This window comes from Synchiropus splendidus, chromosome 6 (assembly GCF_027744825.2).
Source record: "Synchiropus splendidus isolate RoL2022-P1 chromosome 6, RoL_Sspl_1.0, whole genome shotgun sequence".
NCBI lineage: Eukaryota > Metazoa > Chordata > Actinopteri > Syngnathiformes > Callionymidae > Synchiropus > Synchiropus splendidus.
The window spans coordinates 704,935-970,183 of NC_071339.1; the positions used below are offsets into that span (position 1 = coordinate 704,935).

The 265,249-nt window shown below is 50.2% G+C and overlaps 16 protein-coding genes across 32 annotated transcripts in view; 8 read left to right on the forward strand and 8 right to left on the reverse strand.

The window, feature by feature from the left end:
• nucks1a (nuclear casein kinase and cyclin-dependent kinase substrate 1a) overlaps positions 1-904 on the forward strand; it is an 11,563-nt gene extending 10,659 nt beyond the window's left edge. For both annotated transcript variants that reach the window (XM_053869016.1, XM_053869017.1), the window contains one exon: positions 1-904. This exon is cut by the window's left edge and continues 204 nt beyond it. In XM_053869016.1, the coding sequence (XP_053724991.1) occupies positions 1-47 (47 nt within the window). In that variant the 3' untranslated portion in view covers positions 48-904.
• A 1,522-nt stretch (positions 905-2,426) lies between these two features.
• On the forward strand, positions 2,427-8,512 carry si:ch211-117k10.3 (Krueppel-like factor 15). The gene is made up of 3 exons (XM_053867287.1): positions 2,427-2,591; positions 4,222-5,329; positions 6,452-8,512. Exons 2-3 carry the CDS (start codon positions 4,266-4,268, stop codon positions 6,618-6,620), a joined length of 1,233 nt encoding a protein of 410 aa, XP_053723262.1. The 5' UTR covers positions 2,427-2,591; positions 4,222-4,265; the 3' UTR covers positions 6,621-8,512.
• A 732-nt stretch (positions 8,513-9,244) lies between these two features.
• Positions 9,245-43,881, forward strand: elk4 (ETS transcription factor ELK4). 3 transcript variants are annotated; one of them, XR_008414794.1, is made up of 11 exons: positions 9,246-9,715; positions 11,791-12,003; positions 12,533-13,258; positions 14,004-14,225; positions 14,671-14,790; positions 16,139-18,889; positions 19,332-19,454; positions 27,528-30,952; positions 31,018-31,187; positions 35,553-35,620; positions 42,367-43,881. XR_008414794.1 is itself a non-coding variant. In XM_053867285.1 (6 exons), the coding sequence occupies exons 2-6, from the start codon at positions 11,797-11,799 to the stop codon at positions 16,235-16,237; spliced, it is 1,374 nt and encodes a 457-aa protein (XP_053723260.1). In that variant the 5' UTR covers positions 9,246-9,715; positions 11,791-11,796; the 3' UTR covers positions 16,238-19,141. The 3 variants fall into 3 exon arrangements, 1 of the variants encoding a protein (XP_053723260.1); XR_008414795.1 differs by lacking the exons at positions 19,332-19,454; positions 27,528-30,952; positions 31,018-31,187; positions 35,553-35,620; positions 42,367-43,881 and having other exon boundaries at positions 9,245-9,715; positions 16,139-16,303; positions 18,212-19,141; XM_053867285.1 differs by lacking the exons at positions 19,332-19,454; positions 27,528-30,952; positions 31,018-31,187; positions 35,553-35,620; positions 42,367-43,881 and having other exon boundaries at positions 16,139-19,141.
• A 3,412-nt stretch (positions 43,882-47,293) lies between these two features.
• On the forward strand, positions 47,294-121,759 carry epha8 (eph receptor A8). Of its 3 annotated transcripts, XM_053867296.1 has the most exons (21): positions 47,294-47,636; positions 65,882-65,946; positions 75,829-75,882; positions 77,124-77,267; positions 78,587-78,736; positions 80,381-80,461; positions 80,558-80,696; positions 95,879-96,034; positions 97,139-97,564; positions 99,763-99,887; positions 105,922-106,084; positions 107,380-107,512; positions 111,489-111,556; positions 111,677-111,802; positions 112,156-112,341; positions 112,695-112,756; positions 112,875-113,084; positions 114,698-114,847; positions 114,917-115,107; positions 115,603-115,758; positions 117,678-121,759. In XM_053867296.1, the coding sequence occupies exons 1-21, from the start codon at positions 47,513-47,515 to the stop codon at positions 117,790-117,792; spliced, it is 3,024 nt and encodes a 1,007-aa protein (XP_053723271.1). In that variant the 5' UTR covers positions 47,294-47,512; the 3' UTR covers positions 117,793-121,759. The 3 variants fall into 3 exon arrangements, with proteins under 3 accessions (XP_053723271.1, XP_053723269.1, XP_053723270.1); XM_053867294.1 differs by having other exon boundaries at positions 80,381-80,696; XM_053867295.1 differs by having other exon boundaries at positions 80,381-80,696; positions 107,380-107,476.
• Positions 121,760-158,408: 36,649 nt separating this feature from the next.
• On the reverse strand, positions 158,409-173,216 carry cldn19 (claudin 19). 2 transcript variants are annotated; one of them, XM_053867078.1, is made up of 5 exons: positions 172,574-173,216; positions 164,023-164,187; positions 163,867-163,951; positions 163,272-163,418; positions 158,409-160,982 (listed from the first exon to the last, which is right to left on the reverse strand). In XM_053867078.1, exons 1-5 carry the CDS (start codon positions 172,794-172,796, stop codon positions 160,946-160,948), a joined length of 657 nt encoding a protein of 218 aa, XP_053723053.1. In that variant the 5' UTR covers positions 172,797-173,216; the 3' UTR covers positions 158,409-160,945. The 2 variants fall into 2 exon arrangements, with proteins under 2 accessions (XP_053723053.1, XP_053723052.1); XM_053867077.1 differs by having other exon boundaries at positions 158,409-160,659; positions 172,574-173,213.
• A 12,570-nt stretch (positions 173,217-185,786) lies between these two features.
• On the reverse strand, positions 185,787-195,493 carry p3h1 (prolyl 3-hydroxylase 1). Its single transcript, XM_053867047.1, has 15 exons — positions 194,640-195,493; positions 193,996-194,148; positions 192,801-192,990; positions 192,600-192,731; positions 190,735-190,874; positions 189,746-189,835; positions 189,613-189,665; positions 189,423-189,550; positions 189,232-189,359; positions 189,033-189,128; positions 188,795-188,945; positions 187,607-187,724; positions 187,466-187,541; positions 187,247-187,387; positions 185,787-186,919 (listed from the first exon to the last, which is right to left on the reverse strand). Exons 1-15 carry the CDS (start codon positions 195,090-195,092, stop codon positions 186,494-186,496), a joined length of 2,475 nt encoding a protein of 824 aa, XP_053723022.1. The 5' UTR covers positions 195,093-195,493; the 3' UTR covers positions 185,787-186,493.
• A 774-nt stretch (positions 195,494-196,267) lies between these two features.
• c6h1orf50 (chromosome 6 C1orf50 homolog) lies at positions 196,268-199,559 on the forward strand. Its single transcript, XM_053867079.1, has 5 exons — positions 196,268-196,422; positions 197,239-197,354; positions 197,428-197,514; positions 197,600-197,731; positions 198,757-199,559. The coding sequence occupies exons 1-5, from the start codon at positions 196,374-196,376 to the stop codon at positions 198,940-198,942; spliced, it is 570 nt and encodes a 189-aa protein (XP_053723054.1). The 5' UTR covers positions 196,268-196,373; the 3' UTR covers positions 198,943-199,559.
• Positions 199,560-201,054: 1,495 nt separating this feature from the next.
• Positions 201,055-207,906, reverse strand: nab2 (NGFI-A binding protein 2 (EGR1 binding protein 2)). Of its 5 annotated transcripts, none has more exons than XM_053867064.1 (8): positions 207,864-207,906; positions 206,377-206,894; positions 205,348-206,275; positions 205,137-205,270; positions 204,509-204,557; positions 204,326-204,437; positions 204,066-204,254; positions 201,055-201,474 (listed from the first exon to the last, which is right to left on the reverse strand). In XM_053867064.1, the coding sequence occupies exons 3-8, from the start codon at positions 206,221-206,223 to the stop codon at positions 201,377-201,379; spliced, it is 1,458 nt and encodes a 485-aa protein (XP_053723039.1). In that variant the 5' UTR covers positions 206,224-206,275; positions 206,377-206,894; positions 207,864-207,906; the 3' UTR covers positions 201,055-201,376. The 5 variants fall into 5 exon arrangements, with proteins under 5 accessions (XP_053723039.1, XP_053723040.1, XP_053723042.1 ...); XM_053867065.1 differs by lacking the exon at positions 207,864-207,906 and adding an exon at positions 207,053-207,202 and having other exon boundaries at positions 205,348-206,227; XM_053867067.1 differs by lacking the exon at positions 207,864-207,906 and adding an exon at positions 207,053-207,202 and having other exon boundaries at positions 204,509-204,554; positions 205,363-206,275.
• On the forward strand, positions 207,578-214,306 carry dnajc14 (DnaJ (Hsp40) homolog, subfamily C, member 14). The gene is made up of 7 exons (XM_053867053.1): positions 207,578-207,721; positions 210,218-211,551; positions 211,619-211,725; positions 211,790-211,909; positions 212,269-212,429; positions 212,516-212,618; positions 212,875-214,306. The coding sequence occupies exons 2-7, from the start codon at positions 210,394-210,396 to the stop codon at positions 213,167-213,169; spliced, it is 1,944 nt and encodes a 647-aa protein (XP_053723028.1). The 5' UTR covers positions 207,578-207,721; positions 210,218-210,393; the 3' UTR covers positions 213,170-214,306.
• A 1,648-nt stretch (positions 214,307-215,954) lies between these two features.
• Positions 215,955-220,293, reverse strand: inpp1 (inositol polyphosphate-1-phosphatase). Of its 5 annotated transcripts, none has more exons than XM_053867072.1 (6): positions 220,133-220,293; positions 219,284-219,489; positions 219,139-219,199; positions 217,941-218,144; positions 217,696-217,870; positions 215,955-216,798 (listed from the first exon to the last, which is right to left on the reverse strand). In XM_053867072.1, exons 2-6 carry the CDS (start codon positions 219,485-219,487, stop codon positions 216,309-216,311), a joined length of 1,134 nt encoding a protein of 377 aa, XP_053723047.1. In that variant the 5' UTR covers positions 219,488-219,489; positions 220,133-220,293; the 3' UTR covers positions 215,955-216,308. The 5 variants fall into 5 exon arrangements, with proteins under 5 accessions (XP_053723047.1, XP_053723044.1, XP_053723045.1 ...); XM_053867069.1 differs by having other exon boundaries at positions 219,284-219,514; XM_053867070.1 differs by having other exon boundaries at positions 219,284-219,514; positions 220,120-220,293.
• A 1,668-nt stretch (positions 220,294-221,961) lies between these two features.
• On the forward strand, positions 221,962-222,486 carry LOC128760387 (protein S100-B-like). Its single transcript, XM_053867783.1, has 3 exons — positions 221,962-221,975; positions 222,110-222,253; positions 222,334-222,486. Exons 1-3 carry the CDS (start codon positions 221,970-221,972, stop codon positions 222,484-222,486), a joined length of 303 nt encoding a protein of 100 aa, XP_053723758.1. The 5' UTR covers positions 221,962-221,969.
• Positions 222,487-223,644: 1,158 nt separating this feature from the next.
• On the reverse strand, positions 223,645-228,545 carry LOC128760081 (peroxisomal succinyl-coenzyme A thioesterase-like). The gene is made up of 11 exons (XM_053867068.1): positions 228,450-228,545; positions 227,006-227,215; positions 226,841-226,940; positions 226,589-226,779; positions 226,342-226,517; positions 225,604-225,720; positions 225,457-225,533; positions 224,200-224,293; positions 224,059-224,139; positions 223,859-223,994; positions 223,645-223,794 (listed from the first exon to the last, which is right to left on the reverse strand). Exons 1-11 carry the CDS (start codon positions 228,493-228,495, stop codon positions 223,694-223,696), a joined length of 1,329 nt encoding a protein of 442 aa, XP_053723043.1. The 5' UTR covers positions 228,496-228,545; the 3' UTR covers positions 223,645-223,693.
• Positions 228,546-230,002: 1,457 nt separating this feature from the next.
• Positions 230,003-233,064, forward strand: sys1 (SYS1 golgi trafficking protein). Its single transcript, XM_053867080.1, has 4 exons — positions 230,003-230,136; positions 230,813-231,029; positions 232,059-232,126; positions 232,191-233,064. The coding sequence occupies exons 2-4, from the start codon at positions 230,868-230,870 to the stop codon at positions 232,429-232,431; spliced, it is 471 nt and encodes a 156-aa protein (XP_053723055.1). The 5' UTR covers positions 230,003-230,136; positions 230,813-230,867; the 3' UTR covers positions 232,432-233,064.
• A 925-nt stretch (positions 233,065-233,989) lies between these two features.
• On the reverse strand, positions 233,990-237,693 carry LOC128760089 (neuritin-like). Its single transcript, XM_053867081.1, has 3 exons — positions 237,531-237,693; positions 237,107-237,260; positions 233,990-236,005 (listed from the first exon to the last, which is right to left on the reverse strand). The coding sequence occupies exons 1-3, from the start codon at positions 237,568-237,570 to the stop codon at positions 235,768-235,770; spliced, it is 432 nt and encodes a 143-aa protein (XP_053723056.1). The 5' UTR covers positions 237,571-237,693; the 3' UTR covers positions 233,990-235,767.
• Positions 237,694-238,052: 359 nt separating this feature from the next.
• Positions 238,053-241,818, reverse strand: ssr1 (signal sequence receptor, alpha). The gene is made up of 9 exons (XM_053867076.1): positions 241,650-241,818; positions 240,328-240,446; positions 240,171-240,261; positions 239,982-240,109; positions 239,771-239,905; positions 239,173-239,249; positions 238,822-238,900; positions 238,645-238,738; positions 238,053-238,554 (listed from the first exon to the last, which is right to left on the reverse strand). Exons 1-9 carry the CDS (start codon positions 241,717-241,719, stop codon positions 238,478-238,480), a joined length of 870 nt encoding a protein of 289 aa, XP_053723051.1. The 5' UTR covers positions 241,720-241,818; the 3' UTR covers positions 238,053-238,477.
• Positions 241,819-243,627: 1,809 nt separating this feature from the next.
• LOC128760074 (la-related protein 4-like) lies at positions 243,628-254,449 on the reverse strand. 3 transcript variants are annotated; one of them, XM_053867049.1, is made up of 15 exons: positions 254,106-254,449; positions 252,352-252,484; positions 251,983-252,232; positions 251,626-251,762; positions 249,938-250,041; positions 249,736-249,846; positions 249,301-249,354; positions 248,158-248,370; positions 247,985-248,088; positions 247,189-247,398; positions 247,070-247,115; positions 246,831-246,992; positions 246,656-246,765; positions 245,502-245,670; positions 243,628-245,157 (listed from the first exon to the last, which is right to left on the reverse strand). In XM_053867049.1, the coding sequence occupies exons 1-15, from the start codon at positions 254,106-254,108 to the stop codon at positions 244,798-244,800; spliced, it is 2,166 nt and encodes a 721-aa protein (XP_053723024.1). In that variant the 5' UTR covers positions 254,109-254,449; the 3' UTR covers positions 243,628-244,797. The 3 variants fall into 3 exon arrangements, with proteins under 3 accessions (XP_053723024.1, XP_053723023.1, XP_053723025.1); XM_053867048.1 differs by having other exon boundaries at positions 246,831-246,995; XM_053867050.1 differs by lacking the exon at positions 254,106-254,449 and adding an exon at positions 252,987-253,198 and having other exon boundaries at positions 246,831-246,995.
• Positions 254,450-265,249: the final 10,800 nt, after the last annotated feature.

Sequence of the window (265,249 nt, forward strand, 5' to 3'; positions counted from 1 at the left end):
AAGAGGAAGAAGGCTCGGAGGAGGAGGCGCCCTCTGGAGAAGACTAGACCATGGTACCCCACCCTCCACGTTTCCTCCCAGGTTTTGTTTTGGGTTGTTTTGTTCTTTTGTTTCGCCCATCCTTTATTTTAAGGTTCTCTTGGTCTGTGGTGGCCTGGTCTGGCCTGGTGGACTTTTCTCATTTAGCTCCCCCACATCTTCAGTCCGGACCCGGTCGGTCCCTCACTGTAGGTCGTGTGATCGTGCGCATGCTCAGTTCTGCTCTCCACCGCTGTAGACTTCCGTCCTGGTTTGGCCCCCGGCGCGCGCGTCTCTGTTACAGGATCTCTTGGTGTCGCGCCGTGTTTGGAGGCCAGTGTGGACGGGGGCCTTTTAAAAAGACAAATATCCTTTTAACAGTGGCAAAGTTAGGTCCCTGCAAAGTTGAAGCTCCATTTTAGATGTTTTATTTTCCCCGCGCAGTCCTGAGCTCGTGTTGTGTCGCTGTCCCGCTGCAGACGGAAACCAAGGCAGGTTCATTTGACACGTCAGACTGGCAACTCAAACTGTGACAAGACAGACAGCTTCTGTGTTTTTGTGTTGACTGTGTTTGGGGTATCTCCTGTATGAAGACCTCGGCTTGGTTTCGCTTGTTTCTTCTCTCTTCAGCTGCCTTGCTCTTTTCAAGTCATTCACATCAGGATGTTGCATCTTCATCACCACCTGGTACCAGGCGCCACCTAAATCAGGCTTCTTCTTTTTTTTGTCAAATGCAAGAATAGAATTTTGTTTTTTTCTTTCAAGTCCAAAACAAGAATGTTCGTTCTCCCGTTTGATTCATTGTTCTAATTCTCTTTCAGATCTTTTGTAATGTTTGTTTTTTAAGAAAAGAAATAAAATGTATCTTGATTTTAAAGAAAATGTCGACCTGATCAAAAGTGATTTTTTTATTTATTTTTTTTTTTCGGACCCGAGCAGTCCTTCTCTCTGTGTCGCCTACTTCAGGCCTTTTCTCACCCAGTAGCCACTGAGACCTGGAGACCTCACTGGACCTCTGCAGGAGGTTGCTGCTGCCCTCTGAGGGGCCTCTGCGGGGCGGGGGGTCACTAGCAGTTGTGAAGGGGCTGGTGGTGCCCAGCTGTCCAGTCCTGCTTCAACTCTGATCTTGAATAAAATACTCCATTCTTCCACTGTCGTTCACTTATTAACCCCCGAGGAGCCTTTCCAAGCTACTTGGGGTAACGCACATTCTCGTAGGACTTTTCTCATGGCCATCGCCCTTTCCCCAGCCTCTCCCCCTGAACCTAACCATCCAAAACACATCCACAGGCTCCCCTGAACCAGACCAGTTACTCTGAGGTTTGAACCCTCAAATGTACGAGGCTTAACCTTGTTAGCACCTAAAAAAGTCTGCCTGGATGGCAGACTGCTGTCCAGATGACCCTCTTCCCACTGCTGAGGTCTCGGCCTTCACAGAAAACCAAACGTTCTTTGAGTGGCTGCAGGTGAAGGTGAGTCCTGCTGACAATATTCCTGATATATATGCTGATAAACTCTGTCTCAACTCTTGTCTCCCGGAAATCCTCCTCCTCCTTCTGTGGTCCCGTTCTGCGCCTCTACCTCGGAGGGTCACGACCAGAGGAGTGACGTCTCTGTGGTGGGCGGAGCCTCTTGGAATAGCAGTAAACACACCTGGTAAGGCCAAACAGATGTATCTCATTTATGTCCTGCACTGACGTGAGTGGGTCGACACAGAGATTTGCAATGTTCATGACAAGCCTGAGAGAAATGAAGGACGTCTGGAATTGAAAACACGTCGTCTCAGCGTACTTTGAAGTGAGAGCTTGTAAAACCAGAGCTTTAGCCTTGGAAACGATTTGTTTCTCCCTTTCAAACATGATCTCACGTGTTGCTGGTTATGATCCAGTTCCTCCTCTGAGGTGGTCGGTGTCGGTCCTCTGGACCTGGGGTCAGGGACCGCGACAGAAACCGAAGCACTTGTGCAACAGCTGCAGGTGCCTCCTGAATCCCTCCCCAAAACAAAGCTTGCTCTGTTTGGAGGCCCAGTTTGCTCATCACTGATGTGGATGATGCGGATTCAAACTGTCACAGCGTGATCCGCTGGGATTGACTCAATAGATGAGCTGATCAGAGTCATCGTTTTAGGTCCGGTCCCATGACCCACAACCCCACATATAGGTGGCTGTCCTTCACAGCAGCCGGTGTGAGGTCAGTGCGTGTTTCGGGGAAACCCCGCGGAGACTCGGGACAACAACAAGCCTTGATCCGGTCGGGCGGCTGGTTCCCCTCGCGCGCACCCGCCGCCGCCCCTCCGTCGACACATGGTCAACAGAGTCCGTCACGTGACGGCCAATCGGCGCGCGCCCTTTAAGACGAGCCTCCGCCACTCTCGGCCAATCAGCGGGCAGGAAAGGGGCCCGTTCCTCCGGACGGTGCAGCGGCGCGGTCACGTGACGCAGGGAGAAGGAACGCCAACATGGACCCGCGGCCGTGAGTGGAGGCGCACAGAGCTGGAGCACCACACGACGCCGCGACACCGATCCCGTCGACGGAGCGGGTTCACGCGAGCGAGCGGCCGGACACGAGTCTCGGTAGGTGGCGCTAACCCGCGCGGCTCCCGAGCAGGAGGCGTGTGGAGACGCGCTCGAGCTGCGCGTGTGGGACGCTGCTAGCCGTGTTTTCCACCGCCGGAGCGACCTGTACGGGCCTCGTTGCCGCCGGATTCGCTGCCCTCGCCGCGTTTTCAGGCGCCATATGGGCGCGACGGCGCGGCCCGTGTTTACCAGCCTGGCTCGCGCCGCTCCCGTGTGAGCGCGAGGCCCCGCTGCAACATGTGCCACCACCACCACAACAACAACAACAGCAGCAGCAGCCTGCGGCCCTCCGCGGCTCTGCGACGCTCACTCCGCTCGACACTCATCCGCCAAACACACGCGCGGCCTGCTGACCCCGTGACCCCGTCACATGCCGCAACACCCACCAGAGCGCGTGACTGCGACCTCAGGGTGCTGCGGACCTCCGAACTGAACCACCTGGTTCTGCGGCCGGTTGAAGCAACTGCGAAGAAGGTTGCGACCATCCGAGGTTCCGGAGCAACGTGACGGGACATAAGGAGCCTCTGTACATGCGCGAGAGAAAACCTCGTGTCCGTTTTGAGCCATGGTTTGAAGGGATGGAAACAAGTCCTGTGTGTTTCTAGTGCAGAGAACCAGACGCGTGCAGAATAGATGAACACACACGGGTGCTGGATGAAAACTGGTGTTGACATAAGTCCATGTTCCCTGAGGGGTTTCCACCTGAAGGCTTGTTTGGTTCTGAGGGGGGCGGAGCCTGACGGAGGTCTGGATGGGGGCGGAGTCTGAGAGGTACAGGTGTGTGTGAGCGGCTCATTCCAACAGTAGCTGCTGCTCTGTTGATGTAGAGGCTCAGAAACAGCCTGGAGAGAGATGGAGCTGGAGGTCGGCCATGTTGGTTTATAGTGTTGGGCAGACGCTGCACCACTCACTTCCCTCTATTCTACAGTTCCATCATGGGGATTTGGACGTTTAGGGTTCAGGATCCTTGACGTCCGAGTCGCCACCCTTGGTGCCAAGATTTGTGGGACCATGTGAGGGTTTGGCATCGCACGTGACTTCAACGAGGAGGGAGGGAATATGGTGCCGCGTCTTCATGATCTTCATCTGACAGTCCGGTCAAACATTGAAGTGAGAGTGAGACGGAACCAAGTCGGTCTGGTCCACCGAAGCAGGAGCTCCAGGTATTTTCATGTCTGAACAACCAAGCAGGGTGGTGCACGTCAGCTTGATGGAGTGTGTGAAGTTTATGTGGCGTTATGTAGTACGAGAACCACGCTCCTGTGTAGCAGCAGCTGCCGGCGGAGGCGGGCTGAAGGGTTGCTCCTGACCAATGGCAGCAGAGTGGGCGTGGCTGTGAGAAGGAAGCGAAGCGTCTTCGATGGGCGGGGCTTATGAATGTAACTATTTCCACTCGTGGAGAGCTTGGTTCAAAGTAGTGAGTCGATGTCACACTCGCTTCAGTCCATGTGTTGCTCTGTGTGACGGTGATGTCCCAGGTTGCTGCCATGAAGGAAGTCGCTCACCTGAATCTGAGAAGATGTCTCTGTGCTGCCGTTGAAAACAGGACACTGTTCTGCTCCCACCCAGCTTTGAGAGGGGCGTCTGGTGACCTGGACTGAAGAGCGTCTCTCTGTGATGTTTGCAGGTTCCTTGGTTTCTGACCTGCGTTTGCCTGCGCCGCCCAGATCAATGGTGTCCCTCAGCAGCAGAGCCCTGAAGTTGGAGGTGGACCTGTTTAAGGACAGTGGCTTCCTGTGTCTGGGGGAAGGATTCCACAGTGAGGGAGGAAGCTCTGCCTCCTGCGACAGCCTGGAAGCTGGAGAGATGGAGGTCATGCATGGCTGCAGTCCGGGACCAGCTGAAGAAGAAGAAGATGAGGAGGAAGAGGATGACGACGACGACGGTGCGGCGCTGCACATTTATGCGCGTGAGGAAGGTGAGGAGGAGGAGGAGGAGGAGGAGGAGGAGGAGCCTGGGAGCCGTGAGCCGAAGCTGCCAGAGTTTTCCTTCAACCCCTCGTCTCCATTCTCTCCCACTCTGGAGGACATCGAGGAGTTCTTGAAGGAGAAGATGGAGCTTGTTAAGGAGGAGCTGTTTGCTCCCAAAGCAGAGGTCTCGCCGTCGCATGGCCTCTCCAGTGACTCTGTATGCCCCGCCTCCAGCGCCACCTCTTCCTCAGAGACTCGCCACACTACAGACTCGGTGGCCTCCAAGTGCAGCACAACTTCCCATCTGCGCAAGAGGAGCCGCTCCAGCCCCCTCGTCACCCCGCCCCCCTCCCAAGCCGCCCAGAGCCCACCCGTGCTCGTCAGCGCCCCCCTGCTGCTCCAGCTTCAGCCTGTGCCCCAGGCCCCCGCGGGTGGCGTCTGGCTCACGCACCTGGTGATGGGACTGCAGGGCACCGCGGGGCCCAACATCACGCTGCTGGCTCCTCAGGCGCCCTCCACACCCGCCACCCTGCTGTCCAAGGCCTCGGACCAGAAGTACGTGAAAATCGCCCCCCTGCCCATCGCCGTGAGCGCGCTGGAGCTGGGCGAGGTGGCGGGACTCGGCGGCCCGGTCGGCGGGCTGCTGAAGGCGGCGGCGGTGGCGGCGCCACGGCTGGCCAAGGTCCCGCCCACGGAGCGGGTCCACAAGTGCTCCCACCCCGGCTGCGGCAAGATGTACACCAAGAGCAGCCACCTGAAGGCGCACTTCCGCCGACACACCGGAGAGAAGCCCTACACATGCAGCTGGCCTGAGTGTGGCTGGAGGTAGGTGCTGCGCGGAAGGTCTCCGGACCTCGCACGCGCACACACACACACGCATGCACATGCACATGTTTGTTTTGCTTTCCCCTTGGGGACATTGTGAGTCTTCATCCGCAAATTGAGGTTTGGACCTGTGGGGACCGGCAAAAGGTCCTCACAAGGACAGTGTGTTAATAATAATCAAGCGCTCATACACACACATCTTGCTCTCTTAGTGAGGACCGTCATTGACATACATTGACGTCACCCTTTCCCCGGCCGCTCCCCCTGAACCTAACCATCTGAAACACACGGACAAACTTCACCTTGACTCTCAACCAAACTGAAACCCAACGATAATGACCCAGCTGTTTTGCTGTTTTAACCCTCAAACTGAGGCTTGACACAGTGAGGACCGAACACAATGTCCTCACTCTGTTGGTTCCAAACTCAGAAGTACAAGAATTCAGTCGGTGGCTACAAACCTCTTTCTCTTTTGAAGAAGGTCACCATGGTGGAGTGGTGGGAGAGAGTGTGACGCCACAGGGCTAACAGCTAGCTAGCATGTGGGTTAGCACGCCGCTCACTTGCTGTAGATGCAGTCAAGTGTCCTGTGTCTCTCTCCTCCTGAGAACAACCAGAACTGAACTAGTCACTAGCGACACTCAACACATGGTTCCAGATTAGGACTCAAATAAGACCTTTGGATGTGGATCAGATGTTTTATATGGGAGACACGTGTGTAGAGTGAGGATTTGAAATCCTTCTCAGGGACCAATAAAGAGCTCCGTTCTAAAGCGCCGCAGCTCTCTGTGCACTGTTTGATGCTTCATGCTTCACAGGGTTGATACATGCTCCTGGATCATGTGTCAGGGTTTTAATATTGATCATGTCTGGTGTGGGAGCATCACAGCGAGAGGATTGAAGCAACTTTAGGTTGAACAGAAATTCAAAACAGCTCCAGACAAAGGTCATGGCCACTCGTCGACTACTGGAAAATGATGGCTAAGTCGCAGCACTAGTGAAAAGATTGTCGCCATATTGGACCTGTTTTTGTGGTGTGGCTCGTGTCACCCGACAGTCGTCAGACGGCTCGGTGTGTGAGCCGGCGCCCCCTGTCTAACCAGGTCCGTCTGTCTCCTCCAGGTTCTCTCGGTCCGACGAGCTGTCTCGCCACCGCCGGTCCCACTCCGGCATCAAGCCCTATGAATGCACCTTGTGCGAGAAGAAATTTGCCCGGAGCGACCACTTGTCCAAACACACCAAGGTGCACCGCAGCTCGCGGCCCGGCCGGATGCTCCGGGCCACGCTGTGAGAGCGCTGGCCATCAGGTGTCCCTCAGGACCTGAAGGTTCCGGGAAGCAGATGCCTTTTCCTTCCTCCCCACACTTGGTTCCTCCCGGCCCCCTCGCCATGACAGCACTTCCTTCCTTCCTTCCACTCGGCCTGTTTGACCGCCTCCTCTGGAACGAACTGGAACGAGAGTGGACTTCCTGAGTGCAAACACTAAGCAGCACGTGTGTGTGCTGCCACAGAACCAAGGCTGCTAAACAGCGATGGAAGCTCTTCGGTGACGTGTGTGTTGTCAAGACCTTACCCATGTGACCATCTCCCCACATGTGTTTTGAAAAACCATGGTGCTGTTTCAAACTGAAGAGAAGCTGTGGACAGGCAGATGCCCGTCCTCCTTCCTGCTTCTCTCTCGGCGCTGGTCTTCTCGGAACAGCCGTTTGCTTCTGAGGCTGCAGAACCAGAGGAGCTTCCTCACAGCTCATAAGCTCTGAAGGCCCCGCCCCCCCACACCAAGGGCCTTCCTCCTCGCCTTTGATTTCATGGTGCAAAAGTGAATCAACACATGGCTCCTTCAACCGTACAGTAGCGCTTACTGTAGGAGCCCAGGGCTTCTGCAGCAGGGATGGGCAGCTACAGGTGGTAGTTGGCGTTGGACTCTATCAGTGCATTAAGCTATTACGCCTCCTTCTGGATCAGATCCCCCTTTTGTAGCCCCAAATACGTGTGGTGACGTCATAACTGCCCTCCGACGATTGTAGCTCCATCATGTCACGGAATGTCAGGCCGACTGTTGCTGGGATTCTTGATCGGCTGGTTTCTCAATCTTTCCAATGAGTCTGCTGGTTTCAAGTGCACTTTGTTTCGCCTTAAAAAGGTCGTTCCTCACGGTTTATTTCCGTTCCTTCCCATGAACATTTTGCTCTCGAGCGCTGTGACCCAAATGCTGCCATGTTTGACCACCTCAGAAGGATTCTGGTGCTTCTTCTGCCGCACATCTTCCCGGTGCTCGGACTGGGTGGCTGTCAGGTCTCCGTGGAAGGGCTGCGCCGCCTGCGTTTTGAAATCCGCCACGCAGCAGGGCTTCACCGTCCTCGGTTACATCTAAAGACATGTAGTGGATCCATGTGTGGCGCTGCTGCGGAGAGGCGCCGGCTCCTCCTGGAGGGCTTGGTTTTCCTGGACCCACTGGCTTTATCCTCGCAGTGTGACATCAGCAGAGGAACATCCCTCAAGACCACCAGTAAAACTACAGCTCTCAAATGGGATGATTCCAGCATGAGCAACTTTTGCTCAGAAAATCAAGACTGTATATGTTTTTATAGCTTTTATGAGTTTTTATTCTGCTTCCAGTGATGGAGACGTCGCTGTCTGCCGGTTCTCGCTCTTACTTGCTCAGCACTCTTCGATGGTCACTGAAGGAAAAGCTCCCCAGGAAGCTCTTATCCCCCCCCCACCCTCCACCCCTTCCTCCGCGCTGCGCCGCTGACCTACATCCAAACCTGTTTCCTTCATCATGGTCCGCGCCCCTCCTGTGTATCTGGTTGAACGTCAGACATGTTACTGTTTCATTTTACTTTGTATTCAATACCAGAAATGCTATTTTCCTATTTGCAAAAAATAAAAATGATAAACCATGGCAGTGTTCTGTCGTTTCTGAATGGAGGCTGTGGAGTGTGGAAAGGTCAAAACTCACCCGTGTCATGACAGCAGCTGCCGCCTTGCTTTCTTCTGGTTCATGGTTTTATTGCAGCACCTTCTCATGCTGCTGGTCACCTTCGCCTCCTTGCGTGTGACCTGACCGTGGGCCACCCACTTCTCATCTGTTCTCCTTGGCTTCTTCTGTTTCTTCTTGAAAGAGGAGTGTGAATGTGCCCACCCCTGCTGCAGAGGCGGGGTGGAAGGTGGCTGCCCTCTCCAGGTAGACGTTCCACTGTCTCCAGGAACCGCTGCTTCAAGCAAGCCCAAGTCGTTTGACAAACTTTTCCATCGTCTCTCTCCTCCTGAGAACAACCAGAACTGAACTAGTCACTAGCGACACTCAACACATGGTTCCAGATTAGGACTCAAATAAGACCTTTGGATGTGGATCAGATGTTTTATATGGGAGACACGTGTGTAGAGTGAGGATTTGAACTCCTTCTCAGGGACCAATAAAGAGCTCCGTTCTAAAGCGCCGCAGCTCTCTGTGCACTGTTTGATGCTTCATGCTTCACAGGGTTGATACATGTTCCTGGATCATGTGTCAGGGTTTTAATATCCGTGTTTGATAATGTATCACAGTGAGATGCTTCAAACAAGACCTTTCCATCCCGTCTAGGGAAGGTTGCCATTGACTGTAGACTAAAACAGCATTGATCCACTGAAACTCGTGTTGGATAAAGAATTGTTCAACTTTAAATGATTTACACTGTTTTGGGTTAGAAGTGTAGTGACTGGGGACATAAACAACAAAGCCTCGATGATTGAATTTTTAACTTTGTTTATTTTCGAAATCTATATGTTTACAATACGTGTATGATTCCGAAAATAAACATTATTGATGGATGCGTGTTGCATGACGTCAGACAGGAAGTACCGACACTAACGGAAATGAAGAACAGAATAAAAGCCTCAATTGTTCCTGCTGCATACGCAACTTCCTGTTTAGCTCCTACACTCTGGCGGGACAAAAACAACCATTTCGGCCACATTTCCCGAATATTCGGATGGAGAAAACAAACGAGTAATGTCGGGGTTTCGCCACATTTCAGTCTGTCACAGGGAATAAGTGGAACGTCGCCAGACTCGCGTCATAACTTACAGTGGTCTGGTAACAATTCCCGGTTCAGTGACACACCAACGCAGCTGCAGAAAAGTGCGCGTCAAAGTGCGAGCACAGAGCCCACGGACGGTCGTGTCTCCGGCAGAGTTGGGGAGGAGAGTGAAGGCCGCGTGATTTCCTGTCCCGGTGACAGCGACTGGGAGCGCGCGCGCCTGCTCCCCTCAGCCCGTGTGTGTGTGTGTGAGGACCGTGCGCCCGTTCACCACCACCCCCGCGCCAGGAAACAGCCATGTTGTGGGCAGCGTCGCTCGGCGGCTGCACTCGTCGCGGACTGAGCGGGAGTTTCTGAGGAGAAGGTGAGGTCGAGCGGCAGGTTAGCTCCGGGCTAGCTGGGCTAGCTTGCTGCCACTCAGCGCGGTGACGCTGGAGCCGAGAGGTTTCCAGTGTCTTCGCCTCACACAACTTCAACAAGTCTCTGGCGTCATGGCGGTCTCACACACGAGCGGCTCTACGGTCCGGTGGACCACAGTTCGTGCGCTTGGCTCCACGCAAGCGTCGCTGACAGCGTGTTGTGAGGTGCTGCTAACAACCGACGCTCTGCGTTTGTCACCGATACTGTGTCCATGTCATGGGTCACACGGGTGTCCGGGACACTACTACGAGTGGTGTGGACAGTACTACCGTGGCCCCCCGAGTTCCAGCTGAGCGTGTCGTCACCGCCTGTATCTCGCTGGTGTAGCGGCAGACACAAATGTTTGGTTTGTTGTCTTCTTCTCTTCACTGCCTCCCTGCAGTGGTCAGTAGTGTGGTGGCAGGAGAGAGCCATTAGAAGAGTGCCCCCTGCTGGCAGGCATGCCTCCACTCCAGCAAAAACAGCGTCAGTGACCCAGTGTTGTGTTCCGGGCCTTCAGCGGCTGCTACATCTGCCTGGGAGCGTGTTCAGGACAGCCTTGTATGAGGATGAAAGATGGCGTCTCAGTTCTCCACCTCTGTTTAACCAGGGTTTTCCCACTTTGACAAAAACCAAAATTCTACTCCTCTTTCAAACCACCTCCTCGAGATGTAAATGGCCTGCTGAGCCTTGTCCAGGGGAGTTAGCTCTCCTGTGTTGGGCCATTCCTCTGTGGAGAGGTGGTTTAGTTCCTCCAATGCAAAGGTCCGCACACTCTTGGCTGCACTGGACTGCATCAACCACATGGCTCCTTTTGGTGTTTTGTCCTTGGGATGGACAAGTTTCTGTCTTAGAGTGTTGCATGGTTTGAACTGAACCCGGACTTCATGTTTGCTAAAGATCCTTCGGAGTTTCTCTGAGACCATGGTTACGGCATGGTTACGGCGCTGGACGATGTTTTCTTTGTCCTTTGTGTTCCCTTTAGATGTTTTGGTAAAGGCCCAGTTGGGGCCACGTTTTTGAAGGGCATTCCTGATGCAAGTCTGCTTCTTCGTTTTGGGCTCAATCTCTCAAAGTTCTGACCGCTCCAAGTTTTTCTTCTGGTGGGGGATGTGAGTCAAACTGGAGGTATTGCTCTGCCTGTCTTGGTTTCCTGTACACTTCAATGTTGAGACTCCTGTCTGCTTCAATGTTTACAGCACAGTCCAGAAAAGGTAGTCTGTTGTTTTCCACATCTTCTCGGGTGAGTTTGATGTGTCCCTCTACCAGGTTGATGTGCTGTGTGAAGGGCTCCACTTCACCCTTCTAGACCCAGGTGTCATCAACATCAACTGAACCCACAGCAGGGTGGTGTGCCCTTGTATGAGGCCAAAGCAGTGTTCTCAACTTCTTCCATGCACAGGTTCGCAACTATGGGTGACACTGGGGAGCCCATTGCACAACCGTGTTTTGGTCTGTAATATAAGCCTGAACTCCCACCCAGCTCATTAGAACTGACCAAGTCTCCTGGATAGGAGGCGAAACCTTTGCTTTGACTATTACTAGTCCGGTTGACCTGATTCAAACCTTTGCTGTCAGTGAGCCAGGCTTTTCCAAAATCTTGTAAAGAAGTGAGGGAGGCAGCAGGGGGACCTCAAAACATCGAGAAGGACCGTCGCCATGTCGGGGTCCGTCTGTGCTCTGACTCTCTGTCACGCCACAGTAGGGCCTCGCTGGCCTCCTGCCTCATTAAAAGAAACACAAGACACAATTTCATCTCTGTTTTGTCCTCTCTCTAGTGCGAGGTGTGTTCAGTGTGTGTGTTCAACCTTTTTGACAGCTCACATCCTTCGTCTTTCAGTGCAGAGATCAACAGCACGAGTTTGAATAAATGACAGTAGTTTGTTATTGGTCGGAATCCCAGGACGTGCACGTCATCTCAGCCAGTTCAGTGTCATGTCAGGGTCATGAAGGAGAACTGAAGTTGGCATCTCCGTGGTCCAGGCTGTATTTGTTGGTTTGTGGCGTTTGATTTACCGTGCCGTGTACTTTCCCCCGCAGCACGATATGGACAACTCTGTCACTCTGTGGCAGTTTCTCCTCCAGTTACTGTTGGATTCCAATAACGAGCCGCTGATCCGCTGGACCAATGAGGAAGGGGAGTTCAAACTGCTGCAGGCTGAGGAGGTGGCACGGCTGTGGGGGGCCCGAAAGAACAAGCCCAATATGAACTATGACAAGCTGAGTCGGGCTCTCAGATACTACTACGACAAGGTGAGCGCTCTGCTGCCGCCATGATGGAGTTTCCCTGATACTCTTCCTTTTTGCAACCGACATGAGCATGAATTCAGCATGAAATCACACTTCACCAAGTTTAAAAAAAAAAAACAGCCTTTCATTTGAGGTATTCTGTTGTGCCCTTTGTTTCATGTATTGATCTTCAAAAGCATAATTCATGGTCGGCATTTGTTGCAGAAAATCCAGGGGCTGCTCTGAGTGTGAATGTTAGCAGCCAGAAAGAATGATCCATTTTCTTATTTAAAATTCATCATAGTGAAGTAAATGGATCTTTCTTTATTGTTTTGCCTTCACGCAGCGTTAAAGCAGTAAAATGTACATGGACTGGATAGAGATGATGTGTTGTCGTGCAAGAGCAGACACAGAGTTCTGAACGTATTTGTAACTCCACAAAAACGAAAGCATGTAAGCGATTGATCTTCCTTCAGCGTGTGCCATCGTGCACACCTTGCTGTCACGTGTGACGTGGCTCCTACAGTCCTTGAACTGCTCCTCTGTTTTCCAGAACATCATCAAGAAGGTGAATGGTCAGAAGTTCGTCTACCGCTTTGTTTCCTACCCGGACATTTTGAAAGGAGTTGCTGCTGTGAGTGGTGAAGGTGAGGATGAGGGCGCTGCGGCTGCCCACGCCAGGATGACCGACGCCTCTCTTCAGGAGAGTGAGAGTGCTGAGCGCAGCAAAGGCGGGACGCACACCTCTCTGGGCTCCAGCACCAAGCAGTCCAGCCGCAACGACTACATCCACTCTGGCCTCTACACCTCCTTTACCTTGAACTCTCTGCAGAACGAACGGCAACTTTTCAAGTCCAGCAAAGTGGACGCCTCAGTTGAGAGAGCGGTGGACAAGAGAATCCCCGCTGCTGATGGACAGGTTCTGCAAACTCAACCAGCACATCCGGCTCCGCTGCCGTCCGTCATCAAATTTGGAAACAGTTCTCCGAGGCCGGTGTCTCACGCCACGCTGGAGCAGAGCCTGCTGTCCGGCCGCTCACACACTCAGCAGGCCTTGCCACTCAGGGTAGATGTGGCCCTGGGGCCTCAGCAGATGTTCTCCTCAGAGCAGTCCTCATCCAAGCCACAGTTCAGCCTGTCGGACATCACCTCGGCAAGCTCCCCCGCAAGTCATGTGCCTGACCCGTCCAAGGAGCTGGTGCTTGACATGGAGCCTGGATCCTTTCAGCCTGAAGACACCCAGACGCCTGAGAACAATGAGGCCCAGTTGCAAGACAAGGTGAGTTGAGAAACAGCGGGTACGTTGCCTCGGAGCGCGACCATTTCTTTATTTTTCTCTTGACTCCAGCGACAATGAGTTTGACAGCTCAGTGTTGGACAATAAAGGGACCCGGGATTGACTGTTTATTGATTGACTTTTTTGTATTGTTTATTTACCAAGATTTTACAGAACAAGTACAGAAGACACTAGACATTGAAAATATATCTATAAAGATACAGAAAAGATAAAGTATATAATAAAATCCAGACACACACAAAAAAACATCTGTTCCCTAGGCTGGGATTTCTCTCTGTAAATATTCATGTTTTTTGTGTAAGCCAGCGTCTTAGACCTGGTGCATCACCCTTTTGTCAGTTCTTCTTAATGACTGAATCATTTTCAGTAGCAACACTGAACACAAATTTTCAATTTTGAGGGGGTGAGTCGCAGCAAAAATGTTTGTGGGTCAGTTAAAAATGGTGTCCGCAGATCTCTCTCTCTCTCATGAGTGTTTATCACGTTGTCCCAGAGTTTCTGCTCTTAAATACTGCTCCAAAATACATGAGAATGAGTTGCTATGGTGGGACCGCTTTCGTCCATCCGTGGTGTGGTTCGCCCCTCAAATGGTCAACTGGTGGAGTAGAATAGGTTTTGAATGTTCGATATACAGTACATACAATTGTCCTTGTGTATTGTCCATATGTCACTACATACTTCACCCTTTCTTCACTTTCCATGAAAGACTTGATCTCTTCCCGTCCAGGTGGACAGTGTTGGTGGCACGTCTTCTGGGTACGAGATTGTTCTGGTGGATGAAAGGAAGAAGGCTGCAGTTGGCGAACAAAGCTCAGGCAAATCCAGAAAGCCACCTAAAGTTCTCCAAATCAGCCCGCCCACTCTCCTGGTGACCACGTCGGACTTCTCCCCCATGAACCTCTGCAGTCCCTCGCTACCTACCGCCTCGCTCACGCCCGCCATGCTACAGGTGATTTCAAAAACGGAGAACTATTCTGTTCTGAGCAGATGTGTCTTGACAAAGACTCAATCAGAATCTTCACTTTGTTCTTTATAGTTTCTTGTTTTAGACAAGCTTTTAAAATGTAGCATTTCCCCGCTTGTGGGACGAATAAGGGCAGTCTAATCTAATCTAATCTCAGATCCCTTCTGGAGCATCTGGAAAGCAGGACAATTCTTATAGAACTGATGAAATATGTTTGTGCACTCGAGTGAGATTTCCAATCCAAACATCACTTAAATGTCTGCTTGCTCAAGACTCCACACAGAAATAATGCCTCAGATGTGCTGTGATTCTTTAGACAAAGGTTTTGTTGCTGCACTGCTGAGACAGGTGCATCACAATTATGGCACTTTAAGGCCTGACATGTTTGGTTTGAGGTGTTCACACTGATGAGTCAAGGCTTCTTTCCCAGACTCCCACTCTGCTGCTGACCCCCAGTCCTCTGCTGTCCAACATCCACTTCTGGAGCACGCTCAGTCCTGTGGCTCCACTCAGCCCGGCGACAAGACGTCAGGGAGCCCACCTGTTCCAAGTCAGTATTGCCCTGAGGCTCTTTGTCTGAGTCACAGAAGACACTGAAACCATACTGATGCTATGTTTGAAAGCACAACATGCTGGTGTGAAACCTCAGCAAGAACCCGTTCCCACTTGGAGCCCTCTTGTGAGTGCCGCGTGCCTTTCGGTACCTAGTGGTAATTGGGGGCGTCTGACCTGTTTTTCTGAGTTAGCCCTGCTGTAAGTGACTCGACATACTGGTGATCAAACTTGGAGATGACTTGTAAAATCACAGTGGAAGAGATGGCTCACTTAAATGTCAGCGAATGTGAGTGTAATTATCAATCCGTAATTACACTCGAGTGGCAATAACTCACATCTGCACATTAGGCCTGCATGGTAAATCGTTAAAAATCACGATTTCGATTCACCCTTTCGTCTGATTTAATTTTCTGCATTTCATTTAAACCGACTGGACTTGCATCAGAAATGCTTCTTTCCTTTGTGAGTTTTACGCTCAGAAGCAGCGCTGTGAGCCACGACCTTCAGCCAATGACCAAGCGCCTTGTAGTCACGTGGTCCACGGGTGACGTGAGCGCGGTGGTGATGGGATCACTCAGCGACAGGATAGAAACTGAAGGAATATGGATGTGGCTATATTTTGGATCCAAACCAGATGACGAGCATCAGTCTCTAGTGATTTACAAGACATGTTTTTCTCTCGACTCCTCTCTCTTGACGGAGCACAGAGAGTTTTCTGGGCTCATGAAAGTGAGAGCGCTGGTTCCTCAGCAGCTGTTAGCGCAGCTGACACTTAGCAACCCCCGCCACTCCCATCATGACATTCGGAGTGATGAGAAATAATCACTTCATTTCACCTTAATTTTTGTCTTCTTGAAGAGGGATATTAAAACGTGTCTGAATTAAAATGATTGAATGGTTTTCACATCATGTACACAGTATTCATTGTCAATCCATGTGATCGGTATCAGTGATCGACCGCAAAATCCCTGATCGGAGCCTACCTTCCGCAAATCTTCATCAGCACCTCAAACATCATATGTCTGGTGCTGCAACATTGTTTTGTCATGGTTCATGTGTGCAATAAACTACATATTTCTTTATGAGGAAAAAACATTGTGACCGAGAATCGTGATATCAATTCTTAGCTAAATATTTGTCATTCATATTTCCCCCTGAATCCTGCAGGCCTACTCCACATTACATAATAATTGTTATTTTCATGATAATAATAATAAAGGATCATGACGAAAGATGTGCCCCGCCAGAGACGGCTACGGCGTCACAGGCTGACACGTGCAGGACATCCGCAGCTCTGTGATGAAAGATGTGACTCTGTGCTGTGGTTTTTCTCTCTGTTCCAGTTCCCTTCCGTCCTCCCTCCTCAGTTCCAGATCCCCGTCCACAGCATGGATGGGACCAACACGCCGGGCCCCATCTCTCCAGACCTGCAGAAGACATAAGACCTCCTTCCTCTCTCTCCTGTCACACAGCGCCACGAGATCCCAACGCTGGGACCTGAATCAGTGGTGTGTCAAGTTTGGATGCAGACCTCGACATGACTCATCATTTGCTCACAAATGACTTGCAATTTTTGAACGTGCTCGTGCTCCACAGTTCATTCTTTCATCAGCAGGTTGTTCTCATCCATTTCCCTTACATGGAACGATTCTTTTGTTTACCCCCCGCCCTTGTCTGCCCTGGAATCTTTGCTGCTTATGTAAAAAGTGACCAAAGTCTGAGGCGAGCTGAGACGCCTTCCTCGTTGCTCCTCGAGACCTTTTTCTATTGCTGCCTGCCTTCAGGTGTCAAGCCATAAATAAGCACTCACTCTGCAAGCAACTCTCTCAGCATCAAATGGCCATCCGCGTCTGAGAGTCTGTATTAGGGAAGCACCAAAATGAGACGTCTTAGCCAAAAGTGACGATGAGAAAACCCAAACACCTGAAGAGCCATGGCGGCAGTTACTGGTGCCACGGTGTCTGTGGCTGCTTCACTCGCTGAAATCACATTCAAAGTTTAGATAAGTCAATAACAAAATGATGAAAATATTTCTGCAGCACTGACACTGCAACAATGTGCAATATGAAATTCAATGAGGTTGTTGTCAGACAATGGACAGGCTTCGAAATGACCGAAGGCCAGAGATTGTGAAGCGAAGCGCGTTCTCGCAGAACAACATGCGGGGCATTTAAGTCACGCACATTTTAGTGTTAACTCATAGGGTTAGTGCAACAAAGGACAAGAGCAACTGCTGAAACACTGTTTTCTCTGACAGTGCTTCATTTCTCCATCCAGTGAATCTGACATGGATCCAGTGCAGTCGCGATGGCGTTCGGAAGACCTGAATCCACCTCAGTGGCGCCAGTGGTTAAAGTCTTTGGGTTGGAAATGCACGTTTGGCTGAGCGTTTTCGGTGCATCCCTAGTGTTTCTTCACTGAATTGTTTAACAGTGACTCCCATGCTGGCTCCAGGAAGGAGATGTTTACTTCAACATGATCTTATGCAAAACCTACTAGGTACTGAAAGTACTTACTGCGCACCGTGGAACGACTTTGCCGCTACAGACGACAGAGCGAGCTCATCAAGGCTGTTTCAGCTGAACACAGCTGGCCAAAGATGAAGTTCTGAATCTGAACGCTGGCTCTGACGCCTTCTTTGTGCTGCCTCTTCAGCTCAGCTGTATTTATTGAAACACAAGTTTCAGGCCACGTGGATCATAGAAAGACAATCTTAGCCTCTCTATTGAGAGGAGCGTATCGCAGCATGTTTCAGAAGCTCCGTCCAGCCCTTGCTTTCTCTGTTGCTGGCAGCCCAGGTGCAGTGATTTAAAGTCGACTCTGACCTGTAAATGACAGCCCTGTAAATGACCTTGGAAGCCATATCAGACGCCCTCCGTGCACTCCCTCTCCTCTAAGCTATTTCTTGTTTGCGTCGTATGTTGCACTTGTTTACACGATGCTGGCGCAGGAGCCAGCAGATGGCGGCTCCTGTGTCCGGCTCTATGCGAGGTATAACCAGCAAAAGTCCTCAGTGAGACATCGATGGTGCCTTACACTAGAACTCCTGTAGAACCCCCACGTCATTCCTGTCCAGCGTTTCTCTGCCACGTCTCTGACCAAACCTTGCGAGGAATGTTTGCAGTTCTACTGTTCAATGTGCTGCAGAAATGCGTTTACTGTACATAGGTGGCGATACACCGAGTCGAAGTGACAGTTTTTTAACCTTTTTTTTTTTCCCCCATACTTTTGTATCATTGTAGTCCTCACCGGTTGTTCTGTATGCTGGGGAACCCTTGTCATTTGGATGTCCTGCTATGGTCTAGTTGGGTGTGAGCTTGTTGGCGCAGATGAAAAACAACAGAGCCTGGTGTGATGATGTGTTCTGACATGATGCTTTTGCTTCTGTAACCTCTGATGTTTATATCTATGTCCAGAGCTCAGTGCAGCCCCCTCCTCAGGGGGGGACTCCATCAGTCGTCCAGACATCACTGACGCTGACCATGGTTCATGCTGCAGCGGTGCTTCAGTTGGATTGATGCATCTGGCTCAGCCTCCGCCCCAGGTTAGATCCAGTTCCCAGGTCAGACCTGTGGACCAGTTCTCTCACTCACCCTCCACCAAAGTGGCTCTATGGTGCCGCCACCTGCATTTTTAATTCATTTTCAACTCCTGTTTAGAAGTGAGTGACTCACCTGCTTGTCTTTGAGACAACACATTAGGTGCCACTCACCTCACTGGGATTTGAGCCCATCACCAGCAGACTACACTTCCTGATGTCTGAAACGTGGCTGGCACCATATCCCATATGGCTGAGACCAGCCAGTCTGGTGTTCATCGCTGCCCTCACTTTGTTCTCGTGACCCCACGGGTGAACACAGCGCCTTGGACACGAAAAGCTCGGCGCTGTAAGTGCCGTGGACACACGTCCTGTTTGCTGACTAAGAAATGGGTATTTTCCAAAAAGGGTTCAATTGATGCACTTTGTATTTTGTACGGCAGAATTTAAGCAGTTTTTCTGATGTTTGTACCAAGTACCCCGGGATGGTGTATAGACCTGTTCTGGGTGATCCTCATCAGGGGAGTGAGTGGAAGAAAAATGAACAAATGTACTTGTAAGTATCAAATACTTCTCCAACCTGTAGCTGATTTTGTTGTGTTTAGTAAGGCTTACCTCCTCTAGTGGACATCTAGCTGCCATGACAGTAGTATCCACCGCTCCCAAATGTTCCTTTGATCTTGTTAATCCTGGGTTTAATCGTTCAAATGTTTACTACAGCGTGTCTTTAACCATGACGACGACAGTGTGGCGAATCTGGACGTCTTTGATGACGTCATTAATAAACACACATGCGGTCTCTACTTGATGACTGTGCTGCGTCCTGTTTTTTTGGTCTCTTTCATCTTTTGTTTTTAACAGGCTCTACATGACAGGATTCCTTTCTCCTCGGTTGTATCCACTGCAGAGCTGTTGCACACAGTTGACATGGCACCTTGTGTAAATCTCTACTTCTCAGTGCAGAAATGAAGGACTAACCAGGTGGTCTGTCACTGCAGTGTTGGCACCAGCTGCAGCCAGGCCTGCGGCGCTGGAGGTGCACTCACAACAGGGGCTCAGCGCTGGAGGGCAAAAACGAGACCTGGGAAGAAGCTCAGCGCCTCCTGATGGATTAAAGGCAGGTAGTGAGCGACTGCTTTCGCTGTGATGTTGAGATGTGCATTCAGGAATATGCGTGCATTACACTAAAGCAGTTGTCCGCACCATAGTACTCGGTAAAAAAGTGCGTTAGAGTGCCCACCTGAGCTGCTCAGGTCCACAGGCATCGTGAGCATGTGCTTGATTCCTGGCTGCGGAAGGTGTTCTGGATGTTCTCAGACACAGATTTGGTCTCACTGGTGATCGATCACAAGTGATGGGTAGAGGAGGCAGCACGAAACACTATTGCCTTGTTGAAACGCTCTCATTTCCAGGGACCACTAGATGGCGCCCTTGGTGTAGAAATGATGTGAGGTTTCATGGCATTCGTTAAGTCCAAACATGATATGGCAGTTAGCGCTACCTGGTGGCCTCTGAGAATCAGGACAGTCTTCATTTAGCCTGCAATACTGAGGGATGGGTGAGGATGGATGGTTGGACGGATGTAGGGAAGGATATTTGGCATACTTCACCTCCTCCAAACATAAAGTGTTTGAGGTCCCACAACAGTGGAGACCGGCCACGTCACTCAGTTTGTCTTGATCTCTGTTTTGCTTGGCCTCGCTCAGTGCTTCACCAGGTATCAAAGCATTTTGCCTCAGCAGTGAAGGAAAATGCCCCTCAATATGTCAGAAATACAATTTCAATATCAAACAAGTTTTTTTTTTTTTTTACAGCAAGGATTGCAACACACTGACGACCTAAATACCCAAAAAGCCTCTTACGGAGCCCAAAAAGCTATTTTTCTTGTGGTCACTTCGACTCCTGCTGTCGCTCTTCTTCCAGCTGGTGTCCTGCTCTTTCTGCAGTTGCATCTTCAGATGTTTGGCCTTCTCGCGCTCTTCTTCAAGCTTCAGCAACAGTTCCTTTTTGGCCTTATTACATCGGGTCAGAGTGTTGGCCATTTCCTTGATGAGGGACTTGTTCTCCCGGTTGAAGTAGTCCCTTTCATTCTGCAGCAGAACTGACGTGTGCTGCTCCCACTGGGTCTGGTTTTTCTCTATCTCGGCGATCTTCCGACGCAGTTGCCAGTTCTCCTTCTCCACCTCGCAGAGCTTCTTGATCAGAGACCCGATCTCTTGGATCATCGTCTCCTTCTCCGTCTTCAAGCTGTCCCTCAGGACCTCCAGTTCCTCTGCGGTACCTGAGCTGCCTGGAGTGGCGTCTTCGATCTCCAAAGTCTGGCTCTTCATCTCGTTGGCTATAGCTCTGTGCACTTCCCCGAGCAGCGACGAGTGAAGTGGGTCTTGACTGGATCTGCGGTGTGGAAGTGCCTCAACAAAGGCTGCGGCCCGTCGCTTTGGTGGAGCCGCCTCATGTCACGATCACTGGAGAACATTAAGGAATGCGGTAATTATCGGCTCCACTGTGTGGCTATTGACTCTTATTAACTCTTAGGTGTGAGATGAAAGCAGACGCACCACACCCCGGGCCCAGACATTAAAGCGCCGGTCTTTCTTCTCAGGCAGCAGGCAAACATTAAAGGTTTGCTCCCCTCCCACCGTGGTGTCCCTCTATAAGGTCCCCTGGAGTCTCAAACGTTCTCCACCAAACCCCAGAGGCAGGACTGACACCTCTGCGTCAGCTTCTGCCCTCGGGGAGCGGCCCCGCTCCAGGCTGCAACTGCTTCCTCAGACTCTTGACCTTCTCCCGCTCGTCCTCCAGCTTCTGCGAGAGCTCCGTCTTCACCAGGTTGCACTTGGTCAGTGTATTGGCCATTTCCTGGATCAGAGTCTTGCTCTCCCTGTTGTAGTAGTCCCTCTCCTTCTGCAGCAGGATCAGCGTGTGCTGCTCCCGTTGCTTCTGGCTCTTCTCCAGCTCCTCGATCTTTCGATGCAGTTTCCAGTTTTCTTTCTCGACCTCACACAGCTTTTTGATCAGGGATCCCTTCTCCTTCATCAGCGCCTCCTTCTCCATCCTCAAGCTGTCTCTCAGAAGAGCAAGCTCCTCCACCACTACCGGGCCGCCGGTGAAGCTCTCCTCCGGGTTCTCCATCTTCTCTGGACTGATCTGCAGCCGAAAGGCGTGTCCCCTGCTGTGTGTGCGTGTAGCGCCACCTGCTGTCCTGTCTGCTTTGAAACGCTGGTCTCGGCTGAATCACTAGGCCATGCTGTGATGCCTGAGCTCCTTGTGTGTTTACCCACTGCTCTTATTAACTTTAGATGTCAGATGAAAGTGAGCGCTGCCTGTCTGACTTCAAGGCGTCAGACTTTGTTGCACATTCCAAAGCAAGGAGGAGCCATGGCGGCTCTTTTATACGCAGAGGCAGAGAGTGGGACGGACCGCGGCTTGGTGACGTTCTGCTCTCACGGCTGGGCAGGTCCCGACCGCAGCTGCCGCTCCAGATGCTTGACCTTCTCGCGCTCGTCCTCCAGCTCCAGAGTGAGCTCGGTTATGATGTGATTGCACCTGCACACCGTGTCGGCCATGTCTTGAACGAGGGCTGTGTTGTCCCTGTGGAACATCTCCCTCTCTCGCTCCATCAGCAGAGAGACGCGCTGCTCGTGTCGCCGCTGCTTCCCCTCCATGACTTCCATCACTTGATTCAGGGCTTTGTTTTCCTTCTCCACTCGAGCGAGCTGCTTTATCAAGGCGGCGATCTTCTGCACCAGCGTCTCCTTCTCCAGCCTCAGGTTCCTCAGCTCCACCACCAGCACGTTGATGTCTGTCATGGCCGACAGGCCTCCTACCAGTCAGCAGCCTTGGTTCTCACCAGAGACCGTTTCCCCATGATGTGGTGGGAGACGCACCTGCACGCGTGTTGGACTACTCCACCTCTCTGGAACAATGCTTTTCCTCATATTTCAGTTTTCCTCTGACATTCATCCCTCCTGTCCTGTGATGCACAACCAAGTGCAGCTCTTGGACTTCAAAGGACGCAGCGTCTCATTGCCCTGGATGAGAAATCTCTCAGTGTGACTTCATCCTGCGGCGGCAGCTGGTGGACGCTCCACCTTTGATCCGTGTGATCACAACAAACCTGCTCCACTGGACGCAGGACGCTTCGAGGACAGTCCAAGGTCTTAGATGGAGAGACTGGAGGCACTGGACTAAATCCTGAAAACATCATGTTGTAGGATTCACTGAGGTTCGATTATGCTCCAACCAGTGCAGTGTTTTAGGAGCCTGCTTTGGTTTATTTTTGACAAATTGTGTATATATAGCATTTAAAAATGAATAGAACAGACAGAAAAGGGTTTGTGTTTTCAAAAGAAACATTTATCCTCATTAATGTTGGTCCTGCTACTCTTCACTGGACAGAGGAGCTCACCACTTCTTAGGTTGGCCACACCACTCAGTGGACAGTGGAGGGTCAGACCGGTGCTGCTTGTTCAGCTGACACCTCATTGCTTTCACCAATGTGACAATGTCAGAATGTATACTGTCTCGGTACCTTGGTTTCATCTTGGTCTTGATCTCCAAATATCTTGGTCTTGATCTCCAAATATCTTGCTCTCATCTTGGTCTTGATCTCCAAATATATTGGTCTTGATCTCCAAATATCTTGGTCTCATCTTGGTCTTGGTCTTGATCTCCAAATATCTTGGTCTCATCTTGGTCTTGGTCTTGATCTCTGAATATCTTGGTCTTGATCTCTGAATATCTTGGTTTTGATCTCCAAATATCTTGGTCTCATCTTGGTCTTGGTCTTGATCTCTGAATATCTTGGTCTTGATCTCTGAATATCTTGGTTTTGATCTCCAAATATCTTGGTCTCATCTTGGTCTTGGTCTTGATCTCTGAATATCTTGGTTTTGATCTCCAAATATCTTGGTCTCATCTTGGTCTTGGTCTTGATCTCTGAATATCTTGGTCTTGATCTCCAAATATCTTGGTCTCATCTTGGTCTTGGTCTTGATCTCTGAATATCTTGGTCTTGATCTCGAAATATCTTGGTCTCATCTTGGTCTTGATCTCTGAATATATTGGTCTTGATCTCCAAATATCTTGGTCTCATCTTGGTCTTGGTCTTGATCTCCAAATATCTTGGTCTCATCTTGGTCTTGGTCTTGATCTCCAAATATCGTGGTCTCATCTTAGTCTTCATCTTCAAATATCTCATCTTGGTCACCACAGACCCAGAATCACTTGTTCCGACCCAGAAACTTGCAAGATGACAGTGATATGAGGTGGAGACATTGCAACAGGCGAAAACACAACTCACAACATGAAAGTGCATCAGATGATAGAGATTAGATTTTTTTTTTTTTTCATCGGAAGAATCCCGAACGAAGCATTATGACAGCATCAGGTTTGCTCCTTGCGAAACTGAAGTGCGGCGCATGCTTCCAGATGTACCTCTAATGACGAAAACTAAGAACGAAAACTTGTTTGTTGCTCGTAATGTTTACGATTGTCGGCCCCGGATGTTTTCAGAGCCGATGATCGAGACGAGCAACATGGGGACAGAGACGGCCGCCGAGTTGGAGGGGAAAATCTAAGGCTGATTTTTATAATGTCAACCTTTCAACAATGCACTAGGGCCCTTGAAAAATTCAGACCACACTCGAAATAATCAAATGCGCCGGTGAGAATTCTGAGGGACCAGAGGGCACCAGGGGGTGTGTCCTGCAGAGAGGCGGGGCACAGACTTTCTGTGGAGGCAGTTCACAGTACGTCCTGTTGCTGTGGGTGGACAAGTTTTCCGAAACTCTGGGACTGTTTCAGAAGCTACCATAGCAGCTAGCGCACCCTCCAATGCTGCTCTGTGCTGGTGCTTCTGTTCAGCCGCTGCAGCAGAGCTCGGCTTTGGTTGGAGTGATGTGCATTATAGCCCTTAACCCACTTCATATTTGAACCAACCCAGAGGCAGGAAGAGTGGAGCGTTTGCTCCTGGACTAGCCCTTGAGAAGAGCCCGTAACGCGGCCAGGACGCTGCTCCTGCTCTGCTTGGCTCCGGCCTGCTGCTCCCTCCTCCAGCTGCTGTTCTGCTCCTTCCACAGCAGCCTCTCTAGCTGCTCCACCTGCTCCCGCTCATGCTCCAGTTGGGCCGCCAGGTCCCTCTTGGCCTGGTTCCACCGGGTCAGCGTGTTTCCCAGCTGCTGGATGAGGAACTTGTTCTCTCTGTTGAAGTGGTCTCGCTCCCTCTGCAGCAGGACCAGCGTGTGCTGCTCCCATTGCTTCTGATTCATTTCCATCTTGTCGATTTTGCGATGGAGTTCCCAGTTCTCTTTTTCAACCTCCAGCAGCTTCCTGAGCAGCGAGCCCTTCTCCTTGTCCAGCACCTCCCTCTCCATGGCCAGGCTGTCCCTCAGCAGGTGCATCTCTTCTCCAGCAGCTTTGACCTCCTCTGACCTCTGCATGTTCCGTCACACCGAACAGTACAATCCGATTTTTCAGCTCATTGACTTGTACTTTGCTGTGTAAAGTGCAACCCTCGTCCATGTATTCATGAAGAGCTCCTCAGCTGCTTCAGCCGCCCGTGGCTCTTATGAACTTTTCAGCGTGAGATGAAAGCTCTCGCTTGTATTGATCAGCAGTGAAACATTAAAGCTCCGAACGCTTGTTACACATCATGAGACCAAAGGACGTGATGTGATGGACTAGACCCCTCGCTGCTGTAATGAGGAGGTTCAGGACCCAGGAGCGGCCTGCAACCACAAGGGGCAGCACGAGAGGAGGACGAGACCACAGCAGAGCTGGACCTTGACTGGGCCGTGTTCACTTCCTGGTCCTTCAGTTTTATAGTCAAATATATCTGTGAGTCTGTTCGGTTCTGTTTTCTCAGTCGTGTGTGTGTGTGTGTGTCTCCACCACTCTTCGAGTTCGCTCCTGGTTCGGTGAGGCCCTCGTTTCGTCCTTCTGTCTGTTCATATCGCACGTTGGTCCCTGGAGCCTGATGAAGTCCTGCCTCGCTGATGTTTACTGGGATGAATGTGCTTCACAGTGCGGTTCAGCTGCTGCTTTGACTGAACCTGAAGCTGCCACCACATTTGTCCGTTTATATTTAACGCGTGACGTCAATTTGTCGGCTGTTTTGCACGTTCCCTTGATCGAGACGTTCATTGGAGCTTTACGCACAGCAGCAGGACTTGGAGCGTCAACGCGTCACTCTCTATTGCGCACTGCGTTGTGCGGCCAGCAGAGGGCAGTGCAAGCCCGCCGGTGGTGAAGCGAGCGGTGCGGCGGGGAGAGACGCTCCCGGAAAGTGGGACAGGTGACAACAGGAGGCTCCGGGGGGAGGGAGGGGAAGGGAAGCCGAGGCGTTCTTCCATCCGCGTGTGTGGAGAGGCGAACCTTATGCTCAGTGATGTGAGGAGGTGTGAGTCCGGCATCACGTGTTGACGCTATGAGGCGCCGCTTGTTTTCCGCCGGTGTCGTGAGCGCGCCGTCTCCGCTGACGCCTCCAGTTTTGGCGCTCGGCGCAGACACGTGGAGGGAAGCGTCGCCCAATGATTAACGAAGCTGAATTTGTGTTGTTGCCCCCTTTGATTGCAGCAAATTGTCGACGGTGTCAGAGGCAGAAAAGCGCGAGCGACGTGAGAACGGCGTGTTCAGTCAGTTCCCTGCTCCGAGGAGAAGTGCTGACACTTGCGCAGCTTCACATGTAAATAGCTTCGACATTAGTATTCAAGCTCCATCCAATCCTGTTTTTTTTTTGTCCTTCTGCCTGTGAATGTCTGCGCGCGCGCGTGCGCTGGGGGCAACAATGGGGAATCGAGGCGTTTCATCAGACTCCCCTCGGTGGAGTGTGAATCTCAGTAGCAGGGGTTCATCCGCAGGACACTCACCAGGGCTCCTGCAGATCCCCCTGTTTCTGTTGCTCTGTTTGCGTCAGGAATTAGAGGAAGGTTCCTTGATCAGCCTCCATCGTGTTCGACAAGACACTTTCATACAGTTTGGATGCTCAGCTTTCATCGTCGGGTCCCTCTTCATCACCCCAGCATTTGTGGATATTAGCGTGCAACATGGGGCGCCATTTGTTTTGGTGCAGTCCTGAGGAGAAACTGAAATGAAATAGTACTGGTTTAATCACCGCGTGGTTACTAGTGTCTTAGGACTCACAGTTTGCCTCATGCAACCACACTCCAACTGAACTCTGACCTTGTGCCACTGAAGACAATTCGTAAGAAAAGAACTGCTCGTTTATTGGCCTTGGCACCGTAGCTGAAGTGATGATGGAGGACCAAACGTTCAGCTGCTTCTCCTCCATGACGGTGAAGTGAGGGTGAAGCTCTCTACTGGTCAGAACTGATGTGTTTTGGTGACGTCAGCCTTCAACTCAAACTCAGAGTGTCTGCTGACTGAGAACCCACTGCTCATAGAGATGCCATTTTAAAATCTGTATAGAAGACAAGGAAATCAACTGTTTGATCAACTGTTTCAGCTGTTTTCAGACTGATTTATTTTTTCCCTTTCAAGTGATGGTCAGGTGGCTGAGAAGTGCACAGCACATTTACAAACTCCTGGAACACATTTACAAGTAGCAAAAAACATTCACATTTGAGTCAAAACTTCTTTAGAAAGCTGATTTTTTTTCCTCAGTTTGTAAGTGTATTTCCAAGTTTATAAATGTGTTTTCATAGTTTGTAGATGTGTTTTCAGAGCTTTTTAATTCGTTTTTCAGATGTTTGAGCTTTAATGTGTCCCTCTTGTTGGCTGCAGCCATGATGGCGAGCGACCTTTGTCAGCCTGGGCCGTGTCTCCATCAGTGTCAGGCCCAGGCCCAAGTCCTACCTCCGGTCCTGAGGTGATGATGCGCCCTGCCATAGGGGCCTCAGTCATCCCTCCTGAGGGCCCTGATCTGCTGCAGAAGTTGAGGGTGCTCTGGGTCGCTGGCCTCGGCTCAGTAGATCCCAGCTCCCCTGCTGGTGAAACCTGTGGCTCGTGGGCCAGGGCAGGCCTCAGCTTGCTTCTCTTCTGTGACCTCACACCACGGCGGCTTCTGGAGGAGCAGGGTGGACGGCAGCAGGAGAGTCACCTGTCTTCAGACTCCTCCCGGAGGGGGCGAGACTCTCTCTGGTGCGGCGTCCCTGTCGCCCCACAATGGCTCCTTTCTCTCCTCAGATTCTCCACACTTCTCAGCCCCTTGCTTCTCTCTGCTTTCATCTGTGCAGCGCGGCTGCTGGGGCGGATCAAAGATGCAGAGTGAGATGAGAGCGTTGGTGGAGGCCTGGATACAGAGGGAAGAGGAGCTCGGTGAAACAGGCGCCGGGGTGAACGGCAGGTCACAGCAACAAACATGGCGCCCGCAGCTCGTGCTGGGGACCCAGAAGGGCGGGAACCCTTCAGGCCGACGGCGTCACCTCCACTGACTGCAGGTCAGTTTCTTCACCACCAGATGGCGGCATTGACAAGTTCTGTTCTCGAGTGACTTGCTGTTGACGCGCCAACAGCGCTCAGCGACCTGGGAGGGTGGAATGGCCGCATCCAGCTTGAATTTCCACCCCGTGTTTTTAAACAGTGAAGGAAAACTGTTGAAGGAGTGACCTGACCTCGGTTCTCCCTGTGCGTCAGCTCTCATTATTCCCGAAGAGAGAGTGCACCCTGACTGTTGAGGAGAAGTCGACACAGCGTATTAGCACACAGTTACACATGTGTGTTTGTGCTTCACCCTACAGCAGCAGCCGCATCTCTCCAGGTGGGAGAAAGTCCTGGATGACCAGACTGATCCTTCAATGCAGAGGTTACTACCCTTTACCTCTCTCTCTTTCAGAGTTTTATTGAGTTAAAATGCAACACACAGCGAGTGGTCAATGTGTGAGATATATCTTTATATTAGGTCAAATGAGTTTTATACAGCACATTTCCACAGTCATTTGAGGCGACAATGAAGTTCACAAATGCAGAAGAAACAGGACTGAAACAGGGATTTTAGATTTCATCATACGTCTGTCTGGCCCCTCCCCCTCCCTGGGGGTCAACAGCAGCATCTTCAGCATATCACTAGTGAGCACAGCAGCTACCTGGCGCCGACCGTCCAGCTGGCTCCGGCGCTGGCTCACGCCTCTGGTGCTCTGCTCTCAGGCACGTGCTGCCATGTGAAGCATCGAGACGCTCACGAGCTCAGACTCCAAGGAAAGACTCGCTGCCACAATCCTAGGGGAGTCCTGCAGCAGCAGACCGAATCAGCCCTAGTCCTGATGCCTCTGCTGTGGCCTCTGAGAATCGGGACACTGTGTCATGAAGCCTCATTGACCCTTCAGTACTGTGTCATGAAGCCTCACAGTAGGAGTCCTCTGCTCCGGGGCAGTCCTCTGCTACCCCAGAAGATCTCGCTCCAGTGCAGAAGACATTTAGAGAGGAACAAACCAAACACATGACAACCTGATGGCCTGAATCCCTGGGGCAGAAGGGTCGGAGGGGGTTAAAGACGGAGGTTCATGGGAGGATGGACTTTTTTGCTTTGGTCGGATCTTGGATGACATGTCCCTCTCGCCCTCCCACCGTGTCTCTCTCTCAAGCTCAGGTCCTCCACCCGAGGCCTGGGAGCTTGAAGGGTCTGCACTGTGTCCTAGCTCTTCCCAGGACTGGGCTCTTCTGGACTGAGGCTTCAGATGTCCTTCCCGTGATCTGATCACGGTTCGGGGGGCTCACTGCTCTGAGTGCTCCTGTTACCACCGGGCCTACAGGTCATTCAGTCCTGGACACAAGCAAGTGGATCCATGTTCAGCAGGTCTGGCAACACAATGGTGGAGTTTGGTTCATGGTGTTCTGTGGGATCAAATGGGCCCCGTGGTTTAAGAGGAATCTAGAGCAGTGGTTCTTAACCACAGGCCCGGGGCCCATGGTAGGGCCGCCAGCTGTCTTACCTGGGGCAGAGGCAGCTACTTTACAGACGAGCGCAGGAACACGGTGAGTGAGACTCAGCGCCTTCTAGCTTATCATGTGCAGGTGGAAGTGGATGGTCTTGCAGCAGGTCACTGGACCTCTGGGACCTTAAGGGTGTTTCAGTGAGGAGGAATGGAACTTGTGAGTACTACAGTGCTGCTGCTTTATCCATCGGCGACTGATGAGTAAATGGCTGAGGTGAATCCAGGCACCAGCAGAGGAGCCAGCGTGTGCAGACGCAGCCTCCCTCCTGCAGCGTGGACCAACACATCTCAGCTTCATGGGATCCGCTCACACGGCTCAGTGAGTGGGGCCTCTGCTCCTGTCCTGCAGCATCTCAGCTCCACGCTGCTGCGACGCAGACTCATCTTATTTTAATGTGTTGGAAGGGCAGGCACTCTGGAGCACAGCGGGGGGCCTCCTGGCCCAGTCACGGAAGCACTGAAACATGGACCACGCTCACGCTAGCACCAATGACGCCAGAGATGCTCCGGCACACAGGAGCAACTCAGCTCTGAGTCTGGATCAACACTTTCACTCTGCTCACCACCACCTGCTGTAGCATGGAGCATGGTGGTTTCCAACCGGTGAGTGAGACGCCGTCAGGTGTTGCTGCGGGAAACGATCACCTCATTTGTCTGGAGGCAGGTGCACGATATGACGCCTTCAAATCATGAACAACTAGAAGGTGTTGAGGATCTACCAACAGGAGCAGATCCCATGGATTCACTCACCTTCTCTCTATACACTCTAGATCTATGCTGACGCGCTGACTCGTCCATCACTGGCTGCAGGAGAAGAAGTTGGTCAAATGAGTCACTACCCCTGGTTTTTAAACCTGACACACCTCTGACGTGACACACACCTTCACCACAGAACCATGGAGCGATCCTGGTCAGACCCATGAGGCCAAAGACTGACAGAGCTAACAGCTGACAGAGCTAACGGCTAACGTGATGTAGAAGTTCACAACTTTACACTGTAGACCATTGACACTTGTAGACCATCAGAGTCTTAAAAGTTGGCTGAAGACTAAATGCAGAACCAAATAAATGTGCTGGAAAATGTGACACAAAGAATCATTGTTGTTATGAAGCAAGTTGAGGCGAAGAATCTTAAACATTTGTCTGGAAATGACCCAAACTAGAATAATAAAGTAATGAAATCATAATCAAACTAGAATAATAATGTGTCAGATTTTGTTTCCTTTAAGACAAACACTGGACCAGAAACGTGCAAGTTAGTCTCAAGAACACAGGTGAGATTGTGATGAAATAGGAACAGTTGTTCAAAATAACTAAATCCTGATCCATGTTCCTCATAGTTCCCACCGCTTTCTGGAGACATTTTTAAGCAGATACGTTCTCTGCATTTTGTTTCTGCAAATGTGGTTTCAGTAGCTAAAATGTTGACAACATGAAAGGGATTTTCAGCCAAGCTCTCGTGTTTTTGCCTGAGCTTCCTTCAGGCTTGAGGCTTGGGGGTTTTTTCAATGAAGAAGTGAGTTGAATGGGCTGGAAAACCCTGATGTTGCGTATGTCCAACACTGGTGTGCAGAAGTGTCTTGCAGTGCAGCTCATGTACTTTGGAGGAAAATGAAGCTGTGGGTCCAGGAAGAGCCAGAGGCTGTTCTGAACTGACCGTCGGTGGAGCCAGCGCACGGCGGGGATGAAGCCCCGCGTGGACCTCAGTCTGCTGTGGGCAGAGCTCGGTGAGCATCAGCTCCACCGACGTGTCAATCACTTCCTCACTCATCTCACTGCAGAGCTTCTACAGGCTTCACGTCCTCATCCTGCAGTGACCAGGGGCAGGAGTGGGCGCCGGCGTGATAGGGAGCCGCTCAGCTTATCTCCACTGCCAAGCTACGCCCTCAGATGTTGACGCTGGCAGAGCTCTGCTGCTGGAGGAGGAGGAGGAGGACTCACCTGCAGCCCGCTCTTCTTCATGTGAGTGTTTCTGCCTCCCCTCTCTCCTGCCAGCTTCCCTCCCATTCACTTGCACAGCACATCATCACAGGTGTTCCATCAAGCCTCAACCATTCAAGGCAGGAATCACAAAAAAAAACACAGAAGAAGTTTTCCCCGTGTTTTAAAGTGTTCTGAATGAAGTCTGTTGGGTTTCTTGCATGAACATAATGTGACTAGTCAACTCAGAGTGACCTGAAATGAATTGGAACAAGACGAGTCCAACATCGGAGACAAACTGGGTCAAACACGTAGATTGAAATAAAGACATTATTCTCCGACAGCAGAGCCAAATGGTCCCAGACAACTGGAGCTGCTCCACAGTAGAGTCAGTGATAAAGACATTGACAAGGAGCCGTGAGATCAGATGCTTTCAGCAGCTGCTTCCTGTTGACAGATGCGCTTCCTTAGAAACACAGTTTGACACGTTTTTGCCGAGTTGACATGGTCTGTACATCAGTCTTGTGACTGTCTTAAAGCGGCGCGCGCACTGGCGTGTCGCTGATGCGGGACCCAGCGCGAGTATTTTGTGTTCACGGACGCGTGACATTGCTGTGTGATTGTTCCGTTTCCGGATTTCTCCCTCAGATCTGCTCGTGTTTTCCTCCCTCTTCCTTCTGTCCGGTGGTATTTCCTGAGGGAGTCTCTTTGCTGCTGGTGAGGTCAAGGTGTCAGAATGATTCCACAAGCAGTAAATCATGAATCCACTTTGAACGGAACATTTGGCCCACGTCAGGACGGCTGAGTGAGAGGTGCAACTCTGGCTTGTTGTTCTTTTTCTGTCCGCGTTTCTTGTTTGAGAAAGTGAGCGAGTGCTTGGGTCCCAGCTGAGGCCTCGTCATGTGTGGCCCTCAGCCGGAGCCCACTCAGCCAGCCTCCTCCCTCACCTTTGATCTGTGGCTTGGAGGCGGCGAGAAGATGCGTATGGAGCAGCGCTTCATGAGGGAGCGATTCATTATTAGTATAATGAGTCCGTCTGGGACAATAGCAGAGGCTTCACTTCCCCTGTGGTCGGCTTCATCACTGGAGGCGAGGCCTTGTTAGCGACGCTGCCTCGGTTCATCACGGAGGTCTGTCTCCTTCCACCAGCTCAGCTCTTTCTCCCTGAGGGCCTGCTGAAGCCACTGTGCTGCTGAGGGCAGTCGCTCACAGGTGACGTGCCTTTCCTGGAACCTGGTGCCTTCTTCTTAAAGACGTCATGGAGTCGTCTTTTTCCACTGTTTGTGCTTGACAGTATCCTCAGCCAGGATTGGCTTCCTCACGATACCAGCGGAGCCTTTCAGACCCCTGTTTCACCCCTCACTTCACTTGGCTCCACTGTCTGGCTGAAAACAGAGGTGTGTAGCTTCTGTCCCTGTTAGAGATGAAGCCATCGCTGGACGGTGACACAAACAAAAAAATGCTGGACAAGTGGACCGTGAAGTCACTGTCATCCCACCATTCTTTCTCTCTCCATCTTCTCCAGAAGACTTGGGCTCCCTGTCTGGACCAAGTCACAGGGTGAGAGGCGCGACGCCCATGGCTGAGCCTTGATCCCAACCTGTGTCATTCAGCTGGGCGTCAGGATAAACAGCAGAGAGAGAAACGTGATGCAACTCAGTCAGCAGCAAGGCTACACCACCACTGTGGTGCACGGAAGTCACTTGCAAGTAGGTGAGGCAGCGGAAGTGAGAATGTGTTGGCAAGGAAGGGCGGACGAGGCTTCATGACACAGTATTGAAAGGTTGGTGAGGCTTCATGACACAGTATTGAAGGGTTGAAGAGGGTACATGACTCAGTATTGAGGGGTTGTGGAGGCTTCATGCCGCAGTACTGAAGGGCAGATGAGGCTTCATGACACAGTATTGAAAGGTTGGTGAGGCTTCATGACACAGTATTGAAGGGTTGAAGAGGGTACATGACTCAGTATTGAGGGGTTGTGGAGGCTTCATGGCGCAGTACTGAAGGGCAGATGAGGCTTCATGACACAGTATTGAAAGGTTGGTGAGGCTTCATGACACAGTATTGAAGGGTTGAAGAGGGTACATGACTCAGTATTGAGGGGTTGTGGAGGCTTCATGGCGCAGTACTGAAGGGCAGATGAGGCTTCATGAAACTGTCCTGATTCTCAGAGGCCACCAGATGGCGCTGTCTGCTATATAATGTTTGGACTTGAACAACTCATTCACGGAAACCTCACATCACTTCCAAACCAAGAGCTCCATCTAGTGGGCTCTGAAAACCAGGACACTGTTTCATCAGCACTGCAACACTGTGCCATGACGCCTCATCTGCCCATCACTGCTGTGGCTCACTGGTAGCTGCTTCTTGGAGCTGGGCTCATGTCTTTTGCTTGGATTGGGTGAATTCAATTTGTGTCGAGAAAACTTTTTCTTCTTTTCTTACACTGAGTTTCTCAGGACTGTCAACTGGGTGGTGGAGCTAACGTCGCAGGAGTGTTTTCCTTCTTCTGTCAAAAGTGCAGCCTGAGAGTCGGGCAGAGCCACTGCAGCTAGCTTTATTCACATTAAGCCCCAGTCATGATGCAGTCAGCGACAGAGGCTTGGGCTCTGGAGCCGTGTGGACAGAGACACAATAATTTTCCCCGATGCAAATACAGTACAAGTACAGTGGTTAAACAAGGAGCACATCTCTTGAGGGGCAGATGATGCTAGCGTCCCAGTGTGAAGTGGAATGAGCAGGGAACAGAGTCTGGCCTGGGAAAACCTGGAGCTCCAGGAAGGAAAGGTGCCGTGTCTCCACAGTTAAAACCCCAAACCTCCAGCGAGCTGGTAAAAGCCTGTGTGCAGGGCCCAGAATAGCGGTGCATTTGCTCTCTGTCAGCCCGGCGTCCACTGAATTGTTAACGGCGCTGGCAATCCTGGTTCCTACCACGGAGAGAAGTGGAGAGTGAAGGCTCCAGTCACCTGACTGGAAGGAAGTTGCCTCTCATGCAGAGAGCTCACGTTTTGGGAGGGTGACACCACCGTCACATGCAGCTGACGCATTGGGCCCCCGATTTCATGCCACTTGAACGTTGGCGTTTTTCACTCGCCGGTCCAGTCGAGGTGCCTCACTGAAGAAGGCCCTCTTGTCTGGCGTCCCTCCACATGTCCCGCCTCACTAGCTGTTGTGTAGCGTGTGTGCTGTCAGGGCGCCGCAGGTTTTACCCGATCAAGATGAGGCATGTCTCACCCGACAATACGAGCCAGTCGTATCACTCAGTGGCGAACTCTGTCTGACCTCGCCTCCCATGATGCTGCGGTTCCCCTGACCTCCCACGGATCAGACAAGTGAAAGCATCTTTTCCAGAGACGACACAAAGGGCTTTGCATACGCACCTGTGTGCTGGGTTTGAGCTGCTCTCTGCTCTCTGCCAGGGCACTTTGCTTCCTTTGACCGAGTCACAAAGAGACTTCAGCTTCCTTGGTCATGGCTCCGTTTGAGCCCTCTGCTTTGCATAAAGGCGGGAAGGAAGGCTCCGGAGGCGCCGCAGCGCTTCACCTTTCTGACGGTGAAGGTCCCTGGTGGGAGTGAGCACCGTAGCCTCTGCACTGTCGCTCACAGGGGAGTCAACGAGGGAAATACAGACGCGCTAAAACCACCTGACCAGAATCAAGACAGCTCCAAGTAAGAGAGGTTTCCATCAGCTGCTCAGAAACGGCGGAGGCAACCACATGGACAGTGCCATAAACACAGAGATGTGTGGTGGTATCACGTCAGTAAAGCTACAATCCCTGGTTCCACGTAACCACTGAACCAGCCGACATGCAGGAACCTGAAGCTGATCTCCCACGACTTGGCCAATCCCTCCACTGTGAAGCTCCCTCCACTGTGAAGCGTCCTCCACTGTGAAGCGTCCTCCACTGTGAAGCGTCCTCCACTGTGAAGCTCCCTCCACTGTGAAGCTCCCTCCACTGTGAAGCTCCCTCCACTGTGAAGCTCCCTCCACTGTGAAGCGTCCTCCACTGTGAAGCTCCCTCCACTGTGAAGCTCCCTCCACTGTGAAGCGTCCTCCACTGTGAAGCTCCCTCCACTGTGAAGCTCCCTCCACTATGAAGCGTCCTCCACTGTGAAGCGTCCTCAAATATACGTGTATCAAATATGACACGTTTGGTGTGACACTTGGGGATGGTACTGTCAGAATGGCGACATGGTGGTGAGTGTGAAGCACTGGGTGAAGATGAAAAACAATAGTTGAGTTGATCTGGAGGTGAAAAGCGTTATATGCGCTATATGCACGTGCGTCAGAAGACGGCGAGCTCCAGCCACAGTGACACCACCATCTGTCCATCCTCCCATCACACACAAACACGAGCAGATCATCTTCCATCACCATCTTCAGCCTCTGACTGAGCTCTTCTGCAGGTGAGACGTGGCGGGAGCTGCTGAGGAGTCGACGGAGACAGAAAAGTTGGGGACAGGTTCTGTGCCAGGTGAGCTCATTACACCGTCTGCAGCTCCATATAGATCTATATACATATATATGTGTGTGCAGTGCATTTGCATGTGTGTGGGAACGTCTGACATACAGCGTGAAATTTCCATCCTTCTGAGGACGGAAGCGGAGTCACTGCTCATCATGACATTTACAGTCAGTTTGGGGGAAATAATGAGGCGGTTTGAGCAGGAGAAACTTTGCCAGAGTCGTGAGTCACCACTGCTTCCCTCGTCCTGGAGGCTGAGGACGGTGTGTTGACGTCATGACACCGTGTCTGGACCAGAGTGGTGGTTGTTAGGGGTCTGGTCACGTGATTGGAAATCCAGGCCAAGTCGTCATTAACGATGAGAACCGGGTGGGAAAGGTCAGACTGAAGCGTACGATTCACCACCCTGGAAACAAACCCAGCCGAAGAGAAGATGCCTGCGCACGGTCAACAGGCCTGCTAGCTCACCGCCAAGATGGCCGCCACGGGACATGAACGCCAATGCCTCACTGAGATGATTCTCAAGGTCAAATGACGACCACAGTGTAGAACTGTCTGAGGATGGTCACCTGGCCGCTCACAGCAAGCTCCACCCATCCACCTCAGACTCTGAGGTTTGTCTTTTGGTTCAATACTCAGCTGACTGGACTCCACTCCAGTGGACTCCACTCTGACGGAGTTCAGTCTGACAGAGTTCGGTCTGACGGAGTTCAGTCTGACGGAGTTCAGTCTGACAGAGTTCGGTCTGACAGAGTTCAGTCTGACGGAGTTCGGTTTGACGGAGTTCAGCGTGACGGAGTTCGGCTTGACGGAGTTCGGTCTGACAGAGTTCGGTGTGACGGAGTTCGGTTTGACGGAGTTCGGCGTGACGGAGTTCGGTCTGACGGAGTTCGGCGTGACGGAGTTCGGTCTGACGGAGTTCAGTGTGACGGAGTTCGGTGTGACGAATGACAGAAGCTTATGTGAAACTCTGCGACCGGATGAGGACCTGACATGTTTGCCGTCCTTTGGCCCCTCAGCACTCGGCTGTTTGTCTCTGTAACGTTTGCCTCGGTGAATCCAGTGATACTTTAGAACAGGTGTGGCCAACCAGTCAGAGGCTAAGAGCCACATTGTTTTACTTTGTTGCTGAAAAGAGCCACATCCTACAAATATGTAAGGTTGTAACGCTCAACCTGAACAGCTGGTCACGTGACTGAGCGTCAGTCTAGCGGTTAAAGCTCCTCCCTGTGTGTCACAAGGTTGATGGTTCACGTCCAGCGTATGTCTCTTGTGCATGTGTTTTTAAAATTCATACTTTTGACCGTGATCCTCCTTGAAATATCAAGTGGCGTAGATAGAGATGTGTGCACAGTTTATTTTACTTATATATATATATCTTTTTGGACGTGGCTCCTGCCACCAATAATGTGGCCCCAGTCTGTGTGTGTGAGCCACGCTGCAGACTGGAGCGTCTCCTCTTCACTTCACTGAATTACACAACAATGAATAACAGGTGAAACACATGCCATACGTTTAGTTTAGGGCATGACAAAGTCGCATGAGACTGGGAAAAGAGCCGCGGGTTGGCCAGGCCCGCTTTAGAAGATCACAACCCAACGCAGAAACGTAAACACAGGTTTGGAATATAGATCTCCCCGGTCCTGCCTGAATCGCAGGTGACAGCCTGCATCCTCCTGAGCAGCCCTTTCTGCTGGGACAAATCCCTTTGGTCATGTGCCTTCACTTGCTGCGGAGGCTTTTCTTCTGCTGCTGAACCTGGTGTCTCCGTCTCCTCCAATGAAGACGCTGTTATTGTGCAGCACATCATGGAGGCAGACAGACAGTGCAGCCTGGTGGTAACGCGTCGCAGCCTTTCACGGCGACACAAAACCCCGCCGTCACCTCGATTATGATGCGTGTCCCTCTGCATTTCTCGGCGATTGTGCTTGCATCTCGCCGGCTTGGCCCTCCACCGCGGCGCTGCACGTAGGCTGGAGCCTCCCACTGCTGCTGTTAGGGAGCCATTATGGAGCCACACAGAAGCCATTGTGCCTCCAGCTTTTAAGGGCGGCGGGGTGGAGGCCAAGCTTTGGCAGGCTCGCCGCCGCCAGAACACCCATGGCTACTATGTCTTCCTGCCTCGATGGGACCAGCTGCGTGCTGCTCCCGCTCGGCCGTGCTGCTCAGCTGCCCACGGATCCACGGGCAAATATAGTTTTCTTTTTGTTCAGTGGAGTGTGAGAGGTGAAGCCACCTGAGGCTGGGCCGCTGTGTTTAGGCGCTTACAGGGTGAAGGGTCACGCTGGGAGTCGGGCATGACAACACGGAGGCCGTCACCCACGCTGTACTGTGCTTCCCTCACTGAGTCACGTGAAGCAGGTTCACGGTCCTGCAGCGCTGAGGTGCTTCCTCCACCGAGAGCTTCTGTATTCAGGGCTGGCCTTGGGTTTAAAGTCTCCAGTTTGGTCATCATGGACAGGACTGTTGCAGGGACTGAGGTTGAAAACACGCCGTTACCATGACTCCCAGACTCGTGCTGAAAACAGAAAGAGTTTCTGCGTGACGTTGGTGGCTTTTCAAGAGACAGTTTGTTCTCATCAAGTCCCCACCTCCATCTTTGAATCTTTCCCTCTAGCTCAAAACGATTCCTCTAACATCATGTTATGGCACTCAGTAAGATGAGGCTCTGTGACTGCTGGAGAGCTTCTGCTTCTTCGTCTTCTCCGAACAAGGCCAACTGTCTTCACCTTGGCACCAACAAAGTCTTCCAGAGCTGCTGGGTTTCTGGTCACCAGTGACCAGACTGTCTCCTCCGCAAGTCCAGCCCAGATGGAACCTCCGTCCATGTGATGGCTGTGTGACAGCAGTGCTGCAGCAGTGAGAAGGACGTGGTCCAGATGACCCTTGTCAGAGTATTGCTGAACAACCAAGCACACAGGTGCTTCTGAAGGAGCGACGCATGTTGTCTTTATTTCCCCCCAGTATCTGGACGCTGTCGGTCCAAAGTGTTCCTGGCTAAAATCTCTCTGCTTTAACAGTAAGACTGCTGCGTTTAGCAGTTCGCTCAAGAATGATGATGGTTCTGTTGAAACAAAGTGGAAGCTTCTGAAACAAGCCTGTGATAATAGGAAATGATGTTGCTCTTTATTTGGACACTGTTATCGAGCGTGCTAGCTCGTCTGCTCGACAGCGTAGGTATGAGGCAATTTAGAGTGAGACTGGGCTTCGCTGCGACGGTAACCAGCGTTGGAGAAGCTTTGATCTCCTTAGATGGAGTTGAGCCTGGGAACAAGCTGGAACATTGAAGGGAGCCTTGTCTGCTCTCAGCTGACAGAAACGACATGAAACCATGGGATCAGCACAGAGATATTTGTCAGGGAAAAGTCCAAAGGGAAAAAAGGGAAACACAGACTTGGCTCTTTACATAAAAACCATAAAAAAAGTTTAAAATCGGAAACCTTTTGAATTCGTAAATACAATTTGAAACCGACATAACCTTAACTTATTACTAACTATTCATTTTCACGCTGTACTGAAAACTTACTAAAATACATTTTTTCACATTCAAACCTTAACAACAGGGCGTTAAAACATCATTTTTCAGAATGATTTTTTTTTTTTGTATTCAAATCTCAACGGCAGAGACATCCCTCCACTGAGTCACTGAAAACGTCTTCTCTGTCATGGCGGTCTGTGGGATCAGACCCAGCTGCTGGATGGTTGCAGGCTGACAGGAGACTGGGCAGGTGGAGGGGAGATTTAACCAGGTTTATTAACAATTATGCCAGAAGAAGCAAGGACGCCGACACCAGAACACAGAACAGGAGGGCGGGGGAAAAACCTGCAACAGAAAAGAGGCGAATTGTAATCAAGCCTAACCTAACACAAACACACTCGGAAGTTGACTCACGAGGCCCAAATAACAGAAAGTGCTCAGTGGTGGTTCAACACACATGAGGAAATAACAATGGAAGGAGGAGACGGCAGACAGAAAATCAAGCACGCACGGAATTTAGAAATATACAACCGCAGCACGAGAGAACGGAGGGTCGAGAGAGACTTTACCGTGAGGACGCGAAGCGACCATCTGGCAGCGCAGACTGGAACTCAGTTGTAGAAATCAGTGGAGTCTGATCAGCGGAATGGGATCCAGCTGCGCTGCTGTGAAGCTGAAGAAGAGAAGGAAACGACACAGGAACACAGGAAATGACAAAATAAAAGCACATGAGAAACGAAACATGACGTTCTCATCATTCTCTTCTATCGCTGCAGCTGTGTCGCCGTGTTACAGCCACATTCTCCCAGGTTTCCACCCTGAGAATTGCTCTCAGCTCTGGGAATCAGATTCGGCAGTGAAAACACCTTTGTGTCGCCTCCAACAACAGTCTGAAATATGGGAAGGGAAACCTGTGATTCTTCCCGGACAGGAGCCACACACCTTCGTGGACAGGAAGCCGCACCACCAGGGCGGACTCCTCCAGCGTCTGAAGCCCGTCGGTGGCTGAGGCCGGATCTGTGTGCAGAATCCCTGCAGCAGCAGCGTGGTTCACCCCGGCCTCATGTTCTGCCTCATGAGTCTCCCACCCAGCGAGTGTGTGTGTGTGTGTGTGCGTGTGCGTGTGTGTGCGTGTGCGTGTGTGTGCGTGTCTGTTTGTGTGTGTGTATGTGAGTGTGTGAGTGAGTGTGTGTGTGTGTCTGTGAGTGTGTGAGTGAGTGTGTGTGTGTCTGTGAGTGTGTGAGTGAGTGTGTGTGTGTGTCTGTGAGTGTGTGAGTGAGTGTGTGTGTGTCTGTGAGTGTGTGAGTGAGTGTGTGTGTGTGTATGTGTGTGTGTGTGTGTGTGCGTGCGCGCAGCAGCCATCAGTGCTAATAGTTGTCAAAGCCCCCCCGCCTCCCTCCACCTGGGACCCCATCTCAGTGGTCCTACTGCGATGTGCTGATGCGGGTCAGGGCCGAGTGTTTGAACACAACATGGAGGGAGGCAGCGGAGGAGGGGCGGCCTTTCAGAGGGGCAGGAGGCTGCCCACCCAATCACAAGTTAGAAGTCCCCCCCACTCCACTTGGGACTTTTCTGTTTCCTCAATTGTCTGGAAAGATGTTTTTGTTCACATGTGACTGGGCAGACACAGAGGGCTGCGGGGCGCGTGCACGGCTGCGTGTGCTGCGGGGCATCAGATCGCTGCGGCGAGGCGCCGCACTCGCACACCGGCAGGAAAAGTTCCTTGGAAATGACTCGACCCAGTTACTGTATCGGTGTTAGAGTGGAAAGTACCGACACACACACACACGGCTCAGTTTTCACTGTCAAGATAAGAACTGGCTTTATACAGCACGCGTTCATGACTTGTCTTGAACATGTCTTTGTGTCATGAACGTTGTTGGATTTATGATTGTTATTTTATTTTTTACATGTATGTTTCTGTGAAACCCACAGGTAGTAATTCCTAAAAATGTAAAAACTAGTGCTGGAACGTTAACAAGTGAATTAGGATTAATTCATTACAACCGATCCCACTGATGCAGCTCGGATGAGAACAACAACAACAAACATGGAGGAATCCTCCCTGAACCAAAGCAAACTAAAGCATCTGTTGGCTTTGCTTCAGGGAGGTTTTTCACTCCACAATGTCCAGGGTTTCCACCACTCTGGATGGACTTGAGATTCTGATACAAATATTCTCCAGACACTAAAAGAGCTTCAGTTGAACTCAGGTGATATAAAGACTTGAATAGAGCCACCATGGTGATTTATTGTGCTGTTGTCAAACTGATGCAGAATCAACAATATTCTGCTGTTTCACTGTCTGTGTGGCTCCATCATTGGATTCAGTCATACACCACATTCATTCACACTGAAAAATGTGGCAAATATTCTGATACCATTCAACTGCCATTAATTGAGAGGAATTCATATCAAATGTATTTTAGAGGAATTGTTTTGCTCCAATCCCACCCTTAGTAAAAACCATTCATGAAACACCAAAGACTCCAGAGGAACATTTTCATTCCATCGACAAATTCAGGCTTGATTTTAGTTTTTCATCTTCCATTCAATCCTCGAACGCTGTTTCGCCTCTAACTGAATCATAATAATAACAATAATAATAACAATAATATAATAACAGAATAATAACAACATAATAATAACATAATAACAACAATAATAACAACATTAATAATAACCATAATAATAACCATAATAATAACAATGATAACGGTTCTAGGTGAATGAAGATGCAAACAGAACTGGCAGCGTCCTGTTGGCTGTTTGACAACTGGAGCGAAACGCTACACATTTTTAATACCAAAGCTGTTTTCATTTCAAAACATTTGAGCTGATTTTGATCTTTCGGATTGTGATTGTAAATGACCAACTCACATGAACTGGACACATTTTGAGGAGTTTAAATCCAAACGAATGACTTTATCCAGAGCGCCTTCCTGTGCTCAGCGAGCAGCACCATGGAGCTCGCGTCAGGCCCAGGCTGGGAGTCGCTCACTGAGGAGCCCGTCTGACACGGAAAAAAATAGCAAGATAAAATCCCCACGTCGGGAAGGAAATAACTCTGTCTTGCTTTGACTGAACTGTCCAAGATAATCTTCAATTTGGCATCAAAATAAATGATGGAAAACAGGTCCTTGTGATTATGAATACAATGGTTTCTTTGGGGAAAAAAAAGGGTTATTTAAAAGTTGAGTTTAAAATGTGTCAAAGGAAAAAAAAATTTTTTTCAATTTTTAAAATATATTTTTTTTGTTGAATCTTTCATTTGCAGTTGGAATACCGGGAGAAAAAACCACCAGTGGCGTGCCGAGGCGCTTGTTTCAACTTGCTCCAACTGAGTGTCCCGGTCAGTCAAAGGTTAATTTCCTCTAAGTCTCTGCACTGTCCCCTCTTTCACTGCTTCACAGAACAAACACTTTAAATAGGATTAGCAGTTGATGTGTCGCCATGGCAACATCTCTGACTGGAGCGCAAACAGGGCTGCAACAGCAGGGTCGGACTGTCGCGGAAAAAACAGTGTTGACTTTCATTCAAGTGGCTTTTCGGACCAGTTCAACGTGTCACAAGGCTTTACTTTCACCGGTGCCGTGAAGCTGGGCTCGGCTCTGGCCACTGTTTGGAGGCACGGATTTTTCTTATGTTCAAGAGGGAAATTCAAATCATGAAAAACACGAGAGGAAACGTTATTTTCTGAGCGGCTCCCCCTCTTCCTTCGGCATGGAAGGACAGGCGCGGCGCGGCGCGGCGCGGGATGGATCCAGAGGTCACAGTGCAGCCTGAGGACCCTGGCAAACAAGTTCCTGGCAACACTCTCCAGTCTCTCTCATGAAGCGCAGCCTCTCAGCAGCGATCTCAACGTTACCAGGAAAAATATATATATCTAGTAACAATACGAAAAAGTTAGTCAAAAACACTCTCCATTCTCTCTCATGAAGCGCACAGCAGCGATCTGAACGTTTCCAGGAAAAAAAAAAATATAGTAACAATATAAAAGTTAGTCAAAAACATGTCGCGCTGAAGAAAAGGAAAAGCTAAGTGAATGAAAACAAATGAAGACCATGAAAATCTAGTAATTACATGTAATAATTAAACTACGTGTAATTACTCTGACTTTGTTTTGCAAATACATTTTCATTGAGATTTTTGGTTCATAATTCTTATTTAAAAAATAATTCAAGGATTCAAAAAAATAATAATGTTCTAACGCTTGTATTTGTTTCCAACGTTCATGATTTTAAACTCGTGGTGGTCGATTTCAAGTTTAGAAAGAAAAGAGTTCAATTCACTGGTGCATGAAATGGAGTGACCACCACTTTGGAGGGTTCTGCTGACGCTTGTGCTGCCGACGTTCTTCGCCCTTTTGTCATGTGTTTGTTGAAGAATGTTTAGAGATCAATAGAGATCAGTCATTGTGAAGTGATGGAAGAGAAAAAAGTCAACCTGTGTTGCCCCTTTTTCATTTGCCCAATAATCCACATTTACAAAAATGAATGCCAGGATCCTAATGATGGCAATGATGAAAGCCTGCGTCCCATGTGTCCACGTCGTGACTCAGCGTCGTCCACGATGGTGCCACCACACACCGCTCGCTCCTGGCAACTGAGAAGGGTTTGACTGGAGACGTTTGGAAACTTGCAATGATGGAACCAAGTTGGAAATAAAGCGCCGAGCTTCAGAAGCCACTCGTTCCCCAGTCGACTCCAGCGCACACGCAGGACCTGAAGAGGACATGAAAATAAGACTGTTCATCCACTTATTGTCCAAGGTAAGTGGAGGACCTGAGGAACGGCGCTCTGGAATCATCACTCACAGACACACACTCACAGACACACACACACTCACACACTCACAGACACTCACACACACTCACACACACACTCACTCACACACTCACACACACACTCACTCACTCACTCACACACTCACTCACACACTCACACACACACTCACTCACTCACTCACACACACACTCACACACACTCACAGACACTCACAGACACACACACTCACACACACTCACTCACACACACACACACACACACACACTCAGACACTCACACACTCACACACACACACACACACACACTCACACACACACACACACGGACACACACACACAGACACACTCACACACACACACACACAGACACACACACACACACACACACTCAGACACTCACACACTCACACACACACACACACACACACTCACACACACACACACACGGACACACACACACAGACACACTCACACACACACACACACAGACACACACACACAGACACACTCACACACACTCACACACTCACACACACACACACACGGACACACACACACACACGGACACACACACACTCACACACACACACACACACAGACACACTCACACACACACAGACACACACACTCACAGACACACACACTCACACACTCACACACCGACACACACTCACAGACACACACACACACACTCACACACCGACACACACTCGCAGACACACACACTCACAGACACACACTGACACACACTCACAGACACACACACTCACAGACACACACACTCACAGACACACTCACAGACACACACACACAGACACACACACACACACTCACACTCACACTCACACTCACACTCACACTCACACACACACTCACAGACACTCACAGACACACACACACACACACACAGACCTGAACATGCCTCAGCATCCTGAGAGAGGCTCACGCAGGTGCGCAGCAGCAAGATCAGCCAGGTGAATAGAGAAGTCAGACAGGAAGTCAGCGGGTCTCTTGCCTGGACTGTCTCAGCACTGACCCGAACACGCGTCTGCGCCCACAGCAGAGCTGAGATCAACCCTTTTTATTGACAGGTAGTGATGGGTAGATGAGGCATCCTGTATCGTTTCGACACAGTGACACACTGTATTGACACTGTGTTGACACTGTGTTGCTGAATACTGACACCTGGTGGACTTGCAGGAAACATTTGACAGGGTCATCTGATACTGATCTGTCAAACCAATTTTATCCAATTCCTTTGATTAGGCATTTGCATTCACATTATTTTTACATATACGTAATTTCATAAAAAAAAAATCTTTGATATTCGAGACGCAGTTGATAAATTAAGTGAACATCTGTCTGAATGCCTAAGTAAAAGTGTTGTGAATGACAATGGACTCATTGTAATTAAAGATTTTTATTAAAAAAAATTAGTTTCTCCAGCGTTTTGTTATTCAGTCTATTTCTTTTTTTTTTGAGGCAATTTCCCCCGCCTTTGAGAAGATCCTCTCACAAGGCACTGAAGAGGCCGGTGTGCACAACACCTGTGTGGCCAATATAAATAGGTGAGGGAACGTTGCCTCCATGGACTTCCAGTATAAGAGCGGGTCTTCCGTACGTGCAACGTGTCCTGTTGACAGATGCGCTTCCTTATAAACACAGTTTGGCGCGGGACCGCTGTGTCGACACGGTTCCCGTAGTGGTCACGTGACTTTCTTAAAGCGGTACACGCACCGACACGGGGTTTGCCCTGGAAGCTCGGCGCACGCATCGACGCCTCAGTGTCGCTGGACCCATCACTATTGACAGGTGAGAAGGTCCCACGAGCGTTCGTCCCGGCCCGAGGAGTGACGCTGCTCTGGTGAGGGCTGCAGCCTCCCGCGTCACACACTGACGACACATGCAGACTTTCACCCCAAAATAAACAGGAATTCATGTGCACAACCTGTACACTCACCCCCGCCTTAATTATCATTACAATAATAAGCACCTCGATCAGTTACAGGGGAAACGCTTGATACGATGAGAAACTGTGCAACAACGAAGAACATCAACACCAACAACATAAGAAACATCTGAATGAAACACTTATGTAAATAACTGTATTCATCTCCTCGTCCCTGTGGTCTTCTGGGCACTTATCTGGACTTGGGAATATATGAAATATAACGTATAATATAGAATTAACAAATAGAATATGTGCAATATTTTTTAATATCACTACTTTTTATTTTTTTAATGAGACACTTCTACATTTAAAATCGCAAATATCTCAAGTCAAAGAAATAAAAGTAGCACAGTTAGAACAGTGTATATATATATATATACACACACACACATATGTGTGTATAAACACATATATATTTTAATGATATACAAGTATATATGTATATATATACAAGTATATATATACATATATACTTGTATATATGTATATATATAAATATATATAAACACATATATTTTAATGATATACAAGTATCTCTCTCTCTCTGTCTATATATATATACTTATTATATAAATATATATATAACACATATATCATTAAAATATATGTGTTTATATATATTTATATATATGAAAATATATACACACATATGTATATACATACAAGTATATATATACATATATACTTGTATATCATTAAAATATATATGTGTTTATACTCACATATATATATATATATATATATAATATATAATAAAAATATATCAATATAAATATATATATATATATATATATATATATATATATATATATATATATATATATATATATATATAGATAGATATATTGATATATTGATATATTTTTATTTAATGATTATACAAGTCTATGTAAATAATAATTATACCCCAAACTCGCAAATCTACTGCGACACAAATGTTGTTGTTGTTCAGAGTTTTGAATGAAAGATTCATGTCGACCCACTGGTTGTTTCTTGATCGATGACGTACATGTATCAAACGTCCATGTCTTTGCCGTTGACTCGATGTCCAGTCACAAACACATCCACAGACTCGCGGGCGGCCCAGTCTCGCTTCTGGAGTGTGTATTGAGAGCAGAGGAGCACAGCTCCGTGGCGGCGGGATTCACCTGTCGGTGCGCTGCTCATTCATCCGAACACAGGTGCGAAGTTCTGAAGACACAGTCTGTGCATGAAAACGTGCTTCACGAGTACCGCATTTGTGTCTGTGTGTGTGTTCAGAGGGCAGAGCTGCTGCTCCTGCACGATCCTCGCTGGCGAGCGCGGGGCGGCGGCGGGCCGGGCAGGTGGGCTGCGAGGGTGTGGCGCACGAGGCAGCGTGTGGAGGAGCCGCGGCGCGCTGCCATTGGCTGCCGAGGCTCGGACACACATGCTCATCCCGCTCGCGCCCTCCCCTCCTCGCCGACGCCGCCTGCAAATGTATGTATGTATGCGCGTGTGTGCGCGCGGGAGCCGGCAGAGTCGAGCGAGACGCCGAGGCGGGCGAACTGCACGCCAATGAGCGCGCGAGCCTCCGCCTTCCACTTCAGCCCAGTGGCCCACCAGCGCGAGGAGCGGGAGGCAGCCAGCGGCCGCGCGGGCGACTGACGGGGCCAGCGAGTCAGAGCAGAGAGGGAGAGAGAGAGGGAGAGACCGCGGCGGGACGCCATGGCTCCACACGCGGCTCCGGCTGCGCCGCCGCCGCCGCGGCTGCAGCCGCTGCTGCTGCTGCTGCTGCTGTGGAGTGTAGCGCCACAAACACTGGGCTCCACCGGAACCACCAGCAACCAAGGTAGGAGACAGCGAGTGTGTGTGTGTGTGTGGGGCGACGAGGCGCGCGCGCCCCGGACGCCGCTCCGAGGCTCAGACAGCGCGCTCGCGCGCGCCACATCAAAGTTTGCCCAGCACGCGCGCCTGTCTCGCGTGAGACACACTGCTTCCTTTTGAATTCTGCAAGTTTCACCGTCGACAAGTTCGGTCCCGGACCGTCTGGAGTCTGACGGCGCGTGTGTGCGAGCCGCGCACTTCTTCAACAGTTAGCGCCGCTGTGGCGGTATGATGGCGCGAAGGAGGCTCGCGCGCGCTGCTTCTTCGTCAGTTGGTCGACCTCGTGCTTCCGGTGGGAGAGTGCAACTGGCGTGCGTGCGTGTGCGTGCGTGCGACCTCGGAGGACTGGCCTGAGCTCTCAGTGCACCTGAGCAGGAACAGGCCCCAACACTGGATCAGGTTTGGACCCGCGACATTCTCTAATGTCTTCACTAACCGACAAAAAACGGCTGCTGCCTAAACTTGGACAATTAATGGATGAAATAAACCCAGCAAGTTCTTCAGTCAGCGACCATCGGCTCCTGCTACTGTCTCTCTCTCTCTCTCACACTCACACACTCTCTCACACTCTCACACACACTCTCACACACACTCTCTCACACACACTCACTCACACACACACACACACTCTCACACACTCACTCACACACTCTCACACACTCTCACACACTCTCTCACACACGCACTCACACACGCACTCACACACTCTCTCACACACTCTCTCACACACTCTCACACACACACACACACACACACACTCTCACACACACTCACACACTCTCTCACACACACTCACACACTCTCTCACACACACACTCACACACTCTCTCACACACTCTCACACACTCTCACACACTCACACACTCTCTCACACACACTCACACACTCTCTCACACACACACTCACACACTCTCTCACACACTCTCACACACTCTCACACACTCACACACTCTCTCACACACACACACACCACTCTCTTGGTATCTGTCGGTGTTTAGCACTGAAACTACTGAGGATGCTGACAATATAAACACACTCATGCTTGGCTCTGACTGCGTCGTCCTCCTTTTTGCAAACGGACTGATTTTTGACATAGTTTTTGCGTGGCGAATGTTAAACATGACTAGAAAGACAGTTGAGAGTGGTTTAAGGCCTGGGGCAGCTGGTGGTTACGATGGTGGTGGGTTCGGTGGCGTGACTCCACCAGAGTGTGTGAGTGTGTGCGCGCTCTGCTGCTGCCGGCGCGAGCCGCCTGTGTGACAGTGGCTGGCGCTTCATGAGGAGATGCTGCTGAGAGCACAAGCCTACACTGTCCTTCTCCAGCACGCAGGACAGCATCAGCATTCAGGTGTGGAAGTGGCAGCTCCTGATGAAACGCTTCATTGTCCGGGATTGTTTCAGACGCGCCCCGAAACTGGAACCAGAGCACCCCAAAAAAACCCTACTCTTTCCTCTGTGCTTTTCCTGCCGTTTCTGGAGTCAAAACCAGCGTCATTTGTGAAACGACGGTTTCAGAATTCACATCGAAAACTAGTTTTGAATCAGACTCATGTTCTCTTTCAGACCAGTGTGATTCTTACTGCTGTTTTTTCCTTGATGGTTCAGAAAAGAGTGAGAGACTTGTGCGCCGCTGTTGTCGCGCTGCTGAGGCAGACAGGCGTCTGGTTGCCCTGCTTTTCACATCATGTCATGCCCACTTTTCCTCTCTTTATGGTGGAAAATACGATCAGACGCTTTTATAAATGAGCATAAATATGCATTCAATATTATTCATCACGACTCGGGGGATAGAAAATGACTATGATGAGACTGATATTATTTTTTAAACCTCTGTTTTACATGGTCAGTTGTTGTTGTTGTCAAGTGTTGGTGGACTGCTGAGGTGTGTGTGTGTGTGTGTGCGCGCGAGCGAGCGTCTGCTTCTCCTCGCACACTTGTGTGTGTGTGTGTGTGTGTGTGTGTGTGTGTGTGTGTGTGTGTGTGTGTGTGTGTGTGGTGCAGAGACTGCAGTGTCTACAGGCCATTTTTATCTTTTACCGACTTGTGTTTGTGTGCAACAAAAGTCTGCTGTGCCAGTGTGTTTCTGAGCATCTGGCGCTGGAACCATGTGCGGTTCCATCCGTGTGTAAGGTGAAAGTGAGGAGGTCACCTGAAGTAACATGGAGTTTACGTGAATGTTGATGTCTCATACGATGGGTGACACCTTCACCTGCCACTCTGCTCACACTCTTGATTCCGTACAAGAACATTTTCAGAGATGAAGCACAAGAGGGTTCATCAAAAGAAACTGCTCTCAGAACTCTCATGTGGGTCATTTAAAAAAAAAAAAAATGGAATGAAAAAGTGCGGCTCTGTAAGCGAATTCTTTCTATTCAACCCGTGAAACAGCGACGGCGTGTTGCTGTCTGCGTCCTGCTCACTGTCAGGAGCGGCTGGAATTATGTGCTGGCTTTTCCGACGACGTTTCTCGGAGCGTACGATGGACGCCGCGCTGTAGCAAGACTCCATCTTCCAGGACCTCACCAGACTGCAGGAGCTTGACTCATTCACCTGTTCTGTATTTCAGTGCTGCGCTTCTCAAATGATTCCTCAGTCACGCTGTTGTTATTATGATGATGATGGAATGTAATATAGCCTTCACATTCCTCCTGAAAGGAACAGTCAAACGTTGCCGTGGGAGCCACATGAGCCCAAAGGAAGCGGCTCACGGCGGGCCGCGATGACCTGACCTACTTATTGGCTCAGGAGGAACCTGGCCCCGCGTCTGATCCAGGGGAGAATTCACGGGGTGAAAACATGACACGCGGACATCTGCGCGCTCTTGTCCAGCGCATGTGAGACCACGTTTGCAGCGCCGCCTCCGTGCTGCGGAGAGCTCAGCGTCTGGCGCTGGCTCCTCGGGGGCGTCCGCCCTCCTGTTACCCACTGCTTAACCCCCCGGATCGGAGCCAAAGCAAATGGCAGATTCCCTCGCTCCCGCTCCACGCCAGTCCCCTGGATGCAGCACACTCCGGTGAATCCAAAACATAGTGTTTGAGAAGGAAATCTTCCAGCCCAGCCTGGAGTCACCTTGAGCGGAGGCTGTGATTGGCTGTTTGAATGAGCGGTTGGTTCTCTGCTTCCTCAGACCTCAGCTGAACACCAGTCCACGCCGTTGCTCTCCCTCTTTGTTTTGGTCCGTTTGATTTCCAGACGAAATGCAGGCAGTCATGAACGGCCCTCAACAGGAAAACAGATAAATGGTTTCACTGTCAGTGAATGTTTCTTCATTCATATGAGATAGGAAGCTGTGTCCGAAATGTGACTCAAGGGAAAAGACTCTTCTGATCTCATCTAATGTTCCACGTGAACTATTTAAAATCCACTCATAATTTGAATGATTTGGATCAGGTGTTGTTGGGAGCCATGTGACACACCCACACACACACACACACACGCGTGTTCATGTTCGGGCCACGACATGACTGCAACAGAGGCAGTATAGTATATAATAATGTAACAAGGCGAGTGCTCTCGCCTTGTGGCCAGATCCTTCAGTATGTTCCTATGGATTTGTCCTGTTCTGTGTCCCGACGCTTTTCAAATGCTTGAACCATAACATGCCTTGAGAAGTGTTTTTGCTCATTAATATGTCCATCCACGGCTCATCTGTACCTGAAACAATGACTTTGATTTGTCTTCTAATGGGAACCAGTTGGAGGTGAGGAGGAGGAGCCGCGAGGCTCCCGCAGAAGATGCTCGGCGTCATGCAGCAAGCGGCTCTGGCGGCTAGTTGACAGGGCGAACAAGACAAATATTTACCCCCCCAGCCCGCCGCCGACTCCTCGCTGAGCACAGTCCTCTGAGGTCCGTCTGCCGTCGTACTCGTGAGTCTACAGCGACTCGAGCTTCTTCTGACAGTGGAGGTGTTTGGCTTGTTGGGGGGGCGCCGTGTGGCTTTTGCATTTTACACCAGTAAAAGGTCATCAATTGTGACATGGGAGCTCATGTCCTGGTCAATAATCGGGTCCGAGCCATCAGAGCAGGCGGGGCCCTGGCGCTGCCCAACTGTCAGTGAGGGACTCCAGCAGAATCAATGATGTCACACCTCAATATCTGACCTCAAAACTGAATATCTCACTTTAAACTGGTGTATTAATGTTTTCCAGTTGCTGCGACTCAGTCAGAGGCCGCGTCTGCCTTTTACTCCAGTTTTCTTTTTGTTATTTATTATTATTATTATTATTTGCCTTTGCAATAAAGGTCTCATGATCAAAGTCCACATTATTGCAGCAAAAACGCGGTAATTTAACAAAGCTGCACAGAGTGTGAGGGGAAAGTGGTGGAAAACACTGAGAATATCTTGTGTCTGGATGAATGTGGATTGTTTTCAGGAGGTGGTGACTCTTGGCTTGTTGTTTTTCCGCCGCGGCGTGTCGGAGCTGAGCCGCCGAGTTTCAGATGGTTGTGACCTTGTTGTCTCTTATTCATCACGATATTAAACGTGAAGTGCACTGGATATATGGAGAGTCTCACCGACTCAGGCTGGTGTCACAAGCAACGTTCATGTCTTTCATTTCTTTCTCTTGCATTTGGGAGCTGATGATGTACGAGTGGCTGTTTGTGGAGCTGCACCAGTGAATAAAAGAAGTTCACGCGTGACAACTCAGAACGCAACGTTCATGTACATAGTCCAAAATACATAGCATGAATAGTTTCTCTGTAAATGAATGTGTGTTCATTCATATGATGTGAAAGACTGATTTAATCTATTGTTCAACATAAACATATTAAAGACAATCGCAGTTTTAGTTGTATTTGTTCCGTACAGGAACATTTTATGTTGTGTTCAGCTAACCTTCCTCTGTCACTGAGAACCTTATAAAACCCGAGTGAAACTGAAGAACGCAACATGATTCTCTGTGTGTGTGTGTGTGTGTGTGTGTGTGTGTGTGTGTGTGTGTGTGTGTGTGTGTGTGTGTGTGTGTGTGTGTGTGTGTGTGTGTGTGTGTGTGTGTGTGTGTGTGTGTGTGTGTGTGTGTGTGTGTGTGTGTGTGTGTGTGTGTGTGTGTGTGTGTGTGTGTGTGTGTGTGTGTGTGTGTGTGTGTGTGTGTGTGTGTGTGTGTGTGTGTGTGTGTGTGTGTTCTTGTACTTCTATCCTTGTGAGAACCTGTGTGAGTGATTTTTGCATTTTTTCCAAAGTGACGACATTTTGGCCAGAACTCACTTTGTTTGTTGTTTCTGGGTTATTTATTTATTTAAGCCTTGTTTCTGTTGATTTGATGTATTGTATTTGATTTTCTTTGATTTGCTTTAAATGTAGTTTTATTTCATTCATGCCAGCGCGTTGTTCCAAAGCTCTTCCCCAGTTGGTGGCCTCCCCACTGACCACGGCACTAAAGTCGGTTGTGATTCTGAGGGTTCAAACGACCAAACAGCTGGGTTTGAGTTTGCCTCAGAGTCGCGGTGAAGTTCAGCCCCGTGTCTGAGATGGTTCGGTTCAGGGGGAGCGGCTGGGGAAAGGGTGACGTCCGTGTATGTCAGTGACGGTCCTCACTAAGAGAGGAAGACAAACGTGTGTGTGTGTGTGTACAGTCCTGCAGATGGACGCCAACCGCGTCACTCCTGAACAGACAAATATGGAAATAATCAGAAGACCATAAAGTCAAACTAAAGACCCACGTGCGGCCGCCACCCTTCCTTCGATCAGCAGCGTCTGGTCAGAGGCTCCTGGTACCAGCCAGCGAGCGGAACAGACCTGCTGTGTGTTGAAAGAAACGGGACGGTGGTGTGCTGCTGTGTGCGGCACCCCCCGACCCCCGGGGGAGGGGGCGCGGCTGGTGCAGCCAGGAAGCACCGAGGCTGCAGAGCAGGCTTGTCTTCAAGCTTCCATGCAGCTATGAAACTTCAGAGCAGTGTTTGACACCTCTTCAGCCATGTCAGAAACTGTGACGTTGAGCCGTGGCGTCCAGGCGTCACTGGACTGCTGCGGCTCAGCTCTGACTCTGGCACTGACTCCACTCAGAGTCAGAACTGAATTTACTGCCCACCAACTGGGAAAGTGCTTAGGAAGAAGGTGCTGACAAAAATAAATAAATAAAACATTTAAAAATAAAATAAACAACAAAGGCTGATCACGAATTCCACAGTCTGACGGCCGAGGAGAAGAAGCTGTTCCTGTGACGGGAGCTTCTGGTCTGGCTCGTCTCACTCTCGTGCGCCCCTCTCACCTTGTGCAGTGCGCACACACACACACACACACACACACACACACACACACACACACACACAGTTTTCATGTTTGTGGGGACATTGCATAGACCTTTCCCCAGCCTCTGCCCCTCAACCGAACCATCTTGACACATGGCTCACCAGAACCAGGACCAAACTGGAACCCACTTATTTTGAAGTCTTCATTGTCAAAACTCTATGAGGACCAGCCAAAATGTTCTCATAAGATCAGTGTCTTGTCAAGGATTGGTCCACACAAGAGTATTAGCACATTTATTCACACACACACACACACATTTTTTTCCCTCTCTTAGTGAGGACCGTCATTGACATACATTGACGTCACCCTTTCCCCAGCCGCTCCCCCTGAACCTAACCATCTGAAACACACGGCCAAACGGAACCTTGACTCTCAACCAAACTGAAACCCAACGATAATGACCCAGCTGCTTTGCCGTTTGAACCCTCAAACTGAGGCTTGACACAGTGAGGACCGAACACAATGTCCTCACTCTGTTGGTTAAAAACTACACTAAACTTCTCACAAATATAGAAGTGCGAGAACGCACGCACACACATGTTTGTGCCTCTGTCCCTGTGGGGACCTCTGGTGGCCATCACCCTTTCCCCAGCCGCTCCCCCTCGACCTAACCCTCCAAAATAAAGACGGACCTGAATCAGGACTCTGAACCAAACGTCAACAGAATTACAACGACCCTGATATGTTGAAGTTGGAACTGCTCAAATGGAGGCGTAACCTCGTGGGGACTGGCAAAGGTCCCCACAGAAAGCCCCAGATAGCAAGAGGTGTGTTTCCCAGAGTTGGTCCCCATAAGTACCATGTAGAAGTTCAGCCAGACACGCCTTGATCAAACGTTGGACTGTGTGTCAGTGACCCGAGTGGCAGCCACTTCCAGCCGGTGTGTACCACAGTCTCACGCTGCACACGTCTACGTCTGTGAGAGGAAACGTGGGTCTTCATCTTCTCATCCTGGCTGCGTTTCAGGGCAGAACATTAGCCATGAAGCTAACGCTCCAGATGAAGCCGCTTCTTTGCTGAGAGCAATGGCTGCAGCGTCTTGTTTCGGTGTCGACGGACACCACAGCGCTTTCCAGTGCCGCTGCCGTTTCATTCCGAGTTAGATCCTCAAACGCTTCACAATAGACGGACTGGACAAATGAACAGCGTTCAGCCTTGACCTCATTGCTTGCATTGGTGTGTCAGACAGCAGATCCACTCGGCGGCCGCGTCGCTCTCTCATCCATACTGTCGGCACGCAAGCGCCAATCCATACACTTACATCTCTCACATGAAAAATTCATCACAGCCCGCATCCGCCGCTTTGTCTTTCTCACGCTGCCTTGGCTCCCCAGCAGATCAATGAGCACGTGAAGGCTTCAGGTGAGACCCGTTTGGGACTGGCGCCTTGGCTTTATTGAAACAATGGTCATGATCATGAAAACACAGGAAAAGAAGAGGATCAATGTGTGTGAAACTGGCCTCGATGTTCAACCCCCCTCACCACCTTTGTCAGCAGGAAACTGGATGACTTCTTCTATTCTATTCTATGATCCCTAAATAAGCGTATTAATGATATAAATCCCACAATATAATTTCCCTTGGAGTTCACAGAGTTTTCTGATTCTATGGCCGTCATTGGTCCCACAGTGGGAAATTCAATGTGTCCCAGCAGCGATGAAGCAACAGAGACGCGGACACACACCAGAGACATGACAGATCCACGACAACAAAAACCCAATATATCAACAGGACTAAGGAAGGTACTGAGCAGTAATGCTGACAGGGCCAGAGATATGTACTTGACACGTATTTACAGGTGGTCACTCTGATACACCTCCCACCCACTGAACAATAATGCTGCACCTCAACGCTGCCTTTGAAAGAGAGAATCGTGAACCAAGACGTCAGACATAAAAGGTGGCTCAGCCGACACGGGTGCGTCTCTCACCAGAGCCTGGTGGGACTGCCATGACGGCTGGATCCAGATCCAGCTCCGGACTGCACGTCCACCTGGGGCCACCCTAGGCCCTTCCCTTCAGAGCCGGCTCCACTCTGTGTGTCACCCACGTCCTCTTCTGTGTGAGAAGCAGGCCGTCGTGCACGTGAGCGTGGGACATGGAGGCACTGAACACGGCTGGCTGCCGTCTTCCCACAGACACACCACACCTCTATTGTTGTAAACAAGGCTAGACCCTCTTCACTTGTTTACGGCGGTGTTGTTTTTGATCGGAATGACCAATATACTTTGTAGACGACCCTCTTTTCCTGACGACGACGAGCTAACCATGGCTCCTTATAACGCGGCGGTTACTTGTGTGAGTTTCATTTGACTAGAGGAGACAAAAATGTTCGTCCAAGATCTGCAACATTCTTGTGCGTGTAATTCGTGGTGTGTATCAGACGAAGCGCCCGTGTTTGGACACGCCCACCGCCCGCCTGCTGTGGCGCCGGTATTCACTGGTGGCGGCGGCAGCGCAGGTGAAAACGTTGCACGCATGTGTGGCGGTGCTTTGTTTACAATCACTCTGAAGGAAAAATGCTCCATGGAGGAACAGGCCGGTGACAAATGACGCTACAGGCTAACAAAGCTAAAGCGGCACCAGAGGCTTTGTTCATAGGTGAGTGGGTAAGCGCCGCTAACACGGCAGATGTGGATCCTGTCAGTCGAGCGTTAGCTGTGATTCAGACAGGAGGTTTCTTGATGCAAATGAGGGGCTTGAATTAGCTTGGCTAGCGCTGCTGAGCTCCAACTGAAGTCAGCTTGGTTGTGCTAACGTCACTAGCTCATGTGTGTGTCACTGTGTCGGCACAAATGAATAAAGCAGGACCATCTTTTTGGCCAGTGTTCAATGTGTTGTGCGCCACCTTGTGGTGAGGAAGCAAATGGTCAAATGTACTATTGAGGCCATTCTTTACTGAACACTGCCGATGAAACACATGATGCGATGTGTGTGAGTGTGTAAAATAGAAAGTGTGCATATTTGAAAGATATTCACATCTTATCTCATTTCTCCTGTTTTAAAGGTCGGATCCTGGTGGTTGTGGTTTTGCCGTGTGGGCCGTCATGTCACTGATCCTGAGCCGAGATTGTGGTCATGTGGTGCTGGTCTGGTGTGGTGGTGGAGGAATGACGGAGACACAAGGTGAAAGAGGAGGCGTGGAGCAGAGCTGACACTCTTGTTCAGTCGCGCCGCGTCTCCGTCTGCAGGGAGGACCTGCCTGATCATTTCTGCTCTCAATTCCCTTCAATCCATTAAAGGATTTAAATGCTCATTACGTGTAATAGAAGCCCGGCGAAGGTGTATTAGCTTTGACAAAGCTGCCAAGCTGCTGCGATTGCTGTGGCAACAAGCGCCGGCAGAGTAATGAGGTCAAGCTCAAAGTTTGTTCCCTCTTTGGTCCGTGAGGGACGTTTCCTCTCCGTCTGTGGGCCTGGGCAACAAGCTGCAGCGGACCCCCGGATCACACACACACACACACACACACACACACACCTCTGCACGCACGCGCGCACGCGGCCGTGTGTGTGGAGCTCACTCCGCAGAGAGACCACATCCTTCAAGGTATTTGTGGTTTTCTCTTTTCCCACTTGAAGGGAGCAGCACCCACAGCACATTTCACTCGGAGACACTCTTCCTCAGAAGTTGCTCCGCAACACAGAACATCAACATCTGAACTGTCGGGCCGTTCGAGGCTCCTGACTGTGTCAGAGAAATGCATCCGAGGTTCGAGCAAGTGAATCCCTGGAGTCCACTTGACGGATCAATAGACACACTTGGGGGAGTGAATTCATCCTCATTCATTATAAACACACACCTTTGTGTCTCCGTCCTTGTGAGGGCCTCTCCTGGCCCTCGCCCTTTCCTCAGCCTCTCCCCCTGAACACCTAGGGGGGAGGCTGCCCCTCACCTGGACCAGGACTCACTTAGAATCACCCCGTTGTTTTGAAGTTTGAACCCTCAAATTCAGGGTTAAGCTTGTGAGGACTGGCAAAAGGGTCCTCACTGTTTCCCGTCAGGAATTGCAGGGAGGGAGACATAACTCATCTGATAATCCTGGTGCATTACCATGCATCATGGAAGGCTGCTGCATCGACAGTGGAGGAAAAAGTCCACTTGACGCTGGTCAATATGTTTGGCCTGCGGAGTGTGAACGTGTTGGTCAATCACATTATGCCGTTTGAGACGGATGATCGATCCAAAATTACACTTGGCTCCGTCCCGATGCTCCATGGATTTTTGACTTCATGAGCGGATGAGTGCGGAGGAAACTGGGGATCCAAGCTGCCACCGGAGGCAGCAGATGACGCTGCTTTCGAGGCGCTGGTGCGGCTGAAGGTAGCGGCCGCTCGAGGGGACACACACGTGGAGCAGTGCGGGAACGGAGGCCATGCAAGTTCCAGCTGGGCTTTTCTCTGGTGGCTTCATATTATGTCGTTTGATATTATACACAGTTTTACCGTATAGCTGGCCCTGAGAAGTTCTCCATAAGTTCTTCTCTGAGAATTGCATGCACTTTACTGTCTGAAGACAACGACACACACTGGTTTACAGTCAGACTAGTCGTCTGTTGCGCTACATTCGTAGACTGATGGTGTCGGCCAGTATTCCTCTTCTGTTCACTCACATATTCACGAATGAAATGCTGTTCAACTCGTGCAGAGACAAGTCATTCAGTGGTGTTTCCCGTCAGCAGTTGAGTTGAGACGCAGAAGCGACGGAGCAGAATGTGCAGTGCATGCTGGGAACACTCTCCTGACGTTGGTGGTCCTAGGTTACGGGATGTGTTTGTCATCTTAAGGATGGCAGGAACACAAGTCCTCCTCATCTGTGGCTGAGCTACTGTATCCTGGCGTACGCAGCTGTAGGTCTGCTGTGATGATGTCACATCCTCTCAGTGGTCATCATCATCATCACGAGTGAGAACGCAGCGGTCCGATCTCCGTGGACTCGACCGTTTCCGTGCTGCTGCCCTGTATGGTGGTGTTGATGCTCCCGTCTGCAGACGCAGCGTCCTCAGCCACGCGCCAGTGGAGGAGGAATTCCTGCCAGTCAAGTTCTGCCTCCAAACCAGACCTCGTCCACCTCAGCACCCTGCTGTTTGTGTTGCACTGTGCGTGCGCCGACTTCTGCGACCACAGTAGGTGAGATCTCTTGATGGCCTCCGCTGCTCCCAGACTGCCACCATGTACTGACCTGGTGCTAGTAAGGCGAGAGTCATCGCCGAGTGCATGAGGTTTTGAGCTAATGATCTGTCAGTCGGCAGCCGGTTGCTTCAGCAGAAGCCAGAACATCCCACTGACTTTCAGTGGCTCAGGTCTCAAGCGCCCAGTGACACGCTCACGTGAGTCTGCTGCACTTCACCCCAGACCGTGTGACCCTAGATCAGGCCTGGCCAAGCCGCGGCTCCGGAGCCACCTTCGGCTCTCCACCAGTTGCTCACCAAGTTGCCGGTGAGATGATCGTCTACACAGGAAGTAAGTCGAAAAACCTAGTGCTATTCAGGCGATATTTCAAGATATTGTTTGAAGACTGTGTTGGACCAGCAGGTCCACCTGATTCTCCGGGCTGCTCCACAGTTCAGGAGGGCTGACCTCTGTGTGAACCCTGTCATGAATCCAGAATCTCCCCGTCTTGGTTCCTGCACCTGAAGCTCTGCTCAGCTTCAGTGATGGTCTCCCCTCTCTCCTCCGCATGATGCAAGTCTTCCTTCTCAGTCCACTCTTCCATTTCCTCCTCACCTCGATGCCATTCCTGCTCTAAAAATAGCAGCGCACCTCTGGATGTTTTCCCTGGAGGAACCGAGCGGGCTTGGGCAGCGGTACTGCAAACAGTACACTGGGCTCCCCTGGGACGGGACGTCTCCCACACCCTCTGTTGGCAAACAGGCTCGTTCCTATCGGACCCGCAGGAAGAGATGAGGCCCGCCTGCTCCACTTCGGTTTGAACTGCAGGAGCCCGAGTATGGCGGGTACCAGGACCAGAGGCTGGAAACGGCCTGACACAGAGTGTTGATCATGCATGCTTCACACTGGACTGGAAGGTAAATGACAGATGTAAGAAAGTAGCTAGCGCCGCCTCACGGTCCACAGGTCGGGCAGGCGTCTCCGTATAGGATGGAGAGTGTGAGCACAGTTTCTGAACGCAGGAAACAAAAGCTTCCCCGAGATGTACGACACGTGCACGCGTGCTAACGTCGCTAATTGCACGCAGCTGCAGCGCCGAGTTTACTGAGACCGAGGGAGTTGCAGCGTGATTTATGGGGTGAAATTAGCGCATGAAATGTGATGGGAAAAGCGTGAGGGCCAGTTGCTCAAGTGTCGCTCCAGTGTCCGCTCCGTCACACCCAGACCAGAGAAAAACAGGGCAGCGCGCTCATGAACGGGCAGAAAAACCGAACCATGCGACTCCCGTGCGCAAAGTCTGCTCTTCCAACGATGTTGTGACGGAGTTCCTGCCGTGTTAAGAAGAAGAAAATCCTCCATTCATTTACTGGCTGGAAGAGGCACGTGCTGTTGTGGAGTCACTGCCAGAACTGGGCCAGGAATCCACTGTCCCCATTCATTTGAGCTTTTGTTGGCGGACAGTTGAAAAAGTGGAAGTGTGAAATCACAGCTTATTACATCAGAACCACCTGATGATCTGGATTTGATGTGTGTCAGGTGAACAGTCTTACAGTGTAAATGGCTTCATAATCTTGAAGTTATGTTGAAAGGTGTTGTTCATGCACTGTAACTTAGCTTGGTATAGATTTGCACTTTTAATAAAAAAAAAAAAAAAAAAACAGTATAGAATAAAAGAACAGAATAATAACTTTGAAAAATCGTATAAAAAATGGTGAATTGATTGGATTTCCAGGCCACATCGCAAGCCAGGAGACGCTGGCTGCCATGAAGGTTTCTGACTGGAAACAACGTTCCATGCTCCCTGCGTCCGTGTTGTGTGTCGCCAACTGACCCCGGACCACAGAGCCTCAGACGGGATCGGCCCATCACAGTGGCGCCTCCGCGGGGAAAACCGCCACAGTGGAGACACCTTGAGAATGAGAATAGCAGCCTCCCTGGGGAGCTCAACTTTGGGGAACATGTGATGAAAGATATGACAAGAAGGGAGAGGCGCGGGGAGAGGAAGGCGGCGCAGGTGAAGCGGTCACGGGACCACGGCGTAATTGTCCCCATGGGCTGAAACGTTGGAGCCGTGTTGACGTGGCGTGAAGCGGCTATATATACACACACGCGTGAAGTCGGGGATCTGGATCTGGGATGAAGATTCTGGGACGAAACCAGTGCCACGATTATGTCACTTGTGACTGAAGTGAAACAGCAGGCAGCTCAGATACAAGGACGGCAACTCTGAGAAGCAAGAACAAACAAGTCAACAAAAGCAATATTCACAAATATGTACCTGAGGCGCTGCGGCCGGGACGTGTGGCGCTCACTGCAAATGGATGGAGCAAATATTAGGATTCAATTAGTCAATGTAGGTCAGTGCGTGTGACAGAGTGCAGGGCAGCAGGGCGAGCGCCACCTTCAGGGCCCTGTGGACGCCACCATGCTAGCTCACACTGCACTTAGGACATTGACCTTGTTCAGTGAGACAGGCTCGAGACACTCGCCACCAGAGGAACCTGGGCCAAAACACTGTTGTCCTGTCAAACTCTTTAGCTACCGACACACAGCTACTTTGGCATGTTGTTTGCAGAAAATCCTCTGATAATGTTTTGGTTTCAAATGTCTCCAGAAAGGATGTGGGCAATATGCCAAAATGTACATCCTGATTTATTTATTCACTTTAAATCACCGTTCCTGTTTCATCACAAGCTCATGTGTATTTTCGAGACTAACTTACAAGATTCTGCTCAGTGTTCATTCTGAAGGAAACAGCACCTGACTCTTCAGGCCAAACGACGTTATTATTCTAGTTTGGGTGATTTCCAGGCCAATCTTGAACATTCTTTGCCTCAGCTTCATAACAACATTGGTTCTTTCTCTCCTCACATTTTCGAGCAACTTTCTTTGGTTCTGCATTTAGTTTTCAGCCTACAACAAAGCGAACTTTGTTTGTCAACCAGTGTCAATAAAGTTTTGAAGTGAGACGTTACATTAGCCGTTAGCTCTGTCAGCTCTGTTAGCTCTGTTAGCTCTGTCAGCTCTGTTAGCTCTGTCAGCTCTGTTAGCTCTGTTAGCTCTGCCAGCTCTGTTAGCTCTGCCAGCTCTGTTAGCACTGTTAGCGCAGCGCTGCTGACAGTCTTTGGTGATGGGGTTCTTACTCAGATGGAACACTGCCACAACTTCTCTTCTTTTTGTCCTCTTATTCTGGGTTGTCACCATCAATTCCTTGCCACAAATAGCAGTATGTTATCTTGAGTTTTCATGATCCAGCACGGTGCACAACTGGACTCAGGGACTCGGATGGTGGCAGGTGATAAAGGTGCGCCTGCTGCATTTGCTCCGGGGAGGGATGCGGATCCTGTGGCGGGCAGCGCTGTGTCGCCTCCTGCTTGACGTGCTCCGTTATTTTGAGAGAAACGCTCGACTGTGACTCACGGTTGCGTTGCTCTGACCCACCACTGGAGCGCGTCTCCTGCTGCGGCGTCAACCTTCCGCTGAACACCCAGTGGCCATTTAGGCCGTAATGTCAGGAGTCCGCCGGAGTCAGGGGGCGAGCGTCTCTGGGGCGGGTTGTGGCTGGTCATAATGGCTGACAGCCACCCCGAAACATCAAGCAGCCCCCTGCAAAGACGATTAGCTGGGTGCCGCTGCTCTCAGCCATGTGGAACGGGAACGTCAGCCACTGTCACCGCATCTGACAAACATGGCGCTTCCCTCATCCTAATGTCGGCGCTCTCTCCAGCTTATTCTGCGGCGCCTCGTTTGGCTGTGGAATTCCACGTCCTGTCAGAATCAGTTGACCTCAACCGAGGAGGCTTTGATTGCTGCGCTCAAACTTTGCTGCCACTTTCCCTCCGAGACACTCGACTTGTTTGGGATTGTAGATGGGCTGAGAGTCTGGAGACAGAGAGACGTGTGAGTGCAGACACTGCAGGCAGCTGCTCAGGACCGGCCCGCTGCTGCTGCTGCTGCTGCTGCTGCTGCTGCTGTGGAGGAGCAAACCTGCGGAGGGGCGTCTCCTTTGACATCATATGGCACCCAGCACGTCGGCGTGCGTCACATTGCACCAAACTCTTCATGTTTACCTGGAGAAAATCAGCATAAGCCCCGCCCACTGGTTCACCGAGCCCCGCCCACTCGGCTGGGATCGGTCAGGAGGAGAGGAAGCGCTACATGTTTACAACATACCACCACAGCGCAATATTAGCCCCACCCACTGACTGTAAGAAGGAAGCCAGATCTTGTTCCTCAGGTGCAGTGGTGCTGTCTGAACTGTGGACAGCTCAGTGGTGCAGCGGCTTAAAAACACTTCTCTAAAGTCTAGTTTGGAAAACGGGCCCCAGCATGGAGAGGGAGGAAATAGCTGCGTCACACCGAGCGTCTGGATCGCTCCACGCTGCTCTCACAACAGACCAGGTGCAGCTCTCCAGCCGGGATCAAGTCCGCGGCCAAAACCTGACTCGCTTGTGTTCACGTCTCAGACTTTTGAGCCCAACGCACTTGGTCTGGAGACAGAGTCTCACATCTTTGCTTCACATTAAAGCCCTCAGAATGCGATGTTTTCACCCACGTGCCCAAAGTCCCGACACCACTGCTGGTCTCAGCGGCTGCTTCTGGATTCCTGACCTCCAGGAGATCCACTCTGTTGACGGAGCTGTGGACACGCGGGTGAAAACAGCACCTTTTGAGGGCTTTACGGGTCAATAAGAAGCCTCTGATTTCAGCCTGTAAAGATCCATATATCAGCCGCGCTGCCGTATCAGCTGCAGGGCTCAGACCGTGAGAGAAAGCAGCGTCTTATAGTCAGGAAAATACGGTCCATGTGAAAAGTTTCAAGGCAAGAAACGTGTTTAAAATGGGCTCGGTGAAACTTGAAACTGCCGTTTGAAAGAGCATTTTCTTCCCGGGTCCTGTCAGGTGATTCTGTAACCCTGCAACAAGTGGCTCGACATGTGACCGTGTACGTCCACACGTATGAGCTGCCAGACTCATTCCCGACTGCAAGATGACTTCCATCCATCACGTCTCCACCAGCTGATATTGGAGGCTCGTGTCGTGTCCCTGCCCTGGGAAATATGTGCGCTCCATCTCTGCGCAGAGGACCACAGCGTTTTCATTTGTGACGTGACAACAGTGTGGAGAGTCCACTCGTACCGATGTGTCTTGGTGACTGTCCACTCTAAACATGGTTTTCTGCGCTCACGTCGCCGTTTTTGCTCTCACCATGTTCATGTTGCTCGATCAACGACGCGCACGCTCAACTTGACTTTCACTCACTCGACCACGTGCAGTGAGAGAGTAATCACTGAGCTGCGGCTTGGCAGCTGTGAGCTCCGATCTCAGGACTGGATTTCGTCCTCTCCTCAACAAGCTCAGGTCTCAAAACAACTTTATTGAAAGTCCCAGAACTCGTGGTCATTGTTTTGGTTGATGACCTTCACCTTCTGGTTGAGGTTCTCCAGCACATACTGGCAGGAGAACTGTGAAGGTCCCAGCTTCGCCGCAGCGTGGGAGTGAGCTACAGGGAAGCGGCTCCCTCCTCACACGCTGCTGCTGCTGCTGCTGCTGCTGCTGTCACATTAAAGCGGAGCTGCTAAACCTCATCACTTGAATATGACTGGGAAATGAGATAAATGACTTCATCCACTTTCAAAGACGCTGTGATTTTTCATTTGGCTGGAAATTAAATGAATACCAGGGGGACGGGCTGAAGTAATAATGTCGGGCCTCACATGTTTGTCCCTTCAGCGAGGGGCTGTTTGTCTTTTTTTGTCCTTTAATAACAACAGCACGCGCCGCGCCCCCTGCGAGTCAGACGGAGATTAAATCCACTTGCCCCCTTCCACCAGCGTGACTGTAGGTGGAGCCGGAGAGCTATGGAGGGGGCGGGCCTTATGCTGGAGAGGAGAGTGACACATGCTGCCATCTGTCTGTGTTCTGACCCAGTGCCGTCCTGGGCTGCGTCACACCCGAGTGGAGGAGCAGAGCAGAACACGGCTGCAAGCGAGAGAGCTCTGAAGACTCCGGCCTGGGTTTCATGTTTGTCCCTCCATGGTTTGCAGACCTCAGGTCAGAGCTGGTGCCATGACGCTTTGCTCTACCGACCGTCCCATGTGAGGACCTGACTTGACATCCGCTCCCATGCAGACTGGCGTCTTCACTGAATTATCTTTAGAAATGTGGGGAAAAGAAAGTCATAGCATCGATTCAAACAGCGTCTGAAAAGCTGCCAACTTGATCGCCTGGTCTTCTTCGTGACGTCTGTGAAGACAACAGCTGATCTGAGTGTGAAGGTCCTGCTGGACCTTAGACATACAGTAGTGTGTCAATAAGGAAGAAAGATCAAAGTGAAAAACAGACGCATCATTATCATCATCTTCCTCCTGGACAGCAGTGACTAGAGCTCAGTGACAGGGCACTGAGGAGCTTGCTGAGTGGTTCCTGTGATACTGAGGGGACATGACCTTCTGTGTCCACGATGTGAAAACTTTAATTCACTTGAATTCAGACACGTTTTAAGATTCATCTTCAAGGTGGCAACAGTAGAAAGCCCTTGCTGAATGCAGCAACTCTTCTGTCAAAAGGACACAACTGAAAGACGTTTAATGTGGTGTGAGACGTTGCAGGTGAGTCTCTGGAGACGATATCGCCAATATCGGCCGATCATGATCGGTGGCCGATCCATCGGAGCGTCCTTAGTAGCAACATTCGTGGGTCACCTGGTTTGTGCTGGTCGAATTTGTGTGGGTCCGAGAGTCGACAGTGTTCAACTGGCGTCCAACTGTTCTCCACTGTGCAGTTGAAGAAATGGGTTCATTTCATGTGCAGCATTTTCCTTCTGGTAAGTGTCTCTGTTGTCTCTTTGCAGTGAACCTCCTGGACACCACGACCTTCACGGGAGACTGGGGCTGGCTCACCTACCCGTCTCATGGGGTAAGCTTGCAACACGTCGTTCATCTGCCGCCAGAGACTCGGAGCAGAGACGCGGGGTGATGGGCTTTTCTCCATCCGTTTGTGGCTTGTGGTGGTTTGGGCATCCAGCCTGTCACCGTCCCCTTCAGTGGGACCCTCTCTGTTAGGGGGCAGCCTGCCCTTTATCTGCGCCCCACACTGACACCCACCGCCTAATCACATGCTAATTGCGTGTTGCTGCCCGCCGTCGCCAGACAGATACACGAGACTCTGACTTCTGTCGGCTCCGTGTTCCCAGCAGCAGCAGCAGCAGAGCAGACGATGGAGCTGGCGGAGGGAAATGGGCCTCGATGAAAGGGGTGACGGAGGCCACATTAGCATATTGTAATGCCACATGATGGTGTCTGCGGTGTTGGGGACCCCCGCTGTGATCTTTATAGCGGGAAGATAGCGCAGTGTCCCCGCTTCCCTAAACTGTCAGGAAAGTGGCAGGAGCAGCGATCACACCTCGGCCGACGCGATGCTAAGGTGGAGTGGATTATTCCCCGGGAGAAGCGGCTGGATTCTCTTTCATTTCCTGCAGGAAGAAACCTCCCGTGGAAACTGTGGTTAAAGGCAGCGTGTGAGGTGATTCACCTTGGTTTGCCACTGCAATTCTAAAGGGGAAGCTCTGGCTGTGTGTCGCCACACAGGTCAGACCCACGCTGCTTTTGTAGCAGGAAACTGCTGGAGTAAACGCCACATGAGACAATAGAACATTCAGGTTGTGTCCCATTTCTCACCCCAACACTGGTTTTTGACCACTGGGCTCTGCGCCTCACGTGTCAGTGTGGCGTGTCCCACTCCTCCTCACTGGCCGCTCACCACTTGATCACATGACCCCTTCAAACCCAGGGAGCTCCGGAGCTGACTTGAAACCAAGTGGGAAGATGAAGTGTGGAGAGATGTCCAGGAGACCAAAGGACTTGATTTCACAACAGTGTTGGACAGGACAACAGGGACCTGTTAGTAGCCAGGACCACTCTTCCCTGTGTTGACTTCCTCTGGTATCACACGATAGTGAGCCAAATGCTCCACCGTGTCCCACAACATGAACAATACAACATGGATGTTCAACAGTAGGTTTGGATTTCTCCTGAACAAACTACAGTGGGCTAGCATCCAGGCTAACGTTAGCATCCTCACACCTCTGACACGTCTGTCACCGCAACACAGGCTCCGCCCATTTCTTCTCCGCTGGTTCACCAAACCAAGTGAGATGATCAGTGCCGATGCAAGAGGTTGCAGAAACGTTGGAGCTGGCATTTCCAAGACGTTGTCTCCAACACTGGATATGCAGGAAACAAACCACAGCACGGCAGCCAATGACACGCCGTCTTTACGCGTGACCTCATCAAGTGTCTCTGTCTCCAGGCTGTTTCTGAGCCTCTACATCAACAGAGCAGCAGCTACTGTTGGAATGAGCCGCTCACACACAGCTGTACCTCTCAGACTCCGCCCCCATCCACACCTCCGTCAGGCTCCGCCCTCATGAGGAGCTCAGGAACATATATTCATATATTGTTATGATAATTTATTTATTCATAAATATTTTTCTTCAGCTGTTGGAGTGATGATAGTTTTATTTACGCTGCTCTTTATTTTGAGGCAATAAAGACCAAACATATTGGAAAACCTTCTATTAAACCAGCAGCCTGATCCTGTACGTGTCACCTGCTCCTGTTGGAGAGTCTTGTTGCCTTTGGTGCGCAGTGCTACACGTTTGAAACACTGCGTCTCCATCTAGTGGTCATGGTGAACTCTGTGTTGCTGATCAAAGGTCCAGCGTTAGGTGTCAGCGTCGTGGTGAAGCACCTCAGAGGAAACATGGTGGCAGACCTGTTGGAGTCACATGATCCAGTCGCAAGGTTTGCACAGCTGAACGATGGCGCCCAGCAGCAGATGACCTGTGAGGAACATGGTTTGGGTTCCTGGTGAATTCCTCCTAAATTATTGCTAACAGCCGCGTGTGACTGCTGCAGTAATAAATGGCTCCAAAATGGCCCCCGCTGGCTCGTTCATGGGAGCAATGGGCAGTGAAAACGGCAATTCAATAGACTGACAGCCAGTTTAATGGAGTGGCTGGCGTGGCAGCATTAGGAGCTCTTCTACTTTGTCGTCTAAATATCTTTCACATTCAGCATCTTCTCTCATCTGTGAGGGAGCAGTCGTCCGTTCACTTCTGCCCTGGCTTCCAAGGCAGCCGTTTCAATCCCCTTCATACGAGAAGTCACGAGGTTCTCTTGCGTTAGATTCACATTTCTCTTCCAAAACACTGGTTTCTTTCCTCAGGGACTTAAACGTTTCCCAGGTCGCCAGTTCTGCGGCAGCGGCCTGGTGCCAGGAGGCAGCATCGGCCTGAGATCAGTGGGCTCAGAAGAGTGACTCAGAAGAGTGAGGGAAAAGCTCAGGATGAGAGGCAGAAGGAAATGAGAGGGAGAGAGATGGAGGTAGGTAGGTGGAGCGGGGGGAGGGGTTTGGGTGGTGGAAGTGAGGGCAGCTCCGAACAAGATGAAGAGGGGCCAGGTGACACTCTGTTGAAGGGATCTGCTGTTCCTATGAGAGAGCAGCGGACCTGTCGCGCCGCCATGTTCAAGACAAGGTTGAAGACTGATGGGGCTAACGGAGGTGAAGAAGAGAGTGTTGGCCTGGCGCAGCTAGGTGAATGAAAGAGTCGTCAACAGGAAGAAACAAGGGGCACAGGAAGAAGTCGATGAGAGAAGGGTGCTGAGCTTGCCATTTAAGAGCATGGTGAGGGATGAATATTTCAGGGAGACGTTGATGGAGATGGATGGAAGATGGCAACATGGAGAGGGTGTGAGGTGTGAGCAGGGAGAGGAGGGACACAGGTTAGGGAGGGTGGAGGAGGGCGCCTTGTTGTTGATGCAGACAGAGGATTTATCCATGTCTCACGGCAACATGCTTTACATATTCATGTTAGAGATCCGCTCTTGCATATGTGCGTTTCAAACCCTCATGCGTGGGCATACGCGAGGAGCTCTGTCCCGGGCAAGTGTCCAGTGGATGTCAGTCTGGGAGGAGACATGGCTTCTGAGAAGGAGGTGCAGCGGGGGGTGATGGAAATGACGTCCCCGCCGGAAACAGTCGGCTCTTATCGGGTCAAGTTGTTGGGTTTCAACTCTGCGCCAGTGAGCAGTGCGGCCCTCTCTCGGACGCTGTGCCTGCTCCAGCTTTGTTTTGGGGAACATCTGCTTTGGTCACCTTCGAGTAGCTTTTCCTGATCATCCTGAGTCATCTCCACCAGTTGTTGAAAGTAAACACGATAGTCTCATGTGCAGGACGACGGCATGAGAATGAGGCGACGTCTCACAGCCAAACATTTTAAAAAAAGACTGAGACTTTTATTACCATATGACCAGAAATAAACATGTTTTTCATGTGTCATATGCAGGACTGCACGAATTGATCAGCCATGTATGACGTCATGAAGATCAAATATGTATCATATCATGATGAATACGCAGACTTTTCACGGTCAGAACACAAAGATGTTGGGTGTTGTGATGCCACTGTGATGTTATGGCAAGTTCTCGTCGGCCAGTCATTGGGTCAGTTTTCTGTGCTGTCGTATTCTTCTCATCCGTCAGTCAGGTGTGTGGAGGGCAGTGACGTCCTGGCTGATGCTGAACTGTTGAACCGGTGTCTGACAGAGGGTGCAGTGCGCAGCGTGTCGTTCGTTGACATTAAAACCTCCGCTAACTTCCATGGAGCCAGCGCACAACGCTGCTGCTGACTGGATCAAACACCGTTTCCCTTGAACAAGTGCCAAGGAAAAAGTTGCCCAACAGTCATTTGATCACCCGAAAACCAGCGGGTAGCATCAGTGCGAGTGAAGATGAAAGCAGGTGGACTTTAGCCTCGATCTGAAGATGGAGACGCTTCGATGTGATAGATCTGCTGCCCGGGCTCCCTCCAGGGAAGGCGCTACGATGCAGCGGTCCTGGGAGGGAAGTGCCAGTCTCAGTGCTGAGTGAGATCCGCCAGGCCGACCAGCTTGGACTTGACAGGGTTTGAACCACAACTCTCTTCTGCTGTCAGCTCCAACAGGTGCAGCAGAGGCGCTGTGCCTGGAATACAGAGCCTGTGAGTCAGGCTCCAACAGTGGAATCATTTTCTGCGCACACACCCGAAGAGGAACTGTGGGCATGGCTAACAGACACACCGTGGGAATGTGATGACCTTGGATTGCACTCTGCCTTTCCATGTTTTGCTGCTTCATTTTTCCAATGGCTCGCTTTCGATTCTCGGCTCACGGAGAAAAGAAACACTCGCTGCGTTGAGCCGACTAGTGAATTGACCCGTGACTTTCAGAGACAAAAATGCCGTGCAGCGCTGTTGTGGTGGGAGGAACGGAGGAAATACTCTCGGAGTGTTCATCAGATGAATGACAAAGGAAAAGAAGTGGAAGGATGCAATGAGTCAACACTGTGAAGGTGACGGAGGTTTGAGGAAGTTTTACCGGAAGAATCCGGCAGGAAATTGAATGACAGGATGACGTTTGAGGCTGACAGAAGTGCATCGCCCGGACCTGTGGAGGGACGGAGCGGGTCAGGACGCTGCAGACGGGTTCGCTTGAGTGAATCGCCAAACATCCTCCTCTGCTTCCTTGTTTCTCAGCCGGATCGCGTCTGGATTGGCACCGCTCCACGTCACAGTTCAGGATTGACTCTCCCGACACGCACGAAGATTTTCATTCGTAATGTAACCGTTTTCAGAGCCGAAGTTCTCTCTGAACACACCCGGCATCATCGGGGTCCACCGTCCTTGGTGGAGTCGGAGCGACATCGGGACAGAAACATGATTTAAAGTGATGGATTCTGGAGAGGAGCGTGAAGAGAGCCCTGCTTTATGGTGGTGGCCCCGGTCCCTCAGGTGCCTTCACTCACCTGCGACAAGAGTGGGCTCCGGGCGCGACATCCTCCCCTCATCCTCCTGTAGCGCCGCCGCGTCTCCTCTGAGATGACAGCTTCCCAGCGTCCCTCGTGTTTGGACGCGCCTTCAGAACATCTCGATGCAGTGGGTATTGATTTCAATTTGCCGACTCTCAGGCGGTTCAGCTGCATCAAACAAGCTATTTGCCTGTCTAAACAGCGTCTGTGATCACAGCTAATGAAGTGAAACTTCTCAGTCCAGGTATAATCCAGGGATAGAATGAGTGAAATAATGGAAGCTGAGGAGACGTGCAGGCCTGATCTTTTCTCTGGCTGCTCCTGGGTCCCTCCCTCCCTCCCTCCGCCTACACCTTCCGTGAGCTCAGGATCGGCTGACTCCAACACCCATCTGTTTGCAACGGCTTCCAAACCTGTTTCCTTCCTGCTCTCCCCCTCTTCACCCATATTTCCATTTTGTTTTTTTTCCGTCATGTTTCGCCCCCTCTCTTTTGGCGTGATGGCGCCCACGCTGGTCACAGTTTTAGGAAAGCCAGTCGCCTGCCCCTGGTTTGAGGTGTGGGGGCGACGAGCTGTAGGGGAATCGATCTTGCAAGTTGTTGTTGCTGACCGGAGGCTGACTTTATTCTGTTCTGAAGCAAATAGCTGTTCTACGTGAGCATGTGGGTAGCCTTGATGTAGGTCATAGGTCACACATTACTTTGTCTATATGATGCTTAACCCCAGGACCTCAGTGAACCTGTCTCCCCAATATTCTGATACAAAACACCATGTTCTTGTGCAGCAGTGAGCTATTGTTGGATGCAGGTGGCTACTGCACCGTTGATACTGTAATTTCCGGACGATAAGCCGCTACTTTTCTCTCACGGTCTGAGCCCTGCAGCTGATACAACAGCATGGCTGGTGTATGGATTTTTACAGGCTGAAATCAGATGAAATCAGAGGCTTCTTATTGACTCTTAAAGCCCTCAAAATGCACTGTTTTCGCCGGCGTGTCCACAGCTCTGTCAACAGAGTGGATCTCCTGGAGGTCAGGAATCCAGAAGCAGCCGCTGAGACCAGCAGTGGTGTCGGGACTTTGGGCACGTGGGTGAAAACAGCACATTCTGAGGGCTTTAATGTGAAGCAAAGATGTGAGACTCTGTCTCCAGACCAAGTGCGTTGGGCTCAAAAGCCTGAGACGTGAACACAAGCGAGTCTTGATCCCGGCTGGAGAGCTGCACCTGGTCTGTTGTGAGAGCAGCGTGGAGCGATCCAGACGCTCCGTGTGACGCAGCTATTTCCTCCCTCTCCATGCTGGAGCCCGTTTTCCAAACTAGACTTTAGAGAAGTGTTTTTAAGCCGCTGCACCACTGAGCTGTCCACAGTTCAGACAGCACCACTGCACCTGAGGCTCATGGAGGAACAAGATCTGGCTTCCTTCTCACAGTCAGTGGGTGGGGCTAATATTCTGCTGCACTCGATAGTCCGGAAATTATGGTACACAGTTTTGGATTAGGTTTTCTTCCGCCACTTTTCTGTGGAGACTGCGTGGAGTGAATCTCCTTCTATGTGTGATGGACTCACGGCCAGTGCTTGAGCTCATCCTTGGTCCCTCACTTCTCCCAGCTGGTCCACCAGTTGTCCCCTGGTCCAGCCTCTGACGCCCTGCACTCAGCTGCAGGTCTCTCTCTCCTGATGGACGCAGCGCCGGCTCCCTGAAGAGGATTCTGTTCGACTGACTCGCTGCTTTTTCTCCTCCGAGCAGAGACAGTGTTCATCTCTGAGGCTGCCTCCAGCCGTCCGTGGCTCCTGGAGAGCAGGTTTTCCAAACAAGCCGCGGGGTTAAAGTTGTGAGTGGGGGCGGGGAGAGTGGAATAATGAGGTTGTAAACTTGGCTAATTATTGCGGGTCTTATCTGGTTCAAGGGCACGTTCAATGAGAGGATCACCAGAAGAGAGGAGGGTGGGAGCACCTCTTCATTACGGGCCTGGTTTGGGCTGGTGGCTCCTCCAGGAGGACGTGTGTGTGGGGATGGGGGGTGCTCAGGTGGGATCGTCCAGGGGTCGACGTGCTATTCCAGCGCTGAGGCAGATTAGGCCTGCAGCGCCACACCCAACACCAGTCGCTGGAGACGTCCAGTTCCACCCGTCATGGAGGGTCACCACCTCCTCCCCTTGTCACATGACCACGCTGCGGTGAGGGCACTGGGACCCACGACTCACACACTTGTTTTACATCAGGTCGCTTGCCATCAGCGGCGTTGAGCATGAAGTCAGAAGGCACGAGGCTTCGTGCTGAATAGTTACAATGATCCACAGCTGTCATTCAAAGGACAGTGAAAACAGCGTCGTCATTCACAACACTCACTAAACAGTAAGAACAAACAAATGGTGTACCGTCATGTCCGGATGACAGAGCGCACCGGAATATTAGCCAAGTGCGACCCCTGGCATTGTTTGTTTGAAACGCTCTTCTTCTTGGAAGTCGTCTCCTGTCCCTTCACTGAGCCAAGACGCGGCTGTTTCCTACTCATTTTGTGAGCTTTAGGGTTACATCGTGGCTCTCCAGTGACCAAGGCTTAACTGAGAGAATCCGGTCCTTCTTCAAAATAAAACGTGCTTCAAAATAAAAGATCCTTCAGGCTCAGATAATACACAAAACGGAAATAATTATATCTCGTGCGGCCCAAGACTGATTGATCCACGGACTGGAACCGGTCCCCAGGGCTTGGTGACCACTGTGTTAAAACACTGACACTGAGCGTCTCGCGGCCCTCTGGGAGAGCTCGCACCACTGCGCTAGATGACGGAGCGTAGCTTCCTGAGCAAGGTGTTGGCCGGGTCAGCAAGATTCTGAAGCAGCGATGAAGGACTAGTGGAGGCGAGGCAGAAGCTGCTTCCTGAGCAGAAAGATCTGCTCTGGTGGAGAGCAGTCGTCCTGCAGTGGTTCCAACGCTGTTGCCCAGATGGGACGACAGATTCTGTCTGTCTTAATGCTGCACTCCATTATGGAGCGTGTTGCAAGGCTGGAGGAGCCGCCGCAGGGTGAAGGGGACACCGAGGGCGTGGCCATGTGCTCGCTCAGTGAAATCCGGAGCAGGCGCCGAGGCGCAGGGAGCGTTGAAATTCCAAACTTTACTCTCCAACACAACTGGCTCTCTTAACTGACACGTCGTAGCCTCTCTGCAGCTTCTTTTGCTTCTCTTTGCAAAAGTCAGAAAAGACTCTCTGAGATGTTGGTTGCATCTCATGAGAAGAAAAATGAATTTTGCCTCAGTAGATCTGTGTGAGCTGGAACATCTGCAACGCGCTCCTCACGCCACAGTGAAGCGTCTGCAGTTAAACCGTTCAACTGTGCTCCAAACTATAGCAGATCAAATGCTTTCACTACACTGTCACTTGGTGTTTTCCCTTGTTTGGTGGGCAGTCGAACAGGTGAGTTGACAAACTGGTGCCTGCTGAAGTCAAGAAAGAATGACAGTTCTTTTCATAATGGTTAAATGAAGACGGGAGGCCAAGCTGGAGGTAGCAGAGATGAAGATGCTGAGCTTCTCTCTGGGAGTGAGAGCAGGATGATGATAGGATCAGAGGGACAGCACATGTGCTCAGGTGTTTAGGAGACCAAGTCAGAGAGGCTGGATGGAGATGGTTTGGACATGGACAGAGGAGAGAGAGAGAGAGAGAGAGAGAGACAGTACATTGGTAGATGAAGATGCTGAGATGTTGGAACTGCCAGGCAGAAGGTGGAGAGGAAGGCCACAGAGGAGAGCGATGGAGGTGGAGAACATGAGGTCTGTAGGTTTGAGAGAAGAGGAAGCAGAGGACAGGGGGAGGTGGAGGAGGAGGATCCACTGTGGCCACCACTGAAGGGAGAAGCCCACAGAGAGAGGAGATGAAAAAAGAAAAGGCAAAAGAAGAACAAGAGGACAAAGAGGATGATGAAAAAGACGAAAGAAAAATAAAAAGAGGTCTCATGGAGCCGGTGAGCATGGAAGCCTGTTCTTCTCACCAGAAGATGAAGAGCGTCAGGTGAAGCCAGTTGGAAGATGGAGGGTCGAGTGGCTACCAGCTGTGTTTGGCTGAACCTTTGCCTCAAACGGGTCAGAATCACAGCGTGTTTTGTGGACGGGGATAGAAAGGAAACCTTCTGTTGAATATTTCTGTATACAAGGAACGAACCCAGCACTTCTTCCCACCCCCCAGTTCACTCGCTGGAACTGGAGAATATCATCCGTGTCTGTCATTTCATTCACAAACATGGCTCAGCTGCTCTGCGGCACAAAGTCCAGCCCTTGTTTTTAGCTGCAGGGAGACACTGGGAGACACTTGGATTTGTGGGTGTTTGCCAGACTGCTTCCACAGTGTAAAACAACATGTTCTCACCGCTTCACCTCGACGGCGGTGATAAGAAACACGGACCAGTCGATAGCAATTGATTGGTTTGTAACTGGAGAGCTCCAGACTCCGCAGCAGAGCAGAGTGAGGGTTTCTCTCCGGGCCACAGTTCGAAGGAGACTCCAGTGGCTCGACACGTTCGGCGCACAGGACAGTCCCGGGGTCTGGACCTGGTCCACACGCACACCACCAGAGAAGGTTCAGCAGCAGCGGCTCAGTTCCAAACTACCATGGAGTCGGCTGCCGTGTATGAGGGCTCGTCGCCTGGTTCAGTCAATAGAGCACTTTGTGTGTCCCGTTTCAATTTGTGAAGCAGCGACGCCACACAGCGTCTCACCACTGGAGCTCTTTCACGGCGAGTCCGTCCAGGGCTGGTGACGGCGGATGGAAGTGGCGAGAGATGAAAGGGCGCTGTCCCTGACGCTCCCTGACGTTGCACGTGAAGTCCGAGCACGCGGCGTGATAATATGATGATGAGGGCGGCGGGAGACAAGTGGGAGACAAGAGTGCAATGATCTGCTGGATTTGAATTTGAAAGAACATTAAGGATGCTTCTCTCTTTCCTCCTCTCTGCCCAGTGGGACGCCATCAATGAGATGGACGAGTACTTCACTGCCATCCACACGTACCAGGTGTGTACCCGCTCCCGCTCGCATCACTCTTCATTATGACCACTTTCATCTGTGCAACTGTGGATTTTCTGTCGTCTGAAGCGGAGGAGTCCAGGATTATTTGATGTGGCCTTTGTTGTGTTTCGATAAAGATGGAGCTCAGGAGGACAATGTGGAGGCTTTACATGGAGAACTGACTGACTGACTGACTGAAGAAGTAAACAGTCAAACACGTGCAGTCGGCCGGGGCTCCCAGAGCTGCTGGAATGACCTCCCAATAGGACACGTTTTTAAACGTGTATTGGATGTGAAGTGGTCAGAACTGACTGCTGCTGAGCTGAGATTCATCAGTGATAGAAAGTGTGAAGCTGTAAATCACCAAGCGTTCAGCAGCCGTGAGCTACTGCCAGGTCAACAACCTGTGCGACCCCACCATCGCTTCAGCACTTCGGAAATCACCGTCAACGACGGATGACACTCCTCTCAATTACTGTCTCACTGCTGAGTTTGCACAATAATGGTGTCACAAAAAGAAAAAAACTCAATCATAAGATAGCTATTACATGAAAATTTTAATCATTATTATTATTATTACTACCGACCCACGAGCCCCGTGTTGGTGACCCCTGCTCTAAAGATTTGCCATGATAGTGTTGTAGGGAGGGATATCTCTGCTGTCAAGATTTGAATACAGAAAAAACTGAATTGAAAAAAAAATTGGATTAAAAAAAAATCCATTCCGAAAATGATGTTTTAATGGCCTGTTGTTAAGGGTTGTATACAAAAAAATAGATTTGCATAGTATTTTAAAAGGTTTTCTATACAGCATGAAAAGCAGGTAGAGGAGTAGAGGTTAAGATTTTTTTTCGGTTTCAAATTGTATTTATGAATTCAAAGGTTTTTTTCAGATTTGAAACTTCAAGTTGGAGTTCAAAACTGATGGCACAGAAATGGGGGCGTGTCCTATGCTCTTAACAACATGCTCCATCTACACGCTGTTTAAGCTGCAGCTTGCCATCAAACTCCATATAAAGGAAGTCAATGATGCCACGCTGTGAGTCTGTGGTCACGTTTCAAATGAAAAAAGTGTCATATCTGAAAAAAACTTGAATTCATCAATGCAACTTGAAAGCAAACAAATTGGAATCAAATGATGAATTTTCCCGCTGTACTGAAAACGTTTGACCTGCACTTGGACTGGACCCACATGACTGCTGTGTTGGAGGCCTTGTAACGGCAGCTGTGACTGGTGTTCCTGGCAGGTGTGCAACGTGATGAGCCCCAGTCAGAACAACTGGCTGAGGACCAGCTGGATCGCTCGAGAGGGAGCCCGCAGGATCTACATCGAGGTCAAGTTCACGCTCAGAGACTGCAACAGCATGCCTGGCGTGCTGGGCACCTGCAAGGTACGTGGCGCCCACCTTCAGGCTCCTGCTTCACAGGCCGAACTGACATGAGGACCTCAGCCTGTCGGAACGCTGGTGGTGCATGTCGGCCGAGTCTGAGGACCAAGTCTTACAAGCTGATTTCAAGTGACGCATTTACAAATCAGTCCCTCGAGCATTTTGGACTTTTTTGACGTGACTTTTTTTTTTAATGCCGTGAAAGTTGCGATAATTTATGGTTCTGGAACGACATCACAGAAATAAGGAGTTTTGTCCTGAGTTTTTCAAGGACAAAAAACATAAACACATGTAGATGATCAATAAAAACTGATGCTAAAATCAGTCCGTCCTGTTCATGAGGTTGGTTGTTTAGTTCCGGAGCTCCTCACGGGGGCGGAGCCTGGCGGAGGTTTGGATGGGGGCGGAGTCTGAGAGGTACAGGTGTGCGTGAGCCACCGCTGGGCCGGACCTCCCTCATCATGACACCTGACCTGGCTGGGCTCACGGCCTGAGGAGATCGTAAAGTGATGCGACTGTATCTTTGAAGCAGGGAGGCGCGACACACTAGCGCGGACCCAGCGCCACGCAGAAGGGCCACTTGTTTTCCCAACTGCCTCCAACAGTTATCAGACTGAGTTTGCGGCTGCAGACGAGGAGCTTCTGCCTCAGATCCTTCTTGCCGTCACGTTGCAGCAGGGTTGGACGACTGTGGCCAAAATTATAACCGCAGTTATTTTGATTCGTGTCATAATCACAATCATTCAAACAGCTCAATTGAAGATTTTGCTGTCATTGAAAATGTCAAACTTTATTGAACAATGAGCTACAATAAAACAATGCCTCAAATGTAAATAATTCACCAGTAAATTTCAACCTTCCTCATGTTTCTTTCTAGCGTCTGTATGGTCTGGCTGTAGAGGACAGAGGAGACAATATTTCCAGATATTTCCAAATCATCATTGGTTTTCCAAACATCTCCAGCAAGCAGCCGTGACTCTGGATGAGCGTCTGCTCCTCGGAGGTTCTGAAAGCCAAGTCGGAGTCGGAGCTAGCAGTGGCTAATATTGGCATCCCCCACTACACACGTGTAAAGGCCGGAGCTCTCCCGCTGAGAGGCGGAGCTTCGCGCCGAGTGGCTCACGCTGTGGAGCACGCTCACTGTGCCCTCCACTGTAGCTTCCCACCTGGTGGAGGGGCAGCAATGTGATCCGCACCACAGCGAGCAGGTGTGAACAAAGAGCGCCAGTGTAGGAGTCTGAGCTGTGACAGCAGTAACCTGAAGATGGCGAGATGTTCCAGAGAAGTTGCTCTGCTTTAACCCTCTTTTCTCCTCTCCGCAGGAAACCTTTAACCTGTACTACTACGAGTCTGACCGCGCTGTGGGCACCACCATACGCGAGAACCAGTTCATAAAGATTGACACCATAGCAGCTGATGAGAGCTTCACGGGTGTGGACCTGGGAGTCCGGCGGCTCAAGCTCAACACAGAGGTACGAGCTGCTGGGGTCTGGCTGATGCCAAGTGCGAGCACGTCCACCTCCACAGGACGCGGCCGCAGCACGCCGCTCTGGAGACTTGCGTCCGCTCGTATTTCAGCCCGCGCTCGGCTTCATCCTCACAGTGATGAAGTCAAGGTTCACGTCTGTGCTGGGACCAGGGCCGCGTCCAGCCAGGACTCAGTGTTGAGCTGCAGGCTCACAGAGAGAAACGCACGCTGGCAGACGTCTCACTTGTGTGTTAGTCAGGGGATGCCATCACGAGTGTGACAGCTCTCAGCAGAACTGCCACACTGGGCACAAGCACTGGTCCCCACATGCATCTCAAGTGATGGGACGTCTCCTCACTCCAGCAAGCTCTCATGTTTGCTCCGCAGAATCCTGGGCATTTCATCCCTGTCACCCAAATTAAAATAGAAAAAAAAATACTATTCTGTCAAAAGGACGACTGAATTTGACTTGAGATGTTGCTGTTTGATGAGTCTCTGGAGACTTTGCTGTGAAGTAGTTACGAACTGGCCGCTTGTCGCAGGACTCCGAGACAGAGAGCACTGCATTGATGAAAGTTTCCACTCCGGACCTTTTCAAACGCTTCAGCGTCCCTACTTAGCATTATGATCATCAGAGACTCTGGTGGGAGCAGGCGTCTGACGGTGCGTCCAGGTGGCGCTCTCTCTCGGATCCTACATGTCACTGTTGCCTTCCACCGCTGTGGGACTAGCGAACGAGTCCGACCTGGCGCGGGATGATGATGTCACATGAGACGGATACAGTAGCTTTTAATGAGGCAGAGAAAATTGAAATGAAGGATCTGGTGGTGTTTTTTACCACATCTGCAAAATACAATGTTTGTCATCGGGTTGTTTGTGACCTACACAAGTAACATCTGACGTACGACCTGCTCGACTTACGTCCACCTGTACTTATGACCACGGCCAGCAGATGCTTTTTTTCTTTTTTTATTCAGTGTCTGGCAGCGCAGCAGGTAGCAGCCGGGCAACACGTGTTACGGCAGCACAGTCTCCCAGCATCTCACTCTCACACAGCCATCTACCACTACAGTAGCACCTATGACCCTCGCCTCGGCCGTTTTGAATGGCATTGGACTTGCGACCAATCTGATATAGTCGGATGTTACTTGTATGTCATGTTGTTTCGAGGAGTCAGACCCAAGTGCTGAATTGTTGCCAATATACTGAAGACTCAGAACAACAAGAGTAAATCTGACGATGAGTTTTAATACAGAAACCACAATAAATAACACACGAACAGGAACGAAGAACCAAAGAGTCGACACCAGAAGTGGAGCGAGGAAGACAAACATAGCATAGGGAAAGGCTCAAACCTGAAAACAGAATAGCAGGTGAATTCAAACCTGACTAACAGGGACAACGAGAACACACTCGGAAACAAAACTAACCAGGCCCAAACAACAAAGAGTGCTCGGTGGTGGAACAATTCACACACACACACACACGAGGAGAATAAATCTGTCGAGAGAGAACCAAAGGTGAGTCTTCTGTCGCATCCTATATCCAGCTCATTCGTGACAAATGGAAATGTCCCGAAGGTTCCCGCGGCCTGGCATCCGTGACTTGCCGCGGCGACACTAACCCAGACGGTTTGCTGTGTTCGCAGGTACGAGGAGTGGGTCCTCTAAACAGACGTGGCTTCTATTTGGCCTTCCAGGACATTGGTGCCTGCATCGCTCTCATCTCGGTGAGAGTCTACTACAAACGTTGCGTAGGCGTAAGCAGAAACCTGGCTGTCTTCACTGATGTAGTAACTGGTGCTGACTCATCATCCCTGGTGGAGGTCAGAGGTCAGTGTGTGGATCATGCTGAGGAGAGGGACACTCCAAAGATGTACTGCAGCGCTGAGGGCGAGTGGCTAGTGCCCATCGGCAGGTGTGTGTGTTCCGCCGGCTTCGAGGAGCATCGAGACGCCTGCATCGGTGAGTTGATCCTGCTGACGCGGCCACGCCTCTGTCGGATGCTCTTTCTTCTCGCTGGTTCTTTCAAGCAATAGAGGATGAAACGGTTCAGTGAAGCCCAGGGCTCATTGTTGCCAGGTGTGTGGGGAATACAACTCCTCCACAAGCTCTTTTCAGTTGGGAGGCTCCCGTCAGGGTTGGTGCTGCCGAGCACCGATACCATCACATGGAGTGAATTTGTCCTCAAAATGATGAGACCTTCTGTGCACATGATGTGAAAACGTCAACTTTATATCACTTGAATTCACGTTTCAATATCCCTCTTCAAGAAGGCCACAAATAGAAAAGTGCAGCAACTCTTCTGTCAAAAGGACACGACTGAAAACATTTACTGTGGTGTGAGACGTGGCTGGTGAGTCTCTAGAGCAGCGTTTTTCACCCGGGTGACAGAGTGTCAATGATCCAGCTTCACCTCATGTGTCCGGAGCCGCCACCGTGCCAGAGACTCTCTTTGAAGGCTGGGAAATGCTCCCACGGTTTGAGTTCCGTTTGCGGCTGGTTGAAGATTGGGCCTGGACTCCAGCAGCCGGATGTTTTGGTGGAGGCCTGAGTTCACCAAGGGAGGTCTGACTCTCTGGGCCGCCTGCGGTGTCAGAGCACTGTCAGGACTCACGCGGGTCGTTCATGGTCTACTTGAATTGGCTGCGTGTCAACGCAAGACTTCGATTGTTTTTTGTCCATTCAGTGGAATTCAAATGGTTTTTATTGACTAGTGAACAAGTTATTGAAGATTTGAACTAGGAATGGGCGAGATGGACCACAAAGGTGATCGTGATAAATGTTGTCACTTCAGCGATAGTGATCAGGATGAATCCACGTTCCTCTCCTCCATGTGTCGGACACTAGAGTCTCTCTGTTGGATGATGGAACTCAGGAGTGGAGTTTGTCTCCAGCATCAATAGAAGAGTGAAGTCTGCAGTGCAGAGATGAGCAACTCAATGTTTCAGGTCTCTGGTAGAAGCCGCTGGTGTCTGACAGGCTGCTCTGCCAGCTTTATTTAGGGCTTCAATGGAGCCGTCTGTCTGTCTGTCTGCTGTGTCTCATGTCTCTGAACAGTTGAACTATGGAGCAGTCTGGACACAGTTCCTAGATGCTGCTGGAGAAACATGAGAAACCATCAGGTGAAGAAATGACCATGGAGTCAGAGTCTATTCTCCAGATCATGATCCAAACTGTCAGTCCTTTGTCTTGTGTGGTGAAAAACCTTGTCACAATTCTCTCTCCTAAAATGCTTGTTTTCCATGGCCTTATTGAAGGCTTTAGAGATTGTGTTTGGCGGCATATTGTGCACAGTACGTTATCTCCTGTCCTCAATTTAAACTTTGTCTCTGTGTTATATTTGAGAAGCTTGTTGAGGTGGCGGGGAGTTTGTGGTTTGGTTCAGGACTTTGTCCACGTGTCCTTGAGCTCATGCTGGTGTTGCTGAGAACATCTTGTGGCTGGTGTTTCCTGGACAGTTTGGTGAAAAGTGGAGTCTCCTCAGAGAGTCTGAGTCAGCGGTCGCTCCTACAGGAAGCTCCCACTCTCCCTGGCTGCACCAGACCAGCCGTCCGGCCCCAGGTTTAACTGGCCCCCAGAAGCATTTCAGGCCAAATGAGGGCCCCGCTCTCTCTCTCTCGGTGGAAGCGCAGCGTCTCCACTGTCCCAATTAAAAATGACAAAATGAAGTCATTAAGAGCAAAATAAACACAGCAAACTTGGGAACAATGGAGTGAAGCCCCCGTGGGAGACGAGGAAGGGAGTCTTCAGGGACCTCAGTCAGCAGGATAAGACTCTCAGTGTTTGGTGAATAAACACTGTATGCTAATGAGACGTCCTCACACTTGGCGTTAATTGCTCCACTTAAAATAAGTAAATACCGCGGCTCCAAGTGGAGCCATGAAAGACGCTCCTCATCTGCGCGTGGATGGAAACATCTCCGTCTAACTCTGACTCCAGTCTCCGCGTCACCCTCGGCTGCGGGGCCAGTGGCAGGCTGGGACCTGAGACAGGCCGGGACGGGCGCCCTCTCCTCCCCTGCTGCGCCTGTGTGTGTTTGGGCTCGGTCCAGTCTCAGGTTGTTCAGATCCTGGCTGGAGCTTCAGATCTCCACACTCATTTGTGTGACGTCTGCTCTGTTGCTGGGCATGTGACGCCCCCGCGTAACAACATGAGTACAACACAGAACACCCGGCTTGAAATAATGCGATACACCATCATCAAATCACTGCAAGGAATCAAGTTTCCACTGCTGCTACGTGGCTTCCACTTCCCTGAGCTCTGAGCTCTGCTTCCACCTGCTGCCTCACAGGGCTCATTGCACTGGGGATGTTGCTTTGTTTGGTTTTTGCTTTTCTACTGATGGGTCGATGAGGCTTCATGACTCAGTAGTGAAGGGTAGATGAGGCTTCATGACTCAGTAGTGAAGGGCAGATGAGGCTTCATGACTCAGTAGTGAAGGGTAGATGAGGCTTCATGACACAGTAGTGAAGGCTAGATGAGGCTTCATGACACAGTGTCCTGATTCTCAGAGCCCACCAGGTGGCGCTGTCAGCTGTATAATGTTTGGACTTCAACCACTCATCCAAAGAAACCTCACATCATTTCTAGAGCAAGAGCTCCATCTGGTGGAAGATGAGAACAACGTTTCATAAACCCTGCAACACTGTTTCAGGATGCCTCATGGACCCATCACAGGTTGTTGTCATGAAAATAGACAGCGTGGACGGGGAAGTGATCAGTTGGATGGAGGTTTGCACTCGCTTAGTCCGGTTTACACTCGTCTGTTGACACAGCTGGAAGCTCCCTGGAGCACCTGCAGATGTTATGATGGGTTTTGATGGTTTTCAGGCTGGGGAGTGACAGCGGCTGTGTGAGGAGGTGAGAGTAAGAATGACAGACTGGTCTGAGATCAGCAGACACTGGAGGCTCAGGTGAAACTGTCATGGCGGGAGCCGCTTCTCTGAAGAGGCTCGGCTCCGACAGGAGGTCCGTCACCGCATGGGTGTCATTTCCAGGCGAGAAATGCACGTTGTTTGATGGAGAACGGTGAGGAGCACTTGCTTCCTGCGGAGCATCCTCACCTGTGGAGCTCACGCTCTCCTGCGTCTGCTGGACTGGCAGCCATCATGTGGGAGTGTGTTCCTGCCGTGGCATCATGAAGACAGGCCTCTGACCTGCAGCAGACACAGGAGCGGCTCAACACGCCGCCGCTGAAGCCCTGTCTCCACTGGAACCCATTCAAAATGGGTCAGTGTTCTCATTCAGCCCGCCACAGTCACGCACACACACACCAGCAGACACGCTGCTGGGAGGAGGGGAGGGGGTTTGTGGCGGGACGACGGCTCCTCACATGCACATGTGAGTGTGTGTGAGTGTCATCATGCCTCGCCGCGTCTGCCGTGACAAAGGTGCTGAGCTCTGGCTCCGAGCACGACATGCTGTGTGTGTGTGAGCCAAGGGTTGCGTGACAGGCCAGGGAGAGTCGCCGCGGCGCCCGGGGAGGAGTCGGAAGGAGAGGCCCGGGCGGGCCCTCCTCCGCTGGACTGCACGTCAGAACCCCGTGTGTGTAGTTGTGCACACGCGCAGGTGTGTCCCCGGCTGCACGGGTCAGTGAAGAATGGGCTTAAGTGGCCCATGCAGAGCCAGCGATCGAGGACACGCTGATACCAGACACACACACACTTAGCCCGGTCACATCCACTCGCTCACTCACACACAGTCAGAGGGCCGCGGAGAGGCTGCGGCCCTCTGACTGGGCCCCCGGTCTCACAAGCCCACAATGGTGACTGGCCTGTTCAACTGTTACAGCCAGATATCGCCTTCGGCGCGTGTGGCGCCGCGGCACGGAAGCAGTCGTCCGTTAGCATGTACAGTGGGGCGGAGGCAGACACGCAGTCGGCCGTTCCTTTGTTATTATCATTAATAATAATCATAATGAGGATATATTTAGATTTCTTCTGTGTCATCAAGTTATTTATTTATCATATAAAATTCAATTGAAATCATGATTCATACTGTGCATTACACATGTAAACAGCGCATGGTTGATATAAGGCAAATGCACAAAACTAAAATTTAATCACAGTGAAATTTCTAAAACGAAATGTTGCCTCGTCAATATTTCAATGATGAGATATAGATATATATTTCCAAACACAACATAATTCTATCATGTTTTTTCAGTGCAAAACGTCGTAACATAACCACCATTTCTATTCTAGAAAGGTCTGAAACATCATTGCAAACTACATGGAGCAAGAATAATTCGTAATACAAAACAGAATTAATACTAAACACTAAACAAAACGGTTAGAAAGTTATTTCAGAAAAAATCACTAATAAAAGAACACACCATGATTGTTATTACACTGAAGATGAAATGTTCTTATGATAAATATATTACAGTATTTGGGGTAAAAAATAGCCTTAAATATATTTTAAATAGATAAACTAAAAAAATTTAATTGCTTTTATTTTAATTTTTTTTTTTTTTACCAAAACTTGTGGTTTCATGAAACGGTGTCAACCTTTTCATGTCCCAGTAGGTGGCGCTGTTGGCTGAAACAATGATGTGACGTTTCACATGTTAAAATAGCAGCTCAGCACTGTAACTGCCTCGACATGACATGACGTGACACCAGCATCAAAACAGTGAGCTGCAAAACCATGTAACAGGCCGATATTTATTCATATGTTTCTAATGCTACTGTGAAGAAAATGCCATGATCTTGTTTATGGTTGGATGAAAGTGTCAATGGACCAGCACAGAAACAAAACTTCAGCTACAGCTTCCCACCACTGAGTGAAGAGAGCAGGTGGACCGGTGGAGTTTTTGGCCTCCATTATTGAGCATCAGTTCTGAGGCTGACGGCGCCACCTGTTGCACGCGCTCTCTCTGGTCCAGCTGCGGTTCTGGAGAACCTCTGAGCCAAGCACTTGGAGGAGGTCCCTGGTGCGCCCCCTTCTGTTGTTGGTGGAACTACCTCAAGTGACTATTGAAGGGAGAAAAAAAACTCATCGGGTCCCAGCAACTGGGCAGAGGGATGTGAAGAGTCAAGGTCAGGCCAAGGTCATCTCACAGGGTCACGAGGGTCTTCATTCGGAGCAGAACCGAGTCGCACTGTTGGAGCCTTGAAACAAGTGTCCACACCCAGATGCTCGTAACCAGGAGCGGTGAGCAGAGAAAGGCGTGCGTCTGCTGAGACCTGTGAGCAGCTCACATCTGTTTATGAGAGCATCCAGGGAGGAGCTTCATGCCAGGTCTGCTGTGGCGCCGCTGCAGTGAACATTGACTGCTGGACGGCATTATCAATGAGGCGGGCGCCGTCCCAGAAGGCAGCCCTCCTCAGCCAGCGCTCCAGCGACAGCTGGGCCCTGGATCACCAGCTCTCAGAGTCCACTCCTCCTTGGTCTCCAGCTGCTTCATAAGCTCCCAGGTCCAGGCCCTCTGCCTGCTTCCCACCGAGCCAGACTGGATCTGTGGAGGCCAGAGGCCCAGTAACGCCTTCATTACTGATCATTACCCCTGAATAAGCAGGTCATGATGATATATTAACATATTTTTCTCTCACGTCATGGGTGTGAAGTAGGATGCCTTTATCCTGAACCTTCTGAAAATAGGAGTTTCATTCCTGACACTCCTGGATCTCAAGTGTCTGTTCTGCAGCAGAGATGGACTCACTACGGTCAAGTTAATAGAGCTGCCAGTGCTTCGATCATTATTATTATTATTATTGTTATTGTTATTATTGTTATTATTATTATTGTTGTTATTATCTTGTCTCCACTTTGTTCCTTTACAGTCCATCAATTTAATAGAGCTGTCTAAGCTTTATTTGTTATTTTCTATTTCATTTAATAACAAGAATAAGAACAAGAACCACAATAATAAGATGCAGCCCTGTACTTGCACAGGAGTTCATCATTCAGAACAAAGGTTTTTCTCCTTCTCCTCGTATGAGTCAGGGTTTCAGGCGTCACCACATGATGACGTTGCTCCTGTCCAACTGATCCTCTGGTCCTCAGTAGTGATAAACCTGTCAGTCTTTTCTTCATGATGAGGTGTTGGGACAAGTTCCTTTCTGAGAACAAGCCCACTTCCTCCGTTCATTTTTCCTGTTGTCCGTTTGACTGAGCTCATTTCTGCAGGAGGAATTTGCCGCCCCGCTGTGTGGGCGCTGGAGGGTGAAGCCCCTGTGAGGGCGGGCGCTTGATGAATCCCGGGGGACTTGAACCTTGGTGTGTGAGCTGCTCTGCCTGTCGCTCTGCAGCGCCGAGGCCTGGTGAGAGAGTGTGGCCCCGCCCAGGATCGCGGGGGCAGCCAGGTGCTGCTGGGACTGTCCTCTTGAATCAGGATCCGTCTCACCTCGCAGCGTTTTTGGCAGTCTAATGAAGCAGGATCGTTGGAGCCATGGAATGATGAGGGAGGTTCGACTCATGTAGTGACTGGGTTTGTCGTCTGGCTCTCACCCAGAAGGGGATGTTTCCAGCTCCTGGATTCATCATTAAAGTGAAGCAACGCACTTCCTGAGCCGCAGGGGAAGCTCCGCCTCTTCCCCACCAAAATAAACAGCGATGAAGAGATGACTGTACAGAATTATGCAAATTGTACATATATTGTTTCTGCTGTGATAAACTATTGCAACAGTCCCCACAGCCGCCAGGTGGCTGACAGTGGTGCAGGTGAGGCTCCGAGAGTTTTGCTCAGAGACGTGAAACATCAGAGGAAGGTGGGTCCTGTGCTGCAGGAGTGACCTTCCACGGTCTCCTCCACTGGTGGCATGAGTGTCAGAGAGCCAGGTCCATCCAGCCCTGAGTGGTCAGCTCGGCCGAGCCTCGTCTGTGAGGAGCTGCATCACAGGTGGGGTTGAGAACCTCTGGTGCACCTTCTCCTTCTCACATCAGAGTCTCCTGGACTTTGATGTGACTGAGGTGATTCTGCCGTGTACTGAAACACCTCCTGGAAGTGAACTTCATGGTGTCCAGACTGAGGACCACTGAGGGAGGAAGAGGAGGTGTCCACTCTTAAACTGCGCTCCTCAGTCGGGAGGTAGGAGGCGCCACGTGGTTTCACACCAACTGAGGTGGTGAGTTGCGATGCAACGTCTGACAGTTCAGGGTCAGGTGCCGTGTTGGTGTGTCGCCGGGGTTGGACAGCTTTGGCAGGCGGGGTCCAGAGTGGGGTCCTCCACAGGAGACTGGGCCTCCTCCGGTGGTGACTGAGTTGCTTGAGTCAGTTGCAGTGAGTGGCAGAGAAGCATCAGCTGAAAGGTGACAGCCATTCAGCCAAGGGCCGGCCCCCCTCTCTCAGGACGAATCATTCTGCTGCTCCGTCCAACATGAAACGCCTTCCCCCCATTCACCGTCTGCTGCAGCCTCCTCTTGAAAAGAGGGAAATGTTCTGGGCAGCGTGGAGCTCCAGCTCCTGCTGTCTGTTGGTCGGGTCCCAGCGACGTCTACATCCGTCACTGCGACAGCCTCAGTGGCTCATTAGATCCCTCCTGTTCTCCCCGGAGACCCTGTCGGCACACGCTGGCCCGGGATTCTGTCTCGCTTCTCCCAAACAGGGTCCAGGATCAGAGGACCCGACACCCACATGGTCTCATCACGTTCCAGTGAGCTGACATTCACATCACCTTCCTGAACTGGGTCAGTGGGCTGAGGAGTTCAGTCGGAGACAGGTGGTTCATACTGCAGCAGGACGGTCTGGCGACAAACCAGCAGGAGGCTCAGATGGATTGATTCCTATTGGTTCAATACAGTGCTGATGTGTGACGCTGCTAACAGGAGGAAACCGCAGATCAGTTCCAAACTTGAAACAGTCCTTCACTAAACTAAATCATTGCTTTCCAATGGGAGGAATATTTGGCGCCCCCCGCACACACCTCCAGTCCTGGACCTCTGCGCTCCTGTTCCCCAGCACCAGTCTCCTGCAGCTGAAGCTGCTCACCTCAGTGTTCTGGGAGTCTGAACCATGTCGTGCGCCCAGACAGCCATCAGACCCTTCACTGCCCGCCATCCATCATGTTGCTGTGGAGTCACGCTGGACACCTAGTTTCCAGCGTCTAGTGTCGAGTCACCTGAGGCCAGAAACTCACCCCCCGTGGAGAGTTTCCTGAGATGAGGTGCAGGTCTCCAGCCGGGATCAAGTCCACGGCCAAAACCCGACTGGCTTGTGTTCAACTCTGGGACTTCTGAGCTGAGAGAGCTTCGTCTGGAGACAGAACCTGCAGTGTGAACCACCCTAACACAGACATTAAGGGATGGATGGATGAATTCACTTGTTCAATTCCAAGATGGAAAATGACAGAAACAGCTCTCTGTCACTGGTGTAATGTGACAATCTAACTGTGTGAGCCTTGAACGTTGAGACATGTAGCCAAAAGAAAGCCAAATCCAGCAGAAAAAAAGACAAAAAAGATGATGTAACACATATGTAACTTGAGTTATTCACTCGGTAACTAGATGGTAACAAAGTTGCATTACTTGGTAATTACTACTGGTAATAAGCAGGCAAGCATAATGAAACTCTGTGCAAAATATACAGTGCTTACCCACTGAATCAAAGCTTTACTGTAATGAGTGCTGGTGATATGTGAGTGATGTGAGTCAACACAAGCTTGTACCATGTAGGTTCAGATAAATGACTCTGTCATACATGATCATTTACCCAGCGAGTCAGGTGAAACAGTCAAAGGAAGCCCTGTACGTTTCCATATCACAGCCATGTTCTCACCTGGACGGAGTGAAGACACACACACACACGCATCATTACATCACCTACACATTACTGCGTCGGTGACAGGCTTAGTGAGGTGAAACTCAAGGCACAGCCAAGGAACTCGAAAACAACCACCAACTCTCAAACATATACTCTACAAATGTTTGGACAAAAATCTTTATGAGTTCATCTGTAAAACTAGACATACAAGTCAGTGTCCCGTGCAATACACATGCATTTACGCACAAAAGGCTCCTAACGTTAAGGGAGAATCCCACGACTGTGCTAACGTGCGTGGATTAGCAAACGAAATCAAAGCAATGAGATTCAAAAAATAAAATACACAGGTACACAACACAAACACGTACTAACAGGCAAACGCTATATGGCCGTATGGAATGGATTAAAGAGTTGTTGTTAGCTGTCAAGTGTAGCTGTGTTTTGTTGAACTCTGGCAAACTACGGCAACACCACAGGCTCACTATGCCACTGAACGTCCAGAACATAAGGCATGACGCAGTCAACCTGACCGCCAGGGTCACCAGCACTATTGGAAATGTGGAGCGAAGGAAAAACCTGAAACAGGAAAGAGGCGGAATGAAGGTCAAGTCTAAATAATGGGGACAACCAAAAACACACTCTGATAAACTCACGAGGCCCAAACAACGAAAAACACACACAGGACAAGAGAAAACAAAACTCTCACACGAAGCACAAACACTGCTCGAAAAGGATAGAAAATAAACTAGGAAGAAACCAAGGAAGCGGCAGAAAAGGCAGGCAAAATGGACAGATATCAAGCAACGTGATGGAACTAAGCCTCGAGGGGAAGTTTACCGGTGGACGCGGAGCAACCTTCTGGCAACACAAGGTGTAGAAATCAGCGGAGTTTGATCAGGAACGAAGGAAACGGAAACAACACACAGGAAAGCAGGAAATAACAAAATAAAAGCACCTGAAAACCGAAAGAGGACAGATGAACCACAGACATAATGGCTGTAGACTGATGGCTCATTCACCATGTAGCCGAGAACGTTCTTCAGGTGTGGCCCAGGATCCTCTTCCCCCCGACTCTTCTTGCAAGTGTCTTCCACTTCAGCCACTTCCCAGTGTATCTATTTATCCATTTAGGTGTGAATAACGCCAGGTCAGCACAAAGCCCAGCACAGAGCTATTAATATTCATTGTGATGCAAATGACCCAGAGGTGAGTCTTGCACTGACAGCTGCTGACATTCTCAGCACCAGCTACCTTCGGTGTGTGAAACAGGCGGTTCTGGACGGCGCCCTCTGGCCTCGGAGGACTGTCACGGCAGCGTTACTGTTCAGGGTGAGGAGGGATAAAAAGATTGAGAGCCTCAAACAAATGGTTTTGTCCGTCAACATCCTGACACTTGTGCCAGATCAGCAGCCACATTCCCTCAGAGGGACCTAATGATATTCCAGGGCCAGTTCCCACAGGCCCTGCAGCATGTTGCAGGGGAAGGACCCGGGTCTCCTGCGGGACTGGGCCCCAGAGGAGCCGTGCTAATGAGGCTTCCAGTCGCCGTGTCCTCGGGGCTGCCGTCCAATCATCAGGGTGATCGGCCTCCATCATGGATTTATTCTCAGAGCGCAGGACGTGAAGTCAGGCGCTTGGTGCCCAACATTTCAAGTCCCTGCCGGGGAAATGCTCTTCTCATGAGCCGCGATTTAAGCACCAGCCTCTGAGAACAAGGTCCTTCTAATGAGGCAGGCTGCGATCTGAGATTTTGCTGCTGATGGCTGATACCGATCAGCGATAATGATCACATGGATTGACAATGAATTTGTCATCAAAATGAGGAGGCCTTCTGTGAACATGAAAAGGAACTTTAAATCATTTCAATTCAGTTTTTATACACCTCTTCAAGGAGGCAGAAATAGAAAAAACCCTGTTGAGTGCAGCAACTCTTCTGTCAACAGGACACGACTGAATAACATTCAACTGGATGTGAGATGTTGCATGTGAGTCTCGAGAGACTGTGGCCGCTTGTGGCAGGACTCCGAGACAGGTCCTCACAGTAGCTGTCAGGAGAGAGTGATGGGCGACTTCTTTACCGTCCTGGAGTCATGAGTTTCTAAAAATAAACAATTAGCCGTTGCTCTGTTGCAGCAGCTAGCTTCAATAAAGGAAGATGATACGCTGAAATGTTCCTCGACGGGATGTGAGCGTTCATAGCAGGGCACCTCTCCGTCTCAGCCGGTGAAGAGCACAAGTCAGATGTTGTGACTTGAATTTACGCTTGATAATTCCTCACGCCTGGGTTTGAGCGGCGTATCTGTCTGTGTTTTCCCCGCTTGATCAGATGATGTAGTGTTCGGATCAGCGCCACGGTACAGACGCGGGTTCTTCAAAATGCACCGGAACATATGACTATCTTTCCTCTGACGCTTCACGGCCAGACGATCCTCGCTTCAAATCATTGTCTTGATGCGAACGCTGTGTGTTCTTCTCCTCGCAACTCACATCTTTGGTTGCATTTCTGAGTACAATAAATAGAATAAAACCATATCTAAATATCATGAAATAAAAACAATATATTTGATTTCAACTCCAAAGAAGATGTGAGTGAAGTGTAAATCAAAGTCTCACCGTTTCAAAACTGCTCCAACAGGTGAACAGTGTTTCCTGTAGGGGGCGCCATCACTTCCTTCATCACTGTTTCTGTCCAAGAACTTCTCCATAGTTGGTGACTGTCACAGATGAGCAGCTGTCAAGTCAGTTCACTGACTCACTGCTGCCACCACACGTGGCTCAGGGATTCAAACTGAGCCTCTCGCGGCCCCACCCTGGGCCCCGGGCCTGTGTTTCAGATTGACTGGCCTAGAGGTGGGAAACCAAAGAAACTTCTAGCGGCCCTCTTGGTGGCCCCGGGCCTGTGTTTAATGCTGACTGGTGCCATGGCCCGCCGCTGGTCCGGACGTCTCGCACAGCTTCAGCTAACACGGGCCAGTGTTGGACGAGAGGCTGCCGGTGAAAGACTTTCCTCCGGGTGAAACAGCGGCTGTGTTGCTACAGTAGCAGGCCGTGCGGCACGTCTGGCCGTCTGTATTCCTCAGTAGGTTTTTCAGGGTTTGTCCGTGTGATTCTGATGAGTCCGTCAGGCACTTCAAAGCCCCGACTCTCCTTCATCAATGGGCCGTTCCGATGTTTATCGTGACCTGCATTTCAACTCGGCGGCTGCACAAAGAAAACATCAAGGATTTGAGGGATTATGTGGATGAAGGAGGAGAGAAGAGACAGCTCCTAATGGTGAAGGAGAGAAGCTCCCTCGCAGCCTGTTTATCTGCGTCCTGACCCCCGGTTCAGGCCCCACCATCATTAGCTCCTGTTTTCTGCTGCGCTGGAATTTCATTTAGTCACAATTAGAGGCAGTGGCGTGGCCTGGAGAGTGTGTGTGTGTGTCCCAACGCCGGCATCCAAGTCGGCCTCGCGCACATGAGCAGGTGGAGCTACAAGCTGCTCCTGTGGGTGAAGTGTCAGCCGTTTCCTGATACATCTGTGACGTGTGAAATAGAGACGATGATGTTGTTCAACTGAAACAGACAAACAGCTCCTCCTTTCATGAGGTTGGGGCAAGTTATGATCCAATGGGGACCAGTTGTTCAAAGTGATCAAACCTCAGCTGCCGATCAAGTAGCTTCACATCTGAGTAAAAGTTCTATTGTTTCTCATTTCAACGTAAAGTTCAAGTTTGCAAAATGGCCGCCTCACTCATACGCAGCGTGTGCATTGAATGATCGCCAAGCGCTACAAATACAGGGGTTGGACAAAATAGTGGAAACAGCTTAAAGCTTTTTTAGCTTAAATGAACCGGTTTGTTCATCAAAACCAAACTGACTCATGTGTCGTGTTAGCAGCAGGTTATTGCTGCGTTTCAACATCTAAGTTATGGAGGTAGGAGAAAGTTGATGTCGAGTACAGTAGAGTAGAGGAGTAGAGTCAAGTCGAGTTGAGGGGAAGAGTCAAGTTGAATCAAGTAGAGGAGTAGAGTCAAGTCGAGTAGAGTCAAGTCCAGATGAGTAGAGTTGAGTAGAGTGAAGTCGAGTTGAGGAGAAGAGTCAAGTTGAGTCGAGTAGAGTTGAGATGAGTAGAGGAATAGAGTTGAGTCGAGAGGAGTAGAGTCGAGTAGAGGAGTAGAGTCAAGTCGAGTAGAGTCAAGTCCACAAAGCATCAGCAAGAAAAAAGTGAAGTCACAAACTACCAATCAACAAAAGACAAATCAATGAATAACCATGATATGATAAAGAAATATCATGACAACATCAATAAAATATAAGTAAAGACAAGCGCATGGATAATACATAGATAATGATCAGTTATATAGATGATAAATTGTACGAGTGGATCCAAAGCAGCCTTCCACACCGCTGCTGAAGAGACAGAAGATCTGTAGCTTGAGGTTGGTCTCCTGCTGAAGCTGGTGAGGGACACGAGGTGCCAGTGGTGGACTGCACCCCTCACTAGTTGGGACTGTCCTCGCACCATGGTGGAGGAACTCAGTGAGACACAGCATCCCGTCTTCATCATCTGAGCCACAGGGGGCGCTGCAGCGACCACACGGGCGGATCCCTCCTTCATTGGCTGCAACACTTGAGCGCCCATCTTTTCAAACATCTCAGCTGCACTCAGGTGTCAAAATGTCCTGATTGTAGGTTGCTTTTGTCGTAGTTACTGAGAAAGCCTCGCCTTTGTGTCGAGCAACTCTGAAGAACTGTGGTCTCCAGGTCCGATACTGCAGTACTTGTGTGAGTCGTAGAAGCAGGTGAAGAAGCGTGCAGATGTCCCAGTCTTCAGGTGGGGAGGGTCTGTGGAAAGTGCTCAGGAACATGGCTGGTCCTACAGAGGCTGCGTGAAGTTCCCTCCTGGCTCGTCCTCTGCATGTCGCGCCACTTCTCTCAGTAGAATCCTCACAGTTCCCGACTCCACACAGGCCGTGTCGCAGGTCACTGAACTCCAACTAGCTCCTGCTTTGGAGAAACTCCTCGGTCGCTCTGACTCCTGGACTATTGTAGCAGGTTGAAGGTTGGAAGATCATGTTGCACCTGTGAAATACCGTGGTGCAGCCATCCCAGCTGATGAGAGAGCAGCATGTTGGTGGCGACCCACTGCTCCTCCAGCTGCATCATCTCACGGTCCAGCAGCCCAAAACAAGAGGCACGTGTTTTATTCCATCACTGCTGAGGGGAAGGAGTGAAGACAGTCTAGTTGAGGTTAGTTTAGTTTAGATGGTTTGGATTGGTTTAGTTTAGTTAAAATAGATTAGATTAGTTCAATTCGATTCGATCACATTAGATCCGATCAGATCCGACCCGGTCCGATCCGACAGCCTTTGTCAGTGCCACAGTGGCTAATAACAACAAAGACAGCGTCTCACACCAGAGACATGAAAGACAAAGGAAGAGCCTGGTGTGACATGGGAAGACGTGGGAAGACTTCAAAGCTCTGTCGCTTCATCTGACTCAGGAACAGCATGATGATTGTCCAAGTCCCTGGCAGTGGGGGCGCTGCCGTGCGACTTCTTCGGTGTGTGATCTGGGAGCTGCAGCGTGCTACTGCCACCTGCTGTCCCAGTGAGAGCAGTATTTCTAATGCCAGTGTTCTGCTGCAGTAACCTGGCATGTGTGAGGAAACACCTGCGCTGAAATGATGGAGGTCTATGCTGGTGTGTTCCGGGGGTCCGAAAGGTCAGACATCTTCCTGCAGGAAGCGTTGTGTGACACGTGTGAAGACAAGACGCTGCGTGTTCTGAAGCACTTTAAAGTGCTGCCACCACACCAGGCTCCCGCTGCTGCATGGTTTGGACCTGCGTTCGTGGCCAGAGAGGTCCAGGCTCAGAGGTGGCTCCGCAGAAGCCAGTGTGTTCTTCCACTGGTCTGGGAGTGGCTTGTGAAGTGAGTGGGTTTTGGATGTTGCTGTGTTGCTTCTTCCTTTGCAGCATTAGAGGTGTGAAGGCAGCAACAAGGGCAGGTGCAGCCAACAGAACCTCCTGCTGCGCTCTGGCTGGCACGCCTGCGCCCGGCCTGAACTACCGAGGAAAGAGAATCTATTTATCAGAGGCTCCTCCATTATTAACCAGCCCAGGCTTGAAAGTGAATATGTATCAGAAACAGGGCCTGGATTCTGATGGTCTCACTGGGAGCATCAAGAGTGCAAAGTCTTTTCACAGCAAATCTGAGCAGAGAGAAGCCGGACTTTCATCTCCGCTGCCCCAGTGGCCGCGGTTACACGCCTCGGAGTGGGTGATAGATTCGGCCGAGACGGTGCGGGGAGGGCCGCGTGCGAAGTGAAAGCTTTGAAGGCGACGCCACCCTATATGTCCAGGCTCATTCTGTCTGCACCGCCGTCATGTTGTGAGTGTCTGAGAGGGCGAGCGCTCCACTGACACCCCGTCTCTTCTCTCCTCCCCGTCTGTCTGCAGCCTGTGAGATCGGCTTCTACAAGCCAGTGGCGGGCGACGGCCCCTGCGGCAAATGTCCCCAGCACAGCCACTCGGAGGCCAGAGCCGCGCTCGCCTGCCCCTGCGACGCCAACTACTACCGAGCGGCCGACGACCCCTCAGCAGCGCCGTGCTCCCGTGAGTGACTCCTTCTCACATGGGTAGGGAGGGAGGGAGGGGGAGAGACAGCGAGTGACCATCTGACAGCCACGATGGCAGCGGGCAGATCCCAGACATCTCTGCTGTCAGACATCCGGGAGAGAGCTGGAGGAGCCGCTCATGAGTTCACGTCCAGAGAAGCACAACACAGAGAAGAGCAACACACTTTAGTACTGCGTTTGTTCCACTTCATACTTTGTATCTTACATTTTGATTTTGTTTCAACGGTCACACTTTATTAGTTCGTTTGCACAAGTTTGTCTTTCTTCTTTGCTATTTCGCTTGGAAAACTGATGCTGCCGGTTAGTGAAGGGTCGATGAGGCTTCATGACACAGTATTGAGGGGTCGATGAGGCTTCATGACACAGTACTGAGGGGTCGATGAGGCTTCATGACAGAGCAGTGATGGGTATATGAAGCTTCATGACACAGTGTTGAGGGGTAGATGAGGCTTCATGACAGAGCAGTGATGGGTATATGAAGCTTCATGACACAGTGTTGAGGGGTAGATGAGGCTTCATGACAGAGCAGTGATGGGTATATGAAGCTTCATGACACAGTATTGAAAGGTACAGGGGTTGGACAAAATAATGGAAACACCTTAAAGCTTTTTTAGCTCAAGGTGTTTCCATTATTTTGTCCAACCCCTGTAGAAGAGGCTTCATGACACAGTATTGAAAGGTAGAAGAGGCTTCATGACACATTATTGAAGGGTAGAAGAGGCTTCATGACACAGTATTGAAGGGTAGATGAGGCTTCATGACACAGTATTGAAAGGTAGAAGAGGCTTCGTGACACAGTGGTGAAGGGTAGAAGAGGCTTCATGACACAGTACTGAGGGGTCGATGAGGCTTCGTGACACAGTGGTGAAGGGTATGAGGTGGAGGCCAGATACCATGTGGCTACACAGTCTGGCATCACTCACTGACGTAACTCAAACAAGGATTGTGTCTAAACTCTCAGAGTTTATGTGAAGGTTGTGTGAGAATGGAAGCTTTTGAGGGTCCTTCATCGGTGTGTGTGAAACTGTGGCGCAGAGGGAAACTAGCTGATGAGGTGAATTTCCTCCTCTCCTGTCCCAAGGCCCTCCCTCCGCTCCTGTCAACGTCATTTCTTCCGTCAATGGAACGTCTGTCAACCTGGAGTGGGAGCGTCCGCTGGACACGGGAGGTCGCAGCGACCTGCTCTACAGCGTCCTGTGTCAGAAGTGCTCCAAGGAGGGGGCGCCCTGCGAGGACTGCCTCTCCTCACCGGGGAGCACAGGCGGAGCTAAGTCAGGGGGCGGAGCCGTCTTCGGGGTTGGGGCAGGCGGACTCGTGGAGCGCTCTGGTTCCCTGGCCGTCCGATTCATCCCCCGGCAAACTGGACTGACTGAGCCCTGGGTGACCGTCCTCAACCTGGTGGCACACACCAACTACTCCTTCAGAATCCTCTCCACCAATGCAGTGAGTCACCTGAGCGCCCAGCCGTCGCCTTACAGTGTGGTCAACATCACCACCAACCAAGCAGGTAGGACCCACGACTCAGCGCACTCAAAGCCTGTCCTCTGTCAAGTGAAGCACCCATCCGTTTGTCTTTGGTCTGAGAGAACCGACCAGAGCAGAGAGAACAGCAACACACTGTTTGTTCCAGTTCATACTTTACATCTTATGTTTTGATGTCATTTCAACTGTCACATTTTATTAGCTCATTTGCACAAGTTTGTCTTTCTTCTTTGCTATTTCACTTGGAAAAACAGATGCAGCCAGGTAGAGATGGGTAGATGAGGCTTCATGACACATTATTGAAGGGTAGATGAGGCTTCATGACTCAGTAGTGAAGGATAGATGAGGCTTCATGACACAGTAGTGAGGGGTAGATGAGGCTTCATGACACAGTAGTGAAGGGTAGATGAGGCTTCATGACACAGTAGTGAAGGGTAGATGAGGCTTCATGACACAGTAGTGAAGGGTAGATGAGGCTTCATGACACAGTAGTGAGGGGTAGATGAGGCTTCATGACACAGTATTGAAGGGTAGATGAGGCTTCATGACACAGTAGTGAGGGGTAGATGAGGCTTCATGACACAACATTGAAGGGTAGATGAGGCTTCATGACTCAGCAGTGAAGGGTAGATGAGGCTTCATGACTCAGTAGTGAAGGGTTGATGAGGCTTCATGACGCAGTACTGGTGAGGCTTCATGAAACAGTGTCCTGATTTCCAGCCACCAGATGTTTAGGATCAGGCCTGCCACAGTGTTTCATGATGCCTCATCTGCAGATCGCGACTACTAGTCGTGTGAATTTCATAATAAACTATCATCCATCCACTCTATTCTGGAGTCAAATCCAAATGTTGTTTTTTCTGATCTGAAGCATAAATCATTCAGCGTGAGGGTTCATACATTTTGTACTTGTGCGAGGTCAAGCAGTCCCGCGAGCAGCAGGCGCTCCTTGAAGAGCAGGTGATGAAGAAGCCAGAGAAGCTCCATCGGTCTGTGGATGAGGCTCTGCTTCATCTTTTGCTGAGGGATGGAAGTCAGAAGTCTGCCTCACCTCCCCGTGGTCTCTCTCTCTCTGTCTTCTGTCAAATGATGCAAAGAATCTCTCCTTGACAGGAGTGTGCTTCCTCATCGCTGCACGCCAAATCAATAAATAAATACATCTCCGATCAGCACTTGGTTTCCACATGGACTTGTCCGACTCTGACTCATAAATGCTCAACTAAGAAGCTGCTGCTTCCTTTAAAGAGGGAGGCTGATGGAGGCGTTGGTCTCACCAAGGCTGGACGCTCCTTCATGTAGATCACTGTGTCACGACCCTGGGTCACACAGCTCCTGGCATCTGAAGAACAACATGAAGAACATGAAAGGATCATGCTCATCACCCCGTATGATGATGATTGTTATATGGATTAAAACAGTATATCATATGAACAATATGTCTTTAGAAATTAAAGCGCTGAGCGTCAGCTGCGCTAACAGCTGCTGAGGAACCATACAGCTCAGGTTTCCTCATGTAACTGGGGTCCAGCTTCACTGAAAGTCTGGTCGGGTGGTAGAATGATTGCCACGACTCTGTGGTCAGGATGCTGTCGCAGCTCTGTGTCCAGGCGTCCTGTCCTTCACAGCAGGAGCTCTGGACCTTTATGGTCTGGGGCCCATTCAACAGACCTGATTCATGACTCTGGATCTCATCTGTGATCAATGACCAACCAGCAGCAGAAGCAGCTGCAGGTCATGTTCATCACATTTACTGAAGAAAAAAAGGAAAAATACACTTGATGCAAACTGTTGAGAAAATTGGAAAAACTGAATACAATTCTCAATAAACTAAAGGTAATAAAACCATATCTAAATATCATGAAATAAAAACAATATATTTGATTTCAACTCCAAAGAAGATGTGAGTGAAGTGTAGATCAAAGTCTCACCGTTTCAAACCTGCTCCAACAGGTGAACAGTGTTTCCTGTAGGGGGCGCCATCACTTCCTTCATCACTGTTTCTTTCCAAGAACTTCTCTATAGTTGGTGACTGTCACAGATGTGCAGCTGTCAAGTCAGTTCACTGACTCACTACTGCCACCACACGTGGCTCAGGGATTCAAACTGAGCCTCTCAGGGCCCTCGAGGGGGCGCTCGCGGCCCCACCCTGGGCCCCGGGCCTGTGGTTGAGAGTCACTGCTTTACACTGCATGAACTCTTCTCTTCCTCCTGTTCTCCCTGCAGCTCCATCAGAAGTGCTGGCCATTCACCAGGAGAACACCAGTCAGAACAGTGTGACCCTGCAGTGGCATGAACCGGACCAGCCCAATGGAGTCATCCTGGAGTACGACATCAAATATTACGAGAAGGTAAGCGCCGGCGGCGCGTGGCCGAGTCTTCAAAGGGCTGAGCTGAGAGTCAGGCTGCGGAAGAAAGACCCTGCTGGCGGCTCGACGAATTGAAAAGCAATGGACGTTGGGACCGGAGCGTGACACAGAGGGACGACGGTGACGAGAGAAAATCACTGAGGCAGGACGCAGCTGCCAATGTGTCCAGTCAAATTTGGTGTTAAAGACGTGTTCATATCATTTTGACTCACTCATGGCTTTGAGCTTAGTCCTATCACTTTGAGTGATAGACGATGAACTCCAAAGATTGAATCCCCTGACACACACTTGTGAGGACCTCTCACTGCCATCACCCTTCCCCCAGCCTCTCCTCCTGAACCTGACCATCCAGCACATGACTCACCTCAACCAGGACCCTGGACCAGACTGAGAGCCAGTTATCAAGAACTACTTTGACCCCTTCAAACCCAGGGAGCTCCGGAGCTGACTTGAAACCAAGTGGGAAGATGAAGTGTGGAGAGATGTCCAGGAGACCAAAGGACTTGATTTCACAACAGTGTTGGACAGGACAACAGGGACCTGTTAGTAGCCAGGACCACTCTTCCCTGTGCTGACTGTCTCTGGTGTCACACGTCAGCCAGCCACATGCTCCACCGTGTCCCACAACATGAACAATACCACATGGATGTTCAACAGTAGCTTTTGAACAGAAAACAGTGCGGTTATCGTCCGGTGACTGGTGAAAATGCCTGCACTCGACCTGCCAGGCAGAACATATGGAAAACACACAGTAGAATTGCTCCTTCTCATGGTGACATTGTGGGGTCATCAAATCAAGCATCCAACCTGCCTGACCTGGGTTCCATTTCAAAATGCTGTTCTGGTTCTATATGAGAGTCGGTGCCTCATCTGTGAACCTCCACTCAACTGAATTTTCATCTGAACTGCCCTTCCTCTATTCCTGTGTGACCCAACTCCTGGCGCTGTCTTCCCATCCACAGACACTCACTCTCTCTCAGCGTCCTCCTGAGGTCCTCCTTTGGTCCTCCTGAGGTCGTCCTTTGGTCCTCCTGAGGTCCTCCTTTGGTCCTCCCTCCTGAGGGACAGTCAGCGCTTCTTACCCTGCAGATGGTGACCCTGCAGGTCCAGTCCTGCCCAGGAGAGAGTGATGTTGCTGCTTGGACCTGAGCCTCAGTGACTCTTCTCAGCTTCTGCAGTCCATCAGTCCCAGCCCCGGGCAGCAGCCAATCATCTGCACCCTCTCCTGGGACGGGGACGGCGGCGTAGGTGGCGCTAATGAGGCCGCTTGCTGCAGGCACCTGTCGTGTCTCATGATGATCCAATTGACGAGTCCTTCTCCAGCTTCCTGCCGCTGCTCCTGCAGCACTCAGGTCCTGCACTTTCCTTCCTTGGTCCTGATCTCCTCTGCCATCACCCTCCAGACTCACGTAGGAGCCTCGCCGTCCTCTGTCTGTGGCCGGGGCTGTCACCTGGCTCTCGCCCAGACCTGGCCGACCCGCGGCTCCTGGGCCACATGCCACTCTTTCCCCAGTCTCATGTGGCTCTTCACCGCCTGCCTGGCTGCCATTTTGGTCAAGTTGCTGTTGAGATGATGGTTTGTACAGGAAATAAGAGGAAAAAGTCAGAGCTATTCCGGCGAGATGCGAGACTTTGACTTGCATTTACATTTGCACGTTATTGGTGGCAGGAGCCACGTCCAAACATAGAGGAGTCAAGTCAATGGCGCCCACATTTCTATCTACGCCGCTTGATATTTCCAGGAGGATCAGGGTCAAATGGAGAGATAAAAGACATGCACCAGAGACGTACGCCGGACGTGAACCAGCGACCTGGTGACACTCAGGGATGAGCTTTAACCACTCTACTGAGTCAGGTGAGCAGCTGCTCAGGTGAAGCCTGACGTGTTTGGAGCATGGGGCTCGGGCTGGTTGACCAGGCCTGAGCTAGTACACGATCCACCACGCTCTGCCATCTGTTCTGCGTCCTGGAGCCAGCGAGTCACCGGTGTGGAATGGCGGGAGCTAATTGCTTCAGAGAGGTGTAGCATCAGTCTCAGAGCCCAACAAGCCGTGTAGTTTAGCGAGCGCGGGAGGATTAGCTCGTCTCCTGCTCTGCTGTCTTTATCTGGCTTTGCTCAGAGGCTGAGACGCCTGCGGGGGATTTTCACTTGGACACGTCAGCAATGTGCTCTGGGAAGGCTTCTGGGTGACTATTAGACCAGGATGAGTCACAGCAGGACGGCGGCCGCCAGCAACGCCGCTGCCCGAGAAGACGCTGCCTCTCGTGGCGGAGTCATTAGCCCCTCGTACTTGGCCAAGGCCAGTGACTCGTCCCGCCACTTGGACAATTATATCTGACTGATGTTGGGGCGGCAGCAGGCGGCCGGTATAAACCTGCCGTAATGATGAGGTGCGCGTGTGCTAAAGCCAGACGTCAGCACACTTTCAGGTCTTCCCCAACACAAGTCACACTTCCTTATAATCATGCAGATGAAAAGGCACGTGGGCAGCAGTGTGAAGTAAGAGGCTCCTCAGGGAGCCCGCCACTTCCCTCACCGCTGGATCAAACAGACACAGGAGTAAAGGTCCTCCCCCCGCACCGTATTTCCCGCTTTGTCTTAAAGCTTCAGCTGAGCAAATGTGTGTTATATGTTGAAGCGCTGTTCTGACTTTGTTTCCAGTGGGGCTTTTGTTTCCATTTGGCTGGAACACATTGGTAACTGCACAGTTCTAACATGCTCACTGAGCTGTGGTGGGAGGAGCCAGTGACACGGTGACTAACACATATATCTGGATGCAGAAAATCCAATTCACTCGAGCTCTAATGCAACATTACTCCTGGTCTCTCCATCAAGTCCGCAGCTTTCCACACACCAGCCCCTCACCACTGAAGGGACCGGTGCCGTGTCCAACGTTCCCTCGAATGTTTCATGTGTCTGAGCGTCACCTGGACCACTGTGAGACACCTGTTGTTGTCAGCTGTGGTGAACAATCGTCCAACACCACGAGTTAACTGAGTCCAGTCAGTGAAGTCACATGACAGCACTGAGGTGTGCGCTGGACGTCAAAGAACTTGAAGCAACTTTGACAAACATGGCTCCTTTCTCACGCGGATGGATGAGGCTCCTGAATCCGTCTGTGGTGAGAGTGACTTTTGTCTTCTGTGAGTGAGCGCTCCTCATGGAACAGTGAGCTCCAGTGAAGAAGGAACAGGTTTCTTCTCCACTGACTCCACACTTCATCTCCTCAGCTGACTAGCGTCTCCTCTCTGTGGTCTGAAACCCAACCATCCTCTCTCCTCTGCGTGACTCCGCCCGCCAACATTTGGAGCCAGCACCAGCCACTTGAAGAGAAAGCAGCTCCTCAACGTCAGCCAGCTCCAGTAGCTCCCTTCAGATGGCAGCTCTTCCTTCCATGGTGTGGATGTAGCGCCGTCACTGGGCGCACGCTGGTCTGAAGGAAAGGAAGGAAACGCACGGTGGAACAGCGCAGTGAGCGCTTCATCTCACTGCTCTGATGTCACCAGGCTCCATGTCTGGACCATGAGAAGCTGCGGAGTCTGGGAAACTGCGGTTGTTTATATTCAGTTCAGGATGGATTCCTGTAGATGTGTTTGAGATCATACCAGCTGCGCGTGATTACACACACATGCAGTTTAGAGGGAACGTTGACCGTGTCGACGTTATACATTCGTACTGTTATTCAACAGAAGTCACATTTACGAATGAATATACACCTGTGTTATTAGGGAAGAAAATACCCACAGATCAGTGGAGTGAGAAGCAGATAAAGCTGCGGGTACTGAGTCGTTATACCTGGGATCCGGTTTGGTTCAGAGTCCTGGTTCTTCAGGGGAGCCATGTGTTTTGGTTAGGGTTAGGGTGAGAGGCTGGGGAAAGGGTGATGGCCAGGACAAGCCTCCGAAAGTCCTCACAAGGATAAATCTATGAACTTTCTCACTATGTTCCCTGTGAAAGGCTAGTGACCTGATCAGGGTGTCGCCCGCCTCTTGCCCCAAAGAGCTGGGATAGAAGATGTGCGTGAAGGAAGGGTGTGAAGGAAGGATGTGAAGGAAGGATGTGAAGGAAGGATGTGAGGGAAGGATGTGAAGGAAGGATGAGAAGGAAGGGAGTGAAGGAATGGTGTGAAGGAAGGATGTGAGGGAAGGATGTGAAGGAAGGATGAGAAGGAAGGATGTGAAGGAAGGATGTGAGGGAAGGATGAGAAGGAAGGATGTGAAGGAAGGATGTGAAGGAAGGATGTGAGGGAAGGATGTGATGGAAGGGTGTGAAGGAAGGATGAGAAGGAAGGATGTGAAGGAAGGGTGTGAAGGAAGGATGTGAGGGAAGGATGTGAGGGAAGGATGTGAAGGAAGGATGTGAAGGAAGGATGTGAGGGAAGGATGTGAGGGAAGGGTGTGAAGGAAGGATGAGAAGGAAGGATGAGAAGGAAGGATGTGAAGGAAGGGTGTGAAGGAAGGATGTGAAGGAAGGATGTGAGGGAAGGATGTGAGGGAAGGGTGTGAAGGAAGGATGTGAAGGAAGGATGTGAAGGAAGGGAGTGAAGGAAGGATGTGAGGGAAGGATGTGAAGGAAGGGTGAGAAGGACGGATGTGAGGGAAGGATGTGAAGGAAGGGTGAGAAGGACGGATGTGAGGGAAGGATGTGAAGGAAGGGTGTGATGGAAGAATGTGAAGAAGGATGTGAGGGAAGGGTGTGAAGGAAGGATGTGAGGGAAGGATGTGAAGGAAGGGTGTGAAGGAAGGATGTGAGGGAAGGATGTGAAGGAAGGATGAGAAGGAAGGATGTGAAGGAAGGATGTGAGGGAAGGATGAGAAGGAAGGATGTGAAGGAAGGATGTGAAGGAAGGATGTGAGGGAAGGATGTGAAGGAAGGATGAGAAGGAAGGATGTGAAGGAAGGGTGTGAAGGAAGGATGTGAGGGAAGGATGTGAGGGAAGGATGTGAAGGAAGGATGTGAAGGAGGGATGTGAGGGAAGGATGTGAGGGAAGGGTGTGAAGGAAGGATGAGAAGGAAGGATGAGAAGGAAGGATGTGAAGGAAGGATGTGAAGGAAGGATGTGAGGGAAGGATGTGAGGGAAGGGTGTGAAGGAAGGATGAGAAGGAAGGATGTGAAGGAAGGGTGTGAAGGAAGGATGTGAAGGAAGGGAGTGAAGGAAGGATGTGAGGGAAGGATGTGAAGGAAGGGTGAGAAGGAAGGATGTGAGGGAAGGATGTGAAGGAAGGATGAGAAGGAAGGATGTGAAGGAAGGATGTGAAGGAAGGATGTGAGGGAAGGATGTGATGGAAGGGTGTGAAGGAAGGATGTGAAGGAAGGATGTGAGGGAAGGATGTGATGGAAGGGTGTGAAGGAAGGATGAGAAGGAAGGATGTGAAGGAAGGGTGTGAGGGAAGGATGTGAGGGAAGGATGTGAGGGAAGGATGTGAAGGAAGGATGTGAAGGAAGGATGTGAGGGAAGGATGTGAGGGAAGGGTGTGAAGGAAGGATGAGAAGGAAGGATGAGAAGGAAGGATGTGAAGGAAGGGTGTGAAGGAAGGATGTGAAGGAAGGATGTGAGGGAAGGATGTGAGGGAAGGATGTGAGGGAAGGATGTGAAGGAAGGATGTGAAGGAAGGATGTGAGGGAAGGATGTGAGGGAAGGGTGTGAAGGAAGGATGAGAAGGAAGGATGAGAAGGAAGGATGTGAAGGAAGGGTGTGAAGGAAGGATGTGAAGGAAGGATGTGAGGGAAGGATGTGAGGGAAGGGTGTGAAGGAAGGATGAGAAGGAAGGATGTGAAGGAAGGATGTGAGGGAAGGGTGTGAAGGAAGGATGAGAAGGAAGGATGTGAAGGAAGGGTGTGAAGGAAGGATGTGAGGGAAGGGAGTGAGGGAAGGATGTGAGGGAAGGATGTGAAGGAAGGGAGAAGCAGACATGACCAACTCTGCCTGGCTCTCAGCTCTGGCAGCTTTGACTCCGACTCTTCCTCATCCGTCCACTGCAGCGTGTCATGAAACCTCTTCTGTTCTCTTGAAGGACAATGAGGAGCACAGTTACTCCACTCTCAAGTCCAAGAACACCTCGGCCGTCGTGGCCGGGCTGAAGCCCGGCACCAAGTACATCTTCCAGGTCCGAGCCCGCACCTCGGCCGGCTGCGGCCGCTTCAGCCAGAATGTGGAGATTCAGACTGGGAAAGCAGGTGAGTGCGTCCTTCCCTGACACGCAGATGAATGAGAGCAAAGTTGCCGGGCGAGGGAGCTCAACTCCACGGTCAGTGTTGTTGAAGAAGAAGCGAGCCGGCGCCTGGGGAGGGACCTGGTCCTGGTGTCTCTCCTCTGCAGCCGACTGAAGTGAGCGTCTGAAACAGGCCGGTCTGACTCCGAGCCCCACTGCAGGCCCACAGAGTTTCCCATCATTCTGTGGCTGCTGTAGCCTGGAGGCGCCTGCCTCGTCCTCAGGATGGCTGAGCGCTGGTGCTGTCCGTGAAAAGGAGTCGGCTCATACCCGCTGCTTCTGTCCCCACTGCTGTTGGCCGGCGTTATTCCAGTTTTCCAGAGCCCTTGTCTGCAGATCCTTCTCATCCACGGCTGCATTCTACAATGTGTTTGTCCTTATCGCCGTGCCCCAAGAGGAAAAACGGTTTTCTTAACGGATGGAACGTTGTGTGTTCAGAGCGCAAACTAGAATTCACGTGGAAACATATTCCTGCGTTGGTTTTCAGGCTGGAGTTGATGACTGTGTAGTCTGTTCACACTTGTCTAGGCTCCAGCCACTCCCACAGTCACAGGCTGTGAGAACGTTTCTTTGGTGCAATAGTCAACAGAGATGCTGCTGCTGCTGCACCAGGCTGTGGAAAATCTTCAGTCTGACCCACAGTTTAGGATGGAAGTGGACTCTCTCACGCATGTGTCCGTGATGACGTCACCCGGCGCCGGCCACAGTGGTGTTTAACTGATGCACTGGTCGTAATCTTCTGGTCGACCAGGGGTCACCAGCACAATAAACCTGGCTGCAGGTTCAGTGGCGATGTGAGTCATGGTCCTCAGACTTGGAGGGTCATCAGATCCACCATCAACACCCCTGACATGACTCAGTTCCACGTCTGTCCTTCCCTCAACTGAAGGTGTGGCATGTGTTTCACCTGTGGTTCACTGTTGATGGAGGTGAAGTCCGTGAAGATGAGACGCTCCAGTCTGCAGCGTGGCTCACACACACACAGACAGAGCGGGGCCACGTTATTGGTGGCAGGAGCCACGTCCAAACATAAAGGAGTCAAGTCAATGGCGCCCACATTTCTATCTACGCCGCTTGATATTTCCAGGAGGATCAGGGTCAAATTTTTCTCATTGACTCCAGAGGTGTGATAGAAAGCCGCCCACCAACGTTGCAGAGACTGACCCCCCCCCTCTGCTGGTGTGCAGCAGTAGCTGCATCTGGCCGGGCTTCCATGCTGTGACTTTGGCGCTTGACCCCTCCTCCTCCCTGTGTTCCCAGTTCCTGTGCGGCACAAAACCATGACCATCGTGTGGATCTGCCTGGCGCTGGTGTCGGCTCTGGTGGCCTTCCTGGCCCTCGTCGTCTGCAGGAAACGGCAAGGCTACACATTACCACACTACCCATCTCTGCTGTGTGTGGAACATTTTCCTACACTTGTGTATGATGTGACTTGTGACCCAAATTCCCCGCTAAATCCCCCAAATCTCTCAGCCTTTAGTCGATTCAGTCAAGCCTTTGCCTCGTTCTTCATTTATGACTGTCTTTTGCGGACGATAAGTTGCATTTCTGTCACTGCTCCTGTGACTTGAACATATTAAAATAGATGATTTCACAGCAGCGGACATGTTCCGGGAGGAAACATAGGGCCGCCTTCATGCCAGAAACCTGACGAGATCACAGTCAGACGCACCACCTGGACTGGACCGGGTTTTTGGTCTCTGTAAATGGTTAGAATAAACCAGCGTAAGCAAAGAGAGCATGAAGAGTGAAGGCAGGTCCCAACACTGCGGGATGTCGTGGAAGACGAGGCCGAGATCCTTTTGTCTCAGGAGGCGAGTCAGCTGCGGCCCTGGAGCGTGGCCGGGCATCAGGCGGCAGGTGGGTGTAAGGCAGGAGTGAGGTTACATCAGGGCTCAGCCACTTCCTGTTTGCTCACGTGATGGACAGAGAGACAAATCGGATCGAAGACGAGCCTCCGAGGTCCGTGGTGCTTGCTAAAGATATAGCAAGGAGCAGGGAGTGTGGGTCGAGCAGAGGGGGAGAGAGTGACAACACTTGAGTGGGAGTGAATATTGGGCTGATCCTCCAGGAGTGAGATCCGAGCAGGGAACCGTCAGAGTGAGGCCTGACGTGTGACCTGACCCTCACTCACCACCCGGGAGAAGTGGCAGAGTGGAGGATGCTTTTGTCTGGGACGCAGGACAAGATGAGAGGTGAGCTCATGAGAGGTGGCAGGTGCAGAAGCAGCTGACTCAGAGATGGAGGCTTTAGCACGCTTCAATTTCCTAAAGGGCCACATTAGAAAGTGTAACGGTTGCGAGGGCCATCGTCAAAAGAAAGGCAGCGATGACGACAAAACATGACGGAAAATATCCAAAATGTAAACTAAGTAACAAGGACAAATTGAATCCATGAAGATGAAATGTAACTAAGATATTAAGAAGTGTAAATATGCCATGACACCTGCTGAAATATCTCATGTTATATGCCCTGAATTTGAATATAAATCGACGATGGGCTAGACATTCAAGATAAAATGGCAATTTATTTCAAAATATATTTTCAGTATCCTTCAAAGTATTTTGAGGAAGAAAAAAAAACAGAAAAATGGCCATTGAAAGAAGAACATTTTAGTCTTTAAACAAGAACCTGCTATATTCACTGCTGAAGTGGTGGTGGTGATGATGGGCCACAAAAATACAGGCCCTATCTGGCCCCCGGGCCACACTTTGCCCAGGTCGGCTTTAGAAGAACGACGAGGTTCATGGAGGCAGTATATGCAGTAGGGCTGTGACTAACCATCATTTTCCAGTAGTCGACGAGTGGCCATGACCTTTGTCTGGAGCTGTTTTGAATTTCTGTTCAACCTAAAGTTGCTTCAATCCTCTCGCTGTGACGCTCCCACACCAGACATGATCAATATGAAAACCCTGACACATGATCCAGGAGCATGTATCAACCCTGTGAAGCATGAAGCATCAAACAGTGCACAGAGAGCTGCGGCGCTTTAGAACAGAGCTCTTTATTGGTCCCTGAGAAGGATTTCAAATCCTCACTCTACACACGTGTCTCCCATATAAAACATCTGATCCACATCCAAAGGTCTTATTTGAGTCCTAATCTGGAACCATGTGTTGAGTGTAGCTAGTGACTAGTTCAGTTCTGGTTGTTCTCAGGAGGAGAGAGACCCAGGACACTTGGCTGCATCTACAGCAAGTGAGCGGCGTGCTAACCCACATGCTAGCTAGCTGTTAGCCGTGTGGCGTCACACACCAAACTCTCTCCCACCACTCCACCATGGTGTGGAGGGCTTTGCTCGTCCTTCAGACGCTCAATAACAACCAGTTCTGGATGGCCATCCTGCGGCCGGGTGTGTGTTTACACCAGCAGCAACACGACGCATCGACGCACAGATTTGGACGTGGACGGATTTTTGTTGTTGTCAATGTTGTCGATGACGTCAACTGATGGTTGCAGCCCTAAAGTGCCGACACAAAGAGGAGAAGCCTGACCAGGCTGAGGGGGGAGGAGGCTGTGCCCAACAAAAAAGAAGCCAATTTCAAGACAGTTTGACTTCAAGCTCCCTGCAACTGAAGCTTCTCCTCATTGTTATTGTTCTTTTACCTTGTGGAAAATTGAATTTGGGCTTGCTTCCTCCTCCTCCACCTCCTCCTTCTCCTCCTCCTCCTCCACCTCCTCCTCCTCCTCAACCTCCTCCTCCATCTCCACCTCCTCCTCCTCTCCTCCTCTTCTCCTCCTCCTCTTCCTCTTCATTCACCACCTCCTCCTTCTACTCCTCCTCCTCCTCCTCCTCCTCCTCCTCCTCCTCCTCCACCTCCTCCTCTCCTCTCCTCTCCTCCTCTCCTCCTCCTCCTCCTCTCCTCTCCTCTCCTCTCCTCCTCTCCTCCTCCTCTTCCTCCTCCTCCTCTCGCTGTGCCTCTGGTGATGTCACTGATTCGCTGACTCGGGAATCAAACCCTTCATTTTCATCGTCTTTCTCGCAGAGCATTTCACTGAAGAGCGCTTTTAAAGCGCAGCACTGTTTTAAGGGAGGAAATCATTTGCATATCCATCATGGAATTTCTCACAGCCGATAAGATTTTCCCATTTCAAAATAATTAGAATCACATGGACTATTAAAGCTGCGCTGCCTAATGAGAATGACTTTCCAGCACCTTTTACGTCGCTGCTTTGGTCAGACGCTCATGATGACACGGCGCTGTCATGGTGGGGTGCGAGGCTTCGGCACCAGCGCCAGAGCGTGAGCCCACCTCCGCTGTGGTGACGGCAGACAGAGTGTGAGCTCCCAGCTGTGGCCCTGTGGCCCTGTGGCCCCCCGCCTCACCAGCGCACGTGCTGGGCTCAACGCTCGCTGCTCCAGATGGGCCAGATGGTTCCCAACGCTGAGTGACACACGCGGCGCCATGAGACGTACAGCTGACTCCCCTGCCGCCGCGTGTCCTTCCATGCGGTGGCGCTCACTTCACCCTGAGTAATTCATGATGTCACCTCCTTATCGAACCTCAAATGATCATGAGGTGCCACACAGAAGGCTGATGTTTAGTCCAGTACATTCTTCTACTGTGACCGACCTTTGACGGTCTGACAAATACTTCTGCTGACTGAGGCTTCATTTGGGGAAGTGTTTTGGGTTGCGCTGGCCTGCACACTGAAGCAGTGGGCGAGCAGAGCTCCACAGCCCTGACGCCAGTGCTCTTCACCCTCTCTCTCAGCCTTGGTTCACACCACCACAGGAGCCTGGGCCCAAGCCCACTTGTCATAAGTCGCCACACGTTATTGTCAACATCCATAACGTCTTCTGTAAAACCTTAAGAGTGAGTTATGACGTCTCATGAATGTGCTGATGAGGCATTATAGACCTCTGAGTCAAGTGTTTAAATCAGACCTGGGCAAAGTGCGGCTTTTCTGCCTTTTTTTGTTCTTTCAATGGCCATTTTTGTGTTTTTCTTCTTCCCCAAAATACATTGAAGGAAAATATATTTTGAAACAAAGTGCCTTTTTATCTTGAACATCTATTCCACGGTTGAATTATATTCAAATTCAGCGCTTATAGAATGAAATATTTCAATAGGTTTCTGGCATATTCACACTGCTTAATATCCTGACTTACATTTCATCTTCTGAGGTTCATTTGGACCTTGTTACTGAAGTATATATTTGCTGGAGTACGCTGGAATAAATGCTGGAAAACTGTTGTCCAGATGGTGTTATTAAGATTAAGATTAAATTCAATTAAATTCAATTAAATACGAGTCAGAACTGTGACGTAGACGGGCTGAGAGTTAAGGCTGAGAGTGTGACAGATCGTAGCAGTGATGCGTTGTTGTCCGGTGTTCATCCCATGTGCTGTGTGCGTGTGCGTGCAGGCACTGTGGCTACAGCAAGGCATTCCAAGACTCGGATGAGGAGAAGATGCACTACCAGAACGGCCACGGTATGACCTCCCGACACCCGTGTGCTCAGCTCCGTCACGTGACGTTTGAGCCGTAACGCTGACTCAGCACCACCGAACCGTGGACCCGGACACACACTGATCATGTTCTGTTTATCTCAGTGTCTTTCCCGGAGACGAGGTTCTACATCGAGCCGCACACGTACGAGGACCCGTGCACGGCGGTGCACGAGTTCGCCAGAGAAATTGAAGCTTCTCGGATCAAAATAGAGAAAATCATCGGCTCAGGTAAAGACACACACACACACACACACACACACACACACACACACACACACACACACACACACACACACACACACACACACACACACACACACACGCTGTGACGACGAGCTGGGATGAGTCAGTGTTGTGGGCCGCAGCAGAGACTGTGGTGAAGGTGGCACAGTGGACTTCAGTGGAGCTGTCAATCATCCATCCATCCAGCTCCTTCCATCTAAAGACAGGCCTTGATGGGACGGGGAGCCGGGCCCAGGTCCACCCCCTGGGACTGGAGACGCAGGGGTTTATCTGCCTCTGCAGACTGGCTGAAGCTGCCTCCTGAATATGTGTGTGTGTGTGTCTGTGTGTGTGTCCAGGGGAGTTTGGAGAGGTGTGTTACGGACGCATGAAGCTTCCTGGGAAACGCGACATTCCCGTGGCACTGAAGACCCTGAAGGCAGGATACACCGAGAAGCAGAAGAGGGACTTCCTGGCCGAAGCCTCCATCATGGCCCAGTTCGACCATCCCAACGTCATCCACATGGAAGGAGTGGTCACACACAGTAGGTGTCCTCGTACGGTCCTCACTAGGACCGTGTTTTGTCAAGGATTGGTCCTCATAACGTCACACAGTCCTCACAAGGATAATGTTTTGTCAAGAATGGGTCCCCCACTAAGTTATACAGTCCTCACAAGGATAGCATTTTGTCAAGAATTGGTCCCCACAAAGTCAAACATTCCTCTGTCAGCAAACTAACCCCAGAGTGTGTTTGGATGAAACATTCCCAGACACATCCACAGTGACTCCTGAGTGAATCTTGCTGGTTTTTATCGTGAGCTTCCATCTGGAGGTTCTGAAGGTTCTCAGGTCGGTTTGGAGCGTTCCCTTCTGATCCGAGGCATGTGTTGTGCGCAGGCAAGCCAGTGATGATCATCACCGAGTACATGGAGAACGGCTCCCTGGACACCTTCCTGAGGGTAGGTGCTGGACCCTTGTGCTTCTGCTCTCCACTCCCTCTGGACTGCCTCCACTTGAGAGGCCTCCTCGGTGTCCCACTGTCTGCTGGTGAAGCGGCGTGTCTTCTGCGTCACTCAGAGACACGACGGTCAGTTCACGGTCATCCAGCTGGTGGGGCTGCTGCGGGGCATCGCGGCCGGCATGACCTACTTGTCGGACCTGGGCTACATCCATCGAGACCTGGCCGCCCGCAACATTCTGGTCAACAGCAACTTGGTGTGTAAAGTGTCCGACTTCGGCCTTTCCAGAGTGTTGGAGGACGATCCGGACGCCGCCTACACCACCACGGTGAGTTCTCACGTTCTCGCAAGCCCATCCAAAACACATGGTTCACCTGAACCAGGCCTGGAACCTCACGATAACAAACTGCTTTTACTGAGCTTTTAGTCCTCTGAACCAGACCTGAGCAAAGTGCGGCCCGGGGGCCATATGCAGCCATTTGACGTCAGACTAAAACTGATGTGCTGTAAAATTTCTACTTTTTTTTGTTCTCTCTTTTTTAGTCACCACCACCACCCCCACTACTTCAGCAGTAAATATCGCATGTTTTGGTTTTAAGACTAAATTGTTCTTCTCCTGTTTTTTGTTCCTCAAAATACATTGAAGGAATATTGAAAACATATCTAAACCTTGTGAGGACAGGACATGAGGCCTTCACAAGGTGGAGGCCTGTCAAGCCTTGGTCCTCACAAGTACAGCAGACCACGCCCTCACACACAAGAATGTTTGCAGTAGAGCGCAGTCACCGAGTGTCGGCTCGGCTCTTACTGAGGTGGAGGGCGCATCACTGTCATATCAATGGGCTGCTGTTAGCGGAGGGAGGCGCTTTGAGGTTGGATCTCTGGACAACCGTCCTCCGGCCGCCTGCCAAGAGGTGTGTGCTTTCTCTGCAGCCAATAAACAAGCGCTGCATTAGAACCAAGCGGGAGTGTGCGCTGCCTAAAACAGCTTCCTGAGGAGAACACGTCTCTTTCATCCTCTCCCACTGTGTTGGAGGCTTTTTCCAGCCAGAGATCTCCTGCTCACCTGAAAGCCGTCTGCACACAGCGCCGTCTGTGATCCGGCCTTGATCGTCCTCCAAACCCCCCCGGGAGCCTCTTGTCTGCTTTGTGGAGGCGTCACGCTCATTTGGAAACTCCCTTTGATGATTCTGGGTTTGTGGTTGAAAAGTTCAATTTCACTTGAAAGTCCTTTTCTTCCTCCAATGAAATATGATTAGAAACATGCTGGGATTTGGAATATCAACATTCTGGGAGAGCCTCGGAATCGAGACACGGACGTGCACAGCAGTCAGTTGGAAGTCATTCTGACGTGAACAGGACTCGACTACACTCCGGTCCGGATGCCGTGGACTGCATACACATGAATAAAGCAGAGCGATGCTCCCCTCACCGACGAAACTGGACCCATTTCTAACCATGTTACGTCACCGATCGCATGCTTCCACACCTCTTCATGTTGCTGTTCACCAATGCATCCAGCAGGGGGAGCAGCCCAGAGTCAAACGTTTGTTTTCATTACTCTGAATGGACTTGAGATTCTTATCACATTGAGATTCTTACGCAAATATTTCCAAGACATGAAAAGAGCGTCAGTTGAACTCAGGTGATATAAAGACTTGAATAGAGCCACCATGGTGATTTATTGTGCTGTTGTCAAACTGATGCAGAATCAACAATATTCTGCTGTTTAAATGTCTGTGTGGCTCCATCATTGGATTCAGTCATGTACCACATTCATTCACGTTGATAAATGTGGCAAATATTCTGATACCATTCAACTGCGACTCACGGAGATGAATTCATCCCAATTTTTTGAAATGAATCCCACCGCTAGTTTCTGTCGGTGGTGGTGTCCCCGGCTGCTCAACTGAACTCTGATGGTCTCATGTCCTTCCTCAGGGCGGGAAGATACCGATCCGCTGGACCGCTCCTGAGGCCATCGCTTACAGGAAGTTCTCCTCCTCCAGTGACGTGTGGAGCTACGGGGTGGTGATGTGGGAGGTGATGTCCTACGGAGAGCGGCCGTACTGGAACCTGACCAACAGAGACGTGAGCCGTTTGAGTCCTGCGTTTGAGCCCGCCGCGTCTGTGGGTGACGGCGCAGCTTGTTTCCCGCAGGTGATCAAGTCGGTGGAGGAGGGCTACCGGCTGCCGGCGCCGATGGGCTGCCCCGCCTCGCTGCACACGCTGATGCTGGACTGCTGGCAGAAGGATCGCAGCGAGCGGCCGCGCTTCTGCCAGATCGTCACCGTCCTGGACAAGCTAATCCGCAACCCTGACAACCTGAAGTCCCTGGATCCTTTTGGCAGGTGGGTGCTCACGCAGCCAGTCTCTCTCTAATAACGTCTGATCAAACACCACCTCGCACGCGAGTCTGAGGCGCCGGCCGTCCTGTGAGAGGATGATCCGCTGGACACCGTTCGGTGACAGGCGCTTGAGTTTGTCCGAGCCGAGCAAATCTCATCAGGTCCCGCCAGCGTCGAAGACCAGAGCGGCTCGATAAAGTTTGATGAAGTGAGCCGTCTGCTTCACTCTCTGATGAGCTTGCGCACCGGCGGCGAAGTGAAAGCCTGGCTGGGGTATCGACCTTGATGGGAATGATGTGGGATGGAGACCCTGCGAGCTGCAAATTACAACTTCTCCTGAGCAGCGGTGCGTGATGGGGCAGACGGGGTTTCTCGCCGCGTTCATTCACCCCGGCGCACCAGGACCCACCGACTCATTTCAAATGTTCTGATCCGGTCTCCGTCCAGCCGCGGCGCCTCTGTTGTTTCCTGAACTCCTTGCTCTGTCTTCACCTGCAGCTTAAACAGCCCCAGGATGGAACCAGCGGTTCCTGACTTCAGCAGCTGCCACTCCGTGGACGACTGGCTGGACACCATCAAGATGGGCCGCTACAAGGACCACTTTGCTGCTGGAGGCTACCACACCCTGGGCCACGTGGTCTCCATGAACCAAGGGTGAGTTGAACTTGATGAAGTCCAGACCACTTGTCTGAGGAGGGGACCTGGAGATGCTGAATGCTTTCTCTTTCCCCACCACGCTCAGTGAAGCTCTGTCACGAGGGAGATGTTCCTCATACGTCCACAAAAAACACCGAAAATGAGCCACAGCGCGTGCTGCAATGCTCTCACACAGACACAGAGACGTCATGGTGCACGCACAGATCAGGTGGCCTGAGTTTGGTGTGTTGATGTGCCGGGGATTCACCACCCACTTGGAACTTGTGTATGGGAGGTGCCTCTGATCCAAAACAATGGTGGATTATAGAGTTTGCATCGCTCCACGAACGATCCAAAACAGCCCCGAAAAGGCTGTCTAGTGTGTACGGTTGCCATGGAAACAAGCTCCCCGTCTACACTTGCTGAGCCCATATATAGGTTCAGGGGCCCCACATCGTGCACTGGGGTCCACCGGGGCCCCTGTTGACCCGTGGCAGGTCACGCTCCGCAGACTCATATTTCAGTGGAAGTTCTTGTTTGAGACGTCTTCTTCTGTCTCATGTGCTGCTTATTATCATGAAAGAGGAGCCAAAGAGTTTGAGCCACCTCTGTCATGATCACTCAGAGAGTCCGACCCAACTGATCGCTGTCAGTGTCCTGAAAACTCAAACCACGAGAGCAGAGTTAACAATAAATTGAATACAAAAGACACAAACAGGAGTGAATAACTGAGGACGTCGACACCAGAAGTGCAGCGAGGAGGACAGACACGTGGGGAGGGGGTGGAAACCTGAAAACAGAAAAGCAGGCGAATTAAGCTCCAACCTCATTAACGGGACAAGTGAAACGCTCTCGGAAACAAAAGTCACGCGGGCCAAATAACACACAGCGCTCGGTGGTGGTTCTAAACACACAAGGATAAACTATGATGCAGGGAAACAGAAAAGGTACGTTTAAACAAGAACACTCACACGCGATCGAGACGACTAAAGAAAACAAGTGAGGAGGACAACTAAACAGGCAGCAGAAAAGATACAAGCACACACGCCGAGTATAGAGATATAAGCAGGAGCAACGAGGGATCGGAGGGTCAGGAGAGAGTTTTACCGTGGGAACATGAAGTGACCATCTGGCAGCCCAGACTGGAACCCAGGTGTAGAAATCAATAGAGTCTGATCAGCGGTATGGGATCCAGCTGCGCTGCTGCTCTCAAGATAAAACAATGGAAGGAATAGGAAACACAGGAAGTAACAAAATAAAAGCACACAGAGAACCAAAAGATAACCTGACCTGAGTATTAGGCCGTGTCTCCCGCCTAACACCCGCACTTGGTTCTGACTGCCCTCCACTATGAAGCGCCCTCCGACGACCAAGTGAAGTCCCTAAGAATTGGGACGACACTTCATGACTTGAAGACAGCGTGTCATTGGCTGCCGTGCTGTGTTTTGTTTCCTGCATATCGCTGACATGTGAAAGTCAGCACAGGGAAGAGTGGTCCTGGCTACTAACAGGTCCCTGTTGTCCTGTCCAACACTGTTGTGAAATCAAGTCCTTTGGTCTCCTGGACATCTCTCCACACTTCATCTTCCCACTTGGTTTCAAGTCAGCTCCGGAGCTCCCTGGGTTTGAAGGGGTCATGTGATCAAGTGGTGAACGGCCAGTGAGGAGGAGTGGGACACGCCACACTGAGCCCAGTGTCGGGGGAGAGATGGGACACAGCCTGAGTCCTCCATTGTTGTTGTGAAGCGACGACATCTGAGCGGAGAGACTGAAGCAATGAAACAAGATGCAAACAAGATAAAAGTCGGAGTACGAGCGACTGAACATTACCCCGTCTTCATGGCAGACACGCTGGAAAGCAGGGCTTGTGTTGTCTGAAGGACAGGCCAGTGTGAAGGTCTGCCGAGTGGTGACGGATGTGTCCTCCTGTCTTGCAGAGACATCCAGAGGCTGGGGGTGACACTCATGGGTCATCAGAAGAAGATTATGACCAGCGTCCAGCTGATGAGAGCCCAGCTGCTCAACAAGAGCGTGCCCTCCGTGCATGTATAGAAGAGGGGCGGAGTCCCGGGCGGGCGGGCGGATCCAAGTCATGGTGCAAACCTTCTCACACAGAACCTCAGAACCACACCTGAACTCTATGGAGCAAGTCCACGACCATTTCTCTTCCTTTCTGACGTCATGTTCGCGCTTGTTTTCCGACAAAATGGCCGCCTTAATAAGCACAAATTTGTTGTGGAAAGAGAGAAGACGAAGCATCCGTCACACTTTCGCAGGAGGGTGGGGCTCATCTGCCGGTCCTCTCCAACCTTCTCCTTCACACCGCCCCCTTGGACACCCCACCCGCCACACACACACACACACACACAGGGGTCGGAGCCTTCTGTGTGTGACCTCCACACTTTGTTACTGAAGTCTCACACACGTCCTCACAGACACCAGTGGAAGCACAAACCTTCCATCATGTACAATACTTGGTATGCAGTAACAAACTGTAGAGCGCTAAAACGTCTTCAATGGCTCTTTGATATTGTGTGATAGCGACTTAGCAGTAAATATATATTTAAAACCTGATATTAAAATTAACTATTTAAAAAGAAATCTAGGTCAGTTTTATACGTAAATTAAGAATAACCCCTGAAATGATAGAGTTCTAACTTGCCAAGATCCGAACGATTGTTTACACCAGACACTGCCCTCACCCTGATGACCTTGGCCAAGGTCACGGTCATATTGAGCAATAAGCAGACGCCCAGCTCAACGGATGCCGAGCACATTTTTGTTGGATGTAGAAATTCACCGTTTTGATATGAAAAGTGCTGCTTTCATGCACAATGGTCCTGACAGTGATACGGCGATCGACACACATGTAGGTGTGAGCAGCTCCATCCAGACACGAGTGAGACCAGACATGGCCGTCTCCATCTCTTGGCACGTCGTCGGCAGCTGGTCTGTGCAGGCCAGACCTGAGGAGGAAGCACACCACCACCGCCACCATCATCATCATCATCATCATCATCACAGTGTGGAGCAGAGAATGATGAGTTGTTGCCTACCAGCTTCACCCAGCTCCTCCGCACTTCATCTGTTGGGGACTTTTATTGATACCGGGAAGTTGTGTTGGTGTTTGACTGGTCTGATGGAGGAACACATGAAGTGTAGGTGACAGGAAGCGGCCGCAGGAGCAACGTGTCTCATCATGAACCTGTAATCCAGAGGCGCATCACAGGACGTGCACGCTGGAGGAGAGTCCCATGAAGCTTAGGTCAGATGTTTGGCTGCACATCATCACTGTTTTTCTGCCGCCTGCTGTTGAGACGGTGTCAGTGGCAGCACAGACACAAGTGAGTGTGGAGTGTGTTGGGAACCCAGTCTGGTCCAGTGGAGCCCACACACGACTCAGTTCTTGGTTCTGGCTTCAAGCTTCAGGCACCAGTGTGGAGCCTGTTTGAGAGTTGACTCCAGGTTTTTAACTTCATTCGCTTTATTTTGGTGATGTTTTCTGGAGAGTCACAAGGGAGAAGGACACAAGAAAACATCTGAGGCTCCGCCTCCAGACTGGGTGGGCACTGCGTTTATGCAAGGCTTGGCTGTAGAGCGCCGAAAAGTTGCCATCAGCAGAACTGAGAGATGAAGGGGCTTTGACTTGAAACCACGCCGTCATGGCTGGATCTGCTGACAAGTCAGTCTCATGAAACCCACACCGAGTCTCAGACTCACTGAGAGGTCTTGGTGTTGAAAGGACAGTGAGCCAGAGCTGCGCCTCCTGGTGTTCAGACACACATGAAGACCGTTGAAGGATCCCAGAGAGACTGTTGGACCTCTCCCAGCTCCAACAGTGCAGAAGAACGACCTTATTTATGTGTGTATTTATTTTTGAACGGTGGAAACAACCCTCACTGTCAGCACCATGGTTGAGTGAGATGTTTACCACTGACTCTCTGAAAAGATCCTGTACAATAAAACTTCTGGTGCTGCAACCATCAGAGACAGCAAGGCTTCGTTCAAACATGAGGGAGTCCTCCAGTCCCAGAGCTCAAAGAAGCACATTGGGTGAAAGCCTCACGTCAGCAGGGTTGGATCGAATATCCTCCAGTAACTCAGGTTTAGCGCGGTGGGCGGAGCCTCCTCTTGTATCGTAGGGCAGTTGGGTTGGTGCTGTCCATGTAAACGCAGCGCTCCCACACGTCAGGCCAGGCCCTCCTCCGTCCAAGCCTCCAGCTGAGAAGATGAAGGACAAGAGCTTAGCGACTGATGTGAATGTGACCATGCTTCAACTCTAGAACCCATCATCCACTGAAGGTGTCTGAGACGCTGCGCTGAGCAGCTCAAAGCATAGAGCCGGGTCACTGGTGCCACATGGTGGTGATGTGTAAATGAGGCATCATGAAGCATTTAGACACAACGACACACCGTGTTGATGCTGCCTCGCTCAACACTGACACCTGCTGGACAGTAAACTGACTCGACAGACTGAGCTGACGCTGACCTGAGGACCTGCTGTCGACAATAACATCACTGAAGTCTCTGCATTCATTCCACATCTTTAGACCATGACAACATCATGTGAAAAACCTATTTTTTTTATTAAAAAAATTCCATTGTTTTAAAATCTTCTAAATGAAATTATACCTTGAAATTAATTTCAATCGGATTGGAACAAGACAGGTCGAAAATGTGAGACAAACTGGGTAAAGATCTCTCCGACAGGAGATGAAGATGGTCCCACGCGGCGACCGACCGCTGGCGTTTCCCTTGGAGCTGCTCACAAGATCCACACAGACGTTCACAAGGAGCCGTGACGTTAAGTTCTTCCAGCAGTTTCAGCCTGTTGACAGATGTGCTTCCTTAGAAACAGCGCAAGTCCACCTAGTCAGGTGACTGTCTGAACGCGCACCGACGCGGGGATTGCTCAGTGAGCTCGGAGCGCGCGCCGCTCATCGGTGTTGTGGGACCCATCACAACCTCGTGGTCCTCGGAACTCCTGCCCAGGATCCGTGTACAGTGCAAGGAGATTAGATTGGCCAGAACCCGCAGTGCGTGACGTCGAGTTTGATGGATCCGGACGTCACTGTCTGAGCGAGGCCACATCCACACGACCACCCACCTGATGCAAGAGCTTTGACTCCCGTCTGGCTCTGGATCATGGGCTACAGCGTCCTCGCTTCCTCTGCATCACAGTTTCCAGAATGTGAGACTCAGCGCTTGTCGATTTTTCTTCCCCAGTTGTTCAGGGGGTCAGTAGAGACATGGGTTCACTGTCTTGTCAGCAGCCCCAACAGAGTCACGTCACCTCATGAGGCGGCGACACAGGCCCCTTCCATCCAACAGCATGAAAATGTTCATCGACTTCAGCCACGGCAAAACTCATCCATTGAAAAAGAATGAAATTCTGTGGAATGATTCTGTGAGGAAATGTAAAGAGAAACAGAGAGAAACAAAGTGAATTTAGCAGAAATGTGAATGAAAAACGTGACAGACATATGTATAAAACTGTTAGATGTAAATAAATAATCAAACACGTTTGCCGCAAGTTCAATGAAACTTGAAGCAGTGGAACAAACTTCACATCGGATGGTTAAACAGTGCTGTGATGGGGAATGAAGGAATGATGGAGCTGTGCTGTTGCTGCCGTTTGAAGAGGCAAACCTGAGCAACTGTTTGTTTCTTCCTGACAAAGGGACTTGTAGAAGAGGTGAAGGGCTGCTGTGACGGACGGGTGGGTGTGGCCTCGGTGGGGACTGAACCTCTGAGCTGATCCGCTGGTTCTGACTCACAACTTTGTAAATGCTCTTCCGACTGACTGCGTTCCAACACTCTGGACTGGACATGATTTTCTAACGTTTGGATGCGTTGTTTTGCTAGAGAGTTGATTTGTAACGTCTGAAGAAGCTTTAGTCACGGAGAATGTTTGGCATTTTATTTATTCATTCCTTCTGCTGAGGTGCTCATGCAGGCGACGCGTCGTCATCATTGATACTGAGAAATCTTCATGTCCAAAACTGTCAATAAATTCACAATAAAGGAACGTTCATCAGTCTGATGTCATCTTTGTCTGTGGGCCTCAACAGGCTCCTGCTGACTTGAAATCACGGTTTGGATGGGATCACTTCTCTTTTGCATGATGTGACTGTAGTTTCCAGAGCCACCTTTTAAAGCCCAGAGCCAACGTTGACAGTCCATGAGCATCAATACAGTTTGGAAGTCAGACAGGTCAGGTTAGCCGTTAGCTCTGTTAGCTCTGCGCCGCAGACAGTCTTTGGCCTGGTGGCAGCTCCCTCCCTCCCTCCCTCCCTCCATGGTTCTGTGGTGAAGGTGTGTGGTCCAGTTAGAGGCGCATCAGCTTTAGAAACAGCTGGAAGTTGTTGAAGCACGTGAGCGGCTTCTTGGCTGTGAGTGTGTGGGAAGAGGAGCGCGGCGCACCACAGCAGCGCTGCTTTGACTGAGGGAGGGATCAGCATCAGCATCAACACACTCTACAGTAGAGTGGAGAGAAAGAATGGCAGCCAGTCCATGGGATCATCTCCTCACCTTGGTTGCTCCTCAACACCTTCTCACTGTCATGACTGCATGGCGTCATATCGCCGCCTCTGTCTCCGGACACATGAGGGGACACTGGGTCAGTTTCCCGTGACACACCTGACACTCTCTCACCCCGGGCGAAAAACGCTGGTTTAGACTGGTGACATTTCATATGAGTCCAAGATGATCACTCAGATGGTGAAGGAAAAATGGACCTCAGACCAGAGCTCTGGACCAGAATGTTCAACTCACTATTTCCAGTTGAAACTGGACTAAGATGCTGGTCTATGGTCTGACAACATTGAGCACATGGAACTCATTTAAACTGCAACCAAGTTTCTTTTCTTGAACTGAAATCCTTAAAAGAGGCATCTGTTCAGAAGGAGGAGGATGAAGCTCATTACCCTGCAGGACCTTGGACAGCAGACAATCATGCATCGGTCAGTTGAGATGTTCGCCTGAGCTGCTCCTCAGCAGATTCATCTAGGGTCGGGGTAAACATGATATGTGTCAGATACAGTGTGTGTACCCCAACATGGTGGCAAGAATAAAGGCAGTCGAACCTGATCGGGTCGGATCATAGTCAGGCAAGATGGCCGCTGGCAGTGCAGCCAGGTTCACAGCATTGTGCCTGCAGGTCGTCCTGACTTCATGACACACACATCAGCCAGCTATGTTCAAGTTTGTTAGTTGTGTTGGGTTGGTTTCTTCCTGTTTTATTTTGACAGTGCCCGGCTTCCTGCCTGGGCCTTGTCTGTGTCCTCTTTGGGCTTAGGGTTTTCAGACGACACCCTCACTGCAGAGAACGAGTGGAAGCAGCTGAAGCAACTGGTGCGCCGCCTCTGCTGTCAGAGGCAGGTTTGCCAGTCGTCCTTTGTGTGACCTTGGAAGGCAGCGAAGAGTTAATCCTTCCCTCAGCAAGCGAACAAGGCCCAACACCACCTCATTAATCTCATTACAAAGGCAGAGTTGCTCTGCTGCGGCTCCGTCCCTGGGCCCGTGATCCTGAGGATGACGGGACGCCTCTGCGACGCCATGAAGGCCCACAGGCGACGGCGGCCGTGGAGTGGTGCTGGAGCTCTTATCGTCTGGCAGCAGCTGCAGCCAACAGCTTTAGACAGAAACACTGTTTCCAGGCCTGACGCTCAAGTTGGCGGTTCTGATTCGGTGCTTTGTTTCTCTCCCTTTCATCTGGGCCTCAGTCGGGTGAGCGACGTCACGTGGCTCAGGCTCACTGACGCTTCTCATGTCTCGCCAAGACCACGATGCCTGGCTGCTTTTTCTTTTTCTATTGATGAACAAATGGGTTGTTACGACGGAGGGTTAGGGCCACGCATCAACAAGATAATAACATGGGAGTTTAATCAGGTACTATAACTAGGAGATTGTTCTCGTGATGTGTGATGTGATGACGCTGCGCTGCCTCCGTCATAGTGAACAACATGGAGCCCCTGGTGCAGCTGCACTTCACTCTAGGCCTTGTCAATAAGGAAATCCACCATCTTTTTACCCAACAACAACAACAGATATAACCAAAATAAGCATTTCAAATCATCATAATAACAGATGAATTTAAAAACAAACACAACGGCCCGTGATACAACAGACAGCTAGTGTCAACACAGGCTCCAGGTCGTCTGGTTGAGCACTGGCTCTGCAACACTGACTGCATCCCCAGTTGTCCCACATCCGCCTCTCTATTTCATATGTTTCCATCACATGACCGAGCTGTTCCAGGACGAACCCAAGCTTTTTCCTGTTCCTTCCCTTCAGACAGGTGAATACAGCTAGCTAGCTAGCGCTTAGCCTAGCTCCGAACCTGCGGAACAGCAGCCGACGGTTCGAACTACAACTGCATTTTAGTGAGACGAATCCGACAAATCTGGAGCACCTTATTATGTAGTTACTGCTGCATAATAGCCAGCGATGATTATTCATGAACATGTGCTCACAACAGCCGTGAGAAACCCGTGTAAACGCTGTCATGATTGTGGGGTCCGTGCCCCCCTGCTGACTCGGCATTAGATCCTTAAGAGCATCAACACATGGAGGCTGTGGAGCCGTGGTTTCCGTGAGCCGCGGGGTGTTTACTGTCGACCTGCAGATGAATGAATAACCATCACTTTGTAAATGTTTGCATGGTGGCGACTGATGTAGCTGCAGTCACTGGGCTGTTGGCTCACATGAAGTCATTGTATGGACCAAGACGGCTGCGGCTGAGCCCCAGCTCCCTGCTAACCAACACCTCTGACCTGGAACTCCTGCACCAAGAGTTGGTCCCACTGCGTGTGTGCTGTGTCTCTGTCCGCAGGAGGAGAGGAGAGACTCGCCAGAGTCCCAGTCAGACTGGAGCCCACTGCAGCACATCCTGACGCCGTGGGCGGCGCAGCACGTCAAACTTTCTGTCAGGATGAGCTGGATGGGAGGCAAGTCATAACCTGGCATCATGAATGAACCACACGCACCTTTGTCTTCCTGTCCTAGTGAGGTCTGCCACTGACATGAACATTCAACATAACTGAAACACATGGCCAAACTGAACCTTAACTCTCAACCAAACCAAACCCAGTGATAATAACCCAGCTGTTTTGTCGTTCTAACCCTCAAGCTGAGGCTTGATAAAGTGAGGAGCGGCCAAATGATGGAGCCACACAGACATTTGAACAGCAGAATATTGTTGATTCTGCATCAGTCTGACAACAGCACAATAAATCACCATGGTGGCTCTATTCAAGTCTTTATATCACCTGAGTTCAACTGAAGCTCTTTTAGTGTCTGGAGAATATTTGTATCAGAATCTCAAGTCCATCCAGAGTGGTGGAAACCCTGGACATTGTGGAGTGAAAAACCTCCCTGAACCAAAGCCAACAGATGCTTTAGTTTGCTTTGGTTCAGGGAGGATTCCTCCATGTTTGTTGTTGTTGTTCTCATCCTAGCTGCATCAGTGGAGCAGGAGCTCCTGCGCTGACAAAGGGTCCCTGCTGTCTGGAGGGCACAGAGAGTGACACAAAGTCGGACGATTTGTCAGTGCCATCGAAGCCATATCTCGTGGCCCGTCGTGTCCGGGCAGCTAAAGGAAACCCTCCTCTCTATAGTCAACAGGCAGCTGCGCGGTGGAGCTCCTGGAGGATCAGGAAGCTCTGAGCTTCTGCAGAATATAAGAAGAGTGAGCTGAAGAGTGGCGTCACCATGCAAATGGTCTGCAGGACCTGTTAAGCTGAGCGCCTCATTTGAAGTGACACACCTTTGCATCACGTGGCAGCCTCACCTTCACTGACTGAGCGCGTGGCGCTGAGCTCAACTCTGCTGCGTTAATGACGGTGATGAGGAGGAGGCGACTCGCACAGCCAGTTACACAACCCGCAGCTGCTTGGCTAGACGCGAGGGATCGCTGTGATGTGTTCCGTCTGAGCGCAGATAAAGGATCCGCCGCCGCGTCTGGCTCCTCATCAGTTCTGGCTGCGCAGCGTAAGTGTCTGAGCGTCTGAAACGCCATGACCCACTTCCCAGACTGCAGCTCTCTTCCTGCCTAATCTGAGGTGTGAGCAGCAAACATCAGTGCTGCACATGCAGCGGGCGCAGACAGGAAGTGACTTGTGTTGGAGAAGCCAGTCACTTCTTCATCAGGCCTCAGCATCTGCCGCGCACCTCCACTCTACCGTGCTCTGCCTTTGATGTTTCTGGCTGAAGCCCCTGATGATGCGAGCTGCAGCATCCTCCTCCTCCTCCTCCTGTCGGAGAGTTCAGCGTGGACTCTGGTGAAACAAGTCAGACATGAGCGAGTCCAGCCTGGGGGCAGCAGAGAGACGCCGCATCCAGCAGGAAGAGAGCGCACGCTTCAGGTTGCAGTCATGACGAAGACCGCTTCCCACCGTCGGACCTGATGACTGTTCCGAGTCTGTTTCTACAGACTTGGAACAGTCATTTACTGATTCATTTATTTGGGCAGATGAGTGACAAGTCCATTTTCAACGCCCTCTGGCAACATGGAGTGAGACAGGAGGTTTCTCCATGGTCTCTGACCCGTGCTTCTCTTCATCACGACGCCGTCATGGTGTTGGGCTTGTGAGGACCCCGGTGTGTGAAACAAACCCTCTCAGACCAGGGCAGCCTTCACAGGAAATGGAGGTCTGTTTTTCTAGTTTTTCAAGCCACGACTCACTTGGTTTAGTGAAAAAATCCTCAGCCTCAACAATGTGGGGCAAGAACAGGGACAACTTACATTGGCAGTGGAAAAAAAGAATAAATGGAATTCTGAGGTTGAAAACTAGAATCATATTAAAATTAAGATAACAATATATTTATATACATATTATAATATGTACTATATGTATTGATTTTTTTCAGCATATATATATATGATTTTTTTTACATAATTTTATTTTTTTTTCAATGCCAATGTAAGCTGTCCCTGTTCCAGCTCCATACACCACCAGAGGAACCTGGGCCAAGTTGAAAATCCCTTTTAAATTGTGAAAATATTCAGCCACAGACTCTCAGCTATTTTGGCTGTTATGCTATTTGCAATAACAAATTATTAAATCATCTTGGAGCAGATTTATTTTGTTCTGCATTTAGTTTTTAGCCAACGTTCAAGCAACTTCGACCATCTGCCAGTGTCAATACAGTTTGGACGGGAGACGTCGCGTTAGCCGTGAGCTCTGTCCAGACATCAGGACTCTCTGGTGGATCGTCGGGGTTCACCGTCCTTGGTCAGGTCGGAGCAACATCGGGTCAGAAACAGCCCGATCCTCCAGAAGAACTATCCACCAGAAGCAAAACAAGATGGCTGTCATGGAGAAACGTGCAGAGGCCCCGGTATCTGCCTCTGAATGAGCTGGTGCTCCTGCTCTTCGTGTCTCCGCCTCCCTGCAGTGATGGGAAACACGAGTCAGATGGAGGAAACGTGCGAGCAGATCCGTCTGTCATGACGAAGGCCGGGAGCCTGTCCTTTCAATGAAGAGCGGCTTCATGGACTAATCTGACGTGACGCCACTCGTGGTGCGATGAGGAGTTCAGATGTCTGCGCGAGGATATTAGGAGACATGAAGAGGCGGAGTATGAAAGAAACAAGGTGACTTTCCCAGTTCTTTCAAAGACGGCAGATGAACCGTCGCAGACATTTGATGCAAACTTTTCTTGGATATTTGGAGAAGTTTACAGGAAGTTGCTTGGGGGATTTCAAGAAAGCCTTGGGAGGATGTTTGAGCAGCACCATTGATGCCCAGAACTGAGGAACAGACTCGCGGAGCGCACGTCCAAACGCTGTGTTTGTGGTCGCGCAGTTATTGCCTCTGCCAAGACGCCGACGTTTCTGCCAGCGTTTATCTCTCTTGTCTGCCGCAATCACTGAAGAGCGGTGAAACTTTCAGCCTAGCAAGACGTGATCCGTGTCCCTCACTGGGAGCCAAGCCCGGTGACATTTCACCGCAGTCAATGCAACGTCACGTGATCGCGAGAAACGCGCCTGTAAATACTTTGTTTTTCAATCATCAGTGCCAAACGTATAAAATAACAGTCTGTTGCTTGCAAAAGAAGCTATTTCTTGCATGTGGGTGAGCAGCTGGGTGTGCTGTCAGGTGGCGCTCTGGCTCGGTCAGTGACATATTCATTGTGAGCGGCGCCTTGTGACCCACCGGCTGATCCAGCCCTCTTTCCTTTGCTGCCGTGGCCCTCCTCAACTCAGAGCACTCTGTCAGGCGCTTGCTCTTCCCACTGAAGCCTTGTAGCCTGTTTGCCCTGCAAGGTGTTTTCCGGGCAATTCCATTTCCTCAGGGGCCACGTTCTATATTGTGACCGTTGAAAAGGGCCGTCTTTACTCATATTTTATTTTTTTTTGTCATGATGACTCGTGTTACTTGATAGCTTATTTCACTTTGTTTTTGTTGCTTTGTGGACGTCTTTGATGTTTGTTCTGTTGTATCTTTAATGTCTTTGATACGTGTCTGTGTGTTTGTTGTCATTGGCTGCTGTGACACATTGAATTTCCCCACTGTGGGCCTCAGAAAGGCCGTCTGATCTGATCTAATCTAATTGTATTGTGAACATGTGTTCAGAATGGTACGATTTCAAGACTTCTAACCTTCGTCACCACGGTCTACAGGCATAGTTGCTCCAGGAAAGTCCATCGTTGCCTGGCAAAATGGCTGCCAGCATATTCCTCATCTTCTTCTGTCTCTTCTCCTTCTCCTCTTTCGTCTTTTTCTTCTTCTTCTTCTCCTTCTTCTTCCTCCTCTCCTCTTTCGTCTTTTTCTTCTTCTTCTTCTCCTTCTTCTTCCTCCTCTCCTCTTTCGTCTTTTTCTTCTTTTTCTTCTCCTTCTTCTTCCTCCTCTCCTCTTTCGTCTTTTTCTTCTTCTTCTTCTCCTTCTTCTTCCTCCTCTCCTCTTTCGTCTTTGTCTTCTTCTTCTTCTTCTTCTCCCTTCCGTGGAGGCCACAGTGGATCCTCTTCCTCCACCTCCCCCTGTCCTCTGCTTCCTCTTCTCTCAAACCTCATGTCCTCCTTCACCACCTCCATCATGTGGCCTTCCTCTCCACCTTCTGGTGTAGTAATACACCGACACACGCCCCACAGAGCACACTGGCGTGTCACCTGTCCAGGCAGGTTTGCAGGTGTTTTTTGTTTTTCTCATTTGACACCAGCGAATGATGCTCGAGCCAAGCAGCATGTTTTACTCTCGAGCTCATGTTCAGCTCAGCGCTGAATCTTCATGCTTCAGAGAGAACGAGTCCAGCCGCAGCCTCGGCGGCGCACACTAGCACACGCGACCCCCAATTCAACTCTCTGGGCTTTAATGGGAAAACAGACTTTTCAGGCATTGCCAAAGGCGGGGCGTCCTGACTGAGTCTTTCCAGCATACATGACTGAGGAGAATAAAAGAGAGGGAGCCGACCGAGTGCAGATCTCAGCAAGAACGTGAGGTTAATGAATGCAAAGACGTCTTTAGGAGGATTTCTAGGTCAGAGCCGAAGTGAATGGTGTGTTTCTTCCCCCGCAGATGAGAGAGAGAGAAAACACGCCGATATCTAACGTTATTGAGGAAATCCACAAAGCAGGCGCCGTCCTCTGTTTTCCTTCCTCGGGACCCGCTGGTCTCTGGTCAGGGCTCGGTCTGCAGCAGCCGCTCCATATAAACAGAAACGCAGCTTTGTTGGAGGGAAGCTTTGTTTGGTGACCACAAATGAGAACACAGCTTTGCTGCGTGGCATCGACGTTGTCAAAAGTGTTTGGCCTCTGAAGATCCTTTCACTTTCAAGCAGCTGTTGACTTGGACACGTGCTGACTCGAGTCAGCCGAGTCAGCAGTCTGAATCCATCAATCCATGGCCTATCATTATTATTATATATAATTACTATTATATTAGGGCAACCGTCAGTTGACGTCATCGACAACATTGACAACAACAAAAATCCGTCCACGTCCAAATCTGTGCGTCGATGCGTCGTGTTGCTGCTGGTGTAAACACACACCCGGGCCGCAGGATGAGCATCCAGAACTGGTTGTTATTGAGAAGCCGTGAGGAACCTTCTCTGGAATCATTCAGAGATGTTCATTTCTGCTGCTTTCATTGGTTCCTGACTGAGGTCCGACTCCAACTGAGGAGGAGTTGGAGCGGCGTCGTGTTGAAAAGTCTGGCTTGGTTTTGTCAGTGAAGATGACGCGTCTGAAGGCCCTCCACACCATGGTGGAGTGGTGGGAGAGAGTTTGGTCTGTTTATCCAGGAGAGAGACTCAGTTCATGCTGCAGGGTCGGACTGGAATTCGGCTCAGAGTCCTGGTGTGGAAACACTTGGCAGTGTGATGGTGTGGGCCTCTCCATTGTTGGAGCGTCAGTGCCATGTTCCACGGCTTCATCTGCTCGGTCTTCCCTCAGGATGCGTCCTGTCAGCTTGGTTTCCTCTCAGCTCCTCATTCATCTGCTTTATTTAGCATTTCATTTGTTTTATAAACATCTTATATGTCTCTTGACGTCAGAAGGGGAGTGGTGAATACGGCCGAACTACAGTCCCACAAAGCCACCAAGGAAGGAAACATGCAGCAGGGAGGAGCCTGAGCCTGGAGTCAAGTCCGACAAACTTCATCATAAAACTAATAGAACTCCACTCGACTTCTACACGAGAAGGAGGCAAAGCAAAATACTATACTGAAACAGAAATACACTCGACTTCTGTGCCAGAAGGAGCTGGAAATACAAGCGAGAGAAGGAGGGGAATTTGCCGTGTGTGTGTGTGAGTGGCACTTTGTTGGCTGCTGCCAGTGTGGAACGGAGACCTGGCTGACAAAATCCTTCCTGTGGCGTTGCGTATTCTCCCGTCCCTTGAAGTGGAACCCCTGATCCAGACCAGTCTCTGAACAACTGCAGTCTTGTCTGCGTAAGTGACAAACGTATTTGTTTTTGGAGCGTGTGCTGTAGAGCACTTTTCCTTTCCTTGTTCCCTGAAAGACGAAGACGCTGTCCTCCCAGCGTGGCAGAGTGGTATCCATGGGCCCCTGGATGTGTTTGATCATGTCTGCTAATAGACTCGTCCCCACCCCTGGATCCCCAGGAGATGAATGATAAGCACTTTACTGTCTCTCTTCTTCCTTCAGCGCAGACCTTCCTGGCCTCTTCCTTTCATATCTTGCCTTCATTTGGGATTCAAATGCAGCGTGAAAAAATAGAAAGGCTTCATGCATATCATTCATACATTAGCAACAAGCTCCACGCCATTCCAGAGGTGTTTTTCTTCTCAGCAGCCTGAAGCAGTGGAGAAATGGTTCCTCTCCAGATGTGTTGTATATTAATGACTGAACCAGCGCGAGGGACACCAGGCAGCAGCAGAGTGGAAATGTTCACTCTTCTTCCCGACGTGGGGTTTCCGCAGCCAGTCCCCTCCTCCAGCAAACCCTGCTCATCCTCACGCCTGACACGCTCAGGTGCTCATCTTCTTTCACCTGCCACCTCCGTTCCTGTCCCTTCTTCTCCTGCCCAGGTGTCTCTGCCTGAGCAGAACTTGTCTCCCACCCTGTCCTTCCACATCACTCCCAGTCAAAGTGCCACTCCTGACACCCTTCTCTTTCACTCCAGCTGCCTCTCATATCACCCATGACAGTCGTCTCCACCCCGTCCACCTTGTCTGCACTCTCTTCTTCGCTTCGCTGGACAGGTCCATGACTCTGTTCGACTGACACCAAACACTTTTTCACTCTCTTCTCCCTGACAAGACTCACTGTTGGTTCTGTTGACTTCCATTCATGTTCATGTGGAACGCCACCTGTCCAGCGTCCCAACCTCCTCCTCACTACAGTCGGCAGGAACTGTTGGGCATGAAAGTTCAAACAGATTCTGGAACCCAAGCAGGAACATCTCACAGGAGGAACAAGCGCTGGAGAGAAGCAGAAGTGTCTTCATTTTGATCTTCATGGTCTAGACCACAGGCTCTGAACCTTTCTGATCTGGGGCCCCACCTTTCCCAGAACCAATGGCCCCGGGGCCCATTCAATAGACCTGATTCATGACCCTTGATCTCATCTGTGATCAATAACCAGATTGAATCTACTCACACGTGAACAAAGCAAAACCTTGTGAAATGACATGAAACCATGGGATCAGCACAAAGATATTTGTCATGGAAAAGTCCAACCAGCAGCAGAAGCAGCTGCAGGTCATGTTCATCACATTTACTGAAGAAAAAGTTAAAAAAATACACTTGATGCAAAGTGTTGAGAACATTGGAAAAACTGAATACTCAGAGTAAAATAATCAGAATAAAATGAATATAATAAAACGATGTCTGAATATTATAAAATACAAATATTTGATTTAAACTCCAAAGAAGACATAAGTCAAGTGTGGATAAAAGTCTCACCATTTCAAAACTGCTCCAACAGGTGAACAGTGTTTCCTGTAGGGGGCGCCATCACTTCCTTCGTCATTGTTTCTGTCCAAGAACTTCTCCATAGTTGGTGACTATCACAGATGAGCAGCTGTCAAGTCAGTTCACTGACTCACTACTGCCACCACACCTGGCTCAGGGGTTAGAACTGAGCCTCTCACGGCCCAGAGGTGGGAAGCAAAAATCCAGAACAACGTGGTTGGAATAGAAATTAGGCTCCGTTCACATGACCCTGCTCTTCTTCCTGAAAAGCTGCTTCCACCATGTCCATGCTCTCAGCCCTTCTTTGTTTATAGCGCTGGCACCTCCAGTGACGTCACAAGATGGCGGCAGTACTGGCCCAGTTATGACCAGTGAGCTCACTGAAATCTTTTGGCTCCACAGAGAGGAAACAGTGTTTTGTCATGGCGGTCTGTGGGATCAGACCCAGCTGCTGGATGGTTGCAGGCTGACAGGAGACTCGGCAGGTGGAGGGGAGATTTAACCAGGTTTATTAACAATTACGCCAGAACAGGAACAGAGAAGCAAGGACGCCGACACCAGAACACGGAACAGGTGGGCGGGGGGAAAACCTGCAACAGAAAAGAGGCGATATGTAAACAAGCCTAACTAACGGGGACAACGCAAACGCACTCGGAAGTTAACTCACGAGGCCCAACTAACAGAAAACGCTCACTGGTGGTTCAACACACACGAGGAGAGACTTTACCGTGAGGACGCGAAGCGACCATCTGGCAGCGCAGACTGGAACTCAGTTGTAGAAATCAGTGGAGTCTGATCAGTGGAATGGGATCCAGCTGAGCTGCTGTGAAGCTGAAGAAGAGAAGGAAACGACACAGGAACACAGGAAATAACGAAATAAAAGCTCAACAGATACGAAACATGACATCCTCTTTCTCACTGTGTCTTGCTTGACTTGTTGGTGACCCTCCAAGTCTGTGTTCAGCCAAGGCAGAGCGAGGTACCAGATCGACAGCTGGTTTTAAAGTGCACATGTCCTGACAACAACTGAAGGAAGCCTCCCAACAGCAGACCAGGCAGCAGGCAGCAGAGTTTGTTGAGGAGAGTTGTGCCCCTCTGCATGCCAGCGCTGAAAACACACCATCACACCATTTTCAGAGGACGCCACTCAGACCTGTGATGCTGAGCTCTAAACACTGCATTTATCCAGCGTCTGCTCCTCCAGACCAGGTCAAGGTCGCGCAGCGCTGAGGCCAGTCCCAGCCGACACTTGGTGACAGTGAGCTGGACCCAAGTCAAGTCAGCAGTCCATCACAGAGCAGAGACGCGTGTTTATTCTTCCCCTCTGTTTCGCTCTGGAGCCGGCTCAGTGAAAATATCACCAGCTCCAAAATGGCTGTTCATGATGTATGAAATGGATTTTATTCAGTCTCCATATGAAGTTTGTATTTTATTTAAACCAATTGGTGATTTCATTTGGTTTTATTTTTCTGTGGTTTCTAATAAATAGAAAACATGAATAACTGCACTGTGTACCATGAGTCGACCATCGAAACACAAACAGCTGAGGATTCATTCATTCATTCTCTTTGTACAAGTTGCTCATTATTCCAGGCTTGTTGTCCATATTTTAGCCCTGGAACATCAGTCAACTGGCATGTATAAAAAAAATATACACATTTTATTTTTGAGACTAAACTGTTGTGTAGTCGACTCAAAAATGACTGAATGTGACTCAGACTAAGACCCTCTGGCAGGAGGCTGCGGTCCATCCAGACCAGAACCCCCCGTCACAGGAACAGCTTCTTCCCATTTTATTTTATTTTTTTTTATTTTATTCCAAAGCACTTTCCTGGTTGGGGGCTCCCCACTGACCATGGCAATAAAGTTGGTTCTGATTCTGATTCAGCTGAATTGAAACGTTCAACATGACATGAAACCTTAACATGACAGCGGCGGGTCGGAGGTGGGTCGGGGGTCTGCGTGTCTGGGCGGGACGCCTGCCTGACCGGCTGACTTTCCGGTGTGAGGCTGGGGCGAGTGTTTCCGCTCACTAGCTGGTCCAGTTGCTGCAGCCTCTGAGCTCTGCACGCACCAGCGGCCTGACACGGCCTGTGTCTGCGAGGAAGAGGCAGAAATGGAGAGAAAGACAGGTCGCCCCCGGGAAGCAGGGCGCTGTGATAACACTCAGAAATGATAGTTTAGCCCAGGAGAGCACTTGACACGCAATGTCTCCTCCCTCCCTCACACACACACACACACACACACAGAGGCAGAGAGCTGTCAAAGTGAAGGGTAAACAAGCGGCAGCAAGGGCTTTGAGAACTGGCAGGGAAAGAGACTCGGGCTCATCTGTATGTGCTGCAGTGGGCGGGAGTGACGTCTGTGTGAAACACAAGTAAAGTGGACCAAATTGAGTCCATTGCCACTCAAACAATAGACAGAGTGAAGGCCAGCGGGGACCTGAGATCTCACCTGCTGTCTGGCTGACTCTGGCTCCGCCCCCCCGCTCAGCAGCAGCAGGCTGATGGAACACAAACTTCCCACACAAACAGCAAACACACACATAACACACGCACCATGAATGTTTGTGAATATTTTCATGTCAACATGTAGTATTAATATTATTATTATTACAATTTAGTTATAATATTAAATGGAAAAATATAGTAATTAAATAATAATAATGAATATATGTTCGTTTATTTTAAAAATGTATTTCTTTTTTTAGAATCACAAATGGAGAGTGGAGGAGCTGCTGCCTGTAGACAACCGGCCTTAAATGAGAAATCACATCCAACAAAGGTGGGCGACTTTTACCAACTCAGTTAGAGCCCAGAGAATCTTCATAAAAACAATGTTTAATTAACATATAAGTAACTGTTTCCCAGTAAAGCTCTTGCTTACGTTACCTTAAATGGCTTGTACATGACTAATTCTCCATGTTATTGCTCTTGTCTTCCAAGTCTCCAGGTGTTTGTGTGAACGTTTATTGCTTGGCTTTTAGGTGATTCACAGCTGTTGTTCTTGTAAAAACAAGGCTGAACACAATTTAAACATAATTACTGCTTTCATTTGATTTGATTTGAAATCATGAAATGAAGCTAAAATGGTGTGGCTCACTCATCTCCTCTGCGGAAGGTGGTGCGGCCCTGCTGAAAGGCCTGAGCGACTGAGGGGGTGAGTCACTGGCAGCGCCAGCTTGAGAGTTGCCTGAGTCTTGTGTAGAGGACACAGCGCTTCACGCAGACGTGTGAAATGATTCTGCCAGCCTCCCCTCACATTGGTCCAATTACTCCTCACCAAGGACAAGTGGTGCTCTGGACGCAACAAAGCAGAAAATCAGCAAAGATCCCAGCACAGTGGAGGAGCCGCTGAGCTGCAGGAACAAAGGAGACTGGCGGAGTGTGTGTGTGTGTGGCCCATTGACATCAGGGAGCTCCTCTGCCACCAGGGACGACGGGGTGACGCTCGCCTGCACGACACTGCTGCTGATCCAGTGGCAGGAATTTTCACTTTTCAGCACATCATCTGTTGTATCTTTGGTCCTGAGCTTGTCGAGAAGTGACACACTGAAACCATGAAGGATCCAGTTTTCTTACTGTCTCTTGTAAACAGTAACACACAATAATATAATAATCATTTGTTGAGATTGTTTGCACTGGTTTTTGACATCCTTTTTTGCTTCTTTACCACAGCAACATGGTTGGGCTGTGAGCGCCCCCTAGGAGTTTCTCTGCTTCCCACCTCTGGGCCCTGAGAGGCTCAGTTCGAACCCATGAGCCACGTGTGGTGGCAGTAGTGAGTCTGTGAACTGACTTGACAGCTGCTCATCTGTGACAGTCACCAACTATGGAGAAGTTCTTGGAAAGAAACAGTGATGAAGGAAGTGATGGCGCCCCCTACAGGAAACACTGTTCACCTGTTGGAGCAGGTTTGAAACGGTGAGACTTTTATTTACACTTCACTCATCTTCTTTGGAGTTTAGATCAAATATATTGTTTTCATTGTACGACATTTAGACATGGTTTAATAATATTTTTATTATATTTTCCCTACAGTCACATGACAAACATGTGCATTCACTCCTGAAAAAGCAATAATATTTTCCATCATCACGACATCATCATTGTCAAATTCCTGCACAGGTCATGTGAAACCTGATTTATTTATTAGTTTTATTTTAGTTTATTAACATCTTTACTTATGTTTTTTTTTTTTTTTTCAGGTTCACCTGCAGTTAATCACCAGCTGATTAAACACTTTTGTTTTAATCTGTTCTAAATGTCTCTAACAGGACGATTTTTTTTTCACGTTCTTAGTTTAATTTTCCATGTAAACTATAAAATTCTATCGTATATATATTTATATATGATTGAAAAACGCTATAAGCCTCTACTCTTTTCTTACGGCGGTCTGAGCCCTGCAGCTGATACGGCAGCGCGGCTGATATATGGATCTTTACGGGCTGAAATCAGAGGCTTCTTATTGACCCTTAAAGCCCTCAAAATGTGCTGTTTTCACCCGCGTGTCCACAGCTCCGTCAACAGAGTGGATCTCCTGGAGGTCTGGAATCCAGAAGCAGCCGCTGAGACCAGCAGTGGTGTCTGGACTTTGGGCACGTGGGTGAAAACAGCGCATTCTGAGGGCTTTAATGTGATTCAAAGATGTGGGACTCAGCTCTCCACATGGGAACTTGGTCCCGGCTGGAGAGCTGAGTCCCAAACTAGACTTTAGAGAAGTGTTTTTAAGCCGCTGCACCACTGAGCTGTCCACAGTTCAGACAGCACCACTGCACCTGAGGCTCATGGAGGAACAAGATCTGGCTTCCTTCTTACAGTCAGTGGCGCTCTCTCGTCTGTAAATGACGGTGTATATATATATATATTCACTCCCCAGGGGGAGCAGAGTGAAGTGGCTGGTGAGTGCAGATCTCCAGAAAAGTAGCTAACTGCTGAGTCAGCAGGAACACTTGCATGAAAGAGACGTAGTTTCACCGAGTGTTTAGTGTGGCAGCGGATCATGGAGGGGTGACAGACGGCAGACGGACGGAGGGATCCCTGATGAAGCTCCTCTCAGGTCTCCCCTCATCTCTGGCATCTCTTCTCAAAGGCTGATAATGAAGCGCAGGCCCAGGCGTCCGCAGCCTTCACTGTTTGTGTGGGAAGAGAAGATGAGGCCCTGGAGCAGCTGTCTAACACAGATGTGGCAATTCATGAAATATACACCGCCGCTCGCATTATCTCTCTCTCTCTCTCTCTCTCACACACACACACGCAGCACGGAGGGGCTGAGACCTCCTGGGGAAAAACACCTCACTGCTCGTGTTTCTGTCACAGAGGCAATGATAATGAGCCTAATTCAGAGTCTCCTCCGAGCAAGGGCTGAGGGTGGGGGCGCCGCAGCAAGGTGGCGAGGAAACCAGAGCGAGCAGGCGAGGAAGGAGCGGCAGATAAAGAGTTGACTGGGAGTTCATCCTGCCACCTGCCATCCTCACAGCAGCGGCAGCAGCGGCAGCTCCGCACCTCGCCTCTCCACCATCAGCCGCCGCGGCTGGGAGGGAGGAGCGCCGCGTCTCAGCATGACCACTTCACACACTGCTGCTATTTTCGTAGAGAATTTCAAGTTTCGCTTCTGCCAGAAGTGACGTTTGAGGGCCAGAAGTCTGCTGTTCTATTGTCGAGTCCAACTGGGGTTTGGTGGCTTATTGTGGACGTCACTTCTCCTCCATCAAAGACTCGAGCAGAGTCATCTATAAGTGGATTTATTCATCGCCGTGTCCATAAGGACAACGCATCGTCAGGCTCTTGTTGGTGGAGATTTCACACACAGTCAGAATCAGAATCAGCTCTACTGCCACGGTCAGTGCAGGAAAGTGCTGTGGAGTAACATGCAATCATCAACAGAAACAGAATCATAACAACAACGACAGCTATTATGATTATTATTACATATAATAATGTTTAAATTAGGGGAGGGATTTGATTAAAAAATAATCTAGTTAATTAGAGAATTTGTGATGAATTCATCGCAGTTAATAATCACAGTTTAATGACGTAAGAATATTTGCCAGAAGAAGCCACATTTTTCAGTGTGAATGAATGTGGTGTATGACTGAATCCAATGATGGAGCCACACAGACATTTAAACAGCAGAATATTGTTGATTCTGCATCAGTCTGACAACAGCACAATAAATCACCATGGTGGCTCTATTCAAGTCTTTATATCACCTGAGTTCAACTGAAGCTCTTTTAGTGTCTGGAGAATATTTGTATCAGAATCTCAAGTCCATCCAGAGTGGTGGAAACCCTGGACATTGTGGAGTGAAAAACCTCCCTGAACCAAAGCCAACAGATGCTTTAGTTTGCTTTGGTTCAGGGAGGATTCCTCCATGTTTGTTGTTGTTGTTCTCATCCTAGCTGCATCAGTGGAGCAGGAGCTCCTGCACTGACAAAGGCTCCCTGTTGTCTGGGGAGCACACTGTTCCGTTAAATCAAATGTAACATTTTAACCAGATTTTTTGTTGTAATTGATTAATTAATTGTAAATAATTAAATCTTTAAAGTGCCACCACTAATTTTACCACTGTTTGCGTACAGTCTAAAATGTCAAACGTGAAGACACGTTTGACATTTTAGACTCAGCCAGCCTCTGCTCTGATGGCTGCTCTTCTGGCCATGAGCTCCGTGATGTGGTCACGTGACCAGCTGACTCCATCATGAAGCCGGGCTTCTGCTGCCTGGCATCACAGCAGACGGTGGATACAAAAAAATATCAAGCATCTTCAGAGTGATTCAACTGTTGTGTCGGTTCAGTTTCCTGAAGGGCCACATCATCAGCTCTGACTGTTGTGAGGCGCCATCATGACAAAAGAAAGGCAGCGATGACGACGAAATGTGACGGAAAAAACTCTCAAGTAACGAAATGAACCATAAAATATTCAATGGAAACGAGGATATTAAGAAGTGGAAATATGGCATGAACCTCATACACAAATGTTTTACATGCATCTGATTTGAATATAAATCTTCATAAAACATGAACCAAACATCTAAAATTAAATAGGCAGTTTATTTCAAAATATATATTGGAATTTTCTATCAACAGATTTTGAAGAAAATAGTAACTGATAAATGAAAAGAAGAAACAAACATTTAGTCATGAATGTGTTGTTTTTACTATTGAACCAGCACTGGCTAAAATGGAAACAGGGTAAAAAGAAAATGACAGAAAAATGTCTGACCTCAGAAGGGCCACAAAAACACAGGCAAAGGGCCGCATATGGCCCCCAGGCCGCACTTTGCCCAGGTCTGATGTAGTTGCTCAGTCTGTATCCACACTGTAGAAAGCAGAACGATCAAGAGAAAACACTGAGTCAGAAGCCGTGTCCAGACTATGACTCTGAACCGCATCACGGAGCTCAGCATTGTGAGAAATGTCTATTTTGCTGTGTGTGACCTGGATGATACCAAACTTTGGAATGGATATTTGTCTTTCCATCATTGTAGCCACTTACCTTCCCATCTATCAGAGAGTCGGAAAAGCAAACACTTCAGAGGAGCTGTCAGGGCTCAATTGCAGGAGACACAGTTGGTGAATAGTCACTGAGCGTGCCCCCAGGTCCCAGGTCCCTGGAGCCAGGTCCCAGGTCCCTGGAGCCAGGTCCCAGGTGAGGGACCAGGGAAGGAGAGATTAAATAGACAGAGGGGTTAAATGGGGTGAGTAAGGTAGCTCTGCCCCTGCCTGAAGGACCCGGGTCTGGTGGAGATACCAAACCTGCTCTCAGGTGCTGGGACAAAAGACAAAGCTCTCCATTTACAGTACCGATCATGTCATGAGGAAAGAAGGAGATCTCAGACCCAAGCGGCTTGTGTTTCCTCCAACAGGTGGCAGCGTCTCCCTTAGAGAGAGGCTGAGGAGCTCTGTCACTCAGGAGAGACTCGGAGTCGAGCCGCTGCTTCTCCACGCTGAGAAGAGTGGGTTGAGGTGGCATCTCATGAGGACGCCCCCTGGAGGCGAGAGGAGACCCAGGGGTGGAGCCAGGACCAGGTGGAGGGATGAGACCTCTCAGGATCCTCCAGTCGGAGCTGCTGGATGTTGCCCAGGAAAGGACTTTTGGTGTGGCCTTTTGAAGCTGCTGCCCCCGCGACCCTGTGACAGACAAGCAGAGGGAACTTGGTGGACTGTGATCCCATCCCAGGTGACCTCATGTGCTGGCGGTGAATCCATGCTACTTTTTGCTCGGTATATTGGACATCTTCAGCATTACAACCTGAAGTTCTGTCCCCTCAGAAGCCTTTCAGAGAAGCCCACCCCTGCGCTCCGACGCCCTGCAGGCGAGGACGTGGATCACCTCACGGTCAGCCACGAGAAAGGCGCCGCTGCTCTGGAACTGAAGGGATCTGTGCTGTCATCTCAGCCGCAGCTCACAGGCTGCTGCTCCAGACTGGAATGGAAAAGAGCCCCCTGCATGTGTCAAAGCTCAGGAGGCCGTGTGACCCACAATGATGTTTCCAGGAGACCAGGAACGGCATCAATCTCAGCGTTTGAGTGTGGAGTGTGAGTGCGAGGCATCAGTTATCTGGACCAGCAGCAGGCCTGACCTGCAGCCCACGCAGCGCCGCCTCAGCTTCAAGGTGAAAAGGCAGCGAGCACAGTGTCTCCTCACGTCCCAGAGTCCCTGCCTTCTCCTCTGGGTCAAACCAGGGAGATCAATCCACAGCTGTGAAGTTGCAAGGGCACCTTGAAAACACTCTTATTTGTTTGTTTGAAAATGTTCCGGTGCTTTCTAGTCCCTTCAGCGCCACGTGGGGATTTCGCTATTGATTTCCACTTCAATAACTTGACCCTCGACCCAGAGGAGGAGACGTGACGTTCCTCTGCCGGTTCCTTGCAGCCAGGTGTACAGAGGAGAGCGTTCCCAGCTCTGCTCTCACACTTGTGTCTTTGTCAGGTACTGAGGCTAAACGGAGCTGGGACTAGAGCTGGACGAAGCTAGCATGTCGCCAAGTAGCGCCAGCTTCTGCTGCACAGTGGAGGTAAACAAACTCAGAGACTCATCACGAGCTATTCGTGTCTAATAATTCATGAATATGAGTGAGAATGTGATGAAGTTACATGTCATTTAAAACAAAATAATGTTGTATGGTCTGGAAACAGTGTCACTGAGGAGAAGACAGGAGGCAGAGCTGGAGGTAGCAGAGATGAAGATGCTGAGCTTCTCTCTGGGAGTGAGAGCAGGATGATGATGATAGGATCAGAGGGACAGCACATGTGCTCATGTGTTTAGGAGACAGAGAGGCTGGATGGAGATGGTTTGGACATGGACAGAGGAGAGAGAGAGAGAGAGCCAGTACATTGGTAGATGAAGATGCTGAGATGTTGGAACTGCCAGGCAGAAGGTGGAGAGGAAGGCCACAGAGGAGATTGATGGAGGTGGTGAAGGAGGACATGAGGTCTGTAGGGTTGAGAGAAGAGGAAGCAGAGGACAGGGGGAGATGGGGGAGGAGGATCCACTGTGGTCACCACTGAAGGGAGAAGCCCACAGAGAAAGAAGGAGACGATGAAGAAGAAAAAGAAGAGAACGACACAACAACGACAAAGGAGAAGAAGAAGAAGAAGTAGAGGATCGGTCATTGCAGTGACTCTGGAGAAAAGCAGCAACTGAAACGGTCAGAAACACAGCATGAATCCAAGCAATACAAGGATTAAATAAAGGTGAGGCTGGTTCGACTTCAGCAGCACAATAACCGAGGGGAAGACGCTGGACACACTGAACCATCCTGATAAAGCAGCAGGGGGTAACAAGCCAGGACTGGACCCGATTGATGGTTAGCACTTCTGATCCCACTGTTGTTGAAATACACACAAGTCACGCCGCCCTGTGTTGTGTGGAACTACGCCTGTTTATGCCTATTCCAAAGTATTGTGTTGCCAAAGAGTCGGGCGGGCGGCTCATGTCGGCACTTCTCTGGTCACTCAGTTGGATTCTCATCTGATGACACAGCCATTTCACGGCTCTTGCACGTCCACCACAGACGCCATTGTGTGTGGACTGAAAAGGTTGTGACCGGTCCGGGTGGGCAACCACCCCAGGAACAGGGCGTTAAGCAGGCTCCTCTGCGGCGCAGTATTGTCAACATGCTGGATTTGCCTACAGTACGGGGAGAATTGAAGCGTCGCCGAGCTGCTTTGAACTGCTGCCGAAGAGAACAATGGCCGTCTGACCGGTGTCCGGAAGGTCGGGCCGGGCGATGTCATGGTGGCACATCAGGAGGATCTGGCCTGATACAATGGAGCCCAGCTCAGGTCGTTTCTGGCTGTTAGCAGACAAAGCAGTGCGGCCGAACCAAGCGCTTTTGTCCGGCCCCCGGAGAAAGCTGTCGCTACTGTAGACGCCAGCGTCTCTGGAGAATAGGCTCGCTCCGTCCCCAAATATTGGATCCTAAATCCAAGCTTGGTTTTTATAGGATTACGCTTTAAACCCAAGCTGGACGACGAAGTTTCTGGCTGACTGATCGCCACAATATGAGGCGATGGCTTCCACTCTACTGAACACACTCGGCTTCACGCGTCCCTTCATGTTGGGTTGTGTGTTCCTGCCACTCGCTTCCTTCTGATCTCTCAGGTTTAATCCCGGAAGTCACTTTCTGAGTCTGATTCTGGAAAACCCTCTTGTTTGCTGAGGGTTTTCACTCCCTTTGTCAGCGAGTTCCGCTCCTCCACACCCACTATTGTGGTGTCTGAGTGTGGTCCGAGCGTACGGTCGGCAGAAGCTCCCTCTTCTTCTCTGCTCCTCCTCATCAGGAGTCAGTGTCTACAGGCTTTGGAGATGATCCAGATGAGCAGACCAGTTCTGGCTCGTGACCAGCAGCTAACTTTCTAGGTGTTCCTTCACACCTCGACTCGGCAGAGTAGGTGTGGGCTGATGAGTTGGTTTATATACTCCAGTGGCTGTTTGGTGCCAGCAAGTGGCAGGAAAAAGTGGCGGCTCTGACTCGACATTACAAATCAGCATGAAAGGTATTCATGTCTGGAATTGCAACATAGACGTCCCAGGTCTCACCCTGACACTGGCTCTGGGCGTCACGTGTGAGGGCAGTGGGTCCCAACACTCCTGAGACCGAGGGCACTCGCCGTTCACTTGAAACTGTCCCTTCAAACCGAGGCTCCGGAGCCGACTTGAACCCAAGTGGGAAGCTGAAGTGCGGACGGATTCCCAGGACGCCGACGTGTGAAGTGAAGAACACGACTTGTAAACAACAGGGACCACTCTTCCGACTCTTCCGACGACTTCTTCTCCTGGTGTCACAGGTCAGTGACCTGAAGGTTCGACCGTGTCCCGCAACACGAGCAACACAACACTAGTGAGTGTGTTGTTGTTGTTTCTTCTTAGCAAACTGCTAGCATCCAGGCTAACGTTAGCGTGGACACACCTCTAGCAGATGGATCTTCGGCTCCGCCCACTTCTCCTCTGTTGGTTCACCAAACCAAGTCAGGCGATCAGCAAGAGGCTGCAGAGACGCTGGAGCTGCCACTTCCACACGCCGCCAACACTGGAGACACAGGAAACAAAACACACCATGGCAGCCAATGACACGTGACCTGAGTGAAGCGTGACGTCATGAAGCACCGACTTCTCACTCGTGCTGAGGGTTTGAAATGGGCCTTAATCCCAAACCCCATCCCCCACTATCATCCAACAAATGAATGAATGAATGAACGGACCATGGAATGGAAGCAGAGTTGCCCTGCTGGTGCAGTTCAGTCTGTTTCCAGTTGCTTGTCTTCACGACGCCACCACTGCGCAGGATGCAGCCGTTTAATATGCCGGCTGTAGAGCTGGGTCCTAATGGAGGATCTTCAGGGTTTGCGTCAGATAATGCCTGTTTTTTCTGGCAGACAAACTCCCTCTCTCAACATTAGCAGTTCATGTGATGCAATTTCCACATCAGTGCGCTGAGAAAGGGGGATAAATGCTGCGGCCCACGGAGCATGATGAAGGCTGACTGACACTGAGTGGATACTCAGGACCATGATCCGCGGAGAGAGAAGTGACATCCATCACCTCTGTAATCACATCTCCAACACAGCAGGGGGAGACAGATTCAATGGGCAGGTAACAATCAGCTAATGTCCCGGAAGGATTGGAAAGGAGAGGTGAGCTCAGCTGCGGCTGCACTGAGGACGGGAGGCAGCGCTTCCCTCCCAACAACCACCCTTTCAAAAGAAGGACCAGCGCCACTTTTGTTTGCTGTCTGCTGCTCAGCACTGCAGGTCCATGCTCCCTGGACTCCACCCAACCCCAGAGCCCCGCCCACCTCGGCTTCTCCCCACCCAGCCGCAGGGTAAGGACGGGCGATAACTTATCGTAGACGATACACTGCTAAACACCGTCTCCATGGTGACACCTCTGCATCTCAGGATCAAGTGGATAAACACGCGGCTCACTGGCTGCATCAGACCTGCACACGTGAACATGAGGAGACGGTGACGTGTGTGACAGTTGTGGAGAGTGTGGTGGACTGTGCTTCACCATGGTCGTTTGAAAGTGATGTTGAATCCAGGGAACCTTTGATCATGACACTGGTGGACTCTGAGTCTCTGGATCCCTGTTTCTTTGATGAGATGGAGTGGTCCTCACAGGGTCTCTGAGGCGCTCCTCTGCCTTGGTTCACATCAACACATGCAGCTCTCCTGCTGCCAAGGTGACAACACTTGGATATTGGCGGCGGTGGCGGCCTCTTCCGCGTCCCCATGAGGCTTCACTGATGGAGGACACACTCTCACAGGCAGCGCTAATGCTAGGAGCCGCCATCAGTTAGGGACCATCAACAAATTCTAAAGCCTCAAAGTCTGAGTGACATCTTCAATAAGGCCATGGAAAACAGTCAATCATGCAGTTGAGCGAGAGAGAGCAGTCTGGACTGGTGGAATACACGGAAAATATTCATGTTTGTTAGACAACAGTCAAGTTTGCGAGTTGCTCGTGGTGAGATGCTTCTCTGGACCTGCTGGAAGTATCAAGACAAGCGGTGATCTGGCCTCACATCTCTGCAGGCAGGTGGCAGGTGGAGTCCTGGGACCTCACTTTCACCTCCCTCTCCATCCTGATATTCTCCACCTGACGGAGCAGGAAGCTCAGTCATGGCCGGGCTCCTCCGACCCGCTCCTCTCCTGCAGTCTGTGTCTTTTTAAACTGGCATGGAAAAAAAGGGAAAGATCAAAGAGTCTTCTTTCCTCTCCTCATCTTCCTCACGTCCTCTTTCGATCCCTGGCTGTCTGTCTGAATACAGCGCCCGAGTGTGTGTGTGTGTGAGAGAGAGGAGGGCCAGCAGTGTGTCGCCCCCAGGGCTCCAGCCTGATCAAAGCAGAGTCTGTCAGTCTGCAGGTACACAAACAGACCCACAGATCAGAGGAGGATGAGGAGGTCTGGGGGGGCGCTGCTGCCATCAGAACCTGAATCTGTCTGTCTTGACTCGGGGTCACCAGGCGGTCAGAGGCTCATGCCGACTCACCCTCCTCACCGGACTCAGGGATGGAGCAGCACGAGTGAGGGAGAAGGTCCGACCTGCAGATTCATCTCCGGCGCCCCTGTTTAACCAAGTCTGTGGCCTCCCCGCTGCCCGAGGGGACAGAAATACCACACGTGCTCCACTGTGTCAAAGGCCTGTGGGAGGTCGAGAAATCTTCCTGCCCTCTCTCAGTTCTGTTGAAGGCCAATATGGGTCCATTCCAGGGCCACTGTTGACCAAGCACAGGAGGAACTGCAGCGCCCACCAGGGGAACCTTCCAACAGACTGGTTCAGTTCACAATGGATACGGATGATAACCTGGATCTGGAGCAGACACCCGTTCAAGGTGTCCCGCTCACAAAGTCCTTCTGAAGACGCAGCAGTCGAACACAAACATAAATATTTCGCTTCCAGAAAATGACACACTGCGGCTCAGATGAGTCACTGTCGTCTGAGTTGGAAATATCAACATTGTTAGGTGTTACGGCGTCGCTGGTCATGGTGAGGCGTGAAGACGTGAGGGGAGACCGTGTGGACCTCTCCTGCTCAGAAGACTGGCCTGCAGCATCTGGCCTGGGACCCACAGCTGAGGGCAGGTGAACCGTCAGGGGAGGACATCGCTGACCAAAGAGTCAAGTGTGGAATCAGTTGGCTTCAGCAACAATAAAGTCCCACAAAAATGCCTCCAGGTTTGGAGCAGGAGATGGACAGATGGATGGATGGAGCCTCTTCACCCCTGGAGCTTGATGGAAGTGGCTGAGATGACGGGCTGGTCTTCATGTCCTTGAGCAGTCAGATGGACACATGGCCTCGCTCAGGACCTCAGAGAGCTTCGTATGAGGCCAGGTGAACACATGGATGGCCGCTCTGGACAGCGAAGGTGGAGCTGTGAACACATCTATGGTTGAGATGTTGGGATGAGCGTTGAAGCTCCTTTCCATGGGGTTACCACGGCAACAGCACCTCCTCCGCAGTGTGAAACTGGCCTGTCTCACCACGGTCTGAACCCAGCTCACGTTTGCATTCATTCATTCATAAGATCCGTTGTGCAGAGACAGAGTCCAAACCCTGACGTCCACACGTGCAGCTCTGAAGCTGTTTGTGATGCAAACCAGAGAGCAGTCCTCTGACAGGTGGGAGACACGCAGGGCAGGTGGTCAGGTCCGGCTCCTCCAAGTCAGAGGAACTCAGAAAGTGCTGTTGTTTTCTTGTCCAGATGGAAGGAAGCATTTTTCCTTAAGTGAATCAGAAAGGTTGGGATCTAAATAGAGTCCAACGTGTGGCCTGACAAACACCTGCAGCTGCCTGGACGAGATGTTTGAGAGTGTTGGAAGAGCATTTCTCAGCCTTATGTTGAGGAATGCTGAGGAGTCACAACACAGAGTCGTGTTGAAGCATCACCTGCACCAGTCACAGACTGGAGGTTTCGTAAAAGGATTTTTTTTTCAAATAACTGGAACGCATTATTCAATAAAAGTGTTGGTTATAAATGTGCATTGAGTTTGGAAGCGCTCCAATCCTTCATTGGAATTTACGGTCGTTCTAAAGATTCCCTCTATTGATTCCTATTCTGCTGCGTCGCCTGTCGCAGGACCAGCTCCAGAGTTTTGTTGTAGGGGCTCTGGTGGCACAGAGACGGCGGCACAGAGACGGCGGCACAGAGACGGCGGCACAGAGACGGCGGCACAGAGACGGCGGCACAGAGACACCGGCACAGAGACGATGGCACAGAGACACCGGCACAGAGACGATGGCACAGAGACACCGGCACAGAGACGATGGCACAGAGACAATGGCACAGAGACACCGGCACAGAGACACCGGCACAGAGACGATGGCACAGAGACACCGGCACAGAGACGATGGCACAGAGACACCGGCACAGAGACAATGGCACAGAGACGGCAGCACAGAGACGATGGCACAGAGACAATGGCACAGAGACGGCGGCACAGAGACACCGGCACAGAGACACCAGCACAGAGACACCGGCACAGAGACACCGGCACAGAGACGATGGCACAGAGACACCGGCACAGAGACACCGGCACAGAGACAATGGCACAGAGACAATGGCACAGAGACGGCGGCACAGAGACAATGGCACAGAGACGGCGGCACAGAGACACCGGCACAGAGACACCGGCACAGAGACAATGGCACAGAGACGATGGCACAGAGACACCGGCACAGAGACAATGGCAAAGAGACGGCGGCACAGAGACGATGGCACAGTGGCCTGCCCCGGGCCTGTACGAGTCTTGTGCACCAAGCTTGTTCTGTAACTGTGTCCACGTTGTTAAGTGCAGTGCTCCTCCTGGTGCCAGGAGGGAAGGAGGGAAACTTCAGACCCAAGCGTCTCACTCAGGAGGGAAAAGTGCTGTAATAGTTGGCGAGGAAGTAGAGCACGTCAATTGGATGGAAAAGTTTGTCTTCTCCGAGAATGAAGATATCACTAATATGAGGTTGAAGGCTGTGCTGATAACAGCTCAATATGGCCGCTCGCCTCCGCCTGCACTAATTAGCTGCTTTTTAGGGGCGTGCGCACCAGCGCGCGCGCGTGTGTGTGTGTGAGGCGCCGTTATCTGCTGCAACGCATTGATGGGAAAAAGCACCTGCATCCATCATAATTACTCTCTTCATACTCAAATTAGCTGGAGAGGATGAGCACACGCAGCTCGCCGCACGGAGGGAGTGGAAGTTGGCGAGAAGGACAGGCGAGTTTGGGAGACGCAGCAGGAGGACGAGGATCAATGAGGACCATCAACCTTTACTGTGCTGCTGAACAGAGCCACATGCTACAAACACGTCAGGCTGTGAGGCTTCACCTGAGCAGCTGCTCACCTGACTCAGTATAGTGGTTAAAGCTCATCCCTGAGTGTCACCAGGTTGCTGGTTCACGTGCGGCGTACGTCTCTTCTGCATGTCTTTTTCACATCCCTCCATTTGACCCTGATCCTCCTGGAAATATCAAGTGGCGTAGATAGAAATGTGGGCGCCATTGACTTGACTCCTCTATGTTTGGACGTGGCTCCTGCCACCAATAACGTGGCCCCGCTCTGTGTGTGTGTGAGCCACGCTGCAGACTGGAGCGTCTCCTCTTCACGGACTTCACCTCCATCAACAGTGAGTCACAGGTGAAACACATGACACACCTTCAGTTGAGGGAAGGACAGACGTGGAACTGAGTCATGTCAGGGGTGTTGATGGTGGGTCTGATGAGGCTCCCAGTCTGAGGACCATGACTCACATCGCCACTGAACTGGCTCCACGTGACACTTCAAAGATCAGCCACGCGTTTCGGCTGTTAGAGCGACTGGCAGTGACACTGGAGTAAACAGGGCTTTGAGGATAATCCAAAGGATAAGGAGGCGGCTGTGACAGTCCCCGGAGGGAGAGCAGTGAATTGGCTTTTTTTTACTTCAATTGCAAATCGTTCTGATGTCGTTTTTTTGTTTTTTTCTTTTTACTTTGAAGTTTGGTTACCTTTTGTTGTTCTGCTTTGAGCACGATGTCGTCTGAGACTCTTCTTTGAGTCCAGGAAACACCTGTTCACGAGCAGAGCTGCGCGAACGAGGCAGGAATACTTTCATAACAGAGTTATTGGAGGCCTCCACTGCAGCTGAACTACAGTTGCTGGCTTGCTGGTCCTTAGGCTACATTCAGATGTTGTATTTCATTATTTATTTTATTAAAAACTCAACCAGTGAAGTCAATATGTTTATATTTGTAGTGGAAATGAAAAGACCTGGTCACAATATGAGCGTGACTTTGGTCATGAAACACATTCCTTGGATTCATAGTGTCGTTCTGAAACTTGAACAGCCGCGAGACACTGTGAAGGTGCGGCGCCCAGCTGAGTCAGTCAGAGCCGTTGGCTGCACGTGAGGCCCTGACCTTTGGTGGCGGACTCATGGCTTCATGCTGGACCACGGAGTGTCGCTGACCAGACCAGGACCAGACTGAAAACTGCGCCACTTCAGGTCCTGATGAAGAGTGGAGCGTCCAGTTCCGTATCTACAGAGGAACCAGCAACACTCAGTGAGATCAAAGCAAAGGCGCCTGAAATACACAAGTGTTAGAACATTCATTTCCCCACTTATTTGGTGCACTTCCTGTCATACCAGACCGGCGTGTAGGAGGTTAGAAATCAAGGTTCGGTTCCCCAAAACTGCAAAAACACACAACATTTCAGGATCAAAGTCAATTTTCAGGCCGGCCAAGAGGGGGCTGCGTCACCCTTGAATTACTTCCCATGGTCCAAGTGTTCTCCATCACCTCCAAGCCCCTCTGTCTGCATGAAAGCAGCGTAGGAACCTGACCCCCACTGAGCCGGAGCCACCACCATGTGCTGCAGCCGACTTGGGAAGAAGCTCCAGAGGAAGATCTGACGGCTAGTGGAGAAACAATGAGTGGACAAGCTGTTATGTGTGGTGTTTGAGATGCGGAGCGGGACCCAAGGGCAGTAATGCAGGAGTCAGACAGCGGGTCAAAATACAGTGATTCAATAATACAAAACACACAACATAAGGAGTCACCGGACCGGGAGAAAGGAATGTGAGCAGAGTCTGTGAAGAGAGAGAACAAACACAATGAACAATAAAACTCAAGATAAACTGTGGAGGTTAAAAGGAAGGCAGGAGTCAGGAGAAGCAATAAGAAGGAGGAAACCAGGAAGCCACGCCGAGCAGAGAGACGAAACCCAGAGCTCCAGGGTCTAGAACAGGTGAACAAAAGCTGAGTCAACGGACGGATACAAGCACGACGGACAGAGAGCGAGCCAACGAAGCAAATTACCACCTGGAGTCCAGGTGTTCTTCCACTCAGGTGATGAGAAGATGCTTGGCTACAGACGTGTGCCACACACACAGGAAGGCAGGAAGGAGGGAGGGACACAACAGGGATCAAGGGACAAAATAAAAGTGGAGCGTGACACAAGAAAATAAAGAGAAATCAACAAAGTCCAAATCCAAAACATCACTGTGTCAGGATGAGTCCACAACGGAATAAAGTCCAACAAAAAGCGTCACAGAGCCAGGAGAACAAATGCAAGCGGAGTCTGGAAATGATGGCAGAAGGTGGAGAGGAAGGCCACATGATGGAGGTGGAGAAGGAGGACATGAGGTTTGAGAGAAGAGGAAGCAGAGGACAGGGGGAGGTGGAGGAGGATGATCCACTGTGGCCAACTCTGATAGGAGAAGCCGGGAGAGAGAGAAGAAGAAGGAGAAGGAGAAGAAGAAGAAAAAGAAAAAGAAGACAAAGACGAAGAAGAAGTTCATCACTGACCATCTCTGGTGCCACCCAAGCAACAGCCAAATCCTTCCGCCATCACGTCCTTCTCGCTTCAACCGGAATTTCAATTCAACTTAGACCAGTGACTTTATTTTATTTTTCATTTTTGTTTTTTTTATTTTGGGGGCCGTGAGAGTGTGAGCATCTGCGCGTGGTCTGCTGCCAAAGTCTGATGATTGCAACTGCAAGTGATCATTTAATAACGGAGTGTGAGTTGGCAGGAATTCAGAGGCAATCACATGCAGGAACGTGCTGTCTTCCCCCAGACGCTCCGGGACTTCAGTCACCTGACCACGCGTGTTCCCCGCCCACCGCAGCAAGTGCTGGTGGGACCACTGGAAAGTTAGCAGACGCCAGAGCAGCCGCACTGGAGCAGTATCATCAGGATCACGATCAAATGTATTGCCATGGTCAAAATAAAAATGGTTTGTTAGGATTATTATTATTATTATTATCATTATTACTATAATTGTTGTTGTTGTTGTTGTTGTTATCATTATTATTATCGTTGTTGTTGTTGTTGTTATTATTATTATTAGTAGTAGTAGTATTAACATTATTATTATTATTAGATCATTTGCGTTTTATTATTTAACTGATTTTATCTTTTTATAGCTGCATTGTAGTGCTAATATTTTTCATGTTTTGGTCTGATGTGCAGTACAAATATTTGAGGCTGCGATAAAGAAGAAAATGGAAGCAACCTCATCCTGCGATGGGCCTTTGGAAGCAACACATCTCTCACAGTTCTGAACCAGTGACCCAAAACTGAGCACAAAAACAGGACGGCTTGACAGAGAGCGCTCCTCGTGGACACGAGTCCTTCCACGGCCTCCACGCGTCTCTGGAACGGTTCCTTAGTACGCGCCGCCCACGCCGCCTCGCTGAGAGCAAACGCAGGTCATGTATTGTGGCCGCTGTTGTGTCACTGAAGGATTGTGGCCGCCCGCTCTTTGTGGGCCGAGGCTTTTATGTGAGGCAGGGAGAGGCTGAGCAGCACTATTGTAGCCCTGACAAGGAAGTGGAACTGGAACTGGGCCACCTGACCAGAGGGGAACAGGCCCCTGGCCGAGGAGCCTCATGTGGCGATGTGTGCGGTCCTGAAGGTTCTGCCACCGAGATTACGCACATGACCTCAGGTGAGGCGGTTTTATTTTATTTTATTTTATTTTATTTTATTTTATTTTATTTTATTTTATTTTATTTTATTGACAGAGGCATGGATTTAAAATGGGCGTAGAGCTAAGATTATATTGAACATTTAAATGAGATTTTCCCCACTGTGGGACAAATGGAGGCCAGCTAATCTAATCTAATCTAATCCAATCCTGCGGTAGCGGTTTGGAGTTGGGAGCACAGCTGAGGGATTTATTTGAAGGTAACGTCACTGCGTGAGTGTTGGCGTCTGCATGGAGCCAGAGGTGAGTTTCCGACAGGAGAAGCCAAGGCGACGCGCCCCTGGCAAAACAAGCAAAAAGTGTTGGGAGTTTCCTCCATCGTTCTTGCTGCCCGGACTTGCTACACGAATATGTGATGAATATGACATGAATGTATGGTCATTTTTAAGGCAGCATTATTTTCCAGACGACAGAACGATTGGCTTCGGTGACAAGGCCGTCTCTGAATGGAAGCCAACAGTCATTATTCAAATCACTTCTGCACAGACGTCGCTGTGACTCTCCACTGGTGACTGACTCGTCTGCTGCTCCTGACTCGGCGGCGGCGGCGGCGGCTCAGAGTCTGCAGCTCCGGCTCCGCTCTGGTTTTGCTCTGTCTAGGGTGAAATATATAAATATTATATAAATACATTCTTAAAACTAAGATTGAACCAACGGCAATATTGGTGAAATTATGATTATGATTCTTCAGTAGTTCTCGTTCTTTATTACTGAGCCATCTCTGAGTCTCTCGGCCTCGACGGTGGAATCATCAACAAGCTGCTTAAAGAAAACACTCGTCGGCTCGACGGTGTTTTTCCACAAACCTGTGCAGCGCTCCTCTGGTGTTTGTGCTGTGTCGGTGAAAAGAAGTGGGAAACGCTGTTTGAGCATGTTGAAATCCCAGCATCACAATAAGAGGCTGGAGAGGGTTTTAATCTGTAGAGCACATTGGAAAAATAGAGCAACTTCACAGTCATCTGTCAACAACTTTTCTATTGCAAAGAAATGTCAAAGCTGGTTACAAATTAAAAAGAAAAAAAATATCAACAGTTTTAGAGAACCTCTAGTATTTTTTATTATTATTATTATTATCGGGAGCGTTTCAATATGTTTCAGCAGCACTAAATGCATCTTGTGAGATGAGCCTTTTCATGTGGAGTCTGAGTGATGAAACTGGGTGTAATGCAGAGGAATAGATGAGAAGGCAAGTATAACAAACTGGAATATAACAGAGGTATATATAAAATAGAGGAACTTAACAGTGATCTGTCAACATTTTTATTCCAAAGAAATGTTGACACTGGTTACAAATCAAAAGAAAAAAATTATATGAACCATTTTATATAAGCTTTAGTATTTATTATTATTTTATTTTTATTTTGTTTTTATTAGTATAGCAACATGAGCCTTTTCGTGTGTAGTCTGAGTGGTGGAATGCAGAGGACTAGATGAGAAGGGAAGTATAATATATAGGAATACAACATTGGAAAACTAGGGCAAGTTAACAGGCATCTGTCAACATTTTTATTCCAAAGAAATGTCAAAGCTGGTCACAAATTAAAAGAAAAAAATAACAAAAAGCGTTTTATGGAACCTCTAGTATAATATAATATATATATAATATATATAATACTCGTATATTAGTAGTAATATTATGAGTACGATTATTTAAATGTGTTTCAGCTCCACTAACTGTATCTAGCGACGTGAGCCATTTCATGGGGAGGCTGAGGTGAGCGCGTGAGGTCGCTGAGGTCAGCGCGTCAGGAGGAGTGCTGGAGTGCTGTGAGTCGGGCTGGTCACACTGACTCCCGGATCAAAGAGGAGGCGTGGCGGTGACCTTGTGGGGATGAGAGTGTGGCTGAGCTGCTGCGGCTCACACTGACCACCGAGCTCCATTTAGGACCCTGGTGATCAGGGGTGAGAGAGGAGGCGGTGGGCGCCTGACCACACGCACGCGCGCACACGCACACGCACAGACACACACACACACACACACACACACACACACATACACACGCACACACACACACACTCACACACGCACACGCACACACACACACACACACACACACGCACTCACACACACACACACACTCACACACACACACACACACACACACACACACACACTCACACACGCACACGCACACACACACACACACACACACACGCACTCACACACACACACACACTCACACACACACACACACACACACACACACACGCACACACACACTCACACACACACACACACACTCACACACGCACACGCACACACACACACACACACACACACGCACTCACACACACACACACACTCACACACACACACACACACACACACACACACACACGCACACACACACTCACACACACAGTATGACCTGTTGTTTATGCCTTCATCGGCTGGTACTTTATACAGTGAAACAACAAAACCTATGGTGTTGATTTTTTTTTTTTATCGGAGAGCTTTTGTTATTTTTTTGTTCATATTTGCTAGGTGAAAATATTTTTTTTGTCTTTTTTGTTGTTATGAAAAAATGAAAATGATAGAAACTATAATATAAAAACCGTATATAATATTAAACTGAACTGTTTTTTGTTTGTTTGTCTGTTTTCACCAATGTTTGCACTTCAGTGGCGTCTTCTGTCTCAAAAACTAACACTTTAAATTTGGTTTGGACCATTTCTGATATTACATTACTTTGTTCATCCACATCCATAGAACAGTGTCTGAACCAATCACATTATTGATAGTGAGATACATTTTGATAAAGGATTTTTTAAAACATTATTAAAAAAGCAAAGTCGCCTGGATTAAACGCAATGAAAATGAATTGATGAGAAGTGAATGAAATGAAATTCGTTCATGTTGCTTTGTACAGAGACTGTGTTTATGTCCATCCTGTAATTCGGTTGCGATCTTACATTGACCTAAAACTAACGGTTCCTTATCAAACCACGTGGACAACACAATACTCTGCGAGTGTTTTATGATGTGTTTTATTCCGCCCTCTTCTACTTTACCTTCAAATCAGAGCGTGAAGCGAAGATCGACTCTAAACACGAGTTGTCAATGGAAAACCGCAGCCGCTCCGCTCCAAACAAACGGATGCAGTGCGTGAAAGAAAGGTGCACGCTGCTTGAGTTCGCGCGCCCGGCTGCAGACGGGCGAACAGCGCCCTCCTCAGGCGGCCAGGCGCAGCGGCGGCAGCGTGGTGCGGTATAATCCTCGTCCAAGTCCCAGTTCAGCGGCCGCCGGAAGCGCTTTTGATCGTCACTTGAAATTGACCCACTTGGAAAGTTTGGAGAGTTACAGCAGAACGGCTCCATCATTCATGTGTTCATATGTGTCCGTGTAGTGAACGTCACTGGCTCTTTGCTTGATGTTATCATGATTAATATTATTATAAAATGTGTTGTTATTTTCATCAACAATAATATTAATAATACTTTCTATAATCTGCATTCAGCACTTTAATGAGGTGGTTTAAACTGCCTCGTAGTGGCCATCACCTCTGAATATTATATTTATTTATTATATTTCAGCCACATAAATGGTGTATCAATAAGGTCATAGTTCTATTATTTATTATATAAATATGTATTTATTATTATTTATGTCCAAGGTTTCATTTATTTTATCCGGCAGTTTTTTTTTTGCTTACGTTTGCTACGTTTGACCATATTTTGTCTCTTTCCTTTGTGATCCCATATTATCAATATTAATCATTCTCCGTTGTATTTATTTGTAATAATTCTCCTCTTCTGAAAAATACGACTCCGGTCACAATAATCCTTGGGTTATTGATGACGCTTTACAACAAATTTGATCCAAGATTATATGGATGGAGTTTTGTTTATTTGCTTGCTTTGTATTGATTTCTTTTTTTTTTTTAATCAAACATTTCACAGTTCTTTTTTCTAAAGAGAACAAGGACCAGTCCACAACTACGTCACACTTGATAGAAGAAACTAAAAACTATTTTCTCATACTCTGTATTTCTTCTCTTGAAGCCAGGGGTGGGCAACTGGCTCTGCTCTGGGGCCACAGAACATTTAAAAAAGGCTATTTATTTTGAAAATATATTTTCAATTTCTTTCAATGTATTTTGAGGAACGAAAAATACTTAAGACAAAAAAGAGATATTTTCGTCTTATATTCACAGTTGAACTGCAAAACAAATACAAACAGAGACTCAGTTTTAGTCTGACCTCATGGGCGCCACAAAAAGACCAGCAAAGGGCCGCGTATGGCCCCCGGGCCTCTGCTGCACCCTCCCCCTGAAGGTCAGAGGTCCATCACAGGGATGAGGAAGAGGATGTTTCATGTATTTCTACTGTAGAAGAGTGGATTTATTGCACAGTGAGTGTAATGTATTTTAGTCATCACAAGTCAAGTCAAGTCTTTATTGACATCTTGTAATTAGGAACTGTAAATTAAATTAAATTAAATGAAATTAAATTATTGTTGTAATGAATTACTCGTAATAATTTGTAATTGATTCATCTTAATTAAGACAGTCAAAAGGAATTGATAAAAAAGATCCTTCCGTCCTGCTCCACCTTCTTCTGCACCCTCTCCGTCTGATGCCACAGCCTCATGCCACCCAGGTCTGAACAGGTGCTGGATGTGTGTGAGGTGTGTCCCAAATAGTCTGAATAAAATGGATTAACATGTTGTGCTCTTAATCTTCACCATCTTCAGTGCTGTGACTGACTCTGGTTTGAAGCCGTTTCCAGGCAGGAAACTTGGAGCCGGTGCCGCGGCGCCATTGTTGTTTTCATGTAAAGAGCCAGTCGCTGGGGATGTCGCTTGTTGTCAGCGACAACTTTCTTTCTGCTGCTGTGGAATGTTTTTTCAGCCAGAGTTGAGGCGGAGGTGAAGCCTCTCAAACATAGAAGGGGATGAGTCAAACACACTCGCGCACTCTGACGTGGAAAAAATGAATGGACTCGCTGAGACTTTGTCTTTATTGACATGTGATGTATTTTTCTCATGGTAAACTGAAAACTGGAGAATTGCAATGAAATTGTTGCAATTTGTATTTGTATATATTATATTATATTATATTATATTATATTATATTATATTATATTATATTAGATTAGATTAGATTAGATTAGATTAGATTAGATTAGATTAGATTAGATTAGATTAGATTAGATTAGATTAGATTAGATTATTTACATTATATTATATTATGTTATATTCAATTAGATTAGATTAGATTAGATTAGTCCTAGATGTGTGTCCTAGAGGGTTTTCACGCGTCATCCAGAACCCAGAAGCCACCATGTTGGAGATACTCTTTGTAAACATCCCCAAAAATTGTGACTGGATATTTAAATGTTTTGATGTTTCCTTTTGGGTTTGTGTGCTATTTCAGTTTGTGCTTAAGTATTTTGTGTGTGTGTGTGTGTGTGTGTGTGTGTGTGTGTGTGTGTGTGTGTGTGTGTGTGTGTGTGTGTGTGTGTGTGTGTGTGTGTGTGTGTGTGTGACAGCTTTTTTAGGGACCGTTCTTGGTATCAATAAATATCTTCTGATAAAGCATCCGTGTTTTCTCTTCCACAGCAATATCATGCAAAGTAATAGTCTTTTTTTAAAGAGCTAAATATTCAGATGTTATCCACAGTTCAGCTTTGGATTTGTAAAAACCTTTGCATGTCAATAAAATTCCAAACAGGTCACTAAGAATGAGGCCAAACAGTGATGGGTGTAGATGCGTGGCTGCCTGTGTCAGTGGAAGATGCTCAGCAAGAGACGTTGATCTTCTTCTGTCAGGTGCAGGTGGAGGTGGCAAGAGTAACGCGGCGACTGAAAACATCCTCAGCGGGCCCCTCTCACCTCACCCAGACCCTCCTGCGCGGCCTTCACGCTCCCACTCTGGTGTTTCCTGCGCCGCCAAGTTAATCTCACCGCGCCGCCCTGTGTGTACCCCGAGGCTGTCCACTCTCATCTGCCACGGCTCGCCCTCCGGAATGACAACAGAAAGTGAATAGAACTAAAGGCCCCGCATGGGACACAGCAGCTGCGCTAGACACCAGGGACGTGACCGTCAGAGGGTGGGAGGGAAGAAGAGGCCGCTTATATGGACAGTAGCGCTGCTGACACCAAACATGTGCAACACATTCAGGTGCAAATGCTTTCGTCCAACAATACAGTACAAATACATAAACAAGGAATAGAAAGAAGCTGAAATGAGATTGATGCTGTTCGAAGTGAGATTGCATCACATATCAATAAACACTAGTAAGTGAATAAAACGTTATTGACTAGAACACATTATGAGGATAATGGTACCGCGACCTTTTGCTCAGTTCATTATTTGCTTTTATTTATACATATATATATATATATATATATATATATATATATATATTATTTAGTTTATATACATTAGTTCATATACACACACACACAGACACACACGCGGGGCGTGAATGGCTCAACCAAGAGAAATGCAGTTGAGGCTTTACTCCACCGAGTGTCACACAATCCCCGGCTTGTTTCCATCCGCTTCTGCTGGACCGTCGCTCCGCAGCCACACACCTCGGCCAGGCTTCGGAGCGTGCTCTGGCTTTGCTCTGACACCTGGACGACATTGATATCTGACAAATTCAAACCGACCGCAGGCTCCCGAGCTTCCCGCAGGAGCCCTGTCTCTCAACCTGCTTCCATCCCTGCAACAGAAGCAACGGCCCAAAATATCTGACCTCTGACACTCATTCATTGCCTCAAGAAGTTCAAAAATAAGAAACTTGAATATATAAAAGACTCATAATCGTTCATTAATTTAAAAGACAACGTTGAATCCAGACTCAAGCTGCACATCCAGAGGACTCCATGTTTCGGAAGTGCACACCACAACATGGCGAGGAACTTGAGGGGCGTCCAGAGAGATGAGGACGCCACCTGTCTGTGAGGGTTTTCTGCACTGGTGTTTGGGTGGATGCTCTTCCGAGGCCAAAGCTAGAGTTGCTGGAGCAGCTTCTGTGAGAGCCAGGCCCCTCCACAGACCGTGACACCCAGTGTGTGTGAGACTTCACATATCTGTGGACCCACCCCACCTGACGCTGTCGCACAGATCACTCCTGCTGAACGGCTCCGGCTCGTTTGGGACCCATCATCCAGGACAGCGGGTTTGGATCCCGGCTCTCGATGGTGACACGACTAGGAAAGGCTTCTGTTCGCCTCTGAAACTGCAGTCTGCTTGTGGAAGCCAAACCTGGCGGAGCAGAAGAGGAATTCCTTCCTTGCAATTACCGAGCAACAGGGTGCAGACCTCGCACTTTCTCTTTCTTTGACAGCGTGACACTCTCAGGCAGCTCCTCAGGAAACAGGCTCTCAACTTTCCTTTCACCTATTTTTAGCCCTTTTCTTCACCTGTGGCAAAACACTCACAACACCAACCAAATGTAGGAGGTGCATTTTGTGTCATACGCAGCAAATATGGCGGAGGGATGTCGCAGCACCTGCTTCTGTTCCTTCAGGTGTCGAACAGAATCTTTCACCTCACGGGCACCGAGTGGTTCACAGCTGAAAGTCAGTGATCACAGCGGACCGATGCCGTACAGATGACTGAGGCTTTCATCATTGCATTTCATTTAAACTAGCGGTGGGACTTTAACACGTTAATTACGATTAATTAATGACAACATTATTAACATTAATAATTTAATTTAATTTAAATTTGCTTCAGGGAGGTTTTTCACTCCACAATGTCCAGGGTTTCCACCACTCTGGATGGACTTGAGATTCTGATACAAATATTCTCCAGACACTAAAAGAGCGTCAGTTGAACTCAGGTGATATAAAGACTTGAATAGAGCCACCATGGTGATTTATTGTGCTGTTGTCAAACTGATGCAGAATCAACAATATTCTGCTGTTTAAATGTCTGTGTGGCTCCATCATTGGATTCAGTCATGTACCACATTCATTCACACTGAAAAATGTGGCAAATATTCTGATACCATTCAACTGTGATTCAGTGAGATGAATTCATCCCAAATTTTCAAAAACTATATTTTTTGAAAATGAATTTTAAAGATTCAGTCATCACAGGAGTGAACACCAACAACCGGAGCCCAGGTTTCTATTCTTACTTTATTCTAAAAGAAAGAGGCGGCATCACATGGACAGGTTAGCGACTGGAAACCCGGTGGTCAATAGGCGTTTGACACTCACCAGGTGTGTTTCTTAGTACAGAACAGCAGACAACACACACACACACACACACGTACACAGACAGAGTGAAATCATACCGGCGTCTCAAAACCACATTTCATGCCAACGGATGTCGACGTGACACAGATGTGACTCCAGGAGGTTACGAAGCAGGAGAACATTACACATGCAGCTGCTGGTTTACACACTCGAGTTACTCAACACAAACCCTGAATGGAACTCACCACCAACACAACCTTGTTTTTAAAGCCCCACAAGCTCAGTCAACAGTTGCCTGCGTTCACAACTTAGTTTGGAATAAGTATGTTTGCTGACAGAATCTTCACCATGGTTAAGGCCAGAAGACTCCCAAACTACAAGTACTGCTCCCTTTTCTCTGGTGGGGAACTTTTAACATTTGCTCTGAAATTCAAGAGGAAAAAAAAACACAGTTTCAGTCAACAGTAATGAACTTGAAAAAACACAGTTACATTGAAGTCTGCTGTGAACATATCTATATCTATATCTATATATGTGTGTGTCGACACATGTTGGTAGTTCTCTTCCCAACTGGTGATTGGATTTTGGCAGAGTGTGTTTACAGCCCGTGGAAGGGAGACAGAAGAAGAAGAAGAAGAAGAGAGGAAATAGACTGGCGAGAAGAAAATGGCGGGCAGACAGGTGGGCGGGTCTCGTGTGTTAAAGATGATCAGTCATGGAAACTAGTTTCGCTCAACAACTCTGCCCTGAATTAAAGGAGAGAAGAAGAGAGTCGGAGAAGAAAAGAGTCAGAAGACACGACAGAGGTGGAGAACATTGCTACGTTAGCATGACGTTAGCATGCAGCGGCCACTTCACGTGTTAGCGAGGGAGCGCACGAGGGCAGGGGTTCAGACCCGGGGTCACGCGTCTCCTCACTCCCTGTGTGAAACATGCTTCTTGTGGATGGAACAATCGACAGTGAACGAGATCCTGGCTGTGGGAGACGCTTCATCTTCAGCTGCGCCTGACATTAGCTCACCTGAGCAGCTGCTCACCTGACTCAGTGTAGCGGTTAAAGCTCATCCCTGTGTGTTGCTGGTTCACCTCCGGCGTACGTCTCTTCTGCATGTGTTTTTCACATCCCTCCATTTTGGAAATGTGTGCGCCATTGATTTGACTTCTATATTTGTTACTTTTATATTATTTTTACCCCTCAGACTTGGAGCACGTGCGCCGAGGTTTATTGTTTATGTTTCAAAGTGAAACACAAGTCAAAGTCTTTGAGCAATATTGTGACATCTCGCTGGAATAGCTCTGACTTCTCCCTCTTATTTCCTGTCTAAACCATCATCTCAACAGCAACTTGACCAAAACCGCAGGTCATTTGGTGAAGATCTGCATGTGGCCCGGGAGCCGCGGGTTGGGCTGCTCTGAGCTAAACCCTGGCGTCCAATGAGAGTGGCAGCCATATTGGTATGAGCTACGGAAAGATTGAAGCAAGCGACGACACAGTTAGTGAAGCGTGCTGCCAGAAACATATAGCAGTATTGTAGTAGCGACTAGCGACTATTCCACTTCTGCCACGCCAGTGTTTTCACTCAGAAGGATCCTGTGAGCACCAACAACCTCTGAGAGCCGAGCAGAGGAGATCCTTCACAGCGCCTAGATCAGGTGGGGGGTCCGTCAGGCCGCAGGTGTTTGGGACGGAATTACTCTGTCTTCAAGTGACTTTCTTTAATAAAAACTGCTCAGCTCCATCTTGGTGGCACAAGTGGAGTAAGTTCCCACACCAAAAACAAAAGGCAGCTCCAACCGAGAGGCGCAGGACAGGCAGGTAGTCACTGTGTGAAGTACCCTGACCTCTGACCTCAGACGCCATGTATGCATGTAAGGACACAACACCACCTCGTGTTTACAATGGTGAGGATGGAGTTGATCTTAAAAGCTTTGGAGCAGGTTTCATCTGCTCCTGTGTCTGGAGGTGAAACGGATGGATGACAGACTGAAGGTCTGGAGGCTGTTTTGTAAACTAACTGGAACTAACTGTTGGCGTAACTTGAGAATGAGAATGTGTGTGTTCTTGCGTGGTGGGAGGCTTCATGACTCAGTAGAGAGGGGTAGATGAGGCTTCATGACACTGTTGAAGGGTAGATGAGGCTTCATGACTCAGTAGTGAAGGGTAGATGAGGCTTCATGACTCAGTAGTGAAGGGCAGGTGAGGCTTCATGACTATTTAGTGAAGGGCAGATGAGGCTTCATGACTCAGTAGTGAAGGGCAGGTGAGGCGTCATGACTATTTAGTGAAGGGCAGATGAGGCTTCATGACTCAGTAGTGAAGGCTAGATGAGGCCTCGTGACTCAGTAGTGAAAGATTGATGAGGCCTCATGACTCAGTAGTGAAAGATTGATGAGGCCTCATGACTCAGTAGTGAAGGGCAGATGAGGCTTCATGATACAGTATTGAAGGGCAGGTGAGGCTTCATGACACAGTAGTGAAGGGTAGATGAGGCCTCATGACATAGTAGTGAAGTGTGGATGAAGCCTCATGACACAGTAGTGAAGTGTGGATGAGGCTTCATGACACAGTGTCCTGATTCTCAGAAGCCACCAGGTGGCACTGTCAGCTGTATGATGTTTGGACTTGAACCACTCATGCAGTGAAGCCTCACATCATTTCTAAACCAAGAGCTCCATCTGGTGGAGAGTTAGGGCACTGCCTCATCCACCCTGCAACAGTGTTCCATGGCGCCTCCTCCAGCCATCACCACTGTCCTGCATGTGGCTGTGGTTGAATGGTCAAAACCCTCCAGTGAACAGCTACTGTACTGGATCTAGATACTGACTTGATACGCCGCTATAGCTAGGTGGAGGTGTAGTGTGATAACATGCATCACAGAGGTTAAAGTTTGTTAAAAACCAAAGACCCGACTAAGCCCCTCCCCCCAGACCTCAACATGTCATCCATCTACGCGGCATGTGAGGCAGTGTCAAGCGTGTCCTCCGCTCTGAGTGTGGGAAGCTGCTGCTGCAGGAGGGGGCGGGGTTACACGTACTCCCTGGATGTGGAGGGCTGTGATTGGCGGTAGTACTGCTGCCCTCTCATCTCGTCTTTGGAGCAGGAGCAGCAGAGCAAGGAGCCGCCCAGGACGGTCAGGCTGGCCGCGGCCCAGCCCACGAAGAGGGCGGAGCCAAACTCATACCTGCGACAGAGCAGTGAGCCAGTGAGGACACGTGGAGGAGGGATGCTCGAGTTCCTTTACCATCCGACACTGCGTCATGTTCAGGCTGGTATCGGCCATACCGATACCGATATGTATGTGACTACACCTAACCGTAGCTCCCTTAAGAATGCAAGGATGAGTGACTGGTTTATTCTTTATTTATGTACACATTAAAATAAAGTTTTCTTTAAGGATTAACAACCACTATAAATGTAGTTCATCATGAACATGTTCACATGAAAACACTGAATATGTTGACGCAGCATCCAACATTGTCACTGTCGCCTCACTGACAGCTTTTTGTTCCAGAACAAATCCTCAGGTATCTAAATGAACCTCAACAATCTGAGTCAGAGCGACACCCACAAGCAGCGGCCGACCAAGGCAGGAGTCACAGCAACTGAAGTGAGAAGCTTCATGTACATACCGGGCATTGGGAGGCGTGTTTGGGTTGAAGAACTGGTAGGACACCTGGGTGGCGTACCAGGAGACGGACACCAGCGTGCACAGACCTGCGGCAGAGACGTTCTTCTGAAACTCCTGCTCACACACCTGTCAGGCTGAAGAAGACGTGAGGCCTCACCTGCCAGGAGGAAGAGGGCCCCTCCCGTCACCGCGATGCGGGTCTTGGTGGTCGGGTTGTTGTCGCCCACTTTGGTGCACTTCATGCCCACAACGCTGACGATGATGCCGATGAAGCCCAGCAGCACTGATATGACCATGAGAGCGCGGCAGGTCTGGATGTGGACTGCAGAGAAGGAGACCAGCATCAACACACAAGAAGAGCCGTCGTGGTCACTGTTGCTCAGCGAGTGAGAGACATGCTCTCGAGAAAGGAGCCGTGCAGACAGAGACGCTGGACCTGACCTGAAGTGTGTCATGAAGCTTCACCTATCCTTCAATACTGAGTTATGAAGCCTCACCTATCATTCACTACTGAGTCATGTACCCTCTTCAATCCTTCACTACTGAGTCATGAAGCCTCATCTCCCTTTCACTCCAGTGTCATGAAGCCTCATCAATCCTTCACTACTGAGTCATGAAGCCTCATCTCCCTTTCACTCCAGTGTCATGAAGCCTCATCAATCCTTCACTACTGAGTCATGAAGCCTCATCTCCCTTTCACTCCAGTGTCATGAAGCCTCATCAATCCTTCACTACTGAGTCATGAAGCCTCTTCTACCCTTCACCACTGTCATGAAGCCTCATCGACCCCTCAGCACTGTGTCATGAAGCCTCATCTACCCTTCCCTACTGTGTCAGTTACCCTCTTCAATCCTTCACTACTGAGTCATGAAGCCTCATCTCCCTTTCACTCCAGTGTCATGAAGCCTCATCTACCCTTCACTACTGAGTCATGAAGCCTCATCTACCCTTCACGACTGAGTCATGTACCCTCTTCAATCCTTCACTCCAGTGTCATGAAGCCTCATCTACCCTTCACTACTGAGTCATGAAGCCTCATCTACCCTTCACGACTGAGTCAGGTACCCTCTTCAATCCTTCACTACTGAGTCATGAAGCCTCATCTCCCTTTCACTCCAGTGTCATGAAGCCTCATCTACCCTTCACTACTGTGTCATGAAGCCTCATCTACCCTTCACTACTGAGTCATGAAGCCTCATCTACCCTTCACTACTGAGTCATGAAGCCTCATCTACCCTTCACGACTGAGTCATGTACCCTCTTCAATCCTTCACTCCAGTGTCATGAAGCCTCATCTAGCTCATCCTCACCCACCCATCCCTAGTGGACAGTTTGTGTGGAGAAACACAGAAGTGTGATTGGTCCAGTCCCACCTGGAGTCTTGCCACGCGAGTGTGGAGTGACCCTTGTGACCCAGCCACACATGCAAGTTCTCCCCTCCACCTTACTAGGATCAGTAAAGCTTTGTTTGTGTAGCACTTTTTAGAGCTCTGTTCACAAAGTGCTACACTGACAGATGCAAACCAACACGAGAACAAAGTGCTCCAGTGATTTGAAAGAGAACGTTACTGCTGCATCAACATTAAAAAAAGTTGTGATTTTTTGAAATGCATTTCTGTTCGCCACACTCACAAGAAATGCTACTAAACGCTCCGCTCTCTTTCCAAGTGGCACACACACACACCACCATCTCTAAAAGCTGCAGGCCAAGTTACGGACGTTACAAGCCTGAGATGAGCGCAGCTGTGGCTGAAATATCAGCTTGTTTCTCTGGTCAGTCTCTGCTTCCTCCCTCCACTGAAAGTCAGCAGCAGCTGAGCTCTGTCCCAAGACAAGTTCAGCTCTTGTGCTTTCCAGCATCAACACCATGCACAATGAGCGGAGCGCAGGCACACAGCAGTGCCACCCTAAACTCACAGACGTTCACCAGTGAGGTGGGTGGCACGGCCACAGAAGGAACACACAGGTCACAGTATCTCACAGTGGCAGTAGGAGGCGCCGCTTCACATGTGTCACACAGTGGGAACAGTGTCCGCCACAAAGCAGGATTGTGTTTGTGGAGCTGTCCCCACGATCCTCAGGCCGAGCTGCCTCCAACAAAGGCTCTGCACACGGACGAGGGGGCGGGGCCCGGGCTTGCTGGGGAGTGTCTCTTCGTCTTGCTTGAGAGGAAACTAAGAAGGGAAACTTTCCCAACGTGGTTCTTGTAAACGGCAATGTGATGTTTTAAAAAGTGGAAAAAATAGATAGAGAGGAGTCAGCGGCGGTGACTCGGGCATCTGCTCCGAATGCCTCCCGGTCGCCTCCCTGGAGGCGTGTTCCGGGTGTGGAAGAGGCCCGCGGGGAAGACAGTTGGAGGGACGACGTCTCCTGGGTGGCCTGCTGAGACTGCTGCCTCCACGACCTGGTCCCACATCAGCAGGAGCAGAAGAAAGAGAGAAGGCAAGGGTAGCAACCGTCGGGGTGTGTGTATGATGATACAAATAAAAGAAAATAATGCCTCATTTTTCATGGTTCGTTTCAGAAACAAATTCCAAAAAACAAGTCGTTTTTCGTGCAGTGGATTTTGTGCTGAAAACCAAAAAGGAAAACACTGTCAGGATGGCTCATGTGGACTGAACTCACTAACACGGGCGTTTGAACCGCACCACGAGCAGAAAGCACCAACGCTCCAAAGATGGAGCGCTTCGTGTTGTTCCACAGCTCGCAGAGAAGACGCCTCCACCCACAGCATCTCCACTGTTTTCCAGGTGTTAATGACCAAATAGGCACACACACCCGTAAAAGCTTTATTTGTATCATTTCAATTTTCGTTTCACGCCAGTTTTAGACTCCAACACCATGTCAGAACCAACCCAGGGGAGGCGAGGAGACCGGCGTGAGCAGCTCCCATGATGCCTCCTGTTAGATAAGGAAAGGTGACCCTCGCCTCTGCTGCGCTGCGGAACAAAGCAGCTTTGGCACAAGATCGACTAAGAGGTCAACAGCTTCACTTCCACTCTGTGAAGGCTTTTAGATGCCTTCATACCAGAGTGTTCTCAGAACACCAGTGCAGCAATGCAAACTCTTTGTCTTCCTCTTTGGGCTTCTCCCTTCAGTAGATCATCTTCCTCCATCTCAACCTCCAAACCTCATGTCCTCCTTCACCACCTCCATCAATCTCCTCTGTGGCCTTCCTCTCCACCTTCTGCCTCGCAGTTCCAACATCTCGACATCTTCATCTACCAATGTACTGGCTCTCTCTCTCTCTCTCTCCTCTGTCCATGTCCAAACCATCTCCATCCAGCCTCTCTGACTTGGTCTCCTAAACACCTGAGCACATGTGCTGTCCCTCTGATCCTATCATCATCCTGCTCTCACTCCCAGAGAGAAGCTCAGCATCTTCATCTCTGCTACCTCCAGCTCTGCCTCCTGTCTTCTCCTCAGTGCCACTGTTTCCAGACCATACAACGTTGCTGGCCTCACCAGCCTTCTGGACCTTTTCCCTCTCATCCTTTTGTCACACATCACACCTGAGACTTTTCTCCAATGATTCCATCCTGCCTGCAGCCGCTTCTTCACCTCTTCCATGGCCCTGGACAGTTGAGCCTCAGTACTGGAATCCTCAAACTTCTTCTCAAGAGCACTTCTGAGTTAGATAACCATCATTTCTGAGCTTGGATCGCAGCTCCGATGTTACTCACACAGCTGAAGTACTTTCAAGTCACCTTTCTCTAAAACTACACCACAATATCTTCCCCTGGTCTCTGCACAGAAAAAGTGTGTTTGGAACAGTGACTTCACTGAGAAATGCCTGGGCGGGACGTTTCAAAGTGAGAAGTCCGTTAGAAGGGGAAGGTAATTAATCATGGTGTCCGACTCCCAGAGAGACCCAAGGTCCAAACACAAGTCAGCCGTGGGCCGATGTTTGAAGTTTGATTCATGGCTCCACGGGTCTGCTGCAGAATGGGACCATTCTTCTCCAGAGGGACATTTGATTTGGAAATGATGGAAGCTCGAGAGTCATCTGAAGCTAAACACCTCTTTTGTCTCTGGCTGCAGACGTGGGCCCGGCTGCTCTCCAGTCTCCAGTCACGGCTCACATGAGCGACACTTTCCCAGCTCCGGCCGAGGGCTTTGGTCTCCAGCTGGTCCTGATTCACCTTGCTCCTCCTCCACTTGAGTTGATACCTATTTCCCACATATTTGTGGAGGATTACCATTTGTTCTTCTTGAGTGAATGATCCCAAGCTCTTCCTGTGTGTGTGTGTGTGTGTGTGTGTGTGTGTGTGTGTGTGTGTGTGTGTGTGTGTGTGTGTGTGTGTGTGTGTGTGTGTGCTGGGTCATGTGCCGCTGTCTTTCATGTGTGAACTGACTTGGAGGAAGGTTCTGGGAAACCTTGCTCCATTGCTTGTGTGCGACTGACGCTCACACGCACCTGCTGCTCCAGAAAACTGAAGCTCAGAAGACTAGCTTCGCTGTGGTTGAGTCAGGGAGCAGAGGTGCGAGCGTCTGAGCTGAAGATGCTGGGGTTTCAGACTAGAACCATCAGCTCAGGTGGAGGAGTTTGGTGGGAAGGTTTGGACACCAGAGAGAAGAGACACGGAACACAGAAGGTTGGAGGCTAGTGATGGATAAATGAGGCATCATGAAGCATTTAGACGCAATAACACACTGTGTTGACACTGTGTCACTGAACACTGACACCTGCTGGACAGTAAACTGACTCGACAGACTGAGCTGACACTGACCTGATGACCTGCAGTCGACAATAACATCACTGAAGTCTCTGCATTCATATGGTGTTGTTCCACATCTTTAGACCACGTCAACACGTACCATCATGTCAACATCTCAGTGAAAACCATGTCAACATCTGAGGAAGCTCGTGGAGTTTTGGGACATTTACTTATTTAAAAAAAGAAGTTTTTCCAATGAAGATGATGGTTAAACTTTAACCGCTCGACGCCGGTCATTTCTTCAGTCAATTCAATTCAATAGACTTTAGCCAATACTTTTTGTTTGACAAAGCTTCCTGAGTCGTTGAATTAAAAAATGATGAACTTCAGCAGCGTCCTGAAATCTGACCCTCATCCTCATAAGAAGCTGCATCTCAGAAGCACAGCCCATCCTCAGCCCAGTCTGACTGAAGACATCTGACAGTGTAAAAGTCTAATCCCTTGATCCAATTGTGGCTCTCCGCGGTGACAGACTCTCAAGGCAAACTTCTGCACATCTGCTGAACCATGCAGGATCTGGTGCAAACGTTGGAGACGCTTTCTGTTCTGATGTTGCTGCGAGGGAAGTTCAGAGTGAGGAGTGCGGGATGAAACTCAACTTGATGGTAAGACATACATTCACTTCAATTGGCCTTGGCTGCCACAGGGTGGGAAGACCCAGCTGCCAGTCAATGTCTCATCATTGCAAGGAGCAAAATCTAAAATCCCTGCATCAATATCCACACGAGCTGGATGAGGTTTCATGGAACAGTCCTGCCCTCCACCAACTGGACCAACAACAGCGCCACCTACAGAGCTCTCAGGTCGTCTCAACAGACAGTAGGGCTGGGCCATATGGACAGAGAAGGTTATCGCAATAAATGTTGTCATGTCGGCGCTAACAATAATGATCAGGATGAACCCACGTTCCTCTCCTCCATGTGTCGGACACTACAGTCTCTCTGTTTGATGATGGAACTCAGGAGTGGAGTTGGTCTCCAGCATCAATAGAAGAGAGAACTCTGCAGTGCAGAGATGAGCAACTCAATGTTTCAGGTCTCTGGTAGAAGCCGCTGGTGTCTGACAGGCTGCTCTGCCAGCTTTATTTAGGGCTTCAATGGAGCCGTCTGTCTGTCTGTCTGCTGTGTCTCATGTCTCTGAACAGTTGAACTATGGAGCAGTCTGGACACAGTTCCTAGATGCTGCTGGAGAAACATGAGAAACCATCAGGTGAAGAAATGACCATGGAGTCAGAGTCTATTCTCCAGATCATGATCCAAACTGTCAGTCCTTTGTCTTGTGTGGTGAAAAACCTTGTCACAGTTCTCTCTCTCTCCTAAAATGCTTGTTTTCCATGGACTTATTGAAGATGTCACTCAGACTTTGAGGCTTTAGAATTTGTTGATGGTCCCTAACTGATGGAGGCTCCTAGCATTAGCGCTGCCTGTGAGAGTGTGTCCTCCATCAGTGAAGGCTCATGGGGACGCGGAAGAGGACGCCGCCGCCGCCAATACGTCCAATATCCAAGTGTTGTCACCTTGGCAGCAGGAGAGCTGCATGTGTTGATGTGAACCAAGGCAGAGGAGCGCGTCAGAGAACCTATGAGGACCACTCCATCTCATCAAAGAAACAGGGATCCAGAGACTCAGAGTCCACCAGTGTCATGATCAAAGGTTCCCTGGATTCAACATCACTTTCAAACTACCATGAGGACAGATTGGCTGCTTGAAAATGCACCAGAGAAACAGCCAGACGCTCTTCTGTCAGCTAAAACTCGAATGCCTCTTCGATATGTCACATCGATGGATCGACAGAGTGAAATCACAGCCAGTGAGCAGAGAGACTCTTCTGTTCTTTACTGCTGTCTGTGTTGTCAGGCGGGGCTTTTATTTTGTCCTCTTGTTCCCTGAGCTCCTCAGGTAACGGCTCACACCAGCAGCTAACCAGCATCAAGCTGAGTCCACCTGCTGCGATGACTTCTGTCAGTTTGTTCCAACTTTAGTTCTGTTCTTTAGGTGTTTCTTTGCTTGTCTTTGTTCTTGAGCGAGCGCTGACCGCCGCGTGACCAAGCCTCAGGCCAGCCGTACCAGCTCCACCCGTCGACGGCGAGCAAGCCGCACAGTCTGCTGGGCAATTATGTTTTCCATCACATGCTGCTCCCGCTGTGAGCCTTAGCATGCTAGCAGGGCGCTAGCACTGACCCTCCTGACTCCTGAGTTTAGCTTGGCTGAAGCACCTGAGCGCCGGGGTTGGCTCCTCTGTCTCTCCAGTCTGTTTTCACTGGACGTGCTAATGAAGCAGGGGAACAATGGCGGTGTGTGGGGAAGACGCCGCACATTCTCCGAATATCTCAGCTGTTGGGCTCAACACAGCCTTGTTCGTCTCCCAACACTCCCAGAAGCCTGAAGACAATAGGCTCCTCTGACTGCTGCCGCCATGCCTCGATCTGGGTCGGCATCACACAGACAATGTTTTGAGAGCGCGACTCATGATGGTCATGAAAATATGAAGCCAGTGTTTTAAAGCGGGAGCCGCGTGCCGCAGCGGGAGGCCTATTGTGTAACGCCGAGCCGCCCACTGTACTCCTCCATTAGACTCTCACACGGGATGATTGAAGGAGACGGCGGATGAATAGACTCATCTAATCTGTGAGCCGTTCATTACCCGTCTCTGGCTCATACTTGGGATTAAAAATGACAGGAGGGTCCTCGCGCCGGCTAATTTAAGTCAGAGCTAACACGTTCCTGCTGCCACGCTCAGCCTCCGGCGCTTGCTTACAAGCCAACACTGTCGTGGGCTTGAATGAAAGTGGAGTGGGTGAGGACCCTGGGGCAGGTCCCTGGGTCGCTGCAATGACTGTGAAGGTGGGAGTTGCTGGTTCCAACCCCGGTGAGGAACCCAGTGTGAGCCAGGCAGGCTTCTAGCTAGAGGGCTTCTAAACTGCAACTGCCGCCCTCCAGCACTCCAAACCGGGCGCCCCGTTTCCTGAGCAGGACGCCCCGTTTCCTCAGCAGGACGCCCCGTTTCCCTAAATGTATCACCAGTGCCTGTATGAGGCCCAACTCCTGGTGTCATCTCTCTGCTTTACATTCAATTGTGTTTCCGCCCGGTAACTTCACCAAATATGATCCAAAGTCACAGATTCTCCAACCTTTCACAACCGTATTTTGGCCATCGCGGTCGCCATATTAGTTTACCGCCGTCATCTGGCGGTAAGTCGCCCAGGGAGCCCTGCATCTCACAGTGTTACCGTGGCAACAGTTATGTTTGTTATTTGACTCAGATGCTTGTTTATGCAGTTGTGTTTGTTACACAGCAAGTTGTTAGTCGTTGACATGGTGTGTCGGGAGGGGGCAGGGTGACAATGCAATGTAACCTCAATTTGGAAGTAGGTTTTATGACTTGGGTCCCATTTTCTATTTTTTGGGGAAAAAATAGTTTCCAAACCCCTGGTCCACTTGGATCTGTGTCTGAACACCTGCTCCTCCAGTGGGCCTCCTGGCAGACTAGCCTGCTGCTTATGCTTTATAAATCTCAGCCACCAGAGCGGTCTCTGTTTCATCGACCGTCAGGTTGGCTGGAATGAAGCTGAACTTTAGTGGGGGACTGAGGACCACGGTGTCAGGTGTGCTGCTTTTCAGATCAGAGAGAAGAGTCTTTGAAAATGAGGGCCATGTTTCATGAAACCTCATCGGCACACCACTAGTTCACATGAACGATTAGCACGATCAAATCCGTCTAGCCGGGGTCACAGGGTCGTATGCCAAGTTTCCACTGAGCGGAGTGGAGATGAATATCAGGAAGACGCAAGCAACCCTGGTGAGCCAAGTGTTTGCTGTGAGCTGCCAAATCCTTCTGTTCAAGTGTTTGTAACTGTAGCTGAGACACCATGTTCAGTCTGCCTTGACTTTGGAACTGGGAACTGTTCAGTTTGAGTGACAAAAGTGTTGTGTGTGTGTGTGTCAGCTGTCTGGATCTCAGGTGGCGCGAGGATGAAAGCAGCGTACTCACTGTCCAGCGAGAGCATGGAGTCGAAGATCTTGCACTGCACCTGCCCCGTGCTCTGAGAGGCGCAGCTCATCCACAGGCCCTCGTACAGACCCACGGCGGTGATGATGGCGTCGCCGGCGTAGGACGACTGTTTCCACTGAGGCAGCGCGGTGGTGGAGATGATGCCGATCCAGCCGCCCAACGCCAAGAAGTAGCCCAACAGCTGGAGACCCGAGTTGGCCATCCTTCTCTGCTCTGTGTTCCTTGCTGAGCTCTTTCTCCAGTCGCTGTCTCCACGTGAGGTCTCGAGCCGCTTGTTCCGCTGTTTCACTGGGTCCCTCTCAGCATCCTCTGCTCAAACCTCCACAACCTTGACCCTCCTCCCCTTTTTTCCTTCAGCTGAGCTTCTACGCCTGCTGTCTGGTCCTGGCGGCACCCTGCAGGAAAGTCAACGGCAGATCAGTGAGATGTTCCTCTGGTGCTCCTCACTTTCTGCATGGCTTCCTCCACTTCTCTCCCTCACTGCTGCTCACTCCCTGTCCGCCTCTACAAGCGCTCCATCTGCACCAGGCTGGACTCTCTGCTGCTGGAACACAAAGGGGATGGATGGAGGAAGAGGGAAAAAAAAACACTTTGCAAAGAAAAAAAAAGTCCTTAACTGGCTGACCCCAGAGGGATGGAGTAGAGACCGCAGCAGTGATTGGAGCCTTGTCGGGAGGGACGCCCAGCGAGGGCAGGGAGGGAGGGGGGAGGGAGGGGTGCTGGGCTCAAGGGCCCAGATAACAAGTCTGGCAACACACATGAAATCCCAGTCCAGACACGGTTCCACGACAAATGGAATATTAAAGAGCGTCACTTCTGCGTCGCAGGTTTTTAGTTCAGAGCTGGGTCTGAAAAGCATGTGAAACTTTGGTCAGAGCGAGGAACAAGCCGACCCGTGACCACGCTCACCACCTGCCTGGAGCTTCGCAGGATCAGGGGCTGGAGAGCAGGCACAAATCAGCCAGTCAATGAAAGGACGTGTCACCGGCAGACAGGAACTCTGCAAATTACTGCCGGCGAGGGCAAGCCTCCCCGTCGCCATGGTGACGCTCGGCGGACTGTACATCCTGGAGTGGGACCTGTTTTCCCAGCCAGGCTTTCAGCTGACTTGTTACATGGAGACCTGGCCGTTTTCTCACACCTGTGAGAGACATGTCTCACCTCCGACACCAGGACATGTGCTGGTGACGTGAGCCCTGGCTCTCAGGAGCAGATGAAACCTGCCTCTGGTCACATGGTTCCGCTCATATACAGTGATGGCCGTGCGCGCCCTCCTTATATGGTGTGTGCGTGAGGATCAAGGTTTGCAATGTCCTATGGGGATGTTATGGTCAGTAGAGATGAAAGGACTGGGGTGGGGGGGATCTTGACCCCATTATGTTTCTGGGTCTGAAGGGGAAAAAAACAACTCCACATTCTACTCATGCAAAGTTTGAAGTCCCTGAGTGCTGAATCTTTCAGAAAGTGCACCCAGAGTATGGAATAATACATTGAAATACTACACTGCTTTAGCATGGCTACTTCAACGTATCGTTGAGTATTGTTCCAGATCAGCGAGGTATCATCTGCAAACATAATCAGGAGGTGCAGCAGCTGGTACCCACGGGGGAGAGCCCACACAGCCCTGTGGGGACCTGGCCTCGAGTGTCCCAGACAGTCCACTCTGTCAGGACGGTCCTCCCGCTGAGGGACTCGGCCATGTTGAGCTGGTAGATCTGGCCTCGGAGCAGAGCAGGGAGGATGCTGCTGAAGGCTGCGCTGAACGGGCTCCTTCAACGCAAAGCAAACCTTCAAAACCTTCTGGGGTCCAGCCATATGTCCCCACAAAGTCATAGGATAGTGTTTTGTCAAGGTCCCTGCAAAGCTATACAGTCCTCAGGCAGGACACAAAACAAACCTTCAAAACAAGTTTTTGTCGTTATCTGATGTTTAAGGTCATTGAAATGTGTGACAGTTTTTGTTGGAGTCACTATATGATTTCCATGTAGTTTCAGACGAGGCAGAAGCTGGTTCCCTGTCGACGTGACCGCTCCAGTCTCCCTGCTGAAGACTGCAGTGGGAACCTCCCTCAGAGCTCTTATCTCCTCAGCTCTCTCCGAACTGTAAACAGGGAAGTGCAGTTTGGCCCTGGCTCTCCAAACCTCACCCGATTAAACCATCAGGGGGCCATCAGATTAGCCGCCGTTGCCGCGGTGACCGGGAGAGACATGTGGACATGTAAACAGTATCAGGCCAGGCTTATGTAACACAACAGGCAGCTTGTTCGCTTGGTCCATTTGAAGTTCTGCACCGGGGCACAAGCTGGAGGTCACATGACCAGCTGTCGAGCGACCTCCTCACTTTGATCCGGAAAGTCATTCATGCACGTCTCACTGTTCACCGTGGAAGTGGACACGCGGTCAAGTTGCTGCTCAGATCCCAGCGTAGAAGAGACGTGGACCAGGGTGAAATGCGACGTGAGCGCTGGGATGTTTGGAGGGATCACTGGAGTAGTGGAGGCACGGACGGCACGACGGCCGCCGTCAGCTACACCTGACGGTCCGACGGCAAACCTTTTGTCCTGTGTGAACTTCACTGCTCCATGTCCCCTGCAGCGTGGCCTTGTCGCTGGCTCGAGGAGAAGAAGAAGAAAAAGGTGCTGCTGACAACCTCTGACCTCTGACAAGCTCAACGGCAGTTTCACGTCAGCAACTCGCTTTTCACCGACAATAAAAATGTTTTTCCATTCTCCCACTTTTCACATCCGAACCTAACCACATCCTGGAGCCTGGAGGTCGGGTTTCTTTGGTCCTCGGTGGTCAGCCGCGCCGCACTGTCCAACAGTAAATGAGCATCAGTCAGCATTGTTACTGCGGAGACGGCAGAATGACTGGCCACCTGCTGAACGCTACCAAAAATAACGTCTGATACTCACGTACATTTGAAAGGTTAGTAGTAGCTCAACTTATCTTCCAGCAGGGTTTCAGCTGAGACTCCCGTGCCGTCACTCAAGTGTCTCTGTGGGACTGAAGCCGCGGCCCTTCTGACATGTCGCCCTCTCGGCTGGACACACACACACACCTGCAGTCATACGTATTGACTCAGCCACGTCTCTCCCGCCGCGGTCACCCTCTCCCCAGAGTTTCCAGACCCCTGCCACACTAAGCCCAGCTTAGGAGTCAGCTGAGTTGATCAAAGACACAGCAACGTAGTGGCTAACAAGAAGCGAGAGTTCCCAACAGCGCAGGACCTCCGCAGGTGCAGCCCCGGCCTGGCTGCGCTGTTGTCTCCGTGCAGCCCGCTAAGATCGTCCGTGCTTCAAGGCTGATCAGCCAGTGACAGTCTCCCCAAGGCCAAGCCTCACCGTGTGTGTGTGTCTCTCCGTGTTGGTTAGGACATTCATGCCCAGCCTCGCGCCCTGAACCCAACCACCCAAACCACAGGACTCTGAACCAACCCAGTTAGAATCACCCACTTATTCAAATTCAGGGTTAACCTCGTGGGGTCCAGCCAAATGTCCTCAGAAGGATAGTGTCTTATCACAAATTGGTCCCCACAAAGTAGGATGACGTCTTCATCCTCAAATCTCAGACTGTGGAGAACTTTATGGAGCAATAACTTTGTCATGATGAGGGACGACTCACGGCGAGGAGGACTTCAACACTTGAAACACACGAGCCAGTCAGGAGAGTTTGGACTCGAGTTGCTCTGCCAACATCCAAACACCAACCTCGGCCAACACGCAGTGACACAAGCAGGCCTCGACTCCTCTGGCTGTCAGAGGAGCAGTTTGTCTTCCCACTCCACGCCGCCACTGAGGCCCCTCCTTCTGTGGAGGCTTCCATTCTTCCCAGAACCTGCTGCTCCGGGACTGGTATCAGGCTAATTAGCCGCAGCAGAATCCCCCTCCTCTTCATCACATTGTTGCTTTTGTTCTTTGTGAACTTTTCCCCTTCGTTTTTTTCCACTGCAGCCTGGCCTTGTTGCTGACTTCTCAATCCAACAAAAGCGTCACCTGACCCTTTTGAAAATGTTCCTTCATTCTCCCACTGTTCACATCCGAAGTGCTCCGCAGCGTTTTCCTGGAGCCTGGAAGTGGGGTCCCTGCCTGTTCAGGTGAGAGGGTTCGACCAAGGCACCCGGCAGGTCCTGCTCTTCAACTGCTGGGTGACTCAGATCCCTCCATCCTCTCGTCCCAAACCAAAGAACCATGTCCACACTGAGTCCTCCATTCTCACCAACAAGATGTCTCTGGCTTCGCTTTCCACAATGAAACTGATCAAACTCTGCCAGAGTGTCGTGAAGCTGATGGAACAAAGGTTGACCTGGCACTGTAAAGTGAGCCACGGAACCAAGCAATGTCCTCGCAGAGACTCTTCAGACCACCACCTCCACCTGTCAGCCAGTTCTGTTGCAAACACTTGCTGCTCGACTCCACGGACTTGACTGGTCCTCTGAGAGTGATGGGCTCATGAGGCTTCATGAAACAAGGTCCTCATTTTCAGAGCCCAGTAGGTGGCACTGTAAGGGCTGAACATGATGCCAGGTCTCATTGAAATAATCTAGTGGGCTCTGAAATGAGGTCACTGTTTCATGAAGCCTCATCAGCCCTTCACTAGTCCTTATCTGGGCTGCATACTCCCAAACCGCACCATTCCTCCCAGGCAACTAACAGATTACCGTAATTTCCGGACTATCGAGTGCAGCGGAATATTAGCCCCACCCACTGACTGTGAGAAGGAAGCCAGATCTTGTTCCTCCATGAGCCTCAGGTGCAGTGGTGCTGTCTGAACTGTGGACAGCTCAGTGGTGCAGCGGCTTAAAAACACTTCTCTAAAGTCTAGTTTGGAAAACGGCCTCCAGCATGGAGAGGGAGGAAATAGCTGCGTCACACGGAGCGTCTGGATCGCTCCACGCTGCTCTCACAACAGACCAGGTGCAGCTCTGGAGCCGGGATCAAGACTCGCTTGTGTTCACGTCTCAGACTTTTGAGCCCAACGCACTTGGTCTGGAGACAGAGTCTCACATCTTTGCTTCACATTAAAGCCCTCAGAATGTGCTGTTTTCACCCACGTGCCCAAAGTCCCGACACCACTGCTGGTCTCAGCGGCTGCTTCTGGATTCCTGACCTCCAGGAGATCCACTCTGTTGACGGAGCTGTGGACACGCGGGCGAAAACAGCACATTTTGAGGGCTTTACGGGTCAATAAGAAGCCTCTGATTTCAGCCCGTAAAGATCCATATATCAGCCACAGTGTTGTATCAGCCACAGGGCTCAGACCATGAGGAAAAAGTAGTGGCTTATAGTTCGGAAATTACGGCAGATTTGTTTCTTTTTCATCAATATTTCAGATATTTTAATGCCACTAGACCAATACTCTTCTGTAATTGGTGCCCCTGCCCCACCCCGGCGGAGTGCTTGCACCTGCTCATGTTCTCTCCAGTTCTGGGAATCCCTGAAAGCGTGACGCCGCGCTGACCTCTCTAAAGAATCAGGGGGCCAGGAAGAGAGGGAGGGGGGCAGAGAAGAGAGCAGGAAGTCTTTCACGTTCAAGGACTTCTTCATGCTTTCCACTTACCTGAGGAGCTTTGTTCTGACTCGCTTCAACGTTCCCCAAAAATGTCGACTTTTTTTCCGCTGGCAAACCCTTTCAGTGGAGCCTCCGAGAATTCTGAGCCTAATTAACCAAGTCCACAAACGTCCCACCCACGAGCTGAGCCCAGGTTTCCTCTCGAGTCTACACACCCACAGGTCATTGCAGATCTGTTTACACCCATCAACACCTGATGAACGAGGAATCAGTCTGAACGTTGGGCAGCTTTAAAACAGCGTTTTACACAGAACATTTCAGTGTTGTGAGCCAGAGTCATGGTGCTCCTCCACCTGCCCATGTCCTGCCCACTCCCTGGTCTTCCACTCCTCAAGTCCTCTCCATCAACCTCGTACAGTTTCTTCCTCTTCTTTCTCCACATGTTTTCTTTCCCGTTATGTAACAATGATTTCTGAAGCCTGAGCTTCTTCAGCTCCACCACTTCTAACTCTGCTTCCTGTCCTTGTGTCAGAGCGACTCAGTCTCTACACCAGTGCTCTTCACCCTCTCTCTGGCCACGGCACCGTGGTTCACAGCACCACAGGAGCCTGGGCCACTGGTGCTTCAAGTCCTGTAGAAACTCCCTGTTCACTGGTGAAACACTGCAGCTACTGACACTGGCTTGTTCTGTTGCCAGGCTGTTTGTTTCCCGTGTGTCCAGAAAGAGGCGGCAAAATAGGTCATGCTTCATTGATGTGTGGACTGACTTGAAATCACTGTTTGGATGGGATCACTTCTCTTTTGCATGATGTGACTGTAGTTTCCAGACAAATCCTCGGCTTCTCTGCCTGAACTCGCTTCATAACAACAACGGTTCTTTCTCTCTTCACGTGTATTTTGTGGTGCGTTTAGTTGTTCAGAGCCACCTTTTAAAGCCCAGAGCCAACGTTGACAGTCCATGAGCATCAATACAGTTTGGAAGTCAGACAGGTCAGGTTAGCCGTTAGCTCTGTTAGCTCTGCGCTGCAGACAGTCTTTGGCCTGGTGGCGGCTCCCTCCCTCCCTCCCTCCCTCCATGGTTCTGTGGTGAAGGTGTGTGGTCCAGTCAGAGGTTTTAAAACAGTCAATGCCGCTCAAACCTTGCACGAGTTCATGTTGAGAGCAGATATCTCCTGCCAGCCTGGTTTGAGCCAGCGATGGCCACAAGCTTCAGAGGAAGCAGCACAGATCCTTGGTCCCATGTCGTCATGGTGCCGGCAGAGCGATGCCACCTGCTGTCACAGTGATGGATGGAGCGAAGAGATCAGGTGAGGGAAGACCTGAGGAGAAGGAGACAGAAGTTGCGTGGGAAAGAGCAGAGAAGGGGAAGTGAAGGAGACAGAGGGGGCAGGAGGGGGGACAGCAGGTACATGGCACATTTTTGGAATAGCACTAATAAAAAAGGGGCAACAGAGTGTGAGAAAGGTTAGAGAGACGGGTGTTTCCACACAGTTTTACATGCTCACAAGTGCTGAGCACAATGTTTCACTGTGAGAACATCCAAGTCAAGAGAACATCCAGCGCCCTTTTTCAAACCCATGTGTAAACACTGCATTCAAATATTCCCACAAACACAGGGCTGTGTGCTTGAATCAATGGCAGTAGACTGTTATATCCAAGGCTGTGAGGAGGATTCTTCCGACTCTTCACGCCACTTCTACGTCCTAGTCAGTCGGGATTTCATCTGAACTAAGACCACCATCTGGAGTCTTCAACTTCCATCCCAAAAAACAATGCTTTCCAGGGTCTCCTCTACGCAGACAGCAGTGGAACCTGAGTCTGCTCAAACACAGCTGCGGACCCCAGAATCAGAGCAACACGTACACCCAGGGCATCGCATGGAACCTCTCATGAAAACTGATTCCTAATGAGTCTTTAAGTCTGAAGAAACAGTTGTGTTTCAGCCCTCCTCCCCCTTCTGCGATGGACCATCCCGTCTTCATGACAAGCGGCAGGGCAGCTAGCAAGCCAAACTGGCCGCCGGTTCCTTGAGGTCCCATCGCGACTTGCCTTCGTGTATGGAAGAGTCCTGAGTGTCGTGTTTTGATTTTTGTGTGCTTTTATTTTGTTATTTCCTGTTTTATTGTCTGTTGTTTCTGTTTCCTTTGTTCTCTTGAGCTTCACAGCAGCACAGCTGGAACTCACCCACCGATCAAGCAGGATTGATTCCTTGGTTCCAGTCTGCGTGCGCCGGTAAAGTTTCCCTCGAGACCTACGGTAGTTCTATCACGTTCTTCTTCTTAACTTGTGCCTGCCTTTTCCGACGCTTCCTTCAGAGTTTGTTTTCCATCCTTTTCTATCAGCGCTCGTGCTTGTGTGAGAGTTTTTTGTGTCACCACCGAGTGTTGCTCATTGTACTGGGCCTCGTGAGTTTATTGACTTTAATCCGCCTCTTTTCTGTCTGAGGTTTTTCCCTGTCCTTCAGTGTTTCCCTTCTGCGTTTTGGTCGCAACGTCTTTAGTTCCTTGTTTCCTGTCTGTGCCCTGCTATTTTCTGGTTTGTCGTGTATTGAATTGTGTTGTTAAACTTGAGCTGGTTGTGTTCAGCACTTCTGGTCTGTTCACCTGAGGCCACCATGCTGCTGTCAGCCCCGTCGCTCTCACTAGCTGAAGCTGCGTCTCTACAGGACTCATGTAAACCACCAGCCAGTGCTCGCAACAGGAGCGGGCTGTGAAAACAAGGGGGTCCGGGGCGATGAAAGACACCCACGGGAGTGGATTCCTTCTTTAAGATGGCTCCATGATGTTTCCTACACTGGCAGTAAAGCCAGGAGGGATGACATGATGGGACGTCGGCTTTGAAGGAGGGAAGAGGTCCGTCTCTTTGTTCACACCTTTGTGTTTACCTCGCTCAGAGGTTACACGCACGTGTGCCAGTTCTCAGGCCGGTGGCACATTCTTGGAAAAGAGCAACCCAGGATTTGACCTACTTCATGAACCACGCGAAAACAGATGCCATTCATTTGTTTTCGACTCCATCACAGCCCACACTTCAATATACAGGCAGACATGAGCTTGTGTGACGGAACTTGCATAGAAGATACTGGAGTACTCATGACTTCCCTGTACTCTAACCTGGACCTTGCATCCTGTAGTGATGTTGGAAAAGTTGCCTTCTGCGTCCTGTACTGAGGAAGAAGGCAGCCTTCAGCGTCGCGTGTTGACGCATCGGCAGCGCGACACGTGAAAAAAAGACCGAGGTCGAGGTCAGGGTCAACCATGGGGTGGCGCTCCATTCACTCAACGTTTAATAAAGTGTCACATTACGATCTAAACCCACGATCCACGCCACCCCACCTGGAACACTCCGGAAGGAAGCAGTTCTTTCAGTCCATTGAAAAACACCTATGCGTCAACATGCGACACTGAAGGCTGCCTTCGTCCTCAGTATCAGTCATATATGACGCCATGGGAGGGTGGAGGGGGGAAGAGAGGCTCTAGAGCAGTCAGTCTTAACCATAGGGCTGAGGCCCATGGTCGGGCCGCTGATTTTGTTTTACTCCTCTGGGCCTCGAGGGCCGCGAGACCCACACTTTTAATACAGCCAAGCATTTTATGGTGATATTGACACCTTACTTATCTGAGTTAGAGTTGATGAACAAAGAAAATATTGTACGACAAAATATTTTCTTTGTTCATTTTTTTTCAATTTATTTTGTTTAGAATTTCATTCATGATGTACAGCTTTTCCAATTTTCTCAGCAGTTTGCATGAAGGGTATTTTCTTTTCTTCATGAGTAAATTTGATGAACATGACTTGCACCTGCTTCTGCTGCTGGTTGTTTCACCTCATGTGTCCGGAGACAGAGGTGGCGATATGACGCCATGACGTCATGACAGTGAGAAGGTGTTGAGGAGCAACCAAGGTGAGGAGATGATCCCATGGACTGGCTGCCATTCTTTCTCTCCACTCTACTGTAGAGTGTGTTGATGCTGATGCTGATCCCTCCCTCAGTCAAAGCAGCGCTGCTGTGGTGCGCCGCGCTCCTCTTCCCACACACTCACAGCCAAGAAGCCGCTCACATGCTTCAACAACTTCCAGCTGTTTCTAAAGCTGATGCGCCTCTAACTGGACCACACACCTTCACCACAGAACCATGGAGGGAGGGAGGGAGGGAGGGAGCCGCCGCCAGGCCAAAGACTGTCTGCAGCGCAGAGCTAACAGAGCTAACGGCTAACCTGACCTGTCTGACTTCCAAACTGTATTGATGCTCATGGACTGTCAACGTTGGCTCTGGGCTTTAAAAGGTGGCTCTGAACAACTAAACGCACCACAAAATACACGTGAAGAGAGAAAGAACCGTTGTTGTTATGAAGCGAGTTCAGGCAGAGAAGCCGAGGATTTGTCTGGAAACTACAGTCACATCATGCAAAAGAGAAGTGATCCCATCCAAACAGTGATTTCAAGTCAGTCCACACATCAATGAACCATGATATAGTTTGCCATATTGCCGCCTCTTTCTGGACACACGGGAAACAAACAGCCTGGCAACAGAACAAGCCAGTGTCAGTAGCTGCAGTGTTTCACCAGTGAACAGGGAGTTTCTACAGGACATGAAGCACCAGTGGCCCAGGCTCCTGTGGTGCTGTGAACCACGGTGCCGTGGCCAGAGACAGGGTGAAGAGCACTGGTTCAGACCCACAGAGAACATCTGCCTGGTGCTGGCCTCAGCTGGGCCACAGGACAAAGGTCTGAATGATCCACTTTAAATCCTTCAAATGGATGAACTTGGGGGAGACACTGTGGAGGTCCTGCCTCCTGCTGGACCTCCTGCAGTGGTCCCATGCCACAGTGGCACAGCTGTGTTTGCAGTGAGAAGAAGGGCACAGTTGATGCGGGAGCTGAAGTCATCAGCCAGGCATCCTCTGGTGTCGCCCAGACAAGAGACCCTCTGTGTGGCTAACACAAGGTTTGTTTTTAGAGTGCTGCTGTGACACTGGACCCTCGTCCAGAGTCACTCACACTCTGGTCTGCGGACAGTAGCCGGCGCTGTGGACCCACCTCTCCCATCATCTCAGACTCTCCTGCCACAGACTGAGGAGGAATCTGACTTTCGAGGCGCGTATTGACTCATCTGTGGGGACAGCAGTACCACTCTCCACCTCCCTTGTCTACTGTCCTCTCCCCGTCCACGCCTTCCTCCCACTCTCCTCCAGAGGAACAATGCTCAGACCCACCAGCCTCAGATGCGGCCCAGCACAATGGCACAGTGTCTCCCTCCCAACAAAGGACGGACAGTGGACGCACACGCACGCCAGGCGTGGCCTCCTCGCCTGTAGGTGGAAGCATAGTGGCGGGATTTAAGGCTCCGCTGAGGTGTGTGGGCGAGATGATGACACACAATCGTCATCAGAAGTTCAAGCGCTACATAAAGTACGTGTGAGGCCCACAACACACAGAGCGTCCAGTTCTTTATCAGTGATGAATGGCACTTATTGAGTGATGCTCCCGGAGCGAAACCATCGATTTATAAGACAAGCGATGCTTTTATGGCGCCGTGAGAAGTGATCCAGTTCCACCTCATTTGTCTGGAGGCAGGTGCACGATATGACGCCTTTAAATCATGAACAGCTAGAAGGTGTTGAGGATCTACCAACAGGAGCAGATCCCATGGATTCACTCACCTTCTCTCTATACACTCTAGATCTATGCTGACGCGCTGACTCGTCCATCACTGGCTGCAGGAGAAGAAGAGGAGAAGCCGGTCAAATGAGTCACTGCCCCTGGTTTTTAAACTTGACGGTCCTCTGACGTGACACACACCTTCACCACAGAACCATGGAGCGATCCTGGTCAGACCCATGAGGCCAAAGACTGACAGAGCTAACAGAGCTGACAGAGCTAACAGGTCTGACAGAGCTGACAGAGCTAACAGGGCTGACAGAGCTAACAGGGCTGACAGAGCTAACAGAGCTGACAGAGCTGACAGAGCTAACAGAGCTAACAGAGCTGGCAGAGCTAACAGGTCTGACAGAGCTAACAGAGCTAACAGGGCTGACAGTGCTAACAGAGCTAACAGAGCCAACAGAGCTGACAGAGCTAACAGGTCTGACAGAGCTAACAGAGCTAACAGGGCTGACAGAGCTAACAGAGCTAACAGAGCTGACAGAGCTAACAGAGCTAACAGAGCTGGCAGAGCTAACAGGTCTGACAGAGCTAACAGAGCTAACAGGGCTGACAGTACTAACAGAGCTAATAGGGCTGACAGAGCTGACAGAGCTAACAGAGCTGACAGAGCTGGCAGAGCTAACAGGGCTGACAGAGCTAACGGAGCTAACAGAGCTGACAGAGCTAACAGAGCTAACAGAGCTAACAGAGCGAGCAGAGCTAACAGAGCTAACAGAGCTAACAGAGCTGACAGAGCTAACAGAGCTGACAGAGCTGGCAGAGCTAACAGGGCTGACAGAGCTAACAGAGCTAACAGAGCTAACAGAGCTGACAGAGCTAACAGAGCTAACAGAGCTAATAGAGCTGACAGAGCTAACAGAGCTAACGTGATGTCTCACTCGTAAACCATCACAGTTTGCTCCATGGTTTACAAGTTGGCTAAAAACTAAATGCAGAACCAAATAAATGTGCTGGAAAATGTGAAGAGAGTAAGAATCATTGCTGTTATGAAGCAAGTTGAGGCCAAGAATGTTAAAGATTTGCCTGGAAATTCTCCAAACTAGAACAAAGTCATGTGAATATAACAATTGAAACAGTTATTGAAAGTAAATAAATAAATCATGACGTATTTTGCCATATCAGCCGCCCCTTTTTCTGAAGACATCTTGAACAATATCATGCCAAAATGTCCGCATGTCAGTGTTTCTATTGCCAATGAAAAGGGATTTTCTTCAGGACTCCGCACTCAGCACAACAGTGTTTTGGCCCAGGTTCCTCTGGTGGTGAGGCTCGGGATTTTGTCACTGAACCAGGTGAGCCGTGGGTTAAAAAAGGTATAAAAACACAGGTCTACTCTCCATGCTGTCTCAGCTGAGGTGTCGCACGGTGAAGGAGCGTCAGTGGTGGGATGCAGGAGTGTGTGAACGAAGCGTAGGAATGTCTCACTAAATATTTGAACACACACACACACACACACACACAGAGCCGAGGGTGTAACTGATCCGTGTATGTAGGGCAGCGGAGGAGCTGAATATTTGGGTCGTGATGGTTCCTCTCTGACTCATCCCTTCTTTCATCAGGTCCTATTCAATTCACGGTTCAATTCCAGATTCCTCTGATCACTTTGACTGAACTGCCAGTTTCCACACCGACCCGTCTGCGTCGCCCCTCGCGTCACTTCATCGGTCCTCGCTTCAACAGTGTCGTGAATTCAATCGCACTGCTGCGATGAAGCCTTCAAGTGCATGTTTGAAATGTGCACACACTTGTCTCTCCGACCTTGTGGGCTCCTCTCCTGGCCATCACCCTTTCCCCAGCCTCTCCCCCTAAACACAGGGCTCACCTGAACCTGGACCCAGTTGTCATGACTCATGTTGTAACCCTCAAATTTAGGCTTGACCTTGTCAGGACCTGCAAAAACGGTCCTGTCTAAGACAAACGTCCTCACATGGAGGTGTTTTCCCAGACAAACCAATCCACACACACACACACACAATATTTATTTCTTTATTGATTGAAAGTCATTGATTTAGGAAATGAGAACAGGATGTTTGCCTGTGGTTGTGTTTGTCAATATGACAGGTGTAAGTCAGTCGTGACTGCTGGACCGCGCGGCTGTGACACGCAGAGAGACCAGACGGCTGCTGCATGGCCGAGCCTCCTCAGCGCCCTCCAGCCGGGTGGCTAGACCTCGTCAGTTCACCGTCATCCCGTGACCGAGAGTCTCGTCTTCATGGCGGAGAATCCAATGTGTCGTGACTTCGGGGTTTGATCCACTCAGAGAGCGAGAGACGCGGGTGTTTGTGAGTCACGTGACGCGCCAGCGTGGGCGGCGCAGACAACGCGTCAGTGTCTGGCTTTACATCAATTCCCCCCAAAACAGACGGAGACAAAAATACATCTTCAAAGGAACCCAGAGAGGCGCAGGCGGCCTTTGAATGATTCAGTCTGGCGACACACGTCGCAGCAGGAAGCCGCGGAGCCGAGACGCGGGCCGGAGTCCAACGCTGCCACCGAGTGGCGCCTCTGACAAACTGCAGGAGGACGCCTTTCCAAAAGCCTTTTATTCCTCTCAGACGCAGTGACCCAGTTTTCTTCCAAAAAAAAAAAGCTAAAACACTCACACCGTCTCCCGCTGCCGACCCAATAAATAAACAGTGATTGTTGGACACAGGTGATGGGCACGAGAGGTGCACGTGACGGTGCCACCAGAGAAAAGGCTTCACAGTCACGGCTCTCTCCATCACAGCTCCTCTTTGTTCTTTAGCGAGTCTGACTTGGAAGCTTTTTTGGACTCTTTTTTCACCACGACCTGCTTCTTCTTCTTCTTCTTCGGGGTGGTGGTTTCGGCTTTATCCGCAGGCTTGTCTGCCGACTTCTGTTTCGCCGGGCTCTTCTTGGCCTTCGTTTTGGTGGAGCTCTTTTTACCCGCCGCCGCCTTCTCGCTGCTGGACGTCGTCGCCGCCGCCTTCTCGCTGGATGAGTCCCCTGGTTGTCCAGCGGGAGCCTCCCCTGACGGTTTGTCATCTTGAATCGCTTCCTCCGTGACGGTGTGTGCGGGTGGTTCCGCTGCCACCTGCTCCGAGCTGTTGCCCCCGGCACTGAGGGTGAACTCAGCGTTTACAGGAGAAGCAAACATCCGCAGCATTTCCTCAGCTCGGATCCTTTCCTGAGGAGGACAGAAGATGACTGTTGAACACACACACACGGGACCATTCCTCCAAGGAAATCCACATCCCAGTGCATTAAAAAATCATGTTTAAAAAATGTCAAGATCAAAAATAAAGTTTTTCATAAACTGATAGTTGTCAGACTGATGCAGAATCAACAATATTCTGGTGTTTAAATGTCTGTGTGGCTCCATCATTGGGTTCAGTCATACACCACATTCATTCACAGTGAAAAATGTGGCTTCTTGTGACAAACATTCTGATACCTTGAAACTGCGATTCGTTGAAATAATTCATCACAAGTCATTGCAGTGAGCGCCGTGTACCTTCTCCTGATGAGCAGGATCCAGAGTGAACCACAGAGCCACGGCGCAGCGCTGGCCCTTCGTGACGGCCCGGACTCCGTGAGGGTTCTCTTTGCCGGCGCCAAAGCCGACCACACGCCCGCAGCGCGGCCTGACCTCAGCCTGAGAAGGTCCAGAGGTTAGAGCAGGTGAGGAAGGAGCACCTGTGGGTGGAGGGGGTTTCTGCAGCGCAGGACTCACCGTCACAGTTTTGGCATCCAGCTCCGTGAAGATGAAATCTCCTCCCTCAAAGTCTTCGTTCAGATACAAGATGGCGCTGTGGACGTGTGCAGAGCAGCCGGTGAGTCCTTGGTTAGTTGGCGCCCAGCTGCCAGTACCGACCTGTAGTCTCTGTTGGTGTAGGCCGGCGGCTCTTTGATGCACTCGTTGGCCTCTGAAACCAGCACGCAGTTGTCCACGTGGACCGGGTGGCTCAGGTCTGTTCGCTGCTCCTGCTTCTCTGTGGGACCAACACAGGACACTTGGACCTGAACCCTGGAGCTGCCAGTCTGGTGATGCTGCTACCATCACGTTTCTACATCAGGGGCCACCAACACGGGGCCCACGGGCCGCTAAAGTAATCCTTTATGTTTTCATGCAATAACTGGGGGAGGGACTCGATGGAAAAAATAATAATCTAGTTCAGAATTTGTGATGAATTCATCTCACTGAATCACAGTTGAATGGTATCAGAATATTTGCCACATTTTTCAGTGTGAATGAATGTGGTACATGACTGAATCCAATGATGGAGCCACACAGACATTTAAACAGCAGAATATTGTTGATTCTGCATCAGTTTGACAACAGCACAATAAATCACCATGGTGGCTCTATTCAAGTCTTTATATCACTTGAGTTCAACTGAAGCTCTTTTAGTGTCTGGAGAATATTTGTATCAGAATCTCAAATCCATCCAGAGTGGTGGAAACCCTGGACATTGTGTAGTGAAAAACCTCCCTGAACCAAAGCCAACAGATGCTTTAGTTTGCTTTGGTTCAGGGAGGATTCCTCCATGTTTGTTGTTGTTGTTCTCATCCTAGCTGCATCAGTGGAGCAGGAGCTCCTGCACTGACAAAGGCTCCCTGCTGTCTGGAGGGCACACTGTCATAATTAAATACACCTACTACCCCAGTAGAAATAACCATGTTTATGTTTGTTTTTTTCTTTCTTCGGTGAACACTCAGCGATGAGACAAGTATTTGAGAGGAATATCATTTATCATCCAGTGGCAGCCAGGAGTAGATGGCGACCAGCTGTGATCAGTGGGCAGAGGAACAGCGTCCTGTTTATTCACCCATTTTATTTTATTTTGTTATCATGATTATTACTCTGATTATGTTTTTGACTGCACGTTTCCAAAGCGCTTTCCTAGTTGGTGGGATCCTCCTCACTGACCATGCAATAAATCTGATTCTGCCACAACTGGAGACAGACTTGTGATGCAGAGTAACACCGAACGCAACATCATCTCTTCTCCAAGTCGTGGGGCAGCATCGCACTCTTCTCAGCATAAACAGAGCCACTCACCCTCGATAGCGGAGCGACACACCAGGTGCGAGTAGGAGAAGAAGAGGGGAGTTTCCAGGCCAAAGTAGGACTCCAAAATCTTCCGCACCTTCTCGCTCATGTCGAAGAAGAGCCGCGCGCTCTTGAGGGGCACTTTGCCCTCCTGTCCCAGCTGCGGGATCAGACCGGGACATGGACTCAGACTTCCACCACTCTTCATTCAGTCATTCATTTCTCCACTGCACCACACTCAACAAACCTTGACGGCCTTCAGGACCGTGACTCCCTGAAACATCTCGTTGGGCGAGTGTGGAGAAGGGCGCCCTCTATAGCCATCACCTTTCAGAGCGGCTGCCTGGAGGACAGAAGTCTGTTATTGTTCCGACTCGGGGCAGAGGAGCTTGTGGAGAAGGTTGAGATGTCAGCGACACACTGCGCTCCTGCGGTGCCAGACGTACGTTGGAGAGGCGCAGCAGCTCCCTGCACTCCTCATTGCTGGTCACACCGTCCAGCAGCACGCGGCGGGAGCCGTTGAGCTGCTTGGACGTCATGGCGATGGTGATGTCCGCAGGCAGCACGGTAGCCTCTGCAGCACAGAGGGCAGAAGGTCAGCGGCTGAGCGCACCAGGAAGCAGATCCCATCCCTCACCTTCCTGAGGGATGATCATGTTGGTCAGTTCTGAAGAGTCCTTCTTCTTCTCCTCCACTAGCGTTTCAATTTCCTTCATCAGGTTCCCGATTTCCTCAGTGATCCGGGCCGCAGCTTCCCTGTCGGCTCTGGCAGAGGACGGGCTGGATCACGCCACCGCTCCCCATGAAGCTATGGTGCCCTCACCTACCTCTGCTTGTCTCGCAGCTTCTTGGGCATCACGTCCGCCGGGGTCCATGTGTCCTGGAGGCAAGAGAACGGCGGCATTTTTAAAAGTTTCTTTCACCGGGAAAGACATGAAACGTGGGACGGTGTCCACCCACCGGATCAACAAATGGGATTCCAAACATTTCGTATCCAAAATAAAGCAGCTCCTTCTCCAGGATGGACTGTCGAATCAACTGCTTCATATCCTGGGGGTCAAGGTCAGCGTGGGAGTTGGTTCATGAGCTTTTGACTTTACAATGGTCCAGTCATTATGAGAGCTGTGAAACAATACTGATGCAGAAAACACTGCGCTTCTCACATACTTCCTCTGTTAGTATCGCCTCTTCTCTTTTGGAAAAATAAAACAATACATTTTGTTAAGAGCAAAACAGAGGCCTCGCCAGACCAGAGTTGGCTCTACGTCCATCTATTCCAGACCTGGGCAAAGTGCGGCCCGGGAGCCAAATGCGGCCCTTTGAATGCATTTATGTGGCCCTCCTGGAGTCAAACGATAAAACTGACATTGTTGTTGTCTCTGACATTTTTCTCTTGTGCATCGTGTTTTGTTCATTATGGCTCAAGTGAAACATAACTTTCTTGTTTGATTATTTTTCTAATTTTTTTTTCCATTTTGTACTTTAGGAATATTTCTTGTCCTTTAAAATACATCGGAATTGAGTTCAGAATGTATGAGACACAGTGAGAATGGCATGTAAATGGCATGTGGTTTAAATGAAATAAAACACAACAAATGTCATCATGATGTCATCACTTGATTTTTCTCGGACCCTCCTTTCTTTGGGCTTGACGGCCACTATCTGCGGTCACAACATAGAGCCCGGGGCCTTGGGGAATCTATTCAGAGCTAGTTTGCTGAACTCAGCCGTGGAGGCCTGGATATGGATTTCTAATGGAACTGGAAGGCCTGAACAGAGCAGAAAGTTGAGCAAAACCCTGCAGGCGACTCTGGCGAGGACAAATGAAACCCTACTGTTGCATCACAACGTGAGCTTCACACCTCGGGATGAGGAGAGTCCAGGAGAAGTGACCGCGGTTACTCGCAGATTGTTCTTCTGTCTCTCGTGATGGGGCGCCCCCTTCCTACCTGTCTGGCTGGAATGTCTGCCGCCTTGTCTTCTCCCAGGACGGCGGAATAATAGGCCAGGTTTTGCTTCATCACTTCATCATCCGGGTGGAACAGCAGGAAGGTTTTGGCACATTCAATGGCCTTCTCGTACTTCTCACCTGGAGCCGGAGGAGAGAGGGAGCCCAGTCAAAAACACACAACCCCTCACACACTTTCACCAGCAACAACCTTCACTCTCGGCCGTCTTAGCTAGTGATCTGACCTCAGGTGTGATGAACACATGCGACAGTAGTCGGGGCTTCACTTGTTAGGTCATTCATTTCTACTGAAGTTTTTATTTTTAAGTGTTGATTTGAAAAATATTTAAGAGCAGCACTTGGATAACAGAAACTATCAGTGAAAACTACACAGTCGTCGTAGTAGTCAGCACTCGCAGCAGTATAACGGCAGATTATGTGGGACAATTGTTAGGAGAAGGAAGTGGATCTACGTCACTATGTCATGGCCATTGTGCTGAAATTCATTCATTCATCCAGTTCCTCCTGCAAAAATGATGAAAGCAAATTCACTTGAGAGTATGACGCTGTCAGCATGTAACTTCCAGTTTTCTCATCAGCTCACTGTAGGATTGAAGAAGCCAAATCTCGATGATGAAATGTGGCTGACTGCATCCTAACATGCAGATAATCCAAGGTTTAGCCAGAGGAGGGCCGGATTGTTTCAGCATCCATATCATCCAAGCTTGGTGCATTCTTCCAGAGTAGCCAACAGCTGGCTGTCACTCGCTTCCTTTGCACCTTAACCTCACAGTGAACCAGCAGAGGCTGGTTTGCTTAGTAGCTCACCACCTTGTTCAGTAACGTGTAATCTGACGCCTTAAAACAAAAGCAATCAAATGAAAGTTACTGATCTAAGTCACCAGGCATTACTATGGTTGCCACTGTCGGGAAGCCAAATATTACCATTCGCTTTGTACAACGACAACAAATAACATAACTAACAAATAACAGAGGAGTGAGGAGAGAGATGCACCTTTCTAGCTGAACACACAGCCACTACTTTGAATTAGAGTCTGCTACGGATGACAGTATCAACCCTCCAGGGTCCATCAACCCTCAGGAATCACTGGTTAAAGAGAGCGAAATAAAGTCGCCTCGCAAATGTGACGAGAGTGAGGACTCAAAACTATGCAACAGTTTTTTTAATGCTCTTGATAAGTCACGTTAAATGACACTTATCATAGATTTTTAGACTTTTATAGATGATTTTTCTTTGGTGCAGGAAGAAACGGTGCTGATGTGATGTTCTGATGTTGCATTTTCTCTCGAAAGTCAGAAATGAAATGATCCTTAAGTGCAACTACTGACTCCAGGTGGCCAACAGCAGACCTGACACACTGAGACTAGACTTTTGCCTTGGAGTTAAAGAAGGCAAAAAAGTAAAACAATAATAAAAATAATAATAATAACAGTCCCTACATTTTATCATATAAATCAATATAGCATATAGTGCTATAGTCAATATAGCACTTTGTTTTGTACTTCAAACTTCTTGCTTGTTGTGTGTGATTTGCGCTGCAATGAGTTAGAGTGTGTCAAAGCAAAACATTGACTGTACATTCATATCACTGAGATTGTGATAAAAAAATGAGCCCAAACATGGAGAAACGCTGGAGCCCCAAGAAGTCCAACCTCAAAACTGACATCACAGATATCGTTGAGGCAATGAGAGCTGTCGTCAGCTGCCAAAAAGTAACTTGACTAGTAACATGTAATCTAACTTAGTGACTTTAAATTCATGTAATCAGTACTCCTTTTTGAGGAGTACTCAGGAAGCCAAGCAGCGTCTGAGCCAGTGAGGTGTAGAGTGAGTGCTCCACTTACTGTTGTAGTAGGAAAACTGCAGGTAGTTGAAGTGAGACGGCAGGAAGTCCTCATAGGGCTTGTCTCGCCCTGCAGCCGAGGCCAGTTCCACAGAGCAGTGCTGTTTACAGTTGAGGACCTGCATGTAGTGGTCTGCAACACGGAGACCAGGTGAGACCAGGGGAGCTCGCTTCCACCGCCAGAACAGGAGGCAGCGTTTACCCGTCACAGTCTGGAACAGGTCGGCGTTGTACTGCATGTAGCCGTCTCCGTCGTAGTTGTAGGTGCCCTCACACAGCACCCGGCACTCCTGCTCAGCAGCCTGGTACTGGACCAGCGCCGCTTCAAAGTGCTCCGCTGCCAGGCCGAAGGAGTCGTCGCTGTAGAAGCTCTTCCCCAGGAGGAATTCAGCCTGCCGGAGATGGAAAGCAGCAGAGCTCAGGTGAGGTGAGGCGAGTCAGGTCCAGCACTCGTGGCACGGAGAGATTTCAAATGTAGGGCGTCACATTCTTCATGACAGGCAAAGATGCGACTGTGAAAAGCCCTGGGGTTACGTTCATGGGCATTTCTGCACATTAGCGTAGAATCTTTCGATGTTTTTCTATTGTTGAATTTTTTATTTTAGAGTACATTCCCTTTTTTGTTATGATGCTAGATTTTCTGTTCCAACAGTGTCTTTAACGTTTGTGTGCTGTATCCATACACTTGTGTTAAGTTTCCATGTGCTTTTATTTTGTTACTTGCGGTTTTCTTGCGTGTTGTTTTCATTTCCTGTTTTCTGTCCACCTTCACAGCAGACTCGGACTAGCAGATAGGTTCCAGCTGTGAACTGTGCTGCGAAGTTGGATCGAAAACAGGAAACGGAAACGACACTGGAAAAACCGGAAGTCACAAAATAAAAGCGCATAGAAACTGAACATAAAACTCATCGAATCCCATCTAGAATGAGAAGTGCTGTGCTTATATCTTGGCATTACTAACAATGGCTCAGTATACTGTCTGATATCGTTTACTTTTCATTTGTTTGTGCCATAGTTGTCCTCAGAATTGTGTTCTTTAGTTGCCTGTAACCTGGACATTAAAGCGTGTTCTGATTCCAAGAGGTTTGTCAACACTGTGCCTCTTCACTGGAGCTTGTTTCATCACCAGATCCACACAGGAATCACATGCACTAACTGCAAATCGGCTGCTCGCTGGAGTCATATTTAGCCCGGGTCGGTGCCAGATGTGGACTGCACCAGTACCGGATCTGGGCCTTGTATTAACTTGCTCATACAAGCAGAAAGGAATGGCAGAGCACATCCAGGTGTCCAGATGTCACAACCTCCTCCTCACACTCAACATCAGGTTCGAACACCTGAACCTTTGCAGGGACACAGAGTGGGGTTTAAACACATGAAAGAGGCTGGGTGCCAACCATGTGCGCCGGAGCCTCCAGGTCTTTGAAGTCTTCCTCCTGAACGCCCGCCATCATCCTGTAGTAGTCCAGGTTCTGCTTCATCTCCACGTGGTCGGGGTTGGCCTGGAAGAAAGTGTTTGCTGCGGCCACCGCCTTGTCCAGCCGGTTGATCTGGAACCACGTGGAACAACACTCAGAGGAAAGAAATCTCAAGTGATTTCCAAACAGCTACGACACACACGATGACGAACAATGGTGGCTCTGGTCACACAGTCGTTCCACTTGCTAAATTGTTTATTGCCTAACGCTTGGAGCTGTTTCCTGAGACTGAGATCAAACACAACTTGCATGATTCTGTCCCTGCAAATGCATCACTCGTCGTCTTTTGAATGAATTCAACTGCAGTTCAACTGTGCTAGCTCTTCAGGTGCAGAACAATGAATGCAAAATAGATGAAGTAATCTCAGTAGTGGGAGTAACGAGGGCTGACGCAGATGAAGAACTCAGACTTGAGGCTGACTCCACCTTTAAGACGTGGCATGGAGTTGGGGGGTGTGGCTTCACAGACCCACTGGAGCACTCATCCAACACTACTTAAACTGAAAAAGACCACCGTACTGACACGAAACAAGGTCGTGGAGACCATGAAAAGCGAGGGCTACCTTGAAGTAGGCCACTTGGAGGTAGTTATAGGGCGTCCGCTTCTTGAACTCCAACTCGACCTGGTCGCTGTAGAGGTGCATCGTGGGCGAGCCCAGCTTCTCCCACTCGCAGGACTTGACGCACTCGGCTCGCTGGATGACCTTCTGGAAGAAGGCCAGGTCCTCCACCGACCCTGCCCCGGGGACGGGCACCCCGAGGCCGGCCAGCGGCAGCCCGAAGGCGGTGCGGTTGGCGCACGAGATCCGGCACTGAGCCTTGACTCGGCGGACGGCGGCTTTGTTCCGCAGCGCCTTCTCCATGTTGAGGATGACGGAGAGCCACTCGCCCCTGTAGTAGGCTTCCACCGCGGAGTCGAACAGGGAGTCCGAGGGCTCCAGGTGCCCGCGAGCCTCCAGCTCCGAGGTGCACGACTGCAGCAGGCAGAGGAGCGCGAGGGCGCCGAGCAGCTCCATGGTGCGGGCTCCGCAGCCGCTGATGTGGTGTGGCGGAGCTGCCGGCGGAGGTTCTCACCACAACTTCTCTGGAGGAGGTGGGGTTTCCAGTGGCCCACCTCAGCCCCCGGCTGCCACCGCCCCCCAGAAGCCCCACTGCAGTCTGAGGCTGGAGTCTATTCCATTCCATTGCACAACTTCGTGTTTCTTATTTAATAAAGTCTGTCTGTCTGTCTATCTATCGAGGAACGTTGGTTCCTCCTCCAACGCGAGGAGCATCTCACAAATCAACTCTTAAGGCGCGCGCGCGCGTCTCAACAGGAACTGCTTTGGTGGTTGAGTGCTGCCCGGACCACTTTTCCCGACGCACACCCGCGACCGGAGGCTAGTTTGCAGGGCGTAGGATGGTAGCGGAAGGTCCCCGTTCTCTGATTGGCTGGAATGACTCTCGTCCGAGTTATTCTTTTATTTTCCCTTTGAAAACGTCCTTCCACTTTCCGGTCAGGCTGAACTGCCGATGTAAGAAGGTGAACCGGGGCAAACGTTTTAAACTAAGTTGCTCATTCATCAACAAAATAACCCCAATTGCTTCGGGTTAAGGGGAGTCACTCTAGCCAATCAGATGCGAGGAAGGCGGGGCCTTCCCCTGCCAGCCTATCACCAACAGAGTTACGTGTCACTAAAGCTCCGTCTTCTCCAGAAATCTGAACTTTAAACGGTGAACTTAGTAACCCGACAGTGCCATGCGTTAACATCTAACCCTTCCATCATGGCCCCAATTCGATGTGCGAGTGCCGTGTTTGATTATTGTTGGGGTGTTGGAAAAATCAGAATCATGCATAATGACTAACGCATGAAAAACGTCTGTCTCTGATGTGTCTCTCATCCCCCCAGACTGTTGGCATTAACGTATGAACCAACAGGGCTCACTTCCTGGAAGCGAATATACAGAGATATAAAAATGGACACATTATAAATAATCCCTCTAATATTCTCAGAAGTGCGCAGCGTTTCCTGACGTCGTGTCATCTGCGTATCGAGCGCTTTCCATTTCTGAGCCACTCGTACATGTGCTGAGAACGCTACCTTTGATGTTTCTGGGAAGTAGAGTTGTGTATTACCTGTGCAAAGGCTTATTACACAGCCGAGTGACGCTGCAGTTCCGGCTTCGTACCAGTAGGAGGAGACACTTAGGTGATAAGGGATGCGCCCATAGGTCGTAGAAGAAGACCGCGCGTTACCAAACAGCTGAGCCGCGCGCTGACAGTTGCTCCACTGCCTCCGACTGAAGAGCCGACCGACATGGACCGAAGCGTGTGCATACCGGGCCAGCCCAACAGAGCCACCACAGGTACTCAGCCGAGATAGGTCTGTGTGAGTGTGTGTGTGTGTGTGTGTGTGTGTGTGTGTAAGTACAACCCAGCCCCGCCGCGACTCCGCTACTTTTACCATGCTGCTGGGACTCGGTTATTGAAAGGCAGTGCAGTTGCTGTATTCGGTCGTGAATTGACTTAGAAATGCAGGTCATGAACTCTGAGATGCGTGTGACGGGATGTGAGATACAAGTGTCATGATCCATACCACACTTGTATCTCACATCCGTGATCTTTGCCTTTACGGCGGCGCGCTTGTATCTGCTCCTATTATTTATGTCTCACGTTTTAGACTCACTCACGTGAAAGTTTTGAGCAATACTTTCGCCAGCACGTGAAGTTACCGCGTGATGTAACCAGGAAGGTGCGGACGTAGCCTCCGGGTCGGGAGCCGGTCGAACCCGCCCGGGGGTCAAAGCTGCGTGACATTTGCGCAGATGCAGGGTGTTAGTAACGGAGGCATTAGAGAGTGGCCTGTTGATGTTTGGGATCACGACTGTGGCGGATGTTTACACGTCGTGACCTTCTTGCTTGGAACACACCGGTGCTTTTCTCTCATTCACAAACAAGAGCGCGTATTTCCAGTTTGGCTACTGTTGGACTAGTCGTTGGGGGAACGAGACGTGATGGACGATAGAGCCGTGTGTACTTGCACGTCTGGTTAAACAAGATCCACGTCGAATTCCGAATCGATTTCCTCAGGAAAGACAGACATTTGCTGCTAAGGCGAACAGCCGAAGACTGGAGTTAACTCCGCCATGTGATGTAAACAAACACGCTGGATGTGATTGTAGTGACTCTGGTGGAGAGCAGCAGCGCCCCCGGCGGCCTTGAACTGGTCAGCTCCTATCAGACCACCAGGGTGGGCGATCCCATGGATCTGGTGGCCTTGGCGTCCCAGGTACAGAAGGTGGGTCTCTGCTGCCCCGGCTGGTGACCAGCCGACAGCATCCCAAGTGTGTGTGTGTGTGTGTGCTTCTCAGGGCGACGACTTCATCAAAGCCAACGCCTGCAACAAGCTCACGGTCATCGCAGACCAGATCCGGTACCTGCAAGAGCAGGCCAGGAAGGTGAGACCCTCAGGCCTGATCCTGGAGGAGGGCGCCAGTGTGTGCCGCATGTGTCATGGCTCGGTCATGTCCCTCCCCTCGGCAGGTCCTGGAGGAAGCCAAGCGAGACGCAGACCTTCATCACGCAGCGTGCAACATTGTCAAGAAACCAGGGAACATGTACTACCTCTACCAGCGGCCCTCCGGCCAGAAATACTTCTCCATCATTTCCCCCAAGGTTTGTGTGCTGCAGTTCCATGAGTGTTTTCTTGCTAACGTGGCCTTTCATGTTTCTGACAAAGCTGCTGCACCTGTGAAACATGAAGTGAGTGGCACTGGCATCGATGTGTCTTCATGGCGGACCAGGTTTATTAGACATAAATCAGGATAGGGATGCTTAAGATCATTTCCTAAAGGGCCAGGTTAGAAACTGTATCTGTTGTGAGGGGCCATCATCAAAAGAAAGACAGCGATGACTCCAAAACGTAACAACGTAATGTAAAATATCCAAAATATATACGTAAGTAACCAGGACAAAATGAACCTAAAAAGATGAAATGTAAGTAAGGATATTAAGAAGTGTGAATATGCCAGGAAACCTATTGAAATGATTTTTTTTATATTAATTTGAATATAAATCAACATAACTATGGAGCAGAAAAATTACGTGTGAGAGCCACATAGCAGTGTATGTGTGTTACAAAAATTACGAGTGGTCGAATAGGTTCAATAGTTTTAGTCTGACGTCAATAGGGCCACGAAAATACAGGCATCGGGCCACACTTTGCCCAGGTCTGTCATAAGGGATCATTTCAAACGTCTTGTTAATGCATACGCACAGAAAAGGTGCAGGAACAGAGATCCACGGTCCATGAGAGGAAACCTTCCCTTTAAGGAGAAACGTGTGCAACGTCCAAAGTCCCTCCAAACAGGCCGGAGGGCTTGATAGTGCTGTGCACTGGCCAGTTGTGTAACCGTCCGTGCTTCACATTGTTTCACACCTGGGCTTCACTTTTAAACTGCCGTGTGGTCTTTTGTTGGTCCTGTCATTCCAGCGGCTCCAATAAGGAATTCTGTTGTCGGTCTTTCTGTGCTTTGGAATTGTGTGAACCAATACAAAATCACTTTAAAACCTACACTCAAAAATAGTCATTTAAAACGTGGAATGAAAAACGTTTTCAACACTGCGGCGTCAAACTGAGTGAGGATAGGTGTGACTGTGGAGCCGGTCTCCTCACCTCTGACCCTGGTCTTCTCCCTCAGGAATGGGGGCCCAGCTGTCCGCACCAGTTTGTCGGTGCTTTCAAGCTCCAGTACGACATGTCGTGGACCCCTGCGGACGAGGTGCCCGGCAGAGATGCCGAGATCGCCATCATGGACAAACTGCTGAGTCAGCAGGCCGCGCTGCCGGCGTATACCGAGCCAAACTTCAAGAACCTGACTGATTAACGGCCTTGTGCGTGACCTGTCCACCGTGCGCTCAGACGCAGCTGAGCAGGGAGGAGGTCCCCACCGGGGTGAACACCTGTGTGTGTGTGTGTGTGAAGGCTGCTGTGGTGCGACTGTGTTTTTATCCTCAGCAGCAGGTGTTTTTAGTGGTGAAGCTGGTGAGAGGCGGTTCAAGGTGGAAGCCCTGCAGCCTTGGAAGGTCTGCAGAATGGAGACACTGGACCTGAACTGGCACAATAAATGTCTCTGAGTGTCAGAAGCCTTTGTTTTGTGACTGTCACTACCCTGCAGCCTGTCAGTGGAAAAGACGGGCGTTTCAAACTCAAAACAATGACGATGATTCAGCGAAGGAAAGCTGCGTCACAAAGGAAAATGTGCTTTGGTGAGAACATTATTCGCCTGATCTACAACAGTGAGTCTGGCACGTCTTGCGAAAGCTGCTTTCCCTCTCCGTCACTCGCATTTCCAAAACGTTGTCTCCAACACTGGATATGCAGGAAACAAACCACAGCACAGCAGCCAATGACACGCCGTCTTTAGTGTGACCTCATCGAGTGCCGTCCCAATTCTGAGGGATGTCAGTCACTTCACTTGGTCATCAGAGGGAGCTTCACAGTGGAGGGAGCTTCATAGTGGAGGGAGCTTCACAGTGGAGGGAGCTTCACAGTGGAGGGAGCTTCACAGTGGAGGGAGCTTCACGGTGGAGGGAGCTTCACAGTGGAGCTTCACAGTGGAGGGAGCTTCACAGTGGAGGGAGCTTCATAGTGGAGGGAGCTTCACAGTGGAGGGAGCTTCACAGTGGAGGGAGCTTCATAGTGGAGGGAGCTTCACAGTGGAGGGAGCTTCACAGTGGAGGGAGCTTCATAGTGGAGGGAGCTTCACAGTGGAGCTTCACAGTGGAGCTTCATAGTGGAGAGAGCTTCACAGTGGAGGGAGCTTCACAGTGGAGGGAGCTTCACGGTGGAGGCAGCTTCACGGTGGAGGGAGCTTCACAGTGGAGGGAGCTTCACAGTGGAGGGAGCTTCATAGTGGAGGGAGCTTCACAGTGGAGGGAGCTTCACAGTGGAGGGAGCTTCATAGTGGAGGGAGCTTCACAGTGGAGGACGCTTCATAGTGGAGGGAGCTTCACAGTGGAGCTTCACAGTGGAGCTTCATAGTGGAGGGAGCTTCACAGTGGAGGGAGCTTCACGGTGGAGGCAGCTTCACGGTGGAGGGAGCTTCACAGTGGAGGGAGCTTCACAGTGGAGGGAGCTTCATAGTGGAGGGAGCTTCACAGTGGAGGGAGCTTCACAGTGGAGGGAGCTTCACAGTGGAGGGAGCTTCATAGTGGAGGGAGCTTCACAGTGGAGGGAGCTTCACAGTGGAGGACGCTTCATAGTGGAGGGAGCTTCACAGTGGAGCTTCACAGTGGAGCTTCATAGTGGAGGGAGCTTCACAGTGGAGGGAGCTTCACGGTGGAGGCAGCTTCACAGTGGAGGGAGCTTCACAGTGTAGGGAGCTTCATAGTGGAGGGAGCTTCACAGTGGAGGGAGCTTCACAGTGGAGGGAGCTTCACAGTGTAGGGAGCTTCACAGTGGAGGGAGCTTCACAGTGGAGCTTCACAGTGGAGGGAGCTTCATAGTGGAGGGAGCTTCACAGTGGAGGGAGCTTCACAGTGGAGGACGCTTCATAGTGGAGGGAGCTTCACAGTGGAGCTTCACAGTGGAGCTTCATAGTGGAGGGAGCTTCACAGTGGAGGGAGCTTCACAGTGGAGGGAGCTTCACGGTGGAGGCAGCTTCACAGTGGAGGGAGCTTCACAGTGTAGGGAGCTTCATAGTGGAGGGAGCTTCACAGTGGAGGGAGCTTCACAGTGGAGGGAGCTTCACAGTGTAGGGAGCTTCACAGTGGAGGGAGCTTCACAGTGGAGCTTCACAGTGGAGGGAGCTTCACAGTGGAGGGAGCTTCACAGTGGAGGGAGCTTCACAGCGGAGGGCGCTCAGAACCCAGTGGGGGTGTTAGTGGGAGACATGGGACACAGCCTCGATCCGTCTGTCTTTGACTGGGGTTCCGTCTCGTGTGTGCCCGTCCCCCCACACTTCACGTCACCCGAGTAGTTGAGTTTGTCCGCCGTTCTGTAGCTGAGCAGTAGGAGGCGCCAGTGCACCCTGCTTGAGCGCGAGGCTTCTGAGACGGACTGAGGTCTTTCCTCCGAGCCGGTCAGGGCCCTTGAGAGTCACTCCGTTATGGTGACAGTGAAGCACCAAGATGACCTTAGCTGGCTTGAGAATCATGAATATCTCATACGTTGCTATTCGCCCCACAAAAACACAGGTCTGGGGCTTGGACTGGCGGCAGCCCGGGGCAGGGGGCCATGAATTTAAAAGATTCTGAGGTTATGATCAGCTGTTTATTCAACAGGTGCAAGGATGGCAGAGAGAAAGGACGACTCAGCGTTCACTTGCCTCTGTGGTTAGAGGCCTCTTTGGTTATGGAGGGGCTGCTCTGTCGGGAGGCCGGTCCCAGACTCCGCCTGTCTGTCTTACTCTCCAGCTCTGGTGGAAGCAGAAGAGATTGGAGTCAGTCAGTCTGTAAATATTCTGCTCACAAAGAAAGCTTTTGTCACTTCACACCACGGGTGTTTTGGACTTTCCTTCTGACCTCCACACGTGTCACACAGCCTCCACTGCTCTGAAGAAACTGGGACCGGCCTCCATTTTAACTGAAGCGATTTGGTGACATTCTCATTCAGGATCCTCCTTTCCATCATCTATTTACCACTGAACTCAGAGGTTAAAACGAGGGACCTGTTGAGCGGAAGTGAGGAACAGCCACGTCACGGCGACGACACTTTGTTGTTTCTTTTCTTGGTGGAGGAAGAAGCCGGAGAAAAGACTGTGCCATTTTCCTGCCCACAGCTTTTATTTTTGTGCACTGTCGCTTGGTGAGTCAATGCAACGCCCCTCCAATTACCTCCCACTCCGCCACCCCCTCTCTCATCCATTCCGCCCTCCAGCCCACGGAGCTAACACATCCTGACGTCAGCAGAAGTAGCGGGGGTCTGGTGCCCACAGAGCACTTCCTTCCCGCCCCCTCGCGTCTTGCTGCGGCTCGGAGACAGAGACATCACCAAGCCAGTGCGACTGAATTTGCAAACGTCTCGTTCCTGTGAACAGCGTCGCTGGTGTGAGGAACTATCTTCTCTCATCCAGGCCCTGCTCTTCACATCTTCAACTTACAGAAGTGCAGCTGCTTCGGCCGGAGGCGTCGCCTCACAGAGACTGTGACTCACTACGCTTGAAGCTGCAATAACAAAATCCCTGTCAAGTGAAGCTCCATCCGTCCCTGCCTTCGCTCCTCTCCGACCCTTTCCAGTCCTTGCTGTGACTTCCAACTGAGCACAGTTGTGTGTACTTCCTGCCTGATTCCTGCTTCAACAGTTGTACTAGGATATTTATGATGATACATTTAATCCTCATCTGAGTATATTAATAATATTAATAATTCCATTCTTTTTTTTTTAGTTTTTTTACGTATAGTTTCACATTAAAAATTCCAATTATTTAGAAAACTTTTCAAAATTCAACAGCAAGTCTGGGACTGTCTGAAGACACCAATTAGTCCCTCCAGCAGGTGGCGATGTTACGATCGCAACTATGAACGCAATTCCTACCAATTCTTCTGTGAAGTGCAGCACTTTTGCCCAATCACTGCGACTTTCCTGCCAATTCCACCCATCAGTTGAGTCGAGACGTGCAGCACCATATTCCCCCCCTCCTTGTTGAAGTCACATGCGACACCAAACGCCCATATTGTCCCACAAGGGTGTGACACAAGCGTCACAACTCTAACATGAAGGATCCTGAACCCTAAACGTCCAAATCCCCATGATGGAACTGTAGAATAGAGGGAAGTCAGAAGTGCAGCGTCAGCCCAACACTATAAACCAACATGGCCGACCTCCAGCTCCATCTCTCTCCAGGCTGTTTCTGAGCCTCTACATCCCTCACCACCCTGTGGGACACATCAGCAGCAACTGTTGGAATGAGCCGCTCACACACACCTGTACCACTCAGACTCCGCCCCCATCCACACCTCCGTCAGGCTCCGCCCTCGTGAGGAGCTCAGGAACTAAACAACCAGCGCTCACTACACGTCATCATAAACAGGATGGACTTATATTAACATCAGTGTTTATTTAGCATCTACATTTGTTTGTTTATTTAACAGGCAAATAAAGCATATTTGGTTCAAATCATTGCAGCATGGAGCTTTTTCCTGTTAAAAACTGACACTAGTTTTTAACAAGCTCATTTTCAAAGCTCCATATTTCTTCCACCACTTTTTGTCTGCTGCAAGTCAGGCATTTCTGGCCGCAACAGTCGAAATACAAAGCCTGTGTAATCCTGGAGGGACTGCCCATTTCTTCTTCATTTTTAATAATAATTGGAATTATCATATGAAACGGTATGTGAAAGCATTTTAATTCAACATTCAACTCAAAGTGTAACAAGCAAAAGTGGAAAAAAAGTTGAACTACTTTAAGCTCCTGCGACCCTTCATTCCATGTTTGCCTTGAAACTTACTGACCTGTGAGTGTGGAGGGACTTCTCTGCCATCGAGATATGAATACAAAAAAACAAATTGAATTGGAAAACTTTTCCAAATTTTTGTAAAACTCATTCCGAAAAATGACATTTTGATGTCCTTTTACTAAGGTTTGAATACAAAAAAAAGATTTCCATAGTATTTTAAAAAGTTTTCAATACAGCATGAAAATTAATAATTTGATTTACCTTAGTTTTATAAAGATTTTTTTTCAGTTTCAAATTGTATTTACAAATTCATTTTTTCATGAGTACTAATCTTTTTTTACGAGTTCAAAATGGATAGCACAGAAATGGCGTTGCCATCATACACCATACAAAAGAAGTCAATAATGCCACGCTGTGATTCTGTCTCCACATTTCAAATGTCCAATTTCCTCCAACGACACATTTTTTTTTAAATTCACTTTGTTTGTTTTGTATTCAAAGCTGGATGGCAGAGATATCCCTGCATATGTGAGCCACACAGAGACTCCGCCTGCAGGTGACAGTCGTCTGACGTGTGATAAACCATGATCTGAGTCTTTATGTCAAGTCACCTGTGGAATGATTTCCGTCGGCACCAAGACTAATCTTCCCGGCCCGGTCATGTGACACCATGCGAGCCAACCGCAGCCCCTCGTCCATGAGCGTCTGCTGGATGAGATGGCGACTCCAGCCGGCAGCGGTGCTGGACGTGTCTGCGTGATGGCGGGGGGACGGAGGCTGGTTGCACTGAGTCGCTGTGTCTAGCAGAGGAGTGTCAAACATTGGTTAGACCTTCTGCGGCACGAGGCATGTTGCAAGGGTCAGTCTTTACCATGTGACAGGCCGTACTGACTGTCAGCGGAGAGTGTGTCTTCGTCCGTCCTCGGGGTCGCCCCGTCTGAGCCCTCTGCCGTTAGGAGAGGCAGGTTCTCGGGCGCCAGAACCTTGAAAAACCAGAGCCGGAATTCAGAGTCAAATAAGTGTCAGCATTCAGTTGGTGTCGTGATATACCCACGTCATGTCTCGCTCGCTTGGTTGATAGATTTTCCTCGGAGTTCGATCTGCTGGAAGAAAACAAACTTGAGAGGTCAAACTTTCTTTATCAGCTTAGGTTCCCTGGTTGAGGTCTCAGTTGGGAGGAGACCCCGAGGCAGACCAGGATGCTTTGTCTCTCGGTTGGACTGCTGTGTTTCTCCAGAATAGCTGGACAGAAGGAAGTCTTTGCTTTGGCATAGGCTCCACTCCGGTATTGGCGGCGGTGGCGTCCTCTTCCGCGTCCCCATGAGGCTTCACTGATGGAGGACACACTCTCACAGGCAGCGCTAATGCTAGGAGCCGCCATCAGTTAGGGGCCATCAACAAATTCTAAAGCCTCAAAGTCTGAGTGACATCTTCAATAAGGCCATGGAAAACAAGCATTTTAGGTGAGAGAGAACTGTGACAAGGTTTTTCACCACACAAGACAAAGGACTGACAGTTTGGATCATGATCTGGAGAATAGACTCTGACTCCCTGATCATTTCTTCACCTGATGGTTTCTCATGTTTCTCCAGCAGCATCTAGGAACTGTGTCCAGACTGCTCCATAGTTCAAGTCAACTGTTCAGAGACATGAGACACAGCAGACAGACGGCCGCTGCATACCTGGTCTGCTTCAGAGAGGAAGTGTAAGCGCACTTCCTGGCCACTTGTCGTGCCAGAGAGAAGAGCTCCACGCGTCGCAGCAAGAGCGCGTTGTCTCTCATGCAGAACTGAGCGGCAGCTTCATTGATGATCAGCTGAGCGAGACACAGGCAGACAGTGAGTGCAGCAAGTGTAGCACGGCTCCCTCGGACGGGCGTCTCTAAAGGCTCACCGTTGCTGGGTTTACCTCATGATTTGTGAGCTGCTTGCCTTCCCTCCTCTTGGAGTCGAAGCGTCCATAGATGAGACTGTACTTGCGGATCTCCTCCTCCTTGTTGGTGTCCTGCGAGCCCATTTGAAAGATGTGCCCCACGGTCTTTGCCATCTTCTTGTTCATCCTCAAGAGGCTCTTGACCTCACTGGGGTCTGACCTGGGCAGCGTCTTGAGGAGCTTCTCCACGCACTCCACCACCGCTCCTGACGTCTCTGCGTCCAGCTGACCTGCGGCCCACACCGAGAGGCGGGACGGACACGCTGAGACGGGAGGCGGGCTCGGCGGCTCCTCCTCGGCCCCGGCGGCCGAGGTCAGGGGGCAGCCGCCCTCAGCCTCAGAGGTGAGCCAGTGCGGGTCCATGGGCGACAGGCTGTCCCGGTACTGAGTGTCGGGCGGCTGCGGGGAGGCCTGCGAGCAGGGGCTTCTGGGACTGGAGCTGTGCATGGGAGTGAGACACGCTCGCTCGTCCCTCTCACACGGGGAGCCGGGCTGGCCGTTGCTCACAGACTTCCTGTGTCCACCGGGGGAGCCGCTGGTTCCTTCCACCTTGAACAGTGGGATGCCCCCGAGGGGGACCCCAGAGACGGGCTGGCTGAAGAGGGCCGGGTTGGCCGCCCAGTCCCGCAGAGCCTTCTGCAGCCTCCGCACATGCAGCGGCTTGGTGGCCATGCCAACCAGCGCCATGATCTCCAGGAACTCCTCCTCAGCTGCCTCACAGAGCTGCTGCACGTCATCGCCTCCCTGCTGGATGAAGGTTTCGTAATAGGCCAGCAGGTTGGCCCGCTGGAGGACCCGGTAGAGCTGCAGCTCACCCAGAGTGCGGGGCAGAGACATGCCGCTGTGGAGAGTTCACAGACGCCAGAAGTTGGCCTCAGTAGTTTGGAAGCTGCACCGCACAGAAATAACACACATTATTTCCTGCCATACATCTCCTCGCAGATAAAGTGTTTTCAAGTGAAAAAAAAACAGCAAAAAACCATCCCTTACCTCGCTGACACAAGGAGAGAGGGCGTGTGAGAGGGTTGTACCCAGGGATGCCGATCTGGACCAGGAGAGTTGACTCACTTTCTCCGGTCAGAGCAACACGATGTCACCAAACCCCGCTGTGGATGAGGCAGGACCGTGACCAGTCACTCTGCAGAGGCACGGCACCGTCTTGCTTTTTGTCTCTCCGAGTCCCGGCGCAGACCAACGTAGTGAATCCCCCTCGTGCGTCTGGTGAGGGCTGTGAAATCACTGGTAGAAATCCTCCTCCGGCTCAGCGCATTGGTCGCCGGCTGCCTCTCCGCTGCTGCGTGTGTGGGCTGGAGAATGACGGGGGCGGACTGCAGCGCGCCATCTGACCGAAAAAGAGCCTTCCTCTCCCGCTAGAGAGGCGGGCTTCAAATGGGAGCTGTGGGTGGCGCTGATGAGGGGCTTCGACTTGGCTGTCTTCAAGATGTTTTCCGCTGCGCGCACGCTGTCACGAGTGGCTTCCAAGTGGGTCTCACGAGTCCCGTATCAAGCTGTAAACAAACATCGACGCAGCCATTACAGCCACATTCTCAGTCATGCTATGTTGTTTTTAGTTTAACTGCAAATGTATTTAAATGCTGGTAGATTCGCCCCAGCCTGTTTGAGATTTTATGACTTGTAAATAAATGTATTTACTATGAATACTTACCACGGAAGTCCTTCCAGGGGAAAACGAGGAAAAAACAACGAATGATGACAAGTCTAATTTCACAAAAGTTTCATTAGGAATTGTCATTTTCTTCCCTTTTCCCTTTATGATTTCCATCGTTGTTTTTCTAAATAGATTCATTTGTTTACAAACTAGTCCAACATACTGTGTTTGTGTAGACATTTACGTGAAAATATTGTCTGATGAATATATATACTGAGCGTATTACAGCGTGAAACAAGCAGGAAAATAATTGGAATCACCTGTGACGCGCTTACAGTCGAAAACGCGAATAACGGATCACGGTCAAGGCAAGGGGAATGATTTATGTAACTGTATTCACAAACGTATTCGTGAGTGTTTGTGAGGTATTGCATTTGTCTGTTTGTATTGAGTTATGGATGCCGGAGGGTTGTGTCATCGAGAAGAACTACAGTGAATAAATGACATCTCCTGTTGCTCGTGCAGTGCCGCTGTCCGTCTATAGGTGGCAACAATGAGTCATTGTTGTACTTGCAGAGGCGACTCAGACACTGAAGAAGTTAGTAGACAGGAAGAAGAGGAAGACGTTTCAAGAAACTAAATAAAGGAGCTGAGGGAGAAGAAGTGAGCGTAAAACACCACGGACCCCCGGCACGGTGTCGACCAGGTCTCTCCGCGGACTCCCAGGTAGTGACGGCGGCGTGTTACTTGGTTGTAGAGGCGACAGTAAAGTGCAAACTCACTGGACTGAACCGACTGTCATCAACATATGCCAGTCTCCACGTCTACGTGCTCGATGTGTGGTGGGTCAGTGGCTTTAGTCACTCACAGCTCGTTGCCTCAGCGCGTGACTGCGCTCGCTTCCATTCGATTCATCGTTACTGTTTGGACGAAGCTAATTTTAGCACCGAGGCGCCTGTCTGTCAGTCCAACCTCATGCTAACATCCTGCTCGGCTGCTAACATTAGCTGCCTGTATTTATTACAGCTACTTATTCATCGCTGCGCTGCTCCACGTGGCGACCGTTTCGTCCCTGAATGTATATTTCACCGTCGCGTATCCGCTTGCTCTGTCGGCTCGCTTGACGGGTGAAGCCTCATACTGCTAACATGGACCGCTGAGGAGAAGAGAGGTGGTGCTTTTCTCCACCCTGCACAGCACTCCGTGGCTTCCGCTTATTTCTTCAACTACGTATTTGATTGGTCTTGTGCAGAGTATAAAATAGATTGTAACAGGTCAATGAAACTCATTCAAAGGGAGCTGAGCCACAAGGCAAAGCTGTCCATTCGCCGGTCACTCTTGGTCCCAACCCACGCGCCCTGATTCTTCATGGAAAGCAGGGCTTCTTGGATACAAGCCGCTGAAATGAGTTTCCTTCGACGGCTGGCAGCGTCTGAGGAGCTCAGCTCCTGCAGGGTAGAGATGCTCTGTGTTGAGAGGAGCTATTTGAGGTGGCATCACCCTCCCTTTGGAGGTGTTTCAAGGCTGGGAGGAGACTCCGGGGTCGACCCAGGACCAGGTGGAGGGATGGGCTCACTGGCCTGGTGGATGTTGCAGAGGAGAAGGGCGTTTGGAGCTCCCTGTTCTAACCGCTGCCCCCGCGACCCGGCAGCGGATAAGTGGGGGAGGATGGATGGATGAAACCAATTCTGCTCAAGTAAAAAGAGATATGGCAGTCCACCTAGTTGGCGACACCTGGTTCAAATGTAAATTCTGTTTGATTAGTTATAAGAAAAAGTGGCTCCCCGTATCTTATTTCACTCAGTCTTACGTGTTCCATTTAAAAGGAAAAAAAAGAAAATGTCCTGAAGCCGTTGCGTCAGTGTGAGATGGAGATTAAACTTCCATCTTCATGGTGTTAGTCTTCAGGCAAGAAGAGTAGTAAAAGCTATTGCTTGTTTTTTGGATGGAGGAGAGGCTGAGTGCCTGCAGCGTGTTTGGTGGCGTATAATTCAATTGGAAACGCAAGTAAGACTGTTAAAATAGTGATTTGAAACGAACATTTTTTTTTCTTTCTCTAGTGACTCAACTTTTCATTTCCTTGTCGAGACGTGGTTTTACAGTGATGATTTAGACAGATAAAATAGTTCATTGCTCCACTTGAGATCAGATAAACCTGTGTAGAGTTTGCTCCCCTCGGCGCTTGATCATTAACCAGCCAGTCTTGCTTGTCACCGTGACATCCTGTAAAGCTATGATCACCAGCCTTTTTGAAACACGGAGGCACCGAGTGACCCGACAGGCTGCTGTTTGGTGCACACTCCTGAAACAACAAGAGCTGAATGGTCGCTGTATTTCATCTCAGACACAGAGTCTCATACGTTGCCCGGAAATATTCAACAATGATTAACCAAGATTGAAAATTACTTGGTGACCTATTTGAAAATGTTTGTGTTTCAGGGACAGGTCTGTGGGAGACTGCGATGGTCTCCCAGTGCTCCTTGCCAACAGCAGTTGAGCCTTTTTGTTGCGTGAAAGCCTGATTTCAAGGAAGTTTAACTTCCGGCATTTGAATTCATTACATTCCAATCTGGGTTTGTTTTGTCTTCAAGTGAATTGTCTGTCACACAGAATCGTCGTTCCAAAATATTTGTCTCCTTCTCCCTCCACTCAAGGTCCTTTTGCTGTGGTGGAACTGAACACTAGATGTGAGAGTTGATGGGTGAGCTGTCTATGATAAATGGGGCAGCCACCAGAGGACAAAAGTGATGTGTGCAGTAAAAGAAAAGGGATTGTTTTCTTTAGCTCCATCTAGGGATGGGCGGTAACTTATTGTGCCCCATATCCCGCCAAACTCAATCTCCGTGGTGAAAACACTTGGATATTGGCGGCGGTGGCGTCCTCTTCCGCTTCCCTATGAGGCTTCACTGATGGAGGACACACTCTCACAGGCAGCGCTAATGCTAGGAGCCGCCATCAGTTAGGGACCATCAACAAATTCTAAAGCCTCAAAGTCTGAGTGAACTCTTCAATAAGGCCATGGAAAACAAGCATTTTAGGAGAGAGAGAACTGTGACAAGGTTTTTCACCACACAAGACAAAGGACTGACAGTTTGAAGATGGTAGAATATGACTCAGTGATGATTTCTCCATATAATTGTGTTGTTTTACACTTCCTGGTGTTCCCTCGTCTAAGACGAAAAACCTGTATGTGAGTAATGATTTAGTAACTTTGTCTTCCAGGACACACATGGATGCATGATGGGAAATATGTGAGCTCCTTGGGATGCTGCTGCTGATATGGTGGTCCTGCCTCTTGCCTTAAAGGGACCCCAGTCTCACCGTTTGAGAGTCTGGGGAAAACACTGCAACAGATTATGGATTTAGGTTAAGTTGTGCAGCTCGAAAGCGCAAACGTCATGGAGAGAGCGGCTGCTAAGAGCGAGAGCAATTCCGATACCGAGGGGGACCTGCCTGACACGGACTGCCCGCCGGCGTCCAAGCCCAGCGGCGGTGCTGATGAGGATAAAGCAGCCAATGTGAAGTTGAGAGCCTGTGACGCCACAGACCCTGCAGGTCTCCAGGACTCTGAGGTCTATTCAGCCAAGTGCCACACCGATGAGTCTGACGGGCTGGAGCATGAAAGTGTGGAAGGCTTTGAGAATTCACCAGTTATCAATCAGGAGGAGGATGAAGCGGCCAAAGAGCAGCCAGCGGATGAGGAGTCCTTCTGGAACAGTCTGGGGAAGAGGTGCAAACTGAGGGTCCGTGGATCTGCGCCGGAGCAGAGGAGTCAAAGTCCTCAGAGCAGCTTTTCCTCCTTCCCAAAAGGCTCTCTGCCCAGCGGGAGCAGGCACCGTCAGGCCCGCCGACGGAACCACCAGCACCAGCAGCGAGGCCGCCGGCGCACGGGAAACCACCTGGTGTTGGCCTTCAAAGACATGTTGTCCGAGTCCCTGAGCCTGTGGTGCGTCTCCTGCATCCACATGATGATCGAGGTCATCGTGACTCTAGCTCACAGCTGCGGCGTCTGTGTGGAGGCCGGCGTGCTCAGGCTTCACGGCCTCGGACAGCAGCTCTTGGCGAAGGTCACTGACGTACCGGGAATGAAGGCTGACGCCGTCCGGATCTTAGAATGGACAAAATGCTTCGGAGCTGATGCGGCGGGTAGAATTGTCAGAGCTTTTCATTGGATAAAGACTGCAGTCCTGTCGGCGCTGCTCCTCAGCTGGGCTTTCGTGACTCTGTGCTCCCACTGGGTGAAGCGCTTAGCTGTGCGACTCGCTGGGGAGAGAGGGAAGCGCTGCGGCTCGGCCTTGCAAAATTCCAGAGTTTGGAGGAGAGTGGCGTCGTGGCTGGAGCGAGCCAGAAGCTGGTGCCGGAGGCGTTGGACTCGGAGCTCAGCGTCTGAGTCGCCAGGGAGAGCCGGCAAACTTCCGTCCGGCCACGAGCTGGAACGACTTCTTGCCTTAGCCGAGGTCCCCGAGGAAGAGCTGGACCCTTTCACGGTGCTCGGCGTGGAGGTCAGCGCGACGGAGGCCGAGTTGAAGAAGGCCTACAGACAGCTGGCCGTGCAGGTCTGTCCACCACCGACGCTGCCCCCAGCTCCACTCCAACCTGTGTCTGAGGGCTCTTGTCTTCCAGGTGCACCCCGACAAGAATAAGCACCCGCGAGCGGGCGAGGCCTTCAAGGTCCTGAGGGCCGCGTGGGACGTCGTCAGCAATCCAGAGATGCGGCAGGAGTACGAGCTGTGAGTGAAATCAGCCAAACGTCCGGGTCACGCAGTCTCTCACGGAAGCCTTGCCGTGTCTCAGGAAGCGCATGGCAGCAACGGAGCTCTCCAAGTCCATGAACGAGTTCCTCACCAAGCTGCAGGACGACCTGAAGGAAGCCATGAACACCATGATGTGCACCAAGTGTGAAGGCAAGCACAAGTAAGTTACTGCACCTCGGACCGCGTCGAGAGACTCGCTGACCTCTGTCTCAGTAAAGTCGGACAAGATCCGACACGACTTGGAGTTGGCCAGGCGAGGGGTCATGCGAGGTTCTGCTGCCCAGCGGTCACTAGTCGTCCAGCAGAGGTGGAGGGAGATGGGTTTAAACGGTCTGAAGGGATGTTCTTTTGGTGTCTTTTTGGTCCACCCCCCCAAAAATGTGTTTTCCTCTTATTTTGACGTCTGATCACTTGAGATGTTATCTTTAATCCTGCCGAAGCCACAGCGCCTCCATTGTTGGAATGTAGCCGTGTGAGAAGTTTTTTGCCTCCTGACCTGAATGATGTCACTCCGCGCAGGCGCTTCGAGATGGACCGCGAGCCCGCCGAGGCCCGCTTCTGTGCCGAGTGCAACAGATGCCACGGTGCCGAGGAGGGCGACCTGTGGGCCGAGTCCAGCATGTTGGGCCTCCGCATCACCTACTTTGCTTGCATGGACGGCAAAGTGTACGACATCACAGGTACGGCTGCGGCGCGGCGTCCGTCCCTCGCCTCGCCTCGCCTCGCCTCGCCTCACCTCACCTCACCTGGTGTGGCTGTGTTTCAGAGTGGGCGGGCTGCCAGAGAATAGGCATCTCTCCAGACACGCACCGCGTGCCCTACCACATCTCCTTCGGCTCCAAGAACAACAGCACCTCCACCAGGCACAGGTTGGTGGTGTTTACACTGACACTCCTCGGCCTGTATGGTCGTCCAGCCCACCCACGGTCAGGCTTTTTCCAAACTAGTTCTGTGAGGAAATGGCTGTGCAATACGAAGCATCTGGATTGATGAGATATGTATGTATGCATGTATGTCCAACAGCTCTTAAGATGAATGTTTGTGTTGCCATCACTTTCACCCTTCGTGTTGCGTGGTGGACAAATGAGGGGCTGTTTCTCAGACGGCTCCCTTGTGCTCCTCCAGGAACCCGCCTGAGCACCCCACCAGCCCCCCGTACCCCACTGACCTGCACGACTTCTTCAGCCGGATCTTCAAGGGAGGTGGCTCCAACGACATGGCCGCCAACGGGGGCTTCTTCCCCTCAGGTTGTCCTCCCCCGAACCCCGCTGCCGCAGGAGTCCCCCCATTCTCTCCTCCTCCCGGACAGACGGGCTTCTTCCCCCCGGGAAGCCACCGGCCGGAGTCCAGCGAGACGCCGGCCGAGGGTGGCAAACCGCCCCGGAGGAAGAGGAAGCTCCGTAAACCCTTCCAGAGGTGAGGTCTGCTGCGTGTGTCGCCCCCCCCACCTCCCAGATTTGGAGGCCGTGGGTCCCCCCGGACCTGGACCGAGGTGGTCTCAGTATTATTCGAGAAACGTCTGCAGTGCAGTGACGGCTCTCCACCTCCCATTTCACCCTGCTTTCCTTTGACTGTGGCGTCCACTTCACTCCCCATGAGGCTGGTTCTTCCGTGCACAGCTCAGCTCTTGAGTGGACTCATCTTCATCTGCTCTGAGGAGCCAGGGAGGATGAGCTCAGCAGATGACACCAGGTGAAGGAGCCGCGACCCTCATGGACTGGCCTCAGCCGCGCGGCCTGCCTTTTTCACGGATCTTTCTGTACGCCCGATGGAAACCAGATGAACTGCCATTATATCCTCACGAATGAAAGAGACGGTGGAGACCGCGCCAGTGACGGGACGTTCTGCTGCCGATCAAGCCTCCACCCAGTGTTTCCAGCGCAGATTCAAAGCTGCCGACGCCACTGGTGATGTGCCGTCTGCACAGCTGATCCTTTTCTGCTTGAAAGCAACACAACTCAGATTTCTTTGAATCACGGTGTAATTGAAGCACAACATTATGACCACCTGACGCAGGACCAGTCCTCGCTTCCATTCACTGTGGTTCCCTTCATCACTGGTTGCCAGGTCGATGGTGAGAACATTGGACTTGTCTTGGACTCATGTTTGCTTGGCTCAGTGAAGGTGTCGGCGCTGTTGGGTCCAGAGAGAGGTGGAGTGAGTGTTGCTGGAACCTGCTGTTTCAGAGGCGACAGGGGTCGATGCAGGTGGTCATAATGTTGTGGCTATGAGCAGAGAATCACTGATGAATGTGTTCTGAAGAACTTCATTCTCTCTCCTAATATCTCCAACGACGCCGCGCTGCTGGTTGTGCATCACAAACGTGCTGATGAAGCAGCTGGATGGAGTAATGCATTGCACTGTCTTTGGTCGAAGAGCCCCAGGATTCTGGGCTCCGCCTGCCTTCATGACGTCATTTGTTCGCCACTATTTTGACATCATTGTCTTGACTGAAGGAGCCTCTCTCGTTGTCCGGTGTGAGTCGCTGCACAAGAAATGTTGGAGGGTGTTGTTTAGAAATAAACCAAAACAATGGAGTTTTATTCTACAACTCTGCTTCTGGGGTCTTTGCGCCCCCCTGAGGGCGGCTGCACGCACTGCACCCTCACTCCTCACCTCCTGTGAAGTCTCTGGACTGGTTCAGCACCTGCGAGTGGGAGGTCACAGGTCACAGGTCATTGACTCGGAGTTAGAGTGGCGCAGGAACATCACCTGCGCTGGCCAGAAGTGACGGATCCAAGACCCTGGTGTCCGCCTGCCTGGCTTTGCTCCAGCCGTTGTGCAACACCAACTCTCAAACACCCTCTTTCATCTGGCGCCTCCCTAATATGGCAGCAGCGCGACCTCTTCTGTGACCTGCTGCCGCTCCGGGCTCCTTACATGGAGTCAGACTCCGCTGGAGCATCATTTCATCCGCTCAGAGCCAGTAACGTCTCTCATCTCCGGTCTGGCCACTTGGAGCGGACTGTGTGGGCGGCACCTGGGTCCCCTCTCACACTGCTGGACCCCACAAGGTTAATCCTCGAGGTGAGGGTGAAGACTTCCAAATAACTGGGCTCCAGTTTGGTTCAGGTGATCCGTGTGTTTAGGGGAAGAGGCTGGGGAAAGGGTGATGGCCAGGTGAGGTCCCCACCAGGACAGAGATACAAGTGTGTGTGATAAACAAATATAATCGGATAAAAATAATCTTCTTTGTCTCACTTTCCCCAGTGGTTTCTGTGGCTCGTGACTTGGGGAGCCAGAGATGAGTCGCAACTTACGCAATATTCCAGAATAAACGTCAGTGTTGTTCCTCTCAAACTGGTGAGGCTTCACCAAACGGTGAGCTCAGAAATCTTCAAAGTTTCCAAATCTTTGGATTTAAACCACCATTTCAATGAAAGTCTGCCTCAGCTGGCGAATGCAACGTGCGCCACCACGGCTCTGCAGGCGACAGTGGAGGCCTATATCTACGGCGTGTCCCGCTGAAAAGATGGCTGAGCTCGGGCCCTGGTGTCTGTGGCCGCAGTCTGTGACCTTTCCTCTACTCTGCAGCTCCATGGTCACCATGGCAACGTTCCCTCTCACACACCCACTCTTTGGGACCGTAGCAGATAGCAAAAAAAACAGCACACCGTGAAAATCCCGAGGCTTTCGTCTCTAACTCAGCTGAATTTCATGTGTCTACAGTCTACGCTGTGGCCAGTTGGAAATGAGTAACTCACGATTTTCGAGCAACAGTAATGCTGAGCACATTTTACCAGAGAGGACAAGTGTGACTACAACACTGGAGATTTCCATGTTTCTGCGCCGCACCGTTTGGTCACAATCGCAGTTTAGAAACGCAAAACCAACTTTTATCTCTCCTCTGCTCCACTCGAACCAGCTTGATTGCTCACTGTAACTTTTCCATTTTTGCCAAATCTCTGCTTCTTTGAGGCCGCTTTGTGGGCCAACGATACGACATGGCTCCGATCTTTTTTAGGGCGTCAGAGGAGAGCGAGCCGTTGAATTAGGGGCTCTTTGCGGCTTCTTTCGGCTCTGGTACCATTCATCTTCAATGGGAGAAATTTCCCACTAATCCTGGAATTTCCTGGGAACGCTGGCACACGATCAGGCCGCGTCTCTACATTGAAAGCTCTGGGAGGAGTAGCACGCCAAAAACCCGGTGGACCCGGGGGGAATGAAGCAAATGGCCAAGTGAACGACTGAGCAGAAGCCTGTGATACAACTTAATGTTTAATATGATAGAAACAAGGCTCTTGCATTAAAACTCCGGCCTCCTCTCTGGGAGCTGACGCTCCAGAGAAGTAAACCTTCCCACCCTCCTGTCTGCTGAAAACTGCAGAGCACAGCAGAAATGGCAGGCGGCAGTGATGCAACATGGCTTCCGTGAGATATAAACGGCCTCCATAAACAAGTTCAATAAAAAGAGCCCACCATCCCGTCACTGAGGACTAACTCGGTTCTGGATCCACACGGTGCAGTGGAGGTGACGTGTGAAGCCTTTGAACATGACAAGATGGCCGGTGCCGGGCGTCTCTCCGCCCTGGCTAGGGTCCGGCGGCGGCGGCGGCGGCTCAGGACGAGGGCTTCAGAGCGGCCAGGATGCGCTGCAGCTGGGCGGCATCTCGATAAGCCACCAGGCCCCCGTGGTTGGCCCAGCGCTCAGCACCTTTGCCCCCGCAGAGCGGCTGGTGGTAGGTGAGCTCCACCCCGGCACCACAGCCGGACTCCAGGCTGCGGCTCAGATCCACCACCCCGCCCCCCAGGGCCCGCAGCAGGGCGTGCGGGGCGCAGGAGTCCCACTTGAAGGTGCTGCCCTCCGAGAGGACGTAAGCGTCGGCCAGGCCCAGGATCACGCACAGCACCTTATAGCCGGCACCGGACGCATACATCAGCCGCTCGGATCCACAGAGGCGGAGCAGGCTGCGCTTCACCGCCTCCTTCTCACTGGAGCTCAGCACCACCGTCGGGCCCAGCTCGCCGCCGGGGCCGGGGTCAGGTCGGCTCACGGAGCAGACGTTCACGCCGCCGTGGGACACGCCCCAGTAGTGTGTCCCCCTCCACCTGTGGACACAGACCCACAGTGGCTCAGTCAATGCTTGTTACATTGATACGACCATGATGTCTGCAGATGATATGGTGATCTGTGGTGAGAGCAGGGAGCCAGTGGAAGATCAGCAAGAGAGGTGGAGGTGTGACAGACTCTAGGCTCCAGACACCACTAGTTCTTGGGGTTTTTTTTCGAAAACAGTTCCATGTTTAACCAACGTAGACGAATCACATGATCAATATTTGGCAGCAGAACACGAGTCACCTTCAGGGAGGGGGAGCAACATTCTGTGCACCATTTGGTTTAAATTTTCGTCGTAAAGACGCACTTCGAATGCCAAAACGTGCGGCTCGACTGGGAATGGTGTGCTATTACTTTTCTCGGACCCATGTGCCAGAATTCCAGAGATATTCCAGGTTTTGTGACCAATTTTCCCCATTGAAAATGAATGGGAAGAGGAGTCACCACTTCAGAAATTTGCCTCTACTTCAGCGGCTCGCAGCTCCCCCAAACTTTGGCCTAGAAACTCAGCGAAAAGCTCAAAACGCAGTCGCACTCGTCCTCTGTCATTCTAAAAAAAGATCACGGCCAAGTCGTATCGTTGGCCCACAAATTGGCCTCAAAGAAGCAGAGATTTGGCAAAAATGGAGAGGTTAGAGTGGTTAGAGTGGAGCAGTCCAAATCCAGTCATGTTCAAGTTTTTAAACTGGCCAAATAGAAACATGGAAATCTCCAGTGTTGTTGTCCTCTCTCGTAAGATGTGCTCAGAATTACTGTAGAACTTTGTGAATTTGCGTGACAGTCGCCAACGCGAGGTAAAACCCATTTCATGGTTTTCCTCCTGAACCAACCTCCCGACTGGCTTCAGGTCTGGCAGCACTCGGGCACCAGACTGGAGGGTGGAGACCCACCTGCCACAGACGGGCTCTTTGGAGTTGAACGGCTGGTTGATGACGCCCATGACCGGCTCCCCAGTGCTCCGAAGGTAGACCCCGATCAGGACCAGAGCGCAGTGCAGACCTGAGGGGGAGAGGTGGTCCCGCTGCGGCGCCTCCTCCCGGCCCTCGATGTACTGGCTGGTGGCATCTGGAGCAGACAAAGCAGAGGGCTCTGTACTGGGCCCGGCACTGGCTGCGGGAGCTGATTCAGCCTTTACCGATGGGGTCGATCCAGATGGCCAGCTCGGACGGACTGAGCTGCAGCGGCGCCAGGCCCTCCGTGTCCACCTGGATGGAGGCAGGGTCTCTGTGGATGGCTCCGGCCAGGAGGGCGGCCGCCGCCGTGTCGCCGTCCAGCACCGAGGCCAGCAGCTGGGCCGTCCTCTCCTCGGTGCTGCAGACAGTGACCGTCACGCTCTCACCTGAGAGAAGAACCGGAAAGGTGAGTGGAGGAGGACCAGAGCAGGTCACGCAGGTCTTTGACTATGAGGAGAATGTGCTGAGGTCTGGCCCGGAACAGAGGGAGGAATCAGGTGCACCATCTCCACCATGACACCTCTGCTTCTCAGGATAAAGTGGCTAAACTGACTCTCTGGATCCCTGTTTCTTTGATGAGATGGAGTGGTCCTCACAGGTTCTCTGACGCGCTCCTCTGCCTTGGTTCACATCAACACATGCAGCTCTCCTGCTGCCAAGGTGACAACACTTGGATATTGGCGGCAGCGTCCTCTTCCGCGTCCCCATGAGGCTTCACTGATGGAGGACACACTCTCACAGGCAGCGCTAATGCTAGGAGCCGCCATCAGTTAGGGACCATCAACAAATTCTAAAGCCTCAAAGTCTGAGTGACAGCTTCAATAAGGCCATGGAGAACAAGCATTTTAGGAGAGAGAGAACTGTGACAAGGTTTTTCACCACACAAGACAAAGGACTGACAGTTTGGATCATGATCTGGAGAATAGACTCTGACTCCATGATCATTTCTTCACCTGATGGTTTCAGCATCTAGGAACTGTGTCCAGACTGCTCCATAGTTCAAGTCAACTGTTCAGAGACATGAGACACAGCAGACAGACAGACAGACGGCTCCATTGAAGCCCTAAATAAAGCTGGCAGAGCAGCCTGTCAGACACCAGCGGCTTCTACCAGAGACCTGAAACATTGAGTTGCTCATCTCTGCACTGCAGACTTCACTCTTCTATTGAGACGTCAACAAACCATGGTGTTGGAGACAAACTCCACTCCTGAGTTCCATCATCAAACAGTGTCAAGAGAGACTGTAGTGTCCAACACATGGAGGAGAAGGAACATGGATTCATCCTGATCACTCTTTTCAGTCCATGTCGCCCGTCCCTACTGTGAGGTGGCGACGATCAAAGTCAAGTGGCGAGTCACAGATGTTCAGCAGCCACTCACCCAGGCCATTTTCAAACTTGTTGGACTCCTCTCCATGGATGAAGCCGACCATCTCAGGAAACTGAGGAGGAGGAAGAAAAGCCACAAAGTCAAGTCCCAGGGAGAGTGAGGGGGGGAAGGAGACTTGGACCTGGGTTCCACTGACCTGAGCGCCGACATCATGGCGGATCAGCTCCTGGATGACCACATCCGCCAGGGTCTTGAAGTCTTGGACAAATTTCTTGTTCTTGTCGTCGCCTGTTTTCTCCTGGACCAGCAGCTGGAAGAGCGGCGCCTCCTGCCTGCAGACCCGCGCCACAGTGGCCGCCTTCTCAGCCACGCGCAGAAGGAGCCGGAGCAGATCCGCCATGGCTGAGAGGAGAGTCACAACAGGCAGCTGTTGATGGAAGCACATGAGCAGGAGGAGCATCAGCAGCTGGGTCTCCACGCCACGACGCGGAGGACAATCTAAGGAACCGTCATGAATTACGCCTGCTGTCTGGAGACCTGCTTCAGTTTTGATCAGATTTTATACCGCAGCTAGGAACTGACAAATGAATGGATCTGATCCCGACTGCATCATGAAAAGTATCATTTCCACCAGTATCAGGAAGTGAAACCACCGGCCACTGCAGGCAGGTCCAACCTACTGGTGCGACCTGTGGAGGAGCCTGAACTGGGTCACTTCAGAGATGAGGAGGATGCGAGGACGAGCCACATGTCACGTGACGTCACATCCAAAGATAATCTGCCCAGGACTCGAGTTCACATGAAGTGAAGGTGAAGACTGAGCTACGAGCGAGTGGGCGGGGCGTCAGCCCTGTAGGTGTTGTCACACAAGGTTGACATACAACAACTGTGCAAATACGCGCCTCTAACTGACAACACAGAGCAAACACTGGTCAGAACCCGAGACACGTTCGGTTCCGGGTGTTTGTCCCCAGACGCCGGTGAGACCCGCGCGCGCGAGGAGGCAGGCAGCGGAGGAATTTCACACCTCACCGAGCGGACTCACTGAGCGCAGCTGGCTTCCTCGGTTCCCTCTCGCTCTGACGTGGAGCAGCAGGCGCCAGGAGTGGGTCACAGCGTCGCCACCGACAGACTCGTCTCTCCTCCGGTCTGTCTCCGGTGAACCGAGTTTCCGACCAAGAGGGAGAAGGGCGGAGGGCAGGCGCATCCAGGCCGACAGCTGCGCATGCGCGGGGAGGGCGGGGCCAACTCGGCAAGCTCGGTGTGGTGCGTTCACGTCACGTAGGACACTAGAATTTTCCCTTCAAGCGACCACGCTTTAACAGGAAAAACCTCTGCGATCGACGGCGAATCATTGAAAGTTTACTTTTTTCCCTCAATAATTAGCATCTATAATTCTATCTATAACACACAATTTGTGGAGAAAATATGTGTATACTACTACGACTCAGTGTGTTGTATATTGAACTTGAATAAATTAAACACGATTATCGCTGTGGGAACAAAGACACTATGAAAATAGACAATAGTCATAACTATTATTAGATCAGCTATATTTTGTTCCACAGTGGGCAAATTGGCTAATAATGAGTAATAATGAGACACAGTCAGCAAACAACATGGCTGCGTTTGCTGCCCTTGGTGTAAAAAGTGCCCTCTGATCTTGAACTTGTGCGACTTGGGAAGGAAACGTGGAGGATTTGTTTTTCTAGAAAAATAAACTTTAATAAACTTTAAATGTTGTGGATATGTTCCTAAATTGGACCACAATCTGTCGTGACAGCAAGACGTTTGAGGAAGAATAAATAGAGGAAGATCTTTGGTGGCATTTCTCTTTACATGGCAATAAACTCTCTCTAATGCATGAAACGGAAAGTTATTTTGTTCAACACAACTTTTAGTATTGTCCTGCGAAATTCAGTCAAATATATGATTTTTTACCTCTTTATGAGGTCACTTCCTCTTCCTCTCGATGAGGTCACCTTTCCGCTCCTTTGAATCTCCGGCTACATTCTATTGAACAGTTGTTCAAGTCCAAAGGTTATAATTCAGCAGACAGCGCCATCTGGTGGCCCCTGGAAATCAGGACACTGTGTCATGAAGCCTCAACACAAATTCTAACTTTACAATTTAAGACCGCAAATTGCAGCCTTGACCTGTCTGTTACTTCAAACTGTTCTATATTCTAAAACCTGAATGACTTTACAATAGAACAATAGCAGTTTTTTTGTTTTATTTTAATATATGTCCTGAAACAGAGAGTCTGAGGGGGTGATGCCAGAAAGATGGGGGAGGGGAGGGGGGGTGATAGAAGTGCAATGTATTTCTTGAATTGTCAATAACAAAAATGGTACAAAAAAACGAGAACAATAAAATACACAACAAAAACCCTAATCTTGGTCCATCTTAGACGTCCTTTGAAAACAGCCAAGACACCAATGATGCTGTCCCAAACATGGGAGCAGCATGAGAGAAGCTGTAAACTTCACTGGACAGTCAGGACGAGTGTGTCGATGCTGCGGCGTCTAATGGCTGTGGACTGAACGCAGATCTTTCCTGTGCAGTTGCAGCCTGTAGGAGAACTGGAGACCCTCAGAGCGATAAAGACTGTTGACCAAAGCTTTCAAGTCCAGCGGCGTGTGTTCGGCCCATTAGGGAGCCACTAAGTCGAAGGGTGAAACCGGATCGGAGTGAAACCGCCTGTTTCAGGATTAGATGGCTTTTGGTCATCGCTCTGACCACGGAGATCCATTAGACGCTGCGAAGGCAGAGCAGAAGCTTGGGATGGATCGATATTGATTAGCGTCCACTGTGAACTGGGCGAGGTCCAGAGGACTTCAGTAGCTGGCAGGACTCGGGAGCGACGCAGACAGATCCTTGCGATGGAGGTATTTCAGCATGCTTGTTTACAGTGGGAGCCGGGCGTGAGAGCAGCTGACCCCGGCGGTCGCCTGCCTGCTGCATGACGCGGGCTGCGAGCGTGGCGAGCGGGAAGTCAGGTGTGGGTGTCGCTTTGCTCTAGGCTTCCAAGGAGACCATGTCCCTGCTGGAAAACGGCATGATCACCATCATCCAGGTGTTCCACAAGTACTCCGGGCAGAACTGCAAGCTGAGGAAAGCGGATCTGAAGGCCCTGGTCAACAACGAGATGAGTCATTTCATCAAGGTGAGGACGGGGTCAAAGGTCAGGGGGGACGTTGAGCAGGTGACCCACGGAAGCGTCTCTCTTTGGTCTCCACCGAACAGAACATCCAGGAGAACGAAACCCTGGATGAGCTCTTCACAGACCTGGACCAGAATGCCGACCTGGAAATCGACTTCAAGGAGTTCATCAGTCTGATCGCCATGGTAACCTCCGCCTGCCACGAACTGTTTGTCCCAAACTGTTACAGCAGCTAGAGGGGGCCAGGCGTGTGCATGTGTCTGGTGGGAGCCTGGGCAACAGGCAGCATGAGCCAGGACCAGGGCTGCGCTCAGCATCGGCTCCTCGGGTGATGCTGAGATGATCCACTTACTCTGCCTTGTTGTTTGTCACTGACTTGCTATGGTCCAATAAAGATCCGCCTGCTGACCCTTCCACCTCACACGTCTTCTTCAGAATCGGCCTCGGGCCGTGGGACAGGCTCTGACTTCCTGGCTCACTAGTAAATATTGGCTCTAGTTAATGTTCCTGTTGAGCGATGCAGCACACAACACAGGGCTGTTTTCATGTGTCACATGGAGAGTTCTGCATACATACCAGATCTATCTATCTATCTATCTGTCTGTCTGTCTGTCTGTCTGTCTGTCCGTCCGTCTGTCCGTCCGTCCGTCCGTCTATCCATCCATCTATCTATACATGTATCTATCTATCTATCTGTCTATCTATCTATCTGTCTATCTGTCTATCTGTCTTTCTATCTATCTATCTATCTATCTATCTGTCTGCCCGTCCGTCCGTCCATCTATCTATCTATCTATCCCTCCCTCCGTCCCTCATCCATCCCTCCATCCATCCATCCTTCTATCATCCCTCCCTCCCTTCCCCACTCCCTGCCTCCCTCCATCTATCCATCATCCCTCCCTCCATCCATACACCCATCCCTCCATCCATCTATCCATCATCCCTCCATTCCTCCCTCCATCCATCCATCCATCCATCCATCCATCCATCCACCCATCCATTCCTCCCTCCGTGGCATGATGGCATGATCACCATCATCCAGGTGTTCCACAAGTACTCCGGACATCCCTCCCTCCCTCCCTCCATCCATCCATCCATCCCTCCCTCCCTCCATCCTACCTTCCATCCCTCCACCCATCCCTCCCTCCCTCCATCCATCCATCCATCCATCCATCCCTCCCTCCCTCCCTCGCTCCCTCCATCCACCAACCCACCCAGCCGTCTGAACACAACCATTGACCAAAACAAACCACACCTCACCAATGAAAACACAGTTCCCTGCTGCTTGCTGTCGTACTCCCTGACCGTGCCTCAGGGATCCAGTCCCATGAGATGAAGCAGACACATGATACATGAAGCCGTTTCTCACAGATCAGTCCGTGTGTGGACTCATGGTGGCTCAGCGTGCTTTTATTAGGAACTCCAGTGTTCTTGAGCCCTCCACTAGTGTCGCAGATGTTGTGCCATGAAGTCCAAGATGCGCCTCCAGGAGTCCTCCTGAGCGGCGGCGTGCTGCTGGGGCCGTCCGCCCCACTGAGTGAAGACTGCAGGGACAGAGCCACGTCACCAGAGCTGGACTCACTCACCAGGGTGGGAGCTTCCACTCACGTTTCTGAGGCTTGACCTTCCACAAAGACACTGGTGCGTTGGGCGTGTACGGCGGCTCGATCAGGTGACCCGCGCCGGGATAGGACAACCGTGTTAACAGGTGGGACTTCCCCGCTCCCCTGAGGGTCTCCTCGATCTGGACACCAGAGAACAGCTCCGTCACCACCGGGTCAGGACCTCCAGCAGAGCGTGGCTCTCACCAGGGCGGCGTTTTCTGCGCTGGAGGTGCTCTGGTCATCTTCACCCACCACGTACATGAGGGGGCACTGGAGGTTCTCCATCTGCAAGCAACACTTCCGTGTGTGTCTCTGGAGCGTGTCAGGAGCGTGTGTGGACCTCACCTTGACTCTGCTGTGGGGCAGCAGGTTGGCAGGTGAGGACACTTCCCTGAAGTTGGCAAAGCCTCGCTCATCGAACCTCCAGTGGGTCTGGTCACTGGAGAGGAGAGCGCAGATCAGTTCACCAGCAGAGGTGTTTGCTCCAGGGGCTTCTCAAACGCCACCTTTCCTTCAGTTTCCTCAGGCTTCTCAAAGCCCCATGAAGGCTGCTGAAGATCCCTGGGTTTGCATGCCTTTTAATAATGTGCTGACCATCACACAGCAAAACCTGTTCCAAACGTCAAACCTAAACCAGATCCAGCACGGATCCGACTGGGTCAGGGCACAGCCTCCCATGAAAACACATCATTGGACACACTGTAATACAGAGGTTCTTGGGCCACACACCTAGAGGCTGCTAGAAGTGTTTTTGCTTCCCACCTCTGGGCCGCGAGAGGCTCAGTTCGAACCCATGAGCCACGTATGGTGGCAGCAGTGAGTCAGTGAACTGACTTGACAGCTGCACATCTGTGATAGTCACCAACTATGGAGAAGTTCTTGGAAAGAAACAGTGATAAAGGAAGTGATGGCGCCCCCTACAGGAAACTCAAGTTCAAGAAAGCACCTGTTTTTGTGCTCCTGCAGTTTTGAAATATTTACACTTCACTTATATCTTCTATGGAGTTTAAATAAAATATATTATATATATTTTATCTTTGTTTTATTCAGTTTTTCCTATTTTCTCCACAGTCTGCATCAGGTGTATTTTTTCCTTTTGTTCTTCAGTAAATGTGATGAACATGACTTGCACCTGCTTCTGCTGCTGGTTGGACTTTTCCATGACAAATATCTTTGTGCTGATCCCATGGTTTCATGTCATTTCACACGGTTTTGCTTTGTTTACGTGTCAGTAGATTCAATATGGTTGTTGATCACAGATGAGATCCAGAGTCCTGAATCAGGTCTATTGAATGGGCTCCGGGTCCATTTGTTCTGGTGAACGTGTGATTTCCCTTTAACAATGGAGATCAGGTTGGCAGTGACATGACCTCACTAAACCACCAGACACAGCTCCTCCAGTGAGCACACAGCTCTGGCGTGGTTCAGCATACGTCTGGACTCGTCACTCGATGACACAGCCACGAGCGGCGCGTGACATCGAGAAATGCTTTTTTGTGTTGGTGGATGGACTCACGGAGGGGACACTACAGGAAGAGGTTGGTGCTGTGGAGGAGGCGGTGCCTCATCATCCTCAGCGGCTTCCATCCCCTGACAGCTCACCTTCCGATCCTGCCAGCGGGCTCCGGAAGCTCCATGAAGCTTCCAATCGGACCGTTGATGCCAACCAAGCAGGACGCCTGAAAGGCAGAGTTGGCGTGAGAGAGGCGCGTCAGGGGCCGTGTCCACCCGCGAGCAGGAGTCGCTCACTTTGACGCCAATCTGAACGGCCATTCGCAGCATCAGGTAGACGCCGAAGGACAGACCGATAATCCCGACTCTGTCGGAGCAGACCTGGGGGTGAGCTTGAAGAAGATGGAAGGCCGTCTGGAGAAAAAAGTCATTGTTTGATTCCAATTCATATACATAGATACATTTACATACAAATATACAATTCATTTAAAGCCCTCAAAATGTGCTCTTTTCGCCCGAGTGCCCAAAGTCCAGACACCACTGCTGGTCTCAGCGGCTGCTTCTGGATTCCTGACCTCCAGGAGATCCACTCTGTTGACGGAGCTGTGGACACGTGGGCGAAAACAGCACATTTTGAGGGCTTTAAGGGTCAATAAGAAGCCTCTGATTTCAGCCTGTAAAGAGCCATATATTAGCCACACTGTTGTATAAGATCAGACCACCAGAAAAAAGTAGCAGCTAATAGTCTGGAAATTACGGTAGTTAAGAAACAGTCCTATCCACCTATCTACCATTTGTGAGGGGAGCTGCAGGTAAAGGTCAGAAAAATGCCTGAAATGAGTAGTAAAGTAAAGGGTGCAGTTAAAGAGTACAAGTACTTCTGAGCAAATCTGTGGGGAGAAAAGTGTCAAATAAGAATGTATGAATGTGTTCTGGGACCTTTGTGTACCAGGGGTGCAAAGCACAACGGCGGGTTTTGGAACCAGAAGTTCAGAGCAGGGTTAGGGGGCGGGGCTTATCTCAGCACCAGTTCACCTTGAAGTATGAGTCGCCCACATTGATGGAGTCTTGCGGCCCAGGCAGGTCACTGTGTCCGAAGTAGGCCAGCGCCAGGCTGGCGTAGCCCCTGGAGGCGAAGAGGGCGGAGCGGTACTCGTGCAGTCCTCCGCCCATCCCCCACAGGTCCAGAATGGCAGGGAACCGGCCCGGCCCTGCCGGAGGTCAGCGTGAAACCCAGCGTTACGTGGACGACCTTGAGCGTCCTCTGAGACTATCTGCCCACCTGGTGGGAGAAACAATGTTCCCACGACGCCCCGTTCTCGGATCTCGACTCTTCGGACTCCGGGCGCTATGTACCAGCGCTCGGCGGACGCCGCGGCCAGCTCCACGCTCCGCGTGTCCGTGGGTGTCACGTGGCCTTCCAGCAGGGAGATGTCCACCAGGTGCGGGGTCTCCACGCTCTTCTTCCTCAGTCTGTTCGACAGAACAACGCATGAACCTTCACCAGCTTCAGCTCAGCTCTGCGCTCACTGACCTTATCCCCTCTCTGGAGCCGGGGGCGGGCTCCAGGGCCCAGAACAGTCCCATGGGTTCACAGCCCAGATAGGAGCCGCCAACTGCAGGAGCATGAGCCACTGGCAGACAGACGAGAGGCTATTTCTCTGGGAGGTGGTTGGAGAAGCTCTGCCCTGACACTCACCGTCGACTGCTCCCCGGGAGTCGCTGGTGTAGTGAGCGAAGGCCTCCCACAGGTCGCCGTCCTCGCTCCTCAGTCTGCTCCTCAGGGTGACGGGTCGGTGAGGCGGCAGGAAGTCAGCGCGGATGGTGACGCTCTCGTCCACCAGGGCCCGAGCAGGGGAGGCGGAGAGGAAGGGGGCGGGGCTGCTGCCGCTGTGCCAGCGAATGAAGCCTGTCCAGATAAATGTTGTTGAAGCTTGAAACGGTGAACTAAACGTTTTCTCAGTCGCTTTTGCAACATCCCATCCATCTCTGAACCACTGAACTAGGCCTGCACGATTAATTGTCTTGTGTCAGAATTAATTTTCTATTCATTTTGATTCGCTTTTCATTTACAAACCAACTGGATTTGCATCACAAATGCTACTTTCTTTTGTGAGTTTTATGCTCAGAAGCGGCGCTGCAAGCCACGACTTCTCACCAGGCTCATGGCTTCACCTTCAGCCAATGACCAAGCGCCTTGTAGCCCCGTGTTTCACTGGTGACGTGAGCGCGGTAGTGATTGGATCACTCAGCGACAGGATAGAAAGTGAAGGAATATGGATGACAAACCAGGAACTAGTTTGGAGAATCAGCCCACCTAACAGTCTCGAAACAAACATGCTCTGATTGAAATGACGGAGCACAGAGAGTTTTCTGGGCTCATGAAAGTGAGAGCGCTGGTTCCTCAACAAATGTTAGCTTAGCAACACCTGCTGCTCCAAGCGTGACATTCAGAATGATAAGAAATAATTATTAATTTCACTGAGCTGGATGAGTGTCGACCGGATCCGTCGCCGTTTTGGAATCAGGTGCAGCCTTTGTCAGCCACCTGAATCTGAAACTGTTGAAAACGTCTGGAGTAGAAACTTTCATCAGTGCAGTGCTCTCTGTCTCAGAGTCCTGCTACAAGCGGCCAATATGTAAATATGTCACAGACACAGCAGAGTCTCTCCAGATTTTTTTTGTTAGGTTTTTTTTTTGTTTTTATATTATTTGCCTTCTTGAAGAGGTATATAAACACGTGTCTGAATTAAAAACGATGTAATGGTTCATGTTTCCTGATCAGAGACTCCCTACCACAAATCTTTATCAGCACCTCAAACAAAATGTTTGGTGCTGCAACTTGTTTTGTCATGGTTTATACTACTCCTCCAAACATCTCCTCACCATCCGTGGGTGGTGACTGACGGAGGAGAATGGCCTCTGTTCTCACTTCTGTTGATGTTTACACCAAGACAGAGAGTCAGACTGAAGACACCTGGTGAATGAGTGACTGGGGGGTGACGATGCCTCACAGGGTTAATGATTTCTGTCCACCATGATTGAATCAAGTCGCGCTTGTATTGAAAACAGTTTTTCAGTTCACAAGAACTAACTAAATGCAGGGGTACGGCAAGCAAAAGACAAGGCCAGTCTTCTCTTACCGAGCGGCAGCTGGAGCCTCCTGGTCACAGCAGACCTGCATATCATGATGGCGCTGGCTGAGGTCTGGAGCTCCTCTGACACACTGGGCAGAGGGAGCCTTCTCTCCAGGGGAATGACTCGAAGACCTTTGGACTTCTGTGTGACGCAACAGCACAGCAGCGCCCCCTTGACTCCTGTCACACCAAGATACTCTCATCAATGAGCTGTTTCCCACAGCCAGTCCGAGCAGCTCTGGCTTGTTCAGGCCCAGAGAGCCGGGTGTCCACTGGGTCGCTGCTGGGAAACTCCTCTGCATCCGCTGCTTCAGCGCCGTTCAAGGAAGCTGTCCTCAGCAGCAGGGCAGCCAATACTGTCTCCTCATGTGGTTCCTCCAACAGAACAGACACAGTCCAGAACATTCTTCAGAGGAAGCTCAGAGGCTCCGAAGAGCCTCAGCAACATGCTGACAGCAGAGCACTGGAGAACACTGAGGCCCTTTACAAAAAAAGGACAGAGTCGTCTCTACTCCTCGAGGAGGCTCAGGTCCTTCAACGTCTGCGCGTCAATGCTGAGGATGTTTAATGAGTAGGTGGTGTCCCGTGCGATTCTGCTGGGGCTGCAGACAGACTCAACAGACTCATCCGTAAAGCTGGTGAGGGTGAAACTGGACTCCTTGGAGAGAAGGATGCTCCTGAAACTAAGGAGCATCCTTGGTTTCAACATCACCCACCCCCTCCATCAGCTCCCGGTCCAATACAGTAGCACATGGACCAACAGACTGAGGCGACCCATCTGAAAGACCGAGCGCCACAGGAGCTCCTTTCTCCCTGTGGCAATAAAACTGTACAATTCATCCCTGAAAAAACTGCAGTGGAGGCACGTTTTTCAAGTTGTTGAACTGCATTTTCTGGCACATTGTTTTCTCAGCTCTTTTGTATCGCTTTTTTGCACTTTAATTTATTGTGATATGTTGTGTACAGAGCATGTTACGAACATTATTTCCCTTGGGACGAATGAAGTTTTCTGATTCTGATGTCGCATGCGAGGGACCTGCGTTCATTTATCAGTGTAGAACGATGACATTTAAAGGCTGAGCCGGAGCAGAAGAGGGGTTGGAGCACCATGTGGTCTGAACAAATATGAGACTTTCAAGTTTATTTTCACTTTGCAATTTAGTCTTATGGTTGTCATGATTGCTCTCGTGAATGGAATAGTGTGTCATGAAAGGTATTACAATTAAAACTGAGAAAGAATGACGTTCTCAATCACAAAATAATTAAAATCAATGACAATGTCAAACGAGATCAATGTAAGAATTGTTGCGTTGTTCTGTAGTTTCCTGTAGCTTTTACCAACTCTTGTCGAGAGTTTCAAAATAAATGCCGTTTTGCATTTGAAGAAAGTGTAATGTCCGAAAACAGTATTTGAAAAGCCTTAGGCGTGCTGTTTGAATGGTTAGAAAAAAGTAACCATGACAGACTTGTACATTGTGGCCGAAGAAAACCGCGAATGTTTCGTGGGCGTGATAGTGATTTTACTCTGAAATGCAAAGGTCGCCGCCACTTGTCTTTCCGGTTCACCGGCCGGGTTGTGTGTTTTTAGCCACTTCGGCTCGGCAGCGTCAGCAGTCATGTTTAGCTGAAGACATCTGGGAAACAGCCCGATGTGATTTGGAAGCAACGTCTCATGTTGAACGTCTCCTTCCAGGTGGGTTGTCCGCGCGTGTGTTGAGTAGTTCAGCCGTGAAGTCTAGAAGAAGAGGCCCGCTGTAACAAGTGGGTGGTGATGCACCCGGCTGCGTGGTCACGTATAAACAAACAAAACCAGACGCAGAGTACCGTGTGTTGTTAGTGGTTAGCTTCTCAGTCTGAGCCTGAAACGCCGGGGTGAAGCCCCGGAGCTAAGCTAGCGTTAGCCGCTGCTGCGTGTTGTGACGTTGCTCGGGAGCGGCTGACGTTAGCTTCTCTGGAGGTAACTGCTCCACGCTGTGGCGAGAGCCTGCGTGACGTCGGCCTCGTTGTTGGACTGCGACTTGTGTTGTCATAGGGACCGCTGAGAACACATCCAGGCGCGCTCCCTGGTGTGATGTCGCAGTCGCTACACTGTGTTCTGCTAGAGTCCAGTCGTCGTTATTGATGTTTCAGATGTGGGAGTGTGAGATTCTGTCTTTTCCTCTCTGTTATGGCTGGTCTGGTGATGAAGGTCCCTCGGCTCATCACAGACCAGAGACTGGATCATCTGCTGTTCGTCTGAGTTTGAGCTGCAGCACCTCCAGCCTGGCGTTGGTGGTTGACCTCTCTGTGCGTGGTGTTGTTTTGGTGTTGTCAGTGCCACCTTTGACCTGTGACTGCTCCCCCATCACTCCCCCTCTTCCTCCTTGCAGTGCTGCCCCCACAGCTGCTGCATGGCCTAGCAGGACTCTGGACCCCGGATCCACCATGGCCAGTAACTTCCGCAGCTACATCTGGGACCCCATCCTCATCATCTGCCAGATGGTGCTGATGCAGTGCATCTACTACAGTGGTCTGGGCCTGTGGTTGGCAGCGCTGGACAGTCTGGTGCAGACTCATCGCTCTCTGGACCAGATCTTCAGTTATGAGGTGAGAATCTCCCACTGGTCCATCTTCATCATGCCATGTTACTTGGGGACTTCTGATCCATCCCGCTCCTTGAATCTGGATATGTGCCAATACTCCTCCGATTCTAAAGCCTCAAAGTCTGAGTGACATCTTCAATAAGGCCATGGAAAACAAGCATTTTAGGAGAGAGAGAACTGTGATGAGGTTTTTCACCACACAAGACAAAGGACTGACAGTTTGGATCATGATCTGGAGAATAGACTCTGACTCCATGGTCATTTCTTCACCTGATGGTTTCTCATGTTTCTCCAGCAGCATCTAGGAACTGTGTCCAGACTGCTCCATAGTTCAACTGTTCAGAGACATGAGACACAGCAGACAGACAGACAGACAGACGGCTCCATTGAAGCCCTAAATAAAGCTGGCAGAGCAGCCTGTCAGACACCAGCGGCTTCTACCAGAGACCTGAAACATTGAGTTGCTCATCTCTGCACTGCAGAGTTCACTCTTCTATTGATGCTGGAGACCAACTCCACTCCTGAGTTCCATCATCAAACAGAGAGACTCTAGTGTCTGACACATGGAGGAGAAGCAACATGGGTTCATCCTGACCATTATTGCTGATATTCCACCATTTATCGTGATAACTTTTTGGGTCCGTGTCGTCCGTCCCTATTGGGGACATACCTTGCCTGTCGGAAACATCCAACGCAGCTGTTGGTTCACCTGCTGCGACGCCTGGCTTCACTGTCTCGGGCTGCTGTTGTGTTTAGTCCGCAAACTCGTCTTGGCTTCTAAGCGCTTGCATGCTAACTGGCTACATGTTTCCAGCTGAAGCCTCACACCGCTGCTCTGCCAGCTCATTGCAAACCGTGGACTGGACTTCCCGAGGCATGTCTCCTGCCTCTCACCACTCGACAGGAAATCCGTTCCACAGTTTGCAGTGAACTGGCAGAGCGGCTGAAAACACGGAGCTGGGACTGGGCTCTTGGATCGATGCCGGCCCTCATGCTAGTCCACATGACAGCAGCGGGTTCCTTCTGCTTCCAGGTCCTGGGCTTGGCCTCGATGCACGGGAGGGTGTCCATGATGGCCTTCCTCCTCAACTCCCTCACCTGGTAAGTCCCACCTCAGGAGTGGGTGACTGGAGCTGCTTCACCTCTGGTCTGTGTCTTCACCCAGCGCCGTGGGTCTGTGGCTCTTCGTCCGTCGAGGGAAGCAGTGTCTGGACTTCACCGTCACCGTGCACTTCTTCCACATGATCGGCTGCTGGGTCTACAACGCTCACGTCCCCGCGGCTCTGGCCTGGTGGCTGGTCAACGTGGCCTGCATCGCTCTGATGGCCGTGATCGGCGAGTACCTGTGCATGCGGACTGAGCTGCGAGCCATCCCGGTCAACACCGGGCCCAAGGCCAACCTCTGAGCGCTGCCCTCCAGACGGAGGCTGGACACCTGTTTATCCCCGGCAGAGGTCGCAGAAGCGGACCGGCGTATTTATTCTTCACCGTCCTCGGCTGCGTGGACAGGGACGCGTGCCGTTTGTGTCCGCTCTGATCCGGATTTTCCAGAAATGTTCTCAGTGGTGAGAAACTCAAGTTGGTTCCCAAGAGATGAGACTGTTGATCTTACATGAGACATTTCATAGGTTTTGTAAGTAAATAAATGAGCTGGGTGTCGTACGAGCGGTGGTGGTTCAGAGGAGTCGGCTGGTGAATGGGACGTGGGATGGTGTCTGAGCTGGAGCCGTCCGCTGCTTCATGGTCACCTGGTACTGAACTGCACTTCTCCATCGAGGTCACTTCACTAATCACTGGCTTTAAAGGATGGACTGGCTGCCATTCTTTCTCTCCACTCTACTGTAGAGTGTGTTGATGCTGATGCTGATCCCTCCCTCAGTCAAAGCAGCGCTGCTGTGGTGCGCCGCGCTCCTCTTCCCACACACTCACAGCCAAGAAGCCCCTCACGTGCTTCAACAACTTCCAGCTGTTTCTAAAGCTGATGCGCCTCTAACTGGACCACACACCTTCACCACAGAACCATGGAGGGAGGGAGGGAGGGAGGGAGCCGCCACCAGGCCAAAGACTGTCTGCGGCGCAGAGCTAACAGAGCTAACGGCTAACCTGACCTGTCTGACTTCCAAACTGTATTGATGCTCATGGACTGTCAACGTTGGCTCTGGGCTTTAAAAGGTGGCTCTGAACAACTAAACGCACCACAAAATACACGTGAAGAGAGAAAGAACCGTTGTTGTTATGAAGCAAGTTCAGGCAGAGAAGCCGAGGATTTGTCTGGAAACTACAGTCACATCATGCAAAAGAGAAGTGATCCCATCCAAACAGTGATTTCAAGTCAGTCCACACATCAATGAAGCATGAGCTATTTTGCCGCCTCTTTCTGGACACACGGGAAACAAACAGCCTGGCAACAGAACAAGCCAGTGTCAGTAGCTGCAGTGTTTCACCAGTGAACAGGGAGTTTCTACAGGACTTGAAGCACCAGTGGCCCAGGCTCCTGTGGTGCTGTGAACCAAGGCTGCTGAGGAAGCAGGGAAAGGTTGGAAAACACTGGTGTAGTAGACAGCATGTGGCCTGGATCCGGAACACGTCCGCCCCACAGACATCCAGGTCCAAGTCCAGGAGCGCTGAACGTGACCTGGCAGATGAATCGACCTGTGTTCTTTCAAGCCATGTTTACTGACGTAGAAGAAGAACCTCAGTCCTGACTCCATCTGGGGCGTAAGGGACAGCTGCTCCATGCACTGGCCCCGGGGAGGGTCCATACTCGAGACTCATGGACACCAGGGTTGGACCGGATCCGCCTCAGGAGTCCAGGTGGGAGGAGGCAGATGGGAAGGCGCTAACAAGGAGGAGCAGTGCTGGCTCGTGAGCAGCCTCCAGCTTCAGGGGGCCACTAGGCCCTGGCCCACTTCCTGCTGCTCGGCTGGCTCCGTGCCTTCATCCACACTCAGATCACACCGTGGCCCTTGGTGCTGGTGCTTTATTACAAACCCTACAAGCCTCTCGGGCGATGTGCTGCTCATTCAGCGGTTACAAGAATAAACACTTGACTCTACATTCAAAGACCTGCTCCATGACAAATCATGCGTTCCTGGGCTGCAGGGATCTTCTGGCTTCATGCTGCTGGAGGGGGAGCTTCATGCAGGGGGGGGGCGGGAGGAAGACGCACAGCTGACCGAGCCTCAGAGAAAAGCGTGCAGGGGGGGGGGAGCGGGCAGCGGCGTGGGCGTGGCTAAAGCGGAGGCCAGGCTTCGTCACACGCCTGAGAGTAGCAGTGACTTCTGGTGTTTCACACAAGAGAAGCTGCGATCCAGTGCACTTGCGCTCCTCCACTCAAACTCAAACATAACGGAGTCACAGCGATTCTTCACGTGTCCTGCTGCACTCCTGTCGTCCGATCACAGCAGCGCAGGGCAGGGATGTCAAACACTGTCCTTGTGGGGACCTCTCCTGGCCATCGCCCTTTCCCCGGCCTCTCCCCCTGAACACAGGGCTCACCTTGAAGTTTACACCCTCGGGTTCACCTGATGAACCTTGTCAGGACCGGCCCAATGGTCCCCACAAGGAGGTGTTGTGTCAAGAAGTGGTCCCGCGAGTATAGCTGTACAAGGTCATACACACACACACACACTGCAGAACCAGTCAGATTCTTGGGATTCTGACGCCTCCGCAGCAGATCCAGCTGGACTCTGACTCTCACACATCACCAGGTTCTGGGCCATTGTTCAAACAGCACGTCGAAAAGGTTCTGGCGCGACATGAAACGATGGTCAGCAGAAACTCATGTGTGACCTCCGGGGTAACGGTCAAAGGTCAAGGTAGAAACTGATGGGGCCAGCTCACATCGGTATTGAAAAAAACAAGAATATTAGCTGAAAAAATAAATACATAGATATATTCATTTTTGTACATTCTAGTTTTCTACTTCAATACAAAAATGTTACAGCCAATATTTTTTTTCAATATCTATATTCCATTTTCAGCCAATATTTTTTTTAATTCCTAAATTCTTTTTTTCAGCCATTTTTTTTTCAATGTCAATATTTTTTTTTCAATTCCTATATTCATTTTTCAGCCAATATATTTTTTAAATTCCTCCTTAATTTTTTTTTCAGTGCCAATGTAAGCTGGCCCCATTCTAGCCCCACGGCAACTCAGAAGCAACTGAACCATAACTGAAATGTACGTAAAAAAAAAAATAGAAGCAAGTAACCAAACGGGAGTTCCTCTTCACCGCCCACTAGAGGGCACTCTTTTCTCTACTCTCCAGAGCCACTTGGATGAGGCCGACGGAGAGCGCCACCTACTGAGCTCTGCAAATGAGGCCAGTGTTTCACGAAGGCCAGTTTCACCGCCGAGCACATCAGAGCATCAGGGAGTCCCAGGAGGTGAGGCAGCTGCGGGCCTCACCTGGTGTGGGACCCCAGCGTCCCCACGTCCTCTGTGCTTATTGCTGTGCGGGGGTCAACGTTGTGCTTCAGATTCCAGCACTAGATGTCACTGTGCTTTCCTGGAGGTTTGATTGTCAGCCACACAAGGTCGCGGCCCGCTGACGGTGGCGCCAGAGGAAGAGAGGAGGACGTGACTGTGGAGCAGGGGTCAGCAGGTCGAGTCATGCAGGAAGCTAACATGCTAATGCTGCGAGCGACGAGTCTGATTATCTTCACGTGTTATTGCCGCTGTGGAGGGGTCGAGCGTGTCGTGGCTGAAGTCCTTGGCTCGTGTGACGCCGCCCTCGCCTCCTACACCCAGAGCCACGGGGCCCGCATCGTGGCCAGCGTCGCCGCGAGCGGCAGCAGGACGGCAGTGGCGGCGCTGGCGCCGGCGCCGGGCGAGGAGCTGGGGCTGCACAGGTCGAAGAGACTCCCCTGGAAGCGCATCTGGCGGGAGTCCTGGCGCAGCGTCTCCCAGATGCTGCTGACCTCCTGCTGGCAGTCGGAGAGCGCGTTGAGCGCGCAGGTGTGGAAGGCCTCCCAGTGGCTGCGGACAGAAGCACACGTCAGACATGGCAGCGGTTGCCATGGCAGCGGGGAGGAGAGTAAATCTTTGCCTTCAGAGTGTGAGCACTGACACAATTGTCCCCGGAATGTCATTACCGCTGCGGCAGGCCCATAAATAATGCAGCGTGGCGGTGTCATGGCGGCAGCGCCTGCACCATTGGTTTACTACGTGCAGAGGGACACATGCTGCTGCCCTCCAGACTCTGCTGCGGCTCTCACACCTCACAGTCCTGTGTCGCTGTGCACTGTCTGACTCGCTCTTGTTCTCTCTTGGTGGAGCTCACACAGACGGCAGGCCAGCGGGATCGCTCTCTCACTTTGGATTCTTCCTCCGCTCCCGTCTTTCACTGCAGCCATTCTGATCCCAGGATCCACCTCACCCACCAGGGCACAAGCAGGAAGCAAGACACTTCATCTTAGCCGCTCGTCGTTCACATCTGTCTACTGACTGTCAAGATGCACCTTCACAGCCACCGTTCTACTATGTTGGTCTGACGCTTGAAGAAAGTTTGAAGAAACTCGCCTAAAGAAGTCAGTCAATGACACGATCTCATGTAGACACAAGGTATGGATGACAACAGACGGATGGATGGATGGATGGATGATAGATATATCAATGGATACATGGACAGATGGTGGACACATGGACGGATAGATAGATAGATAGACAGATAGATAGATAGATAGATAGATAGACGGACGGACGGACGGACGGATGATAGATAGATAGATAGATAGATAGATAGATAGATAGATAGATAGATGGACGGACGGACGGACGGATGGATGATAGATAGATAGATAGATAGATAGATAGATAGATAGATAGATAGATGGATGGACGGACGGACGGACGGATGGATGATAGATAGATAGATAGATAGATGGATGGATGACAGACAGACAGGTGGATGGATGACAGACGGACAGACAGATGGACGGACAGACAGACAGACAGACGGGTGGATGATGACAGACAGACAGGTGGATGGATGACAGACGGACAGACATACAGACAGACAGACAGATAGACAGACAGGTGGACGGACAGACAGAGGGAGGGAGGGAGGGAGGTGGTCACCTGCACACAGCTTCCACTCCTCTCTCGCTGGTGACGTTCTCCTGGTAGTTGTCCATGCTCTTGCCCAGCACCAGCACGCAGTCGGAGAAGTCTCTGTACACGCTCTCGCACCTGACGTCCACCGGCTCCGCTGACACCGGGAGGGACAGGAACACTGGAGGCGCCAAAAGAAAGGCGTCAGGCGACTCGGGCGGCGCGAGGCCGGAGCCGCGCCGCCTTTTACATCGGCGGGAAAAAGACACACACACAACGGTCTTGACGAGACAAACGTGTTTGGGAGGTGGCGCGCGCGGGAGCCGTGCACACGGACAGACAGGCGTTTCTCTGGCGTGAATGTGAGGCGAGTGTGGTGTCAGCGGCTGGTTCCGTGACTGGAAGATGGAGCGCGCCGCGGGGTGCAGGAGCGCGCGCCGCCGCCTCTTACCCAGGCCCAGGACGAGGATCCCCGCCAGCGTCGTCGACATTATCCGTCCGTGATCATCCCATGTCAGAGAGGAGAGGCCGGAGCGCAGCAGGCGGAGGTGCTCCTCATGTCTGCGAATCACAGGCGCGTGAGAGAGCGAGCGTGAGGGCGTGTTCTGCCCCCAGCGGCCGCCCCGGGTACTGCCGCGCCCCGCTCACACCGGCCGGTCCCTTTCCTCAGCCCCCGAATATAGAGGGGGCAACGCTGTTCGAGTGACGTGCGTCCACTTTCCAGCCACTCCAACCAAGATCTCGTCATCAGCCTCCAAAGTCAGCCACAGGAGTCTTGTTGTGTTGGCTTGTTTGTGAGTCACAAAGGTGCGAAACCTGCCTCTGTCCGGGGCAGGCTCGACCCGCCGCAGCACGAGGCCAAGGGTCACGCGCATCCACAGTCCCGGGCGGCCCGCCAGGGGCAGCAGGACCGTGTGACGTCACGAGATGGTCCACACGCCGCGTTTAAAAATAAAGACCACAGAAATAGCCATTTTGAAAAAGACATTTGTGGCTTCATTTTATTGTCTCAACTTCACACAGCACAGGGATCTTTCGTGTTCGCAGCATCAACGCGTGACGAAGAGCGGTCGCAACTGTCCAGGCGGCCAGATGTTGGAACTGCAAGAGTGTGCGACCCGTGTCGAGACAGCAGTCAGATGCAGGTGGGACAAGGCACCGAGGGAGGACGAAGGCAGACGCTTCTGTGGGTTTGCTGCTTTGGTTCTGAGTTGCATGGCTGACATGCACATTCACGAGCGCGCGCACACACTCACACACAGTGACAGAAACATGTCTTGTTGCTCTGCTTCCACTGGAACTGGAGCAGCAGTTCTGATGTCAGAGTCCTGGAATGCGGTGATGAAGAAGATGATGATGATGATGATGATGCCCAGTTGAATCCTGAAACACGCGCCTCTACTGATCCACTCCCGCTGCCCTCTTGGTGCGTTTGCGAGGAGATGTTCTGGGCGACGACTTGGGCGAGGCCTTGTCTGGAGACATGAAGACGAGTGGTCAGGTGAGCTTCCTCACAGACAGGTGAGGAGGAGAACAGTGGTCTCAGACAAACACAAGCAGCCTACTCATGGCGTTGAGCGTCTCCTGAGGAATCCAGCTGATGTCCACGTCGTTGATTCCAGTGGTGCCTCGCTCCACTTTGGTCGCCAGCCTCCTCCTCTGCAGAAGACACCACACAGACCCCACGTGACGGAGCGACCCAGGCACCAAGGTCAGGCAGCCACCACTGAAGCAGGACCTACCGTGCGGGTCTCCAGCACCTGGTACATGGCGAAGACCATCAGGGCCACCAGCCCGGCCAGGAAGATGTACATGAACACCCTGCAGGGACAGAGAAACCCCACACTCCTCAGTTCACCCTCACCAGCTCAGACGCTGGAAGGTCTTGAGTTCAAAGAAAGAGCTGCACAGTCATGTTGGCGTCAGAAGGAGAGGAAGATCTTTGTGGACTGGCAGCAGTCACCATGCTAACACAGACTATTCAGAGAGAAGAGGTCACACAGCAGAGCTTCTTCACTCCTCCACTGAACACACGACGCGCCGGTCAGAGTTTCACACAGCGGAGCGGCAGGAAGACGGAGCACAAGCCTTACGTTTCGCCATCCAGCCCTTCCTCCTTCTCTGTGATGGTCACGGTCTGGTTGTAAATGGCCGTCTGGAACATTGTGCCCTGGAAAACCCAGAGGCAGAAGTCACCACACACTCAAGGACGTTCTTCTGACACGGAAGGCCAGCAGTTACAGCTCGGTTCATCCATTCACACGCAGTCATTTATATAGTAACATGTAATAAAAACACACACACAAAAATCTCTCTAATAATACAATTAATTATCATCATCACTGGACGCACGCAGAAGAAAAATGCGTGACACTCTTGGCTGACTACTGAATATCAAATCTATTTTTTTTATTTTGCATAAATAGTATATAGGATACATTTTTATACATGGTATTATTATAATTATTTGTTTTTAATATTTCAGCCTTTTCTTAATAAACAAGACAAAGGTTTTCATTTCTATTCGTCCTCCAAACAAAGCATATATTCCCCAATTGCATCCAAGTAGATGAACCTTGACCATCTGCTTGGATGCACTGAAGCAGATGCCGGAGGTCAGAGGTCAGCGCGGGCCCAGCCGCAGTCGCCATGCTGAGGCCCGGAGGGAGCCACCTGAGAAGCCACACCCACCTGAGCGTCCAGGTAGTTGAGCAGCACGACCAGGCCGAAGGGGCGACCGGCCATGGGCTGGGCGGGGATGAAGGAGTACTCGAAGGAGGCCTGAGCTTTGGGCTGGACCACGGTGTTGAGGGGCAGCGCTGTGAACTGCAGAGCCAGGGAGTGACTCGTCTGCCATCAGAGCAGAAGGTTCCACAGCAGTGGAAGTTCAAGTCAGACTCACGTTCTGGATGTAGAACTGGAAGTCCTGAGGGTAGCGGAACGAGGCCTCCAGCGACTGCACGCTGAACTCCTGGCTGCCCTTGTTGGTGAAGCCCACCAGGAAACGCACAATTTCATTGGCAGGAAACTCTGCGAGCAGAAGACTTGGCTCAGACCCTGCCATCGGTGGAAGAACAGGAGGCGGTCAGACCTTCTCCTGTGGTGAAGATGATGGTGGTGTCGGCGTCAGGATGAGCGCCCAACGTCTGGTCCGCAGCTTCAGCCTCGTCCTCTTCTCCGTCCTGAGGAGGAGCCACACAACGCTTCAGCTTCTGCTGCCACGAGCTTCTCCTCCCTCACACACTCACCGACGCCTGCATTTGATCGTCCTCCACCAGGACCTCTTCCTCCTCCTCCTCTTCCTCCTCCTCCACTGAGGCGTAGGGCTCAGAGTCCTCGGCAGAGTCGGGCTGCGCCGACACGCGCCCTGCAGGAAGAAGCCGCTGCTGTGAGCGTCAACATTCGACTTGGTGACCAGTCGACTAGTCGAGCTCTAGTGTCGACGAGGGCTGCGTACTGGCAGCTAACTTATGATACGATACGCAGTATCATGTGCATGAATTCATGATTATGACGTCAGTCCAGTTTTGAGTTCGATCTCACACTCAGAGGAAGGGGAAGGAGTCGCTGCTTTGATCAGCAGACTAACTTCAGTGGGCAATCTATCTGTGGATTAAACATGGATGTGGACCATTTCAAATGTCAAGACAATGTCAAGTATTGCGATATGTCAGCAAAACTATCGTTTTTTTTATCACGATGCTTGAGTGTATCGAAATTTCCGACCACTGCTGGGATGTACATGCGATTCTGAGTCTGCCAAAGTGAAACCCAGTCCATCCAGAGCAACACCCAGGTGTGATCTCATCAGATCTAATCTAACCCAACCTGGAGGGTCAAGGGTGACGGGGTCATGGAACGTTACCGTCGCTCCCACACTGCCCTCCTGTGGCCAGAGTGCAACTACAACGCTGGTTCTGAGGCTCGTGTTGACACCTTATTGGGGCGTCACTTTAAACGAAGGACTCTCTCTTGCGCTGCCCGCCGCTAACGCGATTGATCCGTGTCCAGTCCTGCCTTGTCCCACCACACAGTGCGGCCACTTGCTGCGCCTTATATTCACCGGTCAAGGTGGAAACGTAACCGCGTTCGGCCTTGATTGAACCAGGTCACTCGCCACCTGGCTGCATCCGCACGGACGCGCGTGTCCACTTCACTCATGTGTCCCAGCACTTTCTAACTGGGACTTCTTTCTACGCAGCGAAATCGAAGTGTGAGTTTCGGGAAGAGGCACCACGCGGGCACCCGTGCGAGCCGGGGCTCCTCGCGCCTGGAGAGTGCGCGCGAGCGCGTCATCTGTGGTGACGTGTCGCAGGCCAGCTCCTCCGCAGGCTCCCCAAACACGCACCACCCACGCGTCCGAGCCTCCCATGTCACCGCTCTGAACTTCACGTTTCAGGAGTAGGTGTTTTTGCTAGCTTCACAAAGTAGCACGGACGGAGTTTACAGCTGGTTTTGGGACAATAAAGGCGCGTGAAGCGGGCTCCATCCAGATGTGGACAGAGAAGTGCCACGTCACGGCGGGTCCACTGTGGAGCAGGAACCTGCGGAAGCTGGAAACGACACTCACCGACACCGAGCAGGCCGCAGGGGAAGGCCAGCAGAAGCAGCAGCAGGACCCTGGAGCTGAAGCGCCACATGCTCTCAGACGTGAGCCACCGACGTTAGTAACACATCAGCGTTGACGAGCGGAGAGGACGGCGGCCGCGCGGGGGCGGGGCTAAAGCTCGGGGGCGGGGCTTCCGCCTGTGGACGTGCGCGTCATCCTATCGTTTGACCATATCGAGGGTTTTCACGGCGCGTCATCAAACCCGGCAGCCGCCATGTTGGAGATCCTCACTGCTCAGCACAGAGCGGCACTGAAGGCGATTCTGCAGCGAAAATGGTGAATCACGGTCGTGTTTTGGGTTGTACGAATCGTTCCGATCGTGAAAAACATTTGGAATTTTATCGACTTCCAAAAGCGATGACAAAATCAAGGAGAACAATGCCAGAAGTTGTCGGAAGAAAGGAGTCACTTGTGGTTAGCGAAGCTGAACCAGGACCTTTGTGGCGAAACTGTGGATGACATCCGAATATTTTGCTCATTAAAAAAAAGAAAACGTATAGCCGATGACTGTTAATTTGCACTGTATTGGGGTGGAAGAGAATACACAGAACAGTTTATTGATGCCAACCCACACAGTCTTCAGAATGTTCCCTTACAAGCTATCTCTCTCCCACACACACTCAAAATGAAACACAAAACTATTTAAATCACATTCTCATATAAGGTGCAAATGTCATCGATGACTCGGTATAACAGTTCCCTGACCCATCCGCACCCCATCTGGTTATACGCCTCTGAACTCCGGTGACAGTTCAGGTCCTTGGCGGTGGATGGAATAGGCGAAAAAACAGGTCATTGACGATATCAGGATGGGTCACCGACGGCAGAGTGTCCGGATCTTCGTTCACCCACGACGACGGAGCCAACTCACATGCACCACCAATAAAGCTCAACTTCTCCAAGTGTCGCGCATTTTCCTGTTCATTAAGTCCCTCTCTGTGTGTCCTGTCACTCCCAACTCGTTTCGACAAGCCTTTCTGGGGTTTTTTGTGTGTTTCCATCGCCCTTCATTCACAGTCTATGGGGATGTTTACAAAGAGGATCTCCAACATGGCGGCTTCCGGGTGGGATGACGCGGTGATGACGCGCCGTGAAAACTATCTATTGTTTGATGACAGCCGCGCTGTGTCGTCGCGCTCTTAACATTTAATGTGTGTGTTCTTTGTTCCGATATCATTTCCGGAGATTCGGTCATTTCTGGATTAAAGTCTGTTTGCAGTTCTTTCATAAAGTCGCGATAAGAGCCAAAAAATCGCACTTTTGTCCAAAGGTTTCACTGACCCAGCGACTTATACTTGACGTGACGCATGTCAGAATCATAGAACTGAAAGGAATGGACACGATTGTGGTGATTTTAGTGTCTTTATATGGGACAGTAATCCAGAGCGGCGTCATAATAGCCAAGTGGAACTAAAGTTCAGTTCCCGTGTAGAGCCCGGACACTTTAGGAGACGGACCCGGTGAATCACTGCTCATGGGTTGTCTGTTGTCTGTCACTGCCTGATGTGGTCTGTGTTGTGCATGTGTCACAGCTCGTGTTTCCTGTCGGATCGCTTCTATGTTACACGTCATTTAAAGAAAAATCATTTTTTTTGCACTTCATTCTTTAAAACATGTATCCACTTCCAAAAGCCACAATTGAACAGTGAAAGGCCAAGGCATGTTCTGGGTTTTCAGGCAAAGCAGCTGAGATGAGCAATGGCATACCGATCAGGTGAGAAGCACAAGCACAATTCTATTCAAACAGAATGGTGGCATCATGTGAAAGGGCCCCCAGACTGCTGTAATCGGGGGACTTGACGTCAATATTGGAGGCCAGATGAGCTTTGTCTCCCTGACTGAGGCGTCCTCTCCTGACCTCACCGACTCCACTGGGGCAAGAGACAACATGCAGCTCAGCAGGAACCGAGTTAGAAAAGTTGAGGATGCAGAGCAAACAAGGGCTTAAAAATAAAACTTTAATTTCACAAACCAGCCTCAGTAGTAAAACATCAACTTGATAATCCAGTCTGATTGAAATCTCTGACAGTTAGAAACTGATCTGCGACATGAGTTGCCAACAATCCACACCAGAAACATGCAGACACATTCAGCGTCATCGGGACAGTCACCGCCAAGCCTTCAAGTAATATGTCCTATTGTAGCTGTGGTAATTATCACTCACAAGAGAAGGGGAAAACACAACTCATTTTAAAACAGTAAATGCCGAAAAGGCACTAATAGGTTTCCCTTGATCTAAAGCACACGTCTCCAGTCATTCAAGAAAGAAAGAAAATATACAAGCAAATTCCAAAATACAAACGAGTCGAGTCAATCTTCTAGTCGAACAAAGCATTAGAGCTGCAGTTCTTTAGCTATAGTCTTTTTTCTTTTCATACATTAAACCTCAATTTACATGACTAATGAAAACAAACAACAAACTGGTGAAGAGATTAGGCCCAACATCAACAACTCTGTTGCATAACAGAGTTAAATCTGTCCACACCTATTTATAAATATGCCACAGGAGCTTAACACAAAGTACATGACAGACAATATATCGCCGAAGACATAAGTCGCTTAATGACATGACTGTAGACCACCACAGGGGGGCAGCATTTGACGACGCGCTCAGGAGCGAGGACTCGGTCGTGAGTGAAGGCGGCGTCACAACTGACGTGAAGCACCGACTTGACTCCAGACCGACAGTAAACCGCTGAGACTCACTGGGCCGTTCCCAGAGCAGCAGCTCCACAACACGGATCTGCATAGTAGTCAACTTAAGTCACAGAAAAAAACCACAATATTGTCAACATTCAGGAGCCACACAAAGGTCAAGGCCTGACGGCACAACCAGGACAACCTCTGGAGGCAAGACGGGACCCAAACGGTGAACCACCACGATCCTGACTCCACAGCCTCCAGCAGCAACACTGACCACGCAATAAAAACCAGAAATCCAGAGCGACTTCTCAGAAGTGTCCTCGGAGCGTTCGTCGGTGGCGACTTCCACTAAGAATGTTTCTTCTATGTTCTCATGTTGTGCAGTTTTTTGACGTTGCGTCAAGGGAAATAAACTCTGTTTATATACATGATATATTTATATACACAGGCTCAGGTCGGCATCCCGTCATTTGGGCGACCGTGGGGGAATGTTCTGCTCCTTGCCGCTGCGCCTGGCGCCCCGCTGTGGAGAGAAGGGCTTCCTGGAGTTGACTCCGCGGGGACCGTCCCAGGCCTTCTGGCTCCTGTAGGGCCCGTTGGAGCCCTGGTAGGAGCGCAGGGGCTGGCGGGGGCGACCCTGCCCGCCCTTGTCAGTCCTGTCGGCAGGGTGCCTGAGCTGCTGCCGAGGCTCCTCCGCCGTGTTTTCCTTCACCTCCTGAAGAGGCTGCACACCGGAGGAGTCCGGAGACGGGGGCGCCGGGCTCGGGGTGGGGGGGTCTTTGGCGGGGCGTTGGCACACCTCGGCGTAGCTCAGCTTCCTCAGCGCCTGGACAAGAACACAGATGTTTCAGTGGAAGAGAGGAGTCAATGTTACTCTAAAGGTTGGTCGCAGTCCTCGCAAGCTGATGTATGGAATTCATCTCATTCCTCACGCTTGTTGCTGTTTGGAGCGTCATCGCCTGACCGCCACATATTGACCGCTAATCATGACTAAACAAAGGTTTATTAAGGCTCAACATGGCATCAATAACCAGCTGGTCAGGTGATCAAAGTGTGTTCAGACACGAGTCTTATTTTGGAAAGGTTAGACGCCACTAACTCACTGACCACGGTGCCATGCAGAGGGTCGCCTGACAAAGGAGACAGAACTATTGATGGATCAGGGCTCACCTGGTCCGCGGCGGGGGTGAGAGGCAGGACTGGCGTGGATGCTGCCGGGCTGCTGGGAGACGACGCCTCCTCTGGTGCAGCTTTAGGGACCGTGGGAGTCTGCACGCTGGGGTTTTCCTCCGGGACGGCTGCTTCTGTCTGGTCTGTGGCTGCTGCAGGGGGTGGGACACTGAAAGAGCACACGACCTCTGAACATCCTTCAAATCACATCATTCAACTGTAAGCATTGAGAAGCAGCTGAACTTGACTAGGGACGGGTGACATGGAAGTTATCACAATAAATGTCATGTCGGCGATAGTGATCAGGATGAAGCCATGTTCCTTCTCCTCCATGTGTTGGACACTAGAGTCTCTCTGTTGGATGATGGAACTCAGGAGTGGAGTTGGTCTCCAACACCATGGTTTGTTGACGTCTCAATAGAAGAGTGAACTCTGCAGTGCAGAGATGAGCAACTCAATGTTTCAGGTCTCTGGTAGAAGCCGCTGGTGTCTGACAGGCTGCTCTGCCAGCTTTATTTAGGGCTTCAATGGAGCCGTCTGTCTGTCTGTCTGTCTGTCTGCTGTGTCTCATGTCTCTGAACACTTGAACTATGGAGCAGTCTGGACACAGTTCCTAGATGCTGCTGAAGAAACATCACCAAGGCAGAGGAGCGCGTCAGAGAACCTGTGAGGACCACTCCATCTCATCAAAGAAACAGGGATCCAGAGACTCAGAGTCGACCAGTGTCATGATCAAAGGTTCCCTGGATTCAACACACACCACAGTCCACCACACTCTCCACAACTGTCACACGCCGCCTGTTTGGTTATGTTACGGCTCGGGGTCCCCTGGGATGAACTTCATGGTGTCCATGCCGAGCCTGAGGCAGTACGCTGCTGACTGATTGATGAGTCAGTGTCCATGGTGGACCCCGTTTTCATAACTAGAACTAGACGTGATCCTCATGCATTTTCTGCGGCGCAGCCAGCACCAGTGCACCTGCGGCTTATGTACGAAAAAGTTCTATTTTCCTTCTTACATTTTCTGGGTGCAGCTAATATTCCAGTGCGCTCTATAGTCCGGTAAATGCGGTCAGTTCTTATTTTGATGCGAAGCTCCTCTTTTAGAATGTGAGATTCCCCATTCATTTGAGCGTTTGGTGCAACAATATTACCTTTTGACTGGCGGCGTTACTGGCGCTGACACAGGAGGCGCTGCACACGGAGCAACAGGCTCCTCTGAAGCACCGGTGTGTTTGGCCTCTCGAGGTTCTGGGCTGACGACCTGGACAAAGGGACAGACTTGCAGTCATCACGCTGCCTGCCGGGTCGGCAGCACTCACCACTTACCTTGGGGTTCATCCTCAGTCCTCGCACCACGTCAGACAGGCGCATGTCAGGAGCCGTCTCCTCCTGCAGGCTCACCACGGAGCCCGGCAGAGGAGGGAAGTTGGAGGCTGCCAGGTCAAACTTGGGCGCAGGGGGAGCTTTGACCTCTGGACCAGCAGGAAACTTCTGGCAAGGAGAGCAAAGATGAGACCTCACACATGACCTCACTCCTGCAGAGGCGTCCCGTGTGAGCCACTCACTGCGCTGTCATCCTTTCTTCTCCTCATCCCACGGTGGTTGCCTCTCCTAGAATGAACACATCAGTGATGGCGTATTGAGGAATGAAAACGCAGCATTTCTCCTTCTGGCAGCCACTAACCTGGACCTTGCACCTCCATTCAGCTCGTCGCTCGAGTGTGGAGGAGCGTCTCTGTGGCTGAAGGACGGAAGGCTGGAAGAATGGGCACCGATCACATGGCCCTGTGCCAGCGGGGTTTGCTGCGGACTTAGTGGTGATGACAAAGACTCGGATCCAGGGGACACAGGAGAAGACAGCGAGCCATCAACAGGCAGGTGGTTTCCATGGCCCCTAGACGGAACAACAACACATGCACCCCTTTACCTTTAAACCCAAGTACAGGTCGCCTGGGTTGGTTTTGATCAACACCTTACAGTCATCTGAAAGTTTTTCACCTGGTAATGGCAGTTAGAGAAGCGCCTCAAAATGGAGCTAGCTGATAACACTTTGAACTACTCCACACACAACTTTTTTTTTTCTTTATTGCGGCACAGTTTTGAGCAAGACTTCCAACTATAATAACTGTACCTAAAACCTGACGCAGCTGCCTGCAGCCCAGCACTGTTCTACTACCGGGAAGACGTGAGCAGCTTCTCTGCTTTCTTGAATCAAATAAGAGTCACGATAAATTGTATTTTCAATTTTCATGTTGGTGGCAACAAGGTGGCCAATAAAAGACCAAGCGGCAAGTTCAGCCTTCATGTCGTTAAACACGAAGTCACGGACCTACGCGCTGGAATGACAAATGGACCTTCCACGAGACAATGCGACGCATCTCTGAAACGTCTCTGAAACACCCAAGGCGGACTGTGACTCTTATCCTGCCTTAGGTGTCATCGACACCTCCGGGTTTCTCAGAACATTCCATTGAACGTACCGGTTCCGGGTGCTGGGCCGATGGCTGGTGACGGAGCTGGAGTTGATCTTGTAGCTTTCTGGAGTGTTGTAGTCATTCATGAATGCACCATTGGGAAACGGGGCCTTAGAACAGCAAACACATCATGAGCAAAACCACAAACAAAGGGCACAAGAGCACTAACTCCTCCTCACCAGAGGCGTCTCGAAATATGGCATCACTGAAGGGTTCCAGGATGGAGAGACCACTGGGTAGACCGGGAACTGCTGCTGAGGACTGTAGACCTGCTGCATATAGACGGGGGAACCGTACGGAGCCGGAGGTGTGGAGTGGTGATTGTATAAACTCGACTCCACACCGCGGAAGGTGCTCTTGCCAAAGAACGTATTTATGGCCTTGATACGCGCCTGCAGGAGGAGGTGAACACAGTCAGGTTGCTTCACTGTCGCAGCCACAGCTAATGATTGCCTCGCAGTCCCCTCAGATCTCATAATCTCACGGTCATTAGGCCATAAAGCACTGGAGTGACGAGGACGGGGAGGGGAGGGGAGGGGAGGGGAGGAGTGGGAGGAGGGTCAGAGAGACTGGAGGAAGGCAGGAAGAGGTACAGATTGTAAGAACAGCAGAGAAACAGAAGATCTGGAGAAGCAATCCTCAGGCCAGCAACAGTGACTCTGGGTCCTTCCAAGCGCGATACTGATCATCACTGGGGTAGCGCAGCACTGACCTTTCCAATGGAAAACATCCCGACAAATACGCCCCCCCCCCACCCCCATCCCCATCCCACCCAAACTTCAGTTGTTTCATTCTTCCGAGAAGCAATAACAAATGTTTTAAATCCATCACCTCCTGGATCTTGACTATCAAACTAGCATGTGCGGGCAACATGGTTTGGCATCTGAATATGTAAATGGGAGTACCACGAGCTCCAGACTATAAGCTCTCTGCGACTCTGAACCCCACGCCGGCAAATGTGCTTCTTGCCGCCCAGATGTCGAGCTTCACATCAGACTCATGAAATCACAGGCGTTTTATTCCACCACCACGCCGGTGTTCCCCGGAGGTCCTTCCTCCACGGCCAGTCTCAGTGTCAAAAATAAACACTTTTACACTGCACTTTAACATACGATGTCTTGATCGGTGCAGGAGCAAAACAGGCCCAACTAGAATTGTGTTTGAGCAGAAGTCGCGGCTGATTTAACCAGTGAATTTGTTTTAGCAGACATTCTTCAGGCCAGACCTTGGGATATTTATCAAGAATAATCAAAATTATCCTAACGTAATAATCCAACGATAAATACATAACATGTGCAATGATATTAAGTGCTTAAACTCACCATTATGGGTTTGTCCTGGAAGGTTTTCACGTCTTCCCTCAGGTATCTGTAGGCCTAGAATGTACATGTCAAACATTGAAAATGGATCACTGCACCAGGTCTCAGAGTGCATGTAGAATCATGTGTAAAAGGTTCTTCTGGTGTCAAAACATTCACAACAGCAACTGTTTTCACCTTCAATTCTGAAAGTGGCAGAATATAACCAGAAGCTAAACATGAAGAACTTTGAAAGAAAATTGAGAAGCAATTATACCAGAAACTAAAAGCTGAAATATCGAGAAAAAAAAAAGGAAATAAAAAGTCAATGAACTTAATGAAAAAGATACTTTTCTACGCTTAATTATGCGTCAAAATAAAAGCAAAACATCAGGCTTAAAAGACGGCAACCTCTCCACAAAAACACTCATTCGTGCATTTCATCACAAGCCTTCATACCTGCAGAGCATCCATGTCGGACTGAAATGTTATGTACCAGTTGCTGTTGTGCGCAAATTCCACGCTGATGACTTTAGGGCATTTGTCACTCTTGAAAAGGTTCTCAACTTCCTGCAGTGGAGATAGACAGGTGTGTTCAGGAGAGAAAGCCTAAAAGCTTGGGCTGGTGTCAGCACAGTCTTAAGAGCTCAGTCCAAATCACCTCCACTGGCGTGGTCTCGGGCACTTCTCTCAGGATGATGATGGAGCGACTGTGATTGGGTCGGACCTTTTTCCCAGTTTCATCCACTTGAACCAAAGGAGATGCTAATGAGGAAAGAAAGCCGTGGCCAGTGATTAGGAGGAGCTTGTGGTACAGCACAACACAGAAGGTTGAGAAACACCTTTGTTCTGGGTGGATGAGCCTCCACCCATGAAACTGTTTGCCTTGCTTATTAACACAATTAGGTAATACAAGACGTTACAAAGTCAATTCACACAGGCAACAGGGAGCCCATTCAGGTCCTGGAGTCAAATGACGCACTGAGAGGAATGGAACCCACATCACCAGAACAGGTTTCTGCCAGGATTTTCTGAAACTGTGACCCTCCCCCCCCAACTGGTTTCGACTTTTACTGAATTGGTGACAATAAAATGGTAGCTTTTGATCACAGGACTTAATCTCTCTCCAATTTGCAGCCGTCCACACACGCTCCGTCTCTTCATTTGTCGGGCAGGATGCCCAACCTTCTTCAGCTATCTTGTTTCTTTGAGGATTTCTTTTTTTAAACCCACCAAAAAATCATCATGAGGCATGTTTTCGTATTATTACATTTGATGGCCTGAGATTTCTTCTTAAAAGGACTTGGCGGCTCTGATTTAAGCATAGTTTCCATGGAGCAGAAACCATGCTCATGCTAGGAAGTGATGGATTCTACCATCAGGCCAAGCAAAACACACGTTTTCAGTAGTTGAATCTCTGTGGTTAAGAGTCCACATTTGGGGCCTCCAAACACAGAATAAGGCAGCTGACCAGCTTGTTCCAAACATGGAACCAAAGATCTTGCAAATAAGCTCAACAGCTGTTGCAGAACGAACCCTCATCGACAGCAGGCCACGGTGTTGTGAGGCTGTGGTTAGAGAGGCGGGGCTGTGACCCTGTTTGCAGAAATGTGTGGTTTGGTCGTAGAGATGTGTTTTCAAATCTGTTCCCCGTGGGACCTGGTTTCAGTGACTGTAAGTGCTGGTCGACACGGTTTGAGGGGATGACACTGACTCAGAGGGAAGGGAGGGGAAGGAGCGAGAGCACTAATGCTTGGAGAAGTTGGTGGCTTGGTCCATCCTGCTCCCTTTAAGTACAGAATTGTACCTGTTCCTTTCAAATAATGCTTCCCTCACTGATCACATGCTTCCATGCATTTCTTACATTGCTGTTCACCAATATATCCACGAGGCGGAACAGCCCAGAGTCAAACATTTATGATGACAACAAACCAAAACCATCATGGCGACTGTGGGGTCAGCATTGGAGGGCCACCCGGGAACAACCTTACCTTGGATGCCATTTTTTTTTACGGCAGGACGCCTTAAATTTCTGACCATTTGTGTCTGTGTAGGGCCCTAATCGCAGTGCCATCGCACTGGTCTCCATGAAAAGGATGTTCTTCAACAGTAAATTCTCAGATTCCCACGCTGCAGCTTTGCCATTGTGGGTGCCATATTGGTTTTTGGAAAAAAAAATCTCACAGTTATTCACATCAAACAACCAGTCAATTGTTTGATACGGCATGGAAGTGCGCAGTTATAGGTGGGACCCCTGAGGCTGCTGGGTTTTTAAGGCGGCCTTCAAAACTATACGTTTCAGGAAACCCTGCTCTCATTACAACGTTACCGAAAAAATGTGACTTTCACCTCGTAAGGCGTCCAGGATTAGGTTCATGTCAGTGGTCAGGGCTTTGATGTCCTCCATGCACGCCAGTGTCCAGACAGGAATGAACTGGTCACTGTCCATCTGGGATATCAGGTAGAGGTCTTTTGAGAGGTTCTCCCTGGAAACAGAGTCGTACACCTTTGCTGAGCATATACTTTCATAGAACCTCAGTCATAGCAGCAAACACCTGCTTCCAAATTATGTTTATGACCAATAATTGCAAATGAACCACTGAGGGAAAACACTGATAGATAGATAGATAGATAGATACTTTATTGATCTCTGAAGAGAAATTCCCAGTTTTCACTGGGGAGTGACTGTGGCATGGCATCCCTTACCTTGAAAAGCAGAACTCCAGCTGCTTCTTTAAAGACTCCTTAAGACTTTCTTCAGACACAGGCTCCTCTGTTGAACCACCATCATCAGCAGCAGAGTTGCACTGGGAGTCGAACACTAAATATCCAACATCAGACGTGTCAGCCGCGTTGATGACTCCTCCCTCAGTGGGTATGAAGGTGAACTCAGCAGGGCAGTCAGGGTACTCGATGTTGCAGTCTTTTCCCCCAGAAGAAAGTTCATCCAAGTAACCTGAGGAGGCGAGGGAGACTGAGTGAATTACTGTCGTGGCACTGGTACGGCTTGAGTCCATCAAGACCACCAGGTTCCACAATTAGAAAAGAGAGTTAAAAAAAAAAAAAAAAACAAACCTTCAGTCATTGCAGCAGAATCCAGGTATGTTTCCTGCCAATCTTCAGACACCTGAGGAATATCAATCTGACTGGCAGGGATCTCCTGCCACACCTTGGCATTGGGGTTCAGACCGGCTCCTTTAGTAGTGACCTGAAGGCAGACATTCAAAATATTAGGTGCTTTTGGAAGCAAACTGAAATCATTTGCATTATTTGGACTTGAGTGATACAGCTGTGGTATACTTTGACCTAAAGATAGTTTCATTACAAACTCATGAAACTATCTTTAGGTCAAAAACTTGCCTGACACAGCAGGCAAGTTTAGATCACACAAGCCTGTCACCACTACCACCTCAGCGACAGCAGGAGTCTTCAGAGTTTAGTTACCCGAATGAGTGCAAACTTAACACGGAAATATAGTCAATAAGAAATAAATAAAAGATCAAGCCTAAAAGGTGCCGGTGTTAAATGCTGCAGCTGGAATTTCCCCAAATATGCAACACGTTCAGTTGATGCACAACCATCTACTTAAGCCTCAAAACTTTGACAGTATTCAAGTTTAAATATTGAGCTCAGTCTGTCAGTGAATTACTGAAGAATCAACAGCGTTCAGAGACATGATTTGAACCGAGGTCATTCTGAACTGTACTCACTGCAAAACGACACAATTGTCACATCGATAGTGTTCAGTGGGATGGAAGGAGAAACCGTTCTCAAAGGCATTTCAGACATTTGAATAACGACACTTGTTGGAGTTGGACAACTCGCTGCCTGTGCAACGCTCGCGGGATGGCCACGCACAGCCACTTCCGCTGTCAGGAAAACAAGCGGAAGTGCGGTGCTTGTCCTTGTCGTCCGAAATGGAACACGACTTAAGAAGTAAAATGGCTTCGGAAAACGACAAAAACTCCCTGAATGTGATGAAATGTTTCCGTCCGACGAGCTGGGCGGTTTGCTTTTGTGACTTTATCGCTGAGTCACGCCTCCTGAAAGGTCATCCTGTAATTTAATCAACTCAGCCATTCAGTTGACAACCAACGAGAGGTGAATCGGACTCATTTTAAATGTATCAAGGAGCACAAAAGATCGCGTTGATGAAACGAACGAACGGCTTAAAGTTTCAGAATAAAAGCACATGGCGCCGGCATCCCAACGCCACTTGTGCTTGTACTGGCCCGAGTGCGCCAACATCAGCGAGGTTAGGATGGATACAGCTCATAGAAAGGTTCGATACTGTCAACTCCAGGTAACTCAATCATGAGTCCGCTATCAGCGCCAGATAAGAGCTTTTTATCAGCGAGCTAGTGATAGCCGCTGAGTTGCGTAAGAGCTAAGCTACCGCCAGTCACGTGGACTCAACAAGACGGAGAATATATACATACATATAGATATATCGATGGAATTTGTCGAATTAAAGTGCGCATTTCGTGACGGTCCCTCGGGAAACACGGGCAGTGGGGACGTTTGAGGCCGAACAGAGCCGGTGTGGAGCCAGCGGTCCACCATATGGCAACACGTGAAACCAGATCCAGGCGTCCTTGCTAACTCACTGTTTACAAGAGGACTCGAACACATCACTTTTCAGAGCAATACTCGGTGTAAACACGCGGCTGGTGTTGGTGGTCCCACAATATTACCGCTACAAGCCGAAGCCATGCTCACGAGGACGCCGACTGTTTGTTTGGCGAGGTATTTTTTGTGAAACACCAGGAAGGACGCAAACAGGTTGTTAGCATCTTAGCATGACGCCTTCCAGGCCGGTCACTACTCACCATGCTGCTTCGCTATCCGCCTTCCAGCGACGTCTCTCTCGGCCTTCGCGAAATAAAGTCCCTCGTTTGTCTCAGTGCAATGAGAAAAAGGAGCTTTTTGTAAACTGTACCGTCAGGAACTCCCCGCGCGAGTCACGTTAGACGGCCCGAGATCAAGTCCAACAAGTGTAAGAGCAAAGAACTTTGTGTTCCGAACACAGTTTGACCGGTCGATTAGAAAATGACTTCCATTTTACGGACCAAACAAGTGACCGAGTGGGTTTCGGAGCAACTATGGCTGGCAGCCTATGACAGCTGCGTCCTCTGTGCGCGACCTAACGACCGTCCGCCCTGTTGCTCCCCGCCTCCACTGCGCCCTCCCCCGCCAGCCAGAGGTGGTGACCGCTGGGAGGTGACGCAAGTGTCCGGAGGTCACTGACCTCGTTGACCAAGAAAAGTAGCGCACAAGTTGATTTAATGTATGACTTAAAAGGTGTTCGATAAGACAACGGAATCATAGTCAATTAATAATTCACGAGGCATCATTTATTTGTCCTAGAACACGTGTGTGTCCACTGTTTAGTCAACGTCGACACAACTGCACATTATAACATAAACAACAACATGGTCTCCGCTGTGTGCCACTATTAAATTCGATTTATATATGCGCCTTCTACTTTGTCAGTGTATTTATTTGCATGTCTGTCTTCTCTACTCCCCAAAACGTGCACGTACATCTTAATAACGTTTTAAATAAGGCGCAGACGAGTCACTTCAGACAAACGATGAGGTTTTAAAGTACGGTGGCCCGGAGGTCACGTGACTCTCGTCGTTCAGAAGGTTGCCGGTTCGCGTCCACCGTCTGCCTCTTTTTCATTTTCATTTAAACTTAACGCATTCTGCAGTGGGCCAGTTCGAACTTATCAAAAATAAATAACAAGGGCATTTGCTATGTTTTAACAACCAACCAACCAACCAACCAAAAAAAGCATCGTAATAAAACTCATGCAGTTCTCTTCCCACCGCGTCAGTAAACAACGCCAACAGCCCTCCACAGTTGGCCCTCTACCCTCCACCGCCTGGGTCACTTTGGACCCATCGCCTACCTGAATGACCTGCGTGTAGCGACAAACGTGTGGACAGAAACTCGCTCGAACGCGCCCAGTCTCACACTAACGAGCCACCAGTGTTACTGACCACAAGATGGCAGTGTGGATCTACAGCTGAAACTCTCTCGAGCGCACTGAGCTAGTTCAGAATTGAAAAGAAGCTGAATTAGGGAAAGAATGAACGGTATGACAGCTGCCTTTCACCTAACAAATGCCCTTTTTTCATTGTTCTGTCATATGGCACCTTTTCAAAATCATTCTAGTTTAAATAGATGTGTCATGAAAATGAGGTTGATAGTTAAAAAGTTACTTGAAAGAACTTGAACCGTGCAGCATCTAACTCCAGTTGCTTTTAATCTGCTTTATTTTGCTTCTATTTTTTGAGGTGTTTCTTCAGCGCCTCTCTGGTTTAGCTTTTTCCTGTGTCTGAGTTTGATCAAGTTATATTCTAATTCAAAGTCATTTCAAGGTATAATTTAATTTAGAAAATCGATAAAACGATTTTTTTTTTTTTGTTACAATTTTGGAAAAACAAAAACTCCTAAGCATCCTCATTCACATCGTTTTCACCTTTTTCACATTATGATGGATGTTCACATTATTTAAAAATATGGAATAATAATGAATGCGAAAACTTCAGTGATATTATTGTATCCAGCAGGTCATCAAGTCAGTGTCAGCTCAGTCTGTCGAGTCAGTGGGCTGCAGGGACTTTTACTGTCCAGCAGGTGTCAGTGTTCAGTGACGCAGTGTCAACACAGTGTGTCGTTCAGTCGAATTGCTTCATGAGGCCTCATTTACCCATCACTACTGTGAAGTCTCGTGGGAAGTGTTTGTGTTGTGTTGTGCTGCGATGAGGGACTTGAAAGAGTCATATCCATATAAGATGCTGAACGAGCAAGGGACTTCTTTTTTTTTTACCCAATTTTCCTCAACATATGATAATACGAGAACAAAAGACAAATTGAACAGTGTCCCTGCTCCACTTTCAATCTCAAACACGCTGCTTCTCTGCGATACACGTGACACACAGTTCCCTCCCTGGATGTCACATCTGCACTTGCCGGTCATCTCTCGGTGAATCGGTCACCTCTGTCTCGCAGTAGAGTCCAGGTTCCTCTGACTCTCCCACTGCTCGCCGGTTCATACAGGGCTCATGCTTTTGTCCGGGCGGACGGTTAAAGACGGCGATTGTGTGCATTTCAACAGGTGGATGAACAACACTTCTGGCTTTTGTTACAGGAACGTGTGTATCAGTTACAATCAAGAAACAAATGGACTGGGCGACGACCCGTTTGGCTGAGTCAGCAGGCAGAATGACACAAACAGTTCTCACTGCCAATATCAAACAACCCATTCAGTGACTTGGACCTGCGACCTTATCTGGTTTGAACAGCGCCGGCGCGATGCACAATGCTCTTGGTTTCCCTTCAATTAGCAGGGTCAATAATACGCAGGTTCCAATAACAGCTTTTTGTTTCAGCGCTGTTTGTGCGCGCAGGGGAACTGTACCGGCATTTTTCATTGTGAGATCATTTGGCTGCAACTCCAGCATCTGGTGCTGGACTGTGTTGCCTCTGAAGGGTTGAGTGCTCAGAACTGTAGCTGAGAGCACAAGAGAAGGACGGTCAGGTGGGATCAGATGCGGAGGCGGCCGCCCGGACTCGGTTCATCAAACGTATGACTGGTTGCTCGGTGATGCTGGACAAGTTGGATCTCAGAGATGTGGCTGGGAATTCTGTCACAAAGAGTTTGGTTATGTTATGTTGAAGAAGAGAGAGAGAGAGAGTTTAACTGCAACATAGAGGCAACAAAACTCTCACGGTCAAACCATCAACAAGTCCGGAGAAAGGTGTTGCAAACAGATACAATTGCTTCACTGGAATTGCTTTTTTAAAAAACTTTCAAATTGTTTTTTTAAAAACTAAACAAATAAATAAAATTATTGGAGGCAAATAAAGAAAAATCTGGAGAAAAAACATCATGACACCGTCCATTTTTATGTTTTGCGTGTTGACGTGTGCGGAGGCATTTCATTGATGGATTTGTATAAAACATAGGCACAGCCGTTTGTTTTAACGAAACTTTAGAGTGTTAGGTCCGAAAGGTTCAGTAGAAAGTCATCTCTGTGATTTGGAATCAGAAAAGAAGTGAAACCCGAAATGAAATTAGCAGAGGAGCGGGGACCGGAAGCTTCACTCGTGGCCATGATGGAGGACATGAAGAGGACAGGTGCGACGACCAAGAGAAGAGTTAAGGTGGAGGAGGGCGACTTGCTGTAGCCGCCTCCGATGCAGGGACGACGTCAGGTCCGACCAAAACTTTTGAATGCGTCAGTGAGCCTTCAAGTGAAGGATCCGATGGCAGTTTCTACCACAGGTGTATGCCAGAGCTAGCTCACGCGCAGGACGGGGTATTGCTCACGCCTCGAAACAGCGTCTGCCGAGTTCAGCCAGTGAGGAGCCGACGCTTTGAGCTTGATTTATTTATTGGATTTACTTTGTGATCATCACACAATGTCAAATATCCACTGTAAACAAGCCAGTTATGGAGGCAATCATGCTCCAGGTGACATCACTGGGAGCCCCGATGCTGCTGCTTGAGTTGGGCCGCCTGCTGTTCTCCGCACCGGGCTCAGGTTTCCCGGCGCTTCTGGTCCATGCACCATTGTGAAACATGGCCTCCTTTCATTGTGCACTTGCTTCACAACTCATGACGTGACGATCCGTGAGGTTCCTCGCCTGAAACGGTCCATCCTCTCGTCTCTAACGTGGAACCTCCACCTGCCACTGAATGGCAACAGATATCAAGGAGACACCGGCACAAGCCTTGGCTCGGTGCAGCGTCACGGCGGCTCACCACGGTGTTGCCGGGACACCCAGGTAAACAGAGCGCTCGCCAAGTTAATCGCCAATAAGGCTCATAAATATCCGATGATCAGCTCAGATGATGCACGTGTTGTGTCACATAAGCTCCTACGCTCTTTATATCCCGCTCAGTCCCAGCCTGCGAGCAGCATTCCTCCTTTAATGGCCAGGGTTTATCAACGACAAGACAAAGGCAATGAGAACTGCTGACTCGGCCTTTGTTGTGGGAACATAAGTGTCGCCTCCAATTTTGTTATTAACTCAATTAACTATGACGACGTGATGCCATCAGGGTGTGTGAACGAGACACACCAACATGCGATGATGAAATACAGTGTCGGTACCAAATGTGTCCACTGACGCGTCGCGATTGGCTGACACGTACTGTGATTGTTTTTATGACTGAACGACTAAAAATACCTTCGGAGGCACATAATGATCTGCTGTGGAGTCTATGTTGATTTGTGTGAGGTATAAAATAAAAGCAATGCCCCGCACACGTCGGCCAATCACGACGCATCTTTCAGCTCACGCGGAAGTGGTAGGAGCAAAAACTGTGTCAGGAGTGAAAACTCCTTCAGAGATGCATATTTCTCCCCGGTAAATGAATACAAATGTATCTGGATGTGTATATACTGTGGAGACCATTGTGATTTCTTGTGTGATGTCAAAGAAAAACAACGCTCCGTACATGTCAACCAATCACAACGCGTTGTTCTGCAGACTGTGGAGAAGAACGATTCAACGGCAAACGTGTTTTGTGGAAATAAATGCTATGTATTAATGGGAATAGTGCATTTATTATACAATGAATATTATTCATTGTTTGTGCTGCCAATAAAGCAGTTATTTACAGATGCAGGAATGTCGAGTGAGGCAGTGTGGCTGAGGGTGTGGGAGAAGTTGAAGCTGCAGGTGGAGTCCAAAGACAGGAGTGAACCACACTGGAGGAACAATCATTGGAACTCAACGGAGGGTCCAAGGTCAGACGGAGGAGGCTGGACAGTACCATCTTCTCATATAAGAGACACCTGGGTCCGGAACACAGGTGCAGGCCTTGTGTTCGTTGCCATGGTTACGTATAGAGTTTAATGCTTGAACAGATATCAAGACAACAGAGTTTTATGCTTGAACAGATATCAAGACAACAGAGTTTTATGCTTGATCGAATATCAAGAAAATAGAGTTTTATGCTTGAACAGATATCAAGACAACAGAGTTTTACGCCAGATCGGATATCAAGAAAATAGAGTTTGTTTTTGATTGTATATCAAGAAAATAGACTTTTATACCAGATCAGATATCAAGCAAGTACAGTTTGTATGTGTCCTTTATTTTGAATTTGATGCTCAGTGTTAACAGGAGGTCAGGGACCTGTGTTTTGTGAACAAAAAAAAAGAGGAAAAAAGGGAGGACGTGAAAAGGTGAACTGGTGAAGGAGAAATGAATTTGTTGCTGGGTAAATCAGAGGAAGTTGTGTGGTCGGAGTCGTGCGTTTATCACCAGGGTGACAAGCACAGCGAGAAGAGTCAGAGAAAGATGGATGATTTGTATTTGGACATAGAGACGCAGGTGTGGACAAGAAAAAGACGGAGAAACACAAGAAGAGATTGAGTAAACAGTGGGAGATGCTGGAAAGTGAGTCGGCCACTTGGCTGAAGACGAGAGATTTCTGTCGGTTGATAGAAGAGAATGATGAGACGCGGATCCACATCCATGATTTGGCAGTAGTGGCCACTGCACTAGCCACAGTTGAGGGTGACAAAGCAGCTACTTTGAATCCATCAGAAACTATATAGGACATTTCAAACTCCATGCCAAGCAAAGATACAATTATGTCTGAATCATTGATAAAACCAAACGCGCCACCTCTGTATGAACGGACAATATTACAAGCCGAGGAACCCAGACGTCGCCATGAATCACCATGATAATTCAGACCCCCATGCAGACACCTGTGTACCAACCCTGAAGGTTCTGCGAACAGAGACCTAACTACGGATGAACGTTGTCAGCGAGAACCGCGCAGCACAGATTCAGAGACTGATGTCAGCAGTAGCTCGACCTCAGGTGACTCAACAGACTGAACCAACGGAGACCCCACAAAGACAGACAGACGGTGGACTCAGGCGATGACGACGGGGACGGGAAACAAGGGGCGAAGCCAGAATCACATCAAACTGCTGCGACTAACAAAAGACCCAATGTTGCTGCAGGTGGTGAGGAGTGTACTGACGGTATTTTGTTGGTGACATGGTAAGAATCACTGTTGTAACTCAGTACTGATGAAATTCTCAGATGAACTGGCCTTGATTCTGTGGAACTAAATTCTCCATTCGGAGGTTTTGCTTCTGATTTTTCACAGTGATCAGAGATTCATTCCCGTCAAGCGGACTACCAGCCTCTCACGGATCCCTCCTCTCACTACGATAAGTGCTTGACTATGTGGACTGACAAGACTGGTTCACACAAATCTAGAAATCAGACAGCATGTCAACACCCCAGGATGCACGTTCACCGCCCCAGACGTCCTCACCAGGATCTACACACCTGTGAAAGACTCCACTCTCCACATCATTATTTGGTCAGTGTCTTATAGACGCCCATTTCTGCTTCTGAAAAAAAAAACACAAGTGAAAAAAAAATCACCCAGAAAAAAAAACACAAGCGAAAACAAATCACCAAGCAAAAAAAACACAAGTGAAAAAAATCACCAAGCAGTATATTTTTTCTCCCGCTGTTTTTTTTTGACCTGACGGAAATGGATTCCATAGCGTCTGACTAGAGATGCACAATTCTCCACATGAAACTTTACAGTTGGATAACCACTCCCTCAGATCTGCTCGCACACACTGGCATCAGGTCCAAATAAGGTGCCCAAGTAGAGGAAACAAAAGCCCAGCAGGGGAGCGAAAAAAGAAGTGGAACAGAAAACAAATAAGTAATGAAATTATAACAATACAGCGAGGTAGTGAGAGAGAGAGAGAGTGTACGGGGGCCACAATGGCAGGGAACAATCGCACCGCATCAATGGAAAAAAGGGGGGTTGATGTGGACAATAGAGCCGGTGACAGCAGCACAATGGCTGCAGTGTTTTCAATTAGACATTATCTCATATACAGAGTGGCAGGTCTCATTGTGCACAGGGGCTATTTCAGGGCTGCCTTTGTGTGGGCCGGTGCGCCCCCCCGCCCCCCGCCCTCCACTCTCCACTCTCTCAATCCCTCTCATCATCACCACAGAGGCCCTGTTATCTGTCTGTGAGTCTTTCATGTGGCGTCCGAGCTCATCAGCCCCAGGACCCCAGTGTCCCGGGGTCAGCATCTCCGGACCCGCCCGTCAACTGGCTCATCGCACACTGAGCTTTCCTGACTTGATGCTGATATTCTCCTGCCACGTGACACGTAGTGTGTGGAGAAACAGTGGTATTTTTAGGTTGGACGGAGACATGCAGCGAGGGACGGCACTATCGATCAGAGAGGAGGCGTGACGTCACGTACCTGAGGTGGTCATCACATGATGAGTCATGACAGGACCAAGACTGCTGCGGCAGGGAGCTTGTTCCGCTCAGAGGCTGGTTGAGGATCACTGACTGTGGATCTATGCAGTGAGTAGCTCGACTCAAGCAACAGCTCCATGAAGCCGCTGAGTCATGTAGTCATGCAGTTCCCCTCCGTGACCAGGGGTGGCGCCGTGAGCACTTCAGTCCGTCCACTTCCTCTGAGAAAGGCAGCGAGGAGCCACTTCACACTGTCCTACTGAGCTGTGGAGACAGTGATGGTGCTGACTGATGCACTGGTTTCACTGCAGAGCTCCAGGATCAGTCCAGCCATGGTTCAACACCGTCACCGTCATGGAGCCTCCATCCTCAACACGCTGCCTTCACCAGGTTTCTGGATAAAGTTAAACATTCTGGAGACTCTGTTGTCTATGTATCACAAGGTTGACAGATGTGGAGTAACTCAAGTACAGAGTCGCGCTTTCGCTCACCGTCATGAGCCTGGACTAGCTTAGCAACCAAGCTAACAGTTGCTAACATGGAACATTGTCTCCTTAAACCAACAAATCCCGTCTACTAATCTTCTTGTGAGAACTAAATATCCAAACCTCCTGAGTGAAGGAAGGTGACGACACGTCTGCAGAAGATGAATTAAGATCATGAGAAGGTGGTTGCGGAGCAGGAGAATGGCAAGGTGGAAGTGAGGGTAGCTCTTCAAAGGATGAAGAACAGTCTGAGAAAGGACAAGGATTGACAAATGTGTCTTCAAGTTCCCAACATCCAGCACCTTCAGTGTGTATTCGACTTTCATATCAAGATGGAACAGTGCCAGTTTGCTTTATATATGTAGAGATACCCAGACATACTATACAATACATTTCAGTGATTCATGAGTTAAGTTCATATTTAACAAACACGTACCTGGCAATGTCCACTGAAATGTGTTGGGGGCGGCTGGAAAACTTTAATGGCACAATCCACAACTTTGCCGTTCAAACTTCTTGTTTATGGCGAGGAGAAAAGTGGAGTCCTTATAACGCAGTAGAGCAGACCTGGGCAAAGTGCGGCCCTGGGGCCATATGCGGCCTGATGCCTGTGTTTTCGTGGCCTGACGTCAGACAAAAACTAATATGCTACTAACTAATATGTCTTTGTTGTTCTGTCTCTTTAAGTCACCACCACCACCACCACTTCAGCAGTAAATATATAAATATATTTTCTTTTCATTGGCCATTTTTGTGTTTTTCTTCCTCCCCAAAATACATTGACGTAATATTGAAAATATATTTTGAAACAAAGTGCCCTTTTATCTTGTTCGTGTAGTCCATAGTTGATTTATATTCAAATTAAATGCACGTAAAATTAAATATTTCAATATGTTTCGTGGCATATTTACACTTCTTAATATCCTTACTTACAGGTAATCTTCTTAGGTTCATTTTGTCCTTGTCACTGAAGTATATATTTTGTTTACGTTTAGAAAAATGAACGAATAAATCCTTGCTCTGTTAAAATGAAGTTGAGAAAATCTTGAAGCAACTTCAGCTATCATGAGGTTAATCACATGGTCTGTGTGACATCAGATGTTTAGTCATGAAGGGGCTTTCTTAGTTTTCTCTCTTTAATCCACAGATAGAAAGAACCACTTTTATTATTATTATTATTATTACTATTATTATTATTGTTATTATTATTATTATTATTATTATTATTATTATTATTATTATTAGTAGTAGTAGTAGTAGTAGTAGTAGTAGTATATAGCATTGTATAAATATAATATATAATAGAAAATGTTACAATATAATATAAGATATTTCAATATGTATTTTATAATAATATATTAAACCCTGTATATGCATACAAAAGTGTTCTTCATTCTGACACCAGATCAGTCAGAAAATGTAAATGTGAAAGACGGCGTGATGTTGAAACATGTTGACATCTGAAACCAGGATGTTGGTGTTGTTCCCTCGGATATTTTCCTGCCCTCAATAGAAAGAAAAAAAAAGCATCTCAGAAGATGCACTTGCTTCTCAGAAAGATCGTCCCTTATCTGGTCACACCATCTCCGACACGTCGACATAAGCAGAAGCTGGTCACACTGTGGTTTTCAGTCTTCTCAAATGTTATTTGCCAAGACTTTGCCATTTTCAAACATAAGCAGATTTACTGTCTGTGTGTGGAAGCGTCACCTGAGCGTTTTCCACCGTTGCGTTTGACTGCATGCTCACAAACAGAAGCAAAGTCTGCGCAGGATTCGGATGCTGAGCTCAGATGTTCCAGTAGGTTTGACCTCAGCATGAGCAACTGCATTCTTCACCCAGAAACATGTCCACTCCATGGAAATATCAGGTTCATTGAGCAGCTTCCCAGTGAGTTACACTGAGTGAGCGACAGTGAGCGACGCCCTGGCTGTCATGCCTCGGTCAACTGAAACATCTGAGGAGACCATTAAAACACCTGGTACTTGGACACGTCATCAGGAATCCCCTTTCTTCCATATGCACCTCTTATCCGCCTACCGAGGCTGTATCTGATCCAGTGTAAGCAGGTACTTAAAAGTACCAACTACTTTATTACGAAGGAAGAATGAAGAAGCTCGGATGAGAACAACAACAACAAACATGGAGGAATCCTCCCTGAACCAAAGCAAACTAAAGCATCTGTTGGCTTTGGTTCAGGGAGGTTTTTCACTCCACAATGTCCAGGGTTTCCACCACTCTGGATGGACTTGAGATTCTGATACAAATATTCTCCAGACACTAAAAGAGCTTCAGTTGAACTCAGAATTGTTGCAGAATCAACAATATTCTGTTGTTTAAATGTCTGTAGGGCTCCATCAGTCATACATCAAATTTATATATATTTCGAGTGTGTGTGTTTGCGGGGGATGAGAGGCGGCCGTACATGCAGATAGAGCTGATGGTATCTGACACATGAGAGCAACATACCTGATGCCAATCTTTGCAGCGATGACTCAATAAACAGGAAGACTGTGGTGCTGATTCTGATTCTGTTTCTGATTCAGCAGCAGGTGGAGGAGGCCTGACATGGAGCCTGACACGACACGTGCAGTCAGGTGCTTCATGTCAGCGTGTTGCAGTTGTGCTGTTGTGAGCAGCGGAATCAAAGCCGACACAGTGGTCTCCGAAGATAAACACAAAGACAAACAGATACGGAGAACCAAGGGCGCCGGAACAAGAACACGGAACGGGAAATACACTCAAAGACTGGGGAAAACCTGGAACAGAAAAGAGGCAAACTATTATCGGGCCTAACTGACGGGGAGAACACAAACACCCGGTGGTGGGAAACACACACACACACACAAGGAAATGACGATAGCTATCAGAAAACAAAAGGTGAATTTTACAAAACACTCACGCACGGCTCAACAGCAGAATCGCTGCGGAACAGAAACGAAGTGAGAAGAATGACAACTAACAGGCGAGAGAGTGGAGTCGTGGGAGAGCTTACCGTAGGAACACAAAGCAACCATCTGGCGACACGAGCTGGCACCAGGGTGTTGAGGAGAAACAAGGAAACACAGAACACAACTGGAAATCACCAAAATAAAAGCATGACATAAGCAGACATGACACTTTTGTTCCTCAGGCGAAGGCGACGGGACCGTCCTCAGCCCCTCTGGTCAACCTGAATTCTCCTCTGGAAACCCTGCATTTGTTT

What these genes read in the sequence shown, in the direction of transcription:
- ssr1 (XM_053867076.1), bottom strand. Translation starts at nt 241,719, where the DNA reads ATGTGGCGCTTCAGCTCCAGGGTCCTGCTGCTGCTTCTGCTGGCCTTC. An exon ending in TCAACTACCTGGACGCTCAG is followed by an intron (nt 239,250 to 239,770) that starts GTGGGTGTGGCT and finishes TGGGTTTTCCAG; the next exon opens with GGCACAATGTTCCAGACGGC. An exon ending in GGAGACGCTCAACGCCATGA is followed by an intron (nt 238,555 to 238,644) that starts GTAGGCTGCTTG and finishes TCATGTCTCCAG; the next exon opens with ACAAGGCCTCGCCCAAGTCG.
- elk4 (XM_053867285.1), top strand. Translation starts at nt 11,797, where the DNA reads ATGGACAACTCTGTCACTCTGTGGCAGTTTCTCCTCCAGTTACTGTTG. An exon ending in AGGCCCAGTTGCAAGACAAG is followed by an intron (nt 13,259 to 14,003) that starts GTGAGTTGAGAA and finishes CTTCCCGTCCAG; the next exon opens with GTGGACAGTGTTGGTGGCAC. An exon ending in AGGGAGCCCACCTGTTCCAA is followed by an intron (nt 14,791 to 16,138) that starts GTCAGTATTGCC and finishes TCTCTGTTCCAG; the next exon opens with TTCCCTTCCGTCCTCCCTCC.
- epha8 (XM_053867294.1), top strand. Translation starts at nt 47,513, where the DNA reads ATGGCTCCACACGCGGCTCCGGCTGCGCCGCCGCCGCCGCGGCTGCAG. An exon ending in GCGTGCTGGGCACCTGCAAG is followed by an intron (nt 77,268 to 78,586) that starts GTACGTGGCGCC and finishes TCCTCTCCGCAG; the next exon opens with GAAACCTTTAACCTGTACTA. An exon ending in CCACACTACCCATCTCTGCT is followed by an intron (nt 107,513 to 111,488) that starts GTGTGTGGAACA and finishes GTGTGCGTGCAG; the next exon opens with GCACTGTGGCTACAGCAAGG.
- nab2 (XM_053867064.1), bottom strand. Translation starts at nt 206,223, where the DNA reads ATGTCTCTGCCCCGCACTCTGGGTGAGCTGCAGCTCTACCGGGTCCTC. An exon ending in CCAAGCGAGCGAGACATGAC is followed by an intron (nt 204,438 to 204,508) that starts GTGGGTATATCA and finishes TGGTTTTTCAAG; the next exon opens with GTTCTGGCGCCCGAGAACCT. An exon ending in CGACGGAAATCATTCCACAG is followed by an intron (nt 201,475 to 204,065) that starts GTGACTTGACAT and finishes TGCTTCCACCAG; the next exon opens with AGCTGGAGAGTAAGACAGAC.
- LOC128760081 (XM_053867068.1), bottom strand. Translation starts at nt 228,495, where the DNA reads ATGATATGCAGGTCTGCTGTGACCAGGAGGCTCCAGCTGCCGCTCG. An exon ending in TGCCCCACAGCAGAGTCAAG is followed by an intron (nt 224,140 to 224,199) that starts GTGAGGTCCACA and finishes TGTTGCTTGCAG; the next exon opens with ATGGAGAACCTCCAGTGCCC. An exon ending in GCGCAGAAAACGCCGCCCTG is followed by an intron (nt 223,995 to 224,058) that starts GTGAGAGCCACG and finishes TCTGGTGTCCAG; the next exon opens with ATCGAGGAGACCCTCAGGGG.
- LOC128760089 (XM_053867081.1), bottom strand. Translation starts at nt 237,570, where the DNA reads ATGTCGACGACGCTGGCGGGGATCCTCGTCCTGGGCCTGG. An exon ending in GATCCTCGTCCTGGGCCTGG is followed by an intron (nt 237,261 to 237,530) that starts GTAAGAGGCGGC and finishes TGGCGCCTCCAG; the next exon opens with TGTTCCTGTCCCTCCCGGTG. An exon ending in GGAGTGGAAGCTGTGTGCAG is followed by an intron (nt 236,006 to 237,106) that starts GTGACCACCTCC and finishes TTCTGTCCGCAG; the next exon opens with CCACTGGGAGGCCTTCCACA.
- c6h1orf50 (XM_053867079.1), top strand. Translation starts at nt 196,374, where the DNA reads ATGGACCGAAGCGTGTGCATACCGGGCCAGCCCAACAGAGCCACCACA. An exon ending in TGCAAGAGCAGGCCAGGAAG is followed by an intron (nt 197,515 to 197,599) that starts GTGAGACCCTCA and finishes TCCCCTCGGCAG; the next exon opens with GTCCTGGAGGAAGCCAAGCG. An exon ending in TCTCCATCATTTCCCCCAAG is followed by an intron (nt 197,732 to 198,756) that starts GTTTGTGTGCTG and finishes CTTCTCCCTCAG; the next exon opens with GAATGGGGGCCCAGCTGTCC.
- p3h1 (XM_053867047.1), bottom strand. Translation starts at nt 195,092, where the DNA reads ATGGAGCTGCTCGGCGCCCTCGCGCTCCTCTGCCTGCTGCAGTCGTGC. An exon ending in GAATCCCATTTGTTGATCCG is followed by an intron (nt 189,666 to 189,745) that starts GTGGGTGGACAC and finishes TCTTGCCTCCAG; the next exon opens with GACACATGGACCCCGGCGGA. An exon ending in AGCTGCTGCGCCTCTCCAAC is followed by an intron (nt 189,129 to 189,231) that starts GTACGTCTGGCA and finishes TCTGTCCTCCAG; the next exon opens with GCAGCCGCTCTGAAAGGTGA.
- dnajc14 (XM_053867053.1), top strand. Translation starts at nt 210,394, where the DNA reads ATGGAGAGAGCGGCTGCTAAGAGCGAGAGCAATTCCGATACCGAGGGG. An exon ending in AAGTGTGAAGGCAAGCACAA is followed by an intron (nt 211,910 to 212,268) that starts GTAAGTTACTGC and finishes CACTCCGCGCAG; the next exon opens with GCGCTTCGAGATGGACCGCG. An exon ending in AGCACCTCCACCAGGCACAG is followed by an intron (nt 212,619 to 212,874) that starts GTTGGTGGTGTT and finishes GTGCTCCTCCAG; the next exon opens with GAACCCGCCTGAGCACCCCA.
- cldn19 (XM_053867077.1), bottom strand. Translation starts at nt 172,796, where the DNA reads ATGGCCAACTCGGGTCTCCAGCTGTTGGGCTACTTCTTGGCGTTGGGC. An exon ending in CTCCATGCTCTCGCTGGACA is followed by an intron (nt 164,188 to 172,573) that starts GTGAGTACGCTG and finishes CCTTCTCTGCAG; the next exon opens with TCCACATCCAGACCTGCCGC. An exon ending in AACACGCCTCCCAATGCCCG is followed by an intron (nt 163,419 to 163,866) that starts GTATGTACATGA and finishes GCTCTGTCGCAG; the next exon opens with GTATGAGTTTGGCTCCGCCC.
- si:ch211-117k10.3 (XM_053867287.1), top strand. Translation starts at nt 4,266, where the DNA reads ATGGTGTCCCTCAGCAGCAGAGCCCTGAAGTTGGAGGTGGACCTGTTT. An exon ending in TGGCCTGAGTGTGGCTGGAG is followed by an intron (nt 5,330 to 6,451) that starts GTAGGTGCTGCG and finishes TGTCTCCTCCAG; the next exon opens with GTTCTCTCGGTCCGACGAGC.
- LOC128760074 (XM_053867048.1), bottom strand. An exon ending in CCGACATGGATGCTCTGCAG is followed by an intron (nt 249,355 to 249,735) that starts GTATGAAGGCTT and finishes TGTACATTCTAG; the next exon opens with GCCTACAGATACCTGAGGGA. An exon ending in GAAGAAAGGATGACAGCGCA is followed by an intron (nt 246,996 to 247,069) that starts GTGAGTGGCTCA and finishes TCTCCTTGCCAG; the next exon opens with AAGTTTCCTGCTGGTCCAGA.
- inpp1 (XM_053867072.1), bottom strand. Translation starts at nt 219,487, where the DNA reads ATGGCGGATCTGCTCCGGCTCCTTCTGCGCGTGGCTGAGAAGGCGGCC. An exon ending in GCCATGATGTCGGCGCTCAG is followed by an intron (nt 219,200 to 219,283) that starts GTCAGTGGAACC and finishes CCTCCTCCTCAG; the next exon opens with TTTCCTGAGATGGTCGGCTT. An exon ending in AAAGAGCCCGTCTGTGGCAG is followed by an intron (nt 216,799 to 217,695) that starts GTGGGTCTCCAC and finishes CTGTGTCCACAG; the next exon opens with GTGGAGGGGGACACACTACT.
- LOC128760387 (XM_053867783.1), top strand. An exon ending in AGATGAGTCATTTCATCAAG is followed by an intron (nt 222,254 to 222,333) that starts GTGAGGACGGGG and finishes TCCACCGAACAG; the next exon opens with AACATCCAGGAGAACGAAAC.
- sys1 (XM_053867080.1), top strand. Translation starts at nt 230,868, where the DNA reads ATGGCCAGTAACTTCCGCAGCTACATCTGGGACCCCATCCTCATCATC. An exon ending in ACCAGATCTTCAGTTATGAG is followed by an intron (nt 231,030 to 232,058) that starts GTGAGAATCTCC and finishes TTCTGCTTCCAG; the next exon opens with GTCCTGGGCTTGGCCTCGAT. An exon ending in CTCCTCAACTCCCTCACCTG is followed by an intron (nt 232,127 to 232,190) that starts GTAAGTCCCACC and finishes GTCTTCACCCAG; the next exon opens with CGCCGTGGGTCTGTGGCTCT.